The sequence below is a fragment of the Protomyctophum bolini genome (genome assembly GCF_963924005.1).
Source record: "Protomyctophum bolini genome assembly, chromosome: 20".
In the NCBI taxonomy this organism is placed as follows: Eukaryota; Metazoa; Chordata; class Actinopteri; order Myctophiformes; family Myctophidae; genus Protomyctophum; species Protomyctophum bolini.
The window spans coordinates 12,938,776-13,158,785 of NC_137881.1; the positions used below are offsets into that span (position 1 = coordinate 12,938,776).

At 43.7% G+C, this 220,010-nt stretch overlaps 10 protein-coding genes and 1 long non-coding RNA gene across 23 annotated transcripts; 8 read left to right on the top strand and 3 right to left on the bottom strand.

Annotated features, from left to right (window-relative positions):
• The first annotated feature begins 2,045 nt into the window (after positions 1-2,045).
• kiaa0232 (KIAA0232) lies at positions 2,046-19,676 on the top strand. 4 transcript variants are annotated; one of them, XM_080792487.1, is made up of 8 exons: positions 2,046-2,159; positions 5,984-6,598; positions 7,605-7,745; positions 11,559-11,628; positions 12,101-12,185; positions 12,316-15,673; positions 15,812-15,917; positions 16,526-19,676. In XM_080792487.1, the coding sequence occupies exons 2-8, from the start codon at positions 6,362-6,364 to the stop codon at positions 16,540-16,542; spliced, it is 4,014 nt and encodes a 1,337-aa protein (XP_080648613.1). In that variant the 5' UTR covers positions 2,046-2,159; positions 5,984-6,361; the 3' UTR covers positions 16,543-19,676. The 4 variants fall into 4 exon arrangements, with proteins under 4 accessions (XP_080648613.1, XP_080648614.1, XP_080648616.1 ...); XM_080792488.1 differs by having other exon boundaries at positions 2,092-2,159; positions 5,965-6,598; XM_080792489.1 differs by lacking the exons at positions 2,046-2,159; positions 5,984-6,598; positions 7,605-7,745 and adding exons at positions 10,424-10,543; positions 11,224-11,388.
• Positions 19,677-20,700: 1,024 nt separating this feature from the next.
• On the top strand, positions 20,701-80,141 carry tbc1d14 (TBC1 domain family, member 14). Of its 2 annotated transcripts, none has more exons than XM_080792664.1 (16): positions 20,701-20,717; positions 21,153-21,372; positions 25,748-26,332; positions 26,910-27,297; positions 43,125-43,248; positions 62,575-62,705; positions 64,206-64,288; positions 66,203-66,320; positions 67,225-67,331; positions 67,921-68,007; positions 69,243-69,331; positions 69,807-69,878; positions 71,938-72,066; positions 72,833-72,942; positions 74,088-74,346; positions 75,185-80,141. In XM_080792664.1, the coding sequence occupies exons 2-16, from the start codon at positions 21,324-21,326 to the stop codon at positions 75,239-75,241; spliced, it is 2,388 nt and encodes a 795-aa protein (XP_080648790.1). In that variant the 5' UTR covers positions 20,701-20,717; positions 21,153-21,323; the 3' UTR covers positions 75,242-80,141. The 2 variants fall into 2 exon arrangements, with proteins under 2 accessions (XP_080648790.1, XP_080648789.1); XM_080792663.1 differs by having other exon boundaries at positions 20,703-20,717; positions 21,156-21,372.
• ccl36.1 (chemokine (C-C motif) ligand 36, duplicate 1) lies at positions 78,550-84,675 on the top strand. 3 transcript variants are annotated; one of them, XM_080792666.1, is made up of 4 exons: positions 78,550-78,562; positions 80,570-80,694; positions 81,111-81,225; positions 84,147-84,675. In XM_080792666.1, exons 2-4 carry the CDS (start codon positions 80,622-80,624, stop codon positions 84,238-84,240), a joined length of 282 nt encoding a protein of 93 aa, XP_080648792.1. In that variant the 5' UTR covers positions 78,550-78,562; positions 80,570-80,621; the 3' UTR covers positions 84,241-84,675. The 3 variants fall into 3 exon arrangements, with proteins under 3 accessions (XP_080648792.1, XP_080648791.1, XP_080648793.1); XM_080792665.1 differs by lacking the exon at positions 84,147-84,675 and adding an exon at positions 81,490-81,900; XM_080792667.1 differs by lacking the exons at positions 78,550-78,562; positions 80,570-80,694; positions 81,111-81,225 and adding exons at positions 82,964-83,203; positions 83,766-83,877 and having other exon boundaries at positions 84,147-84,662.
• A 550-nt stretch (positions 84,676-85,225) lies between these two features.
• LOC308335710 lies at positions 85,226-87,249 on the top strand. The gene is made up of 3 exons (XR_013966081.1): positions 85,226-85,351; positions 85,562-85,673; positions 87,072-87,249. It is a non-coding gene; the product is annotated as an uncharacterized lncRNA (long non-coding RNA).
• A 1,122-nt stretch (positions 87,250-88,371) lies between these two features.
• On the top strand, positions 88,372-92,548 carry LOC308335200 (E3 ubiquitin-protein ligase TRIM47-like; the record flags this gene model as incomplete). The annotated part of the gene is made up of 7 exons (XM_080792212.1): positions 88,372-88,602; positions 89,117-89,476; positions 90,335-90,430; positions 90,742-90,975; positions 91,821-91,901; positions 92,318-92,356; positions 92,498-92,548. The coding sequence occupies 7 exons, from the start codon at positions 88,372-88,374 to the stop codon at positions 92,546-92,548; spliced, it is 1,092 nt and encodes a 363-aa protein (XP_080648338.1).
• Positions 92,549-93,456: 908 nt separating this feature from the next.
• Positions 93,457-122,808, bottom strand: LOC308335729 (myosin-IIIb). Its single transcript, XM_080792897.1, has 30 exons — positions 122,453-122,808; positions 121,241-121,306; positions 119,803-119,933; positions 115,267-115,369; positions 114,671-114,773; positions 112,421-112,577; positions 112,164-112,269; positions 111,940-112,065; positions 107,839-107,947; positions 107,236-107,352; positions 106,988-107,088; positions 106,281-106,367; positions 106,050-106,115; positions 104,756-104,869; positions 104,070-104,181; positions 103,309-103,352; positions 102,126-102,191; positions 101,720-101,839; positions 100,014-100,099; positions 99,826-99,873; positions 99,645-99,692; positions 99,429-99,520; positions 98,992-99,177; positions 98,294-98,418; positions 97,229-97,422; positions 95,901-95,990; positions 95,602-95,767; positions 94,607-95,035; positions 94,046-94,101; positions 93,457-93,681 (listed from the first exon to the last, which is right to left on the bottom strand). The coding sequence occupies exons 1-29, from the start codon at positions 122,552-122,554 to the stop codon at positions 94,063-94,065; spliced, it is 3,333 nt and encodes a 1,110-aa protein (XP_080649023.1). The 5' UTR covers positions 122,555-122,808; the 3' UTR covers positions 93,457-93,681; positions 94,046-94,062.
• A 2,460-nt stretch (positions 122,809-125,268) lies between these two features.
• On the bottom strand, positions 125,269-129,969 carry tfpil (tissue factor pathway inhibitor-like; the record flags this gene model as incomplete). The annotated part of the gene is made up of 6 exons (XM_080792213.1): positions 125,269-125,675; positions 126,216-126,294; positions 127,050-127,106; positions 127,741-127,908; positions 129,205-129,402; positions 129,954-129,969. The coding sequence occupies 6 exons, from the start codon at positions 129,967-129,969 to the stop codon at positions 125,594-125,596; spliced, it is 600 nt and encodes a 199-aa protein (XP_080648339.1). The 3' UTR covers positions 125,269-125,593.
• Positions 129,970-131,491: 1,522 nt separating this feature from the next.
• Positions 131,492-170,182, top strand: intu (inturned planar cell polarity protein). Of its 3 annotated transcripts, none has more exons than XM_080792394.1 (18): positions 131,492-131,939; positions 135,797-136,006; positions 136,640-137,076; positions 137,893-137,978; positions 144,408-144,632; positions 148,612-148,730; positions 149,151-149,240; positions 149,477-149,554; positions 152,276-152,465; positions 154,362-154,415; positions 155,297-155,359; positions 155,749-155,958; positions 162,045-162,137; positions 163,115-163,573; positions 164,031-164,125; positions 164,221-164,413; positions 167,119-167,261; positions 168,155-170,182. In XM_080792394.1, the coding sequence occupies exons 1-18, from the start codon at positions 131,857-131,859 to the stop codon at positions 168,264-168,266; spliced, it is 2,940 nt and encodes a 979-aa protein (XP_080648520.1). In that variant the 5' UTR covers positions 131,492-131,856; the 3' UTR covers positions 168,267-170,182. The 3 variants fall into 3 exon arrangements, with proteins under 3 accessions (XP_080648520.1, XP_080648518.1, XP_080648519.1); XM_080792392.1 differs by lacking the exon at positions 131,492-131,939 and adding an exon at positions 132,803-133,028; XM_080792393.1 differs by lacking the exon at positions 131,492-131,939 and adding an exon at positions 132,803-133,028 and having other exon boundaries at positions 148,615-148,730.
• A 783-nt stretch (positions 170,183-170,965) lies between these two features.
• ino80b (INO80 complex subunit B) lies at positions 170,966-175,592 on the bottom strand. Its single transcript, XM_080792180.1, has 5 exons — positions 174,884-175,592; positions 173,699-173,906; positions 172,878-173,023; positions 172,014-172,189; positions 170,966-171,636 (listed from the first exon to the last, which is right to left on the bottom strand). Exons 1-5 carry the CDS (start codon positions 174,921-174,923, stop codon positions 171,160-171,162), a joined length of 1,047 nt encoding a protein of 348 aa, XP_080648306.1. The 5' UTR covers positions 174,924-175,592; the 3' UTR covers positions 170,966-171,159.
• A 583-nt stretch (positions 175,593-176,175) lies between these two features.
• Positions 176,176-195,977, top strand: aadat (aminoadipate aminotransferase). 4 transcript variants are annotated; one of them, XM_080791861.1, is made up of 14 exons: positions 176,176-176,380; positions 178,377-178,448; positions 178,817-178,985; positions 181,012-181,144; positions 182,844-182,918; positions 183,399-183,608; positions 184,565-184,630; positions 186,218-186,300; positions 188,460-188,556; positions 190,183-190,244; positions 190,843-190,907; positions 192,054-192,160; positions 194,910-195,011; positions 195,290-195,977. In XM_080791861.1, the coding sequence occupies exons 2-14, from the start codon at positions 178,382-178,384 to the stop codon at positions 195,329-195,331; spliced, it is 1,278 nt and encodes a 425-aa protein (XP_080647987.1). In that variant the 5' UTR covers positions 176,176-176,380; positions 178,377-178,381; the 3' UTR covers positions 195,332-195,977. The 4 variants fall into 4 exon arrangements, with proteins under 4 accessions (XP_080647987.1, XP_080647986.1, XP_080647988.1 ...); XM_080791860.1 differs by having other exon boundaries at positions 176,178-176,380; positions 178,339-178,448; XM_080791862.1 differs by lacking the exon at positions 176,176-176,380 and adding an exon at positions 177,730-177,781.
• Positions 195,978-198,379: 2,402 nt separating this feature from the next.
• mfap3l (microfibril associated protein 3 like) lies at positions 198,380-212,132 on the top strand. Of its 2 annotated transcripts, XM_080792752.1 has the most exons (4): positions 198,380-198,512; positions 201,116-201,532; positions 208,321-209,234; positions 209,277-212,132. In XM_080792752.1, the coding sequence occupies exons 2-4, from the start codon at positions 201,253-201,255 to the stop codon at positions 209,421-209,423; spliced, it is 1,341 nt and encodes a 446-aa protein (XP_080648878.1). In that variant the 5' UTR covers positions 198,380-198,512; positions 201,116-201,252; the 3' UTR covers positions 209,424-212,132. The 2 variants fall into 2 exon arrangements, with proteins under 2 accessions (XP_080648878.1, XP_080648877.1); XM_080792751.1 differs by having other exon boundaries at positions 208,321-212,132.
• The last annotated feature ends 7,878 nt before the right edge of the window (positions 212,133-220,010 follow it).

A 220,010-nucleotide genomic window follows, 5' to 3' on the forward strand; every position in this document is an offset into this window, starting at 1 on the left:
TCCATACTTGAATCTGGCATGCCAAAGCCAATTAAGTATTAAATACATAATAATTTATAAAGTACAAAGTACTTTATAATTTATAAAGTATCATTGTGACCTATAGTGGGAACAAATTATTGATATACTTCCTCAAGATTATAGATTACAGTCCTTCCATTTATAACATTTTCAATCAATCAATCAATCAAACATCCATCTCTGGAATGTACTTGTGCCAAATCTATAGATCCATCATTACATCTATATTATGAGTGATAATTATTAAAATATTAATATTCTCACTAATTTGTCATTCATTTTGCACGATTATTATTATAATAATTATTATTATTGTCATTTCATCACTAAATCCCAGTTTGTATTTATATCTACACCAAAATTATGAAAGTAAGTACTATTTGGGCTTCTGATCTGATGCAATACCTTGCGGAGGAATAAAACCTAGTGCCAGTAGAACGTCGGAGGTTTGTCTTGTTGCCTAGATACGAACGGAGAGGGGAGGGGAGGGCGCATTCGCATTGGTAGATATTTTTCTGAATGAAGCAGACGTCAGGCAGACGCCATTTTGGCTCTGAAAGCCGGGAGACCCCATAACTTGAGTTGGGGGAGTATTTCAAAATATCAGGGAACTTTCATTTCATTCTCTATTTTAAACTGAAACTTTATTTATTTATTTTAAATAAACTTGCATTTTTGTTTAAGCTGTCTTAACAAGGTTCATTCTTACTCTGAGGTAGCCAGACCGTTTCGGACGCGGGGCGGCTCACCGGAACCGGCCAGACCCCGTTCCTGGGGGTCTGGATGTTCCGGGGACCCATCGGGGACCCCCACACGCTAACTCTGTCATTTCTCAACCGTTTCGGACGCTGGGCGGCTCGCCGGAACCAGGCCGCCACCCTGGGCTCGTTCCTTTGGGTCTGGAAATTCCAGGGACCCACAAGACCCCCACACGGAGTTGCACTACTCACTTCACACGGGTGTGATTTTTAGTTGTAGTAAGCCAAGCGGGTTTCTTACCTCGAAGTGGTGTGTGTGTGTGTGTGTGTGTGTGTGTGTGTGTGTGTGTGTGTGTGTGTGTGTGTGTGTGCATAGTATAAAACCACATAAGGCCAAACAGAGACCATTAATATTTTGAGCCGGAATGTCTTCCAGTTTCCGCTGTGCCTTTGAACGGGACAGCTCGATATGATCTCGCGAGTGTCACTCTCCATAAAGAACCCAACGGGCCAACGAACGCCCCCCTCCTTGCAACAGATCTACTGATCTACATTATCGACTTACACGCGAACAATGCGTCACGCGCAGCTTGTAGATCTGTGGTTTCGAGCGAGCGACACCGTCATACTACATAAACAAGCGCCCTGTGCCGTCAGTGTTGCCATGTCCGCTTATTATAGACAACTTTGGGCTTGTTTTTCCTGTAAAGTTGCTTGTAAATATTGGTAGTTAATTGCGGGTTGCAGTTTTTTGGGGGCTTAAATTGTTTCTAAAGTGTAGTTGTTTATTTTGGGCTTGTTTCATAATGTTGTTTTAAACCAGTACACATTTCCATGTCTTGTCAAGGACCTCCAGATTAATGCATTTTTCCAAGGATTCTACATGATCTAAACATATTTTGTGCAAGGAACCCCCTTACAAGATTTGTGTTGTCACATTTTGTTCCATTATCGTTTTGAAAATAGCAGATCTACAAGGTCACAACGCGTCACACCACGGCGTTGTGAGCTTGTAGATCTACCTAGTCCAGTGGTTTTCAACCCTTTTCATATCAAGGTCCATTATTTTGTTGGCATTTGAGCCACTGGAGGAGATTTAGCCTCTCAGACCCGATTGTTATTTTGGTGTCATAAAAAAATCTTCTACATTCTCTAATTGTGTAGGCTTCTTGTAAATTAAGTAATGCAGATGTTTAACAATAATTTAACTATTGTCAAGAGTTAAAGGGTCTTTTGAGCTTAGTTTTCATAGACCTGGATGCAATTGCTTATTTATCTCACAAACTCTGGCAACACTGGTCGCTCGCGCTGCGGCGTCCATGATACGTGATGTTACCGCAGCGCAGCGGCGGATTCCACCGGACCCGGAGCTCGAGCGGCAGCGGGAGAGAAGTAACCGCTCCCCCTTCTCCTCCTCCTCGTTACTTCAACTAACGGCAGGTATTAAACAGAACACAAACAAACAAACACACACACACACACACCGGTGGGATCATGGTACTTTTTTAATTGTTTTTTTGTTTGTTTAGTATACTTATTGCGCTTTAGTTTTTTAGCCGGTTGTTGTTGTTGTCGTGGTGGTCGGGACGGTGTATTTTGTAATGGCGCACATTTTTGAAGGGAAAACGTCCGAAGGCAGCGATCAGTCGCTTGCCTTGCCTGGTCTGCTGCTCTGGCTGCCCCAGCCATAGCCGCTCCCCCCTCTAATGATCCCCGGCCGTTTAACAACCTGCAAGGATTATAAGCTTGTTAATGGCTGCTATTGAGGACTAAAGTGCATGTTTTATTTTATCTATATTTCCAAGTTTTTCCTCTTGTCAAGGAACGGGGCTGTTTTTAATAAGAAGGAGATAGTTGCGTGTTGTTTATGTCGGTCGGTTGTGAGCTGAGCTGCCGCTCGAGCGATGCTATCTACCGTATCTGCTTCAAAATGTACACACACCCCACTCCCGTCGTACCGCGGTGTTGAGCAGCAGATCTCAAAGCTCACAACTCGCCGTGCGCTCGACGCAACATGAGCTTGCAGATCGGCTGTTTTATCTGCGCGAGACCCCGTCGTACGACGGACGAATCGGGTCTTCTTTCCCCTTTAGCTAACATGCTAATAACGTTAGCTCGTCGTTCTTTTTTTTTTTAAACGGGGAAGCGTCCGTGTTCGTTGTAATAATAATGCGTTCACCTGCAACCCCCAGTATCTGTTGTTGCTTGTTGTTGTCGTCACATTTATTTATTTGTTAAATCACATTGTATAAAACATCCCGAACGTTGTTGTCGTCTTCAGTTTATTCAATAGACGAATTAAAGCTACACATTGGTTGGTTCAATGACACTGTAATGATCCCGTTCTCTGCGGTTAGCTCGTTTAAGCTAAAGGTCGGTGGTTGAGCTAACCTTGCCGACCCGCTGCTACTACTGCTAGCCGACTGTAGTTTAACTGGCGTTGTTATGAATGAGTTTATTGTGTCATTTTCATCTCGTTATGCTAAATTACGAGATTTCAAGTGTCCCGAATACTGTTCTCTAGTCTGGAAGACCCCAAAAAGCCTCGCGAGTGATCGTCAGCGCAAGAGAGCTTTCATTGCATTGCCATATTTATCGTAAATGCCATGCTCGGTAATGGCTGACAGGGCATATATGCATGCATTAATGCGGTCTCTTGTCTTGAGAAGACACATGGCTAGGCTGTTTTATAACTGCAGTTTTTGTATACTTCAGATTCAGCCGGGTGCGTGTGTCCCATTCAGAACAAGCTGGGGTTGTAGGCTATAGGCTGTCAGCCATATAATTCGGCATTTATTGACAAATCTTTCAGGTGTGGTGCTGGTGCCCTTTCGACGAAGATTACAATTATCACGATTTTTGCGTGCGTGCGTGATCGGTTTGACAGTTGAACCGATATGGTCATGGACGGTAAAGCTCCTTTACTGTGCCCTTTTGACGCCTGTATCTGGTTGGTAGCTCATGAAATGCCACCACTGAGTGACACAAGCGTCAGCCAATGAGATGGGTGCTGCCTCCATTTGCTCCTCACGTTGGTTCCCTGCCTAATCCACTAGTGACTACACAGGCACCATGAGACATGCCTTTGCCTTTGACAGCCAGTGTTACTGCCTACACAGTACAGTACATAGTTGTCACTGTTGGGCTTTTATGTATGTATTGGGGATGCCACAAACTGACCATCAACTAACTTGATTATTTGACAGCTCTGTCGATTATTTATAGATTATTCGACAGCCCCCCATAATTATAAAACTTTTAAGTTGGTATATATTTTATGTTATGCACACATGGTCACATAACATTACATGTTGAGTGGAGCAGCTTTGCTCAACTTGATTTATACTTCTCCACAGCGATGAAAGTACATTTTCAATCTATCGATATACATTTGATTTTTCGATTTTTAAATATTAAAATAGATTTTGGAGACTTCCATGATATATCGAAAAATTGATTAATCAGTGGTATCCCTAGTATGTATGTATGTATGTATATACAGGGGTGCACATCACTTTTTGGGGCTAGTTCTCGGAGGAGCACATGGAGATGGGGGAGCATTGCCCACTGTGGGGCAGTGCGGGCGGACGTCTGCACGGCACGTCTCTACTCTACCACCACAATGTTACTTTAGCCAGCATGAGATTGCACATGAAAGCTGCAGCCATACTGAGGCACTCCAACACAGATAAAATGAAACACTAACCTAATGCTGCGAAGGTTCCATGTTTAACGTCATTTCCAAACATTGTTTAAACAAGGATGCATGGTTTTTCATATCGTAAATGTATTCTCTTTGCTTGTGTTTAATAAACCTGGGTTCTTGGTTACTACTTGGTTAGGCTAGCGCTTGTAACGGAATCATAAAAACTTGTCTTGGCAGCTTGGTTACAACCGAAACTGACTTCCTCTTCAAAATAAGAGACACTTGTAATTATTAGTCAGTCAACACTAGTTTTATTTCTAAGTCTACTTACAGGACGTAGTTTTTGTAGTACGTGACACCAGAGCTAGTGGCAGACGGCAGTAAGCAAGGGCGCTTCATTTTGTTTTACCTGCCGTGCAACATTTATTTGACCACTCATGCGTACCAGGTGTGTGTGTGTTAATTACTTTATGCTAGAGTACATTCTTTACTGCCGTTTACTTTGTAGTTTTAATGTGAAGTTGTATATGTCATGTAGGAGGGATAAATACAACGGTAACTTTTGAAAAGCAGCTAGGATTAATGTCGTTACAAGTCCTTGTTGGAAATACCTGTTTTCTCAGCACCTGTGTGGTTTCTCACATCTAGATATACTTATTCACACACATCTCAAGTATAATATGTATTTGTTGAGTTAATTTAGCAACATAGCCCTCTAGTAATAGCCCTCTAGTAGTTATTTTGATAAAATAATCATGGATGGCAATATCCTATTAACCAATTTACAAGTCGGCCATAATGATACCACCTATGGATTAGTATTTTAAAACAAAATGCCAGTGGATAAACTTATTCATCAGAAACAGAAGTTATCCTCTTTCTGCTAGGAGCCCACTAGTTTGCTTGTGTCTGATAATGGCACTATCAACTGCCATCAAAAACCTATTGGAGGTGTGGACTGGGGACAAGGCAGAAGGCATGTCATTTAAGACTGGAGACCTAGCTACTAGTGCTGCACATTTCTTGCTCAAATGTGAATCTCGATTTTCCTCCACAAGAATTGAGATCACGATTCTCATTTTTCCCATGAAAATATTTATTGTCTTTAGTCTGTAGTTTCTGAATATTATTACTACAATAAAATTGTCGTACCTGGAGCCAACTAGCAACTACTGTGACTTTAAACGGACATCAACGACCTAAGCCTCTCTTAAAGTCTCTCTTGTAGCAAAAATATACGGGTAACTAAAATGAATTGGACAGCCAACTAGTGCTGCATGTGCACGATTCTTGCTCAAATTTAGAAATGAGATCTCATAGGTGTCTGAATCTAGTCTTTTTACGCTTAATTGTGCAGCACAACTAGCTACTGTAGATCAGCAGTCATCATCCAGTGACCATTTACAAAAGAATAAAACACTAAAGTATATTACGATTTTTGCGGCTGAAACTGGTAACTTGGTTGGAATACAGTGGATATCCAATTTTCCCACCGTTGTTTCATTTTGTGTCATTTTATGACGACTGAGGTCTTTGACTGTATTTTCGTGCTTTTTGGGCTACTGTTTTCTGATTTCGATTTTTTTCCCCCACATAAAGTCTGCTTCCTCTATTTCAGATTGTGCCGGAGAAGTAAGCTGTACCCCCAAAATGGACCCCTCTAACTGAGACGCAAACACAAGTTGTGTTTTGCACAAGACTCGAGCTAAGATGGCTTTCATCAGCCTAAACCATGCCTGACGAGTAAAGTTACCCTCTTCTTTTTTTTTTTTTTTTTTTTTTGTTGCTCAAAGCAATTAAAAAAAAAAAAAAAAAAACACAGAAAGGAAACGGAGCATCCCACATGCCTCCTCACGTCGAGCCCCACCAGGGCGTCCTGCTGGAGTGACCCCCATCATCCAGATAGGCTCTGCCTGTCTTCTCCACACCCCGTCCCTACATCAACAACCTGTCATGATGTTGCTCCGCCTGAAAATGGCCGACACCTGAGGGTCCCATGCGCCCAGTGAGCGCCGATTCAGACGGTCCCGCTCCCCCCGAAAACCTGTCTCACCCCAACCTTCCCGTGGGCCCCCTGCCAACCTCGGAGATGTCCTTGCTTCAGTCACTGGGCCCAGTGCAAAGCTGGCTGGGCCAGGAGCTTGAAAAATGCGGGATTGACGCCATGATCTACACCCGCTATGTCCTTAGCCTTCTCCTGCATGACAGTTATGACTATGACCTGCAGGACCAGGTGGGTCCCAGCAGTCACTAGGACACATTTACCTTGAATTTGATTGTCATCTGTGTGTTGCATTATGAGTGTGCTTGGGTTAATATTTAGGAAATCTTGCATCTTCTCTTCTTGCTTTGCCAATTTATGACAATATACATTTTTAGTGTGATTTTACTATATAGCTGAAATTGTGTATTTTTGAGGGCCTCCTATATACAGCTTTTGACCCCACACGTCTCAATATTTGCTATTGAAAGGAGAAATTTGGTAAAATGTCCGCAAAATCTTGTCCCCACCATAGACTGTAAATATGGACGTAAGATGAAGCATGTCAGTCCTTGAATTGTAAATCGCCATCTTTCTAGATCCGTTTGGTCCCAGCTGGCCATTGGCTGGCCCAGACAACGAGGCGGGACTTCCCCCCCCCCCCTTCTTCTTCGTTGGTTTTTATTTTGACTCGAGCAGGGGGTGGCCCCCGATCATAGACTGTAAAGGTAGCCACGCCCCTCAGAACAGACTCGACTTTATGGTAATTTTCTTTATAAATGGGACCATCATTTTCCAAAAAGAATATTATGACATGAGAAATGAGACTTTAAACTAGTGACTGGAAGCAGAAAGTATTCATGACCATGTTCATTAAGGTTATACAGTCTAGGTGAAGTTGGGCCCAAATACACGGACCTCTATGGAGCTATGGGGTTTTTTGGGCCCAATGACAGCGCCACAACAGGCCATTATATGAACTTTCAGGAAGTCAGGATTTCCTACTGGCTTCAGACACTATTGGCTTCACTGCCCCCCTGGTCCCCACACGTCTCAATATTTGCCATTGACAATGAAAGGAGAAATTAGGCCGTAATTATGACGTAATTTGTGGCAACAGGCATTCTGATTGGCCAGTATGAGATGATTCATGATGATGTACGATGATAAGAGCGCCCCTCACTTCACACGGGGGTGATTATTTTATCGCAGTAGGCTCATTCTTGATAAGTGACTGTTGTTGCTTTGTAATTGGCAGGAAAATGACATCTTCTTGGGTTGGGAGAAGGGAACTGGGAAGAAATGGGGCAAGGGTAAGAAGAGGGGAGGGACGGACCTGAGCCTGGAGGAAATGAAGAAGCAAGCTGCTGTGCAATGCCTGCGTTCTGCATCTGATGAAGTGAGTATGGCTCTGCCCTAGTGTTCACCCCCATTAATGTTCTATTCACACACATGGGGGTTGGAGAAGGAAAAAAACATACTAGGGTATTATTTAAAGATACAATGGCAAGCAAGATGGTGCACTGCACAGTCATGAAATGATGGTAGTGGTTTCTAGGCAAAATAAATCCAAGTATTTGATTTGATGTGATGGATGATATACTGTAGTGGCCCACATGATGTCATAGTAATTTATTTTGCCATTGACCTGAATGGGAATTGGGAGCAGAATTATAATGCATAGATGCACAAAGCCACACATTGGAGCGGTTAGCACTACTATACACCATATTTCCACTCAGTTTGAAGTAGGGATACAGCTATGCCAAAAACATGCAAATAGTTAGTATAGTTAATTTCGTTATGTATACATAATATTAAATGGAGCTAAGGAACACACAGTGTATCCACTGATACTGCAGGGACTTTTGTCCAGTGTTAAAGTGAGAGGTCCACGTTTCCTGTCGTCTCTCTTGTCCTGGATGGATTCTGCCCCTTGCCAGTTTGAAGGTCTCGATGCATTTGGTAACCTGGTGCTAGTCAACGTCTGGCTAACAGCTGTCATGTTCTTTATCTTTGGGCAGTTTTTGGATTTATTTACATAAGAAAGTATAGACAGACACCAAGAAGAGGCTAGAGCATCACACAAACACAGTAACACACACACACACACACACACACACACACGCATGCACACCACACACGCATGCACCACACACACACGCGCACCACAAACACACGCGCACCACAAACACACACGCACCACACACACACACACACACACGCACACACACACACACACACACACACACACACACACACGTTCATTGACAACACAAATCTGAATGTCTGGAATAGTAGTTGCGATCACTGTCTTAAGCCAGTTGTGCCTGGAAGTTTAGGCGTGTTCTGTCAAATGTGTAGTTTGCTGCACGTTGTCTAGACTCTAAATGTTAATACAGTAGTAGTGTGTGTACTGGGATATAAATAATCAATAATACATTTTCTGATTTTGTGGTGATTTGTCCTTCCATTTCCTAACATTACTACAAAACTGAATTTGAGGTAGTCTGTTTGTTGAAGCTTGGGCAAGTGGATCTCCCACATCTTGCATCAAACCTTATACTGTATGAATTGCATTAAGAGTGCAGAAAGGATTCATGCGTAATTATTTGTCTTAATCTTTTGTCAGAACCATGCTACTGTATGTATGAATTGTTGCTTATTGAGGGGAGGGGGGTGTCCATGGCATATCTTTTCAAATGGGGGTCCGCGGGTCTAATTTGGGGGTCATTCACATGAAAAGGTCTGGGAACCACTGGCCTAAAGCTTAGCCCATTTGAGAGGGTAAGTGGTTGAACTAGGGGAAGACCTTCATAATGTTAGCCCATTTGAGAGGGTGGTTGCACATGCGTTTTTCGGAAAACCGACAGAAAAACGCAGCTATAACTCCGAAAACGTGTTCAGGGACCTTATGTGGTTGAACTAGGGAAAGACCTTCATAATGTTTGCAGGGCTTTCATGTGACCTCATTACACGGGTCACCTCATTTGAGTGCTACTGTGCTAGATTGTCAAGACATTAACCCATTTAGACCTGAGGCCAATTCCAAAAAAACTAAACAAAAGTCTTCTAAATCCTAAAAGTTTTCAGAAAATCCTATGTTTCAATGTCAATGAAAATATGTTGTTCCAGGGACCTCCCAGAAGCAAGGATTTTAGTTAAAAACGTTGGCTCTGAAAGAATATATTCAAAGATTTGTGCCACATTTTCACGATTAAAAAGAAAATGGCAGATCTACAAGCTCGTATTATGGCACTATGAGCTTGTAGATCTACTATTTTTCAATAGCTAAAGTATAACATAATGCTTAAAACACTCAAAGGGGTTCCCGTCCAGAATTAATTAGTTATCATCACTGGCAAGGTTACAGAAAGGTCAGGTGAATAAAGTTTTATTTTATCATTAACGATTAATCTTTTCAGTAGTGCTGAACTATTCTTGCTCAAATGTGAGTTTCGATTTTCCTCCAAGAATTGAAATCACGATTCTCACGATTCTCATTTTTTCTCTCCATGAAAATATTTATTGTCTTTAGTCTATAGTTTCTGAACATTACAATGTTCAAAATGTGGCACCTAGAGCCATAACTACTGTGGCTTTAAACAGACAACATATCATCAAATTGCTTGACTTAAACCTCTCTTAAAGTCTCTCTTGTAGCAAAAACATAAGGGTGACTAAAATTAATTGGACAGCCAACTAGTGCCGCACCATTCTTGCTCAAATTTAGAAATGTGATCTCATAGGTGTAGCTAGATCGCGATCTTTTTTCGATTAATTGTGCAGCACTACTTGTCAGTGTAATGTGGTTTGACCTGGTAGTCCTTTGCATGAAAGCAATGAGCCCTAAGAAACTTGCATTGTTTCATAGCCTTATGTGTAAAATGAAAGATATTTGCTGACATTCTGGTGAGCGTGTCAGTAGTATTGGTAGGCAGTCCGTAGTGGAGCTGGAGGGTGTAATATAGGTGGGGGGAAGGGAAGGGTCTGTTGGAGGAGGAGTAAGGAGTGTGCGCCCCTCTCGGGGGACTGGCCGCTGCTGCGGTCTATTTTTTAACCAGCACACCCTGCACGGGATTGCAGCAGTGAGCAGAGCCGCTCGGCCTGTCAGCTGACCGGCATTAGCACAACGATGCAAGAGGAAACGCAGGGCACGGGGAGAGAACTTTGCTTTGCTTTTCACTGGGCGGCATGGTAAGAAATCATACTTTCCGGGAGAGAGAGAGAGAGTTCTAGAAGCACGTGTTAAGTTAAGGATTCTGGCTGAGCTGGTACAACTTGAGGACAAGGCTATGCCGCTATGTTGTTGATGGCTGTCCCACGAGCATGTTTGCTTTGGCAGTGCCTACATTAGTCTGAGGAAGCGTTTGGACATGGCTGCCTCACGTCGTTGTGACCCTAGTTGTTTACATAAAACAGATCATGTTCTTTCCTTCTTTTTCTGTAATGCATAACAAACTATAGAAAGCAGTGGGATATATAAGAAATCGTAGTAAATATTATCTGTTTAAATGTCATGCTGAGACTCTAAATTATTTGTATTTTATTTTTATTGACAGCAGGACTCTCCCATAGCTAAATTTAACACATGGCCATGGCAGAGCGTCTCTAAGCTCTCTCTGAAGTCAGCTGGTTTGATTTCTGTCTACGCCATTCCTTTCAATCTGTTACGATGGGCTTGGTGTTTGAAACATCCACCTTTGACAGTGCATATTAACTTTGACGCAGGGCAGTTTGTACTTGAGTCTGTACACAAAATTAACAGTTAATTAGTACAGGTATTGGAAGTGTCAAGTCATGCAGTGTTCAAAAAAATCTGAACATAATTGTTTTTTTTAAAGATATTTTTCTTTTCTTTTTGCCTTTATTGGTAGTGGAGACAGACGAGGGGAGAGAGACGGGGAGTGACATAAGTTCGTCAGGAACGGGACTCGAACCCGTGATGACCGCTGTTAGGCTGCATTAGGTGCCTGGACCACTAGGCCGGCCCGGGCTCCGAACATACTTTTATGAGGAGGCATTTTAACCTTTGGCAAATGGTACTGGATGGACATAGTTTACTAATGATTAAGTAAATTATGATTAATGATTAATTCTATTACAGGTATTGGGGACGTTTCTGGTCATGCAATGATGTTATGGTGTGACATGCAAATGGTACAAGATGAACATTGTTAATAGATTTGCTCCTTTCCTTTTTCCTATACAGAACTCTGGAATCGAGAGCCTGGTGGAGGAGCTATGCTCCAAACTCAAGGACCTCCAAAACAAACAGAAAGGTTAGATCCTGTTTATTGCCATATTTAGTGCTAAACCTTACGATTCACTTACCTCCTGATATGATATCGATACCTAGGGTGCTGATTCAATTTATATGGTGATTCTTAATTATATTGGGATTTATTGTGACTTTGTCGCCAATTTACTTTGCTCTTTTTATCCTAGACAATGATAGTAATAATTCAAAATGATCAAAGCCTGCGCATAATGATAATTGTAATAATACAATTACTAGAACATTTTAAAACTATTATAAACCATGCAAAGGTGAATCATACACTTCAATCCAGCCAGATAATGTCAGTCAGTCTTGCTGTCATTGGGAAAAAAAATCTAACTATGATTCGAATTTAAAATCGTGGCATTAAAAATCGATCAATTTGACCAGCCCTACTTCTAACTAGTGAGAGAAAAAAACATGACATATTACCCTGCCTTACATTGTAATGTTGCTCTACAATGTCTTTGCAGAGGAAAAGCTAATCAGGAAGAAATCTGAAGGCTCTCAGTCTCCAGAACGAGCAGAGTCTCCCTCATCAAAGGACCAGGTTGAAATGTAAGTTGCGTCATGGCTATTGTGCAACCAACATTTCATGTTTGTGAAATATGTGGAAATAAAGCTTGTTCATGTACTTTTGTCAATATCCCTGTATTTCAATCACGGTTCTCTCTTTTTGTGTTTTTAGGTACTATGAAGCCTTTCCTCCTTTGTCAGAGAAACCTGTTTGTCTCCAAGAGATCATGACAGTGTGGAACAAGGCTAAAGCCTGCTCATACTCCAGTTCCTCCTCCTCCGCCGCCCCACAGACCAGCACAGACACCTCCTCCCCAAAAGATTGCAACAGCGATGGTGAGACTGCGAAGGAGAGAAACCTCGAGGCAAGCGGCAACGCCGCCGCAAGCAATGAGAGGGCCCCGCAGCGACGTAGTAAGAAGGAGAAGGAGAACCGATACCATGGCGCCACGACAGCGGAGGACAGATCTACCGTCTACTCCAAGAGACAGACGAGACACAGATCTGAGGGCAAGTATCGACCCCGCTCCTGGTCGTCTGGCTCTAGTGAGGGAGGCTCGAGCTCAAGTGGGAACCAAGGCGACTCCAAATCATTCAAGGCAGTTAGAATCAGGCACAAGTCCAGGGAGGCAGTAAAGGGCAGGAGAGTGCGCAACAGCGGGCAAGTGAAGCTAGCTCTGAAGGTCATCGACAAAGACGAGCGACGGAACACAGGAGGCAGCAGCAGCAGCACCACTGGCGCACCTGCCCGACATTCACAGCTTTATAAGAAGGGGAAGAGGCCGCTGAAGGAGATTCGTAAAGATCCAGGCTGGGGGGAAGTAAAAGAGCCCGGAGTTGAGGCCAAACAGGAGTACATGGAGGAGCCCCTGTGGTACACGGAGCCCATCACAGAGTATTTTGTACCCTTCAGTAGCAGAAGTAAGCTGGAGACGACGTATCGAAGCAAGGTGGACTCTCCAGATGACCTTTCCTTGTCTACAGACATGGAAAGGCTCCCAGAGAGAATCCAGGGAATCTGCATTGCCAACGAGAACTACCAGAGGACGTACCTAGCGGCAGGCTCATTTGTGGACGGGCACTTTGTGGAAGGGCTGGTCGACGCAGAGGAAGACGCTGCTGAACTCACTGGGACCTCAAGCTGCCCTCAGCCAGAGGATAGTAAAGATTTAGATGATGAGCATCTGTCTGAATTCACTCACTTCTATGAAGTTGACATTTATCAATCCATATTGGATACTAGTGCCTCAGACTTGATACAAGAGAGTCGAATCTTGAGCATGATTCGACAGAAAAGCGAAGAGCAAAGAGACCTTGAGGCAGAATGTTGTTTAGTGTTAGATGGCCTTGAGCTGCCAGGGGAAAGTGCAATAAGGGCAGACTCGCAGGACGCTTCGGGGTCTGATGGATTCTTAATGCAGGATCTCGAAAACATGGCTCAAGTCTGGGGATGTTATTCACCCTCTAGCTCTGAAGACATAGACGGAGAAAGCTTTGTAGGAGATTCTCCCGTTCGGCTCTCCCCCCTGCTAGACAGTGTCTCGTTCACCCTGAGCAGGTTATCCGGAAACCTGGAGGAGGCACATCTCCCTGAAGCGGCCGGTGAACCTCCTGGTCTCAGCTCGTCCTGCTTCTCCCTTTTCGAGCTGCAGTACGAAAGCCCCACTTTTCCTTTTCCCCGTGACTCACTCACAGTTGGTCAAGAAAACAACACCGATTCAAGTAGCTGTCTTGATCCACATTCAAACAAGCAGTCTCGTTTGCTGATATGGACCAAAAATAGTGCCTTTGATGAAACTGAACACTGTTCAAACCTTTCGACGCGGACCTGTAGTCCATGGTCACATTCGGAGGAGACGCGGTCAGACAACGAGCAAGGAAATGCTCAAATTGAGGATCCTTCTCAAATTGGCAATGAAGAGATAATTTGTATAATCCCGCCGCTCTCTGGTACTTATCTAGAGGAGGAAATCCTGGAGTTTTTGCAGGAAGACACTGGCTGTCCATGTGAGGAGGTCAAAGTTCAGACCTTAACTAAGAAATCTAAATTGGAGTCTATTTGTGGCATAGCTTTGGAGGAGGATGAAAGCAAACAGTACGACACTGGCATGTTTTCAGACAACGCAAACCAACAGAGTGAAGAATACAGCTCAGGGATAATAAAGGACATTTGGACTGCGATTGGAGATGGCAATTCCGAAATGTCACAGCAGCAAGGGGCAGAAAAGCCAAGCGAGGGACTCTTCCCCGAGGAGGTGAGCGGCTACCATTGTGGCTGCCTCGAGGTGCCGCATGCGAAAGGAGCTCCAGCCCAGGGTCCCCAGACGAAGGCTGTGCAGCGGTCCGAGTATCACCTGTGGGAGAGCAAGAAGGAAGAGCAGAGCCTGGCCAAAAACAAGCTCTCCTCCAAGGTAGACGGTGCTGGTGATTACATGACTCCGTCCAAGCCCTGGGACATGAACGCTGACAAGGACAGCACGTCATTTATCCTGGGAGGGGTGTATGGAGAGTTGAAGACTCTGAGTGGCGACAAGAACTGGGCTGTCGTGCCACCCGGTGAGAAGCAAGACAGCCTGCTTCAGTGTGCCGCTGCAGCCGCATCCGCTGCCGCCGGCACGGACATGGTCACCATCACTGGCACAGACGTGTTCATGAACGCCGGCAGCTGCTTCGCCCCTGGACATCGGCCCCTGTGGAGGCCGCTTGTCTCCTTTGGGCAAAGTGACCAGGCCATTAAAGGAGGTGCTGCGGACGCTTTGAATAAGGGATTTTCTTTTATCTTCCATGAAGATTTACTTGGGGGCTTCCACAGCGACGAACGAGGAGGCTTAGACTACCCGTTCTCATCCTTCAGCCTGAACAATCCCTTCTCTCAAGTCCTCCATGTTGAGTGTTCTTTCGAGCCTGAGGACATGGCTTCGTTCAGCCCAGGGTTCAAGCCCAAGTCGATACTGTGCTCCGACTCTGAGAACGAAGCCTTCCACCCACGACTTTATGGCATCAATCGGACTCAGTACAGGGCCATCCGCATTTCCCCTAGGACTCATTTCCGACCAATATCGGCCTCGGAGTTGTCTCCTGGTGGGGGGAGTGACTCTGAGGCCGAGTCTGAAAAAGAGGAGATGCGTCTTCCCGTCCTGGCGCCGGTGGACGTCTTTGATGATCCTCAGGCAGACCTCAAACCTCTGGAGGAGGATGCAGAGTGTGAGGGCCCGTATTACGGCAAGTCAGAACTGGAATCTGGTAAATTCTTACCCAGATTAAAGAAGTCTGGCATGGAGAAGAGTGCCCAGACCTCTCTGGATTCACAGGAGGGCTCCAGTACCCTCCTTCCAATAGCTGAGCAAGAGATATGCTTAGACTGCGAAATGGCCGCAGCTGCATCAACCACGGGCGGACGGATGGACGTCCCAGTCAGCAAGATTCAAAGGGGGGAATCGCCAGGAGAAAAGGAGACCTGCTTATGTGCCCCGTCAGGTCCGATCCCCAAGTATGGGATTGCCTGTGACTTTGTTGCAGACGTTGCAGAGGTAAGAATTTATAAACCGTTATGGTTTTAATGTGATAAAGTGTGAGAATGTTGACAAAATTGCAACGCCGTTTAATTCAGTATTTTTCCAATATGATTCCTAAAAGTTATTGTAAATAATTCCACCCCGTTTTCCCAGTTCCCTCTGAACATAAGTGGACAGGGAGGAACGAGCGACCAGCAAGATGAGTCCTGGTGGCAGAATACGCTGTGTTCTCCCCTTTTCCCTGAATCACAGTGTACAGGTAAAGATGAAAAAAAAAGAAGATAACATTAAATTAGTGCAACGGCATTCCTGTTGAGGATTAGGTTCACTCTGTATTTAACTCACTTCAAGGGAAAGGCTTGCTCGACTCTAGGGCAGTCTGTAAGAGTTCAGGAGAATGCTGGGTGCAGATTCAGAAAATTCGCAGAAAGCAATATAAAATCTGCACGCTCAGTAAAAACACTCCTAAGACTATTACTGAGTGCGGATTTTGTATTCCGTTCACTGTATTTACACATCTACAAAATGTGTTATAACTGCATTGCAGTGCATTTATTTCCCCTGAGGTGCCTAAAGCGTTAATCATAGTCTGGATTTTCGGTGGTGAGGTGACCACCGAACTGCAACATGACGGTGAAGAGCAAACCACCGCCCCAGCCCTTCTCTCTGTTTTTACTCGCCACCGCTCAACGTTATTTCAGCTTTGGTGGTCACCTCACTACCGGAATCCAGATCCATACTATGAATGAGCCTTTAGGCTACCAAAATGTCCATAAGGTTCCATATACTTTCTACTAGTCAGCATCAGAAACATCATTAACAAATATTATGTTAATTTCTTTGTTCTTGTATTACTGTACACTACAGGGAGCAGCGACATTTGACTACTCCAGTTTTGCAGTGGAAGCCCGTCATTGAGAGGAAAGTGACCGGAACTCTACCATCACAGATTCAGGGGGTACCTCAGAGCGAGAACACCCTACCGTAGGCTACTGTTCTGAGGAGCACCCCATCCACAACCCACCCTAACCCTGCTGAGTTTCATTTACTAACTTAAAAAACATTGTGTAATCAACAATCAGATCAACAAATAAGTGAGCAAAAATAGAAAAACTCATGTTCTCCATGTTTTCTTTTTTTTGCGTGATGCCATGTGAGAACATGCATTTAGATTTGTTTCAGTTAATTCTTCCATACATTGATCTTTGTTCAAGACTCACAGTTTATTAGGGATGATCTGTTTTCCCTTGTCAGTTTTTCTTGCCTCTTTTTTTTTTCTCCCCCTGCTTTTGAACTAGGGATACTGGTAGTTGGTGGTGTGTCCGAATGGTTGTGCATGTGTGTTTGTCTTAACAATTCTCACTCCTCTTTTTCTCGTTTTAAGCTGCAGCCATTTCGGTGACCTAACTGTGATGCGGCTGCACTGTTCATAATTGTGTGAAATGACTGCTATTGCATCCTCCATTTTTTTCCCCATCTGCAGTTCAGAAAATCAGCATATGGATGTGGGTTATTTGAGTTCATTTAAATAGCCTGGATGCCTTTTCTGAATACGTAGTAGAGAATGCGTGCAGCTTTCTTTAAATGAAAAGGAGGGGGGGGAAAATCAATTCCCCACAAGTGTGAAAAGTTAGTCTGATTTTTGAATGGTGATAGTCTTTCAAAACCTAATTGTAGACATAGTATGGGTTGTGAGGCAAAAAATAAAATGATGAAATAAAAAAAAAAGGAAATCATAAGGAGTTTCGTTGGAGAAAAAAAATACTAATAAAAAATGTAATTAAATGCAATGCTATAAAATAATGGAAAAAAGGAGGAAAAAAAAGTTGCATTTTGGGGATAATGGCCCATCACATAAGTTAATTATAGCCATTTCCGCATTGACATGAATGGCACAATTGATTGGAAATTTTTGTTCTTTCCATGATACAATTGGTGCTATGAATATGTTTAAACCTTTTTTGAAGTTGCAGTTGCATATTATGGCTGTGATGAGCAGATCATATAGCCTAGTTTTGTTTGTAGCCCAACAGTCAAGATCCATTGATATTTATTTTTTGAGAATTTGTGAAAAGAAAATGTTGGCCTATCACAGTTCTTAATGCTTAATGTGGCTTGGTTTTTATTTCAAAAAATAACTTTAACTTCTTAGTTGGGAGACCTGTCACATAGCTGAAAAAGAAATTACTTGCAGATATTTGAATTTCACGTTTCTCCAAATTCTTCTAGGCAGTTTATCTTCAATAGTCTGTGGGCGAAAGGATAAAGTTTGTTTAAAATGTATTTCTCTTGTCAATGAAGATTAAACAAATGTTTAACAAATTGAATGAAAATAGTTCAAACCAAAAACATGACAAATACAATAAGGTAAAAGTGTTTTTTTTCTACCTTTTTTTTTTTCTTTCTCTTTTGAGGTGAGGTGTGTGTTTTTTTTTTATGTAACCAGTTGAAATATCCAGTAATGTCTCACTGTGTGCGTGCGCGTGTGTGTGTCTGCATTGAACTTGTAAAGACACTGGTTCAAAATGGGTGTGCTAGAAGAACATACAGTTAATATCTTAAGAGTGAATGCATACGAAATGTACATTTACAAAATGCATTTGTGCCCTGCTCAATTAGTGATGCACCCAGGGAAAACAAGTACGTTCCCTCAAACATCCCTTGTTTAATTATTTCGTTAAATATCTGCAGATAAAGGCATTGTGCATTTCTTTGTGCACATCTTGTTGTAATCCCTGCTGTGTATTATCGTTCCAGCTTTACCCCCGGCTTTTACTTTTTATTCTAACAGATTATGAGTGCGACAGCAGGGTAATGTTTTGCCTCATACCTTGAATCGAAGCACAGATGACAAAAGTTAACCATGCCACTATTTGTAATGTGTTAATTGAGCAGAACAAACTTTGTCACACAATATATGCAGACTTGCTGCAATGCACTGTCGCAGGTGATGGTTTGTTAGCATGGCATTCAAAATGTTTCCCCATTAGAAAATCGTGGCTGTGATGTGCAAATTGTATGGAGTCCAGTTTAACTGATAAAATGACCTCATGTCTGCCCCATAGCTAAGTGTTTTTCTTTTGTTTAGTTTCCTGTGTAAAACTAAAACATGAATGAAAGACAACTCTGACTTCAGGGTTTCTTTATGTCAGACACTCAGGAACACTTTAATAATACAACTACAACTTGAGCTACTCTCAAATCTGTGACAGTGCATTCAAGCATTAGTGCAAAGATATTTGATCGTAGAGCTGAAGTTATGGATAGTTCATTACTTTTGAGCTAACCAGAGAAAAGCGATTTAATTTAGAGGTAGTTTTAGAGCAAACTAAGCCATCGGAGATTGCATAAACAATGTGAAGGGGATTTTTGGGGCCCTCAGTTCTATGCAATACCTTGGCGCATGTAAAAGAATTCAAGAGTAAACTAATTATTTTTTTGCATGTAGATTCTTTTTTTTTATCAGGGAAAGCAAGAGAGGGAGGACAACTCTTAAAAAGCAGCATGCAAACATCACACTCCATCTCCTTTTGTTTAAAAGAAAGAAAAATATTTATTTTAAACAAGGACGCGTACATTTTAAGCAGCAATTTAAAGAATATATATTTTGTGACAGAGTGTATATGTGGGAGTGTGAGCGCATCTTTGTGCAAGAAGCAAAGTTGCAACATTTACCAAACATCTAGTGGATAGGAATGCATAACACCTTTCTCCATAATATTCTTCCGTTGGCTGTGTTTTTAAAAACGCGTTATTACGGTAAAATGCATTCAGCATCAGCAGGGCCTGACGACATTGATGTCTGAGCACTGGGGTCTGAAAGAAACATTATCCAGCACTGACGAACTTAACTTTGCTCATCTCTCCATATAGAAGTCACCCCTTTCAACCCCACCACCCCCTTGTCCTATCTGAAACCCTGTGTCCCAAGTGGTTGTGTTCTGACTTCATGTACACCCTGAGTAAATTATTTTTGTTTCATTGTGGAGTTTAACATCTAATAAAGGAATAAACCAAATACCTGCGTCTTTTTTTTTTTCTCCCACGGAATGATTTCACATCTTTGTATATAGTATAGAGTAGACCTTTGTTGATCTCACAGGGGTAATTTGGTTGTCATAGCAGTTTTGTAGCTATGAAACACAGGGCGTTAACACAGTTAAAATATTAAATTAAAATGGAGAGAGTATTAAAGCAGAACATTTCGCACATGGTTGTAGGCTACTCTTCCGAATTCCTGTGCTTTATTTTCTGGACCAGAAAGTAGGCGCTGTAAATGATATGACATTTTTGTAAAAATAAAAAAGGTAAAATTATATATTTTTCTATGCTATGCTATTTTTGTGCTATACAAATAAATCTTTATTATTATTACAGAACACATTTGATGGAATGTGGTTAACAAATTGTCAGTTATGTGGCATCCACGACTACATTGATACACTATAGTCCACTCGCCATAGCCTCACTGGTGACACTAGGGGGCATGGTGGTAATACCTAAATCAACTACCACAGAGGTACAGTTTCATACAAAGCGATGCTAAAGATGTAATAGACCCAAGAAAGCCTTATGCGGCTTGTTTCCATTTGGGTCCTGTGTGTGCACACTCAATTCATCGAGACATTTAAAGACAAACACTAAATGTACAATAATCTTCTGCATAAACAAACACATTGATTACTTCTCATTTCAAATTTTATTCTATTTATTTTTTTATTTTTACCTTTTGCTCAAACCTTTTGCTCTTATTAATCTCAAGTAATTTGTCTGTTTCTTGCCTGGGTTTTAGAATAATAAACTTGTATTATTTTCTCTTTCTCTCTTTTCTTTTCTTTTCTAAACAAAGACATATTCATGAGTGAGTGACAGTACGTGTAAATAAATAATAATGATGATGGGGTTGATTATTTCTGCCTTCAGGGCATCATCATCATCATCATCATCATCATGATGACAGCAGGTGAATCCAGATCGACTCAGGCGGACCATTCTTGGCTCGATTACGCCGCACTGTTGTTAAGTTTGTTTTAAAATGGCGGCGGAAGCATCGGCACAGGTATGTTATAATAGTCTTGATGGGGGGTTTAATACAGACCGCGACTCAAGTGTTTAGTTTTAAAAGAAGAAGAAGAAGAGACAGGGAAAAATACAGAGACATTATTTATACCCTGAAGGCATTAAAGAGCGGCGCGTTTTCTCATCGCCGCGACAGAACATGGCAGTTATTAACGTTTATAATGCAATAGTGCCGATTGAGGAAGCGCTGCTGGCTGGCTGCTGCCCCGGGTTTATATTATAGGAAACGACAAGTGCACTACTTTACGAACAACAAGAAAGTCCAGCCCGGTGTTTATACTTCACTTCACGTGGCATTTGTTTTTATTTATTATAGTTTTGATTGACTTGCAAGTTAATTATTTTGTACATGTGTCACTGTGACAGACAGTCTTTTAAAGTCATGCCCCTTTCCTTTCTTCTGTCATCTCGTGAGGAGGAGGATCGCAGGTGAGGGTTGGTTGGTCGGTGCAGCCACAATAAGGCGCCATCATTCGCCTTATCATCATCATCATCATCCTCATCATGGACCGATCATCATCATCATCCAGCCAGAAGCAGCGGCTGCAACCTGCCCACCTGTAGCATCATCATCAACCAGTCCAGCATGGCACACCACACCGCCAACGACCGGGGAGAAGAAGAGACACAGAGTGGTACAGTTGTGTGATTCTTAACTCAACAACAACACTTTCAATTTAAACTTCAAGGGCCCACCGAATTTGATATTAAATAAACACGTAAATACGACTATGGGACCTCCACCACCACCACCCGATCTAAGAAATGTTTTATTGTTAGACTTTATGCCAATTAAGGACCGGGGATAAGAGACACTATATGTGATTCTTTCTCAACACTTTAAATTAAAACATTTCAAAGGCAATAAACACATGAATACAACTATGGGACCCCCCAATCTAAGAAAAGTTTTTTTGTTAGACTTGATTTGGTATGATGCTCTGTCATTTATTATAGAGATAAGCAGATAACTGCGAGAGTGACAGTGCGTGTTCCCGCTAGTAGTCACTTATCTATTCTTCTTACAGACTTGTACTTATAGTATCTAGACATCGGTGTCATTCTAGGTATCCAATCAGGGAAAATTAGCTCTTTTTTAAAACATTAAATGGGTCCAGACTCCACGTTTATTTCCTGTGGAAGTAAAGTGTTCTGTCCTGTGTTGTGACAGGAAATGCACCCAAGCTGTTCCCTAGCAACGTAGTCTCGCGTTGCCAGACTGTTTTGCCTCTCGCAATTTTCAAATGCTTCCGTCATACAGTCTGGAGCAACGGAAATTCTATCATGACTCATGAGTAAAATATAAAGCGGAAGTGGAGCCTCCTCAGAAATGGAAATAAAAAAATAAGCTCTAAAGATATTTTTAAATATATTTTTGTGAACGGAAATGACAAACAGATTACTCGGATTTTGGGAGGTGTAGTTCCAGACTATAGCATTCAGGAGGTGTAGTTCCAGACTATATAGCATTCAGGAGGTGTAGTTCCAGACTATATAGCATTCAGGAGGTGTAGTTCCAGACTATATAGCATTCAGGAGGTGTAGTTCCAGACTGTGGAATAGTTGTCTGGCTACGCGAGACGACTAGCAACGCAATGCCACTGACACAAAGGTCTATAAAGTCAGCATTACAAGAGTACCGGTAGTCTACCAGTGTTGTTTTCGTCGACTAATATGACGAGAAATGTTCGTCGAACAACCTTTTTTCACTGACAAAAACGACATGAAAACTAAATAAAAACTAAGCCATGATGACTAAAACTATGACTAAATATACTGACAATTTTGTTAAAATAAAAACTAGACTAAAATGTTAGGAAGGGACTATAGTCACTAGTAGTGGACAAAACATCCAGTATAAGTCATTTTACAGTTGGTTGCATGCTGAAAATCATTACGACGCCAAAGTACATTTTAGTCGACTAAATCAACTTTAGATTTAGTCGACTAAAATCGTATGATATTTAGTCGACTAACACTAGACTAACACTAAAACATTCCAGGTGACTAAAATGTGACTGAAACTAAAACTATTGAAGAGACTATGGGCTGTATTTTGCGTGTCTTAAGTACCAGGTCTTATTACCTAACTTGAGTAAACTAAAGATCAATGCTCATTGGCCACTCAGAATAGCCAAATGGCATTGATCACGCCTCCAGGTATTTAGTTTACTCAAGTTAGGTAATAAGACCTGGCAAAATACAGCCTGACTAAAACTAAAATCAAAATTTCCTGCCAAAAACAACACTGTAGTCTACTGAATCTGAACGACGTCACACAAGCGGCATGGATGACGGCAGTCCTGGACAGCCGTCCATTGTATCACACAAAAGTACTTTTAACCATGTGTCATTTTCACGATTGACACATCCAGGCCATGAGATGCTTGCGGCTCGCAGTTCTGCTACTTTTGATGCTTTTACAGAGATTAAAATAGGGTGCATTTTGCATAGTTAAGGGTCGCAATAAAACAACGACCTCTGCATCCACGGGATGCACTACTATACTACTGTACTGTTTTTTTTATTCTAGTTTATTTTGCTAGCTTTAGTTATAATAATAATTTCTTCTGTTTTCTACATGAATATAACCAAATTGTAAAATAAAATGGGAGTTAAATGCTGCAATTTGTAAAAATGCTAAATATGACTCCTAACGTCGTTGAAGTGGGACTCTAAAAGGCCATCCCTGCATCCCGGAACTCATTACATTGAAAACCTATTTACATCACTGCTTTTATTTGACGCTGTAGTATGTATGATCAAGTAGGACAGGAAAAACACAAAAAGGTAGAATACATTGGAGATAAGAGGTTTCTGCCCGACAGCAACAAATTACAATTAGTAATTGGCAACGATGAAGATGAATCGATCACAGACGCAGAGTCTGACCTTTTCCTAGCTGTCCACGTGTTGTGTTTTTCTGTAAATGACTTTATCATACAAAAGTGTCACACAAAAGTAGCGAACAGGGCAGATGTACAAGCTCACAATGCGCCGTGATGTGTATTGGCAAATTTCTTTGAGGGCAGCTAGCCGCTCCTATGTCCAGCTTTGAGGGTTTGTGTAAACACAAACATTGTCCTAACACAAACATTGAATGCCATTGACAATGAATGGGCAGTTTTGGGTGTTTGTGTGCAAACACAAACATTGAATTCCATTGACAATGAATGGGCAGTTTTGGGTGTTTGTGTGCAAACACAAACATTGAATTCCATTGACAATGAATGGCCAGTTTTCAGTATACCGGTAAACACTATATACTACTTTCTGTGTCTCTGTCTGTGTCTCTGTCTGTTTGTGGTGTCTCGTGCCACGGTAGGTATAGTGTGTAGCGCAGGCAGGGAACAGAACTCTGTCTGTGTCGAGGCAAAGTCTACTGGGGTCACATGACATCATGCTGCTGCTGCTCAGGGTTTAAAGCCGAGGCCACGGCTGGCGGCTTAATTCACTTAATCACATGAACCCTAGTGTCCCTGTTCTGTGCAGCGTGTCACGATAGGTGAACATTTAGAGAAAATAACACATCTACTAGGTGTTGTGTGTCGCAAGCTATTTTCACTATTCGATATAGGCCTACAATGAAACATGTAGGGTTTAAGACTTAAACCCCACAGCCACAATGTAGACATTGCTTTTTTTTGCTTTATCTTGTAGGGAAACCTCTTTAACCACTTAAACTTTAAGTGGGTGCACTTTAGATAATCCACAGCTGTGTTCCTCTTGCTACTGAACCACACGCCCCGCCGCAATGTTTGGAGTTTCTTTTTACTTTAGAGTTTCACTCACTGCGTTTCATATCCAGCTGTAAGCAGCAGGTGGTGCAGTCTGGAAGCAGCTGTGTGTGTGTCACTGTGTGTGTGTGAGTGTGTGATTGTGTGCGTGCGCGCTCCTGAACGTGGATATCCCTTTGTCCCCCTGCTGGAAACTCCCCCGTAGCTCATCAAGATAAGATGCACAGTCCCGGCTGCTGGACTGCTGCAAGCATATACGTAGACAGTAAGCCCTGTTTAAACACAAGTCCACCGTGTGTGTCTGTGTGTGTGTGTGTGTGTGTGTGTGTGTGTGTGTGTGTGTGTGTGTGTGTGTGTGTGTGTGTGTGTGTCTGTGCGCGTGCATGCGTGCGTGTGTGGACAGGCCATCCTCCTATTCTTTTGTGCAGTGCATGATCCTGTCAGTTGGACTTGACTCGTATTAAATTGGAAAACGGAAGGAAAGGACTATTCCCTCTGTGAGGCTCTCGGCCATATCTTATCAGCTGGCAGTGGCCTCCTCTAGCTTCCCAGCTGCTGTTCAAAGCATCGGCCCTGATGTAGTCCCCACTAGGGACATGTTCACATTTCAGCCTGGGGTTCCAGTTACAGCCTGGTTACTGCTGGATCAGCTTTCAGCCTCCCTCATGGCTTTCCGGCTGTATTGTTTTGGCCCTTTTACTGTCCTGGTGTGCGAGGAGTGAGCCGGTAAGCTGGTTTTCCGGTCCAGACCGGCTTAAACTATCGTAGAATAAGCCTAATTTGGATGTTGAAACTCGTGGGTCCAGTCAGTCAACAGACACACACACACACACACACACACAACGATGCCCCCTTGCCCTTTACATTTCCATGTGCAACACACTCACAGATATAATGTGATTTGCACTGTGCTAAACCATACAAACCAGCAGTAAAAGCATCCTTTACACAGGCTGATCCCTTTTCACATTCCATCCAAACTACCCTGTAGTTCAACCGTAATCAGAATCCAAGTCCCTATCAGACCCGTTCGAGTGACATCCTGACCCCCAAGGTTCCATTTGCTAACTCAGAGCTATAAGGCAACGCAGCTTTCTCTGTCGGTGCTCCGCTTGATTGGAACGAGCTATCTTGAGTCATAATAGAGAGTCTTTAGAATGAGAAAATAAACTGGTTGAACTTAATTGACTTAATATCAGCGGACATCCTGGAAAGGGCATCTTAATGTTGTTTCCGTTCTATAATAACGCTCTGGGTGTTTGTGGTCTTTCAGGCGCGTCCGGAGGGGCCATCATGGAGAACGGCTCGGCGGTGAAAGAGCAGACGTCCACTACTACACATCACCCCGGCCCCGACCACACACACAACCACATCAACCAGCAGCACCGCTGTCCCACCGAGCCCCCCAGAGCGTCCCCCCCCTGCATCCAACACTCCCGTCCCAGCTACAAGCCCTCCTCCGCCCCCACCACCACCACCACCACGCCCATCTACTACAGTAGCCCCCAGAAGAGCGGCGGTGGTGGTGATGGTGGTGACGTGGAGGACGCCGACCAGGAGGAGGACAGCCACAGCCTGGCGTCCCAGGACTCCGGCATCCCCACCCTGGAGATCAACAACCCGGAGCCCGTCTCCCACCACCCGCGCCTGGCGGGCGCCGGAGGCCTGGGCCGGGCGTCCGCCGACCCCCACCACCACCACAGCGACAGCCCGGCCACCTTGCCCCTGGACCAGCCGACGCAGGACGCGGGTGGCGCCCTGCACAAGTCCTCCACCTTCCCTCGAAGCGGCTACGACTCGGCTCGCCTCTTCAACCCCGCCCCTAGGTCAAACGCGGCGGCCGCGGTGGGGATGGCAGGTATATATAGAGTATATTTTCTGTTCACAAAAATATAATATAATAAGAGCACAAATAATCTGACGCACGTAGTATCGGTTTTGACGCTTTACTTGAGTAAAGTATTTGCATCAAGTATTTGCATCAAGTATTTGCATCAAGTATTTGCATCTCTACTTACTGTAAACCTCGCAGCTACTGACAAACACAAACGGAACAGAAATCTAGACATGGATATACAGAGCACCGAACACAATGGACCCTTTTGGGTCCATTTGGTTTAATTTTACACTCAAAAGTTAAATTATTGTTAAACATCTGGCATTACTTAAGTTAATTTACTCAAAGTCTACACAATTAGAGAATGTAAAATAATTGTTATTTTGATCAACGTTTGCCTGTTATCTCTCCTAATGGTACCAACATCAATACAGCACGGAAATGTGAACATATTCTTTAGTTTTGGGTGTGCGAGGCTAAACGTCATCAAATGGTGGTCCGTGGTCTCAGATGCAGAATAAATAATGGACCTTGACATGAAAAAGGTTGAAAACCACTGATTCATCATAACCTCATTATCATATCGTGGCTCTTACAGCGGGCGTCGGCGGCGTAGCGCTGAACAACCGTGGCGACAACGTCTCGGTGGGCAGCGTGTCCAGCCTGAGCACGGAGCTGTCGGCCACGCTGTCCGTCTCCAACGAGGACATCCTGGACTTCACCGTGACCTCCGACTCCAGCGCCATCGTCACCCTGGAGACGGACCACAGCGGCGCCCACGCACACTTCTCGGACGTGACGCTGTCGTCGTCGCCGCCGTCGTCGCCCGGAGGAGACCACCCGTGGGGCGCCGCCGCGCGGTGGCCCCCGTCGCCCGGAGGTGACCCCTGGGGGGCCGCGGGACGGTGGCCCCCGCCCGGGCTCACTCAGCTGGAGGAAGAGAGCAGGCGGAAGAGGCTGGGACCCCTGGCTAGTTTCTTCAACAGGTAATAGTTTGGAATTAAATGAATACAGTATTTATTTTTTGAGTGGTAAAAGCCACTGCATTGCGTAGCTATGTGTGTTCCCTGTAAGCACGAAAAGCTGAACACACCTCACTAATGCCACTGGATGTTGTGCACTGTGCAGCGTCTCACACACACACACACACACACACACACACACACACACACACACACAGGCCAGGGAGGAGGGCTTGTACAGTACAGTACAGTACAGTACAGTACAGTACAGTACAGTACAGTACAGTACAGTACAGTACAGTACAGTACAGCTCACTTCAGACTGGTCAGATTATTTTTGTATTCATCAATTATTGTTATTATATGTTATATGCACAGCTTTGTGTGTCTGTACCACGGAAACTATTTGATTGGCTGAGCACGGAATGTGATGTATGATGATAAGATCACCCCCTCATTTCACACGAGTGTGATTTGTTTTCTTTTAAGCTGCACCAAAAAAAAGAGTGCTTTTCCAATCGAAATCGTGTAAAGAAATGAGAACTTGTGACCAGTGGTGTTAACCGTTGCTGCCACTTGGGGCTGCCATCGTACGCAGAGTGGAAACTCTATTGCAGCTGTAATACGAGCAGACTACTGTACATACAGTACATAGAATTTGTCAACAGACAGATATAAAATGAGAGCAGTCAGCTGACATAAAGAAGCTTAGATCCTGCAGGACAACTGCAGTGTGACTTGAAGAATGGAGTTAGCAGTTTAGTAGTTCAAAGTAATAAAAGTGATGGGTGCACGGTTCAGGTAGATAACAGTCCATGGGAAATAATACCAGCACTAGTTGTAAATCACGAGATTTACGCCGAGGAAGGCCTCCGGGCCGAAATATCCGTATGTTGCTTGCTGCTGCCTGCGGGAAAAATAAACAGGAATCCTATAGACTGACACCACGGCGCGTATTCAGAGCTTCAAGCTGTGACTCCGCCCACCCCCGGGGGAAGTTGTGATTTGCTCTCGTTCACTGCAATGCAATTTGCGGCATTTCCGAAACAATATTGCGCAGAGTAGCGATTATCAAACGTATTTGCAATGCCATACGTTGAAAGATCTGTTGCCCGTGGACAAGGCACGTTACCTCCGCAAGTTAGATATTATCGGCATATATGTTTGTCCGTATGTGATTAAGGATTGGACCAAGTTGCATTGGCAGCCATAGAAAATTCTTACCCTGGGCTAAAACCGGATGTGCCATTTGTGGGCGTTCCTGTCTAGCGTGGTGTCAGTCTATTGGCTATAACATGAGTGCTGGTATTCTTTTCTATCAACTGCAGTGTGAGTCAGACACTACTCACACTGCAAAGCAGTGATAAATACAGTGGCAAGTGGCAACAAAATGCATTTTTCAATCCAATGCAGCTGGTAAGCAGTTTGCAAAAATGCACAGTGTGGCGTAACTCGTGTGCATACGTTGGTTAGAGTCAAACATCCATTCCTAACAGACTGACAGGCATTACTTGCGCTGCCGGTTACAACTAAACCGCGCTGCGGGTTAAAACTCACCCGTGGCTCCAGACATGCGCTGCCGGTTACAACTAACCCGCGCTGCGGGTTGAAACTCACCCATGGCCCCCGAGGTTAAAACGAACCCCTCGCAGGTTAAAACTCACCCACTGCACTCGAGGGTTGGCACCTGGCGCGCCGATGGAACGGGGAGGAAGGAGAATTGGCAATTTGGCGAGTTTCACTTTAGTTTAGTTACTTTAGTTTCAGTCACACTTTACTTTCTCATGATCCATTAGCAGAGAGTCAGTCGTTGTTGTTACAATTGCATTTTGAAAGTGTTTTTTTTCTTTCTCTCCACAAAACAATGACTTCTATTCATTATGTAGTGGCAGATCATTCACTGTGTCCATGAATGCTTCTTGTGAGTCATTTCTCATTTTCTACTACCAGGCCTGACTGTGCAGTATGTAGTCAACCCCCCTCCCCTGAGTCCCCTCCCTCCATGAGAGGCAGTCATGCACTGCACTTAGCCTTTGTTTGTGTGCAGCAAGGTTTGGACTCTACTTCACTGTGCTTCTTGGGTAACAGTTGCAGGTTTACGTTTATTGCGCTATTACAAACTTTGCTCAAGGTCATGCTGTTTAAATGTATACACACACACACACTTCCTGCCTCTGGTAAAGCAGGTAGAAAATGGCTGGCCTTGGATACGACCCCTACTAGCATTTGTCAGCGTAAAAACACTCCTCAGAAGCAGAAACGCTTCAGCGGGCTAGAGGCCTACAACTTTTCTATGCCTTAATTGGCCCTTTAAACAATGGCAGGAAAGCTAAATTACTAATAAAACCAGGTTCAAAGGGTTGCTGGTTTTAAAAGAACAAGAAAGAACTTTACTCACGAGTGTTTTAAAACCCTGCAATAGCCAAGTGATGTAAATCATTCTCTATACGTGTTTCGTTGGGTACACAAACACCCACATCACATTATGAATGTGAAGGGACCGTACTTGAGGCATGATCCCAATGCAAACAGCCTTAACCTAATGCACCTGAACTTTGCTCCACAAATCACACTGTGTGCAATGTCCATGCACAGTGACCACATGCACAGTGACCACGCTACATGCACTATAAGGCGTAGGTTCCCAACCGCTGGTACTTGTACCACTAGTGCATACATGGGCAACTGGCAGCGGCCCAGGGGCCACATGCGGCCGCCACCTTCACTTAATGCGGCCCTCGGGTTAATATCAGAATAATACTGTATTATTGATTTCAGCTGTTACAATTCCAAACACGCAAACATGACCCGCTTTTGTATCTCCAACGTGTTTGGATTTAGTTAATAAAGTTAACATAACTATAACTAAATTCATTTTAAATAAAAATAAAAGGCAAATTCTTTTCAGGATTTCAATTAAAATATAGCAAAAATAGCCGATCTACCGCGACACATTTTGAGCTTGTAGATCGGCTGTTTTTGCTACAGTAACGTAATATACAATGTGGCCCTCTGGAGTGAGTGTGGAAATATAGTGGCCCTCTCCATCGACAAAGTTGCCCACCCCTGCACTAGTGGTACTTGAGCCCCCCCTCTGGTGGTACACAGAAGAGTCGCCCAGAAAAGGAGAAAAAAGACAAAAGGAATGAAATAATATTTATATATAGGTAGTATAGTACTTCTGACCAAGCCATTGGTTGAAATTTTCACATTGGCCTATTATAGCGCCACCAGGAGGCCACAACCTGACCTGCCCTGGTGGAGACCTGTGCCCCCGAGGGGCACTTTTTCTAGTTTATTATTATGGTGGTACATGGAGAGCCAAATATCTTCTTAAGTGGTACTTACTGTATAAAAAAGGTTGGGAACCAATGCTGTAAAGTACACTACATCTGTGGTGTGTGTACAACAACATTACAGCGCCTCAGGCATGAGCATTGAGTGCAGAAGTGGCATTGAGACAGACGCCTGCGCTGTGCGCTGTGCCTGTTGGTAAGTGCTGTCCCAGGACACTTGGTTGAGGAGGCAACAAGGGAATTCCATTAGGAAAAACACTTAGGAAAAACTGCTATGAGCAATAATATGTCAAAAATGTAATGACTTGTTTTTTTATTTTTTTATTTATTGGTATTCAGACAGCTAGCAATGGGTAGAACGCTCTCCAAAAAAATGTGTCTCTGTGACTCTGCATTCAAATATTTTCCTAGAAGCTTTGTCATTGGTCGATTTGCCTGTCCACTTCCTGATTGGTTAGTCATTGCGACCGGGGTTTTTTTTTTGACCAATGACAAAGCTTCTAGAAAAATCTTTGAATGCAGATTGCGGCCCCTAGATAAAAAAATTTAGAGCGTTCTATCCATTACTGAATAACAAAAAAAAGGTCATTAAAGTTTTGATAGTGTTAATACACCTTTTAATGCATAGGACAGCAATTCGTTTTCCATGTAAACACCCATATGTAGCTGATCAGACACCGTCAGGGTACAGGTTTTTTTTTTACTTATACACCAAAGTTGTTCACCAAAAATAGCCGATATACAAGCTCACAAAGTATCACGTTTTGAGCTTGTACATGGGCTTGTATATAGAGGATGGAATGAAATGGAAGCGTAACTTAAGAGTCACTTTGGTTCCATGTGTACACACTCAGAGTTACAGACCTGTAAAGGTCCCGGAACCCAGAGAGCCCCTGGACCCCACTTTGAGAGCCACTTAATCGGGAGGTTAAAAAAATCCCCAGAATGTGGACATTGAATAGGGACAGTAATGTGGTGTTGAATAGGGACAGTGATGTGGTGTTGAATAGGGACAGTAATGTGGTGTTGAATAGGGACAGTAATGTGGTGTTGAATAGGGACAGTAATGTGGTGTTGAATAGGGACAGTAATGTGGTGTTGAATAGGGACAGTAATGTGGTGTTGAATAGGGACAGTAATGTGGTGTTGAATAGGGACAGTAATGTGGTTAAATGAATAGCGACAGTAATGTGGTGTTGAATAGGGACAGTAATGTGGACGTTGAATAGGGACAGTAATGTGGTGTTGAATAGGGACAGTAATGTGGTGTTGAATAGGGACAGTAATGTGGTGTTGAATAGGGACAGTAATGTGGTGTTGAATAGGGACAGTAATGTGGTGTTGAATAGGGACAGTAATGTGGTGTTGAATAGGGACAGTAATGTGGTGTTGAATAGGGACAGTAATGTGGTGTTGAATAGGGACAGTAATGTGGTGTTGAATAGGGACAGTGATGTGGTGTTGAATAGGGACAGTAATGTGGTGTTGAATAGGGACAGTAATGTGGTGTTGAATAGGGACAGTAATGTGGTGTTGAATAGGGACAGTAATGTGGTGTTGAATAGGGACAGTAATGTGGTGTTGAATAGGGACAGTAATGTGGTTAAATGGTCTCTGGGTTACAGAATGTGGACGTTGAATAGGGACAGTAATGTGGTTAAATGGTCTCTGGGTTACAGCTGAAAAGTACCAGGAAACACACTTCAGTTCCCTTTGCTAAACAACTATGTGGTTTGAGTCACTGCCTTGAGCAATATCCAAGTAACGGATTATTTTGCACAGCCAGCCCTCGGACCCGTCCCGGCCAACTCATTTTTATTTTGCTTCTAGCTGTGCAATCTTTTTGTGTTGACTAATCATTACAAGTATATCTCTTATTTTGAAGAGGAAGAGGAAGTCTGTTTCGGTTGTAGCCTCCTTCCATGACAGACAGTTGTCGCGAGGGAGAGACTCACAGACTGTAAACATTGATTAGAAGTGGTGGTGGTGGTGGATTATATTTACTATATGAAAGCCATGATGCTGCACATCTTTGAATTAAACAAATGTATAATATACGGAATATACGTTAAACATGGTGGAATTGGATCCTCTACTCGGTCTACTGCAGCGGCCGGCGGAAGCCAGCATTAGGTGAGTAATTCATTCATTGTAAAGGTATCACGCTGGCGCTGGTAAAATCACCAGCAGCAGCAGCTGCCCAAAACTTTAACAGGTAGGCAGGCAGGCTACAGTACAGTACTTTTACTCACTGTCACTGCCTGCAAGGATGTACACCGCCGTGCCATATGCCACAAATTTGTTCCAGATTAGCAAAGGGGAGCATCTCGTTGAGCCATCACTTGGATGAAACATGGAGAAGTTGGAGACTTCCAGTTTATCAGTATATATATTTTTTTGCAGCAACCATACCTGCCTTAAGGATCTGTCTTTTGGGGTTTCCGGAGACCTCGCCAGTTTACAAACTCGCCGCAGCGAAAATTCTTCATCAATGTCTTCATCGTTATGCTAACATGCTGTCTTCATCAGTGTAGTATGTCAAACCCACAGATGTTATAGTTCATTTCCAAAGTGATCAAATTATTTTGTGCAATTAAATGGGCAGCTATTCAATGATAAAAAGTATGTGAATACCAATGATAGTAGGCCTACCAATTCAGGATATTGTTTACTAATGAATTACATTGTTTCGGTACTTTAAACAACTATCCTCTCTCTCTCTCTCTCTCTCTCTCTCAATTCAATGCAATTTAAATGAAGGTGAAAAACTAAAATGCACTAAACCGCGGCGAGTCTGTAAACTGGCGAGTTCTCTGGTATCCGTCTCTGGTGTGAAGGAAGGGCCCTTGTCTCATCAGAGCAACCAAATATTGCTAAACGGCAATCTAGAATCTAGCTGAATATCCAGTTGTCTGGAGAACCAATTAAATATATTTACCCAGAAATTGGTTATTACAGGACACTGCAGGAAATTATGTGACCGACGGAGAACTCTCTGCGATTTCTTCACTTCCTCTTCATGTGTTGCAATTCCTCTTTCCTCTTCCTTCCTCCCTCTCGTCAGCTCACAGGGGCTGGAAGTGGAGGTGGTGGTGTGGTGGTGGGGGGTGCGTTAGTGTCCTCCCTCTCGTCAGCTCACAGGGGCTGGAAGTGGGTGTGGTGGTGTGGTGGTGGGGGGTGCGTTAGTGCTGCTCTGTCCGTCCGTCCCTTGTTTGACCAGGCGCCCAGGTGAAAATCCCCTACGCTCACAACCTGTAACCCGATCCTTGCTGTGTGTTTTTAGGACGCGTACGTGTGTCCGTCTATACGATTCAGAGATTTTCAAGTGTGTGTTTATATAATTCCCAAGAGGTTCAAGGTTTCATTCAAGGTTTTCCCAGTCCCAGAACACTGTGTTACCGTGCCCTCCCTTAAAGCCCACCCTCCCTTCACCATTGTTTCTCCCCCGTCCCGTCCGCTCTGCCCTTGCTCACACACACACACACACACACACACACACACTCTGTCCCTCCCGTTCGCTCAGATGAACCTCCCACCCTTCCTTCACCCGGGAGGCGGGCAGGCCAAGTAGCTGTCTGCGGTTGACAGTCTCTCACACAACACACAGTTTGCGCTGAGCTGTGAACTGTTTGACTGGGAGAGTGTGTGTGTGTGTGTGTGTGTATGTGTGTATTTGTGTGCCTCCCGAAGGTCCTATACTTTTCCAGGCTGGCCTCCGTGCTACCACTACGGGGTAGATGGGGGGTGGGGGGGGCGTGGAGTTTGGGGTTGAGTCTTTTCAGATTGAGTTGAGACAGGTTTGACTTCATCAGGAGTTTGTCTCCCCCCTCCCACACACACACACACACACACACACACAGAGCGAGTTACTCTCCCTTGGATCTGATCTCCCTTCCTTGGATCCTCTGTTTTTCTCCCTTTATGCTGGAAGACTTGGATTTCTTTGTGGATTAGTTTGGGACAATAAAGGATGGCGGCCCCTTCACTACTCCTCTATATTGACAGGTATGCTCTGGCAGAGGGATTGATTTAACCAGCTGCTTGAAAATGTATTCGTGCCTGTGAAGGTTATGCTCTATATATCACTGACGTTTTCAATGTATACAAGTTCCTACGAACGCGTACGTTATGTGGGTGTATGATGATATTAGAGGTATGGAACTATGGATGGATGTACTGTAGTGTACAGTATTTGATTGTGTGCCAGAACTAATCGCCATTGTTTCATGGAAGGCTTGTGGCAGTGCATCCTCGTTGTGGTAGTTGTATTGTTGCGGTGCAGTCTTCTAGCTAGATCAGAAGACTACATAGCAGCTGTACCTTGTGGTGCTAGAAGACAGCTTGGCAGCCTGGGCAGGATACAAGCAGCTGTACCTCGGCTCCTAAACACTGAGGAATGATCCCGTCTCTGTCCTCTGTCTTTTACAACAGGGGATCTGTGTGCACTCACTCTGCTGCTGGACGTGCCTAAAGCAGTGGTTCTCAAAGTGGGGGTCCGGGGACCCCCAGGGGTCCTTGAGGGAGTTCCAGGGCAGGGGTTCCCCAGCTAAATGATAGTTTGGAATTAAATGGACCCTTATGGGTCTGTAACTCTGTCTCTGAGAGTGTGCAAATGGACCCTAACATTTGTACACTCTCAGAGTTAAATTAACATTGATTTTACAATATAAATTGAGGTCTCAGAGATATAGAAAATAGAAATGCCATTAAATGGGGGTCCGTAGACTAATGCACGTCAAACTGGGGGTCCTTGAAATTAAACGGGTTGAGAATCACTGCTAGAGCCGTAAACATCTCTTATGGGGGTCCCTGGCATATCTATTCAAATGGGGGCTAAAATAGTGTCAATTTGGGGGTCCTTGGCATGAAAAAGTTTGGGAACCACTGGGCTAAAGTATGCAGCTAAAAGACTGAAACACACAAACGTTGTACACACATCCCTAACACAGTACATAGAACTGGGTGGTTCAGGGTCAAACACAATTCACATAGACCTAGTGGCCTTTTTTAATGTGTGTGTCCGGAGCTAATCTTGCATACTGCTGGACCGATAACGTCTCTAAAATGAAAGGTCACTTCAGTTGCTGCTGCCCCAGTGTCCTGTTTAAGACTCAAGAGCTCTCAGAGAACGGTTGCTCACTGTTTTCGAACAAAACACCCTTGGCACTCCCTCGAGAAAGGACTAAAGTCTATATGTCTAGGGGGCTAATTCAGTGTTTCCAAACGCTGTTGCACGTGTTCAGAGTTGACTTCAAATAGATGACTAACAAAGTCAAATGGCTGTAAGTTGATGTTTCAGCGTATGCAAAGTGTTGACTGTGAGCATCCTGGGGACTTGCATCGCATGCCTGTTGTGTTGAGCAAAGCTTACTTTTACAGGGCTATAATGCACTTTATAGTAAACAATTGCACAAATGTACTTTTGTTGGTCCTGTGAAAGTTGTAAACCTTCCATTGGAGTACTGTTGTGGTCCTCACCATGCCCGTTCAACAAACACACTAAGAATGTGTTTTATCACATCCTCGAAGTCTCAAACGTTCTTTGTCATACGATGAATAGCGAAAATCCTTTTTTTCAAATAACATGTCCAAAATATATGGACGCCTGGCTGTGTGAATGTGAAAAGGAACAAGTAGTTCAGTAATCTCAGGCTTCTGGTCTAATCTGCCGTGTCAAAACCTTTAGTCCTTTTACTCAAGTTTCCACTCAGCAGTGAGTGAGCAATGTCCTCTATATTTCCTCTGTGTGGCATTCCTTTTATGACGGCTCACAGGGTTACTGCCGTTCAGCGCTGCCTACACACAGTTTAACAAGGGGGCAAGCCCCGAGGTTACACTTTAACTCTCCTGTTTTCAAATCTATAGTTCTTTTTTCTCTCCACTGCTCTCATATATACAGTATAATAACATTTTAATTGCCTTCATCACATTATCGTCACGTGTCACTCACAAGGGTCGAGGAAGCCTTATGCTTTTATTTTTTGACTGCTGGTGTTAGTCATTTTGATTAGGTATTATTTATTTTTACTCTAGTTTTATCGCATAGTAAAGCACAGCACGTTGTCTTACACATGCACGCATGCACGCACGCGCACACACACACACACACACACACACACACACACACACACACACACACACACACACACACACAGTGCTGACTCAAATCAGGTTCACACAAGTTAAATGTTCAGCCATTATAATTACGACTCTTTTGCAGTCTTAGTTAAAGTGCTGCTCAAGCTAACATTAGTCCCTCCTCTCCTGCCCATAGCCTCCAAGAGAAGTGATGGAGAGATGCTTGTGGCCTCCCACATTGTCTGTTCATGCTTCTCTGGCCAGTCCACTGCAATGCCGTAGTGGACTGGCCAGAGAAGGCACTGACACTTACCCTAGCCTCGACGACCTTACAGGCGGATGCAAAGGCACAACTTATGTAACTTAGATAGCATTTCATGTAGACATAGCACTCAGTGTATACGCATTGTTATATAGATATTCCACTGTTAGGTTATTTGCTCTGGATTAAAGGCGTCTGCTAAAATGCCTAAATTGTAATGCAACTCCTTGCAACAAAACCACCTTAGAGACAGTTGCAGCGATGTGTGGACTGGCCAGTTGCAGTTGGGGATAGTGGCTGCAAGGAGTTGTTGCTGTTGCATTGGTGTGTGGACTGACCTACAATAGATTACCACATTAATCCGTTTGCGTCATTCCCGTCGCTTCGTTAACCTCTGAGCTGGGTTTCTGTTCCAACAGGTCTCATCTCTCATTTTGACATGTTCTAGTCGAGTATTACATTAGGCCTCGTTCCCCTCACCTCCGCACAGGCTGACCCACAGGCTGACCCTTCCTGTACACTTGCAATATAGACATGGACTCTGGCAGGACCTGATAGTGTTAAGCCTTTTATAATGAGATTTTATGGCTGCTCATGAGATTTTATAGCTGTTGTTTGCAAAATTAGCCACCGACCCACCCACCCACCTGCACACACCCACCACAAACCAATTATTTTTTTTCCTTTTATCCGGACTGTGCTTCTGCTTGTTTTCAAGCAGACGTGATTGATGATGACGTTTGCTCTCGGTGCTCCCAACTAGAAATATAGCATTTTTCCTCTCTAGTCCCTAATAGTGCAGAAGATGGCTGCTCTCTGCTCACCAATGTAACTTTTGAACTAACTCCTGAAAACTTTTGAACTCCTGAAAACTACTGTACCACACTGTGTACCATTGATTCAGATTAGATAGCATGTATTTGAACACTGACTGAACGTGACATTCTTTAGACGTTTCTTGCAGTGTGTGTGCGAGCGTGTGTGTGTGTGTGTGTGTGTGTGTGCGTGCGTGTGTGTTTTTTTCATAAATGAGCGAAGTCACCAGCAAGGAATCCCTTTCAGCCTTTCGCTCACTCTGAGCAATCTGTTAACAGTTAGGGCGAGTGAGAAATATGCAGGTATCTGATTTAACATGGGGGCGACATATTGTGCCACCATCTAATCTGTATGAACATTGTGTGCTACACGGTACCATACAATCTGTACGAATACAACGTGCCTCCATGCAATCTGCTTAAATGTGGGGACGACGTGTGCCATCAAATGATCTGCAGTGGTTTTCAACCCTTTTCATAACGAGGCCCATTATTTATTCGGCATTAGAGAGCCACGACCACCATGTGATGACATTTAGCCTCTCAGACCCAAAACTAAAGAATAGGTTGCAACAATTCCATGCTGTTGCCAATCATTGATCAAAATAACAATTATACATTATCTAATTGTGCAGATTTATGAAGTAACGTAGATGTTTAGCAATAATCTAACTTGAGAGTGTAAAATTAAACCAACATATGGGTCCATTTGGTTTCAATTTACACTCTCAAGAGTTAAAGATAAGGGGCCATTTGGTTACCAACTCCATCATTTAGCTGGGGACCACCTGGAACCTCCTCAAGGACCACTGGTGGTCCCCGGACCACTGGTTGAGAACCAGTGATCTATTGTAACATGGCGAAGTGACGTGTCCCACCTTGCGATCTGTTAACGCATGCCAACATGTGCCACCATTTCATTTCACTTCGGTATTTGGGCTTTTTAGCTCCTCGTAAAATCTCCACTAGAATGAAAATTTCTAAGCTTGATAACCGATACCCGAAAAGATCTGATAACAAGCTTATTGAGTACCCGTTATCAATAAGCTTTGGGCTTATCAAGCCTGTTATTGAGCATAGTATGGCCCATGACGTCATGTTTAAACAATCAAGACAAGAGGTGATCAAGAAATAAATGTAATCATCCATGCTGGCACAAACATGTCGGTCTAAAAATGTATTGATACCACCTGCCAACCAGCACTGCCCGGGTAAACACAATTACGCTTTTAAAGTGACGGTACACACATTAACCAGTTACTTCAATATTATTTTCCCAAAGTAAAAAGGTCAATATTGCCTTCCGTCTGTTAGAAAAGTACTACTTTTGAAGGCCCTATAGTAAAATATACTGGTTCTGTTCAGAATTTATTGTCGTCTCCCGTCTTTTCACAAATGAATAGAAAATGCTCGATAAGAACCCGGCTCGATAAGCCTGATCGATAAGGTGATCGTTATCAATAACCTGTACTGTAGGCTCATAACCTCATGTTGCTGTACTGTAGGCTCCAGCAATACAATTGAATACCACATTCAATTGTTACTGCCAGTGCAATTGACCCATTTTAGGTGTTTTCTTTGGTGTTACCATCATGTCGTGCTTCGCGCTATGAGCTTGTAGATCTGCTATTTTGCTTGTAGGTCTGCTATTTTTGAAAAGTCAAAGAGCGACTGACATAGAAGACATTTTTAGAATCTGATCTCAGGTCAGAATGAAAACTGTCAGGATGTAGAAGACATTTTTAGAATCTGATCTCAGGTCAGAATGGGTTGAAGGATGAAAGACAAGCTTCAGATGAGAATCACAGTCCCTGCATCAGCTGTGAGTTTGACCAATGGCTTCACCAAGGAAACGAATGCATGTGTGATTGCCTCGATTGAACGCCATCCACACTCCTGCCTTTACCCTTGTCGTTGTTACCTAATAGGCTTTTAGGCCAGAGTCTATTTATATAGGCCTGATCTGGATATCCTGGCATGATATTTATGAACATGGATTTTGGTTTGGAATTGGATTTCCATGTAGTTTTGTTCAAATCGATACCCCTCCTGGACTCACAACATATTTAGTTTAGTCCATTGACTGTGATTCAGAAGATACTTTACATTCCTGCCGACAATTTCCCAAAGCATGCTGTAGTTCAAGGGATTCCATTCATTTTATTTTATGAAAATGAACATGATGTATAGCTTGCAAGTTGAGATAGGTTTTTTGATTGATTGATTGAAGTATTTATTAACAGTTTGCAGAATTACAGTACACTTCAAGCACAAACTCAATACAAAGACTGTTAACTGTGAGTGGACGACCCAATTAAGCATTAAACTTGTTTACAAGAGGGTCCACCATGTTCAATTCATCAAAACATTTAGAGACGTACAAATAGACACTTCTATATAGACAAAGAACAGAACAGGAATTCATCATAAAAGAACAGGAATTATAAAAGAACAGGAATTCATCCAAGTTATACAACACAATAACAATTAATTGCACTTGCATTCATTTATTTGGTCAAAAGTAAAAATTGTATTGAGGACTTTTGTGGCGGTTCTGCTGATTTCTGATCGTCTGCACATTTGTTAAATTGACACACACACACACACACACACACACACACACACACACACACACACACACACACTCCTCTCTCTCTCTGTTGCTCTAATGAATTAGTCTCATGTCGCGCAGCTGCGTCTAGATTGAGCTGCCTATGCCATAGAAAGCATAGGTGGACCCCAGGCTAAGTTAGATGTGATCAAATATTCAGGTTATGATAGCTCTGCCTCTGCTGGGAAGGGGAAAGTTTGATCAAATGAGAGATCAAATCAAATCGCTAACATAACGGGGACTCCAGTAGTGCCTATTATGAAGAAGGTCAGAACAGTGAAACCAGATACCCCTCTCTGACCACATGGCATGGTTAACAGGGTGATATTCTGATTGAGCAGTTTGAACAGGTCAGCACAAGTCATTATACTGTACAAAACGGAGACTCTTCATAGACTTTCTGACCACCGTGCACGACCCAGACACTTTATACCGTACTATCTCTGCTGTGCCTCCCATTTATACATTATTATACACTATACTAGATATTTAGATAACTAGATAATTATTATCATTTAGGAAGGTCACGTGTTCGGCATGGTCTTTACTTATTGTTGAGCGGTGCACACCGCTCCAATAACTGACCGTGTGTCTCTCTTTGTATGTCCGCTTAGAGTAAAAACAGCTGCAATACCGCTGGGTGGCCTAAAGTGTGACTGTTGAGCAGCCGCACGCACGCATGTACGCATGCACGCACACGCATGCACACACACACACACACACACACACACACACACGCAGCCTGCACTGCTCAGTTCACACGGGTGTGATTTTTAATATCGGTAACTGGGTGACCTAAAGTGTGGCTGTTGAGTAGCCACGCACGCACACACACACACACACACACACACACACACACACACACACGCACGCAGCCTGCACTTCTCAGTCCACACAGGTGTGAAGATTAGTGACACTAAATTGTTATATACGGTTATATCCATTAAGACAAACGACAACAATACAAAAGACAACTGTTAGCTATCCACAGTCTATTTTATTTCCCCAAACATGGCTGCATTTACATTTGGTTGTGCACACTGTAAACTCCAGTAGCCTAGTAGTCACACAATATGCCTGCCTCAGAGTCAGACCCGCCCTGTTTTTATTGTGTAATGTACGTTATTTCCTTTGTGGTGTGCATATAATGCTTTTCCTGCACGTGTGGAGTATGATGTTGGTGATTGATTGAGTAGTGTTGTTGTGCTCACATCACACCTTGAAATGGAATTTGGTTCCAGCTGTATATATAAGCCTGAATGGGCCTGAATGACAACTGGTGCACCTAAACCTTGAAGTGGTTTACCTTTATGTTTTTTAAGCAGTTGTTCCTTGGTCGGGACATTCATTGTAGCACTTAATGAGGCTGTCCATCACACTGCATACGTAGCTGGGACAACGGGACAAAAGGCAAACCGCTCCGACTCCTTTTTAATCAGTGGACAAAAAGCATTAGCTAATTGGTGGAGCGGTACCTAATTAGCGTGACATCATTGACAACTCAAGGTTACGCAGGAGGGGATCAATTGTATAACCATATTGATCCGATTGGGCCTTGGCAAACGATGGCTTAACCCATTCAGGCCTGACGTCGGGAAGAAAAAAAAAAGTTTTCTAAATCATGACGATTTTCTAAAAGATTTGAGGCACATTTTAATGAGTTCTCAAAAATAGCAGACCTAAAAGTTCATAGCGCCACCCGGTGGCAATGAAACAACGACCTCTGCATCCACGGGATGCACTACTGTACTACTGTACTGTTTTTTTTATTCTAATTTATTTCGCTAGCTTTAGTTATAATAATAATTTCTTCTTCTGTGTTCTACATGAATATAGCCACATTATAACCATTAACCATGAAATGTGAGTTAAATGCAATTTGTAAAAATGGCAAAATATGACTCCTATTTGTTCAATGTCGTTGAAGTGGGACTCATGTGTCCCTGGGACTCATCTAAAAGACCATCCCTGCATCCCGGGACTCATTACATTGAAAAGCTATTTACATCACTGCCGTACTGTGGCTGTGAAATCGCAGAATGAGTCTCGTATACACCAACATTGTTTTTATGAAGCATTTTGTCCTGTCCATTAGTAAGGGGTCTCTCTGTGACCCAAATCTTAGCTGTGACCTGTATGTATTTGTTGTATTAAAACTAGAGACGGATGGTAATGGTGTTTTTTACAGAGGACTGAAATCAAATCAACTGTGCTCACAGTTTCTGACTGGTTACCTGAATGATTAATGTCCACTTAATGTAATGCAATTGGCATGATTTTTATGTAAAATTAGTACTATACTATATTCCTTTTCTGTACTTGATTGGGTTTTTACTTTTTAGACTAGTACACTGTAAACAATGCATCTGCAATGTGATTGTGATGATGTCCATACCAAATAAATAAACACACACACACACACACACACACACACACACACACACACACACACACACACACACACACACACAATTGGTCCTTCCTGAGATCCCCCCTCTCTCTCACATGGTGTCAGCCTGGTCTCACTGCACAGACTGGGTGGTCTCAGCCTGCAGGATCAGGGCTTTGTTCCTTATATATCCAGATTCCTCTGAGTCTCTAGTGCACGTATCTTGCCAGTGCACAGTGTGACAGCTCTGTCTGGGGGGGGGCAACCACAGTAACAAAACGTGTCCTACTTTTGGACTTTTGGTTCCGATTATTATTATGTCCTTATTTCTGTCTCTTCTCCTTTCTCTCTCTCTCTCTCTCTCTCTCTCTCTCTCTCTCTCTCTCTCTCTCTCTCTCAGGAACCTGTTTGCTAAGAAGGTGAAGGACAGTGGGCCAGTGGAGCAGAGGGACCCGGGCTGGAAGCTCTTTGGCAAAGTCCCGCCCCGCCAAGGGCCCGTCAAGGACCCCAAGAGAATTCAGAAGGTAGAGAGGGAGACTTTATTAACATGCTGCTGTTGTTCTGACCTCAGATGATGTAGCTGTTTAGCCAACAACAGGATCAGTGCTGTCAGAGCCTTCTCCCCCTGTGATTCTGCAGTGCCATAATATATCTCTCCTCTTTCATAGAGGCAAATACTAAAGGTATTCTCTCAAATAAGACAGTACGGACAAAAAATCTGTGTGAAGTGAGGGGCACCTTCGGGGGGCACACACAAAGTCCATAGACTTGGTTGCCACATGACGTCACAGGGGGAATGCTTAAAAGCAAACATTAAAAAACCCATAGACTTGGTTGCTACATTACGTCACAGTGAAAAGCTAGGTGTTGGAGGGGCTAATGATGGTGTATGTGTAGCAAATGGATAGCAAATGACTAGGTGTGCAGAGCGTGGCAGTGGCGTGCACAGACATTTAGAGGGGCAGTGTGGAACCGGCCGGTTGCCTTATTAATAGTGTGAGATTTATAGATTTTGGGGCATAAATAATATATTAGAAGCTTCTTTTTTTATCAAGAATTGATCAATGTCACCATGGTCCACATACTGTACACTAGGGCATTAACCAAACGTGATTTTTGATAGTCGACTCGACTACCATCAAATTCGATTAGTAGTCGATTAGTCGGCGGTAAAATATGATATTTATTCCATCAAATCAAGCATTAAAACATCGTGTTCTGAAACAGCCAGCGAGACGAGCGAGTGAAGCAAAACAGAGCCGGTGAATGCAGGCCCAGGGAATAGTACTAAGAGAGTGGCGACACACCTATGGGGCGGGCTATAGTTCCAAACATTGGAACTATCCCATTGAGATAGAATGAGCACTTCCGCATTCCATTGTTACAGTGGGAGTCAACGCGAGTGTCGCCACTCTTACTAGAATACGCTGAATGCCGCTCTGATTGGCCGAAATTAGCTCAGCTGTTTCAAGTCAAAGTTGCAAGTCCACAATGACTCACGGATGGACGCGTTGTGAGCTTGTACATCTGCTATTTTTGATGCGCAAGACCGTTCTACGGAGCAGCATAGCATGTTACGTTGTTCTCAATGTTTGGAGACTGTCTGGAGCCGTGGAGCGGGGAGGAGGAGGAATGAACCATGCGATGTTTTTCATACAACAATAAATGTTCAACAACAAGTTACAACCACAGTTCCTTTGGTTTTTAGATGGAGCTACAAGCTAGGAGGAGGTTATGATTACATACTAGGTTTGCTAGCTAGCAGGCTGCCACGCTATGAAGATGATAAATGGTAAATGGTAAATGGTGCATTTATATAGCGCCTTTATCCAAGGCGCTTTACATAGATTGTGCATTACATTCACCCATTCATACACCGATGGCAGCGGAAACCATGCAAGGCACCAACTAGCACATCGGGAGCAATTAGGGGTTCAGTGTCTTGCTCAAGGACACTTCGACAGTAACTCTTGGGGAGCCCGGGTTCGAACTGGCAACCTTGCGGTTCCCATCCAGGCACTCTACCCCTGAGCCACCGCCGATCAACTACTTAACTTCATCGCGACTATTATAACTATGATCGTGCGGCAGCAGTTTTTTTTTGTTTGTTGGATAAGCATGAAGAAACATGAAATCACGGCAAGAGCTACTGTAGTTTGACTGTCACCAAACTAATATTGGGCAGAGTGAGGAGGAACTCCTGCTATACTTTACTGTACCGGACGACACGACGACACGTCTCCAATCTAACTTGTTGAACAAACTACAGTAATAAACTCACCAATAGTAAAAGTATTTACACACTGTAGTTGTCCCCATTGAGCATATGAGCCTATGAGGCATATGCATTATGCTTTTCCCAAAGAAAAACTGTCTTGAATGCTGCTATAGTGCCACTGCCGATCGCCGCCCACCGCACCTACACGAGTAAGGGTGACGGCAAAGCCCACGTACAGTAGGCTTGTATATGATATGAAAACAATCAGCCAGGAATGGATTAGTACTGAAGTTGGCGAACTACCAACAAAACCACCGAGCTCACAGCTGCATGTCTGCTGTAGAAAAGCAAAAAAAAAAAGCCGACTATTCGATTATTATGTTAATGCCCTACTGTACACTATACAGTATCGGTATCAAAAGGGCACATTGCTGTCCAGAGGGCAAGGGCAGCTGGTGCTCTAGCACCCCCTATCTGTGCACGCCACTGGAGTGTGGCCTTGTGATTGGTTCGCTGAATGCATGTAGCAGCTTGAGGAGAGCTGTGATTGGCGTAGCGGCGCCGGCTAAGCTGTGTGCTTTGGGGTGTAGTTTATCTGTGATTGGCCCAGATACAGACCGAGGGACAGAGAGATGCAGACAACATCCTGCTCTTGATGTCGGGTCTCTCTTCAACACCAAGCTGTCAAAAAGGTGTGCGTTGTTGTCGTCGCCCAATTAAGTACGTTGAAACGGTGGCAGGACACGTCGTAAGGGGAGAGCATTTCACTCACATTTAGCGGCTAAACTATTAGGACGGCACACAGAGAGACAGAGAAAGATACTCTGAGGCAGAGAGTGCGCGCGTGTGTGTGTGTGTGTGTGTGTGTGTGCGCGCACACACACACGTGCGTGCGTGTCTGCAAGAGACTTACGGCAAAGGATGGTCACGTTTAATGTCAATGTTACGTTGCAAACAAAACTCTTTTGTAAAAACCCGCCCAATGCAGGGTGCGTTCAAGAACTAAAGGACAGGTCCTTTCAGACGACTGATGTGCCTAGTAATTAATTTGTAACGAGAGGTACTATGGACGCGTGGAGAAGTAGAGGGTGTATGTGGGTGCGGTCCCGTGAAATTGTTGCGCACGTGCTGGTTTCGTGCACACACACCCCCGCGGCTGACTAGACATGGATTGTGTTGAGTTTTTCTTTTACGCTACGCGCCCGCCCGCATGAACAGACCTGCCACAAAGAGGTTAAAGGGACCTTAAAATAGCTGCATTCATAACGGAGTCAATTACCTTTTTACGAGGAGGCGTAGGCCATAACATTATTATTCTCTCTCAAAGATACGCTGCAGAACATTTCCATCAGCTGATTGTCAGCTGGGGTCTGTGTTGTGCAATGGTGTTGTGACTGAGCATCTTTTATCACAAGATATCGACCATCGTCACCCAGTCTGATCTTCTGTGTAATCAGCAGGAGATAATTATGCAATCAGAGGATATCAAGACAACACAGCTGGGTCTGTATTGGTTTAGGCCTGACGTCGAAATTTATAAAATGTCTTCAAAATCCTGACAGTTTTCTGTCAGGATTTGCGCCACATTTTCACGATTTTTTCAAAAATAGCAGACCGACAAGCTCGTAGCGTGCCACTTGTGCTATGAGCTTGTAGATCTGCTATTTTTCAATAGCTAAATTATAACATAAAACACCGAAAGGGGTTACCGCCCCAAAATGGGTTAAGGTTGTACTATCTCAACTGAAGCGTTGCTGTTGTATAATCCACACTTGATGGATGCCTATTATGTGACCCTAGTATCCTTCTTTTCTGCGAAAATACAAGATTATTGAGCTTGTAGATCGGCTATTTTCAGGTGTAGAGGGAGACAATGTATAGGAACTGGGTTACTCGGGTCAACAAATACATAGGGTTTGGTTAATGCAACAAGCTGGCATCAGTTTGCATGCAGCACAGATCCTGTGACCCTGCATGTCAGGCATGCGACGTACTGTACAGCTGGCCTAACACGCATCACAGCCATCTCAATTACACTGAGGTACACTAGACATTGATTGATTCATCATGAATCTCCATCGCCTTTCGTTGTGCCCCTTTGAACCACTTGGACCACCAAGTTGCAATGAAGATTTTATTCACAAATTTCAAATTGGATGCTCTGGGCAATCATTATCCATCAGCTCATGTCTGTCCAATAACCTAGCATAGTGCAAACGGTGATTTTGAAACAATAATGCTACATAAAAAAAATCTGTTGAAAAATACAATATAATATAATAAAAATAATAATAATGATAATAATAAATACTGTGCTTTGTAAGGTGTATATTACCACTTGCGTGGATTTGGTTCTGTCTGCTGAAACGGCAGTGGTTCAAAGGTCATGCGACTGAGTGCGACCAGCTATAGATGTGATACAAGCTTTTAGCTTTTAGTTGAGCTATATCTCTTTAATTGCACCATGCCCATTATAACCCATCTCTTCTCTTCTGTATAGGGCAGATTAGATCTGCTGACATGTCCTATATCCCATTCTGAACCAGAACCCCTTTTGGTGTTTAAAGCATTATGTTATACTTTAGCTATTAAATAATAGCAGATCTACAAGCTCATAGCATGGCTCGGCCATTTTAGGAAAATCGTGAAAATGTAGTGCAAATCTTTGAATATATATATTCTTTCAGAGCACACGTTTTTAACTCAAATCTTTGCGTCTGTGGGGTCCCTGGAACAACATACTGTATTTTCAGATGGGGGTCGGCAGGCAATTACATATAATCTTGGCGGTCCTTGACATGAAAATGTTTCAGAACGACTGACATAGAAACATGAGGTTTTTCAGAAAACTGTCAGGCATTTGTAGAATCGTCTAAATGGGTTAATTGCATATAGCTCCGGTAAAGGAGAACGGCTATTATATCCCATTTCTTCTCTTCTGTAGGGCACAGATACTATCTGGCTGATGTCCTTTATGTAACAGGTCTTGGAAAGAGAGAAAAGCCATACAATAGCTATAAGGTGTGTTTAGGGCCAGTTAACACTTGAAACGAAAACCACAATGGTGATTTTCTTCCAGCACTCTTTCTATTCTTCTTGAGAAAGCGTATAGCGTTCGGGAGAGAAACGGGACACGTGTAGGCGTTCCATATAGGAGCCACTTTTGTTTGCCCGTGGCGTTCCCTGGTACTCGTACAATGTGTGTGAGCGTGTGTGTGCGGGTGGGTGCGCGTGGCGGACAGTGTGTGTGTGTTGTGTACACAATATAACGTTTTGAATAGCAATCAAATCCTCGTCCAGCAGCTGCACATGAGGGCCAAGATCAAAGAAACACCTGTCTTCTGTCTTGGCCTCAAAACAACAAACGCACACAGTCAAATGCGCAGCGTTCATTCACTGGAGAGTGTACAAATGGAGCCTTATTATGGGTCCATTTGGTTATTATTTGTACACTCTCTTATGATTTAAAACAGCACTGTACATTTCCTTGTATTACCCGGGAAGGCCGGTAAACCCAGGTCTCTTCTGCACAGGATTTATGGAATCCCTGCTTGACTAGGGGAGATATTGCACATAATTGCCTTCAGACGGTACATTTTCTGATTTGTTAGGCTATAAGGTTTCCAAATCTTCAGAAGAATCCTACGAACTCATATATGGCTGAACGTAGTGAACTGGATACTACTTGTCAACCAGCCGGTGAGGCTAGAATGAGGGAGGGGTATAGTCTCAGAATCACACAGGAGGAGGTCCAATATGGACACTTACCGGCAAAGGTCCAAATAACTAATGATCATTAGTGACTAATGATCACTAATTAATGATCGGTTGCCATTTCGAACCCGGGCTCCCCCAGAGTTAGTGTCGAAGTGTCCTTGTGCAAGACTCTGAACCCCTAATTGCTCCTGATGTGCTGGTTGGTGCCTTGCATGGTTTCCGCGGCCATCGGTGTATGAATGCGTGTGTGAATGTGTGAATGTAATGCACAATCTATGTAAAGCACCTTGGATAAAGCCGGCGCTGTATAAATGCACCATTTACCATTTTTACCATGACTCACTGATCGACTGGCGATGCCTCTTGTGCTTTTCAGAACGTTGAAAGGAAAATGTTGGACTATAGGCTCTTAACAAAAGGCAGGTTGAACTAAAAGTATAAACTCAAGGATGGAGACGTCGGTGTGTGATAATCAGGGCTCAGAGAAGTCTGTTATTATACTACAGTTTACCCCCCGGGGAGGTCGATGACACGCAGGCGGACGACACCGCACATTTCCCTCTTTGTGCGTGCGTGCGTGCGTGCGTGCGTGCGTGCGTGCGTGCGTGCGTGCGTGCGTGCGTGCGTGCGTGCGTGCGTGCGTGCGTGCGTGTGTGTGTGCGTGCGTGTGACTGGTCTGGAAGGCCTATCATTAGGCTTCCTCAGCCCTTCTCCATTGCAATTTGCTGGACTGATCAGAAATCCAACCTCTCGTACACTAAAATGTTTGTCTTTTTTTCTTACTCCACGGATGCGAAGACGAGAGGGACGAAACACACCTTGATCCACGTTGCACGTCCTCCGTGTGGTTTGTGGTGGTAACCTTATATCTGGCCTCAGGGGTCAGTTAACAGGGATAGACTTACAGGCGTTTGTCTCGCCATGGCAACCACTGAGTCCCCTGCTGTGTGTGTGTGTGTGTGTGTGTGTGTCTGTGTGTGTGTGTGTGTGTGTGTGTGCACGTGTGTGTGCGCGGGCTGCTGCAGGGGAACATTGTGTGTTTGCCTGTCATGCTTCGTTGCCTCCAGGCAGGAGGAGGAGGTTAAAGGGATAGTCTGCACTTCAGTTACTGAGAAATATGTGCCGACTTGAGGGCTTGTTAGCTTTCTGTGGCTATGCTAAATATGGGGCCTGCTAGCCCAGTGGTTCCCAATGTTTGGCATGTCAAGGACCCCCACATTGACACTATAATTGGCCCGCGGACCCCCATGTGAAAAATATATGCCGGGGACATTTTTACGGTTCTTATGGCTCTAGCAGTGATTCTCAACCCGAGTTACAGACCCATATTAAGGGTCCTTTTGGTTCCAAACTATCAATTAGCAGGGGAGCCCCTGGAACTCCCTCAAGGACCCCTGGGGGTCCCCAGACCCCACTTTGGGAACCACTGCTGTATGCAGTCAGAATGAGAGCAAAGGGTGGCTTTCATTTATTTAGATGTTATGTCTTTGATTTGAATAGCAACCGAATCAGCAGCTGTGCAAACAAATGTATGCATTTTTGAATTAATTATTCATCTTTAATGTATGTTTTTGTGTTTAGTTAGAACATGTTTAAAAGAACCTGTAGAAAATGTGTAAAAGTACCATATGTGCCTCTGAGATGTAGTGGAGTAGAATTAAAAAGTATTGGAAATTGGAAATATTCAAGTAAAGCAAAATTGTATTTACTTTCAAAGCATATACGTACTTGGATACTTCCTACCAAGTCATTGGACCAGCTGGGCTGTCCTGGCCTGCCATGGAGCTCCCTGTGACATCACTATGTATGACGGACTTCAAGTGGCCAATGGCCAATGCTGTGACGTCTTGTCATGTATATGACGTCGTACATGTGACATAATAATATCATTCCAAATCTGGTCAAGTTTTCAGCCTGAACTGAGCCTCCCTTTGTCTTCCCTCCGTTATATAATTGATACATTGATAAAATATATATTTTAAATGTCTAAAACATGGAAAAAAAACGACTATGCCCAGACCAGTTTGTAAGATTAGCTCTGGTACCACACACACACACACACACACACACACACACACACACACACACACACGCACACACAGACAGACCGCCCCTCTCCTGCAGAGCCACGTCGTAATAAAGGGGGGGGGAGAAAAGAAGAGGACTGGGAGAGAGAGAGCGAGAGACGTACGTGATCTGACACTCTGTCAGACAGAGCAGGCGTTTTCTGAGCGCAGGCAGACGTACAGAGAGTAGAATAGATTATGGCACAGAGCGTACGGGGCTGAGAGGCCTGCTGGCTCCACCACATAGATCCATTTCTCCAGGGTTGATTCAGAGTGGCTGGCATCGCACGGACAGGACAGGACAGAGCACCGTATTATCATCCTAGTGCCGAGCGATGGTGACTAATAGTGCGCGGCGGCCGCGCGCCTCTGATTCGCTGACGCACTAGCGCTCGGCGCGTCTGCACACACATACACGCGCACACACACACACACACACACACACACACACACACACACACACACACACACACACATCCCAGGGAGAGATCTGATCCGCTGCACTCTTCTCTGCGCTGATGCAGAGCCTCTCAGTCGTAGCGCTGTCGTCGCGGAGAGGGAGGGAGGAGGAGAGGAGTGATAGAGAGAAAGAGGCACAGGGAGTCAGGAAGAAGGAGAAGGAGAGAGGGAGGTATATCATGGTGCCGCGCCGAACCACCACCATACCCCTGCTGCCCTTGCAGTGCGCCTCGACCTCCTCTAGCGCCCCCCGGACGCCCCGCCGTCAGGAGTGAGCCTGCATGGCCGAAGAAGCCATCATGATGACGCTATAGGCTAGACTTGGAAACAACCCCCGCACCACCACCACGCACGCACGCACGTACCTGCCCACCCCCCCCCCTCCCCGCGCACTATACCGGAGAGGTCTGTCTTGTCTGCCTGTACGGAATCACAGCTTTCATGGTGAGTGAGCTTCCACTCTGCGTGTGATGGTGGGGGGGGGGGGGTGTCTGTGTGTGTTGGGTGGTAAAAAAAAACAAAAACATGTGAGCTCAGCGGTCTACTGTCCGCACACTCTCGTTGTCTCCTTCTGACAGAGACGGAGCAATTGATAGTGTGTGTCAGAGCGTGAGGAAGAGAGAGGATGGCCGGGGGTGGGGGGGCTTGCTTGACATAATAGCCCCTTTCAAGTCAGTGCTCTTGAAAGGGGAGCATGGGGGGGGGGGAGAGGATGCCTGCCTGGAGAGGATGCCTGCCTATCTTTGTCCATTTCCTCTCAGATAATTAACGGCCGACGAGAGGTCGTTGTGTTCCGACCGGTGCGCAGTCAAAGATGTCTCTGGCTGGCAGATCGCCGTGTTCCCTTCCTGGGGGGAGTGCGGACGGTGGGACGGCTGTGTTCCTGGGGGGAGTGAGATGGGACGGCTGTGTTCCTGGGGGGAGTGCAGGCGGTGGGACAGCTGTGTTCCTGGGGGGAGTGCAGGCGGTGGGACAGCTGTGTTCCTGGGGGGAGTGCAGGCGGTGGGACAGCTGTGTTCCTGGGGGGAGTGCAGGCGGTGGGACAGCTGTGTTCCTGGGGGGAGTGCAGGCGGTGGGACAGCTGTGTTCCTGGGGGGAGTGCGGACGGTGGGACAGCTGTGTTCCTGGGGGGAGTGCGGGCGGTGGGACAGCTGTGTTCCTGGGGGGAGTGCGGACGGTGGGACGTCACCGTTTCAGTCTCACTGTTCTGGCTTCTTATTTCAAAGTTTGGCATGTTCTAAATCTAGGTCAGCCATGCAGCGGCACTGATGGGTTTTCCATCTGGCCTCTTGTGTCTCGTTGAATATTGTATGATTCTCTCCATTGTTGCCTAAATGCCTCCACAAAGTCCACAAACTACTGCAGCAGCAGCAGCCAGTCGCTCGTTAATCTGTCCCTGCAGCGTCCTCCTGACGCAGAAACTGTTTTTTTTCTTCTGACGAATTTTCAGCGTGTCTTTGATGTATACTGTCCCCCTCCAGGGAGAGACCGGTGACCTTTACACTGTCCCCCTCCAGGGAGAGACCGGTGACCTTTACACTGTCCCCCTCCAGGGAGAGACCGGTGACCTTTACACTGTCCCCCTCCAGGGAGAGACTGGTGACCTTTACACTGTTGGACGCCTCGTGAGTCGACGCCACAGCCAGCTGTGACTTCTGTTTGTCTCGCTCTCTCTCTCTCTCCTTCACTCGCTCGCTTGCTCTGTTGCACACAGACGCTCACTTCGTGCAGATTACTTTTTTCCTTCTAAAACTTTAATCGTGCAGTCAGTCAGTTTAAGCTTAAAGGTTTTAATATTTAGTACCATGTTTTTGGAACGGTGGCCAAATCCACACTCTTTCGGACGTGTTTAGAGTGAATGAGCATCGTTGACCAGGCATGTAGAGAATCTGTCTGTATGTAATATAGTGGAAACATTTTTTTTTATTTGAACTTGGAACTACTGAAGGTTTTCCACCATCAAGCATCTTTTTTTTTAAAGATTTATTTTGAACTTTTTATTCCTTTTTATTATAGAGAGGACAGTAGTCTATGCCGCATTGGTTCCCAACCTTTTTATACTGAAGTACCACCTCAGAAAAGATCTTCCCTTTCTGTTCCACTACTGGGTATAGACTCAGTAGTGAGTCTACTCACTAATCAGCACTGATGATATTTCTAATGTGATTAATCCATTCTCAAATCTTCTATTAGCGGCTAGGTGTGCTGTCATGCCCATTTCAGCACCGCTGGAGAGCCTATTTTAACCAATTGCTCGGTCAGAAGAACTACCTGTAGTAATATAAATATTTCATTCCACTTTTGTCTTTTTTGGGCTACTCCTCTGTGTACCAGCAGTGGTACCAGTTAACCCTAGATAGTCTCTAGGGAGAGAGAGATGGGGAGTCAGTGACACGCAGCAACGGCCATAGCTATCGGGACTCGAACCCGCGACGCGCTGATGCCTGGTCTCCAGCCACGAAACTTCATTCATCGATAAATGTCTGACTGTGATATTTTGATCAACCTCATCATGTCTGCCATTGAGGAGTAGATTTTAGTTGGGTAGAGACGCTACCTGGTAATCAGAAGGTCACTGGTTCTGTTGGCGGACCAGTGTTCAGCTCCCGTGTTTGACTCCCCGGCCCCCAGTCGAAGTGTCCTTGAGCAAGACATGTATAACCCCTAACTCGCTCATGTTGCCCGATGGTTGGTGCCTTGCAATTTGCATGGTTTCCCCCCGCCATCGGTGTGCGAATGGGTGAATGTGAAGTACATTGAATGGGTGAATGTGAAGTACATTGAATGGGTGAATGTGAAGTACATTGAATGGGTGAATGTGAAGTACATTGAATGGGTGAATGTGAAGTACATTGAATGGGTGAATGTGAAGTACATTGAATGGGTGAATGTGAAGTACATTGAATGGGTGAATGTGAAGTACATTGAATGGGTGAATGTGAAGTACATTGAATGGGTGAATGTGAAGTACATTGAATGGGTGAATGTGAAGTACATTGAATGGGTGAATGTGAAGTACATTGAATGGGTGAATGTGAAGTACATTGGATGGGTGAATATGAAGTACATTGGGTGAATGGGTGAATGTGAACTTGTGAAGTACATTGAATGGGTGAATGTGAAGTACATTGAATGGGTGAATGGGTGAATGTGAAGTACATTGAATGGGTGAATGTGAAGTACATTAAATGGGTGAATGGGTGAATGTGAAGTACATTAAATGGGTGAATGGGTGAATGTGAAGTACATTGAATGGGTGAATGTGAAGTACATTAAATGGGTGAATGGGTGAATGTGAAGTACATTGAATGGGTGAATGTGAAGTACATTAAATGGGTGAATGGGTGAATGTGAAGTACATTAAATGGGTGAATGGGTGAATGTGAAGTACATTGAATGGGTGAATGTGAAGTACATTAAATGGGTGAATGGGTGAATGTGAAGTACATTGAATGGGTGAATGGGTGAATGTGAAGTACATTGCTTTGGAGAAAAGACTGGGCTATATAAATGCAGTCCATTTACCATTCACCATAACTCATCATCACCATCCAAGTAGCCATCAGCTGGATGAAGCTTTTCTGTATGGAATACTAATATTATATAAGGTACCCCCTCCCCAAACTAAATCCAAAGGACAACACTCTTTAAAAAAATAAATAGCTAGAGACATGCAGCAAAGGTCGTCATGAACGGGACTCCAACACGCAACACGCTATCAGGCCAGAGCCTAATATGTAGCATGTGCCTGGACCACTATAGGCCAGCGGGCGCTCAGGACAGCGATCTTGAGTGAGCCACCTATACAACTACAATATGATTGATTGTAAAAGTTGTGTCAGTGAAAGGACACCGAGATGTCTGCCTTGAGAAGGGGAGATGGTTTGTCTTTGTCTGAAAGGGACTCCAGGACAGGTTAGGCTGGCCTCATACACACAACACATGCACACAGAAACAACACTGGCTGGCTTGCATTCTATTGTTCTACGTTGCCATGCGGAAGTGTGGTTCACACTCAGAATATCACCTTGCATTCTATTGTTCTACGTTGCCATGCAGAAGTGTGGTTCACACTCAGAATATCACCTCATGCGGTGTGTAGTTCAAATCAGTGGTGAGTCGTGAGTAATTAAGCATTTTGTAAAGAAGAAAAAAAAAACCCAGGCAGAACGCCATGCTTCTGCCTGTGTCGTTATTCAGTTTACATGAACAACAAACCAAATGTCATCTATCTTCGCAAGGCCATGTCGAGCAGGCAGTATTTTGCACCAAAGCACTCACTGTACAATGAATGTACATCGGAATTGATTTAAAACCCAGTTGTTTGGTCACCCATCTAAATTGTCTGCTATGCATTATTCTGCTGAGGGAGGCTATTAAAATGTTTCACGCGTAGTAGATCCCATCTTACTTGTACTTTTGCAGAGTCCCGTTTCAATTGTCGACTTAATTTATTTACAGAGTACTGGTTTGCGGTGTCAAGTTCTTTTTTTTTTTACCCTTAAAGCTCAGGCAAGTCACTCCGCCACAAGACAGTATTCCAGTCAGTCAAAGCCAGTCAGTCAACCAATCAGCGAATCATTCATTACATCATTAGCAAGAAATCAGAGAGCTTTTTTCCTAAACCTGGCATGACGAGGCAGGTTCCCCTGGTGACGGGTTGCCCTGCTGGCACACAGTTGCCACCCAGGCAGCTAAAAGCACCTCCCGACTGTATAGTTAGCAAGAGGCTAATGTAGCCTAATGGCTGCCCATCTTACAATACATTCACATTCATCACTACTGCATGGGCATTGTAGAGTAGTGGTGGGAAACTTTGACGATGGAGAGGGACCACTATAGTTCCACACTCACTCCAGAGGGCCACTATAGTTCCACACTCACTCCAGAGGGCAACTATAGTTCCACACTCACTCCAGAGGGCCACAATAGTTCCACACTCACTCCAGAGGGCCACTATAGTTCCACACTCACTCCAGAGGGCCACTATAGTTCCACACTCACTCCAGAGGGCCACTATAGTTCCACACTCACTCCAGAGGGCCACTATAGTTCCACACTCACTCCAGAGGGCCACTATAGTTCCACACTCACTCCAGAGGGCCACTGTAGTTCCACACTCACTCCAGAGGGCCACTATAGTTCCACACTCACTCCAGAGGGCCACATTGTATATTACTGTTGTAGCAAAAATAGCTGATCTACAAGCTCAAAACGTGCCGCAGTGCGATGCATGTTGAGCTTTTAGATCAGATATTTTTGCTATATTTGAATAGAAATCCTGAATAATCTTTTGCTGTTTTTTATTTAATTTCAAATGCATTTAGTTATAGTTTATGTTAACTAATTTATGAACTAAATACAAATGCATTGGGCATAAAAAAGACAATTATATTTGAGTAATTAGCTGAAATAAATCAACAATATGTTCAGATATTAACCTGCAGGCCGCATTAAGTGATGTGATGGGTGCTGCATGTGGCCAGTTGCCCATGTATGTTTTAGACTAGAGCCATCACAGAAGGGCCCTTTCGCCAAACCCCGCTTCGGGTATGGGCACTGATGACGTGGAGGAGAGAGCACGCCCCCAGCGCCCATAGCGTCCCCAGCGGGAATCGAACCCAGAGCCTTCTAGTTGTGAGGCGACAGCACTACCAACTGTCCCACCGTGCCCCCCTTTTTGTCATAGTATTTGTCGACGAAATCAACACTGCTCTAGTGACACCTGCAGTGCTGCTGAAGTGCCAGGTTTCACCCCCCCCCCTCCCCCCCACTTGGCTTCCTATCTCGTATCCTCCCTCCCTACCTCCCATCAGCAGTAAAATCATTGCTATGTATGTTACTCTGGCGCTGTAATATCTGTCCTAAGGCCTACCGTAGTTTATAATAAAAGTATTTTACATGCCTGTGTGAAAATAACCTGTGCACTGCACACACAGCTGCCGGCAGTGTCGATGGTCGTTCCTTTAAGTAAACAGGGGTTTGCCTGCACACTGCGAATGCTTGAATGTGAACGCTATTTATTTATCTACAGTCAGGAATGCTTGGTTCCTGATGATTTACTAGAAAGGGAAGTGATTTAACTTGTCACTATTCGATATAACTTTACCACAACATTAACTATGACTTATGGCCTGGGTCGGCTGAGAGCTCCAGGCACCTAGCCTGACAGTGTAAGTGTGTCGCGGGTTCGAGTCTGCATGTCTTCCCCCCATCTCTCTCCCCCTTTCCTGTCTAACTACTTTAAAATCTATTAATAAAGGCCCTTCCTAAAATTAAATTTTATTTGTTGACGAAATTGTCAATATATTTAGTCTTAGTTTTAGACAGTCATCATAGCTTAGTTTTCATTTTTGTTTCCATTTTGTTTTCGTCAGTGAAAAAAGGTAGTCGACGAACATTTTTCGTCGATAAGATCAACACTGACAGGAAGGCGCACACAGTCAAATCAATAATACAAAGTCCAGTATGCCTGGTGCATGAAGGGATGTTACAAGCTCCAGAGCTCCAAATGCGCAAGCAATTATTTTCAAAGTAACGGTTGTTGGTATAAGAGGTGGTGGTGTATGCAAGAAACTATAATCCTAATAATTACGTGTCAGCAGAAACCCAGAAAGTGCTTTGAAATATGCCTGCCTCGTCTCGATCCAGCGCCTTTGTTCATTAGAGCCAAAACTGGGAGGCCCTGCGATAAAACTAAGACGAATGCTTCCATAATCCATACACAGCCCTGCGATAACATTAAAACGAATGCTTCCATAATCCATACACACAGCACTGAACCAAAGGAAGGACGGGAGGGAAAGAGACGGGAGGGAAAGGAGGTGGATGTGAGGACAGGTAGAGCAGGGAGGAAATGGTAGAGACCTCTCTCTCTCGCTCTCACTGGTCAACTCAACTGTCTCTGTAGACTTTCTTTCCTCAAGTGTTACTGTACTCCTTTCGTTATCTCCCTCCATGTCTTTCACAGTCCTCGTTCCTTGAAGGTCCGGTCTCAAGAAACATATGTATGGCTAACCACTACCTCGCCGCCGCAAGCTCACAACGCCTCAAAACGCGAAGCACTTTGAGCTTGTAGGGGGTCCCGAGCCACATGTTGAGAACCACTGCTTTAGAGTAGACAACATGGCTGAGGGAAGTAGGTGTGCTGGCGGGGGTTGGAGCACCCCCTCCCCCCAGGCACAGCCCCCCCTCGGACAGGAGGGGTGAAAATTATAATAATTGTAATCAGAACAGATTTCGGTTACTAGGCCTAATAAATATGCTGTATCACAGAATAGGCGCCTTATCGTGGTTAATTGCCTGTGTTATTTTGCTCATGCGTGTGGAGAAGAAAAGTTTAAGCCACCTTTCCGCTTGCTTTTGCGGCATGCACTAATGTGCACGTACCTCGTGCTGAACATTCAGCACCTCCTACTGTAAATATCTTCCCTCGTAGCCATGGTAGACAACATCTTTTTTTAACATGTAGGTCTTCCCTGACCTGATTGTTTAAAGCTCCCAAGTGAAGTGCTGCCATTAGTCTTTATAGAGCACACACGGATTCAGTCAGCGAGTGCCTCATATCCGCTTTATGTATTAAGCTTAGTGTAGCTAATTGTATTTAATGCCCTTTTCTCCCAATATAATTGTCCCCACACATTCCTGTGTTTTTGCCACTGCTGTTGTATGTATCCTGCTTACTGCCTCGGCTCACCTAAGGCTCCAGCGAGGAGACCATCGATGGCTGTGGGCTGTGGCCCCACTCACTGCTACAGGCTTAACCCATTTAGGACTGACCAGATTCTACAAAATGTCTTCTAAATCCTGACCGTTTTCATGTCAAGGACCCCCAAAAATTATATGTAATTGGCTGCCGACCCCCATCTGAAAATATGTTGTTCCAGGAACTCCTCAGAAGCAAAGATTTGAGTTAAAAAACGTTCACTCTGAAAGAATATCTTCAAAGATTTGTGCCGCATTTTCACGATTATTCAAAAATAGCAGACCTACATAGCGCGGCACCAAGTGCCGTCGTACGAGCTTGTAGATCTGCTATTTTTCAATAGCTAAAGCATAACATAATGCTTGAAAGACCAAAAGGGGTTCCCGCTCAGAAGAGACCCCCGGCCCTCGCACTCATTAGATACACACTGACAAAAGCTAAGAGGCCAAAAGCAACCTTCTCACGAGGATGTGAGAACATTCTCCTCGGTGTGTGTGTGTGTGTGTGTGTGTGTGTGTGTGTGTGTGTGTGTGTGTGTGTGTGTGTGTGTGTGTGTGTGTGTGTGTGTGTGTGTGTGTGTGTGTGTGTGTGTGTGTGTGTGTGTGTGTGTGTGTGTGTGTGTGTGTGTGTGTGTGTGTGTGTGTGTGTGTGTGTGTGTGTGTGTGTGTGTGTGTGTGTGTGTGTGTGTGTGTGTGTGTGTGTGTGTGTGTGTGTGTGTGTGTGTGTGTGTGTGTGTGTGTGTGTGTGTGTGTGTGTGTGTGTGTGTGTGTGTGTGTGTGTGTGTGTGTACTGTACAGTATTGTCTACCATATTAGTTGAATTTTCTATCTTTACATTTTTTTGGGTGAATTTTTAAGCCTTTATTTGATGGTGGAGAGAGACAAGAAATGCAGAGAGAGTTACCAATCAGACGTAGTGTGTTTGATAAAACAGTCTTCTCTGTTAGAGCCTCCCATCACTGGAACGGTCTCCCTACAGAAGTAAGAGAGACTTCCAACTATCTGACCTTCAAATTCAACCTGAAAAGGTGGCTAAAAACCTGTCAAATCTGTAATCATGAGTAACTATCAGCACTATTTAGTATTCATCACCGGTGTCATTTTTTACTTCACTTTGCAGTTGTTCTGTCCCCTGTACCATGTTGATCTGTTCCTGTATTGTACTGTATTGTATTGTGTTTTTGTATGGACATGGTGTTGGCTGCTTGCACATATGCACACATGGCATCAACGCATGGTGTTGTGTGCTGGCACACTACACTCTGTCTTTCTTTTATCATTCATTTTTTAAGAGCCTGCTTGGGGACTACAGATGAAATGTAGCTTTGGCTAACTCTGGCTTATTTACATTGAGGTGAAAACTGACATGTTGATTAATGAGCTTTGTCCCTGTCAAATAAATAAATAAAAGATAGTTGGGGAACGACATACAACAAATATTCCAGTCAGCCGGGAATACACTCAAGGCATTTTGCGTCCACAAAGTATGCGTCCAAACCATTTGGCTTTCAGGTCTTGTTATTATTGTTTTTCTTTAAATGTCTCGATTAATTGAATACACAAGACCTCAATGGAAAGCATCCTTTTGTATGAATCTGCATCCGTTTAGAATTCAAACAAGTTTGGGCTTCTGAATTGGCTCTGTATAGTCAACTAGTCATCTATTTCTCCCAGTGGCAATTTCCCCAGATGGGATTCTGCATGCATCAACCCTCAATCTTTTTCTGAAATGCTGTAGCTATTTTCCACCAATGTTCTGATTGTATTGTATTGTTGTGTGTGTGTGTGTGTGTGTGTGTGTGTGTGTGTGTGTGTGTGTGTGTGTGTGTGTGTGTGTGTGTGTGTGTGTGGATATTACAGTATGTTGTGACTCATTGACAGCGGTTTGAAGCCAAACAGAGCTCAGCTGACTTGAACCTGAAAGCGAGCTCGCACATCTAGCATCAAACTCAACTCAAACGTCATGACTCATAACTAATAACTAGCGCTGCTGTCTGAGTTGCGATGGCACGGTGAGCATACTAGAGCATGCCTGAAATAAATGTCAGAGCTGAAATCGACATGTAAATATGAATTAAATGCTTAAACATGTAGCTATAGGTGTAATGTTAGAGTCCACAGAAGTGAACCTTTCAAGCCTGCTTTTTCTCAACTCGCTGTTTTCTGCAAGACATAATTAAGAAATCAATGACTTAGCCTCGGTCAGAAGCGGTCACAAATAAATAAATAAATAGACCCCCCCCCGGTATAGCTCATCACATTTAGGGGGAACTCCTTGGCTGGAGTCCATTTCCGGACACGGCGGGTGTCTCTCTCTCCCCACAAGGAGGTCAGGTGAAATGTACGCAGGCCTCTTGACCAATCCATTTAGTCAGCGATCAAGGCTGATCGCCCATTAAAGTGCCTTCTATATTTCCCCCGAGGCTAACATTCTGGGCGGGAACCCCTTTTGGTGTTTTAAGCATTATGTTATACTTTAGCTATTGAAAAATAGCAGATCTACAGAGCTTGTAGATCTGCTATTTTTTTTTTTATCGTGAAATTGCGGCACAAATCTTTGAATGTATATTTTTTCACAGCGAACGTTTTAACTAAACTCTTTGCTTCTGGGGGGTTCCTGGAACAACATATATTCAAATGGGGGTCGGTGGCCAATTAGATATCATTTTTGGGGTCCTTGACATGAAATATTGAGGTATTTCAGAAAACTGTCAGGACTGTCAGACATTTTTTAAATTTTGACGTCAGGCCTAAATGGGTTAAGACATTTTATTCGATTTGACATACGTTTATTGGATTTGAAGGTTTGCTGTGGGGCCAGGGTGCTGCGCTGTCTGTCATGTGGATTATGGACTATTGTACTGTTTGTGTTTGAGTGATGTTTCGTTGTGTTGTGTTGTATCCGTCTGCTTTTTATTCTCATTTCTTATTGATCCTGTATTTCATGTATGACTGTTGTTTTTGTGGGTTTACTGGAGGAACCTTTTAATACTGTCAGTACTCCGACTCCTGATTTGAATGCTTTTGTAAAAAAGAAAACTATAAACCAAGGGATTTTTGTTTTTTTAAACAAAAGAAAGACATAGCATCCATAGCATGAGTCTGCTTAGGATTTGTGGCATCTTAATGTTTGTCATGTGTTATATTTTGTGTTATTCTCTTGTAGAAATACATGGAATGTCTGCACACTATTAGATATATATCTACTGTACGTTGTTTGTTGGGTTGACATAAAGACGGGGAGCAGCCATAATATTATCGTTGGCGGACATTCAATTTCTTTTCTTCATTTGATAATTTGTTGGGTCCAGCACCGTACTTAAAAACTGTGGCGATGCGCATATCGTATTCCTTTTTTTACTTATTTTTGTTTTGTAGATCATTCTTTTCAAGTGTTTAGTTTTTACCAGCTGCTGTGTAAGCACAACTGGTCAATGTTCTCTCTGCTGTGCTTATACGCCCACTTGCTGTAGTTGAGACCTATGTTTCTCATTGGCTGTACTGACAACCTATCGTCCTGATTGGCTGCCTCGTCTCTAGGCAACCACACACTTTTTGCCTCTATGCCGACCTCTAATACATGGGATATAAGGCAGCAGCTGGTAATTAATTCATGTCATCAATTCCTGTTTTTATTTAAGTTTTTACTGATTAGACTTTTTTTCCTGTCCCGCTGTCGTCTCCAGGAATATGAAACCAAGAGTGGCAGAGCTGGACCTGGCAACCCCCCACCGTCCCCCAGGCTGCAGGCCGTGAGGAAGAACCTGGACTTTGAGCCCCTCTCGACCACCGCTCTGATTCTGGAGGACAGACCCGCGTGAGTGCACATTTTAGTTCTTTATTTGAATCCACAAATTACAATGAATTGTACAAGGAAACAAATATAACGGGGTTGACAGTTCATGTTCACTTAAGGATACACATGGCACCTCCTCCTCCACACAAACAAACTGCCTGTAACAGCCGTAACAGAACAGTATTTGGCAAGTTGTTTGGCTTTGCTCTTTGTCATGCCAGCTATTCTTAGGCCACTCATGGTCAGTTTATGTACATGGCCCAGGCTTCCGAATATCAGTATGGCAAATCTACATCAGGTTTGTTATAATTCCAAGTAATGGTTGGTACTTAGATTTTTTTTATCTTGGAATGCCTGGTCCATGTACAAATCAAAGACACATCAGGTGTAGTTGGGATGTTAGACATCACACACACACACACACACACACACACACACACACACACCCCCCCCCCCCCTCTCTATCTCTCTCTCCATCCCTCCCCTGGGTCATTAGACTCTGCTCAGTGTTTTTCCACTTGGTATTTTCTCTTTGGCTCACAGGGAGGGAGCAGAGAGAGGGAGAGAGAGGGAGAGAGAGAGAGAGAGAGAGGGGAGAGAGAGATAGATGCTGAAAGTTTAATAGGTCTTCCTAGGACGGGCTCCATTACCCTCCTCTGTAGTGTTTCTCTCACTTAAAGGGCCATGCCTGTGGTAGGACGGTGTCTCTCTGCCCTTAAAGGGCCATGCCTGTGGTAGGACGGTGTCTCTCTGTCTCTCACCCTGTTGTCGTGCTATGTGATTTTTTGCAAATTGTGCAGCCTTTTATGGCAACCAACAGGTTGTTTATTCACATGATGTTGGGGGGGGGGGGGGGGGTGGGGGGTGTCCCCCCAGAAGGACAATTAAGGCATTAAAAAGGTATTAAAACCAAAAGTCAAAAGTAATCAACAAAAACTATACTATAAAAACTGGTGAAACATTGGTAAAATTGATACAAAATATCAGTCAAAAGTTGGCGAAAATAGCCGATCTACAAGCTCACAAGGCCTCGCGTTGCGTTGTGATCTTGTAGATTGGCTATTTTCACAATATTTATCTGTGGAACAGAGTCAAACTAAATGTAATCAACTCCTATAATTCAAGTGTTTGTCTGGGGCGTTCCCCAGACAAAGGATTCTTTTGGGGGTCCTGGCCTGAAAATGTTGAGAACCACTGACATAGACCACTGGTTCTCAAACTTTTTCATGTCAAGGACCCCCCCCCCCCCCTCCCACTCACCATCATCACATGAGCTCTTCTCCTCGATTTTCTGATTATAACGGTAATTAAAAAAACACATTTGGGAAACCGTATCTGTAGAAGTGGCATGTATTGCATACTGTATGAACAGCTATTACAGACTTCAATCATTCACCCTGTAAGCCCAAAGTCGCTCAAGGACTCCCCTCAAGTGTGCGTGCCTGCGTGCGTGCCTGTGTGCGTGCGTGCCAAGCTCAGCCGTGATATATAATGGTGCGTGTGTGCGTGCGTGTGTTGCAGTAATCTGCCTGCCAAGCCAGCCGAAGAGGCCCAGAAGCATCGACAACAGTATGAAGAGATGGTGGCTCAGGCCAAGAAGAGAGGTGAGTGGACAACAACAGCACTGCACAGCAGGCTATCCCCCTTTCTGAAACCAGCTCCTCGCCACTCGCCCTACACACTGGCCCTCGATATGCGCGTTCACGCGAGGCTGTACCATATTAAGTGTCCGAAACCAAGCAGCCTTGAGTGGAAGTGGCTTATAAAGCCCTCAAGAGCGAGTCTGTGCCGATCTAGACTCGATTGCCTTGTGCAGCCCTGCTCTCTGTCCGCATGGAAACCGCGACCTACAAATGTAAGTACCACCACAACTAATTGATAAATAAACTCCTCCTAAACAATCTTCATCTGATGCAGAATAGACAATGCTCCAACTGATGTTCACAAGTGCTCTTTATTTACCCCACCGTGAAAAACTATAAATGAAACCACACAAACAAAACAACTTTTAACAATGATTTATAAACACCATGGATGTATATGACATGTCATTTTTGACAGTCACGCTGTATTTCCTTTTTCCATATTAATGAGATCCACATGTCACACAAACATACACGATGCAATGCAATATAACTGTACAAACAAAATAACAGGTAACACAATTGCCTGATGGTACCCATGGCAACGAAGGGTGTCTGTTTCCTGTGAGGGCGAGTGTATTTCAAAACAGTTTTTTATACCCAGCACCCTAATCAAGGGAACTTGATTCAGCTGGAGGGGCACTTCCTGACGAGGGAACCTCCCGAGAGCACTTCAAGTTAAGGGACTGGTTTCAGAAAGGGCCTATGAATGAATGAATGAATCCCTATATGACTCATCATGACACGTACTGTCTGTAGCACAGCTCATTCCCTCTGTGTGTTTCTCTACTACCATCCTGTCAAATGAACCTTTGTGCCTCAGAACAGATTTTCTTTTTTTTAAGCTTCAATTTTCAGACTGTCGGGGAGTTTGGGAATGTTGTCGTTGGGCCGGTCGGTCTCGCCTTTGTTTTGTTTTTCGGCAGCCAACAATGAAAGTAAAATGACTTTTTTTGACACTTAGATGTTGGATCACTGTAATAAATAAATATTCTGTTTCTACAGACTATCATGGTGGGGCTTTTTTGTTTTGTATTTGTCGATCATACTAGTAGCACATAATATGGCAAGATTTGAGCTGTTTTTGAGTTTAAATCCTGAAAAGTAATCCCCGACAGAGACGATATGTCACTTTGGACAGATTCCCGTTCTATCCCTGCGTTTGATCATGTCTGATTTTGGTCTCCAAAGAGATCAGCTGGGTTCAAGGTTTCCACCACCGCCTCCCCAGCTGTAAACTACCCTGTAAACTCCCCAGCTGTAAACTACCCTGTAAACTCCCCAGCTGTAAACTACCCTGTAAACTCCCCAGCTGTAAACTACCCTGCCTGTCTGGCTTTAGACACGACTGTATGTATGCTGGGAAGAGTTCTGTGTCTTTGGGGGCGTGCAAGGACTGGAGATAAATCACTCTTTGCCTTCTTCTTAGTGATACGTGCCTTCCTCCTAGCTCATTACACTGAAAATATACCATGTATACACTGTTGTCAACACCTTTTTCACTTTAAGGTACAATGTTTAATATTTGTACTGTGTCAACTTAAATGGACGAATCTTTCCTGGAAAGGTTGTGGTTGTTTACAGTTTTAACAAGTTGAACACAAGCACCATCTAGTGGATAGATTGACACATTGGCCCCTTTTAAAAAAAGAATACTTTGCTTTTCCCGTGGCAAAGCATAAAGGAGTATATTCTCTCGCTAGTCTCTGACCCGCCTACTATCTCACCTTCATTCCTTTCTTCAACCCCAAATTGTCATCCGGTGGACTAAACATTCTGACATTGGCCGTGCCCTAGTCTAGTATGTACATGTACAGTACGTACGGTATGTATTTCATTCCTTATCACTTGTGTCCCTCCCTCCCCTGCCTGCAGAGATGAAGGATGCGCAGAAGAGGAGGAAGCAGCTGGAGGACAGATGTCGCCTGGAGGAGAGCATTGGAACGGCCGCCCAGACCTGGAACCAGGAGATCCTACCCAACTGGAGCGCCGTGTGAGTAACACTGTCCAATTGATTCCTGACACTCTGGAGCACCATGTGGAGCACCACCTTCACTTGATGCAGCCCTCGGGTTAATATCACAATACTGATATAGTATTGATTTGCTTTATGGCTTTTAATGAGTAGTATTAAATTGTTATTTTCTTATGTCCAGTGTATTTGTATTTAGTTCATAAAGTTAACATAACTATAATTAGAGGCATTTGAAAGGCATTTGAAATTAAATTAAATTTTAACTTTTCAGGAATCCTTAAAACAAAAACAAAACAAAACTGGATTTCAATTCAAATAATGGCAAAACTGCGACACGTTTTGAGCTTGTAGATCGGCTATTTTTGCTACAGTAACGTAATATGCAATGTGGCCTTCTGGAGTGAGTGTGGAAATATAGTGGCCCTCTCCATCGACAAAGTTGCCCACCCCTGCTCTATAGGGTCCATTTGGTTTAATTTGTTCCGTCTTGAGGTCTGTTTTATTTAGGGGGGCTGTGGCTCAGGAGGTAGAGCAGGCGTCCAATAATCCTTGGGACGGCAGTTCGAATCCCGGCTCCTCCTGTCCACATGTCGAAGTGTCCTTGGGCAAGACACTGAACCCTACTTTGCCTCCAATGAGTTGGTCGGTGCTAGCTTGCCACCATTGGTGTGTGAGCCTTGAGATGTGTGCTGGTAGCATTACTGATCTCCTAACGATTGCCCAGAGACAACATTTTTGTTGGAAAAAATATCGGATTGGAGCAGTTATCATACCTAAATGTAGAACTACAGTAAGTCACAAGAAAAGTAATGTTGACATACTGAAATACAGTAGCAGTCGAGACAGTGGTTTTCAAAGTGAACCCCCATCATACCCCCATCTCTCTCTCTCTCTCTCTCTCTCTCTCTCTCTCTCTCTCTAGGTGTACTTCTCGGCGGGTGAGAGAGTTGTGGTGGCAGGGTGTCCCCCCCAGCGTCAGAGGCAAGGTCTGGAGCCTGGCCGTGGGCAATGAGCTCAACATCACCCACGGTACGGTACACACTTTCGCTGCCTGCCTGTTCATAGTTTTGCTGGTTTTGCTTTGTCACTGTTCTGAAGCTCTGATAGCAGAGCGACTCTTGTGGAGTCTCATTCGTGCTGACCCTGGCCTGTGGCACCACTGAGCTCCAGTGGTTTTGTGAGACAAAAGTATCAAAACAGTTACCCCTGGCCACCACTTGGTGCCGCCACAGTACACAAAGTGAGTTTGACATGGTTAATAAATTCCCTTTTTTCATACAGGACTATAGTATAGTCTATTGACTCTATTCTACCATTTAAACTTGTATTAATACATTAAAGCAGGGTTAGTCACTAATATCCCACGCATGACCCAAGATTGTATTATTTTTTTTATCAGTGGGCTGATTCTGTGAGTTGCTTCTTAGAGATGGGATGGTTTGTCAGGTCATCAAGTTAAATCTCTTTCCACTATCTCTTTGTCTCTCTATATCTCTCTCTCTCTCTCTCTCTCTCTCTCTCTCATACTCTCTCTGCCGTGGTGTGTGTGTGTGTGTGTGTGTGTGTGTGTGTGTGTGTGTGTGTGTGTGTGTGTGTGTGTGTGTGTGTGTGTCTGCAGAGCTATATAACATCTGCCTGTCCAGGGCCAAGGAGAAGTGGAAAGCGATGCCAACACCCACCACCCCAAACAGATCTGAACACGACGGTAACTGTCCTCTCCTCTCCTCTCCTCTCCTCTATTTACAAACCCCTGACTGTTGAGTGTAGTTGAACACTATGGGCTGTATTTTGCGTGTCTTAAGTACCAGGTCTTATTCCCTAACTTGAGTAAACTAAAGACCTGGAGGCGTGATCAATGCCATTTGGCTATTCTGAGTGGCCAAAGAGCATTGATCACGCCTCCAGGTCTTTAGTTTACTCAAGTTAGGGAATAAGACCTGGTAGTTAAGACACGCAAAATACAGCCCTATGGGCGATAAAACCAAATGTACGATTTGCAACTGTTAACTGTTAATAAAATATTCAATCAATCAATCAAACATTTAACCATTCTACAGTGCTTTTTAGTTGAGGCTGTAAACGTTTTTGTTTCATTCCAGCCCGTTTTACAAAGTGTCACTCATAGAGCACCGAAGTCTGACGTCAATATCGGTGGAGGGCACAAATCCATGGGTTCATGTACTTTTTATTTGCATTGTAATCCCCATAGGGGGGATTTTAGATCGACTCATATAATAACTGTCACCCCGGGCCGCTTCACTCATATGGATATGAAGAATCAACTGACTGCCCAGGCGGTGGCGTAACCGTCTGGGCACCCGACTGGTAATCCAGTCGCAGTGTGCCGCGGGTTCTCCATAGAGAAATGACTTCCATGAACCAGGCAGAACCAAAGGATGAGCGAGTGACGTCAGGACTTCGGCGCTCTATAGCTAGCCACACTGTCACTGTGTCGCGAGCCCATTTGTATGGGTCTATAGTAAATAAAATATCCCCATGTTTCTTGTTTCCTTAATTTAGTTTTATATAATATCACCTCAAAAGATTTTCAAAAAACAATCCCAATTTTCATAAATAGAAAGAAATCTCAATTTTTTTCAAAAGAATTGTATGAATGAAACAAATCAATGAAATTCCATAAATTAGAAGGAGAAAAAATCACATTTCTCTTGTGGCTCTCGAGCTCAAACGTTTGGTAACCGCTGTCATTTTGGGCGGGAACCCCTTTTGGTGTTAGAATTATGTTATGCTTTAGCTATTGAAAAATAGCAGATCTACAAGCTCGAGCTTGTAGTTCTGCTATTTTTGAAAAATCGAAGAAGAACGACTGACATAGAAACATAGCTTTTTCAGAAAACTGTCAGCATGTAGAAGACATTTTTAGAATCTGATCTCAGGTCAAAATGGGTTAAGTCCTTTCTCCTGTTGCTGTGCGTCCAGACGCAGGTTCGTCCGACAGGGAGGCCAGTCTGGAGCTCATCAAGCTGGACATCTCCCGCACGTTCCCCCACCTGTGCATCTTCCAGCAGGTCAGTCCCCCCACCTGTGCATCTTCCAGCAGGTCAGTCCCCCCACCTGTGCATCTTCCAGCAGGTCACTTCCCCCACCTCCAGCCTCCACGGAACGTAACGCACGCGTCACAGTAGCGTTTCACGTAGTGTGTGTTCTGTTTTCTGTTATTGTGTGGGGGGAAACGTTGTGAGCTTGTTGATCGGCTGTTTTCAGCGAAGGATGTCCCCACAATACGTTTTGCTGGGGTGTAAGTGGTTAATAAACCCTAGATACTTCATTTTTGATGAATTGAACATGGTGGACCCTGTTGTAAACGCTAAAGTGTAATGCTTAATTGGGTCGTCCACTCACAGTTAACAGTCTTTGTATATTAGTTTGTGCTTGAAATGTACTGTAATTCTGCAAACTGTTAATAAAATATTTACTGTGTGTGTGTGTGTGTGTGTGTGTGTGTGTGTGTGTGTGTGTGTGTGTGTGTGTGTGTGTCCTCAGGGGGGGCCGTACCATGATGTGCTACACAGCATCCTGGGAGCGTACACCTGTTACCGGCCAGATGTCGGCTATGTGAGTCTCACACAGCAATTATTTTTATTTTTATTTTTAAGCATATTATAATAGTATAGCTTGCTGCTTAGCAGAAATTGAAATGAAAACATAAGCTCTAAAGATATTTTAAAATATATTTTTGTGAACGGAAATGGCAGCTTCCTTCAAAAGTCTTAAGGCCTATTCATACTGGTTTTTTTTACTAACCACCGAAACGGTGGTCACCTTATCACCTAAAACTGGAGTATATGAACAGGCCTTAACTGTTTTTGGCCATAACTCTAAAGAATCATTATGCAAATTATGACAAGATTTCACACAAATGTTTTAATACTACAGCATGAAATGATCACGGTCATTGTGACCTCACAAAACACATTTCATAAAAGTTAGTATGGCACCAAAGAATACACTTCAAACGTATTTAATTCCTTCAATGTCCTTATTACTTTATGGTTGTAAACTGCAGCAGGTTGGTGGATGTATACGGTACCAACCAACCACAATCCCCTCCCACACACAGTGTTAATGTTGGTGACTAACAGACTATAATGCACCCACTGGGCACAAAATATGGTGGAAACAGAGCTACACTTCCTAACCACCTGCCCACTATAGTGACTATACCAAGACATCAGAGACACATACAGTACTTCCTACAGATTACACACACCCAAAGCGAGTTTGACACTTTGACCACAAAGAAAATGCCATACCTGTATAGAAATACAACAATGTGCAAACACAGCAGCAAGATTTGTGAACTCTTGCGACAAAAGAAGGTTAGCTAATGGAATACAACCACCCCAAGGACTACTATCTGTACCAAGTAGACCTACTGCACATGTAAACAGTGCTGCGACCTTCTGAGTGACTGCAAAAATGCTGCTATTTGTTTAAAAGAAAGCGTTATACCCTGTATAACATGTATATAACAAAATATTGTACCCCCTCCAACTGTATATACTTTCCCCATTTTCAACTGTTTTTATTATATATTGGCACTTGCTTTGGCAATATAAACGTGTGTTTTCTCATGCCAATAAAGCTCCTTTGAATATACAGTAATTGAATTGACTAAGACTAAGGACTAAGTCGACTAAGGTTTTTCAGAAGACAAAATAGGACTAAGACCAAATGGTGTGTTATTCAAAAGACTAAGACTAAATTAAAATAAAATATTGTGAATAAATTAACACTGCACACACACATTTCTTTAGGACCGAAAATAGTAGTAGAGTAGTTTTGATGATGTTCTGTAAGATATGGTTGACGCAACAAATGTGAGTTCACACCTTGAAAGCGGTCATGTGTAATTGGTGTGTGTGTGTGTGTGTGTGTGTGTGTGTGTGTGTGTGTGTGTGTGTGTGTGTGTGTGTGTGTGCGCGCGTGCGTGTGAGAGAGAACAAAGAAGCGCTGGTGTTGTTTTTAAATGCTGCAGTCTGCATTGCAGCACAGCCACATGCTGTCAGTGTAGAGACGTGTTCAAGCTTCCTGTACTGACCACCAAACGGTGATCACACACACAGTTAAACACCAGGCGTATACATTCACGTTTCTGTGCATGGGGGGTTTTTTCAGTTAAACACCAGACGTATACATTCACGTTTCTGTGCATGGGGTTTTTTTTTGCGTTTCCTTTTGCACTTTTCCTGTAACGATAAACACAAAGCTTGACAAAACTTATTATCTGTTATCTGAAGCCGTATCTTTAATATTAGTTTAGAATCATGAATCCATACCAGTGCACTGTAAAGAGTGATCGCTGGCAGGCAGTGTGATTTTTGGTCTACAAATTTGGTACAGTAGTACAAAAAATAATGATATTAATAATGAAAACATTATTTTTCATTTTTGGTGTTACTGAATTTGAGTTAAATGACGAATGCCAATCATTGTACTATGTTTTCATGCCACTGAACTGTATTTGTGTGTGTGTGTGTGTGTGTGTGTGTGTGTGTGTGTGTGTGTGTGTGTGTGTGTGTGTGTGTGTGTGTGTGTGTGTGTGTGTGTGTGTGTGTGTGTGTGTGTGTGTGTGTGTGTGTGTGTGTGTGTGTGTGTGTGTGTGTGTGTGTAGGTGCAGGGCATGTCATTCATTGCTGCAGTGCTCATACTGAACCTGGACACAGCCGATGCCTTTATCGCGTTCGCCAACCTGCTCAACAAGCCCTGTCAGATGGCCTTCTTCAGAGTGGACCATAGCCTTGTTAGTGCACGCACACACACACACACACACACACACACGTGCGCATGCCGCATAGACTGAACAGACACATATAGTATGTACAGTACATACCGTACTCTAACCCATTTAGGCCTGACCTGAAATAAATATTTTCATGATTTTTCAAAAGTAGCAGCTCGTAGCGCGCCACTCGGTGGTGCGCTACGAGCTTATTATAACATAATGTTTAAAACACCAAAAGGGGTTCCCGCCCAAAATGGGCTAACTCAGAGCCCTGCAGAAAATACAGTACATTCATACATAGTTACATACATAAGACAAAGATGTGTCTCAGGCAACAGAAGATATTCTCTCTTCTAAATGTACAGTATATGGAAATAATTCACCAAAAGAATCTCCTCTCTAGTCATCTATTGCTTCCCTTTTAATCTGTGTTATTCCGAAGTCTGATTAGAATAAAGACATGGAGGTACATTGAAGAAGAAAAAGGACAGCATCAAGACAATTATCACAAATCACTGTTGACACATACTGTTGATACTCCTAAAGATGCTACACAGTACAATCCCACAATAGTTTTGTAGCACAATAATTTTCAATTGAGTGCTATAGCGCCACCCTTTGGCCAATGATCATGGGCTTTGCGTCCTCACCGTTTGGCATAGCCCTCTACCATATTGCTAAGTACTGCACGGTTAAGCCAGAACTGCTATCAATTCTAAATTGAGTGTGCGTGTGCGCGCGCATGTGTTTTACTCAACGTGATCGTATTCTGTCCTCTCCTCAGATGTTGACGTACTTTTCAGCGTTTGAAGTGTTCTTTGAAGAAAACCTACCAAAGCTCTTTGCACATTTCAAGAAAAACAGCTTGACTCCTGATATTTATTTGATTGACTGGTGAGTCTGGTCTCCTTTGTTGTTTTCTTGTCCACATTTTCCCGGTATTGGAATGGCTATATTTCTTTATCCATGCCTACTACAACCGTATTACGCAATGACCATGAAATGAACGTGTGGTTTTCTTAGAAAACAGGATGTGTGTGTGGTTGGTGGGGGGGGGGGGTGTTATGTGTGTATGTTGCTGGTCTATCCTACGCTACCGAAACACCTGCTGTTGATGTGTCGGTAAGAGGCAAAGTGTGCATCATCTTTATACTCTGCCTCATTTTGCCTAGTATCTTAGTTTTTCAAACAGCTTAAATGGCTTTTTACTAGTAATGTCTCGACTTAAAAGCCATTTAAGCTATAACTAGGCTGAGTTTGAACTTAGTGTGAGGTGGTGCAACTGGCTCCTGTGAACAAAAAAAAAAAAAACTTAGTTGAAGATGAAAACCAGAATGGCTTTCACATCAGTGAAACCCAAACATTGAAGTACAGACTTTTTTGCCACACCATCTTGCTTCCGTTTTTTACTTGTCATTTATCGCACCCGCACCGCGATTACAACGACACGGAAAGGGACTGATGGAACTTTGCGCCTCCCTCGCTTCCACATGGATTAAAGTTCTCAGTCGCCATGACTGATTTCAGTCCTTTTGGCTTCCATAGAAGCCAGTGTGAAAGCATCTGAAGCTTCTGTGAAAGCATCTGAAGCTTCTGTGAAAGCATTGCTGCGCACCGAAAATAGCAGATCTACAAACTCACAACACGTTGTGAGCTTGTAGATCTGCTATTTATAGTCATTAGTTATTTTAAGATGAAAGATGATTATTGTGAAGTGATCAAACTAGAATAGAAGTTTAGAAGCATCTTCCGGAAACATGAATTGGCTCAGAAATGTCATGATTTCTTCAGCTGGTCGGCCTTAAACACCCTCATTACATTTTATTCTTTTTATTCTTGCCCTGATGAAGACCTTGTTGGTCGACACATGTTGGCAGTTGCCTTTTTAATTCAATAAAGGCGTTCCTCGTTTTTAACTTTTGAGTGCCCGGATCCTCTCTCTTTTTATCTATTACATTTTCAGTCTTGAGCTTTTGCTTCATTCTTCCCTTCCTAGGATCTTCACACTGTACAGTAAGCCCCTGTTCTTCCCTTCCTAGGATCTTCACACTGTACAGTAAGCCCCTGCCGCTGGACCTGGCGTGCCGCGTGTGGGACGTGTTCTGCCGCGACGGCGAGGAGTTCCTGTTCCGCACGGCGCTGGGCCTGCTGCGCCTCTACCAGGAGGTTCTGACCAGCATGGACTTCATCCACATGGCCCAGTTCCTGACGCGCCTGCCCGACCTGGTGCCCGCCGACGGGCTCTTCCAGAACATCGCCGCCGTGCACATGAACAGCCGCAACCGCAAGTGGCCGCAGGTAAACAACGCACCAGAACGTATAGGCAGAGCAGTCAGCCAGCAACTTTATCATGTCAAGGACTCCCCGAGTTGAAGCTGCAATACAGCTACAATACCCTTACTGTATTATACCATGTACTGTGTTGTAGCTGCAGACCCCCTTCTGAAAATGTTTAGTGCCAGTCGGGGACCACCAGAAAGATCGGGATGCACTGGCAGATTAGACACACCAACGGACCGACATGCAGAAACAACGGTCGGACATGCGGTCGGACATGCACTGCTCCCCTGCTTGTGGTTAGGGTTAGGTTAGGGTTTGAGGTAGGCTGTCGGTCTAAAGTTAAACTAAAGCCTGTACCCGAAAAATCTAATCCAAAACGTATTAACTCTTTTATTGTGGCTAGCTGTTCCCAGTTCCAGGTGCCACCATACGCGTTCACTTTAAGAGTCGGAGTTTGCCCGCCCCTCACACACATTAGTATCATTGGCACAAGCACACACTGTTTACATTTCTTTTTTTTTTCAACTTAAATTTTATTCATTTTTCATGAACAGAAATGACATACAAGGACATACAGAAAGTAAAAAGACAAACAATCGAACATTACAATATGTGTTGCCAACTCAGTAAATAAAAAGTAAAAACAGTAGATAAATGCTTGTGGGAGATGACACATAGACAGGATAATAATAAAATGAAAACATTATGTAAGCGTACTCGTACATACACACACACACACACACACACACACACACTGTTTACATTTCAATCCTCCTTTCAACTGCTTTACACAGTGATTATATTTTCATAAAATGAATGGGTGAATGAGTTGTTTGCTGCTCACTCTCGCCCTCAGGTTCTACAGGCCTTGCTGAAGGAGCAGGAGAGAGGCAGCCCTGTTCTGAAGCGCTGACGAGAGAGAGAGAGCACTTCAACATGGAGAACCGCCCCCCACACACACACACACACACACACACACACAATAACTCCAGGGCTCAAGCACTAGTATAACCCGGTTGGCATTCGACCCGATGCAGCCCCAAGTCACTGGAATCTGAACAAACAGGCTGCATAGAACGCTTCCTGCGTTGCGGGGGCGGCGGTACTTGAACACAGTTTCTATACAGCTGGGACGAGGTCTGTCTCTTTAAACCCCAGGGAGCGTTGTGTAGACTGGCTGGGTCGACAGGTGGGTTGGGTGGCCCGACGTACGGCGTACGCGTCTGTCTGGAGGACGGTGGAGAGGCCTGCAAAGGGACGGGGGCCTTTCCGAGGCCTTATTATAACCCCCCCTCCCCCAACCAACGCCCAACACTGTGCCCCTCCCCGAGCAAGCTCATGGCCTGGAGACTGTAGCAGGAAGAGGCTGAAGAATGTATCCTGTGTGTAATGTTTGTACTGAACATACTGTATACAGTATGTCTCTGGCTTTCTGCCACCGACTGACCCCTCTCTGGGACACATTATGAAGTACTGTTTCCCTCTCTCTGTCTGTGTCCCTCACCTCTCTCTGTCTGTGTCCCTCACCTCTCTCTGTCTGTGTCCCCCACCTCTCTCTGTCTGTGTCCCTCACCTCTCTCTGTCTGTGTCCCCCACCTCTCTCTGTCTGTGTCCCCCACCTCTCTCTGTCTGTGTCCCTCACCTCTCTCTGTCTTGTCTTTCATCTCTGACTTCCTCGTGGTCTTTGATGTCCCCTCGCTCTGCCTTCTTCTCGGTTTTCTTTCCCTCCCGCCCGAACCTCACCGTCATCACTTCACCTACAGCACGGGGCGAGGTTCTTGTCAAACTCGTTGCTCGTCGTGACCTCGTCGTGACTTCCACGCATTGTTCAGTTGTCAGTTTTTTAATTTTATTGTTTTTTGGTTTTGTTTTTACGCCATTCCATGAAGAACACGTTTCCCAAGGAAGGACAAAGCCGCAGGCTGCTATTTATTTATTGGATAGAAGCTCACTCACTTGAAAAGGAGACGGAAGGGTTTTTAGGAGCCTTTTTTTCCCTCATCTTTCTTTTTTTTTTTACATTGACCATCCTAAACGGATGTTCTCTTGTGTCTCGGAGAGAGCAACGCTTTGTTACTTTTTAAAGATAAGTTTTAACCCCTCTTAGAAGAGGTACCTAAGCTGCCTGGATAATGGAGTGATTTTCTGCTAGTAAAGTGTATTTATGGAAGAGGAAGCTGGAATGGTTCCATGGTTGGACAGTGTGCACTGTACGTCAGGGACCCCCCCCTCCCTCCCGACTTCTGCTGTTTGCGAGGACGCACACGCGGCCGCTTGTTATTAACATTTTATTTTGATTATGGCACATTTTGTTGGCGCCCCTCGGCGCACAGTGCGTATTGCACGTATACGTAGCGATGGCGCTGGTCCATTTGTTCCTCTTTGGACAGTTAAAGTTAATAGCATATTATAACAGGCCACCTCTCTTTCCACGGCTCCATTTCAGATCTTAATTTTGTCTTTATGTTTTATTGTGTCTCCTAGCAGGTCTTGGTCTGAGTGTGATGTCTTCGTTATGGAGGCCTCACTTGAAGTTTTATTTATTTGTACAAAAAGCAAGACCGGGCTGAAACAGGCCTCGTTTTGGCCGATGTCTCATACTACATACAATTTAACTAACCTATCATTTAAAAAAAAGCCTATAGTTTAACAAGCGATATTTATACTTTGTTGTACGTTTGCTGAAAATAGGTCAAGCAAAGTGATTGTACGCTGTATACGTATAAATCGTCCGTTAATCTGATACAGATGATTGTGTGAAGTTGAAGAAGTTGATGATTATGTTCAGCATCAGGGTGGAAAAAAAGTAGTTTGTCGGGGCTTTTTTGCCCTCCCATCTACAGGGACAAGTACTGGTACTCTTTTTCTCATTCAACTGGTTAATACTGTATTGGTAGAATGATAATGTCACTTTTGACTCGCACCTTAACGGAAGGATTTTATAGGATTTCTGTCGTCAGCCAGCCAGCCACATTCTGCCTTGCTAGGGGGAGGGGCAGTGCTGTGCTTTCCAAACGCCTTTTTGTCCTCCCAGCAGCTTTTAAAATAAGCTTTTGGTCATTTTATCGTCTACTCCATCAGGTTTATGTGAACAACCCAGACAGTTTTTAAGTTGCTTGAGTCAGTGTTTAGATATTTGATGCTCATTTTAGCTGCCCCCTTCCTGTACAAAGTACAACCCCATTGTAACTTCAACCTCCATTTTAACCATGACGGATTCATCGAAAACACCCATACTGTTTTTCTGGTGACTGATACTGCCCTCTTAATACGTGAGGTGCCCGTGTTTCTTTCTTTTTTTTTCTTCTTTTTTTTTCACCAGAAGAAATGACAGATGTTTTCTTTGAATCTATCAGGGTTAAAATGGAGGTTGAAGTTACAATGGGTTTGTATAGGAAGAGAGCAGCTAAATGAATGAATATCAAATATCTAAACACCTAATCGAGCAACTTAAAAACTGTCCGGGCTGATAGAGAAGACGATAAAATGACAAGGTTTTTTAAAGTGAAATATCATTCATCACAAAACCTGAGCTCCTCTGGGTTTGAGGTGTGAACCGCAGCCAGTAATGGATGCATAAATGGCAGTTAGGCGTAAATCGCCACGGTTTCTAATCTATTCTCTTAAATAGCTGGAGCTCCAATAGATGATGAATGTTTGTGATGATGACGATTACTCCAAATTAAAGATCTGGGCCCTCAATACTCATTTTGGCTGCTAGCATATTACAGTGTATGGTCTATTGTACATAATGCAAACTAAGTTATTTTAATCCATGTTATGTTGCTGGCAGTACTGCTGTTTTATGCTCTAACCCAGCGGTTCCCAAACTATTTTGGCCGTGCGTAAGGAGGTAACAGGGGGTGCCCCTGTTACCTCCTGACCTAGCTGACACGTACACTCCCCACATGGAAATTAAATGTATGAACATATATATTTGTATATGTGCAACATATTCGAAATCGACCACATACATACTGTATACTTATATCCACATTATGTGCATATATCCACATATATGAACCTGAATATGGCATATATTCTGCTTGTATACTTGCCATATATTGGCATAATATGTTCATATATTTAAATTAAAACCATAGCGCCACTATTAGCCTTTTCATGTCACGCTAGAAGGTGGTCGCGTACCACCGTTTGGGAACCCCTGTTCTAACCCATTTAGACCTGGAAAGCCACGTTCTACCTTTAAATCCGGGAAAGTGTCATTTTAGTCGTTACCATATTTTAAGTCCTTTCATTTTTTTTATATAATATATTTTCATATATATTTAGGTCCTTTCAAACGGGCAGCAATTAACACGCCTAGTAATTCGTTCTCAATGAGACCTGCGTTTTTTTGCGCGGAGAAGTCGAGAGGCGACAACGCAAGCGTATTTACGTGGGCGCGGTCCCGTGAAGTTGTCGCGGGCGTGCTCGTTCTGTGCACACGCCCGCGATTGACTAGACCTAACTAACCAGACCTGGATTCTGTTGAGCTTTTTTTTTGGTTCTGCTTGTGTTGTCGCCCCTCATGAGCAGACCTGTGTTGTCGCGCCCCTCATGAGCAGACCTGTGTTGTTGCGCCCCTCATGAGCAGACCTGTGTTGTCGCGCCCCTCATGAGCAGACCTGTGTTGTCGCGCCCCTCATGAGCAGACCTGTGTTGTCGCGCCCCTCATGAACACACCTGGAGCAGACATCGATGCCCGTCTGAAGGTACCTTAAACCGTCACTGTCGGCAGTAACCTCGTATCTGCAAGTTTAAAATGTTAGTTTGTTCGTAAATTAAAGCCCTGCTACTTCATAAGAGTGTTGCACAAGAGTAATGAAAATAGCAGATCTAATTGTGTGCTTGTAGATTGGCAATTTTTTCACTAATTGTCACTATTTTAAATTGTTTTTAAAATGATAATTTAAAAAGGTTAGTGTTGGACATGATGCTGTACAAGGTTTCCACTCGACCACAAATGATAGCAACATGATTAAAAATAATAATATTAATAATAATTTGAATCAAAAATCAAACACACGATTTAGAAGGCGAATTTAGAATGGGCCTCATGTCTAAATGGGTTGATGTGTACAGTATCTCATCACATGTCCTGGCCGTTTGGATCACTTTTCTAGATGCACTCCTCTCTCCCCACTTCCCCCTCAGTGTGATGAGCACTGCATTACTGCAATAAAGCTGTTTGCACACATGCCTTTATTTGTGCCTCATGATAAAAGATAGTGTCATCACTTGCAAAAATTTAAATTAACCATGGTTTTAGCATTTTAGTGTTTCTGTTTTGTTTTGCACGTGACTACGGTTAACGATGCAAATGTGTGTTGCTTTTCAAATGTGTGTTTGTGTCTTAAGTGACATTTCTAAGAAATTAGAAAGAGGTGAAAAAAATAGGTTTGTTACCCTGGTTGTTACAGTAAAGTCTGACCTGTGTATGAAATGACCATGCCCTGCGTTGCGTATCCTGTGCCCCTCAACCCTCCTATCACAGAACGTCACGTTATTGTACACGTCAACAACACCCGGTTCTGTTTGGTTAAAATGTGTAATCTAATGAAATCCGGAGCTGAAATGCTATCCTTGATGATTTGTCTTGGCCAGTTATTTACCTGGGCAATTTGTGTTTTTTTTTTTGTCTTTTAGATTTACAAATGGGGCACCATCTGTTTTTAGAGGCCTGGGCTGATAGATACGCATACTGTAGTTAGGAATGCGGGGCAGACAGGTAAACACTGGATCTGTGTTTCACTTGAAGTGTGTACATAATATATATATAAATATATTACAGTTTTATTAAATAAAGAGCTGTACATATTCAACAAGAACAGTGTTGTGGACTCTATTTGTCTTTATAAATATTGACATACACTGCATCTCTTTCGATGCTGTCTGCGGTCCTAATGTGCTTTGAAACATAAGACTATAGCTATCTAGTAATGGTGATTAAGAATTCTTCCTTTGTAAGTCTTTCACTTTGTCATGCTTAGAAGTACAACAAGCACAAACGTATATCGATCATCGTAGCGGAACTTGAGTTTATATGCGTTTCCTTTGTGAGATTCATGAGGTCTTTCTTTTGGCTTCTTTTAACATTTCGAAACTACTTGTTTGTCGCAATTAAGCATCTTTCCGCTCCTGTGACCCTCCTCCCACCTCTTGCAGTTTCTCCTTGTTCTTTATAAAACATCAGAACGGACTTCTTTTTATTTAGACATATTTTGCAGTGGCTAAGGAGAGCTGTCATTTTAGTCTCCATCCATCCATCATCCTCTGGAGAAGGTGTGACCATGGGAACCCGCCTCATTGTCCTGCTTGGCATCCTGATGGCAGCTCTGATCTGCTGCTCTGCAGCGCCCAACAGTAAGTCAATCCATTAAGACCATTACAAACCTATGTTTCTATATGTCAGTGGTTCTCAAACTGTTTAATGTCAAGGACCCTCAGAATGATATGTATTTGGCCGGGGACCACCATCTGAAAATATGTTGTTCCAGGGACCCCCTGCAGAAGCAAATGTCTGAGTTAAAAATGTTTGCTGTGAAAGAAGAAAATGGAAATAAAGAGTTTACATATAGTACACATAGTACATGCATAAACTTTCCTTAATGATTATATCTGGTTTCAGTAATTATTTGTACTTTCTCTATTATTAAGGTTATTGTAGCGATCAATTTGTATTGGAGGTAGGGGGGGGTTGTCATGTCATGGAATGTTGTTGTTTTGTTTGTTTGTCATTTATGGAACCATTATAATTTAAAAAATCACATTTGATGCAGATGCAGTTGGCCCGAATGACTGCTGTTTTGCCTTCTACGGAAAGAAAGTGCAGATCAGTCTCCTGAAAGGATATTACCAGACCGATATCCGCTGCAGTGGAAAGCCAGCAATCGTGTAAGTTTGGGCAGTTAAAAAAGGCTATATACTGTGTTATATGTAATAATGTATGTGTGTGTGTGTGTGTGTGTGTGTGTGTGTGTGTGTGTGTGTGTGTGTGTGTGTGTGTGTGTGTGTGTGTGTGTGTGTGTGTGTGCACTATAGTAACAGAGTAACAGTGAAGAAGGTCCATATCTTCTCTTCTCTTTGCACTGTGGTGACAGTGAAGAAGGTCCATATCTTTCTAGTAACACATTGTTGTGGTGTCTCTTCTCTTTGCAGTGTGGTGACATTGAAGAATGTCCATATCTGCATGAACCCTGCTCTCAACTGGGTCCAGAGGACCATGAGGGTGGTCAATGAGAGAAGCTTTTAGTAGCAATGTATGCAGTGCTACAAAGTAACTAAGTACATTTAGTTTATATACTACTACTGTACTTGTATTATGTTGAGGTATTGTTTTACTTTCATGGCGTATTTCTCATTTTCAATACTTTGACTTCTACTCCACTGTCTAATTCTCAGAGGCAAATATTGTACTGCAATTATTTGAAAGCTTTAGTTAGTTACTTCTTATGTGCCCATGGAGTGTGTACATGTGTTGTTGTACTGTATCATGAGAACATATCCATGAGTTTTGTGACCTAACATATTTGCATTGTATGCTTATTGCTTTTCCTGTGTATGTAAAAAAAAAAAAAAAATTAAAAGTCTAACTCTGTGTGAATGAATGAATGAATTTTTATGTTCTATACCTCCCGGTCTCAAGGTGCAAGGGCACCTGTGTGTGTGTGTGTGTGTGTGTGTGTGTGTGTGTGTGTGTGTGTGTGTGTGTGTGTGTGTGTGTGTGTGTGTGCACGTGCGCGTGCACGTGTGTGCGTGCGCGGGAGTCACGTTCAATTGAAGTTTGACTTTAATTTATTTGTACAAATGCATGGCCTGGTTTAGGCTCTTAATGTTCTCAATCAACTGAGTGACCATTTAACCCGTAAACAAATTTAATTTAACATAATTATTTAAGCCTAATTGCATAGATTTCTTTTTAGATTAGATGGAAATGTTATATTTTTGTTTTTACTGTCTGTACTACATCAGTGTCAGACAGGGAAGACGTCTTGATCAGATACGCACTACCAGTGAGTAAGCTCAGAGGGCAGTGCTATGACGGTGCTGCAAACATGTCTGGTGTAGGCTTGCAAGTCCGAATGCAGGCGCTGGAGCCTCGGGCTGTTTACATTCACTGCACCGCACATGTCCTTAATTTACAGTAGTTGTGCAGGATGTTGCCAACAACATCAATCCCCATGAGGATTATCAGAACTCTTCGGCTCGGGGCGCCTGATGGAGGGGAAAGGAACTGGTTGGAATAACGTGTTCCTTCCACGCGCTACGTCCAACCAGGGAAACTCCCCCCTGTCAGGTGTAAAGGAGCAACTTGGACACTCAGGCATGAAGGGAGCATGAGTTAAGTCCGTTGCTCTCCCCAGGTTGGCGGAGGGTGTGTAGAGCCCAGGATCACAGTAGATGATTGGCACAGGGGTGAAAAATGGGTTACAAAATCGTGGGATAAAAAATAATAATATATATATTTAAAAAAAAAGAACTCTTCGGCTCTGGGAGCGGAACTTGAGCTTAACCATATGCGTTTCCTTTGTGAGATGCATGTGGTCTTTCTTTTGACTTCTTTGACCTTTGGAAACGAATCGAGTGGAATTATTTGTCGCATGAAGCATCTTTCCGCCTCTGACTGTAACCACGAAGCCATCCACCCTCCTCCCACCTCTTGCAGTTTCTCTTTGTTCTTTATAAAACAACAGAACAGACTATCTTTCATTTAGACAACTTTTGTAGTGGCTAAGGAGAGCTGTCATTTCAGTCTGCATTGCATCCATCCATCCATCATCCTCTGGAGAAGTTGTGACCATGGGAACCCGTCATATTGTCCTGCTTGGCATCCTGATGGCAGCTGCCCTCTGCTGCTCTGCAGCGGCCAACAGTAAGTCAATCCATTAAGACCATTACAAACCTATGTTTCTATGTCAGTGGTTCTCAAACTACTTCACGTCAAGAATGATAATTATGTATTTGGCCGTGGACCCCCATCTGAAAATATGTTGTTCCGGGGAATGTTCGCTGTGAAAGAATATATATTCAAAGATTTGCACACATTTTCACAATAAAAACAAGCTTGTAGATCTGCTAATTTTCAACAGCTAAAGTTTAAAATAATTCAAATAATAATTTCTTTAATAAATCTGTGCTGTTGAACACCCTTCACGCCCGTGTGTAGGTTTTTACAAATATTGAACCAATGAACAAGTATTAAACACTAGCGCTTCTGGCAAAAACCTTCTAAGTTTGAGCTGAGGATCTAACGGAGTTACTGTCGTTCAAACCACCTAATTACAACTTTTTTCCCCCGTCTGATTTGGTCATTCAATGATGGAGAAAACAACTATATATATATATATATATATATTAAAAAAAAGTACTATAGAATATCAGTTGTCATGTCATAAAATGGAACCATTATAATTAACAAATCACATTTTATGCAGATGCCATTGGCCCGAAAAACTGCTGTTTTTCCTTCTACCAAAAGAGAGTGAAGATCGACCTCTTGAAAAAGTATTACCAGACCGATATCCGCTGTGGAAAGACGGGAATCATGTAAGTTTGGGTAGTAAAAAAAGGCTATATATACTGTGTTGTGTGTGTGTGTGTGTGTGTGTGTGTGTGTGTGTGTGTGTTTTTTTCCCCAATATTCTAGTACAGTGGTTTTCAACCCTTTTTGGCGACTCCCCAGGGTGTCGCGACCCACGGGTTGAGAACCCCTGTTCTAGTAACACATTTTTTTGGTGTCTCTTTGCAGTGTGGTGACAGTGAAGAAGGTCCATATCTGTAGTTCTAGTAACACATTGTTGTCTTGCTTCTTGCAGTGTGGTGACAGTGAAGAATGTCCATATCTGCATGGACCCTGCTCTCAACTGGGTCCAGAAGACCATGAGGACTCTGAATGAGCGTAGCTTTTAGTAGCAATGTATGCAGTGCTGCAAAGTAACTAAGTACATTTAGTTTATATACTACTACTGTACTTAAGTATTATTTTGAGGTATTGTTTTTTTACTTTAATGGCGTATTTCTAATTTTCAATACTTTTACTTGTACTTACTTGTGACCTAAAATATTTGCATCCCTGTATGCTTTCCCTGTGTGTGTGTGTGTGTGTGTGTGTGTGTGTGTGTGTGTGTGTGTGTGTGTGTGTGTGTGTGTGTGTGTGTGTGTGTGTGTGTGTGTGTGTGTGTGTGTGTGTGTGTGATGCCTTAATTACGGAGTCCATTACGAAGTTCATCAATTGAAGTTTGAGTTTCATTTTCATTTGTACAAATGCACTGGCCTGGCTGAAACAGGCCTTGGTTTAGCCCCATAATGTTCTCAACCAACTGAGTGACCATTTAATCCAGGGGTCCCCAAACCTGTGAGCTGCAGCATCCGTGCACGGCTGTACACGTTAAATAAAGATCTACAAAGGGAACTTGCTTGCCTCATGGTTCCTCACACGTTTAGAGTGTGTAAAACTGCCACGTCAATCTCCATGTAAAAAGGCAGACAGACAGACAGACAGACAGACAGACAGACAGACAGACAGACAGTTAAAATGGGTGCTATGACAACGGATATAACAGCTATTGACTAGGGAAGGGTATATGCATTCCACATTTTCATTGGAGCCTGGAGCCATTTCTAGTGCTACTACACAGAGGTTAAGAGGTTTAGCCTGTTGATTGAGATGAGAAAGTTGCAGTAATGCAGTACAGGCAGATTCCACACACACACACACACACACACACACACACACACACACACACACACACACACACACACACACACACACACACACACACACACACACACACACATGCACAAACACAAAGAAGAAGACAAATACATCCGTCGAGAATACATACACTGGTAGAGGAAGAAGGGAATAGACTACTAATGTGCCACAGCTAGTGTCTGTTGACAACACACCCAGCCAACAAGTATAACTCTCTGCAGAAGGTTTTGACCATGGGAACCAGTACTCACAGTGTCCTGCTGTATATCCTGATAGCTGTGCTATACTGCTCTGTGACAGCCCACTGTAAGTACATTTGTTTTTAACTTTTTAGTGACCTTATTACAAACATAATAATTATGTTTTTATCTTCTCTACCAAAGAGTATACCAACTAAGTATCTCTACCAAGTGGTCATAAATAATGCATGCTAATACTGTATTACTACCGGCCTGTTTTTCCATGTCATAACAAGCTTTTTTATATATCAAGTAATAAATAAAATGGTATACGCAGATGGAAGTGGCCATGATGACTGCTGTTTCAAATTCTACCCGAAGAGAGTGAACATCAAACGCCTGAGGTCTTATTACATGACGGATCGCCTCTGTCCAAAGACGGGAGTCATGTAAGTGTTTGGAGCAGTGGTCGTTCCCAAAGTGGGTAGGGGGTCCCCAGCTAAATGATAGTTTGGAACGAAATGGACCCTTTATGGGTCTGTAACTCTGAGAGTGTACAAATGGAACCAAATGGACCCTTCACTGCTAAAAATCTTCTCTTATGGGGGGTGACAGTCAGGGACCCCCCGGGGGTCACAAATGGGGGTCTGTGAGCTAATCAGTGTCAATTTGGGGGTCCTTGACATGAAAAAGTTTGGGAACCACTGGTTTAGAGCAGTGATCATCGCCATGCTGGCTTGTGGTGGTGTAAAAATTCCATTTTTGCCACAGACGTACGTTGGACATACAAAATGAGTGCACAATAATAATAATCAGAAACACATGAAGAGCTATAGCCCCGAATGACCATAGCAGGTCTGTAACTCTGAACTAGAAATCCACTAGAAATCCACTAGAAATCCTTGCAAATAAAACATTTAGGGTAACAATAGGGTCCTTGCAAATAAAACATTTGAGAACCACTAGCACTAGTTGTGCTCCTAATGTACCACAGTCCGGTAGTAAATCAGTGTCATACATATTCTGCAGAAAACCTGGAACCTTGACATTCATGCAGTAATTGGGTCTTATGATCAAAATAAGAACATTATAATTGTGTGTAAAAACTAAATCTAGAAGTTGCCACGGACACAACTGTCAGTGTACTGCACGGACATATTGATGACCCCTGGTTTGGAGTAAAATGTAAATAAAATAATTGTACATAGGCCCCTTTTTTAAGTGGTTCCCAAATTATTTTGGGAGGTCCCCAGATGATGTGCAACATTGTTTTCTCAGTAAACAGTAAAAATACAACAACATAGCAATAAAAGGTTGGCTACAGGGTATGTATGTCTAATCCAAAGTGACAATTTAAGTTTTAATACCAAATTGGTATCAGGCAAACATTGTGGAAAATAGCTGATCTACAAGCACACAAAACGCCTCGCAGTGTGAGGCGTTGTGTGTAGTTCGGCTATATTTTTACAATATTATTTATCTGTGAAACCGAGTCAAACTAAATGTAATGCCTACAATTTCAAGTCCTTGTCTGTGTGGGGGGCTCCCCAGTTAAAATATGATTATTTTGGGGGATCCCCAGTTCCAATGATTCCTTTGGGGGGTCTCCAGTTCAAATAGGATTATTTTGGGGGATCCCCAGTTCCAATGATTCCTTTGGGGGGTCTCCAGTTCAAATAGGATTATTTTGGGGGATCCCCAGTTCCAATGATTTCTTTGGGGGGTCTCCAGTTCAAATAGGATTATTTTGGGGGGGTCGTGGCCTGTAAGGTGTGGGAACCCTTGCAGGCTAAGTCACAAACTACCATGCTATTCTGAGTAATAATTTGTTTGTTTCTTTTGCACAGTGTGGTCACAGAGAAATCTCACCATCTCTGTATGGACCCTTATCTACCGTGGGTCCAGAATATGATGAGAGCTCTGGATGAGCGTAAGGATTTGTAGTCACCAGCTGCTGCCTTCAGGATGAAAAACATAAAAAAATAAAAACAACTGCTCTTGAAAGACAGCATTGATCTTTTTACATCTCTTCTGTCTTTTCTTCCCCATTTGGTTTTAAATACTGACCAACTGGCCTGTCAAAATAAAAATAAAAAATCTAAATCCTGACAGTTTTCTGTTTCTATCTCGTACGGCATACTATAGTACGCCGTTTTTCATCATTTTTGAGGATTTGAAAAAAATGAAAATAGCCTATTGTTGTCCGCTCTGTTGTCAATAAATAGTTTGGGGAGCTTTTAAAACGGTGTGCCCTGTCTCCCCTTTCCTTTCAAATGTTTTAATTGTATCAAATCTTTTTGACAGTGTTCTATCCCCCATAACTATAGTCATTCCAAATAGTGCATATTTCATTTTAATTACCCATACCCGGTGCAACCTATACGTTGTTTTACCTTTGAAGCCGGATGCTACCTCTGTGTCTCATTAGTTATTATTGCTATACATGTAGTAGCATAGCAACATCATTATTATTATTATTATTGTAATTTTTTAAAAGATATTGAAGGCTTTTAGAAAGGTTTTAGAAGGCGTCTTTAGAAACTCAGGTATTTATAGCACCCTGTCTTGTCTGCATTTGTGTCTATTGTCTGTACTGTAATAAAATACATTTGTGATAAGTTTGTGAAAAAACCTGTTTGAACTGAGCAGTGCACTATACTTGTATTGGTATAGTTAGTTATTAGTGCTGTGTTAAATGGCCCTTTAGTTTAGGCTGCTCAACGCTGCCACTTGCAGGTTGCTCAACAGCGCCACTTGAAGGTCACCATGCGGATTCACTGATTAATACAGCCAGGTGCGCTCCCTCTTTTGTTTTTCTTAGCACTTGATTCTGACATGGATTGTCTTATTAGCAACACATATGAGGCCGGATTGTATAGGAAATAGGAATTTAAATGTGTGGTTCTACTGAATCCAGCAGTAAATGCTGTCTCATGTCATTGGGCAGACTTTGTTACAATTAATTAAGGTGTGATGAGACAGTGCACACTGCACAGTATTGCTGTAACACACAACCAGGAAACCACCCCTTTCGCTCAGTCCTTTCCATAATTCTCCTTAGTTTCTCTTAAAACAAAATACCGGTATTTTATTTATATAAAGGAAACGAACGAAATCTGCATAGACTAATACACAATAAAGGACACTATGGCACATCTGCAGGGATTTGTTCTGGACCCGGATCGGTTCTGCTGTTCCATCTGCCTGGACCTTCTGAGGGAACCAGTGTCTCTACCATGTGGACACAGCTACTGTGGTCACTGCATTGAGGCCTACTGGTCCTGCAGGCGGGCGGATGGAGCGGGATACAGCTGTCCCCAGTGCAGAGACATTCTATGGATAAAACCTGTTCTCAAGAGGAACACCATGCTGGCTGAGGTGAGAGAGAGTTCGACTTTGATTGAATACTTTATTAACAGTTTGCAAATAGTAGGCCTACGAAACGATCGATTTGACAATGATTGTTAAAAAGGAACACTAAAAGCCCTAGGGATTAGCAGATTCAATTATTTCTGTGTGTTTAACTTATATCATCCTGAACCTCATTGATTCCTGTTTTTTGGTCATCAGTGAATGCCCCCCACCCCCCCTGTCCATTACTTTTTGAGGGGCGCTAGCCCCTCCTATTTTCAGCTATAGTGTAGATTCTTGTCCTAACAAACATTAAATGCCATTAAATTGACAATGAATGGAGAATGTATGTGTCTGAGCAAATCAGCTATTTTCGTGTTAACATAAACATTAAATGCCTTTGACAATGAATGAATAATTTCCGTTGTTGGTGGACGAGCAAATCGTCTATTTTGTCCCAACACAATTAAATTCCCATTGACAATATGTATGTACTATGTAGGCCTATGTATAATGATACAGTGTGATTTTTACTTTACAGGTTGTGGAGAAGTTGAGGAAGGCGAGACCCTCTGCGTCTGTGGTCTACGCCGGTCCAGCAGACGTGGCCTGTGACTTCTGCTCCGGAACCAGACGTCTCAAAGCCCTCAAGTGTTGTCTGGCGTGTCTGGCCTCGTACTGCGAGACTCACCTGCAGCCTCACTACAGTGTCCCCGTGCTGCAGAAGCACACGCTGGTCCCGGCCACAAACAAACTGCAGGAGAAGATGTGCTCCAGTCATCACAAGCTGAAGGAGGTGTTCTGTCGCACAGACCAGCAGTGTGTCTGTGTTGTGTGTGCCATGGAAGAGCATAAGTGGCATGACACTGTGTTGGCTGCAGCAGAGAAGACTGAGAAACGGGTAAGGACGACAATCGCACGGTGGGACAAGGTAAAATTACAGTTAATGTTTGAAATGCAATGATCATGACTAATCTAAAAAGGAAAACTGGTTGTCATTCTTTTTTTGATTAACTAACTTTCAAAAAAGTAAAAATAAATTCTTAATTTTTTTCAAAATGTCAAAAATGCATTTTGAACCAGAAAGTGACAGTGTGCGGGTTCATTCTCTACGTGTCTGCAGTCTGCTGCTTTGTCGCCTGTTATTAGTAAGTCGAGTGTGTGGAGGTCTTCCCTTAAAAGTTAAGTTAAAAAGCCAGAAGGCAAAGCTCTCGGTCTACCAAGCAATCTTCGTTTCTACTCTCACCTATATGGTCATGAAGAGTGGGTCAATACCGTAAGAATAAGGTTGCGGAAAAAAAGCGAAAAATTAGTTTTCTTAGATGGGTGGCTGGCATCTTCCTTAGAGAGAGAGTGAGAAGTTCAGTCACCCGAGCATGATTCGGAGTAGAGCCGCTGCTCCTTCGCTTGTAAAGGAGCCAGCTTAAGCGGTTCAGGCATCTACAGTAGTACGGATGCCTCGCTGCATGTCCCACTGCACTGGGAAGAGACCCCGAGGCAGACCAAGGACCAGATGGGGGGGATTACATCTCCAGTCCACACTGGCCTGAGAACGCCTTGGGATTCCCAGGAGGAAGTTTACGGTACTAATATTTCTCAGGAAAGGGAAGTCGAGAGCTCTGCTCAGCGGAACCGTTGCCCCCACAACCGATTCCGGATAAGTGGTTGGTTGATGGATGGATGTATAGTTGTTGAGTTAGGATTTAGGATTAGGTTTGGATCTCTAAACCAAACACTTCTAAATGCTGATTTTCTGCAGAAACAGCTGGCAACAATTCAGCAAAATATACAGCAGGAGATCCAAGAGAGAAAGAAGGAGCTGATAGACATGACACAAGTCTTGAAGACCCTGAAGGTGAGCTGATATTATGATGATAATTTATATTGATTTGATATTGTGTTATTGGGGTCAGGGTACGAAAGTATAATTTGTTTCATGCTTGCAGATAATGACTGTTAGCAGAGAACAAGCAACCTATACAACAAGACTAGCCATGTGTACACAAATTTGCATGGATAAAATGATTGTTTCACTGCAGCTACCCATTTTTATCAATGCATCATATTAGAATTATCTAGAATCAGATCATAGGTGAGGAAAGAAACAAACAAAAGATACAGAACATACGTGCGCTGTGTTTCCTCGTTCCATGTTTCCTCAACCAGAACTCTGCGGAAGCACAACTGGCTGCCACTGACAAGATCTTCTCCGAGACGATCGTCTCCATTGAAAGAATGCGCAGTGAGGTCAAAAAACTAATCCGAGGCCAGCAGAATACTGCAGGGGCTCAGACTGAGGGACACCTGAGGCAGCTGGAGAAGGAGATCGCCATGCTGGAGAGGAGATACGCTGACCTGGGGGAGCTGTCCAAAACTGATGACACCATCCATTTCATTCAGGTTCCATAGATTTTCAGTAGTGATGCACAATATAATCAGTAGCATATCAAAATCAAATCGGCCATAAAAATGCCATATATGTATCGGATCGGTCTCAAAATAATATAGATTATTTTCACAGAATACAGATATTAATGACGCAATAATAATGTCACCGTCAAATGACTCAAATTATTGTTTTGTGTATTTGAAGGCATCGTAATCCGTATAATATCAGAATCGGTATCGTCAGATACGACCCTGCAAATAGTCGGAGATCGGATATTGGTCATAATTTCATAATCATGCACGCCTAATTTTCAGTGTTTTTTCAACATTGGAGATTTCTGCCTGACGGTAACGATATTATGTTATATTGGGTGCGTTTGGAAATTCGCACTGAGCGCACCCGTGCGCCCTCTGGTCATTTGTTTATTCGGTGCACTCTAAATTCTAGTGCACTGCGCCCCAGGCGTGCTGAGTGGCCCCGCACTGACCTATACCCTACTCAGAAGCAGGGCCGGTTATTGCGCTGGGCATGCTGGGCGATTGCCCAGGGCGCCAAGCCAGTGGGGGCGCCCCAAGCCAGGTAAATACATGGCGCCACCAGGAGGCCACAACCTGACCTGCCCTGGTTGGAGACCTGTGCCCCGCCCGAGGGGCACTTTATCTAGTTTCATTTTCAAACCATAGTCTTTCTCTCTGTTATTTAGTCTTTCAGAGGCTCATTTGGGGGAGCGAGGGCCGGAGGGGTGGCTAAAAAGTATTTATTATAATTATATTATAGCTTGACTAAACTAGCTGTATAACAAATCAGTTTATTTCTTGATATTTATCTTCTGTCCTGTCTGTTCCATTCCCTCCAGAGTTTCCAGTATCTCTCCAGGCCCAGTGTATCTCCGGCCTTACCCAGTGTTGTTGCCCATCTTCTGGGTTCCTTCACAGATGTAAGTGATGCTGTGTCTGGTTTGAGAGTTCAACTAGACAACATCCTGAAGACAACATGGCCAGAGATATCAAAGAGAGGTGAATTTCTTTATTGTTTAGTTTTTTCTAAATCAGCCATTATAGAAAAACATGGACGGAAGGGAATAGCCCTGCTGCCAAAGGCAAAGGGATATTCAAGATAGAATAGGCTGATGTGACAATGTATCAATTTAAACAAGAATATGTATTGCTTTTACATAGCAGTAGAGTTGTCTTGATACTGCTTTAGTCTGAGATTCCATTTAATCGACAATCTTGAACAGTCTAATGTAGGCCTGTTTGCAGTTTCAGAATGTTTTATCTGACATTACACTAGTGTACAAACTGTACATTACACTTGGTGTGCCGTCACATTACTGATTTCTTGTGCCTCCAGTGTCTGCTGTCAATATTCTACACGAAGAAGACTTGCAATGTGAGACCCATGTTGATGCTGTTCTTACGGTTTGAATCTGGGGTTTGTGTTAGTGATTATTTTTTCTTTTCTGAGAGATATCTGAACATGGCCAGCTTTATGAGATTTACATTTCTGATTCGATTTGTGTTGTTCTCACAGATTCCTGTCCTCGTTCACTGGATGCACAAGAACCTCTCCCTGTCGAAGTAGAACACGAAGAGTTAGATTGGCATGCTGACTCTTGGTTTAAAGAGTTAAAGATCAATGAGGCATGGAATATCCAGTAAAGGAATTGAGTTAATTGACTAGTTCTATGAAGCCCAACTTCTAGTGCTGCGGCTGCTGCCCAGACCAACAAGCAAGAGGGAAAGATGTTGAACAGGAAAAACATTCAATTGCAGCATTATCCTTTTTTCTTTTTTTGCCAGGTGACGACTGTACAAGTAAAAGCCCTAACATTTTACAACATCTGGATTTCTGAGTTATGCGAATAAATACTGGCATGAATCCTTTGTCCATTCGTCCATTATTTTTCATATTTATCTCGGTATGATTTTGAAAGACTTTGCAGGTAAAACCGGCCTGATCTTTGAATACCATACTCATGGTAAAATAGGAAGCAGGGTTTTATGAATGCAAAATTCATCTTCTAAACATCATTTTTCGACTGCAGTCGAGATCATGGATTTCACAATGCCACGCCAGACTTCTGGTCCTTCATCGCCATCCCCATGTTCCTGCCTACTGATGCATGTGTCCCTAGCGATGACATCAGGGAACGACAGTTTTCTACCTCTGGGAGAAACAGTCTACTTCTAAACATGGTCTGCACTCTGCAGACTTCTGCAAGTCGACTGTTGATTCAACTGCATTTTGCATCAAACGGCTGAGTTAAGAGACACACTTCAATCAGAACTGCAACTATTACTTGACTTTGAGAATAGACTTGTTTTAAATGTTAGCTCAGAAGAAAGCTGCACTGTCCAGTCCATTGGGTGAGGGTGTGAGTACTGAGAGATTGGACGCCTGCAGTTTCTCATGGCTCAGAGGACAGGTTGGTATGCATTTAGTGGTTTTCTTGAGGAATAATTAAAAAAGAAAAAGACCAGATATTTACGAACAATGAAAACACATTTATTCAATAAACCACTGAATGGGAAATTACTGTGAATAAGTTACACGTAAATAAACAAAAAGTTAAAGTTAAGTTAAGTTAAATACTAGAGACTTCTAGTTGAAACTTGACCACACATTTGGAACCACCTATTTTCTTTCAGATCACTCAGATATGCAGCATAATAAATATAGCAGCTCTGGAGGAAGTCTTTCCTTTGGTTTAAAATCTGAAATAAAAACAACAAAATACAATGAATTACACAACTACTACACAAAATGAACACTTAAAAAACTTTTATGTGGTTACTGCCCTGTTATGGGCAAATTGTCAAAAATAGATGATGCATTGTGATTTGTGAGCTGCTATTTTCACATGACACAGTTTGTTTTACTATACATTAGATACAAATTAATCCACAACATTTTAGAATCTTATTTTTACAGTATCGTTTTATTAGTGGAGGCAGTGTAATGGTCTAATGGAAGTACTGTAGTGCAGTTGTTCCCAAACCTTTTCATGTCAAGGACCCCCAAATTGACACTTAATTAGACCCCCAAATGGGTCCCGACCCAGTGTTTGCATCACCTTACCTCTCCTTGGGAGGACCTCAAGACACGTGGGATGGGTTCTGGTTGTCAGAGAAGTTCTGCTTAGCAAAAAAACAAAGACATGAAAAGACCTTCATTGAGATGGAGTTGGTCGAGTTGTAGATTAATTGTGAAAAGAGCTGGCTTTGTTACACAAATGACATTCTGACATTAGATTAACTGCGTTGTAGTATGTGGCTGAGCCAAGAATATGCCCCTACAAGACAGGAAAGGTATTGAGAGAGAGAGCAAAGTAGCCACTAATGTAAATCTACTGCTTTTGATCGCCACAACCCCGTTATTCAACCATAGACATAGAAAGGCAGAGTAGATGCCTCCTTCTGCTATGGGGCGTCTGTATCTCGTGAGGAGGCAAGCTTCTGTGACGATGTAAACAATGTAAACGTTTGTTTTGTCATGACAAAGCGCCCTTGGATCGAGTTGATCAGTCCCGGAAAAGCACTTCCGCACTTCTTCTTGACTTCCACCTTACAGTGCGATACAGGTCGCCCCAATGAGGTAAATACTGTAGGTTTTTATATCTATGCTTTCAACCATTCTAACCTGTTGGATCTGTCGAATCTCCCTCATGGCCAGGCGTATGGAGGGGTACAGCCTGGGGAAAGGCCTTCTGTGATCCTTTTCTCCATCATCGTCGTCCTCCTCCTCATCCTCCCCTCCGCTGCCTCCATGGCGGCGGGGCGTTCCTTCCCACCCGCTGCCTCCGAACTCAAACTTCTGTCTGCGGTCGGAGACCCTGCGAAGAACCGGCGGCCTCTTCTCGTCGTCCATGCCCGCCGAGTTTTGTCCCGGAGGAAGAAACAGTCTCTGGAGCTCCAAGCGGACCTTGTCCAGGCCAGATTCCACCCTCTCTTCCTTCTCCTCCTCCTCCTCGTCCTCCTCCTCCTCTCCACGTCCGAGCCCTCCGCGATCGCAGGCGGACCGGTGGCGGAGCCCCTTGAGCTCCTCGTAGTCTGTTTCCCTGTCGCATGTCTGGAAGTATAAGCAGACTGTCACTCAACTGTCGCTATTGAGGGTATGCGCATGCATAAAGTGAGTGGGAAATCGAGTGGCAAAGTGGGTGACAAAGAGAGTTTAACGTTCTTTAATGCAATCAGATTTTTCTGTTTGAATGTATGGACTGTCAAGGCCAGAAAGTAGTTTTTGCCACTCAGTAGACGTTCCCACATAACTTTAGGGTATGATGATGATGTCACGCGCATACCCTCTATTGTGGCATTTGCAAAAAGACTTAAATGTCATGACTGAGGGATGAGACGCATTACTAAGAGAAGCCAAATGATTTGAAGAGTAAACTTTCTCACTTTACTCAGTTTCATACGGAATGTACAACTTCATTTCAACTTAAATTATTTTTTTGCAGCTGTCACCTGTCCACAAGGAGTGGTGAGCAGCTCTGTTGCTAAGCTCACCTGTCCACAAGGAGTGGTGAGCAGCTCTGTTGCTAAGCTCACCTGTCCACAAGGAGTGGTGAGCAGCTCTGTTGCTAAGCTCACCTGTCCACAAGGAGTGGTGAGCAGCTCTGTTGCTAAGCTCACCTGTCCACAAGGAGTGGTGAGCAGCTCCATGAAGGGCTTGAGCCCCGTCCTCGTGTGGTACTCCACCAGGTCGGTCAGGGCGCGATGGGCCTTGTCTTCCCCCAAGATCACGTATTTCCCGTTGGACTGCATCTCGATCATGTAGTGTCGACAGCGGTTCTCACCCCTGAGTCAGCAAAGCAGAGATGATGTTGTTGTTGGGATTTAGCTGCGCCTTAAACCTAGTATACAGCATCACAGTTGACGGCCATGATCGTGACAAAGAACGTCATCGCGGTAATTACTGCTAATTATCATACCTGTATGACAGGGTGTATCCCTCCCGACTCTGACCCACTCTGATCAGGAAACACCCGATGGGTTTGTCTCGTAGAAGATCCTCCGCTTGTCTGAAAGGACAGATAACAGTCACGGACCAGTCGTCTATACCAACATCGCCGGTTGTGTTGGGGACAACATAATTATGGTCGAATCTCACCGTGTTATGGTGAGATTGGTGACCTGATGAAATATGTGACCATCTTGTGGTACTTCACACAACTTCTCTTCTCAAGGTCTTTATGCATGGCCTAAATGCTGCTAGGTTAAACTTGTACTCTTTCCTGCCACCTGCTGCTTTGAAGGATGCTAGCGACTGACTATGAATGATATGGCGACCAGAAAGAAGGTAGGAAGTCCGCACACCGTTCTTAAGCTCCCAGTAGTTTATTAGGAAATAATGGTCAGGAATCAACGTTTAGACGGTGTGCGGACTTCCTACCTTCTTTATGTATGTATATTTTTGTCAACATCTTTTGAGATGTGCGTGCTCCCCGTTTTGGATGTTCTCTGATATGGCTACCATGCACAGTCACACATCTTGGCAATTCGTGCTCATGGTTTTGTTACTTGCGCTTGTTTTTCTTGACCACAATGTTAAGAATGTAATTTAGATAGCACAGTGGTTTTCAACCTTTTTCATATAAAGTTCCATTATTTATTCAGCATTTGAGCCACAGACAATTTGATGAGATTTATACTTGCAGACCCCAAACAGAATGTTGTTATCATTGGATAAGATTTTGTTATTGATGTTGGTATCATAGGAGAGATGACAGGCAAAATAACAATTATTTTACATTCTCTAATTCTGTAGACTTCTTGTAAATTAATGAATGCAGATGTTTAACAATAATTTAACTCTTGAGAGCGTACAATGTAATTTTACACTCTCAAAGAGTTAAAGATCTGGGAAGCTAGGGACCATCTGGAACCCCCTCATGGACCACTGGTGGTCCCCGAAACACTGGTTGAAAACCACTGGTGCAGAGGTGTGGCATTATTACTCACCATGGTAACCACCACAGGGGGTGGTTACTCATTTATACTTGGTAGCGAGTAATGGGACCCAGGTGTGCAAGGGGAAAAGCCCAACAGTTTTTGACTGTGGCAGCTCACAATGTGTTGCGAAATTTGTGAGCGCATTGTAGGTGTGCCATTTTCTTGCAGATCTAGGGATGCTAGGGCCCAAAAATATATGAAATTGGCCGCCGACCCCCCCCCCCCCCCATCTGAAAATATGTCGTCAGCCCGTTTGTCTCATATCCATGCCTCCCTCTCCCCCTCCTCTCCTCTCCCTCTGTCTCACCTGCGGGGTATCATGCCATGGAACCAGCATGGGAAGGCTCCGTTGCGCGCCACCTTCCGGGCCTGGGTCTCCTTGAACCAACGGATGGTGTTCCCCCTGTTCTTCCTCCTCCTGGCTCGCTCCTCCTCTCCCTCAGAACCCACCAGCCCCGCTAGGTGAGTGTGCAGCTCTAGGTCGTTGTCAAACGGCATGGCCTGGAGAGAGTGAGAGACAAGATTGTACAGTATATGTGTTCCATATCAGTGGTTTTCAACCAGTGGTCCTTGAGGGGGTTTGCAGGTGGTCCCCAACTAATGAGAGTTGGTAACCAAAATGGACACTTTTAACTCTTGAGAGCGTAAAATGAAACCAAATGGAACCATACGGGTAGACCCACTCATGTGAGACCCACTCATGTGGGTCTATGTTTTTTTTTAGTGCCAGTAGTGGCATCCAGTTTTATTTATTTGTATTTTTTTAGTGCAAAGAGACAGACAAATGAGTCAACAACGCAGGTGTCCATCTTGAACTGAGCCGGGGAGGTTTCGATTACGTGATCTACAACAGTGGTTCCCAAACTTTTTCGTGTCAAGGACACGAAATCAACATTTATTAAGCCACGGACCCCCCATTCGAAAACATATGCCAGTGACCCCGATAACTGAGGATTTTTACGGCTCTAGCACTGATTCCGAAACATATTTTTGTGTGTTTCACACACATTATGCTACGGATCCCCGATTTAATGGCATTTCTATCTCTGGTACCCCAATTTATATCGTAAAACCACTGTAAATTTAACTCAGAGTGTACAAATGGAACCAAATGGACCCGTTCCATTTGTACACTCTCTGAGTTACAGACCCATAAGGGTCCATTTGGTTCCTAACTATCTCAAATTGAGCTAGGTACCCCCTGGGGGTCCCCGGACCCCACTTTAGGAACCCATGATCTACAAACATTGTGTGTTTTTATTTACCTAACTTGTTTTCCTTCATATTAGACAAATATGAAACCGTTTAGTTTTAGGGAAAACTAAACAATATAATGAACATTTAGGAAAAGGCCGTAGATCTTTAGACCCACCTCAAACTGCTTGCTGCGTGGCCGTGGCACAGGAGCCTTGATGTCGCCCACAGCAGTGAAGAGGGAGCGAGGTCTGGGCTGAGGCTTCTTCCTTCTGGGTAGAGGCACTGGGGGGGACACTGGCACTGGGGGGGGGGGGGGGGGGGCAAAACATGAGTTAGAAATATAGATAAATACTAAATCATCTCCTTAATACCCTGAGCGCACAGGACAAAGTTCTCCGCCCTGTTTAGCCGACAAGACCGAACATCTTAAAACGTGAATAACTCTTGATCCAAATCATTCCGTCCAATTCTAAGCAAAGATCATGTGTCAGACGGCCCACCGCAGTCCCGTTGCTAGTCGCGGGAGATTTAATCATACCTCCCGTTGTTGTCGATCGCCTCTAGTCGAGTGTTTTGGCTACATTTATTTTTACATTTTGCTAGGTAGCATGTCAAGTTTGAGCGTTTTGTTCCCTTCTTAAATGCAGCTGAATCTGCATCCTATTCCTACTGTCTGTGACCAATGCATTTTTCCTTGAATGTTTAAGGTTTCATCAAGAAATTACCATATTGTGCAGAATATTTAGACTACTCTGATTATAAGACAACCTCCATTTTTCCAAAAGATCCTAGTCTTATATTCAGTACAATAGGGTAACTACATTTCAAAGGACAAACGCTGCACAGTATATACAGTGACTTCCATCCTCTCACTTTGGTTCTCCTGCTCTTCATCCTGATGAATACTCATTTCCTCCTCTTCTTCTTCCTCCTCCTCCTCCTCCATCTCTTTTCTCCTCCTCTCCTCCTCTTCCTCCCTCTCTCTCTTGGCCTGTGCTTTTCTCCGCACCTCCGCCAGCAAGGCCAGGTACTTCCTCCTACAGCACAGAGTACGGTAATCTGCAAACACGACAAAAAATATCTTATATAACCTGCGATACCTACGAAACCTGGAAGATTTTGTAACCGTCATTTTACGGCATCAAAGGATGCCCCCCCCCCCCCCCCCCCGCCCACCCAACACACACACACACACAAACACTCATCTACTTTGTCTTGTTAACATAACATTAAAGTTCCACAATTTGCCATAGAGTTTGTTTCTCTATGTTGTGTAGTTGTGTACACTACAGTACGTTGGTGGTTCTTACTCTTCTGAATGATTGTAGCTGCTTTGGCCAGCTTTTCCAGCAGCGAAGCAAATTGTTCTTGGTGCCAGTACTTGAAGAAGAGACGCGTTGACCTGCAACAGCAGCACACAAAACAAAATTGTTATGCTTTCATTCATACATTAATAAAAAAAGGTCTCAATGCCTCGTCTGTAGTCAATACTGAGGACTGAATACAACTGACAAAGGCCAACTTACCCACACTTCCAGCCATGGATTTCAGTCGTGTTCAAAATGGACATACAACTATATAAAATAAAATGAAAAACAATACGGAATTAATTCACGTTAGGTACGTAGGTCTAAAGCCAAAACCACCCCATCTAAAAAGACAATTTTGTCCATTATTAGAGATATGAGAAGAAGAAAAAACATATACCTTTCCTTGTTTACTGGTAAACCTGGCTTTATAAGCAGTATGTTGTACCTGAAAATGGAAGGAGTGTAATATAGTTAACAGAAATAACAGCTATTAATCCACATTATAAGAGGCACATTAATGGTAGCCGCGCATAAAAATAAATTGTGAGGTCAATATAACCATGCTAGGTTTGTTTCCAGATGTACCTCTGGGCAAACTCCTTGAAAGAAGGTCTCCAAGAGAAACCATCTCTCCGAATCCTGATGGTCTCCAGAAGGCCGTTGTATCGTAGCTGGAGATAAAAGATAGAATTGTCAGATATATTGTGTTCCTACAATTAATACCTGAAGCTCATTTCAATATCTTGATTTGGGGTCTGGGGTTTCATCTGATTTGAATAATAACTTCTTCAGAAATGACCAACAGATGTTATTTATACCTATTTATATCCCTGTACCGAATATTCACCAACAATAGATGACCTACAAGCTCACAGTGCGTTGTGTTGAGCTTGTAGCTATTTTTGCCAAATGTTCGCCCCCAAATAGAGATGCTATGGGTAAGTGGTTAAAATAGATCCATGGCAAAGAAATATAGCACCCAGTTCAGATTTGAAATGCAGTCGTTTAGTTCATGACTATAGAGTGACTTTTGATTGATTGTATACTTTATTAGTCAGAATGTTTAACTGCACAAGGTAGGTACAGTCAGACATTAAAGCTAAAAGGATAACACAAAACATAATGCATGCCGTCATCAACAAATGGAGGGTATGTGCATGCATAGAGTGAGTGGCAAAGTTACTGTAGTTTAACGTTGTTTAATGCAATCAGATAGGACTTTTCTGTTTGGATGTACATGGGCTGTCAAGGCCAGAAAGTCTACTCAGGTGTTCCCACATAACTTCCGGGTATGATGATGATAACAAGCTTATTGATTACCCGTTATCAATAAGCTTTGGACTTATCAAGCCTGTTATTGAGCATAGCCTTCCCATGACGTCATGTTTAAACAATCAAGGTGATCAAGAAATAATATCTAATGGCCCATGCTGGCACAAACATGTTGGTCAAGTGTATTGATAACTGCCAACCAGTGCTGCCTGGGTAAACAAAGGCTTTTATATATTCTTCAATATTATTTTCCAAAAGTAAAAAGGTCAATAGCCTTCTGTCTGTTAGAAAGGTACTGTATTTGAAGGCCTTAGTAAAAGATACTGGTTCTGTTCAGAATTTATTGTCGTCTCCCGTCTTCCCAAAAAAGAATAGAAAATGCTTGATAGTGGGCTCGATAAGAACCCGGCTCGATAAGCCTGATCAATAAGCTGTTCGTTATCAATAAAAATGAACGAGCTCCATCCCTAAGCATGTGCATAGCCTCTATTCCAGCGGTTCCCAAATCTTTTTGGCCGTGCACCCCCTGTTTCCTCCTGACCTAGCTGACCCCTCGTATTTACCGAAAATGAATTTTTATTTATTTAATATGATTATGGCAAATAATCACAGAATGTCACTGCACTGAAAGACATGCAGCTGCTGTATACTCCCGCAGCTGCTCTATACATCTCCTTACAACAGTGTTTTACCAGATTTAGCCCTTTGTGCAAAATAACACCATAAAACCGCCATTACCCTTTTCATGTCACGCACCCCCTAGAGGGAGTGCGCGCACCACAGTTTGGGAACCCCTGCTCTATTCTATACTGTACAGGACATGCTAGCAGAGAATTCACTAGATTCCTCCTACCACTGTACCACTCCCTGTGTGTGAACATAATAGTACATGATTCCTCCTACCACTGTACCACTCCCTGTGTGTGTGAACATAATAGTACATGATTCCTCCTACGACTGTACCACTCCCTGTGAGTGTGAACATATTAATAGTACGTTAATTAGAGGCTTCCATTCACCTGTTCCATGACAACTTTGCTGTCCAACTGGTCCGGCAACTTGTTGACGTTTGGTTTGATACAGCGAACAAAGTGAGGACTGGACGCAAACATCTTTTCCATCAGGATGGCTAGAGATTGCTTGGACAAAAATGGAAAGAAAAGCGTTGGTTACGTGCCAATAATGATCCCCACATGTGTCCCTGTCCTGTCACTGCAAAGCCTGTACATGTGGGAGGACTATTTTATTTTAGCACCGGCGGATTCGTGCCCCCCCCCCCCCCCCCCCCCAATAGCAGATATACACGCTCACAACACCGGTTTTAACTTTCAGAACAGAATGTCCTCCCAGTCCCACACCGTGCAGTCGCTATATGCAAGGATTTAAGAACATGCGTTGGATGTGTATGGATTACACTGCAAATACCTTAAACTGAGCTCCTACAGAATGTTTTCTGGTAGAGTTGAAGTTGTCATCCGACCTCTGGATTGCCTGAAATATAAAATATATATATTTGTATTATTTTATGCTTTACTTAAGATAGATGGGAGAGTGTACTGTAAAGAGTCAGTCAACTGATGGCACAGAGAGTTGATTGATTGAGTGATTGAATATTTTATTAGACCAAAAAATGCAAACAGCACAATTTCAGTCAGGCATTTTGGTCCAAAGGGATTTCCGAAGAAAGACCTTGCGGTCTTGTTTCCATTCGGGTCCCATGAAAGACTCTAAAACAGCAATTGGTCACCTCCTCTCCCTCTGACCTGCTGATTTAAAGGAGGCCAGTGATTTGCTTGTTTTAAGGGAAGGGGGCAGAGCATTCCACACCTGAATAGCACTGCTGCGGAAGGTGAATTGACCCATATTTGTTTTGTAAGTGGGTGGCACCAGATCATTGTTTACGCTACCTCTAGTTTTGTGGCTGTGGGTGCCGCTCACTTTTTTTAAAAGTAATCAGTCAAGTAAATGGGCACTGAGGGCATGGAGGGCATAGCTGCATGTACAATGTTGAATGTCAGACCCATTTTCAATTGTTTGACTCTGTGTCTTCTACCCGGAGCCAGCCAATGCCATCCAGATGCTCTGCATATAGGTGGGTCATTGGTCCCAGGCCTAGAAGAAGTCGAATTAGTTTGTTTTGGGAGATTTGGAGCTTATTCTTCTGTGCCATTGAGATGTTAGAGAACCAGGATGTGCAAGCATAGTCAAACATGGGCAGTATGAGTGCTCCAGCTAAAGTCCTGAGAGCCCTTTTGTTAACAAAAGAGGAAATTCTGCCCAGGAATCTTGTCCTTTGACACATGACGGAAGTCGGATTAAACGTTTGCTTCCCGTAAGTGACACGCAAAGTGCACAGTAGCCTACTGTACATAGTTTGTGCAATAACTGCCTACTGTTAATTATTAATTGTACAGTACATAAAATGCACCCACTGGTTGATTCAATACTCATTTTGGCTGCTAGACCCTCTATTAGTCTGGAGAGTTTTATTGCATACATTGCACAATATGAACAGGTTCAGTTGAGCTGCTCATTTCATACTGCATCTACATGCTGTACCACATGAAATAGAATCTCCGATCTTCACCCGACTGTTTTGAGTGTTTACCTTGGCTTTTCTTGGCATAAGCGTTCCAGTCCTGGAGATGGTTGCTGAAAAATAAGAAATAAATAAATACATTAAAAAAATCAAACAATATAAAGTTAACTACTTACTACCACTTCGAACAAGCTACATAGAACAGCATACTGTAAACCTACTACAAGCTACTGTCTGTGTGGCATCGATCTAAATCACATGTAACCTTTAATCCATCAAAAATACTACAAATAAAATGTTACTTCAGAGTTTTCAACAGCAACTAGAGCCGACCCTTCCTAGCGATCAAAAGAAGATGAAGAAGAAAATGTAGCACTTATATAGCGTATCAGGGACGTGCAGAGAGTGTTCGAGAGGCAGGGGCTGAAATTCCGTAAGAGGGCACTTTAGGAAGAAAATAGCTGTTCTACAAGCTCTCAACATGTCGCAGCGTGACGCGTTGAGAGCTTGTAGATCAGCTATTTTCCGGGCGCGGCCCTGCACTCATTGGCTACTGGAGATGCAGCGACGACATGGATTTCTAAACAAACTCTTTCAACGCAAAATGCTGCGTTCAAGATCAGAAGAGTTCAGAAAAAAGCAATTCTCGGGTATGGCATGGAAAGGAGAGGAGGGGCATTTGCATTTCTTTCGCCATAAGTAAATGCTGCATTCATGGTCTGGAGAGGGCAGTTGTTTTACAGATGCGTAAAAGGACAGGGGCTGAAGCCCCTTTTGATGTCTATGTGTGCACGTCCCTGTAGCGTACGATCGAGGGCTACTTCTCTCACCTGCGAAGAGGACACTGAGCAGAGGGGTGACGCTGTTGATGAAGAGATCTCGGATGCTTGCTGGAATGGTGTCTCTGTTCTTCTCCAGGAATCCCCCTCCATTATACTGCACCTGAGAAATTAAAGTCACATTTTAACTTCCCCAAAAAACACTAACAGTTGCCCCTGGTGAGAATCATGTGGCCTCGAAACGGTCCCTACCTGGTATTCCACATCCTTAAGCTGAGTAAACTAGGCCTAAACCTAACCTTATTCCCAAACTTATAACGTCAGTAAAACGTTGCCAAAACCCTAACCCTATTCCTGAACTTAACCCAAGTAAAAACTACCAGTATGCCTAACTCTAAACTTATTTCTAATTTTATCTTCAATAAAACTACAAGAACCGCCCCCAGCATGTGGTTGGCGGAAAGAAATGGAAGGCAAGCGTGTTTTGGGGGTTAGCCACCGGTTAGCCACAGTCATGAGCGCACGCCGCACAGTACCTCATCCATCGCCACTAGGGGGCGCCAAAAAGGCCCTGACCGCCAGTTATTTTTTTCCAAAACAAAACACGTTAAACACGTGTTAAAAAGGCGTTAAAGATGTTGTTGGCAGTCTGGGAGATTAAAAAAAATAAGTTAAATAAGTCCTTGGCGATGGATGAGGTACTGTCCAATTTCAGCTGAGAAGAGACTCTTTCTTACCTTCCCTGCATAGTGGATGACAGTAAACAGAGGGCTGTGGCTCCGTACCACCTCATAGTGGGCGCTGGTCTTGAACTTGTTGTTCAACTTGTCCACAAAGTTTCTGTCTGATGCCTAATTAAGACAACCGGGGGGGAAACACAATACATGAGGTGTTACGGATCTGGAGACCAGTGTGTTGCTTCCAACCAGCCTGTGAATTCTAACGTTGATGTATCGCAAATGAATTACGAGTCATCTTGTGTGCAAAGGTGACCTTTTGGCCTGACGGTGGCACTACGCTAGAGGAAAGGCCATGGGGATTGGGGATCACCAAAATGAGTAGTGTTCATCATCCTTGCTGAAGCATTAACTTTAATGAAGCATTGACTTTAACTTAAATGTGGCCATCAGAGATATCATGAATGCATTGTTAAATGTGGTCTAACAGTGCCACGAGAGGACTGTGCAGGCTACAACCATGTAACACTACCAAGTCATCTCTGAAATTAAGTATTATAAGAAGAGAATATAGGGACTCAAACAGTTAATGTGCCGACCACATAAATAACAGTCTCTGCCGGGTGGAAATCTCATACTGTATGTCCAAATCCGTTACTTTTCAGGATTCAGATTCAAAAGTGGCAAAGGTAGCAGATCGACAAGCTCAAAACGCGTTGTCGATCTGTTACCTTTGATGCTTTTGTGTGACGATGTAGTATATACTGTATGATCAAGTAGGGAGTTAAATTATGATTTTGTTTTTTTTTTAAGAAAAACACAAAAGGTTATTATGCGGAAATGGGAGACAACAGCAATTTCCCAGGTTTGAGTCCTGCCTCAGGACATGTCTCAACACTCATTTCCTGTGAAGAGCAACAGGAAGTTCAAAGACATAAAGAAAATGCGCTTAGAGGAGTGGGTTTCAACCCTTTTCATATCGAGGTCCATTATTTCTTTGGCATTTGAGCCACGGACCAGGATTTTATGAGATTTAGCCTCTCAGACCCAAAATATTTTGTTTTCATTGGATAAGATTTTGTCCACAATTCCATGCTGTATCGTCTGTTGGTACCATTAGGAGAGATAACAGGCATAACATTGATCAAAGTAACAATTCTTCTACATTCTCTAATTGTGTAGACGTAGACGATGTTTAAGAACAATTTAACTCTTGAGAGCGTAACATTTAACAAAATGGACCCATACGGGTCCATTTGGTTTCATTTTACGCTCTCAAGAGTTAAAGATCTATAAGGGTCCATTTGGTTAGCAACTCTCCTTGGTGGTCATTGAGGGTTTTGAGGTCCCATACCTGAGGAAAGGCACTCTGCTCATCCAGAAGAGACAGGATGCCAATAGGTTTTGTGAGAAAGAGGTCCTAAAAAAAACAACGGAAAAGTCACATTATTAGGCCAGTGGAATCATTTTTAAAACGACAATGTTGATGAGATGCCGAGAGTACAGAGCATATAATGTCTCCTATTTCTGGACACAATCCGTCGGTCGGTCGGTCAGTCAGAATATAAACTAAATAACTTCTTACCAGAATAGGCTTGTTATTTTTGAACGAGATGGCCTCCCATTCGATCCCTTCCTCTTTGTACTCATTCTGCTCCATTAGAAAGATGTGCTGCGGATGACACAGATACTGGTTAGTGGTTCAGGAACACCAAATACCAGTACATAATACATACTGTACAAGCTTACACCCAGAACTAGGCTAGGCTACACAGACAGCCGGAACTGTGTAGACTAAACGATTCTGGAAGTTTGGGCAGGACACTCAATTCTGTCACACAGAATATATAGAGCAGCGGCTCCCAAAGTGGGGTGCGGGGACCCCCAGGGGTTCTTGAGAGAGTTCCAGGGGGTTCCCAGCTAAATGATAGTTAGGAACCAAATGGGTCTGTAACTCAGAGTGTACAAATGGACCCTGATGGGTCCATTTGGCTCCATTTGTACACTCTCAGAGTAATATTAACTTGATTTTACAATAATAAATTGGGGGTCCCAGAGATAGAAATGCCATTAAATGGGGGTCTGTAGACTAATATGCATGTCAAACTGGGGGTCCTTGAAACTGGTTGAGAATCACTGCTAGAGCCGTCAAAATCTTCTCTTATGGAGAACCACTGATATAGAGTGTCTGCTTTGCAAGTCTCTCTGTATGACTATATGTTCATCTATAAAATGACAACAGGGTGCTCACTCTTTCAGAAGAACATTTTGTATTCATACATACATACTTACATGGTTAAAGAAGTATTGCAGCTGTTCATTGGCCAGGTTAATGCAGAGCTGCTCAAATCGATTCACTGCAAAGTTCTCAAAGCCAAAAATGTCAAGGATGCCTGGAGGAGTGCAGGAGGAGATGGAACAAGGGTGAAATCACAAGCTTTAATTAGGTATAAGGAGGAGGTAATCTACTTAAGTTATACTTTATTGATTTGTATTTATTGATCCACTGTTGATGAAAATTTAACTAATTTCACACTCACCGATTTCATTGAGCTCGACGTCAATGTCAACATCGGGTGCCAGGAGTTCATTTACTTTACTGACAATCCAGCCAAACAACCGCCCATACGCCACCTTGGCAATGGAGTCTCTGGCATCTACCGGTACATGGAAAAAAGCAAAAATGTAATCTGAAAAGACTGAAAATGTAATGATGGTATTTTAGGCCGACCAGCTGAAGAAATCATGACATTTCTGAGACGATTCATATTCCTGGAAGATGCTTCTAAACTTCTATTGCTAGTTTGATCACTTCAAATACTAATTTGATCACTTCAAATAACTAATGACGGAAAATAGTCAATCTACAAGCTCACAACACGTCGCGCTGCGTGAGCTTGTAGATCTGCTATTTTCAGTGCGCAGCATGCTTTTACAGAAGACACGCTGGCTCATATGGAATCCAAATGACTTTAATGGATGAACTTTAATCCATGCATCTAAGATAACATAAGGGAATACTGAATCGATCCAATAAGAGTACATTGGGCTGTTTTTATAGGCCAACATTTAAAAACTGGCATGAGACAGAAAAATAATGAAACAAAACAAATATCTCCTATTGATTAGATAAATGAACAGACCCTCTGCTTGCTGCTGGTTGTGAAGTCGTCGTATGGCCTCTCCTCTGGTGACGGACAGAGTACAGGTCAGACTCCGCAGCAACTCCTCTTCCTGGACGCCAAACTGACCCTGGAATCGCACACGCACGCCACACCATTTTTACTCCATATCCACTCGTAACATTCATATTTGTAACCTTAACCCGAACCGTGTCAAATATGCATTTCTTTGACCTTATAAGACCCAACCAACCAACCAACCCTAATTCTATCCCTAAAGTTTGATTCTTCAAACAGCACTGTTTCTCTCCCTGAATCCACTCTGTTCACGTCCTCATCAGTGCATAAAACTATTCCTTTTCAAATTTGCTTCATATCCTATTTTGGGTAGTGTGGGTATTCCACTTCCCATTGTATCATTCCAGTAGACTGGCTATATATTTTCAGTGAAGTATAAATCTGGCTTGACCCTTGAAGCTAAAATAACCCACTTCCGTAGTGTGGACCAGCAGATGTCCCCCTAGGGTGGTTTATCTCCATTTTTCAGGGCCTCGTCATCATAAAACTAAAACAACATGCGTGGGCGTGTCCAAATGCACATTATTGGCTAAACCCACAGTCAAAAGAAATTCTGTCATTGTTTGGCCAAGCTAAATCTCTGAAGCAACATGTGATAGCCAGCTAGGTTCAGCATGAGAAACCTAAAATACAAGGCTGTCATTTATGTCCAAATATAGCCACTTTTGACCTTTAAAAAGGTCTTTCTTTCTTTCTCTGATAAAGGAGCGGCAAGCTACATGTACATGTGGCCTAGAGAAATACGTCTTAACCATCCTTTGTCATGAACAATGGGTTTGTATTCTTATCAGGGTGGAACAGATGTTGAGACAACCAGCCTCGCTCCCATTACATTCTTATAGGCACTTGATTGCATAGATGGAGGGGATAGAAGTCGGCGCTGGCGCTAATGGTCGGATAATTTGCACCAACATGGCAACAAAAGCATGCCAACCCATGTGTACCGCTACCACTACAGAGTGTGTTAAAGCCATATATTATTAAAGCCATATATTGTCATTATGGGGAAAGTGAACATTTATTTTAAAAAGGGTTGGAATGCAACTGCTCCAGTCTGGTCGATTTTGCTGCACAAAGACCTGTTCTTGGGCCTGATCTGACAAGCCTCGCTCTAGCTGTTCTGCCAAGATGGCAAGTACGGCTTTGACTTATATTGGTATGAAGTTATGTTTTATAGAGAATACTTTGCAGTTCTTTCTTTTTTTTTAAACATTTTGCTCTATAAAAAAAGTTATAATATTGCACAGTGCACACTGTTTTAGACACAGGTGCGTTACAAATGAACGTAAAGAGAATTTACTATGATACACAGACAGCATTTGGAAACCTTATCTGTGTAGCCTATCTTTGCTGTGGGGTAGAAACTTTTCATCTCCATATTCTGACTTAATGCCCTAATTGATTACACTACATCGTCACAAAAAAGCATCAAAAGTAGCGGATCTATAAAGCTCAACAGAGACGCTATATTAAACCTTATATACATTGTTGACCGAGCTGCCCCATGGGTCTATATCCGTCCCGTCCCTCCTTTTTTTGAGTGGTGCAACCACTCCAAGGAACAGCAATGTGACAATGTCCGTGTTCACCTATGTGTCCGCCTATGTATGTTAATGAGCACCAGTATGACTATTAGTACCAGAAGGGGCGCTGTTGTGCCAGAGAGAGAGAGAGAGAGAGAGAGAGAGGGAGAGAGAGTAGCCAGTTTTGAGTGTTTCTGTAAACACAAACATTAAAAGCTGGACATCTCCTCTCATCTCTAAGTCAAGGGTTCATGGGGGTTGGTTGGTGTCCACAGCAAGGAAGGTTTTGCTCACATGTGAGTGTATGATAATTCCTTTCATTGATTTAAACAGTGAACAACAGGTAGTGTCATATTACTACCTGCATGGCCGGAGACCTTGAATGTGTCTCGCTCCAAGCTTTCCTACACGGTAAAATCCAATTGAACTCTGTGGGAGTGATTACCCACACGTCGTATAGGAGGGGATTTGGAGAGGGACTTTGAGTTACCGGTACATTCATTTAAAGAAGTCCAGACCAAGTGTTTTATTTTTATTGTGTATGTCTTGTCTGTATCTTGAACGGTGACGTCATGGACGCAAAACAAATTTCAGTGAAAGCTGACAATACAGTTGTATCGTATCGTATCTCTTTTCTGCGCAGGGAGGTGAACAGAATAGAGTCAGGAAGCGTTATAGTTCAAAGGTAGCATTATAGTTCAACCTCCCGTTAGTCCCACCGTTACTAACACTATCCCAAATCCTAACCCTAACCTCACAGGAAGCCACGGGTGATTTGTAACCCGCAGCACGGGGGATTTGTAACCCGCAGCACGGGGGGGTTTGTAACCCGCAGCACAGGTGATTTGTAACCCGCAGCACAAGTGATTTGTAACTCGCAGCACAGGGGATTTGTAACCCGCAGCACAAGTGATTTGTAACCCGCAGCACAAGTGATTTGTAACCCGCAGCACGGGGATTTGTAACCCGCAGCACAAGTGATTTGTAACCCGCAGTACAAGTGATTTGCAACACGCAGCACGGGGGATTTGTAACCCGCAGCACAAGTGATTTGTAACCCGCAGCACGGGGGATTTGTAACCCGCAGCACAAGTGATTTGTAACCCGTAGCACGGGGGATTTGTAACCTGCAACACAGGTCAGACTAACGGGAGGTCTGACTTAAGGGCAGTGGAAAAAGAGTGGAAAAAGAAACAATGCTGCAGAACTCCTGCGGTTTCACAAGCCAAAATCTCAATTTGAAGTTGCTGACGTCCGCTATTATGCTCTAGTACACATACTACACACACACACACACACACACACACACACACACACACACGCACGCACGTGCGCACCCACACAGTTTGATGCACAAAGAGCTGACAGCTACTAGGCCAGCACTCCCAACGATTCATTCTGCTTCATCTACGCCAGACACCAACAAGCCAGAGCATGTTGGTAGTTATTTTAAGACGGCTCATGGCCCAAACATAACAATACCGTATACTAGGCTATCTTTTCTATTCTTTTTTAAACTTTTGACGGATAATAAGGCTTTACCATATCAAATAAAATACTTGCCACTTTTGTTTAATAGCTTTGTGGTGAAAGACCATAAATATGAGAGATTATATCAGAGAAATGAGTCGGATTCAAACCCAGAACATTGTGAGTGTTAGTAGTGTAGCCAAGTACCACCATAATAACTGATGTTAAAATACAGGAGCAAATACCTGCCCTTTTTGTTCCATTCCTAAGCAAATAATGCGAGAAATGAGTTACCGTGTGGGGGTCCCTCTACTGTACCTTCTACTGTACTGTACTGTCACTGTACTGTACTGGCAAACCCAAAATCACCATTATATACAGTTAATATGTGCGTGTGTGTTTTTGTGTGTGTTAGGTTGCGCACAGGTGGTGAAAAACAACCATGCTGTTTTCGTGCTCAGACGCACCCACCCACCCACACACACACATAGCTCCGTAAGGGAGTGGTTGCACCACTCAAAAAATGGGGTCCATTTGTGTAAAGATGAAGTAATCGAGCATACTGTAAATGAGTCGAATCAGAACACAGCCAGTCTACAGTACAGTATGTGTTCTACTCTATCTGTCTAACAGGACAATAACAACAAAACAAATGTTATTCCTAGATTACTCCCAACGGGTGGACGAGGAAATCATAACTCTCAACAATTTCCTGCTTCCTTCCCGGACGTCTTCTACATCAGCTACAGCTGCAGTGTTGCTAAATATGGACAACGCCTGTACAGTTCAGTATGCAGCTTTCCCACTGGGGAAGGGGGAGGGGGGTGTATGTATGGTCTATGTAAGTTTGGCACCGATTGGTCAAGTGGTTTGTGAGAATTCTCTGCACGGTAATACACACACACACACACACACACACACACACACACACACACACACACACACAAACAAAGACGGACCCATTGTCATAGATAGATTAGCTAGCCTCTTGCAGAGCCACGGCGTAATTAAAATGGCAGGACAGGTTTATACGGTAGTAAAAGAAACTCACAGCAGTAGCCTTTACCCAGCCCTTGGACTTGTCCGAAACCTTAAGAGTGTCGGTCTCCGTGGTTTCGAACGTGATGTTGCCAAGAGACAAGATGCCTGCCAGAATGGTCAGCGTGTCCACCTTCTCCTGTAGTGGTGGGAAGAGAAGACAGTGTCAGTCAGACGGTGTCACGTCACTAGTGTGTATATTAGAAAGCCAAAATCTCGAATTGACTGAACACATACCTGTTCCTCAAAGCCCACCATATCCATGGCATTACACACCGCATTGTACTTCTCACTCCACTTGTTTGTGGTGCTCTCATCTGTCTGATAGTGTTCACTGAGATACCTAAGAGACAGGCAGATTCACACATCATCGCAATTACTCATAATATGTACGTATACATTAAGATTTATTATTTTATTGCCTGGGCCTCCAAGGGGTTTCTCCGATTTTTGCAGAGCTTTGGGCACTGAATGATCATCATACTGTATCTCACCTGTACTGTGTAGCGTCCAGGAGGCCGTACATCTCCTTGTCGTCCAGTGAGGTGCCTGCCAGCATGCAGTGGAATATGTGGAAGTTCTTCTCGCCCTCGTCCTGGTGCACGACTCGAGACTTTTCCAGAAGGTACTCGTTGATTTTGGCTCCTTTTACTGTTGGGTATAGAGATCAGGACGAGCAGTGTGATGTTAGCGGAACAAACCAAACTGGTGGGGAAAATAAATAAGGATTTACGGTATTTTAAAATTGGCAAGGACAACCCTGTTCTTTAAAGTCTAAACTGCCTTCCCCTGGCCAGCCAAGAGGAACTGGTTGGAATAACGTGTTCCTTCCACCAGCTACGTCCAACCAGGGAAACTCCCCATGTCAGGTGAAAACAAGCTGCTTGGATGCTCATGCATTGAAGGAAGCATGAGGTGAGTCCGTTGCTCTCCCCAGGTTGGTAGAGGGAGTGTAGAGCCCATGATTACATTAGATAATTGACACTGGGTGAAAATTTGAGAAATTGAACTACTGTAAATTGTGGGATAAAAAAATATAACAAACGTTGCGTATCAACTATTAGCACTTTTTAGGGACCCTTCAATATCTGTGACTATTCTGACGGACCTAAATGTTGATTTAGGCATTGATTGTTGCTGACTTAAATAAATCGTTGTTTATTTGCCAGAAGAGTGAGTGAGTGTCTTGGGTTTCATGACTGTCTGCTACTCCATGTGTACAAAGTGTCTATGTCTATACAAACTGCATGAAGAGTGTTGATTTAAATTCTCCTAGTGGTGCAGACAGTCCACTAGGAAAATTGAAATCAAACAAACACTCTCTTCATGCAGTTTGTATTCATGCTCCAGCTCCACCCAAGAGTGTCTGTTACGCAAGCCACTGGTTCAACACAACGGTTCCTTCTCTTGTTGTAAACAACTGTGTCCTATACTATTCGTTGATCGTATTCATTCCGTATTCCCCATCTGCTGACTTAACCTATTTTGGACTGACACCAGATTCTACAAATGTTTTATAAATCATGACAGTTTTCTGAAAAATCTATGTTTCAAAAATGGCAGATGGAGCTTGTAGATATTCTATTTGTCAATAGCTAAAGTATAACATAATGCTTAAAACACAAAGGTTCCTGTCTGGAATGGGTTAACAACTTTCAAGCCAGTTTGCCTTTTTCTCTAATAATCGCAGGACAACACACAACACCACATGCAGGTCTTACGTTGTTCAACAAGCCTACTACCTACATCTACTTAATAACACTTGGCAGCATCAGAACCAGCTCTGCAAGGTTCTGTTACAGCTATATCCCCAGGCTGTCAAGACTGCTAAACGCCTGGCTGCCTCCCATCACATGCTGCGAGTGAGCACCCCACCTCTACCACACACACACACACACACACACACACACACACACACACACACTGCCCCTCCCCTCCCATGCCATGACCTCATTGCCTTTATGACTGCTCTGTTTCGGACACTATACCAGAACATTATAATTACCATGAGGTCATGTGTTAGGCATGATGAGGTCATGCATGAGGCACGAGGTCATGATTGTAAACGGTAAATGGAGTAGCGCCTTTTTCTAAACTGCTTTACAATGTACTTTGCATTCAGCCATTTCATTAACAATATGCCAAAAAGATGAGACGGTGAGATAATCCGTTTTTAATATCTCTACTTCCGTTTATTTTCTCTGTTCAAAATGTCTACATAAGGGTGGTGGACACACTGCATGTTAATGAAATGCCACAGGCACCCTGTTTTTGTTTTGTAATTTCCTGTGTGGTATTATGCTTTTTTGGTGTTTGGCGAGTCAGAAAGGGCTTTTTGTTCAGCTGTATGCTCATGAATGACAGTAATCTTGAAGCTAATTAACCCTAACGCCAATCCTAAAATAGTCCCTTCAGAAGTGAATTAAGCTTTACAAGATTTACCTAATCTTTCTGTCATTTTAACCATATCAACTCTTGCGTCCCAATTCTGGGCAAAGATGAAAAAAAAAAAAAGTACAAACATTTCCAAAAACATTTAATTTAGTGTTCTTTTCCCCCCATAGTGGTCCAGGCGCATGCCACATATACGTAGGCTTTGGCCTGACAGCGTCTCGCGTGTTCGAGTCCCGTTCATGACGTCCTTTGCTGTGATGTCTCCCCCCTTCTCTCTCTCCCTCTTTTAATTATATCAGGCAGAAAAGCCTGATATAATTATAAAAAGAAGGACATGCACAAAACCTCACCTGAAGAGTTATGGAAGCGTAGTTGCATGTACTTTCCAAAGCGGCTGCTGTTATCATTCATGACTGTCTGGGCATTTCCAAAGGCTTCTAGAAGGGGATTGACCTGAGAATGACAAATATAAAACATAAAGACTGTAAACTAAAGATTGAAGAGAAATGGACTTTGAGGCTATTATTCCATAAACATTTGAGTGACTTTTGACTAGTCATCATGACGTCACCTCACAAGATAATGTGACAATTAAAATCAGTCACACATATTTTGCAAGACTCTCCTTGAATCATCTACTGTAGATACTATGATCCAGTATTTCCCAAACAAAGGCTCATGACCCATTTTGAGTGGAGGTGGAGGACCAGCTTTTTATGGGCTGCGAGTAAACATCCCGCTTTTAAACGCTAAAATAGCGATGATAGCCGAAAAAGAGATACATCTACATAAGTATGGCATGCTGTAACGACAGTGATATGGGCGTATCTCACACTAAGGACTGCAGCGAGGGCATAGTCCAGAGAGTGCAAACAAAACAAAAAGAATGGGTACAAAATGAATCGGCCTGCCCTGCAGGGGTCTGTTGGATTGGATCGTAGCCTACCTGCAAGATCTGTTGTTCAAGCTGAGTGTTGGCACTCGACAGCTCCATGATCTGCCTCAGTAACAGCTTGGTGCTCTCCGTCTTCCCTGCACCGCTCTCACCACTGCAAGAAAGAACAAGCTTTATTAGAATAGATTCAAACTTAATTTTTCAGAGAAAACTGGGTCGCTAAGGCACCGGGGTAGCTGTGGCTCAGGGCTAGAGTGGCCGGATGGGAACCACAAGGTTGCCAGCTCGAACTCGGTCTCCCCCAGAGTTGGTGTCGAAGTGTCCTTGAACAAAACTCTGAAAACCCTTAATTGCTCCCGATGTGCAGGTTGGTGAATTTGTGTGAATGGGTGCAGTGCACAATCAAGCGCCTTGGATAAAGGCACTATATGAAGGCACCATTTACCATTTACTAAAGCAGACACTATATAAACGATCAAGCGACAATAATGAAACATTTGGTCATGTACAAAAATATATACAAACAGTCTTGCTTCCTTTAGTATTATGACTCTCCATGGATTGAGCCCCTACGATAGTTAATCTAATCGCCAAGTTGGCCCTGCAGTTTTTTTTTCCAGAAAACTGTCAGGATGTAGAAGACATTTTTAGACCTGATCTGAGATCACATGCTGCATGGGACATAGGCTTGGAGCCACAACAAACCACAATTTAAACATAGGCTGTGGAAGGACCACAGGGGGATCTGATCTGAGATCACATGCTGCATGGAGGGCTGCCGTACTTTATACCTCATACTTTAAATGCTTAGTATGAGGTATAAAGTACAGCAGCCATGTGTTCATAAAACTGAAAGAATGGGTATTGGGTATTATGGGTAAGACTGACGTTATGTATCTTTCAGTACCTTTCACTGCTTCATCTCAACCATTACTCAATGGCTCTGGTCTCAGACCCTGCGGTGGATATTTTGACTTTTTTTTTTTTTTTTTTAATGTTGCCAATACGGTTGGAGCAGCCATGAACTAAACCGGTTCATCTCGATGTTCTGGGCATCTTTGTAATGTTAGTGTTAGAAAAAAGAGTAACGTTTGAGGCAGTAACCAGTAACGTTTGAGGCAGTTTTGAGGCAGACGTTCACTGTAGTAGAAGAGGTGCGCCTGGTGAGGGTTTAAACCCTGCAGCTATGTCGAGTCCGCCTATAGGAAATACGTAAGCTGCGACCATGAGACCCGTTTCTGAATTTGTCTATAGGCTTGGAGCCACAACAAACCAACATTTAAAATCAGATTTTGTATAAGCTGGGGAGACATGAGTGCAACTTGTGTTAGATCCATCATGTACTCCATTTGCAAGCCTTATTTGCCCATGCAAACCATCTCTGGTGGTGTAGTGCTGTGCAGGATTACCAACTGCTTATCAATTTGGTAGAGAGGTTAATGTGGGCTCGGGAGATTTGGCTGCCAAATGTCTTTTTTCATTTTGAGTCCATTTGTAATATGGATGTTTGTAAACAATGCTAGCCAAGCCCCATTGTTATAAGGGCATCTCTGTTCACACAGCATTCAACCGCTTAAGCCCTATAGACTTTGTTGTATGAATTATCGTGAAAATATCCAATCTAGAAGCTCCGAAGGTGTCATATTATTGCTATTTGGGACACGTGAGCCTGTGAGATCAGTTTTCTTCTCCATTTGACATTTCTGTAAATGTATGCCTTGAAAGTAGTTAATGTACAGTATGTTATAATTTACATTAATTAAGCTCTGTATCAAGCCCATACCCCTGCCCACTTTGTCGTCAACCCTAAGCCATTCCAGCCTGTCAGAGTACAGCATCTTGCAATGGGTCTGGTCCACAGAATTCGATACACCACCAAGATACCCATGTACTGCATCTGTCTAAATACTTCCTTAATGTCAACAAAGTCCACACCCACTACAGCAGAGGGAGCTCAACAAACCAGATTTGGCACAAACAAGGGACTAAATAAATTTTGCTCCTATGCCATCAAAATGTGGAACGCCCTAACAACGGTCATTAAGACATGCTAATCCCTTGACTCCTTCAAAACTGCTCTCAAAGGGCACCTACGAATGGCTGCTATTTGAAACTAGCCATCGTAAAATCTGATTTCCTGTTTTTTTACTATATAGAAGACGTGTATATATTGTGCTTGAAATGTACTGTAATTCTGCAAACTGTTAATAAATACTTGAATCAATCAATGCACACAATTTCATTTATCTATAATACAGTATGTGAGAGTATAATTTTACACAGCACATGCAAACAAAGTATATGTACAACAAAGATATACCATGCAATGTAAAACAATTGCACATACCCGAATTCATGTATATAAAGTGCAAAGATTCCAGTTTCCCTTTGTGTGCGCAAATAGTGTTCTTACGCTCTATATGGCACGTCACAATGTACGCAAGTGGGAGGCTCCCCTCACCCCCTTTTTGTCATTCTAAAAAAAGGGTTATTATGGGTCATCTTATATACATCCTTGTTGCCCCGGGTGACTATCGCCCTGGTTCAGTCCCTCACAATCCATAGCTGGCTGACCGGCTCATTCATTAGTGACTCGTAAACCAATGCGAGGGGGGCCCCATTCAGAGGCTGTCCAGGCTGTGAGGAGAGAGCCGTGGGCTTGACTTGCAACAATACAATAGAAGTTCAAATGCTAAAAGCAGCAACCAGCCGCTGGTTCCTAAGGTAACCAGAATGGGAACGCTCGGCCTAAAAAAAACACACTCGCTCGCCCCCAGCGGTTCTTGTATTGTTGTTTTACTGAGGTTTAGGGTTAGGAATAAGTTGGGTTAGGCATAGTTTTACTGAGGTTAAATTAAGGAATAACTGAGAAACAAAAGTACTGCCGAAGCAGACAACCCGCAGGCCGCAGCACTCCAAGGTTCAAGATTCAAGGTCTTTATTAATGTCCCAGAAGGGCAATTAGGTTTACAGCAAGAGTAGTGGTTTAAAACATACAAACAATATACATGTCCTTTTTTCATGATTCTATTTAGTGAACAACGTACGCGTTTTGGCCTGGTTGGCCTTCCTCAGCCTGACTGAGGAAGACCAACCAGGCCGAAATGTAATAAGTGCTGGCATTTTCTTCATTTTAAATTAAGGTTTAGGCATACCGTAGTTTTATTGAGGTTACGTTACTGGTGACCTGGGGCGAGCGCGTTCTGGGGCAAGCATTCTTGTATCCGTATACCAAACCCTACACGTCGCCTATCACCCAAAACTAAGGCTTTTACGTCCAACCCATTTCTCTTTGTGCTTGCTCAATATCCTGCTGTCTCAGCCAGCAGAAGTGATTTGTCCACAGTTTATTGCTTTAAATATCGGTTGTGGCTACTTTGCTATTTGCATTTGGGGAAGCTGAGCACCTATGTTATATGCGTCCATACAATCTAAAGCAGAATACGCATACTCTAAAATATGAAATCTTGAATTAATATTTGAATAGTGTATGACTAATATGACAATTAACCACTTAAGCCCTATCTACAGTATGTACTTTATCATAAATAGTGAACCTTGTAGTAGATACTGTAGAGCTTTTGAAAATGTCCATCTATAACACAATTGGTTGAAAGTGTTAAAAGTGGATCTAAACCGGTACACTGTAAGGTACAGTGAGCAATACAGCTTCAGCTAAAACACACACATTATGGTGTGACATTACTGCCATGCCATGTCAACTGGCATGACCACTATAGGCACACTGTAACAGAGAGGCCATGTGTTACTTATTTTGCACAGCATATTTGGCACTTTAGTAACTTGAAGTTGCACAGTGTATTTTGTCATGATTGTATTGTTGTTTCCTGGTTAGCTGAGCTGGCCACTCAGCCAACAAGTTCCACCTGGGTAGACCAAGAAATGTTTGGGGTGTGTTAAATCATGATAGGCAATAGGTGCAATGCCAATATGTTTGAGTGTGATGTGTTTCAGTAAGGACTGGGCTGGACCATGTCAGGAGAGCAAGGGGGGGGGGGGGATTTAAGAAACATGCGCTGTTAACTTGTGGATGCTTATTTATGTGAAGGAATTATTTATGGTTATGACTTGTAATATTTGTATGGCTTAAGGTCGTTTATTTATGTATTGTATGTTTATTTATGTATGTATTGTGTTCAAACACCCCTGTAGAATGGTACAGTCCATATTCAATCAGCTCAGCTGAGTATAAAAGGCTGCCAGTGTACTGAGGTTTGGGGTGTATGTGTTGAATAACTGAATACGGTTACACCAGACAAAAGGCCTCTGTACTGTTTCCAGCTGGTAAGACGATCATTCTCACACACCTATATCTACCACACCCATAATTAACCTTATTAGCTGCAGGTATGTTGCCTACATCACGTCAGCCTCGCCCTTACGTGATTCTCATCTTTTAGATGGCAGCAAAATTGGCCCAATACTGTACAGTACAGCATGTACAGCTATGCCGTGTATACTATACAAAGCATATAACGTCTCACACACACACACACACACACACACACACACACACACACACACACACACACACACACACACACACACGCTTGAAGACAGACCTACCTTATGACTATACACTGGTTCCTTGGTCCTGTAGCCAGTCTACCCAGCATGGACTGATAAGCTTTAGTGGCCACAGCAAATATATGTGGTGGTAAGTCGTTCTTTTCATGGCACTTATATCTTTCAGACACCTGCACATTCACAAAAGAAGAAGTCTGAGGTCAAAACGGTGACAGTCAAATCCGTAAGTATGTGAATTATTGTTGTTGAACACAGCATGGATCTATTCAATGTCACTGACATAGGTCAGGATATGCAAGATGGCATAGCCATATAGGGTATAGCAGAGGTCTCAGGGTCAATACCCAAGACTGGTGATTACAATTTGTGAGTAGCTAGCTAAATGCTATAAAGTATACATGAGCATTTTAGACTGTTTACATTTTAAGTCAAAATCTAAAATGCTTAAGTATGCTGGCCATCTTTATTTGAATAGAAGGAGAATTTGTGCCGTGGACTAGATTCAGGTAGTGAACTCTCATTTCATTTTGGGTAGATTTACATGCAATCTTCTACTAAATGGTCCATTTAATCCTGTCTCATCATGTTCAAGTCAACACTCCCTGGTTGCAATTGACCCAAATTGAAGGTATCTCACAACTCTGGGTCTATGGTCATAAAGAAAATTAAGTGTTTTGGTGGTGGAGAATGGCAACATTTTTTGAGTGACTATGGATAGAAGCATTTTTACAAAATGCTTCGAACCCTTTTTTTTAAGGGTTGGAATAGCGGTGTGCCGTTACATTCTTCCAGGTACAAAGTGAACGCATTAAGGTTTTGGTTATTTAAAACCCTGCGACAATCACACTAAATCTTGATAATTTCCTTTTAAATCCCTCAATGGACTGGCCTTGGATTGGCCACACTTCTACCTGGCCGAACTTATTGAACATCGTAAACCGGTTGCAGCCTTGAGGTCAGCTCACACCTCTCATTATTGACCCCGCAAACTGCCCAACTCAAAACCAGGGGCGACTCTTTTGCTGTGGCTGCCCCTCTCTGGAATGGCCCTTCCTCTTCACATTAGATCCGCCCAGGCCATTCTTTTTTACTTGGCATTTAATCACAGCAAAGCTTAATGTTTAACCTTTGATCTGATCACCTCCTGCCTTCTTGTTTCCTTGTCCGACTATTTTGATTGTACTGATATTTGATTGTATTATTATTGTTTTTTTTACCCATAGTCCGTACAGCACTTTGGTCGATGACAGTCGTTTTTAAACATTTGTTTAATTGATTTGATAATCATAACCTTATGATTTACAGAAACCATATTGTTTAGTTTGCATGTATTGTTTGCCTGTAAACCATAAACAAACATTATTATTATTATTATTATTTAGCAGTAATTTGGCATCTTTGACAGGGCAGTGATAAGAGGTCAAAAGTCAAAACAGCTGAAGAACTCCACATTACTGTGTCCCTCTGGAGCGCTTACCTCTTTCTCATAGGTAGGTAGATATTTAAAGGGATTTATGGCCACCAAAATATCCCCAATGTAGGTCTGGAACAGACAAAAGAAGACAAAATTAGTGAGTCAGTTTACTAGGTGAAACTGTCTTGGTGAGTCAGTGACAAAAGTTAATGTACACAGTGCCCTTGCTTGTATATAAACAAACCTCCATCCAGCAAGAAATATTTGCTGATAAACCGGTTTAACAGAACCAAAATAACAAGCTTTAAGAAACTTTTAACTGCTCTGTACAGTCACTGAACAATAATACAACTTTATTTGCATAGCAATTCTCAACACAGACATACAACTTAAATACAACAAGGAAACCACAATATGTTAAAATCAATATAAAAAATTTGACTGACTGAAGATAAAGAACGCCTCAATTCTAGAAAGACAAATAAAAGTGACATTGCTTGCTGGATGTTCAAGGACAAACAGACAGTATGGTGTTCTTCTCAGTGGCCTTGTTTTGTCTGAATCTAGGTAAAGGGCATTTTTGACACAAATGTAATATAAGTAGTAGGCCTATAAGTGTGTAGACAAAATAATGCCATGATAATACAATGGTGGGTATAGTACTGTAGGCTACTCAGTACAGTAGCTTGTTTAGTCACTATAGTCAGGTGTGACATTTTATGGAACTTAGTTGTCAGATGAATCATTTCAAAACCCACCGTTCTGTTGTTGACAGAGGGGGGAGAGAGGAGGGGTTGATAAATGACAGTTTGTTCCCAAGAATAGATTCATTATTGTCCACTCCGACTCCACACCTTAGGAACCGGGTTTGAATATATTGTGACTTTTAATGCCACTGAATCTAAAGCCTGTTATTTTTTCTAGCAAATAAATCTGGCTTAAAAATAAATAGTTTCCAGAACTCTGGTCAGTGGAGTCTGTGGAGATATTGGTCAGTGCATGCTTTCCAGACAGTTGTTTTTAGGAAAACCCGACCACGCGATGCTGACAAGACACAATGTCAGCGGAATATCTGATTATTATACGTGGAAATACAGTCAACTCAAGATAAACACATACGGTAGGGTAGACCATAATATGCTGCACACAAGACACCATATGACGAAATGGTTGGTTGGTTTGAGCTAGGTTTCAGAACTTCTGACACAGATCGCGGATGCATGGCCACGTCAGAATAAAGCAGGGCATTTAAATCATATATACAGTACTACTTACATATATGTGATCCTTCTTGAAACGCTGGCTTAACGACTCCAACAAACTGTTTTCATCCAAATCCGACAAAGTTGCCAAATCGTCATGGAGAAAAGCCTCCATTGCCGACAGTACTGTCTGTATAGTCCCAATAAAACCAAAACTATAAACTAACAATCATACACGTGTACACATCCTCTCTCTGGACTTTTAGACAGCGTCCATGCATGGGTTTGTTGCTTTGTCGTTGGAAATAAAATAAACAGCAGTCAGCACTTCTCATTGAGAGTGCTGTCTGTGAACTTGCACTTATATTTTCCAGTTGAACCAACGCTGCTTTTTAGCTACTGTGTGTATCTGCCTTTCTGACTGTCCAATCTGTCTCTCTCTCTTGAGAACACAGAAGTTAGAAAGATCAGCCTCTCTTTTCTTTTCTCCACTGACTCCTCTCCTCCCCTTTCCTTTCTGCGCTGAATACATTAACCCATTCCTCACCATGAAAGGGGCACAGCTGTGACTGAGACTCCACCACCACACCACTAGGCTGACATGTACATTAATTATAATCAATATTGAAGTTGAACGTTGTAACAATCTGACTGTAATCTATGTATGTAAAGTTCATATCTTTCCTCAATTTCCACCCCAGTGATTAGATTTTTATGTCATGTCAGTTGTATTTGTATTTGCATATTTCATACAATCAAGTCCACAGTATACTACTGAAGCTATATAAACAAACTATTTACAGAGATCCACACTATACAGCATTTATTATAAACCACCACACCCATTCAACACACATAGGATACCATCATACCACGTTTATGACCTCCCAGTACACCCCCACAACTCACTACTACTACCACACAGGAAACACACACACACAAGGCCACCTAAAACTTCATAATAATCCCTTTAAGCAAGCATTTTAAAGATGACACAGTTGTAGCAGATCTCAGATCATCAGGAATATAAGTGTTAATAGCAGCACAGTGACTAAAATGGTGTACCTTCATGACATGTAGAATGTATTCTAGATGCAGTTAGACCAGTGTCTGATAAACTTAGAGATTGAAGACATCGCCCGTACTCCATTCCCTTCACTGTCTTTCCGTCTCCTTCAGGATAGAATACAAGGTCTGCCTCCTCACCCATCTGTGCATCCACAGCCACCACCCCCCCCCCCCCCCCCCCCATACTTAAAGGGACTCATTGAACCCCCAGCCTCCCTCCGCTCTGGTACATCAAACGCACTCAAAAGCACAAAGACAAAACTCCACACCATGGGGGACCGGGCCTTCTGCTCAGCTGCTCCTCGGCTGTGGAACGCCCTCCCCGACCACCTGAGAGCACCACAGTCCGTGGATGCTTTTAAAAAACGGACTAGGGGTGTCACAATAACTACAATAATCATGACTCAAAAACTAACAATGGGTAGTTTTTATTCAGACATCAATATCTTTTGCATGCAGATGAACAAAGTTGGTTTTAAAAAAAACATCTTACTTCATTACATTATACAGTATGCAGCCTCATAGAAAACATTTTACAAATATTCACATCACATGTAAGAAAATATATAGTTCACAGCTGGTTGCCCTAATATGGCAACAAGACTATAGTATATATAACCAGTATATAACCAGACTATAGTAATTGTCATCGTTATGTTTTATTTTGAATGGCTATTGGGCTGGTGCGCAAGGTTGTCATGGGCTACAGCAGCTGGGTGGGCTACTTTGAAGATGGAGAGGGCCACTATAGTTCCACGCTCACCCCAGAGGGCCACTATAGTTCCACGCTCACTCCAGAGGGCTACATTGCATAATATACTGTCGTATCAAAAAAAACCATCTACAAGCTCAAAACGTGTCACAGTGCAACACGTTTTGAGCTTGTAGATCTGCAATTCTTGCAATATTTGAATTGAAATCCTGAAAAGTAACACATGTTTATTTAGTTCCACAAGCATTTACTTTACTTTACTTATGTTAACTAATACTTTGGACATAAAAAAGCCACGAAGTAATTAAAGCATGTTTGAATGTTTGGAATTTTAACAGCTGAAATTAATAATATACCAGTTTTCCGATATTAACCTGAGCCCACATTAAGTGAAGATGGGGGCCACATGTGGCCCCTGGGCCACCAGTTGTATGTATGGGCTACAGTATTCCAAGGAAGCAACTCCCCTGGTTTTAGTTTAAATGCAACAACTTAACCACATGGAACCCGTCATCCCTATTCTGGGGGCAGATACAATTGGCAAAAACAGAATATCTGCAAGCTCACAACAAGTCACAATGTGAAGTGTTGTGCACTTGTTGTTCGACTATAATTTTGCATAGGAGAAAACAGAAGGGGGCCTAATACAGAGCCCCCATAGGGTTAAAATAGTGTAAAAACAGATGTATATATATACAGTATGCACGCACGCACAATGCCAGTTAATGCCAAGTTAAAAAACGCCCATCCAAATAATTGTCACTAAACACTGAAACATTTCTTGTGTTACATGTACAGTACTGACATGTGTCCATCCAAGCATTAAAACAGCCATTTTGTCTCCGTCAATAATAAAAGTCCAACTAGGACCAATATATCATTAGGCAAGCAGAACAGGATAGGTAACACTCGCTATGCACGCTTGTCTATAATGTTTTATAAATATACGTATAGTGCATTATAATCTTACGACACTGTAACATTATAGTTATAAGAACTCATAAATACTCATAATGCTTTAAAACAATATAGATTATAAAGCATTCTATAATCTGCTCATGGATGATTGATTGGTTGCTTGATTGATTGAGCATTGTAATTGTATTAACAGTTTGCAGAATGGGTACAGTTCAGTCATGGGTATGGCACTGTGATTACAGTTATAAGTATAGTCTATGAAATCAGCGTTCTCAAATAAACATGAGAAATTGCATCTGAGACAGTCTTGCATCTTTTATTTTGGAGTGCTGCCTTTTCCACTTAGTTGGTTTATGAGTCGTGTTAAGATTATTGTTAGAAAGAATTATGAATATTTCTGCGTACTCTTACAGTCTTATAAGTAGGTTAAAATGCCTTATTTATAAGTATGTTTATCATGCACTATTATAGACATGGGATGCATACAGTAGCTTGGGCTCCCAAAATGCTGTCTTCTCACACAGTTCCCATCGTAGGCGACATCTCTGTCCCATCGTCAGGGTCCTGCTTTCCCCCTTTTCTCTTGGCTTTCTGCTTTCTACAAAAATAGAAGTCAGGGACAACAGTAATTACAGTGGTGGGAAAATAACTACTTTTTTTTTTTTTTTACTTCAGCAAAAAGTATCAATACTGCAAAGTTCAGTAACCAAAATGTATTAAAGTACAAACAGATTGGCATCAAAATATACTTACCAAGAGTAAAAGTAGGAATGTCCCGTTTCGCAAGGTATCATTTATGTATTAAGATCTTTTGAAAATAGCAGATCTACAAGCTCACAATGCAACGTGTTGTGAGCTTGTATTCTCAAATAGACAAAATTTTAAAGAAGTGGTTAATGCATTTTTTTGTAATAATAATCCAAATCTACGAAGTAACTAAAGGTTTTCAAATAATTGTAGTGGAGTAAAAAGTACAATATTTGCCTCTGAGATGTAGTGGAGTAGAAGTTTAAAATGTGTAAATCGTACCTCAAATTTGTACTTTTGGACATTACTCGAGTAAATGAGTTACTTTCCAACAGCAAGTTGAGTAATTATGATACATAAATGTGCTTGAATGTGCCGTTCGCACGCTTACCTTTCCTTCACAATGAAAACGACACCGATGATCACAGACACTCCAAAAATTATTCCTCCTAGAATGCCCACAATCAGTCCTATAGCAAACAGAACACACACATTGGAGATCATTTGATGTAATAAAAAAACACAAAGAATAATTTATTCTTCTTAAAATAAAACACCAGGAATCAACTTTATTGTCACATAACAGGTTTACAGGTGTAAACCCGTGGGTGAAATTTGTTTTTGTGCAAGCTCCATTGCTTTATTTCCATAAAAGAGAGAAAGGGAACCTGAATGTACCTGAGGTAAGGTGCATGAGCATAGCAGCAGATATATACTGTGCATGATATGCTATGGACGTTATTTATATATCACTAATATCAGGCAGTGTGTTGTACTTTTGATTAAGGTTCAGAGTGCCCGTGCGTGTGCTGTCTACATATACAGTACGTATAGTATACATACAATACGGTTGGTACAGAAAGGCAGCAGAATTCTTGTGTTTCAAACAATTAGACAAAACAAGACTGAAAGGTTACATCGTTTTGTGATAAAGAAAACAATAGCCATGTAAATAAGTGAATGTAAAAAAACTAAAAATAAATATATATTAATTATATTTGATCAGACAAAACACTAAACATGAAAAACAATCTGTAACAATCTGTTACAAGACAGAATTCTGGGCTCATATTGTGATGACGATTTATGAGCTTCAGACAGTAGGCCTACTACTTGTGAACACAGTAGGTGGCCGCAGTTTCTGCCTATTCTTTGTTGAGACATGTCATTTCTCTTATGCTGCTAAATCTAAGTATTGAATGACATCATTTGTGTATTCATTTACCTGCATCAGTGGTCGCTTCATCTGGATTAGGAATAACTCCACTTCTGCCTAGTCTGGCTGCAGAAAGAGACAAAAATCAATGAGGACATCTAGTGGACAACATCCACTATGCTACTATTGGAAAACTGTATAAATGCATTATTAGTGCTTCAGTGGATAAGAGTAGTTCCTCCAACTCGAGGACATAGTGGAGATAGTAGCCTCTATTAGTAAGTCAATAAAATAAAGTAGGCTAACAATAATTCTTAAAATTACAGGGGGAAAAAATATAAATATAATTGGTGGTAATAACCACCTGTAAGAGTGGGGTATACAATATAGCTGGTTTTCAACCAGTGGTCCGGGGACCACCAGTGGTCCTTGAGGAGGTTCCAGGTGGTCCCCAGCTAAATGATGGAGAGTTGGTAACCAAATGGACCCTTATAGATTTTTAACTCTTGAGAGCGTAAAATGAAATCAAATGGACTCGGTTTCATTTTACGCTCTCAAGAGTTCAATTATGGTTACACATCTGCATTAAGCCTACTGTAGACAAAATCTTATCCAACGACAACAACATATTCTTTAGTTTTGGGTCTGAGAGGCTAAATGTCATCAAATGGTGGTCCGTGACTCGAATGCCGAATAAATAATGGACCTTGAAATGAAAAGGGTTGAAAACTCTTGTAATAATAATAATACATGAACATACCCATACACGTCTTCTGGCATTTCTCCCTCGTATCGAAGCGGTTGCCGTTGCCTTGGCAACCACCGTAGTGGAAGAGTCGGCAGTTCTTCTCCACTGCGTCGTAATGGTACATCAATAACATCGCCATGCAGCTGCCATAATCAACTGGGAGGTTGCACGCTTCCTCATCTGTTGGACCAAACCACAATGGAGATTATTTTATTACTTTTAGGCGCCCTGTTCCATTTGGCATTAACATCTCATACCAGGACTAGTGTGTATTAGATTCAGAGTCAAAGTGGGGTCCAGGGACCCCCAGGGGTCCTTGAGGGAGTTCCAGGGGGTCCCCAGCTAAATGATAGTTTGGAACCAAATGGACCCTTATGGGTCTGTAACTCTGAGTGTACAAATGGAACCAAATGCACCCGTTAGTCCATTTGGTTCCATTTGATTCCATTTGAGTTAAATTAATATTGCCAGTCTCAGAGATAGAAATGCCATTAAATGGGGGTCCGTAGACTAATGCATGTCAAACTGGGGGTCCTTGATATGAAACAGATTGAGAATCACTGCTAGAGCCGTAAAAACTTCTCTTATGGGCCATCCCATCCCATGCCATGGTCCCTGGCATCTCTTCAAATGGGGGCTAATTAGTGGGTCCTTGACATGAAAAAGTTTAACCACTGCATTAAGCCAACTAAACCTGTGTTGCTGTCAGGCAGAAAGCTCTTTTTATCTCTATATTAATTTAAAACTTTTTGTGGGTTTTTTCGTAATGCCCTACTGATCAATAGGCCTATACTACAGTGTCCCATAAAACCATCAAATCGCGTTTTGGAGCTTGTAGATCTGCTATACTTTTGATATTTTTAAATTTGAATCCTGAAAAGTAACAGTTTTGGACATACAGTAATGAGGTTTCCTCCCGACAGAGACAACTTTCACCAGGCATTCAAATCATATAATACAGCCTCAGTACAATATCAATACTGAAAACAGTTTTCTCTTTTTCTGACAAATTACACTGCAGCCATAATGGGTCAATGTGAATTAAAAAGGCTCTTTCAAAAACATTTTATTTTTTTAATTTTTAACAGATCTTCCAGTATAATCTTCCACAGTTAAAAAGAACAATAATCAAACCAACCCCTCTCAACATGCAAAACTCCATCCCTAGCAAAAAGTGTCTATATTGAGTGAAACACCGCCAAAAAAATCATGATGACATATGACGATGACGTCCTCCGGTGACGTTCAAGGATGGTCAGGACTCGACTAGGCCAGATCACACACAGCCCATATGCATGGGGGTGATCTTTGCGTCATTTCCAGAACGTCTTCAGTTGAAATAATATAGCTTATTCTGAGCCAGATCTGACTAGTTATGATATGATTTGGCCTCAATCAGGGACGACCCCAATCAAGACGTCACTAATTCGTCCAGGTCCTGACCGTGCTTGCTATAGCACCTGTCGACTGACCTACCTGTGGCCGGGTAGAGTTGACTGAACTTTGAGGAGCAGGTCTGCATACACTCCCTGTCTGAGGTGAAGAGATTCCCATTCCCTTCCTGGCCTTTGTAGAAGAAAGGCTGACAGAGGTCCATGTCTTGGACATAGAAATACATGAGTTTCTTCTCATCTCCACTTCCCTCGTTCAGTGGCTCGCTGCAGACAGCAGGGTCTGAAAAATAAACAAGTAAACAAGTTTAGTTACATACATGTTATGTGGCGTCTATTAAATACCCTAAAATGTCATCTCTGCATCATGGTAAACCGAGTCTTAAAATGCTAAATGACTTCAATGTAACAGTCTTCAGTGTTATATACCTAAAGTATAGATCCCTTTAGTTCTATTTTGTACACTCTCAGACTTGAATTAACAGTATGGATGTTATTAAGTGACTGTATGTTCTGCATCAGCTTGTGTATGTTACTTCCCTGTGTGGCTGATTTCAGTTTGTTCCTTAATCCTTATTTACATTGATATCAAAAGTAAATATCGGAAGTGGAGATTATGGCAAATATAAGGCCAATAGGCCTATCATCTGCTTCAAGAGCTGATATAATTGTTACCAGTTTCTTAGTAATTTCTTACTGCAGTACACATCTACAGTACAATATAGCCTATAGTGTATTTTACATCACACTTTTCTTTAAATACATAGTTGATATTTGTTTTGGAATATTTCTATTTGATATTGTCCTAAACCTCTATTGTTTTATATTATTTACCTGTATATGTCCCCATTTTCATTATAACGACTTGATAGTTTGATGAGAGTCATGATAATTTAAGACACTGCAAACTTTGTTTTAAAAAAACTATACAAATATTAATTAATATTAATAACATAATAATAATCCCATGTATATAACTGGAAGATAGCACAAAATTATAGGCTACTGTAAAGAGTTTACAAAAAAGTAATAATCATAAGTTAGGACACAATAGGACATTAAACTTATACATACCATTTGCCAAAGACAGAGAAACCACAGCCCCAAGGAAAACCAACGGAACAAACATTTTTGCCACCATCTTAACGGACAAATTGTTCAGGCCTGCCCAGATCAAGTTTCCTTCCAACGAAGGTATATCTGTTTCTTTTCAAACCCCTAGCACACCCTAGCAGAGGTTGGCAGGTAATGTCCTTTAGACCCATGTCGCCTTTATCATGTTCACATAGTTTTTATGACCATGCAGGGAGTGTCAGTTTCTCTCTGACCACAGACACCATGGCTTTATGCCATAAAATACGTAAATGAGTGACATAGGCCTTACTGTGTGGTGTGTCAACAGTAAGCTACAATCTTCAATTCAACCGTCTATGGTAGAATACCATGTCACAGTCAACACCAAATACAGTAGTTATTAGAATGATTTCTATTTTTTTGCTTTGTTTTCTGGTTAAATTATATAAATTATTATTAATATGATTTATGCAATTATTAAATATTGTTGGATCAGCCATCTGCTGTGGGGAATGCAGTATCGTTTCCTTTTATGCTTGAGCATTTGGGTTAGTCTAGAATATCAACCCTACAGTATTTGTAAAAATTATGATTTATTTTTTGGTATATTTGTATGGTATGCCTGTAACTGTTTTGATGAATTGAAAATGGAGGACCCTGATGTAAACAAGTCTTAGTGGTGCCTTTTCTGCAAGGTTTTATCCTCTTAAATAAAATAAAAAATAAAAGAAAATAATAAGCCTAATTCTTAAAGAGAGGATTCAGAAGATTGTATTGTATTAAGCTAAGCTTTGCCTGGAACACTTCTAAGGTTCTCACACCCCCTGGCGGCGACCCATACATTTAAATTTAAATAATTGAGTGAGTATTTTCGGGTTTAGCTATTAGAACTGTTGATTGACGTAGAATAATAATGCATGCATGCATACATACATACATACATGGGGATTTTGTTATTGTTAAGCAGCCAAAAGCATCACATTTAATGTATAATGCCATGTTAAAAATACCCCCCCCCCCCCAATTGGATTTTGTGCATATATAATCTACATAGGCTATGGCTGACCAAAATCAAATGCAAAGCTTGTAGCCTATAGGCCTAGCCGCCTATTGATAAAAGTAGCAGACAAGTTAAAGCTTTGCAAACTGTGTCACAAGCTGAGGGAGTCTTCTTAACTCCACCTGCCAATGAAAGCAGCCAGTCGGGTCGGGCTGAATGAATAGAATATCCTCAATGAATCCAAAGCAGTCTGGTCTGGTCTCTGGTCTGGAGAAGTACTCAAACCCTTTCAAAGGCACTTTACTTTATTCAGTTGGATCAGGTCCAGACTAGTCCGAGTGATTGACGTGAGAAACAGGAGGAGGACTTTTTCCCCCCTCTAGGAGACAGAGGAGGATCCAGAGTGAGAGGACTTCATCATTCGGACACAGACAGGCAGAGGAATTATAGACAAATATTGTTATTGTCAGGTTTGTTTGACAGTTTGAGGAGGGTTATTCTGCCACACTATTGTTTGCTGGACCTGGCTGGCTGGCAGAGCTGCAGGTTTTAAAGTTGTGTGTCTCATATTGGGGAAACTATAGCGATATATTATAGTCCCCGTTGTTTGAACATGTTTACTGAACGCACTCGTCGACCTCGCGACAACATGAAAGACAAATAATGTTCAGCATTTCTGCGGATGGAGCATCATTCTCTAATAATTTAGAGGACTTCGATTCTATACGCAGTGTTCTCCTTTACAGGTGAGTCAGATCTAAGTTAGTAGCTATCTTTAAATGGTTTAATTGCTAAATAAATGGCATTGTTTTCGGCTACTTTTGTCAAAAGTTTTAGTTGACTGAATGCCGGAGGGGATTTAAAGAACTCGTGCAGTGCACTGGGGTGATCGAATGAGGGGGGCAAGGGTGAGAGAATTTATTACAGTTAAGCATATTATTCAGTGGATTAATTCAGCCCCTTGAATGTTATCCATCGAATTGTATTTCATTTGTAATTTTCGATATCCCTAAACAAGCCAATTGTGTTTGTTTTTTAATCGCCCCGCAACGAGTCAACGACCTTATTTTTTGTCGTAGTGCTTGCTGAGTTGCTGTTGCTTTATGCATTATTCAAGTGGATCGTGGAGCCAAAGATGCCAAGTCAACTTGTCTTTCATGACACAGTCACTGCACGTGCAAATTCTAGTTGCCCGTGCCAGAGTGTTGCACTTAAATCAGTGGCCTGGGCCCCAGGCCACTGATTTAATTGTTAACAATTTAATTGTAAAACATCCAGTGATGTTTTACAATTTCCAGAAAATGTGTCATAATTTGAAATTAAACACTATATTTAAATATAAATTAGACTATATCCACTAAATGGAAAAAATGCCACAATTTCCAAACACCAACCAAGTAATTTCAAGTTACCAGTGCGTATTAAATCAGCACAAACTATAGTCACGTAATTAAACTAAATGTGCCATGACAACACCTCGAATGTGCGTTACTAGCAGAGCATCTCTGTTGTCAGGAGCAACGCTGTCGTTGACCAATCGCGTTGAAAATACTCACGTCACGTGGTCCGTCCGGAGAGCCCCGTATGTGGCAACAACATGGCGAGGAAAGGAAACATGATCAACTCCTCGCTCTCGCAAAACTTCATCAGCAACATTTTAGTCACTTCAGGAACAAAACATAGCTCTTCAGACAGTGCACGAAAACCGCCGTTGTAGTAAAAATGTCCTCGAACAGGCCGGATGAGAGCGCTGTTGATCGCAAGTTTCAGAAAGAGGAGAGAGAAGACAACGAGAGTGATACTGACACTGAATCCACATCATCAAGTTACTCTGAGTAAGACACTATAACTACCTAACTATGGCCTTGGTTTTCAACCCTTTTCATATCAAGGCCCATTATTTATTCAGTATTTGAGCCATGGACCACCATTTGATGAGATTTTACCTCAATATTTTGTTATTCTTGGATAAAGATATTGTCCACAATTCAATGCTGTATTGATGTGGTACCATAGCAGAGATAACAGGCAAACGTTGGTCAAAATAACAATTCTTCTACATTCGTTAATTGTGTAGACTTCTTGTTAATTAAGTAATGCAGATATTTAACAATAGTTTAACTCTTGAGAGTGTAACATGAAACCCTTCTTATGGGTCCATTTGGTTTCATTTAACACACAACTAAGAGTTAAAGATATATAATTAAGGGTCCATTTGGTTACCAACTCTCCATCATTTAGCTGGGGAAAATGTTGGAACCCCCTCAAGGACCACTGGTGGTCCCCAGACCACTGGTTGAAAACCACTGACCTACCTATGGCCTATAATATGCACGCATCTGATTTCTTATGCAGTAGAAGTAGCCTACAGTAGATCTAATAGAAGACCTGACCACAGAAAAGTGTATTCTAAAAATATGTATCTAGTATACTGTAGTTAAATCCTGATTATTAATTCAACTATACAGACAGGCTACATGTGAAGTCCATATTCACGTTTTTGAGTTGCTCGGCTACCAGGGAAGCTGCAATTTGATATGCAAACTGTTGTGTTGCCTCTAGGGATGGTAATTGACGGAATTGCTTCGCTGGTTGCTGGAGCAAATCCGTCTATTATGGCATGTGTAGTCTGTGTAGATAACTTGAGTGTTTGTCAAGTTGAGTTAAGTGCAGCCCGTTTATGACAGACGTCACAAAATCACTGCCTTGTAGTCGAAGCAAGTTCGCCCAGGCAAAGAATATAATGCGTGTTGGGTTGCTCACATAGAGCGCCACAGACATAACAGACATGGTTGTAAAAGTGGTTGGAGGTTTTTACAAGAAATAAAAGTACAAAGTAGGCCTGTATAGTAGTAATAAAGTGTATGGGTCTTAGGCCTCCTAGAGAGGGAGTGTCCCCAACTCTCTCCCCCCTCTCTCCTCCCCTCGTTTTTCATAGTTTTGGGGAAATGTTTTCAATTTAGTCGGTTAACCTTCTTAAATAATTGTATGCTATTCGCCGTCCTCCTCAGTGAATTTATGGACGTGGTTTTTTCTGAGCTGCCTACCACACGTTCGCCGAAGGCTTCATTTAGAAAGACCAAAAGAAAGAAAATAAGTCCAGCTGAATTTGTTCTTTTTACTTAGCTTTTTTGGTTGTTGCTTGGACTGTGTGGTTTTCCATTGGTCTCATTCTATAAACCAATGAGAGGCCTGTTGTTTTCTTTCATTTAGTGCCCCGGGATAGAAATCAAAATGTGCTCAGGAGGAGGACAAAAAAACAAAAAAATAATTTAACATTATTACATTTACATGGCAACGTTCTATACATATACAAGCTTTAGCCGTTGCACATTTCATGATAATGTGAGAAACAGAGTTTCTCCCTTGTCATTTGCAAGCTATTGAACAAACCATTTGGCAGTCACCTTTGTATATTTTGTTTTTGTTTTATTGAGACAGACGTTGGAAACCGGGAAGCACCACCACATGGGCTTCCAGAGACGGATGTTCTTAAACCATGCATTAGGCCTACTGATCTCTCTACATGACAGTGGTTTTCAACCCTTTTCATATCACGGCCCATTTATTTATTCAGCATTTGAGCCACAGACCACCATTTGATGACATTTTAGCCTTGCAGACCCCAAAAAGTACCGTATATATTTTGTTGTCGTTGGATAAGATTTTGTCCACAGTTCTGCATGCTGTATTGATGTTGGTACCATTAGGAGAGAAAACAGGCAAACATTGATCAAAATAACATTTATTCTAGGCCTACATAATTGTGTAGACTTATGTCTAAACACAAACAAGTCACATGGAATCTATCTGATTTAGATCAGGTTGTTGCATTCAGACCATAGACTGTAAAAAATATGGACAAAGCGTTCCGCGGGTCTAACATCAACGTAAAAGGAAGCCTGTCAGTCCTTGAATTGTACATCGCCATCTTTCTAGATCCGTTTGGGCCCAGCTGGCCATTGGCTGGTCCAGACAACGAGGCGGGACTTCCCCCCTTCTTCTCCGTTGGTTTTTATTTTGACTCGAGTGGGTGGGGAATCCCGATCATAGACTGTAACGGTAGCCACGCCCCTCAGAACATACACGACTTTATGGTAATTATTTTTATAAATGGGACCATAATTTTCCAAAAAGAATATTATGACATTAGAAATGAGACTTTAAACTAGTGACTGGAAGCAGAAAGTATTCATGACCATGTTTATTAAGGTAATACAGTCTAGGTGAAGTTGGGCCCAAATACATGGACTTCTATGGGGCTATGGGTTTTTTTGGGCCCAATGACAGCGCCACAACAGGAACTTTCAGGAAATCCCGATTTCCTTAGTAGCTTCACAAAATATCTGTCTGACTGCCCCCCTGATTCAGACTGAGACGGATTTCCTCAAATCAGATTTGAATCCGCCACTGAATGTGACTCAAAACGGATTTCATGTGACCTGTCTGCATTTAGACTTATTTAAATACATCGGATTTCAATCTGGATGTGGCACAGATCTGACACAGGCTAGATTCAGGCCACAGTTGGCTGCCAGTGTAAATGTGGCCTTAGTATCGCTACGCGAGGCTAACGCAGCCTATTCCTTCGTTTGTCCCTCAGTGACTTGGAACCAGAATGGCTGGACGACGTGCAGAAGAACGGCGAGCTCTTCTACCTGGAGCTGAGCGAGGGCGAGGAGGAGGCCGCGCTGGCCAGGGCCGCTGCCGCCAGTCACGGCGCCTCCACCAATCACGTTCGCTTCAGTGAAAAGGAGGCGGAGGTCATCACGGAATCGCGGAACAACAACAGGAAGCAGCGCTCCGACTCAAGGTTATAATAGTTTTGGATTTTTCATTTAAGTTTAGTTTTAGTTTAGTTTTGACTTATATTCTTTTCTAATTCAGTTAGTTTTAGTTATTATATATTTTTTATTTTTGTTTGGTTTTAGTTTAGTTTTCATTAGTTTTAGTTTTTTCAGACCTTTTCAATCCTGCACCTGATGAATAAGTCGACTGTCAGGTGCAGGATTGAAAAGGGCCAGAGTAAGTATTGTGTAATAGAAACCTCAAAAGATAGCATTTAAAAAATTCAGTTACAGATTAGATGAACTAAACTAAACAAAAGGACATTTTGTGTATCATTTCAGTTCGTTTTTAGTTAGTTTCGTAAATACACAATACAGTTTCAGTTACCGGTAGTTATCGTTTTTCTTTTCCCTTTTTTCTTTTTTTTTTAAAATATTTTTTATCCCACGATTTTGTAACCCAGTTTTCTTTTTCACCCAGTGCCAATTATCTAATGTAATCCTGGGCGCTACACTTCCTCTGCCAACCTGGGGGGGCAGCGGACTGCCCTTTCTAATTTTTATTTAGTTTCAGTTAACGAAAATGTATTTATTTATTCTAGTTTTAGTTTTTTCGTGAGTTTTAGTTGACTATAATAACCTTGCTCCGACTCCTCCAGAGCGAAGGGAGGAGGAGAGCCCAAGCTGAAGAAGAGGCTGGCCAGGATCCTCGGGAGGAAACGCCGTCCGTCGCAGCGCAGGGCGGGAGGAGGGGAGCCGGGGAAAGACGGCTCGGATTTGCCGTCGCGACCGGCGCCGGCGTCCATTTTGAAGAACCAGGTGGGCCAAAGGCAGGGTGTGACGGTCCAGCCGCAGCGGTTGAAGGAGGTGTGTGTCTACCTCAACCCTAAACGCCTCGGAGGAGGAGGCGCCTCCTCGACACCTCTGCCCGACAGGGGAGGCCTGCTGGAGGCGTTGCTTGGAGTGGTGCACCGGCCGTCCTGGACCAGAGGCCCAGGAGACCCTGCTGCAGGGAGCAGGAGGGAGGAGGAGCGGCTGGCTGTTCATGGACTGGTTCCTAACAGCCCGGCCATCAAGTGTGGCCACATCCTTATTGGTGAGGCTGGATGTGCATTGCAAATGATGTTGATGTTTTCTAAGAAAACATTCAAGATGGGAAATGATTACAGGCGCCATATACTTTTGGTTAATTATGAGCTCTTGAATAACTTGGATTGGTTTTGAGCACAGACCATGAATTTAGCTCAATAATAATGTACCGTAAGCCATTCATATGTGTGGCTTTTCTTTCTATTCTTTCCCACTGAAATAATGTACGTCTTTTCTTTCTATTCTGGTGCAAATGAAATGGTAGCTAGTCCTCAAGGCTGTCTGTTGTTGAGAGGCAGGCATATACTGAAGTGATTTTCTGCTATCTGGTCTGATCATTGTGTTCTAAGCAGACAAAGGAATGCCAGTTGTGTTTCACCACAAATGACTATCCACTCAAGTTACTGTGTAATGCAACTTTTATACTGCACTGCTCCATGCTTTAACAATTAGAGCAGTTTAAATACCTGAAATAGCTCTGTGTACAGAGATGGTGGTATGCCTTTCTGCACACATGCACATGCAGGTAAAGCCTGCCTTTAATGGACAAATAAGTCCATTGAAGTCATTCTTGTTCATCTTTATAATGCACTAAACATCTGGCTGTTGTCCTCCCGTGATTACGCTAAATTTGTCAAATCCTTTCTGACTTGAAGGCAAGTAACTAGAAAGATCATGTAAATATTTGATAACCGAATTTGCTGATGTGTTGAACAAATGTTATCTAAATACATCCATTGTATGGCCTTACCACCTACGTCCTCAGGTGAAATGACTGACTTTCTGACGTCTTCCGTTGACGTGACTGTCTTTCTGTCCTCAGGTGATGTGCTCATAGCAGTGGATGATGTGGATGTGTCCTCTGAGAACATTGAGAGGGTTCTTTCCTGCATTCCAGGACCAACACAGGTGAGTGCGTGAAAATGAGCCTGTCTCCTGCAGTAGAATTTAAGCGTAAAAATGTTGTTTTAAATGTCAGAATAAACGGCATTTAAAAAGTTTGTCAAATAAGGTATTCAGGTTTTGTACAGTATCTCACAGAGCCATTTGCATGGGAATAAATATAATTATATTCAAATCAATCAAATAGTGAACATAGCAGTTCTGCTAGTGCCCAATGTGTAGCAACGTGATTTCGGCTGGATATTCCACAAATGTTCATCCTTCCTCGTTCAAACACTGCAAAAGACATTTTGTAGAAAAAAGCAATTGAGTTATTAAGTTATTAATATACTGTATTTTCTTTGTCTGATCTGTAACGCCCTAGGACTTTTTTCTTTTTACCACATATTGAAACAAACACTTCATAATGTCTATTGTAGCCCCTCTTTAACTAGCTTTGGTACCCAGGCTTTTATTTTCGTTCGTATTCGGCTCAAAAAAAACTTGGAGAAACCAATTGGAAAATCGCATAGCGGGTTCTCAGATCGGTGAACCAATATGATCCACCGGCTGTTTTCGCCGGCACCCGCACCTCGCTACCAGAAATCACGCCGGCTGGGGCAGGCTGCTCGTAACCGCCGGTCTACCATCTAAGTATGTGTGTATGTCTGTCCCTTGGGAGAGCCATGCATTTTCCACATTGGATTTGATTCCCAAATCCACAAGGTAGTACTTAGGTTTCCAAAATCTTGGCCTGTCGGCACACGCACTACAGTATAAACCGGATCAGCAGATATAGACATTAAGTGGCTTTCCGTCGCGTTGCTTCTACCGCGGCTGTCCCAAGAAAATGTGTATAAAAAGTGCCAATCAGCGCCTTTCGCCATTAGGAAACCATGAATTACTGAGAAACTACGCTTTTGATCGGTAGCTAAAAAAAACAAGAGTTTCACCCTAAATTGAGTCTCCATTCCATTTCCTTTTTCATCCAAAGAAGCAGACCTTCAAATTCAAAAGGGCAGGAATTTGTAAATGATAGAGTGTGGCCCGGGGGGGCGATGGTGTTCGTGGTGGAGTGAGATCGGACCGCGAAGCGACTTTTTCTTTCTGCAGACCCACAGGAAGCCGGCCATTATACGCGGTGGGACAGAGAGAGAGCCCGGCTGATTAGAACATGCAGCCGGAGAGCAAATTACACTGTAGGAATAAAACGGAGGAAGATTTTTGGAAGAAAAACAAAATACATGGAGCAATACAGCTGCTGAGGTGGTTCATTCAGCGAGTAAAGTAAAGTTGTCCTGCTGACTGACGGTTTATTTTGTGTGGTTTATGTCTCCAATTAAGTGATTGCTATTATCATGTATCCTCATCATTATACAGATATAATGGAAGACCTTAAAGATAAGTAACCGAAGTGAATTAAATAGTTGGCGTTTCCCCTCATAGAACAATGCAATAATGACGAGATATTTTAGACAAACGGCAAAGTATTTGAGAACAAATGAAACTACATTATTATGTACTGACTCAACACAACTCAGTCAGACTTCAGCTTAAATACATTCCTACCCCCTCAGGGAGTAGGTGGGTCTTAACACATGGGACAATGGGAAGACCCCCTCAGTCCACAGCTCAAATGTCAGTAAACATAATAATGGGACAGAAAACAACTTCTCATAGTTTAGTTTCCCATGAGTGATTTGATCTCCTAGTAGTCCAATCCAGAAGAACACTGTGTGTGTGTGTGTGTGTGTGTGTGTGTGTGTGTGTGTGTGTGTGTGTGTGTGTGTGTGTGTGTGTGTGTGTGTGTGTGTGTGTGTGTGTGTGTGTGTGTGTGTGTGTGTGTGTGTGTGTGTGTGTGTGTGTGCGTGTGCGTGTGCGCGCGCGCCCACTGCCCACCATGTGTGAATCCTAAATCACTTACATCGACGCAGTGGAATTCCAATGAGGGCACATACGTCAGTCTGACCACGTCCCTGTTATTTATGACAAGAGAAAATGCTGCAGTTAGCTCTCTCGGCCTCCTCACCCAGTCATTTTCAGAATCCATGGTTTGGCCATTTTGGCAATTTTCGAACATTTTTTCATGTCTGACCGTGCCCTCAGAACAATTCGTCTGAACATTTTTAATTTTATGTGTGATAGGTTGTGTACTGTAGCTCAGTGGGAAGAGTGTAGCACTAACACTGCCAGAGTTGTGTAGGGGCAGTGGTGGCTCAGGGGTAGAATGGCTGGATTGGAGGTTCCCAGTTCAAACCTGGGCTGCCCCAGAGTTAGTGTCGAAGTGTCCTTGAGCAAGACTCTGAACCCCTAATTGCTCCAGATGACCAGGTTGGTGCCTTCACTGCCTTGCATGGTTTCCGCCGCCATTTGTGTATGAATGTGTGTGTGAGAGGGTGAATATATGTAAAAGTGCCTTGGATAACGGCGCTATATAAATGCACCATTTACCATTTGTGTGGATTGGTTTCCCACCGGGGGCTGGACCCCATCCTAAAATAAATGTACAGACTTACAGTAAGTACTGCAAGGCGCTTCGGGTAGCAGCATCCCCTCCCTGAATGTCATATGTCAGCTATCAAACGCCCAGAAGCCAGTTGTGATATTATTCTCTCATCATTTGAATCCCCTTGAAACAGAATAACATGACACTGTTGAACTGAAATGTGTAACATCTGCACTGCTTTGAAGCTCCAGAGTTACTACTTGATAGCCTCACTAATACCGCATGTGCTGTAGAACCCTTTCGTGTGTGCGCCTAAAACCAGTGTTCCGTTACTTGCTCTGTATACACGGCACGCCATGGCCGCAAAGGAGTGTCACCACGCGACATGAACGGCTGCTGTGGTTTAGTCACAGCTGGCAGTCTACAGTCTACAAAGACACATTGGCGAGTCTAATTGGTGAGTCAGAATAGCAGAGCAAACCCACCTGTCCCCCATCTAGTAAACATTACCGTATGCATCCATCTTCAACCGCTTAACTGTAGTCACGTCGCGGGGGCAACAGCTCCACCAGAGAGCTCCAGAAAAGATTTCCCTCTCCAGAGCAACATTAGTAACTTCCTCCTGGGGGATCCCAAGGCGTTCCAAGGCCAGTGGGTCGATGTGATTACTCCAACTGCGCCTTGGTCTGCCCCGGCGTCTCCTCCTTAGGGAGAAGCCCGAGAGGCATCCTAACCAGATGCCCAAACCACCTAAGCTGGCTCCCTTCCAGGCGAAGAAGCAGCGACTCTACTCCGAGTCTCTCTCGTGTGACTGAACTTCTCACCCTATCTCTTTTTTTGGGGCTTTTTCTGCCTTTATTGATAGGTTGAAAGTAATTTGACCGGAAATGGGGAGAGAGATGGGGGGGGGGAAGACATTGCAGCAAAGGCCGTCGGGATCGGGAGTCTCCTCACCCTATCTCTAAGGGAGATGCCAGCCACCAGACGAAGAAAACTAATTTCGGCCGCTTGTATTCACGACCTTATTCTTTCGGTCATGACCTACACTTCATGACCATAGGTGAGAGTAGGAACGAAAATTGCTCGTTAGACAGAGAGCTTTGCCTTCTGGCTCAGCCCTCTTTTCGTCACAACAGTGCATTACCATATGCACGTCGCATTACTGTAGCTTGTGTCGTGGTGACGGTGTCTGATTTGGTATGTGTGTACTGTACAATCAGGAGAATTATGAATCAAGAGGGTTTTACTTGCCACTCGCTCATACAGGTGCAAGCAGAGAAATTATGTCAACATACATACAGGTGTACGTCAGCATTTGGATGTTTCGTATGTAGTTTGTTATGTCCGTCGTGTAAGTTTAATTCAGTACGTAATTGGGACGGAAAGGTACTCCATATATTGGCCGAACATGAACGTGTGAGAATGGAACTGTGATGGCGTAGATAGAACTTACTGTAGACTACATAGAACTACAATAATAAACTGTAGGAGCTGCTAGTTTGGTGTTTAATCTCATCAATAGCCAATATCCAATCCAATCCACTTTATTTACAGTATATAGCACATTTCACAACTCAAGGTATACAAAGTGCTGTACAGAAAGTTAAAAGCTAAATACACTGTAAAGCTAAAACATAGAGACACTAGCCACACAGTAAAAAGGAACACATAACAGCAAAGCCAAACAAAAACACAGAACTCTCAAACAGAATTAAAAGCCAAGGAGTAAAGGTGTGTCTTAACTTAAGGCGCACAAAGTAGTAATGTTAGTAGCCTTGCTCAAGGGCTCCTCAGTCCTCACTGTTGTGAGCTTGTAGATCTGCTATATTTATTTATTTTTGGGTGAAAGTTATTTTTGTCCACCGCTGTCCCCCTTATCTGAGGCCTTGAGTCGCCGACTCACACACAGTACACACACACACTCTGGTTCTAGTTTCCTTTAATTAATATCAACTCAGGTCCTCAACAGGCCCCTCCATAGATGACAAGTTTCGGCCGCCAAGTCTGCACCATGTGTGAAGCAAATAGATTCAGTGTGTGTGGTGATTGATTACGTGGCGACTTTGCCTATACATATAGTACAGACTCTATACTATAGAGTGTATTTTGGTCTTGATTTTGGTAATGCAAATTGATTTGTTTTTACATCCGGACACCCCGTCCATGCAGGACAGGCTGACGTCGACTCCAAGGCAGGGTTCGAACCCACAACCTTAACCACTACACTAGGGCGGCAATGCACATAATGTGAATATATATAAAATATATATATATATTCTAATGTGAATATTGTATTATTTATATTTTACTACTTGTACAATGAGGTCTGTGCCTATGTATGCACTGCAGTCATACCATATGTGATCTTACCTACGTCCTTCACCTTTTGGTTCTGTTGTTCATCAGGACTGGAAGAGTTTCCACGTGCGAGGTATGAGCGGCGTGCTGGTTTTCTGGGTTTTCTGGGTTCTCTGTGTACTGCGGTGTCATTTTCCACCGGTGTGGACGTCTGTGCAAATTAACAGTAACAACTTAGGAATTGGGAAAGGGAAACTAACGGTACAAGAACGCTGAAGAGGACGACATACGATGGCCTCTCTGTTGTCTTGCCACTGTGTCTCGGGCCAGAGGCAATCTGGTTTCAATTTAGACACGCAACGCACGCACGCATGCGCACGCACACACAGATGCCTGCTTTTTCTCATTTTGTGTTTATAGGGCTAGATGTTGGTCTCACTTTCACTCTCCAAACATAAAGCATTTCTCTCTCTCGTCCACCTTTTCCTGAGTGGATGTGAATGAAGGCATGAGGGTGGGACCTTACCTTTCCCCCTTTTGGAGGCATGGCACAAGGCACATCACACAAGAAAAGTATTTTCCTACGAGCCGCCCAACCAAAACCTTGAAAAGGACAGAATCCCGTGAGGAGCGCATAACTGTCTGTCATAACCAAGACAGGAAATGAAGACTTTTCATTCCCGTCCAATGACCACAGCGGCGGCCAGTTCTTTTATTTTACTGTTTCACCGGCCAAGTGAGTTTTTTTAAAATTCACTTTCACCCTGGCGTCCCCATTTCGGGGCATGACGTTATGTTGTCAAAAAACGGTCAAAAATAGCTCATCTACAAGCTGCAGAACATGTTGCATCACCCCCACATAATATCGGCTGTTTTCACCATTCGTCGTACGCCGAAGCATATACAGTACTAGGGGCTGATGCCAATGTGTGTCGGCATAGTCGGCCGACTCCCCGGCGTTTGATGGATGGTGGGGTCTGGGGTGGTGGTGGCTTGATGGTCGTGGTAATGATATCCCACCCTGGTAGGGACACCATAATGGGCTGGATTATGTGAATGAATATTGGCTGTGTGTGATGATGATGACTGTCAAAACCCTGTCATCCTGCGCCAAACTGCAGTTATCCAGAGTATACCCTCTGCCAAAAAACGCTGCTGTGTTTATGATGAATGAAGGCTCCCAGAGGTGTTGGATGGCAGGGCTACAGTGGAAAGAGTGATGATCACAACTGCACAACACAATAGAATTGTTTGTGCCTGCATGGGGAAACTAGGTTCTCAGGGCCAGGACAGAAAACCGTACGCATCACATACTGTACAATATTGGACAACACCATGCGGTTGCTGGATAAGTGCCTCTCTCTCTGTCTCCCTCTCTCTCTGTCTCTCTCTCTCTCTCTTTCTCTCTATTACGCTTATTTTTCCACATTTCTGTACCTCCTCTTTATCATATTATTTTTCTTCGACGACTAGTAACTCTCGCTCCCTTTCACCTCTCGTCTATTTTCTCTCTCTCTCTAGTAGTAAAGCTCTTTGGATAAAGGCAGTATTTCATTGCAGGCTCCATCCATTGTTCCTTAAAGGCCTATTTATAGTCCAGTGACCACTGAAACAGTGGTTAGTAAAAACAGAGATGTGTTGTAGTTTTCAGTGGTCACCTCTAGACTATGAATAGGCCTTTAACCATCCCTCCGTCTCCCCCGCCCTCCCAGGTGAAGCTGACCTTGGAGACGGTGGGCTCCGTGGAGGAGGCGGTCAAGGGGGATGGCGAGTCGCCGTCTGCCCCCCGCAGGCCGAGGGGCTCGCCGCCCGTCAGCCAGCTGGTGCGTCTGCTGTGGGGAGAGGACACGGCGGAGCTGCAGATGTCCATCGGTCACGTCCCGCACATCGCCATGTACCTGTCGCTCAATCTGGACTCTGAGTCGCCACAGGAAGAGGTTGGTGGTGGCACATGTTTCACGACCAGAAGATGGAAATGCACACAGACTTACATGTACAGTACATGCACACAGACTTACTAGCACTATACTGTATAGTACATGTACACCAATCAATTTATTGACCCGAGTGCTACTTTCAAAATGACCACCTCAACAAGATCTACATACAAAATCTCACAACATGGGTTCCAGCTTCCACACATTATCGCCTCTGTGTATCATCTCTCTCTCATTTCACCACTCTTCACTGTGCTCAAAAGCCTTTAAGAACTATTCTTTAAAATGGTCTTTATATAGAGAGTAGAGACACTTCTTCTGTCATCTCACTTTAGAATCAGAATTTGTTCTAATCTAGTCGCATATCCGCAGTCCACATTTTTCCATCTTTAGTTTTTCCATTGGTTGTATGGTAACTTAATCCTGACTCTGCGGTCAAGAGCAACCCTTGCCTTGATCCAAATTCAAAAGATGTTGGCCATGATTTCTAAATATAGGTTTCTATTTATTTCTGCTCATCAAGTTCAGGGCCTCTTTCTGAAACGGATGGTGTCTGTCTGCTTCATCCATTGCTCCCCAGTGGCAATGATTCAGTCAGTTGTTACCGAGTGTGTTTTGATAATTAAGTGTAGCAAAAATTACTTCAGCTCTGCATAGGAAACCCCGAGTGTTGCAGTGAAGAGTTCTGGCTCGGTCTCAGTTTCTCGTACGCTTTGGAGAACTACCGCTCTGGACATCATCCAGTTTGGCCTGTGGGCACGACTAACAGAAAACAGAACGCAAGGAGAAATACGACGGGGAGCGAGAGAGGAGCTTTTTCCGGGAGCATTATTGCTCCCGTCCATAAATGCTCCCTGGAATTAGTTTTCTGTGAAAACTATATTCCTCCCCAAGGAGAATCAACATGTGAGCTCTTAGCCCAAAGAGCAATAATTCAAGCCATTGTGAAAGCATAAAATCCATTAACACAATGACGAATTTCCTCCCTTTAAATGGATCCTGTCCGCTATAAAGTACTGTCCTGCAGAGCCAAAGAACTGCCCCACCCCCACTGTGTGAATGTGAAACCGAGAGGGAGGAAGAATGACTTCAAGGTTTAACTCTTCTCCTGCTTAGCAAAAGCATTGTTGTGTCGCAAGTGGAGAGAGTATTATACTTGAATTTCAGTGGTGGAAAAAGTACTCAACGTTTTTACTTAAGTAAAAGTGCTAATACTGCAATATAGAACTACTTACAAGTAAAAGTCCAGAATTCAAAATGTACTTGAGTAAAAGTACAAAAGTATTGGTATTAAACTGTACTTAAAGTACCAAAAGTAAAAGTACTCATTATGCAGAATGTCCCATTTCCAAATGTCTAATTGTCTAAAAATCTGATCTACAAGATTGTGTAGATTGTGTATTTTCAAATGGTCGAATAGAGTGGTTAATGTATGTTTTTTTTTAAATAATAATCAAAATCTACAAAGTAACTAGTAACTAATGTTTTCAAATAAATGTAGTGGAGTAAAAGTACAATATTTGCCTAGAAGGAGTAGAGGGAAAGTACAAGAAATTCGTAATGCTCAACTAAAGTACAAATACCTACAAATGTCCTTAAGGAAATATACTTACCGGTAGTTACTTTACACCACTGTTGAATTTTACGGGTTTTTTAATTCAAGTTGACATGAAACCTAAATCCCTAATTATAAGAGTGGGTTACTGATGTATGACCATGATGTGGGTTAGAAGAATCCTGTCGGAGGTCGGCCGGTCGGCCGGCCTTGTTCTCATATGTGCTAATCCCGGGCGGTGTTGCTCGTGCTCCGATCTCTGCTCTGCGGGGCTGAGCTACACTTTCATTTCTGCCACGAGACCTCCGGTACTCTGTGATCCCATGTTCCCCCGAGGGAGACCTATAATGGCCGGTTGATGTTTTCTTTATGGTTCAGCTGCGCAGTTTTATGGTTCTTTTTCTGCGTAGCCAAACCGGCAGGTTCTTTATTTTTTTTGTCTTTCAGAGCACAGGGCCGACCCGAAGCCACATGAGCCAGCGGTCGTTTCTGTAAATGACAGTGCTGTGCAGGAAACCCGCGAAACTCTCACTTTGATTTCATGCGTCCTTTGATTGCAGGGTAGCAGAAACCAGAGGGAGGGGAAGCGTTGTGCTGCCTTTTATTCACTTTAGCTCTGACTTTGTATTGTTAATTTTTTTGCAATTCGAGTATCTTTTTTTTCTCCATTTTGTCAGTTGAGAGCATCCCAAAACATCATGTTAACCTGGGGTTGGTGGTGGTGTACTAACATTTATCAGAGTTGAAGTCAGAAAAGGGAAACAGACAAACGTTATTGCCCAATATGAGGTTAATATTGTTGCTGTCCGGTTGATTCTACAAGCTAACATGTCGGGATTATTTTTGCCTATAAATGACATGCCATTACTCATACTGTACTATATTACTTGTACTGTACTGTAGTACTACTTGTACTATACTAGTCCATTAACTCCATTAAAATGTGGGGAAATTTGGGGCAAAGTTCTCCTATAATGGCAATGCGGCCAAAATAGGGAGTTAATTTGATTTGATTTAGCACAGCATAAAAACAATACAAAAGGGAAAATACGTAGACAAAAAGAAAAGAAAGTGCTGGGAGGAGGTTAAGAAGCCCAAAGGCCTTATACGAGGCCTCAACCTGTGTACAACAAAGCATTTGAAAAAGAAAAAGATTTTAAAGGGATGCCAGAGTGAAAGTGGTTTAAGTAAAGTGTGTGGTTCACTTCCATGGCATAGCCATAGAGTATATGTGAATATATTTACATTTATTGAAGTGGTGGTTGTCTCATTTTTGGAACGAGACTCTCCAAAATGGTTTTTATTTTATTGTCTCTGTCGGATGGCAGCCTCATAATGTCCAAAAGTGTTACTTTTCAGGATTCAAATAAAAAACAGTAAAAGTAGCAGCAGTAAAAGTAGCAGATCTACAAGCTCTTCGAGCATTTAGTGACTGTGTTTTATGATCATATAGGGCATTCATTTACGATAAAAAAACTAAAATAGATAAGAGGTTTCTGCCCGACAGCAACGATATGCTTATTTTTATTTTTTAAGCGTTCCCGGCGGTCTTTTTTTTAATGCGGCTGGTGTCTGTGGATGTTGTTGACCCTGAGGGTGAATATCTTCCTCAGGGCGTTCCGGCTTCACGTCTTTGTTCTGGTTTCCAAGGCTTTCGCCAAGGCCTTCGACTATTCAAGGTTTTCACCCCCCCCCCCCAGTCAAAAAAAACGTGTTTGAAATAGACACTCGTTCTTTCTAAGGTGTGATTTGAGGCCCTGAAGATGAATACAAAAGTAATATCAACATCTTAATACTGTCCAATACTTAGATAGGGAGGTGGGTGAAATTATGACAGGCAGTTGAAATATGGCCCACTGTCAATAAGACACCCCAGTTTTATAAAAGACAAAATTCCAGGAATTTATTGATGTGTTAAATAGCCATCATAGATCCATAACTAGTGACACACACGGAGGGAAGTATTGACTTTCTTGATGTCACAATCTTCAAGGGCCCAAACTTTAACACAAACGGGAAACTCCCAGCCAACACTCCCCACTGACGGGTAGTTACCCCCCCCAGATAGGACATGTAGGGCCTTAGTCCTACTCCTCCTCCCAGCCAACACTCCCCACTGACAGGTAGTTACCCCCCCCAGATAGGACATGTAGGGCCTTAGTCCTACTCCTCCTCCCAGCCAACACTCCCCACTGACAGGTAGAACCCCCCCCCCCCCTCATGGGGTGTTGTAGTTGTATTCAACGCTTCGTGGGGTGTTGTATAGTTGACAGAAAATAGTGAAACATTAATGATCACTGAATACTAGGCTAATAATCGATGAATGAATAATATGTCAATTTTTTTGGCCAAAAAGAGAACTGCAGTTTCAGAGTGAAGGCGACACTCGACAGTAAACCACACTATTGCTTTGTGCGTCTGTAGCAGGAGATCTTGTACCAGTACCCAGTGTCTGAAGCGTCCAGCCAGTTGAAAGGAGTCCGGGGGATCTTCCTCACTCTGTGTGACATGCTGGAGAATGTCACAGGTGGACGCATCGCCAGGTAAATGTTTGTTGTTGTCTTTATTTATTATTAACACCAATTAGTCTATCCTGCTGTGCTTGTGTGTGAAGGAGATGAAAAGTGATAACTTGTAGTTCCTTCAAAGACTGCATTAGCTTCAATGAATACCAAGACTTTCATTGAATTTATTTTATTGTATTTAGTTTATTTTGAGAACCCATTCGCTTTTCGCCGTTCCTATCTGCCTACTGTGTCTCTCGTCTCATAACTTTCCACACTCGATCTTATGCAACCTGTTGTCTGTCTCCCCTATTTCTCCATACTTGACCTCCTTCTCTCGTCCTCCACCTTCCTCTCTCCCTCCTGTTGTCATTCACTGCCGGTGGGGTGGCCATTCCTCCATCCCTGCTACTCCTTCACTTAATCCCTGGTTCCCTCATCTCTCCTGTCTTTCATCAGTTCATCCCTGCTGCTGGGCAAGTACCTGGTGCATGTGGGCTACTGGAAGGAAGGAAGTAATCTGCTGGTCATTGGCCTGCCTGCGGAGAGGTAGAGAACACAGTAACACACACACACACACACACACACACACACACACACACACACACACACACACACACACACATGCACAACCATTATTGTCTTAGATTTATTTTATTTTATTCCCCCAATATTTGTCAATTGGCCTCATTGTAGAGAAAGTCTAGTTCGTGCATATTCCAATATGTGCAGCACTAGGTAGCAGTACTACTAACCGTGTGTTTGTTCCCCCATCGCTGCTCCAGGGTCCCTCTGCTGTACCTCCAGACGGTGGTAGGAGGGGTGGTCCGGACCCTCAAAGTGATGCACGGCTCTTTGGACAGGTCGGTTGGTTAGTGCGGTTGCAGCCTTTCCTATATATTATAGCCCTGCTCCTTTTAGCTGGGTCGGGGCGGGGGCACCTTAGAGGCTCCAGTCCGCCGGCTGTCATTTTCCCTTCTTAATGTAAAATACTAGAATTTCGTGGCCGCTACGCGGCCACTCAATCCCAGAGTTACTTCGCCACGCACTATGGGAAGAAGGAAATGGCGGGAGTTGACTCCACATCGGATGGGTTATTAGTTATTATTATAGCACAATGACAATGATAACGTTGTGTTGTAGATTGTGAGAAAGGGATTTGAAAGTAGCTCTCAAGTCCATAAAACAAACTAACATAGGCTACTTCTCTATAAGCAGAATCATGAATAGGCCTATTTAATTTATAGAAAAGGAGAAGAGAGAGAGAGCAATGTGTTTGTGGCTCAAACTTTGTCCAATATTGTTGAAACAGAACACAAAGATGAGTAGTAGCCTATTTTTTTTTAACACGCAGCACCTCTCTCTCTCGACGTCTCTCTCTCTCTCTCTCTCGTGTGTGTGCACTGCTGCGCAATGTCACAGACAGACACAGACGCGATCAATAATATATAGCAGAAATAATAGGCAAAATATAACACTTTTCCTCTCTATCTGTGACTGTGATCAGCTCCTCACACATATAACTCCTCTCTCGTTCATGTACGCCTGCTCAAATTAGCAGCAACTGTTAGCATAAATTATTTTTTCCCCGTTTGGGGGTGGGGGGGGGGACGCTGTTGGGAGTCAGGTTCGTTGAGGCCCGGTCGTGCTGTCTCACCCCCCGGCCCGGCCCAATGTTGTTCCGCCACTGTAGTAACGGATGGGTTATTGGAAAAGCGAGTTGTAGTGTGTGTAGTTGTGTTGGTCCAAAGCAAACTTCAATTGAAATAAAAGAAATGGTTTTTCATTGTCAGGTCATGAACGCTTTTCATGAGTCAAAAATAAATGTGAAATGCAATGTATAGCCTATTATAAAATCCCAGGTTGATAGAATACACAATCCTCTGTGATCACCAACTCACCAGAACATCTCTCATTAAAAACGTTTGGATTGTCATGTTTGAAAGTATTGTACATGCAACACTGAGCCTGTAAGCTGTGTGATGCTAACGAACTTAAATTGAAATAAAATAAATGGTTTTTCACTTCAATTGAAATAAGATAATTGTTTTGTCATTGTCAGGTCATTAACGCTTTTCATGAGACAAATTAATTTATTTGCATTAAAATCCTCTGTGATCACCAACTCACCAGAACATCTCACATTAAAAACGTTTGGATTGTCATAAGCTGTGTGATGCTAACGCGCTAACACCGTTAGCATGGTCTGTCTTGGTCAAATAAAAAACGGGCAATCAAGACACGCAAGGTTACATGAGTTTATAATGTTACATTGTGTGTTTCTGTGGTAAACAACTGACGTTAGGTCTGCGCACACTGTACGCTGCTATGGCAACCTGTCATCAAATGCTGCTAACGTTGTGTTCACCACTGTTAGCATGTGTGCTATCAAGCCAAAGCTGAGATAGATATGCAACTACTACTGGGGAAAATGTCATACAAAGCCCAACACCTAATTTCGGAATGTTATTGTGACCTATTGAGCACAAACAGACCATCATGATTTGCTTGCTGGACCTATAATTAATTTATTTGCATTAAATGTCCACTCGCCCATCAAAAAGAAAAGCAAGTGTGAGCTCGACGGACAGAACAGAGCTGGTGACGTATGAGGCAGGGTGTTGCCAGGTTTGCGAATTGTAAGCGAGTTGTAGTGTATGTAAGTAGCGTGGTTTAAAGGGCTGGTTGGGCTTGTTTCTGACCGTGTTGGGGCAGCAGTGATTCCGTGTTCCGTGTAGGAATGTTTCATAAAAGTAATATTTAAGACGTAAATAAGACACTTGAACGGCGGAAAAATAGCCTATGTCAGTTCGGGGAGCGTGGCGAATTTATTTTGCATATAGAGATGTGTGGTGAAAGTGTGGTTCGGTCGGAGATAGAGCATGAAGAATGAGTATGGGTACACCTTTTCACTTGTATAGTAGATACTGCAGTATAAATAGTACAGGTTGTCATCATGAATCTGAGCAGTGGGGACTTCCCACCTGTTTTTTAAACAGAGCGTGCATTGTCTGATGACCCCCCCCCCTCTCCCTCTCCAAATCACTCTCTCTCTCCATCATTCTCTCTCTCATGCACGCACACACACACACGCACGCACGCACTTGACATGAAATTGTTTGAGAACCACTGATATACCACTGAAACATAAGGTTTTTCAGAAAACTGTCAGGATTTAGAAGACATTTGTAGAATCTGCTCTCAGGTCTTAATGGGTCATGTGCGTGTGCGTGTGCGTGTGCGTGTGCGTGTGCGTGTGTGTGTGTGTGTGTGTGTGTGTGTGTGTGTGTGTGTGTGTGTGTGTGTGTGTGTGTGTGTGTGTGTGTGTGTGTGTGTGTGTGTGTGTGTGTGTGTGTGTGTGTCGGGCCATGACTCTTTAAGGTGGACAACTCTCCATGACCTTTAACCTTTTAAAGGACCACTTCACCACTTTCAAACTGCCTTCATACAGTATAATTGGTCCTCACTAATGATCATGATAAAATGGCACAATTATTTGTTACTAATTAGTATTGAATTAGTTACTAATTCAATACGGTGAACTGGGCGCTCGGGGTGTCAACCTTTGACCTCTTGTGGTGCAGTGCGTTCCGCCAGGTGGACAACGCTCCCAGACTGGACCACTTCTTCTGCCTGCTCTTCCAGCAGCTCATCCAGCCGGCCCGTTTGACGGACAGCTCCTCGGCCCCGCCCCCGGGCCCCGACGTCTCGGGGGCGCTCTTCCTCGACGGCCTGCCCGCGGTCCGGTGGCTCACCCTGCCTCCTGAGATCAAGGTACGTGTGTGTGTGCGTGTGCGAGTGTGTGTGTGTGTGTGTGTGTGCGAGTGTGTGTGTGTGTGTGTGTGTGTGTGTGTGTGTGTGTGTGTGTGTGTGTGTGTGTGTGTGTGTGTGTGTGTGTGTGTGCGTGCGTGTTGAGAGAGAGAGAGTTTGTCGAGAGAGTTTGTGTTAATATCCGAATATTGATATATTATTTATTTCAGCTGTTACAATTCAGGAGAAAGAAGGGACACCAACATGACCCACTTTAGTAGCTGAATGACTATAGTATTAGAATTGTTTTGTCTTTTTTTATGTCCAATGTATTTGCATAATTTAAATTCACATAGTTAACATAAGTAACCGCTATAACTAAATGCTTTTGAAATTCAATAAACGTGTAACTTTTCAGGATTTCAATTCAAATATAGCAAAAATAGCTCAAAACACGTCGCACAACGACACGTTTTGAGCTTGTAGATCTGTTATTATTATTATATATTTGATATATTTGGCGCTAGTCGGGAGTGAGTTTGGAACTATGCCCTCTCCATCTTCAAAGTTGACCACCCCTGCTGTATGCATACTGTATGTGTGCACGTGCATGCAAAATACATCTTTGTAGGTCGAACAAACACCGAGTTTGAATTGTTAATGATACTATAAATGCTACTTCTTTCTAATCATAAGCATAATAACGACAATAATATATTAATAATGATCTGATTTAAAAATGTGTAGTGCTCCAAGTCTATTCTCGGCTGGAGAAGGCCTGTGTACTATTAACTTGCAAAAGTAATGAAAGTTTTCCGGCAACCGTATTCCAAAGTGGAATAACATATTTGAAGTGCAAAAAGTGCAGTTGGGACTACTACTTAAAATCCTCATAGCACATAATCTGTGGTGAGTTTTAATGCCAGAGATGAATTTTTAATGGATGTTGCCCTCTAGTGTCTAATGTGTAGAATGACACCTCATATACTGTATCACAGGCATCTCACAGAGTTCCTATGCTAGGTTCCTGCATTTTCTTGACTGCAGCTGCAGACCTAGGCCTCACTCACACCTTTCGATCTGGCATACAACATTGATGCATGCTAGATGTAAGCAAGATGTAAGTGTCATGGCCGCCCCAATGCATTTCCAATGGAAGTCACATGGTTTGATACATTGATACATATACATTTTGGACTACAAGCTGTTGTATGGCTTTCGGCTGTGTTTCGACTGCCCCCCTCCCCCTCATACAACACAAATGTTGTGTCAAACCATGTGACTCCCATTGGAAATGCATTGGGGAAAGATGTATCACACCCTTTGTATACAACAAGCATACATCAGTCTGTTGTGAAGGTGTGAGTGAGGCCCTAGACATTTTTTAACATAGTCAAAGTCAAGGCAGGCACACCGACCGAAGCGGCCTTGAGCCCCTAAGCAAGGCAGTAGCCAACTAGCCAAATGAGTGACCGTACTGACTGAGCAGTGTAATGACCACGCTGTTGGCTAAGCCAGTGGATCCCAAACGTTTTCATGTCAAGGACCCCCAAATTGACACTAATTAGCCCGCGGACCCCCATTTGAAGAGATAATGCCAGGGACCCCCATAAGAGAAGATCTTTATGGCTCTAGCAGTCCCATGCCTTCGGCGTGGTGGAGACAATAATACAATTAAGAACTAGTGTCTTGTCTGCTATAGCGTGCTGCTTGCTTATGTTATGGGATATACATACTGTTTCCGTTTACTACTTTGTCATCATTAATTCAACAATAAATACTTATAACACGCACAAATAAATTGCATTAAACAGTGCTGCAGGGCGGGTCTTGCCGCAGACCTTTTGGCATTGGGATATACTGTAGGTACAGGATTGAGTTCAGCTTCCTCGGGTCATGTTGATGTGTCTCTGTTCACAGATGGAGGTGGACACTGTGCTGTCTGATTTTGAGTCTTCAGACTTTGGGGAAATGGTAAGACCTATCTATGCATATTGAGGGGGGGGGGGGGGGGGGGGGCTTGTAGATCAGCTTGTAGATCTGCTATTTACAAAGCATGTTTATACATTTGGAAATGGGACATTCTGCAAAATGAGTGCTTTTATTTACTTTCAGTACTTAGTATATTTTAATGTGAATACTTTTGTACTTTTACTCAGGTTCCTCTTTTTTTAACTTGCACAGCGTATTTCTGCATTGTAGAGTTCTTACACCACTTATAGCATATTGCTGAAGCTCTCCTCCAGTGAATTCACCACTTTTTCTCATTTAAAGAAAAATAACTTTATTTTTTCTTTTCATTTTGTTTCATAAAAAAAGTATTTCATATCATAATGTTTGTAATAATTTATAATCTGTTCAATAAAAACAAATTTGACAAAAATAACTAGCTTCTCAGGGAAAGCATAGATCCTTCAATCATCTTTATGAATAAAGAAAATGGAAAAAATAAATGTAGAAATAGCATAATACAAAATACCGGAATTCGCCGATCCACAAGCTTGCAGCGATTCGCATCGCGATGCTTTGAGAGTCTGTAGTGTAGATGGACGTTTTTTGTATGACAACGTATCATTGGGTAGCTGGATTGTATCCGGTATTATGTCATAATAACCATACAGTCCTGGTGTTAATTAGAGCCCTGTGCGTTAGCCAAGAAAGACCATCTGTCTTCGAGGACTATTTATGTGCGTGCGTGCGTGCGTGCGTGCGTGTGCGTTAACTGTACCAAGTGTGATGTGGCAAGGTGATTACAGTTAATCACCAGACCACCATGTTGTTTCCTCTCCTGTTCCTGTAAATCCATGTCGTCCTTTCCTCTCTCCCGCTGTGCGTTCACGCTCCTCACCTGGCAGTCAGAAGACTTCTATGGCCTGAGACGTCTGTATGTGACCCTGGGCTCCTGTCTGTTCTACAAGGTACTGTAGCTGTCACATTTTAATTGATAGAATTGTAAAACACAAACATTGAAGACGAGGGTGAGGACTCAAATTCTGATTGGCCGGAATGAGATGATGTATGATGACGGGTGTGATTTTATTATAGTATAGTTTGATTACTTCGGTTTTGAAAAGGTTTAATAATTGTCACTTCACACTGTCATCTGGGGACCCCCCCAGCGGCCGTTCGACTGATAGAATTGTAAAACGCAGCCCTAAGTGCCAGAGACGTTAAAACGAGTTTTCCTACCAGTTCCTTTTCTCCTCGCCAAGCAGCCCCGGCTGCGTTGATTACGTTCAACCCTGTAAAGCACTTTATTTAGAGGGGTAAACGTCTCTGGCCCTTTCTCTCCCCTGCTCTATTCTAGGGCTACCTGATAGCCAACCACCTGCCCAAGGAGGACCTGCTGGACGTGTGTCTGTACTGCCAGCACTACTGCCTGCTGCCCCTGGCCTCGGAGCAGCGTGTGGGCCAGCTGGTCATCTGGAGGGAGGTGTTCCCTCAGTGCAGAGCCCTGCAACACAGCACGGTCTACAGCCAGCCTCACGGACGACACTTTCTGCTCATAGTCGGACTGGTATGTGAGTGCATGCTTGTGCGTGCTTGTGCGTGTGTGTGCGTGTGTCACTGTGTGTGTGTGTGTGTGTGTGTGTGTGTGTGTGTGTGTGTGTGTCAAAAGCTGCATATAGGAGGGGCTAGCGCCTGATATGGCTGGATTTCGCACTGAACTAACACGTGAGGAATATAAGCAATGAGCAAAGGACTGCTTGTATATGATGTTGTTTATTTGAAGAGATCACAGATCCTGGCTTTTCCCAACAGCCCAGGCAGGTTCCAACAACATACTGAGACAGATTCAGAATAGTACTTTAAGTAGAGTTAGATCCCACCCACCAGGTGTGAGAATCTTGCTTACAGACAAAGGGGGGAAGATGAGGGGGAAGGGGGGGGGGGGGGGGGGAGAAACAGGATGAATAGGGCTAGACACACAGGAAGAGGGGGGGGTGGGGAAATCAGGTGAAGGCAACAGCCGAGTGTGTAAATTCAAGAGAGCCATGCTGTTGTTATCACAGCATGGCTCTGAGCTCCAAGGCTCCGGGTGTCTAGACGAATTCAGTGTATTCGAGTACAGTGGTACAATGGAAAATCCTCCTCAAATCCCTCATTTTGTTAATTTAAAAACAACTTAATTAAACAATAATTGTACATTTTCCATAATTTGTATAGTGAAAAGTCGCTCGTCAATCTGACCCACAGGGCTATAAACCCTCCAATTCTTGGTTTCCCTGTAAAGTGAAGTGGAATTATAGCTCCGAACAGTGAGGGTCTGGTCGGACGTACCGTTTGAGTGAACACAATTAGCCTTAAGGTGTAATGGTACATCTCTAGTCAATTTGACAAATCTACAGCGTATCTCATCTGCTGTCATTGGAAGTGGTCTTACTGGCACCGAGTGAGTGTGAGCAGTCGGAAAAAGTGTACATGCATAACAAGATACGTTGCTATTTAAGTCAGAGCGTTGCACCATCATGTGAACCGAATTATACCACAAATTATCAGTGAGTGTGTCACGGTTTGGCTCTTCATGGTGTCGGTGGTCAGCAAGGTAAAGTAATGGGCGAAGCTGTGTAAGTGTGTCAGTCAATGCGATTTTTTGCTGAACTTTGTGCATGTTGTCATATGTGAAATTCAGTAATCCAGGCAATGGTGATGGAGCTATGTCAAGAAATATAGGGCCACAGGGATCCTTACCAGATACTTGGATACAAATCACAAACCACCCTTGGTCAGACGTGACAGCGTTTTCCAAGGTTAACAGAATGTCAGTAGAGTGTTGGTTGATTTTCTTTATGCTTAACCTACGTCTTAGTTGTGTGAAATCACTTGGCAATAGATACCCCCATCCTCCGCTCGTGGACCATACTGCCCGCTTCCAGCTACCACAGTACCCTGCTTCCTCGTCACTCAGGACATAACACATGTAGACAGGATACCATGTCCAGGCAGAGGGTGGACAGGAGACATATAGGCACACATCAATCAAGACAGTAGAAGTAACACCATTCTTCACAGTGACATTCCTAGATTGGGTCAGTTCGGGTTGCCAGGTGCCTCGGTGGTACTCGGGTGAGCGTTTGGTGCGGGTGCGTGTGTGTGTGTGCGTATTTGGTGGAGCCAACGACAGGTGGGACAGTACTCCTAGCAGGCCCACGAACAGGGCTGCACCACTGACCTTGGTGCGTGTATTGAAGACAGTTTTCTTTTTTGGTGTGATTGTTTTGTCAGGAGAAATGTTGAAGTCACTTTGCAGCAGGGGCATGCCTTTTGGTTCAGGCTGTGTTCCGGCTTCTGCCTGTATGCAATGCATTTGTCTATTCTAGGTGTGGTTGTGAGTGTGTATTTGTTGAATAAAGCTTCTTGGGTTGGCAGGGCTTCTTTCACTCAGGTGGAAGTGTGAAGTCCGATAAGCTATCTGTCAAAGCCCGGTTGAACAGGTGAGGAGAATTGTGAAAACCTTGACATAGACGAGTCCATGTCCAAACCTTGCCCTGGACCGGTGATGGTAGTCTCGTCTGGAAGCGCAGTCCCACATCGGCCCCAGTCCTCCTGTCCGCCACTCCCCGCCAGTCAGTTTGGTCGGCGCCCGTTGTCGTCCTCCTGTCTCTGGACTCCGTTGTCTCCCTCAGGTGAACGGTAGCCTCCCTCGGACGATCGGTAGGTTTGTTCATGTTCGTCATAATAGCCTCTTCTGGCCTCTCTCATGCGGCCATTTCCACGACCTCTTCCCCTGTATTTTCTTTTTTGTGGGCAGTCGGATCTCCAATGATCTGGGCTGTTGCAATTGAAGCAACATCCATCATTGAATCGGTTCCTTTCATTATCTGATTGGTCCCTTCCGTGTCTCCTGTAGTTATTCTTTTTCTTTTCTTCTTTGTCTGTTGCCAGTATAGTGACAGCGTCCATCATGGCAAGCTGAAGAAGCACCTCTTTCATCGTGGGCCTGTATGTACGGCAGAAAGCCTTCAGTTGTCCAGTCCAGCGGCGTCCTCCCACTTCATTGAGTTTCTTCAGTGTAGCTGCATATTGCGCTATATCGTCTGGGGACCACAAGCGTTGAACCATCATTACCTCGCCATATGGGTTCGCCACCTCAATCATCGGGCATTGTATGTCAGCCGCCTGTTCCTCTTCATTCATCCATGGGTCAGAAGTCTCATTTGGGGTGGGCGTGTTGTCTGGCAATTGGTAAAACCGTGGCGCGCCTTGTGCACGTGTCACTGGCCCAGGCTTTCTTCCCTGTCCATATGATAGTATGTTGTCCTGGGCGATGGGAAAATCCCTGTGACGAGCCGCTGACTCCCCGTTGTGAATAGGGGTGGACCAATATGCTGGTGGGGGAAAAGTCTTCTGTTTTGTTGACACGGAAACTGGAGTTCTTGGCTGTGCTGTGTTGCCCAGCTCTTGGTTCGAAATGTCATTGGTTTGAGTGGAGTTCCTGTTGCCTTCTATTCTGTGAGATTCTTCCAGTAGGTTGAGAGACATAGCAGACACCAGGGATGGCGTCGGAACAGAGGGGGCCTGCTGTGGGTTTCCCAGAGAGGGGGTTTGAATGTCCTGTGGGGGGTGCGAGTTTGTGGTGAGAGGAGAAGGTGTGACGTTCTGGGATTCAAGCTGTTGTTGTCTGATGGTAGACACCGGGGGTTGGTAGACGCCGGGAGTTGACTGAGACGCCGAGGGTTGACTGACTGGCATAGGAGGGCATGGGCAGTCGAGGTCCAGGTCAATTAGGGTCAGCGCCTGCAGAGAAGGGTACAAAGGAGAGGGAGAAATCTGCGAAGCTACATATGTAGGAGGAGCCTGTGGGCATGTCTCTTGCTTTAAAGAATCTATTTGTGGCAGTGATTTCATGTCACTTTTCCGCTGTCTATATTCTGCTTCGTCCATCCACATTGAAAGGATTTTTTTGTGGAGGTCACATTTCATTAGTTTGTGTGTTTTTACTGTCTTTTTCCTTCTCATTTTATTTTCAGCTTCTTTTAGCAGCTCTTTTAATTCAAGCAATTTCTTTGTACTTAAAGAGCCGTTTTCTGGAAAACCCATTTGTTTCCATTCATCCAGGCAGTCTAGCGCTTCTGGGCCATACTTTGCAACCATCTCTCGCATAATCGAAGACCATCTCTCTTTGTCTTCTGTGGCCTTCTGTGGCGAACTTTTCTTATTTCCCATATTGAAATAGTGTCAGCTTGACGTTCTTTCTTTACTTTAAAGCAAGCACTGTATCTTTATGTCATTCTGTGACGACAACAAATTGTATGTTGTATTGTAACAGTTAAACAAGTTGTCTTTGTGCTTTCAACTTAACTTTCTTTGCAAGCACCTTTCTTTATGTTGTTTCAACAAGGTTCTTTGGCTTGACTTATCTGGCGTTCTTTCTTTACTTTAAAGCAAGCACTGTATCTTTATGTCATTCTGTGACGACAACAAATTGTATGTTGCCAACAGTTAAACAAGGTGTCTTTGTGCTTTCAACTTAAAGGTCTCTTTTCTTTACTTTAAAGCAAGCACTGTATCTTTATGTCATTCTGTGACGACAACAAATTGTATGTTGCCAACAGTTAAACAAGGTGTCTTTGTGCTTTCAACTTAAAGGTAATGCAAGCACGGTACTTTATGTTGTTTTAAAACAAGGTTCTTTGTGCTGCTACTTGACTTAATGCAAAACAAGGTCTCTCCTTATGTTTTACAAACTTGACTTATGCAAGGTCTCTCTTTTCTTTTCTGTCCACTAGGCTAGATTTCTGTATTTTGTGACTTGACTATTAGATAGGTTTGGCAAAATATGGCCTTTAGAATTATAATTAGCACTTCAATTGTCAGGATTTTTTTAATTTGGAAAATTCTCACCGTTTGTTTTTTCAGTGTAGCCACGGGTTTTGTTGAAATCCTGGCGCCGAACTCCGTAAATGCCTTGATTCTCCAGTAGATGTGTTGATGGACAAATCAGTCCAAAGTAGCCTTTCCGGAGCTCGGGACGACACAGGATCCCACTTCTGACACCAAATGATATGGCTGGATTTCGCACTGAACTAACACGTGAGGAATATAAGCAATGAGCAAAGGACTGCTTGTATATGATGTTGTTTATTTGAAGAGATCACAGATCCTGGCTTTTCCCAACAGCCCAGGCAGGTTCCAACAACATACTGAGACAGATTCAGAATAGTACTTTAAGTAGAGTTAGATCCCACCCACCCCTCCTCACGCCCCTCAGAAATAACAAAGAGTTTTAGAGTTGAGGCGAAAAGATTCCCGTTAGGATACATTTTAGGGTGAAGCAGGTTTGGGTAATAGATATGGGTTTTGAGTTCAGGGTTAGATGGGGTCTCCAGATATATATACAAGTAGAAATGTTTTTATTTAATGAAAGATTGGTTTAGATATTCCCACAAAGATAAGTAAGACACATGTCAAACACTGTGAGTCCCCGGCGAGTCCTCGCTCAACGCCTGAGTGAAATGTGACACGGCCGACACAGACACTGGCGTGGTGGTTGGTGGCTTTGATTACTTCAACAGCATTGCTCTCTCTCTCTCTCTCTCTCTCTCTCTCTCTCTCTCTCTCTCTCTCTCTCTCTCTCTCTCTCCCTCTCTCTCCCTCCCTCTGCGTTGACGAAAGCAAGAGACGTCTGGTCTCTGTGGCTGAAGCCATGGTCAGCAGCCAAGCCACTGGAGTGCACAAGTCAAAGCATTCCACCCATTCAGTGAATTCACCCACCCAGCAGTGAATGAATGTGCTGAACGTGATGTACGGCTTGATGCATTTGTGTCTGTGCCCTCTAGCAGTGGTGGGGAAAAGTACTAGTATAGAAATACTCCGCAATTCAAAAATTGACTCGAGTAAAAGTACAAAAGTAAAAGTACTCATAATGCAGAATGTCTCATTATTACACCGTTTTTGAGGGGCGACAGCCACTCCTATGTCCAGCTTCTGGTGTATGTGCTAACACACACTTTGCCCCAACACAAACAGTAAATGCCATTGACAATGAATGGACAATTTTGAGTGTTTGTGTAAACACAAACATTGCGTAAACACAAACATTGAAGACGAGGGTGAGGACTCAAATTCTGATTCTATGATGACGGGTGTGATTTTATTATAGTATAGTTTGATTACTTCGGTTTTGAAAAGGTTTAATTGTCACTTCACACTGTCATCTGGGGACCCCCCCAAAAGCAACCAATGGTTGAGAGCATTGGTTCCCAAACGAGGACCCCCAAATTGACACCAATTCCCCGATTTGAAAAGATATGCCAGGGAGTCAGGACCCCCATAAGAGAAGATTATTACGGCACTAGCAGAGATTCTCAACCCGTTTAATTTCAAGGACCCCCCAGTTTTAGTCTACGGACCCCCGTTTAATGGCATTTCTATCTCTGGGACCCACATTTATATTGTAAAATCAATGTTAATTTAACTCTGACAGTGTACAAAAGGGTCCATTTGGTTCCAAACTATCATTTAGCTGGGGTCCCCCTGGAACTCCCTCAAGGACCCCTGGGGGTCCCCGGATCCCACTTTGGGAACCACTGATGTAGAGAGCATGCCAGGTGTAAAGTGGTTGATAACAGTAAGAGTATTGTGTGTTCTTGTTGTCATCAGCGACACTTCATGCAGTGTGTGTTGCTGGAGGCGGGGGGGTGTGCCTCTCCTGCCCTGGGCTCTCCTGGACCGGACTGTGTCTATGTGGACCAGGTGAGCAACAGTGTCGTTAGTGTCGAAGTGTCCTTGAGCAAGACACTGAACCCCTAATTGCTCCTGATGTGCAGGTTGGTGCCTTACATGGTTTCCTCTGTCATCGGTGTATGAATTTATGTGTGAATGTAATGTATGTAAAGTGCCTTGGATAAAGGCACTATATAAATGCACCATTTACCATTTAACAGTAAAACACACATGATTGACTGGATGACAATGAAACGGGGCCATAGACCAGGGGTCTTCAACAAGAGGGGGTCCTCTGAGTTAGTAGTTACTCTTAGTACTACTCTTTTTCTGAGGAGAACTTCAGCCAAAAATATAGCAGATCTACAAGCTCACTTCTACAAGCACGAGGCGTTATGATCTTGTAAATCGGCTATTTTCGTCAAAGAGTTTTGGTGTAGAGGGGGGGAAATAGAGGGGTCCCACTGGGAGTACACCCCCGGGGCAGACCAAGGATGAGATGGAGGGATTACATCGCCACACTGGCCTTGGAACGTCTCGGGATCCCACAGGAGGAAGTTACTAATGTTGCTCTGGAGAGGGAAGTCTGGAGCTCTCTGGTGGAGCTGTTGCCCCCGCGATCCCACTACGGATAAGATGGATGGATGGGAAGAAATATATTATACATATATAATAGGCGCTGATGACAGTGCATGCCGGTGTACAGTGTTGATTTCGACTTAATACTAAGACGGAAAATGTTCGTCGACTACCTTTTTTCTAAGACTAAATATATTGACAATTTCGTAGACAAATAAAAACTAGACTAAAATGTTAGGAAGGGACTAGTGGACAAGAGATCCAGTATGAGTAAATGACACGTCATTTTACACTTGCTTGCATGCTGAAAATAGCCGATCTACAAGCTCACAGACTAAAACGAAATGAAAACCAGACCAAGACTAAAACTAAAATCTGCTGTCAAAAATCAACAACACTGCTGGTGTATCCTCCTCCCCACCCTCCAGGTGAAGGCCACCCTGCTCCAGCTGGAGGCGTTGGAGGGAGGCATGGAGGAGCGCCTGGCGGCCCCCCCGGCCCCCTGCCTCTCCTGCGCCGACTGGTTCCTCCCCGCCGCCCGCATGGACAGCCTGACCTCCTCCTCGTCCTCACCCATCCTCAGCAAGCTGGCCGGGGCGGTGAAGGGCGGCGGCCAGGCGGGCGGCGGAGGCTCCCGATCCGGACGGAGCCTGTTTGGCGAGCGGGCTCGCCGGGCCAGCCCCCAGAGGAACCAGTCGGACAGCGGCAGCGAGGGCGGCCAGCCGGACGGAGGCTCCGGGTCGGGGTCGTCGGGGATGGCCCCGGGGGGTCTCAGCCCGCACTCCACCCCGGATTCCGCCAGGAAGCTAGGTGGGCGGCGGGACTCGCTGGGGTCCGGGGGCTCCGACGGGAGCGGCGGTGGGGGCAGCGGCAGCCTCTTCAACAGGGTACACTTTGTTTGTTTGAACCCATTCTGGGCGGGAACCCCTTTTGGTGTTTTAAACATTATGTTATAATTTAGCTATTGAAAAATAGCAGATCTACAAGCTCATAGCGTGCACGCTACGAGCTTGTAGGTCTGCTATTTTTGAAAAATCGTCAACAATGTGGCGCGAATCTTTGAATATATATTCTTTCAACGTGAATGTTTTTAACTCGGGTCTAAATGGGTTAAACCCTTCTAACCCATTTAGACCTGATGCAGATTCTTTCTAAATCCTGACCTAAGATCTCTGAAAGAAATGTATGGTGTGGATTGTAAAATAAACTATAATACTAACTAATTATAGTGCTGTTTTCACTGTTACACTTCAAAATATAAAATCTCAAGTGTGAACCGTAGTCCACTTTTCACTGTTGACTCTGTTACAGTACGTTATATGTTGTGTTGTGCCTTGTCTATAGATTCCCAGGATGAAACACCCCAACCCCTTCTACCTCGGCACACTGAAGAAGATCTTGACTGAGAGAGAGACAGAGGAGATGTATAACACCATGAAGTGGGTGATCAGAATGTCATTCATTCCCTTTCATTCAGTTTTTACTTGTTGAGCTTGGGCTCTGGAGCTAATACAAAGGTGTGTGTGGTCTGTAGGCTGACGTCGGGTGCAGAGAACACGCTGTTCCACTACGTCCTGATGGAGACGGTGCAGGGCATCTTCATCGCCCCCACCCACAGGGAGGTGGCGCAGCTCAGCGGCTCCATCCACCCACAGCTCATACGCAACTTCCACCACTGCTGCCTCTCCATACGGGCTGCCTTCCAGCAGAGCCTCCCTCCACCCAGGGTGAGATACACACACTACTACTGTACCCCACCACCACATTCTACAAAGAAGTAACCCCCAAATCCATATACATCTGGCCATCCCCTGTCCCCCCCCGCCATCTGAAAAGGTCTTGTGCCACAGGGACAAAAGATTGGAAGAGGAAGTATTTGTGTAAAACGCTTTCAGGATTTTTCAAAAAGGTTCAAAAATTGCAGATGTACATGCTCGCAGCGTGGCACGAATTGAATTTATGAATACCCAACATTAATAATATGGATGAAGGGGTTAACATTATTGTGACTGCTTTGATTTAAAAGAAGCTGTGAGTTGTGACAGACCTGCAGTTTTCTGGGAGTTTGTTCCAGATATGTGGCGCCTAAATTAAAAACTCAACACTGCTTTTCCAGGTAGTGCTGTCTCCTCACAGCTAGAAGGTCCTGGGAAAAGAATGGGTTGCAAAATCGTGGGATAAAAATAAAAAAACAAACAAAAGAAACACGTTTTCCATTTTCCAACTCCGGGAACAGAAAGCAGACCTGTCCCAGATGACCTGAGAGGTCTAGACTGGATGGTGCATAGAGCATATCCCTAAACCATTCAATGCTTTATAAAGCCAACAGTTGTATTTTGATATGAAATATATTATTTGACAGACTGGGAGTGGGAGCCAGTGTACAGATCTGGAGAGCTATTATGATCCATTTTCAAGTGGTTGCAACCAACTGTATAATGGATTTCATGGGGAGAGCAGCCTGTAAAGATACTGTTACGCTAGTCCAGTCTACTGAAGATGAATGCATGAATGAGAAGATAAATCCTTTAATCCTAGATATATAAATCGTCGCTGTCTGGCAGAAACCTCTTATCTTATTGTCCCCCCCCAAAAAAAAACAATGCGCTACTTGATCATACTAGAGCGTCACACAAAAGTAGAAGATCCCAGAAGCTCCAAACGCGAAGTGTTTGACATCACAGATTGAAGCTGAGCTGTTCTCTTTGTTTAATGTACTTTGGTATTGAACCATAGTCATATGGTGGCAGTAGTACAGTAGGTAGGTAGTACTGTAGGTCTGTCCTTGGACTGTAGACAGTTCTCAATATTTGTGTGTTGTCTGCAATATTATGGTAAGTTGGTAAATGGTGCATTTATATAGCGCCTTTATCCAAGGCGCTTTACATACAGTAGATTGTGCATTACATTCACCCATTCACACACGCATTCACTTTCACACACCGATGGCGGTCGGAAACCATGCAAGACACCAACCAGCACATCAGGAGCAATTATAGGGGTTCAGTGTCTTGGTCAAGGACACTTCGACGCTAACTGTGGGGGAGCCCGGGTTCGAACTGGCAACCTTGCGGTTACCATCCAGCCACTCTGCCCCTGAGCCACCGTCACCCGCCGGCCAACAAAACCGCCGTTTTGTTGTTTTACATCATCGGAGCCATTGGGAGCATGTGCGCGTAGAATATGTTGGAACAGTAGTCCCTGTAATTTCAGTAGGATTCCGAGTACTGTGCCAGAGAATCCTCACAGTCTGTCTAACGTTGTGGCAGACCTGCATGGTCGAATGCAAAACACTGACATCCAGCAATACTAATGCCTGATTTATACTTAGCTGTGCGGCTGTGCTGTGTGCCAAATGTTATATAGCTGATCTACATGCTCACGACACGTAGCGAGCTTGTAGAGTGAGAGCTTGTATATTGGCTATTCTCAGCATGAGGCACCGGCATAACATACGTCAGACTGAAATGTTGTGTTAAGAAAACCTTAACAAGAGCCGTCTCGGTGCTGTGGCATGCTCAAATTCATGACTAGAAGACCTTGAAGGAATTGTTTGCTGCTTTGCACACACAATCTAGACAAAAACTCAAAACATTGAGTCTGTTTGGACTGGAGCAGTGGCTCTCAACCTTTTCATGGAGCCCCACTTTGTTATATATGAACTGACAAAGGCTGAGACCCACAATCACTGAAGCATTGTTGTATGATGATGAATAGTGAAAATAAAAATCATGATGCACATATTATGAGCTTATGTAGATTAGCTATTGTCACTATTTCTTACATTTCTGTAATGTGCGTAGACCATGTCTGACCCAAAAATGAAAGTTACGATTTCATGCAACATGAAAACAGAAAAGGCAGTGTTGTTTTTGCTCTGTGCCCTGAATAGGTGTTTCCCATTAAGGAGGTGTTTACCACATTGAATTCCTTGCACAATTGTATAGCACATAGAAATCTGCTATACGAATATAAACCACGTTTGTCCTAACAGTCCGATAGGCATTAGTCAGATGGGTTAGTTTTAACCGGACCACGGGTTAGTTGTAACCAGCCACGCATTTTGGGAGTGACGGGTGTTGTCGGATTAATGCCTGTCGGAGCCGGCTTAGGTGGTTCGGGCATCTGGTTAGGATGCCTCTCGGGCGTCTCCCTAGGGAGGTCCTCGAGGCACGACCCACTGCATGGGAGGAGACCCCGGGGCAGACCAAGGCGCAGTTGGAGGAAACACATCGACTCACTGGCCTTGGAACGCCTCGGGATCCCCCAGGAGGAAGTCACTAATGTTGCTCTGGAGAGGGAAGTCTGGAGCTCTCCGACTTCGGATAAGCGGTTGAAGATGGATGGATGGATGAGTGTTAGTATGTCTAACCAACATATACATCCTGTGTTTGCTCATGTTGCGTGTTGTGTTGTCTCCTCTCCACTGCAGGGCCGTCGGGGAGCAGACAGGACCCTGCAGGGCAGTCAGGGTCTGGGTCCCGTGAAGGAACACGGCGTTCTGTTCCAGTGCAAACCCGAGAACTGGACTGACCAGAGGAAGCCTGCTCCTACCATGACCTACTGGGTCATTGGGTAAGGTCACTGGTTCTCAAAGTGGGGTTCCCGGGGGGGCCCACAGGCCCAGCTAGGGGCCCTTGAGGGTGTTTAACCACTTTAGCCCTATTTATATACTATACTTAGGCTATTAGAAACTAGCCGATCTACAAGCTCACACTGCGTTGTGGTAAACCGCTTTGTGACTGTGTAGATCTGCTTTTTTTTCCTTTTTTACATCTTGAAGAATTATGGTTTCTATTCCACTATTGTACTGCAAGTACTGTAAATCCCTCAATTACAATGGCAGTGCTGCAGTGGCACTCAACACGTTTTAAAGGATATTTATTTAAAATAAATAATTAAATCTATAAACAATGTTATTTAATACATTTCACAAAATCGTTTCTTGTGTTCCCCACAAGCTTATGCTGAAAATAGCCGACCGACATGCTCACAACGTGCTGTGATTTGCGATTGATCTGCTATTTTCTTGTGAAAGCTTTCCCCACAATACAAATGCTGGGGTTTTAAGTGGTTACTAGTCACTAGTCTCACATTATGAGACTTTTGCCTCTCGCAATTTCCAAATGCTTTCATCATATAGTCTGGAGCAACGGAAGAGCTGTCATGAGTCAAATATAAAGCGGAAGTGGAGCCTCCTCCCCACTTCCGTTTCGTCTTTACAGTCGCGCAAATTTATTCTAATCTAAGCATTTATAGCTTGTTGCTTAGCAGAAAAGGAAATTAAAAAAATGAAATGTAAAGATATTTTAAAATATATTTTCGTGAACGGAAATGGCAGCTTCCTTACTCTGATTTCGGGAGGCGTAGTTCCAGACTATATAGCATTCGGAGATTGTGGAATAGTTGTCTGGCTACGCGAGACTATTATGTCACAAACTTGCCTTTTTTCTTCCCCTGTGATGCAGTCGGATGCTTCTGGAGCCTCTCCCTCAGGAGTTCTATGTGTGTTTCCACGACTCCGTGGCAGAGGTTCCTGTGGAGATGGCCTTCAGACTGTCCTTTGGCCTGGCCTTATAAACATCCTTTAATGCCTTGAATCACTTCCCAACTTGTTTGGGTTTTTTTGCCTACAATGACACACCCAAAACAGGTACAGTGACTAGACCCATAGAGCAGGGGTTTTCAACTGATTGTGAATGAGGGACCACCACCCTGACGTAGAATCAACCTGGGGAGCACTGTTGTGTTGGGATATGGGCCAGGGACCACCACCCTGACGTAGAATCAACCTGGGGACCACTGTTGTGTTGGGTGGGGATATGGGCCAGGGACCACCACCCTGACGTAGAATCAACCTGGGGACCACTGTTGTGTTGGGTGGGGATATGGGCCAGAGACCACCACCCTGACGTAGAATCAACCTGGGGACCACTGTTGTGTTGGGTGGGGATATGAGCCAGGGACCACCACCCTGACGTAGAATCAACCTGGGGACCACTGTTGTGTTGGGTGGGGATATGGGCCAGGGACCACCACCCTGACGTAGAATCAACCTGGGGACCACTTGTGTTGGGTGGGGATATGGGCCAGGGACCACCACCCTGACGTAGAATCAACCTGGGGACCACCACCCTGGAGTCCATGCTTTTGGTTAGACATACCATTGGTCCGATATTTCAAACCCTCACCTCCTCCCAAGGGGGAGCACACCTAAACGTAACCTTAATCCGGTCGAACCAATGCTATGTCTAACCTAAGTATGCCTCCTCCACCCGACGTAAAATCAACCTGGGGACCACCACCCTGACATAGAATCAACCTGGGGACCACCACCCTGACCATAGAATCAACCAGGGGACCACTGTTGTGTTGGGTGGGGATATGGGCCAGGGACCACCACCCTGACGTAGAATCAACCTGGGGACCACTGTTGTGTTGGGTGGGATATGGGCCAGGGACCACCACCCTGACGTAGAATCAACCTGGGGACCACTGTTGTGTTGGGTGGGGATATGGGCCAGGGACCACCACCCTGACGTAGAATCAACCTGGGGACCACTGTTGTGTTGGGTGGGGATATGGGCCAGGGACCACCACCCTGACGAAGAATCAACCTGGGGACCACTGTTGTGTTGGGTGGGGATATGGGCTAAGATTAGTCCTTTTGTAACACTTGCTATGCATCCCATAATCATGTATACTATACATCCCACTGTTTCTCAACCAATGGTCCATTACCAATACCTACTAATAATGTCCTAATAATAATGACTCCAACCAGTCGGTGCACTCTTGAGATTCCAACACCCCTTTTCGGTTGAACTTTCATCACAGATCATTCAGTTCACCGTTTCTCAACTAGTGGAAAGAAAGGTTTAAAAATCAACAAATACTAAATAAATGGTCAGGGACCACATGCAATACTTCCACGGACCTACCTGTTGAAAACCCCTGCCGTAGAGCATTCGACAATACATTATAAATCGATTTCAATAAAATAGAAAGTGAGGACATATACTGTATATAGGCAACACATTTTTTAAATGACAAAATTGCAGAAATACATGTGCATAACTTGTCGCGACACATTGTGCGCTTGGACATCAAGAAGATATTACATACTAGTGCGATCTCATTGACTTGTCTGCAAGACTACCGGTATTTCTGTTTATTGGTGTGACTGAGTGTGGAATGTGGATGGATGGATGAATGAAAAGCCACTTACTAAGTGAATACCTCAGAAACCATGCTGTAACTTTTCTAAAGGGCAGATTTGAATACACTATTGCCTCTACACAAAGAGTGCCTGAGCAAAATAAATGACTGCGATCACATGCAGACATGACAGAAGTTATATTGATGTTTTTGGGAACACACTTGTTTACTTTGCTACTTTATTTAAGATGTACAGTTTTTTTATATATATATATAGAAAAGGGATAATTTGTTAGAAAAGTGAACATAACGAAAGCTAATAAAAATGTACAATATACCATCTGACTCGATCCATTTCCTTTTTAACAATTTTTTTTTCAACTAGCAAAATCGAAGGTGCGTTCTGAAATGCGCCCTGAACGCACTGGTGTGCTCTCTTATCGTTCGTGCACTCAGTGCGTTGTCGTTCGAAAATCCAGTGCGCTGCGCACCGGGTGTGACGAGTGCCCGCACTGAGCGACCCTACCCTGAAGCTGGGGTTGTCCGGGGGTCCGGTGTCGGCGGTGTGAATGCGTCACAGCTGTGGTCGTTCGGAAATAAGGCACAGTGTGACGTCACCGCCCACCACACTCGACAAACTGACCACACTCCCGAACGCACCCGTAGTTAACCTGTGCCACCGCTGCATCCACTTTAACAGGATCAGTTTCCTCCCTCTTTCTAGCCCCCTGCACACTCTCACTGCAACCATTTGCTATCATTGGCGCACTGTTTACCTGTCGCCAGAAACTACGAAATGTCGGGAGCGATGCGAGACAAAGTCACAAATGACATCCAAACATTGGACGGCTGAGGATTCAACGGACAGCTCTCCTAGATTCCCCCGAGTTATGGAGTTGTAATGTCCCATAGCTGGTGGTGACGGAGGCGTTGGATAGCAACCCGGATCAATGCTAAAAGCAGCTCTGGGGCTCAACCACTATATACACACACGGACCTAGCAAATAATGTCCCATCGCTCGGGAGTACGTATATATACAGACCTGTTGGAGAAGGAATTAAGAAGCCACTGAAATAATAAATAACCTTTTCACATTCTTGTCTCGCACAAATTAAGCACGCATGATTTTGAGATTCAAAATCCTCATTTAATAATAATACAGAATTGAGCAACAGGGAAACACAAAGTCTGTACTGTATTTACATCCACATTGCACATGGATGGATGGGGTTCCAGGGAACGTTGTCCCCCATTTTAACAACAAAATAAACTTCGTTTGGTTCGCCCCAACAACAGAATCCAATAAAAAAAACTTCACGCAGCAGCGCCATCCACAAGAACCAAGTTCTTCTTGTAACACTCCAGACTGCAGAGCGGAACGCCAGTCCTGGAGCAAGAGTACCTTTTTGGGTTGTCGCAGCCGACCACCCCGCAGCTCACGGGGGCCGGTGGGGGAGGAGGAGGGCGGGGAGGCGCCGGGGCGGGAGCGGGGACCCCTGGTGGGAAGGAGATGGCCACGCCCAGGGCCGAGTTGCTGTAGCGCACCATGGGACACTGGGCCTGTTTGGACTTGCTGCGCTCCCGGTGGCTCTTTATCTTGGCCTTGCTGGTCTTGGTGAGCCTCTCGATGGTCTGGTTCTTGCTGTCCTCGGCCTTCTTGGCGGCCTGCGCGCGCCGCTTGCGGGCGCGCTCCTCCCTCTTCTGCATCATCTCCGCCGTCATCTCCTTCTCCTTGTAGCCCATGGGGAGTTCCAGCAGGGGCTGGCTCTGCTGCTTGTGCAGGAGGGCTTTCTGGAGGGTGAACATTTTGATTAAACCCACTGTTAGGCCTGTCACGATTATTATTACGTAATTGCAATAGAGGGTATGTGCATGCATAAAGTGAATGGCAAAGTCGTTTAACGTTGTTTAATGCAATCATATTGGACTTTTCTGTTTGGATGTATGGGCTGGCAAGGCCAGAAAGTAATTTTTTGGCACTCAGGCATTCCCGCATAACTTCCTGGTTTGATGATGATGTCACGTGCATACCCTCTATTATTTGGGATAATCGCAATTATTTTTGCATAATCGTCAAACATTTCCATGTTGAGAAATGTCCAGACATTGTTTAAATAGCAGATCTACTATCTTACAACAGTCTGTCTGTGTGACAGAGACACACACACCTGTCTAGCAGTGAGCAGAGACTCGTCAATCTCCTTCTTCAGCTCTCCGTTGTCGTCGAGCTCTCCTTTCTCCAGGGCGTCCAGCCAGCGCTCCTCCTCGTCCACAGCCCCTCCCCCCAGCATGGAGTCAGAGTCCATGTCGGGGAGCGGAGACGCCGCCATGTTGCTGTCTTCATCTGAGACAGAGGAGGGTAGAAGGACCAATGAAACACATTTAAAGCCCAGTGTTAAGACCTGAAGCTGATTCTATAAATGCCTTCTAATTCAGTGGTTCCCAAAGTGGGGTCCAGCTAAATGATAGTTTGGAACCAAGTGGAGTCGTTACCCATAAGTAACGAGTTAAATAAACATTGATTTTACAATATAAATGGGGGGTTCCCAGAGATAGAAATGCCATTAAATAGGGGTCCGTGGACTAATGCATGTCAAACTGGGGGTCCTTGAAATTAAACGGGTTGAGAATCACTGCTAGAGCCGTAAAGATTATCCTCTTATGGGGGTCCTTGGCATGTCTTTTGAAATGGGGGTCGGCGGACTAATTAAGCCAGAAGCAGCTCAGTGTCCTTGTGGTTAGAGTGTCCGCCCTAAGACTGGGAGGTCGCCGGGGTTCGATCCCCGGCCGAGTCCTACCAAAGACTATAAAAATGGGACCCAGTGCCTTCCTGCTTGGCATCAAGGGTTGGATGTCCCTGCGACATATTAGCGCCATATCCTGCGGGTGTACTTGTATATCAAGCTGCCTCACGCTACAGAAACAGGAGATAGGCTCCTGTCCTATGGGCCTCATGGCTCGGCAAGGCTTACTTACTACCCCATCAGAAGAAAATAATAATAATAATAATAATCTAAAAGCAGGTAACTCACCCAGCCAGGCCCGGTACTGTTCCAGAGGGACCGATGGCTCCTCATCCTCATCGTCGTCATCGTCGTCGTCGTCGTCATCATCGTCGATGATCATCAACGGTGAAGGAGGTCGGGCAACTCCAGGATGCACTGTGAAGGTCGGCACACTGGGACAAAATAAAACATGATTCTTACTGGTACAAAGACAGGGCACTCATGTGTCGATTTTGGAAGGGACAGCGACCAAAGAATGAGAAGAAATCTCATTCAATTTCTATACGCATGTTGTATTTACCCAATCAATGCTTGGGCCACACCGATACTAAGGCAGCTGATCTCTTTTCATTCCTTTAGTAGTCTTACCAGTACAATATTAACCACTTAGATATACTACATCTTAGGATGAACAACAAAAATACCTGAACTACAAGATCGGATAACAATTCCAGTTGAAAGTGCCTAAACAGGCTCGTTTAAAAAGTGGGTCATTCCTTTTCGGGTTTATGATCCGGTCGGGAGTGGATGATATCGTTACGTCATGTTGTCATTCACCGGAAGAATAATACCTTCCGATTAAAAGCACGACTCTCACTACGGCGCATCAAGGCTTTTATTGGGAAGGTATTATTCTTCCGGTTTGAGGAGAAGGATGTTCTGGTTTAGACAGGGTTCTGGCCTGATGACTACAAAACAATGACTACAACATGACGTAATGATATCATCCGCTCCCGACCGGATCACACGGCGATTTAGTAACACAGACCAGGCTTTTCCTTCGAGTTGGAAAGCCTGGTGACGTGAGGTCACTCATGAGGGTAGGAGGAGCCATGTGTCTTTCTCACTTTTTGGTGCCCAGCGTTTGCCCTCCCAGTTTGATCTTCAGTCTGAGCTGAGGCGGAGGAGGCCTGGGGACCATGACGGGCTGTGGCTCCGGCATCTGAGGGAAGCCGTGGTGAGCCCCTCCTTCGTCCCGGTGGTGCTTCCTCTTGTGCTTCTTGTGTTTCTTGTGCTTCCTCTTGTGAATGCCGTGCAGGCCGAGGCCCCCGTCACCTGTGGTGGGTGGAGAGAACCTTTTTATTTAAGTGTGTACGACGACACCCCACGACCACATGCTATGGTTATGCAGATGTAGGGAAAATACAGATATCATTTAACCGAGAAATGTATCACAACGTCATATGACTTACTACAAGACAGGGCTTAAAAGTGGTTAGTGAGGAAATTAACAGTAACATAGATTTTACATAGCCTCGTGCCACCAGGCTTTCCACCTAGGAGGAAAGCCTGGTCTCTGCTACAGAATTGCTGTGTGAACCGGTCTGGAGCGGATGATATAACTACTAAGTCATGCTGTAGTATTGTTTTGTAGTCAGTCATTAGGCAGGAACAATCAATCGGAATTTCCTTTTCCCTCAAACCAGAAGAATAACAATAAAAGCTACAAAACAATACTACGACACAATACTACAACATGACTTAGCGATATCATCCGCTCCCTACCGGATCATAAACCAGAAAAGGAATGCTGCCCCGGCTACATTTGACATGGATATGGCATTTTGGCCTGTGGTTGCAGCAGGTCCTCAGTCAGGGAGGGTGCACCCAAAAAATCCATCAACACAGACTTCTGACAGACATGTTACACATGATGTAACAAATAACAATCATTCTACTAATCGGTTCCCAAGAGATGTGGAAGATATAATTCCATTTACAGCAGTGGTCCTTGAGGGGGTTCCAGGTGGTCCCCAGCTTTAATGATGGAGTTGGTAACCAAATGGACCCTTATTAGATCTTTAACTTTTGAGTGCAAAGTGAAACCAAATCAATGGACCCGTATGGGTCCAAAAGTCTACACAACTAGACAATGGAATTGTGGGTCAGCAAGTCTAAATCTCATCAAATGGTGGTCCGTGGCTCAAATGCTGAAACAATAATAGACCTTGACATGCAGCGTATACTGCCTGTCATGTATATAAACAATCCCAACCACAATATAACGCATGTTAACAGTCAGGTTTACCTACCATGAAACCTGGGGTGAATCATGTCTTTCCTTTTTCCCATTGAAGGGGTTGCTATTTAACCACAAGAAATGCCCTCTTCAATCACACATCACAGCAAAGGGATGGGATCCGATTGTGATCTTACGGCAAGCAAGTGCCCACACCCACAAGTCCACACAGTCCCGGGGGAGTGCCAGTCTGGTGCCAGCTAGGAAGATGATGCACTAATAATTCCCCAAACAGCTGAATTCGCTTTCTTCTTGATGCACCTTTATGAAACGGCTGCCTTGTAGTTTCGCTGTTGCATCCTATACTTTCACCTCAGGAACCTTCGCATTATCTTTCTTTTCAAGATGGTCAACGAACGAACTAAACTTCACACCACCAGGACTATTGTGGCGGTAACCTCGCTGCTTCACCAGGCTTTAGTTTCCACCTCACTGTGATGGTGGTGTTGTTGTTACTGACTAGTCCTCAAGTAAACAGCTAAACGTGTTAGCTCCGTGTTGTTAGCCTAAAACTAAACATGAGTCTAGAATGGATCTCTAAATCATTTAGACTCCACTTAATTGTATCAGATGACGAGCAGGCTTCAGTTCCTTGTTGTTGTGATAGATGTTATGCCTTAAGCCCGGAGAACGTAGTCACTTATGAATGTTCCAAAATGTTTATTATTATTGAGTATACTTTAACTTTACCCACACGACGCTACTAGCTAGCATCACAGACACAGAGTTGATGATCTGCATCACAAGTTCAAATGAGTTTTACTTCCGGGTCATTTTGCACTGCCGAGGGTAATTTGTTTCCTTAAATTGAATTGGTTTTGTTCAGACAATTCTTTCTTTCTTTTTGCGAATGAATAGCTAACTGTATTGCGTTATAGTTTCTTGGTTACTGTGATGTGCTGCTTGCCATTTCTTCTTTTTTGTTTTTGTTTTGTTTTTTCTTGTTTTCTTGTATTGTGTGCTTTTAATACTTTAATAATATGTGAAAACGTAAAAATTCAATATATATATATATATATATATATATATATAGGCCTATATAAAAAAGTAAAGGCTTGTAAATACCGGTAGATTAAATATAATCTTTGACAAAATAGTACCGATGATGCGGCTGTTTTGGCTTGGTAGATTACTTCACTGCCCTCCAGTGGCGACAAGCCGCAGTGGCGGCGCTGTGTGTGTAAAAACTGTAAACACGGAGCTCTGTTTGTTTTAACCTTAGGTTTTAACCGTTTTAACCTGCCGTAACGTTTTATTTACAGACAGACTGCTGTACAGTCCACATTATATTCATCATATAGTCCAGTTATACAGAACAGTAAACTACTTTTACATGCTGGTACTACTGTACTAGACTGGTGCAGTTTACTGTAAGCTAATGTAATAAACTGTACATTATGTCCATGCTCGGGAAATGTAGTTCACCAAGTGTCCAGTTGAAACGCTGGTAGGCGAGTTAAGAAATACATTGACCATCGTCCCTTTGGACACGGCACCCAACACACACAAGGTCAGTCACGGAAACACAACGTGCTCATGCTACTAATTCGATTTGTGAGCTTTAAGCTTTATAAGATATTAAACTTATGAGAATGAGAGTGTAATTGTTGTGTGGGATGCATTGAAAATGCCAGGTGGACTGGACCCCTGTTGTAAACGAGTGTAGTACTTGGATCGTCCACAAAGTAACAGTTGCTATTGACTTGAAATGCACTGTTGCATGGTTGTGGATCTATCTACCCCTAAAGAGTTCCATGGTAGCACTGGATAGAACAGCAATAATAATATCTTCGAAATGTATCACTTGGATATAATGTGCCCCTATGTATGTATGTATGTATGTATGTATGTATGTATGTATATGTATATATATATATATATATATATATATATATATATATATATATATATATATATATATATATATAACCTTTTCATGTCAAGGACCCCCAAATTGACACTCATTAGCCCACTGACCCCCATTTGAAAATATAATATGCCAAGGACCCCCACCCCCCCGCCATAAGAGAAAGCGTGTCACAGTTCTAGCAGTGATTTTCAACCATTTTCATTTCAAGGACCCCCCAGTTTGACCTCGAATTAAGCTATATACTGTCCCCCATTTCTATATCTGGGACCCCCAATGTATATTGTAAAATCAAAGTTAATTTAAATCTGAGAGTGTACAAATGGAACCAAATCAGACCCATAAAGGGTACATTTGATCCTCATCCATCATTTAGCTGGGGACCCCCTGGAACTCCCTCAAGGACCCCTGAGGGTCCCCTGATTTCAAAATTAAAATCGCCAAAGTAACTAGTAACTAAAGTTTTCAAATAATTGTTGTTAGGTATTTTCTGTGGTTTTGTGCGTGATGGTCATGAGTCCTTTGGTCTTTTAATCTTATGACCCGGTGTCTCCTATGGTCTTGCCAAATTATGGATTATGTATTGCCCTGTGACTGACATTTGATGTCACGCTGTCCCACTGACTGTAAAATAGTATGGTTCTGGCCTCGCCAGAGTTTAAAATAGTACACTGCTCTCCTAGCTAACGTTGGTAGATTTGCCATAACACCCAGCTTCTGTGTTTCTGCCCTTGAAGTTAGTATTCGCTCTAACAGACTGCAAACTGCACTCAATGACGTTATGCCCTGTCCCCCGGTTCCACTAACTGATATTGCATGTCCGGACTATCTCTGCCCCGTGAGATAGTTCCTGTATGCAATATTCGTAACGCTGTCCGCATTATCTGTCCATTTGTAAACAAATATGTTTTTTGACCTTGTTGTTCAACACATTTTCCGGTGTATTCATTACGGTATGCTATATTAACCATGTTCAATTTGGACATGGTCAGAGATCCTTGTGGAAACGCTGTCCGGATTACCTTATTCTCTCCCGGTACAATGGTAAATATATCTGATTGAACCTCCTTCTAGCTCTGCTTGTCTGGAATTGTCTTCCTTGTGTCTGTCAAATTCATTCTAAGGTATTTTGGTTAACTCTGTTATACTCTGACTTTTACTCATTATAGTTCAAAAGGTTTTCATAACCATTTCTGTAAAGTTACAAGCCTTCTGCTTCTATTCCAGTGAAGGGTATTTTATTGTAATTCGATTACTTCCAAAAGTATTTATACAGTTCCGGTGTTCCGAAGCTTCTAGCTCTCTGCTATCGAAGCCTTTCCTTATTTATCATAGTCTTTATTTTAATACAGTCCTTTAGAAATATTCCCATCAATTGTAGTGGAGTAAAAGTAAAAAATGTGGCTCTGAGATGTAGTGGAGTGGATGTAAAAGTACTGGAAATTGGAAATACTCAAGTAAAGTACAAATTTGTACTTAAAAGTACAAGTAAAGTAAAAGTCCTTAGTTACTTTCCACCACGTGCTGCCCCATACAGTACAGACTGCAGCATGCTTCACTGCCTCAGGCAAACACAACGTGGTCGAACTTGTTTAATACAGATGGTGTAATAACCACCACCACACTGACTTCATTTAAGGAACCATGAACTACGCCAGGTTTCTGACTGCTGTCAGCGCAGCACGGAAGCCCTCCGCCATCAGAATGCTGAGTAAGAATTATGTTGTTGTTTGCTTGTCTGTCTGTCTGTCTGTCTGTCTGTCTGTCTGTCTGTCTGTCTGTCCGTCCGTCCGTCTAAATTTGATAGCAACATGGTATGCTGGTATGATGTAATAACTTGCTTATGAAGTACTTTTTGGCACATGGTGAGCTTATGTTTGCCATTTAGATTTGAATTGTAGATAGAAAAATCACACCCGTCATCATACATCTAATCACAATTTCCGTCCTCACTTTTGTCTTCAATGTTTGAATGTTAGCGCCCCTCAAAGAGGAGGAGGGGGCCAAGTATTCATTTATTTCTCTATCTCTCTCTCTCTCTCTCTCTCTCTCTGTACTCCCATCCACCTCCATTTGAAGCTGAGCTGCAGCAGCGGTCGCCACCATCTCTGATCTCTCTGGCCGGAGGCGCCCCGAACCCCAACACCTTCCCGTTCCTGTCGGCCTCCATCCAGACCAAGACCGGGCAAACGGTCACCTTTGATGAAACCCTGATGAAGAGGGCCCTGCAGTACTCGGCATCCAACGGGTGAGTAGAGGGGCATTGTTATCAGCGTGCACACATAGACATCAAAGGGGGCTTCAGCCCCTGCCCTTTTACCCCGTCTGAAGAAAAAAAACTGTCCTCTCCAGACCACGAATGCAGCATTTACTATGGTGAAAGAAATGGAAATGCCCTCCTTTCTATGCCATGCTGGAAGGCCGCATTGAGGAGAATTGCTTTTTTTCTCCTGAACTTGGAACGCACCATTTTGTGTTGAACAAATATGTTTAGAAATCCATGTCGTTACACCGCATCTCCAGTAGATAAAGAGTGCTGGGTTGCGCCCCGAAAATAGCTGATCTACAAGCTCTCAACTTTGTTCTATAAACTCAGTTGTGAGCTTATAGATCTGCTATTTTCGCTATTTTTTAATATAGTTTTGAAGCCAGTAGTTCTCACACTTTCAAGAATTTTCAAGAATGTTAAAAAAATAGCCGATGTACAAGCTGGCATCGTGGCACAAAGTGACGTGCTGTGAGCTTGTACATCTACTATTTTTTTAATAGCCTACGCAAAATATGATAGGTGTCCGACCTCACAGGAGGGAGCCACAGTTCAGCAAGGAATGAAGTATAAAACATATGTGGGAAGAGAAAAAAAAAACAATTAGTGGAGGTAATTCTGTGGACTACTGGCAGCGTGCATACAAAATGCATCCGGCGACCTTGGAACAGTCACCACCAGACCTCAGTAAAACTATGGTTAAACCTAGCCTTTTTCCTAAACGTGACCTCAGTAAAACTATGCCTAAACCTAGCCTTTTTACTAAACGTAACCGCAGTAAAACTATGCCTAAACCTATAGCCTTTTTCTTAAACGTAAACGCAGTAAAAGAAACTATGCCTAACTCTAACCTTATTCCTAACCTTAACCTCAGTAAAACAAATGTAAGAATACAAGAACTGGGGGCGAGCGGTCTGTGAAAAAATGGTGTGTTTTGTTCCAGTTACCACACACACACAGACCCTCTCATAGACAGCTAGCCTCTTGGAAAGCTACAACATAAAAAAGTGTCCACCAAGTCACTTCATGCTTTTCCAATCCAATCCAATCCAATCCACTTTATTTATTTATTGACACTTTGAGACAAGACCAAAAACTAAAAGAAAAGGTCGCATTCGCCATCTTTTCCATTCACCTGGTCCATTACCGGCATTCACAAATGGAATGGCAAAAAAAAAGAAAAAAACTATTTCCATGGACATGCAAAAGCTATGATGCGTTTTCTTTGTGCCCCATTGCACCCCAGCCATTCTAACGGGGACAGCGGAACGTGCTGTTTATCGGTTTACGCATGCTTATCACAAGTTATCAAACCTTTATGGGCATCTTTGTAAACAGTGCGGCCCGAGGTGACAGTTATTCTCCTGGTTTTGTTTGACTAAACACTGACACGGAGATAAAGAGGTTTTAAAGTGAGAAATGTTTTTCTAGTGAATCAATAGATTATCCCCCGACAGCAATCATATAATAGCGCTTGTAGTGCCCTAAGTCCTATACTTCTGGCACTACTGGACTGGCTATACTGACGGCTAGGAGGTTGTTCAGACGTGTGCTCTCTGATAACTGCAGTCCAAAAGTTTTGTCGACTTGATAAATCATAATTAACCCATTCTGGGGCAGGAACCCCTTTTATAATTTAGCTATTGAAAAATAGATCTACAAGCTCATAGCGCGCCACCGAGTGGTGCGCTACGAGCTTGTAGGTCTGCTATTTTTGAAAAATCGTAAAAATGTGGCGCAAATCTTTGAATAATATATTCTTTCAAAGTGAATGTTTTTGACTCAGGTCTAAATGGGTTAAAGTTCCTATTTTGGACGTCTGGCTCATGGACTAAAAACAGGTTCTGAACTGAACTGGTTCCCAGCCGGTGGAAAAGGGGTCTCAGTGTCATCATCTGTAGTGTGACTGTCCCCTCGGCCTACAGCTACAGTACCAGGCTCCAAAAGGAACTCTTAGAGCTTTTATTATTCATCACGTAATTCTAGTTTACATCCTTCCCTACTATAGCATACCAGAACTGCTGACGTGGATGAAGAGCCTGCAGACTAGCCTTCACACGCCTCCCACCGTGGACTACAGTCCAGAGAGAGGACAGATGGACATGTGCGTCACTACCGGGAGTCAGGAGGGGCTCTGTAAGGTACGACCACTGGTCACATCCTCACTACCGGGAGTCAGGAGGGGCTCTGTAAGGTACGACCACTGGTCACTACCGGGAGTCAGGAGGGGCTCTGTAAGGTACGACCACTGGTCACATCCTCACTACCGGGAGTCAGGAGGGGCTCTGTAAGGTACGACCACTGGTCACTACCGGGAGTCAGGAGGGGCTCTGTAAGGTACGACCACTGGTCACTACCGGGAGTCAGGAGGGGCTCTGTAAGGTACGACCACTGGTCACATCCTCGGCACGAGACTGTGGCTTTCTGTCTATATAGGTCTGCGACGTTTGAGTTATAGCGATTGTTCAATTCCTTTTGCAATGAATCGAATAATCGATATATTTTGTTATATCAACAAATCTTTTAACCACTCGTGCCCTGTTTTATCGTCACGTTATTTATTATTATAATTGTATTGTTTTTCAATTGAATAGATAAGTTTGTCGAAACCGGTCCGCGTTTGGTGTCTTTATGTGATAGCGGCGATAGCCCTGTCTAGATAATAAAGGCTTTTTAATCTGTCCTTGTTCAAGAGTGTCCTCACTATAGATTAGTTTAACTGTTGCAAAGTCTATCTCTCATGGCTTTTAATGTCTGCAGTTCAACCTCAGCCAGGAGGGGGTGCAAAGTCCCAGAGGAAAGCTGCCAAGGCAACAGATCTTGGTTCTAGGTTCAGTTCTGCTTTCTAAAAAACTAAAGTAAAAATAGACTATATTGGTTATGTGTGTGCAGGGTGGAAGGGATGGGATGCTATCAGTGTGTTATCACAGGTTCCGAAGACTTTTAACTGCAGAATATTTATTATTTCGGTTTATATTTTGTACATTGTATATTTTGCCCTGCTACTAAAAGATTAGCACTTTGGTGATTTGTTGTATTTAATTCATACAGTAATCGGGTGTTTGAGGTGTATCATGGTTGTTTTATTTGCTGTTCCAAAATTTTACATTTATGATTTAGTATTGAAGTGTAATTTTATTTCTGCCTCTTGGCCAGTTCCCACTTCTAGTGTCACAGTCTCAATGTGTTTATACTGGTTAAATAAAGGTTGAAAAAAGGGTATTTCATTACAGCCTAAACTAAAGGTCTTAGAAACTGTTGTGAAAGGGCTCCCTTTTTGCACTGATACCTCTTGTCAGTGGTATCATTTACAGTACTGTGTCAGTGGTCAGTTGTTTCATGCCAATTTCCCTACAAATGGTATCAAAAAACCACTAGTGTAGCACTAGCCTCGACGACCTTACAGGCGTATACAAAAGCTCAACTTATGTAACTTAGATAGCATTTTATGTAGAGATAGCACTCTATTGTGTATACGCATAGTTACATTATATTGATAGTCCACTGTTAGGTTCATAGCTTACGTATGATTCATGATGACTATTTTTTATGTATATGATGTATTACCATGTTTTTGTTCTTGCTTATTGTAAATCGCTCTGGATTAAGAGCGTCTGCTAAATGCCTAAATTATAAATTGTAGTGTTGCTGGGGCTCCATTCACACTATTTCACAACTGACAGAGCGGGGCATGGCCTAACATAACATTTACAGTTGTGAATTATTCTTCTGCTTTATTCAATTATTGTTGTGAATTATAATAGTATCACAAGGGGGTTTTAATCAAAGAGTGTTGGTGTAAATAATGTCTATGCTTGTCTGTGTTGTCATTGTTGGCAGGTGTTTGAGATGCTGGTGAACCCAGGAGACAATGTCCTGCTAGACGCCCCCACATACTCAGGAACACTTGCAGCGGTAATAGAAATCATAACTTGTCATCCTCGTTTAAGTGCATAAAGACACGCAAGCACGCACGCACGCACCCACGCACGCACCCACGCACGCACGCACTCATTATGCGGCCTTCATCAGGCTATCTTTTCTTTATAAAGATAGCCTGATGATGGCCGAAACGTTGCTGTTTCCCTATTAAAGTTGGTTCACTGCATTTGAAGACAGTGTGCGGGTGTTTGTTCTTTTTCATTGTCGGGCACTTTACCCTCTCCTATGCACCTGTCGCCTGTAGGTGTGCAAAAGCCTTGCTTTTTATTGTCCTTGACATGAAAAAGTTGGAGAACCAAGTCTGACATAGAAACATATGTTTTCCAGAAAACTGTCAGCATCTAGAAGACATTTGTAGAATGTGGTCTCTCAGGTCTCAATATGTCTCTCTCTCTCTCTCTCTCTCTCTCTTTCTCTCTCTCTCTCTGTCTCTCTCTGTCTCTCTCCCCATAGCTTCAGCCACTGGGGTGCAACATAATTAACGTCCCCAGCGACGAGCACGGCATGGTCCCTTCCGGCCTGAAGGAAGTGCTGTCTCGGTGGGACCCGTCTGAAGTTCACACTCCGGGAAGCTCCGCTCCCAGGGTCCTCTACACCATCCCCAACGGTGGGAACCCCACCGGCGCCTCCATGACAACGCAGAGGAAGAGGGAGGTGTACGAGGTAGGAGGTGTCCTCAGACGTCTCTAGATCACTGGTTTTCAACCACTGTTGTTTTTGGCAGCACATTTTTATTTTAGTTTTAGTTATTGTCTCTTGACTAGTTTTCATTTAGTTTTAGTCACATTTTAGTCACCTGGAGTGTCTTAGTGTTAGTCTAGTTTTTGTCGACTAAATCTACAGTTGATTACAGTTGTTCCTTCCACGCGTTACGTCCAACCAGGAAAACTCCCCTTCTGTCAGGTGAAAAGAAGCGGCTTGGACTCCTCATGCATAGAAGGAAGCATGAGGTCAGTCCGTTGCTCTCCCCAGGTTGGCAGAGGAAGTGTAGCGCCCAGGATTACATTAGATAATTGACACTGGGTAAGAAAATGTGTTTCAAAATTGTGGGACAAAAACCAAGCCATTTGCCCTAATCCTGCCCCATAACAAATTATGAAAATATGATTATCATTGAATATAGTCATGTAATTTGTGTGTGCAAAGACAGCGATTATGTGACTTGGCAGGGAATTTAAATCTGTGTATGTCAGTTTTCAAACAAACAAACAAATGTTTGCCCACTCGCACGCACGCATACACGCACGCACGCACGCAGGCACGCACGCACGCACGCACAATTCAGACAGAGAGACAGACGCGCACTCTTGCAAACGCAAACATGATTTCATCAGGTTTGCATCAAGGACACACACCTCTCTCCCCTCCCTCCCGCTTTCTCTTGTCCTCCCCACTCTCTATCCTCCTCTCTCTCTCTCTCTCTCTGTCTCTGTCTCTCTCTCTCTCTCTCTCTCTCTCTCTCTCTCTCTCTCTCTCCCTCCTTCCTTTCTCCATCTTTCACTCCCACCTCCCTCTTTGATCTCTCTCTCTCACTGTGTGTGTGGTAGTGCTCATTAGACCGCTGTGTGTGTTGTGGTCACATGGTGTTCGTTAACCTCCACCCTGTCTTCCTCCACCAGCTGGCCAGACAGTATGACATGCTCATCGTTGAGGACGACCCGTACTATTTCCTACAGTTTGAAAAGGTACAGTATGGCACACTGGGGTGCGACGGTTAATTGAACTAATCCGAGGACTAATAATGTCAAGGTCCATTATTTATTCAGCATTTGAGCCACGAACCACAAGTGACATTTAGCCACTCAGACCCAAAACTAAAGAATATTTAGTTGTTGTTGTTGGATAAGATTTAGATGTGGTACCATAGTAGAGATAACAGGTTGATGAAAAAAGATATATAAAAATCTACATTCTCTAATAGTGTAGACATCTTGTAAATGAAGTAATGCAGATGTTTAACAATAATCTTAACTCGTGAGAGCGTACAATGGAACCAAATCAAGAGTTAAAGATCTATAAGGGTCCATTAGCAACTTTTATTCATTATTAATTGTATTTATTAACAGTTTACGGAATTACAGTACATTTCAAATTAAGCACAACTCAATACAAAAACTGTTAACTGTGAGTGGACGATACCATAAAGCATTACACTTGTTTACAAGAGGGTCCACCGTTTTCAATTCATCATAACATTTAGAGACGTACAAATATACACTTGTATATAGCCAAAAACAGGAAATCTCCATCATTTAGCTGGGAACCACCTGGAACCCCCTCAAAAGACAAAAAAAAGTAATATGCTGTCATGACTTAATTTCATTCATTTTTGGATGCTACAGTATCAAAAGACGACAACGTACAGCTATAAGAGCAAAGATGAGAAATCTGTACTAGTCTCTGCTCTTTCAAGAGACAATTACTGCAATTTGTATTAACAAGCTTGGGCAACACGCCCTAGTCATGTTATTATTTGATATTTTATTATTAGAATATTTTTTATTATTATTATTATTTACAATCCTTAGGTTTAGCAATATTATTCATATCTTAATTTCTGTTATTTAAGCTCAACTGTGTAGCTTCTATATGGGAAGGCCACTCGATAAGGTTTTTTTTTGGCACTTCCAGCACATCATGCATGTAACGAATCTTGTTTCCTATTTGAAATATTTGCTTTCTGTATTTTTTTTATTTTACCATATTGTTGTTATTATTTTACATGTGCAAATAAACTAAACTAAACTAAAACTAAACATAGTTTAGTACACTGAACACATGATCGCTGAGTTAAAGTGTTATCCATTTCATTATTCATTAAAACCTATTTTGGGGAAATTGTTCAAATTTAGTTTTTTTTCTCCAACATTAAAGAAACAAGACGCTGTGTTTGCGAATGGACGCATTGTGAGTGTATAGATCGTCTATTTCTGCTATTTGTCATACAGTGATTTATATGGAGTTGATGCATTTAGCGTGACTGCATTTAGTATGTTAATCTTGGTTCATCTCAGTGTTGTCTGTTCTGTTGCTCTCTATAACGTGTTCCTTCCGCGCGCTACGTCCAACCGGGGAAACTCCCCCCTGTCAGGTGAAAAGAAGCAGCCTGGACGTCTCATGCATTGACTGAGGCATGAGGTTAGTCCGTTGCTCTCCCCATGTTGGCAGGAGGGAGTGTAGAGCCCAGGATTACATTAGATAATTGACACTGGGTGAAAAAATGGGTTGCAAAATGGTGGGATAAAACAGAAGTGTGTTCTGTTAATTGACAGCCCTGGGCCCCTACGTTCCTGTCCATGGATGTCGATGGAAGGATCATCAGAACAGACTCATTCTCAAAGATCCTGTCCTCAGGGTGAGTAAAGGGTTAAATCTCTCACTCTACATTTCTGTGAAGGATTCGTGTTTATGCCTAGATTAGTTTGTTTGTGTCTACTTTGAGGGTTCGTATGGGACGTGTGGGGTGGCGGTTGGAGGCTATGGGGCCATACTCGCTAACCCTAGCAACCCTGTCTGCTGCGCTCTGGGAGAACAGAGCAGCCGATTTCTTTGTTTTGATTAGGTATTCTATTACGCTCGTTTGAAGCATGGATAGAAGGCTGTTTCAAGTTTCAACCAATCAGATTGCTTCCTCGAAACGACCTGTTGTATAACGTTTGTTCTTCTGTGGGCGTGCACGTTACATGCAATAGACATTCACCTGACACGTGATTGTGAGTTAAATGTAGCTGTCGTTTGTCTTTAAGTGCATGTCATGATCTGCCGCAGATGAACAAGCAAGGGTTCCCTGAACAAGTCAGGGCCCGCCTGACCAGCTTTTACAGTTCACACAACTATTTAATTAGTTTGTGCTTCTCCCTGCACTGCAGTGCAATCCCTGGGCTCTCTCTCTGTGTGTGTGTGTGTGTGTGTGTGTGTGTGTGTGTGTGTGTGTGTGTGTGTGTGTGTGTGTGTGTGTGTGTGTGTGTGTGTGTGTGTGTGTGTGTGTGTGTGTGTGTGTGTGTGTGTGTGTGTGTGTGTGTGTGTGTGTGTGTGTGTGTGTGCGCGTGTGCGTGCGCATGGAAAAACAGGACTCGGCTCTAAGCAAAACAGGAAATAGGGAAACAAACAAGTTCGTTAATAATGCTGGCATAGTAACGAACTCTGTTTTTAGACTCTCACCCAAATAGTGGGCTTTGACATTGTCAGGAAAATAAATCTGTTAGTTATTTTGTATTTAGTTACTTATTAATAGTTTTACATTATTATTATTATTATTATTATTATTATTATTGCCTTGATACAGTATATGTTTGCTTTTGTATGTACCGGTATTTGGCCGTCATTTGTAAAGTGATTAATTAGAAGGCATACAACATTGCTAATGCTAAAATAAATGGCCAAGGACAAGATTAGCTAATAATCCGGTTACGCCAAAGTTCTACCCAAATGCGTTGCGTTCGGCATCAAAAAGTTAACCAGGGTGAATGCAACGCAACGTCGGCAGTGTAGCACTAAACAGGGAACATTCCCTGTGTTGACGCTGACACGATGGCTGCAATGGACCTTTGGCCTTACATGTACTGTAAGCCTTTCCGAGCCTAGGGCAGGACTCGGGAGTCTATCTCCTGTTTCTGTAGCGTGAGTCGTGAGGCAGCTTGATGTACAAGTACACCTCCTGGACATAAATGGTAAATGGTGCATTTATATAGCACCTTTATCCAAGGCGCTTTTACAGAGATTGTGCATTACATTCACCCATTCACACACCGATGGCAGCAGAAACCATGCAAGGCACCAACCATGCACATCGGGGTTCAGAGTCTTGCTCAAGGACACTAATTCTGGGGGAGCCAGGGTTCAAAATGGGTTCCCATCAGGCCACTCTACCCCTGAGCCACTGCCGCCCCATGACATGACATGACATGATGTACAAGTACACCCCCATGACGCTAGTAGTACAGTATGTCACAGGGAGTTACCCCCAATCCAACCCTTGATGTTGGCACTGGGTCCCATTTCTTCACAGTCTTTGGTATGACCCGGCCGGGGATCGAACCCCGACCTCCCAGTCTCAGGGCGGACACTCTAACCCACAAGGCCACTGTACTGTAGCTGTGTTAAAACAAGTATACCTCTAGGAAGTAAAAGAAAAAATGAGATAAGAAACAAACATTCTAGCAGAGTAATGGACTACTACTGGTGTGTACTATTAGTCCATATCTCTAGTAACCCATATTATGTTAGTAATCTACTCTGTATACAGTCTGTTCAGACTCTGTACCATTAGTCCGTGTGTAGAGAATTTATATAATACTTGGATGTGTGTTTGTTTTACGTTGCGTATTTCCATTGCATGGTTTTGCACTTGCGAGAGCATGCTGAACATGCTTGCGTAACCCAGAAGCTGTGCATGTGTGTAGTGTATGCATGTGCACGCCTTTGTTTTGTTCAGATGCAAACGAGCGGTGTGTTTGCACCCGCATGTGTGGTTGAATGCACAACAACATGGTGTATCTTATCTTGTGATTTCAGGTTGAGGATAGGCTTTGTGACCGGTCCCAAGCCTCTGGTGGACAGGGTGGTGCTTCATATCCAGGCCTCTACCATGCACACTAGCACCTTCACACAGGTGACTCCACCCTCTGTTTCCTTATTCATTCATGCTGCTTCCACTGAATTAGATCAACAGCGACATACCCAGCATTTTAGGGCTCATGTTGAATCTCCCTGAAGCTGTCATTTGAAAAAAAGGTACAATAGTCAAATCTAGATGGATGGAAACAGAAAATGCATTACTAGTCAGTTTGTAACTAGGTTCTTTCATTAAAACAAGTTAATAATGCATATTATAAGTATATAATAATGCAATAATAATGCGTTACATTAGCAAGCACATCGTCCTAATGTTTGTTTATTTCTGGAGTGAGCTCTGACCGTTTCCTTTTAGTGTGGACTGTAACAACAGGAAAAGTGGCTCATAGAACCTTGAACTTGTTTGGTCACTGGATGTAAATTGAGTTGCATTATTTGCACAGAGAAAACAAACACTTCTAGGAGGAATCAGACAGGAGAGAGAGAGAGCCAGTAACTCAGATAGAATTGTATGTAGACACATAGCACTCTATAGTGTGTACGTATAGTTTCATTATATAGATATTCCACTGTTAGGTTCTTAGCTTCCGTATGATCATCATTGATGATGACTATTTTTATGTATTTGATGTATTACCATGTTTTTGTTCTTGCTTACTGTAAATCGCTCTGGATTAAGAGCGTCTGCCAAATGCCTAAATTATAAATTGTAAAGAGTATAGGCCATTGAAAAAAAAATCCCCACTATACTCATGTCCAGGCATTTCTGCCTGGACACATCTTCTTCAGCTATTACTTGTGTTTTCCTTGGGTGTTCCATTTCAAGGCTTGTCAGATGATGCTAATAGCAAGTTGTTGCCAATCGTTGTCACTATTAGTAATTAAAATGTTTAAATAATATTAATAATGTCCCTTCAGGGGCACAACATCTTCACAGTCTGTTCAACAGAAAAGCACAGAACCATATAACAACATAACACAACAAATGATGTCACCAGAATATACACAAAACATCATCATCAATGAGGCAGTTTGTTGGCTGAAGTTCTGTATCTTTGGCCAGATGGCATAAGTTCAAAGTGCTAAATGTGTGATGGCCTTATTATTGTTCATGTCAGTGTTGCAATCTGGGATCCTTGCAGCAAAAAATAATAAGGAAAAAGAGAGATTAGACGTTGTGTGTATTACTATGTTCATAGAATGGGTATCATTTTTGTCTATGACTGACTGATTGTAAATCATATACAATGTCAGTCAGTCAGTCTTTGACAAAAGGTGTAGTAGTCATTTAAAAATGAGATCATGAAAGGTGAAGGGAGTTTGTAACATTCCATCACAGACAAGAATTGATCTTTTCTGTAGTTATGAGTGTTCCACAATGATGAGTGTTCATGACTTCCAGACAGCAGATCTACAAGCTTACAACACGCCACAGCAGGACAAGCATGATAAGCTTACAACAACGTGCCACAGTGCGTCACGTTGTACCTTGTCAGATGTGCTCACTCACTAACTTTATTTAGTTAGTGATGGCCGCTATATGCACACACATGCCACACATGCCACACACAGGTGTTACCGCTGATACTAAATGAAGGCTCTGTTACCATTCTGGTCTCTCTCAATGTCTCTGTCTCTCTCTCTCTCTCTATCGCTCTTTCAGCTCATGGTATCCCAGCTGCTGCATAGCTGGGGACAGGAGGGCTTTCTGAGCCACATAGATGGGTACGTGGCTTTTTTTCCTCTTCTCCTCCACACTATTACGACACTACAACCCCCGAAGGCTCTGCCCAGATAATGCACCATTCACAGCTCAGCTGACGCTGCTATGCCCGTCACAGCTCAGCTAAAGCGCTGCTAGACCAATAGGAGCTCAGCTCATGTTGGAGATCTCATGCATGTTGCACATGCATCCAGTTCACTCTCATCCAGGTGCTGCTGGACAAACAATGATTGAATTGAACTATAAAAAGACAATCCACACCTGTTGTCATCGTTTCGATCTTACTCTATCTCAATCAGGAATCTTTTTTTTGTTTTGTTTTTATTCTTTGAGTCGAGTAAGATCAAAGCGATGCCGTTATTAGACTACAAGGCTCTTATTAGTCCTATTCTGATCTCCAAGACTGCCAACCTACATTACTGTATCATGTAATGCTAAAAAACAGCTATCAAGATTTATCAATGGTTTGTATTGTTTTGACGTTTCTCTCCCTCTGCATGCTGAAGTACAGTACGTGGCCACAGCTGTCAGCTGATTCAGTGTATGTTTTGGACCAGTGTCCGTCAGCAGTGTGTGAAACACTTTGCATTCCTCTTGCAGTGTAATCGAGTTTTACAGGAAACAACGGGATGCCATGATCTCTTCCGCAGACAAGTGGCTCACAGGTCTGTATGTATGTATGGTGCACTCATAATACAACTGAATCATACTACACGTGTATATATATACTGTATGGTGCACTCATAATACAACTGAATCATACTACACGTGTATATATATACTGTATGGTGCACTCATAATACAACTGAATCATACTACACGTGTATATATATACTGTATGGTGCACTCATAATATCATAATCATAAACTGAATCATACTACACGTGTATATATATACTGTATGCTGCACTCATAATATCATAATCATAAACTGAATCATACTACACTATACTGTGTCCTCCATGTCGGGCAGAAACCTGGGCTGTCAAATTAACTGAGTTAATTGAGTTTCATTTGTGAAATGAATTAGATTACATTTTTTAACGCAATTTAATCCATGCTTGGCCGGCCCCATACATCCCATAATCGACTCTGCTCTGCTGTCGGTCAAACCACCTAACTCCAATGATGGAGATAGCTGGGGGGGGGGGGTTTCTATCATTGATTAGAATGACTTCGTCTTTCTAATCAATGATCTCCACATTAGTGGTCAAAAGCCTCCTAACTAAAGTCACCGTATCAACTTAGATCTTTTTTAAATGTTTTCTGGAAAGTTAATATTTTGGACATGCTGATTTCTGTCCGACGGCAGATGAATAATATATACTGTATATACAGTATGCTGCTGTACTCAATAAACTGAATGTGTTTTGGGCAGAAGTACTGTTGTGTTGTCACAACAGTGGGTCTTAGTACTGTTCTTTGTACTGAAGTACTGTTGTGTTGTCACAACAGTGGGTCTTAGTACTGTTCTTTGTACTGAAGTACTGTTGTGTTGTCACAACAGTGGGTCTTAGTACTGTTCTTTGTACTGAAGTACTGTTGTGTTGTCACAACAGTGGGTCTTAGTACTGTTCTTTGTACTGAAGTACTGTTGTGTTGTCACAACAGTGGGTCTTAGTACTGTTCTTAGTACTGAAGTACTGTTGTGTTGTCAGACTGCTGTGTATTGCTAAGACCTTCTGGAGAAGCTGTCATTAATCTGTCATTAAGTGCCTGTCAAAAGGTCACCGCAGGGCAGTTCTGTTGACGAAGCACTGCACCCGGACTCTAGTTTTCTTTCTTTTGTGTGCGTGCGTGCGTGCGTGTAGGTCTGGCTGAGTGGCATGTCCCATCGGCAGGCATGTTCCTTTGGATGAAACTGAAGGGCATCCCAGATACACAGCAGCTCATTATGGAGAAGGCACTGGAGAAGGAGGTCTGTAAAAAGGGCAACACATACATGCGCACGCACACACACACACACACACACACACACACACACACACACACACACACACACACACACAGACACACACACACACACACACACACACACACACACACACACACACGTACACATACAAAGATGTATATCTACCAAGGGAATTAAATAATGTATGTAGATTAGAAGTTCACAGAGGTTAAGTGCTGGCGTAAGGGCATCTATAAATAACACAGTTCTATTTTACTTTGCCTTGTCATTCTCCATTCATCACGCTTGGCGATTAAAAATGAGTCCACAGTGTGTCAATGTTCTGTCTGTCTGTCTGTCTGTCTGACTGACTCTCTTCGTCCTTCTCTTTCTGCAGCTGGGTTTCTATCAGCCTGTTTTAAAAACAACCCGAGTAGTAACACAGAAAATTTGAAAGGTTTTAAAGATGGAGTGCCATGGTTTTTTCCACCCTAAAACATGATCATCAGGTATTATTATTATTATTATTATTATATAAGGAGGAAGCTTATTATTTTCTTTAAGTGTACAGTATTTGTTCAAATGGTGGGTGGTGATCCACCTTAACTGAAGCCGCACCCACAGCTGTTGTGTTAATGATAAAGGGGGAGGGGTTAGGGGAGGGGATGATAGTATGATGTCACAATATCACTGTTTTTTCATTGGCACGTTTGACTGTCAAGGTTTTAGCCTCCAGGAAGAAACCCTAAATACAAAAGGAAGACATCATTGCACATAACAACCACACCAAGGAGTCTAATGAAGTACTGTCACCTCATAAACACGTGAAAAACTGGAGATAGTTCTTTTACAAAAATCATGGCACTGCCTGCCTTTAATGTTATATAATCATTATCACAATCTTTTTTGTGTTTTGCCTATATCATTTGGGAGACGGGGACCACTTGCTATTACCCTCATGGCCCACCGTTGGGCACTGGCCCACAGGTTGAGCACCACTGTGTTAGCAGGTGTGGGGTGACCCAGGGTGAGGCTCCCTAGCCGCCTGTGGCTGAATGGGGTGTGGGGTGACCCAGGGCGAGGCTCCCTAGCACCCTGTGGCTGAATGGGGTGTGGGGTGACCCAGGGCGAGGCTCCCTAGCACCCTGTGGCTGAATGGGGTGTGGGGTGACCCAGGGCGAGGCTCCCTAGCACCCTGTGGCTGAATGGGGTGTGGGGTGACCCAGGGCGAGGCTCCCTAGCAGCCTGTGGCTGAATGGGGTGTGGGGTGACCTAGGGCGAGGCTCCCTAGCCGCCTGTGGCTGAATGGGGTGTGGGGTGACCCAGGGCAAGGCTCCCTAGCAGCCTGTGGCTGAATGGAGTGTGGGGTGACCCAGGAAAGCAGCCATTGTGCACACAAGCACATAGATTTAGTAGCCCAGTGTTTTCCCACCCACGCAGACAGGACACACACACACACACACACACACACACACACACACACACACACACACAGTCACACACACACACACACACACACACACACACACACACACACACACACACACATACACATACACATACACATACACATACGGTACATACACATACATATACACACACACACACACACACACACACACACACACACGCACACACACTAAATCGTGCTTGCTGATTGGCCTGATGCCATGTGAAACGAACAATAGGCTTTTTACGGGGTGGCTCTCTGTAGGAGACGAGCCATCTAGGAGAAGGTATGCGTGCGTGCCTGCATCCAATGAGTTTTATTTTGTTTGAAATGTTTAACTTAAATATTGTACAATTGAAGTGAATAGCAATTCTTGTTTAATTCATTTTCATTAATAAGTGATTACATTTTGGCATATTCATTGATTCATTGAATACTTTATTAGACAGAAATGTAAACGGCACAAAAACGTACAGTGAGAGATTTGAACTAAAAGGATAAACACAAAAAAAGTCCCTGGGACTTAATTGTTTCCACTGTGGTCCTACGGTATGTATAGGGCTGGAAGGAAGCTCACAAGAGCCCTTCTGTTCTGTCTGCATAAATTTCAGTCTTACACAAGTTGAGGCTGTAATAATTACCCTAAATGGCTTCACTGAGTTGCTGGACTTTGGGCAGTAGTTCCTGGGAGGTTGACGTCTGTTTCTAATGCACCCCACTCTGGGCCTCTGTGTGTGTGTGTGTGTGTGTGTGTGTGTGTGTGTGTGTGTGTGTGTGTGTGTGTGTGTGTGTGTGTGTGTGTGTGTGTGTGTGTGTGTGTGTGTGTGTGTGTGTGTGTGTGTGTGTGTGTGTGTGTGTGTGTGTGTGTGTGTGTGTGTGTGTGTGTGTGTGTGTGTGTGTGTGTGTGTGTGTGTGTGTGTGTGTGTGTGTGTGTGTGTGTGTGTGTGTGTGTGTGTGTGTGTATGCAGGGATGTGCACACACATAGACATTTTACCCGTCTGTAAAACAACTGCCCTTTCCAGACCACGAATGCAGCATTTACTATGGTGAAAGAAATGCAAATGCCCTCCTCTCCTTTCCATGCCATGGCGGAAGCACCATTCAGGAGAATTGCTTTTTTCCGAAGTCTCCTGAACTTATTAACACAGTATTTTGCGTTGAACAAATTTGTTTAGAAATCCATGTCGTACGCCCTGAAAATAGCTGATCTACAAGCTCTCAACGCGTCGCAGTGCGACGCGTTGTGAGCTTGTAGATCGTAGATTTCGCTATTTTGGGTCCAAAAGTGCCCTCTTTACGGGATGTGTGTATGTGTCTAAAAGGTGCTGCTAGTTCCTGGAGGTGTATTCACGATCAACAGTTCTGATCCCTGTCCCTATGTCAGAGCGGCCTTCTCTTTGTCCACGCCACAACAGATCGATGAGGTAAACAACACACACACACACACACACACACACACACACACACACACACACACACACACACACACACAAGCAGCAACAACACAGACTCGTGTACTGTACTGTACTATACATTCACACTCAATAAAAATGCAGACAGACAAAAACACAAATGCAAACACACTAAGCTATACAGCAACTTTGCTGTATAGCTTAGTGTGTTTGCATTTGTGTTTTTGTCGGCTGAGTGACTTCCACGTCCATGACTGTTTCTCTTGTTTCTCACAATGTCTTTTCAACAGGCTTTCAAAAGGCTCTCCTCGCTCATCAAAGAGGCTTTGTGAGGAGCCAGAGACAAGATTGTTTTTTTTTTCAACAACATATATTTTACTGTGATACTTGGACTAAAATTATATTTTACTCCAAAATACGTACAAATGAATTTGTATGTTGAATTTTAGAAATGTTCCCAGTTTTATCAGAACTGTTAAAGGTAACCTTTAAACATTATAATTTTGCTTGCATTAGACGTAGGCTACCTTCACTTTTGTCCTGTCGAGAACCATGTATAAGAATAGAGGTAACTATAGTTACATCTATTCTTATACATGGTAAAGGGGTGATTTATCCGGCATTTGCGAATGCAATGAGGACTTACTATGAGACCTAGCAGATCATGTCTGTCTGTGTGTCTGTGTGTCTGTGTGTGTGTGTGTGTGTCCCCTTTGTGCCCATATATGGAGCTGAGTGATTTGTGAATCACTCAGCTCCATATATGGGAACAAAAGGGGCCAGGTCCACATATACAGTAACAGCGGGACGGACACACAGACAGAAAACAGACAGACAGACATGCACACACACGAGCTGCGTTCGCTTCACGCGTTTGCGCGTCTTACTTGTCCTATATTAACATAGCAACCATTACTATGGAGTGTTTGTTCATATCAGGTGTCTCCCCATCTCTCCAGCTTGTCGGTAAACAGAACATATATAGGATAAACAGCTGGAAATTGGAAGTGATTAAACAAATAAAGAGACAGAATTTTAAACTGGAACACAAGCTGATAAATGCTCTGTCTGGCGTTCTCACTGATTAGAGATATATGACATTTGTAGCCCACCTGGAAATGTATTTTCCAGCTTTTGGTGTGTGTAACCCAAACCTTGTCCCAACACAAACATTAAATGCCATTGACAATGAATGGACAATTTTGAAACACAAACATTGCGTAGAAGACAAAGGTGACGACGCAAATTCTGATAAGATCGCCCCTCACTTCACACTAGTGTGATTTTCGTTTACTGAAGAGACAGGGAGAAGCCTGTCATTGAACAAACCATGCTGCAGTGATTGCTATAGGAATATGGAACTTTACCTTTTTTTACTTTTTCACTTCCACAACAGCACATTTAAGCCTTCTAGAAAACTAAAAAAATGTTTACAAGTGAAATGTCTGCAAACATCCAGTTACTGGTACTGAATGTAATACTGTAATTGTTACGGATGCAAAAGAAAGAGAAAAAACATTGTAGTGTATACTGTAAGTACATGATGTTTTAGACATATGATAACTTGTGAAACAGGACGTTCTGCATAATGTGATTGTGCACTTCTAACGTTTGGTGCTTGTATATTTTGATGCCAATACTTTTGTACTTTCACTCATGTACATTTTAAATACCAGACTTTTACTTGTAACTGAGTATTTTTACATTGCGGTATTGATACTTTTACTTAAATAAAATGTCAGTACTTTTTCCACCACTGAGCGACAATGAACATGCTACTGTATGTTTCCCCAAACATACAGTACACTTCAGTTTGTATGTGTATGTATGAAAAGAATAAAGGTTTTGCATCTAAAAGGGGAAGAGGGACATTTATTTTGTCACTGATTATAAATTATTCTTTTTAGGCTTGAGTACTCACTAGTAGTGAAGATAATGTTCACTGTAGACAATACACAGACATAAAAGACTGATTTCCAATAGGGCTGCAACAGTACAGTAACACTAACGGTACATCACAAGTACAGTACAGCACCACTCACTTCAGACGGGTCAGATTTTTAATACAATGAAACTGATGACTGTACTCTTTTGATCACCATAGCCTCAGAGGACAGATGCAGCCAGGGGATCGAGTCCCTTCAAATTCAGGGCCCTGCCCTAGACCAGTGGATGTCACAATGTGCCGCGATGCTATTTTGAAACATTTTAACAGCATGAATCTTGGTCTAAATGTTGTATGGGCCCTATGGGGGCTATAATACTGGTCCCTGGCACAAACTATTTTCAGATGGGGGTTCACACGGTCAAATACATGAATTACATATTGGGGGTCGTTGATGTGGAAACTATAAGGCTTGAGAAGAACCACGTGCCACTTGAGAACCTAGACAACATAACAATATTGGGACCAAATAACTTTTTTAAGGGCCCTTGGAAACTTCCTGACCTGACCTTTCACCCCATGGCATGCTATTCAGCAGCAGTGCACATGTGCACGCATGCGCACAAGCTCTTCTCTAGCTAAGCAGGTTCTTATCTGTTCTGGGTAATCAACACAGCTATTAACTGTTTGCAAAGGCCCCTTTCAGGTTTTAGCTGTGGCTCCAAGGTCAATCAATAATAATCCAGTCTGTTTAATGACCAGTGTGATGAGTGAAGCATTGCTAAGAGTACTACCGGTATTCCAATTGCATTAATATGGACCCTCACAATCTTACATGTAACTGCAAGAGTGTAGGCTACATGGAACCAAATGGACCCGTCCTTTACGGACCGTACATTTGGTTCCATTATGTACACTCAGCAGGCCCCTTTTCCACCAAAATAACGTTGTTTCTAGAACTGGTTCTGTTCTAGATTCTGGGAACCTTGGTGCTTTCACGAAACCGTCCGGACGGACATTTCTTTTGGTTCCAATTCAGTTCCGAACCAACTTTTAGGCTTCTGAACCAATTCATTTTCAGTGTAAAAATGATCCGAACCAACTGGTTCCAGCCACCCCATCGAAAAGGGGCCTCAGAGTTTTTGGTGGGGTCCTTAAAATAAACAGAAGTTTGGGAACCACTGATTCAGAGTGTGTACAGCCTAGTGGGACCTGGTCCAGTTCCTTTGGGTCCACCGTCCATGGTAGCCTGACTAATAAGTCAGACTCAGATCACACTGTCGATTCGGTCTGGCTTATTAGCCAGGCTAGGTCCATGGAGGCATGGATCGAATACATAGACCTATTTGGTTCCTAACTATCAATCGTTTTATTATAGCAAGCAGGGGTAACTTAATTGGACCCCATGCACTTTTGAGAACCGCACGCACGCGGCACGCACGCACACGCACACACACACACACACACACACACACACACACACAGCTAGCGGACACAGTGAAGGATGCAACGTCGACGCTCTCAGTACTAGTGCAGTCAGTCAGTGGGGGTAGGAGAAGGAACGGGTCGACATCTTTGATGGATTTACGTTCCGTTCGTTTGTAAAGAACACGGAGAATCGCGTTCTTGTGAGTATTACATATTATTATTATTTACACGGTGTGTGTTTATGTGTGCGTCCCCCCCGCTATACGACCCAACCACAGATGTATATGAATAGGAACAGTTTAAATTAAACGTCATCTGAGGTCAGGCTAACCTGGCTAACGTTAGCCCCCCCCCCCTCCTCCATCATCATGCAGCATTTGAATATGACTAATATAATGACATGTCGTTGGTTCACTATGTCGTTATTTGTGGGGTTTAAATACATGTTAGTGTTGCGTATTTTAAAGTAAAACGTTTGTGAATTAAGCTTACGGTTGGGTGGAACGGGCCACTGTTACACCGTAGTAGGTGACCCGACGAAATGTGTTGATGACTGTGTAGACGAAGCAGACTTTGGTTATTTTTCGACGATGACTCCAAACCAAAAGGTCTCAATCTGTGCTTTGTTTGTTTATTGGAGTTACTGTAGTTTACAGACCAGTCAAACTCACACGGTTTGATAGCACTGGCGATCGTAACGTGTTATATCAGCTTACATTTTACAAACGCATTGTTTTCATGTGGAATGTGTAGGCAGTTTACTACTAGGCTATTTAACCTTTTCAGATCTAACGTGATGCTGTGTGGTGTCGGGTCGACTAGGACATTTATGAGGACCATTTTTATTTGGCATTTGAGCCACGGACCACCATTTGATGATTATTTTTAACTAAAAGGCCTAAAACTTATGTTGTTGTAGAGACAACAGGCCAAACGTTAATGAAAATAACAATTATTCTAATTATTTTATATTGTGGAGATTTCTTGTAATGCAGATACCCAGACATCACAGCGATGCTGCCGCGCTGTTTAACAATAACAATAAAAACAATAAGCGTAAAATGAAACCATAATGGACCCGTCACCCGTGTAAGATCGAATAAGGGTCCATTTGGTTACCGACTCTCCATCATTTAGCTGGGGGGACCACCGGCTGGAAGTTGATCAAGTACAGTTACAACTTAACTGGTCTAGGATGTTGACACAGTTTGACAGCTACTACGCTACGGCAATGTGAAGAAAATTGCACCATCGCATCGGGGAGTCTGATACATTTGACGAGTCACCGGTTTCTGTGCAACACCGCCACTATGTCACCGACTGTGACCGACACCGTTATGGTCGAAAAGCTCCGATCGATGATGACAGACACTGTTCCATATTGTCTGGTCTCACTTTAGGACGGTGCCCGACCGTAGTTTGCGAACTGGATGGGGCAAAATTAAGACAAAGTATATACCGGTATTTATTTATCCGCGTATTTAATTAGCCAGGTTCGTCACAACGTGTGTTCTCTTTTTTTAAACACATTTCCACGAAGGAAAGAAGGAACGGGTGCCGTTCTCCGTTCCAGAGGATAGACGGATCCCCACCACTGACTCCGTTATTTTCTCACTACAAACAACAACTACCGTTAATTCGGTTAATTGTTGTTCTTGTTGCATGTGCAGATCAAAGAACAATAAAGAATAGATGTAGGCTATATGATATTAATAACACGGAATCTATATGCACACGTTTTAAAGGCAATGTTGTTGTGTACTACAATATCATGGAATGCATTGCAAATGTGCAACCGAACCCCATTTGACATTTGAGACGAAACAAAGGAGGTGTTGTCGGAGCTGCATGAAATGTGAATGAAAACGTAGGCCTGGCTATTATCTCATGCCATGGAATATCCATAAAATTGACCCGATAACATTTACAATTATATATGTGGCTTCCGATGCTATAGTGCAGCATCGGAAGCCACATATATGTAGTGTACAGTGTAGTGTAATGTGAAGTGTACAGTACAATACATACAAGGTCTGCTAAAAGGATGAAAACACAAAACAGAAAAGCCTTTCGGCTTGTTTCCATCTAAAACATTAATGGCAGACAAATATACACAATACTATGCAAAAAACATATTATAATCGAGTGGTTTTCAACCAGTGGTCTGGGGACCACTGGTTGAAAAGGTTTGAGGGGTTTCCAGGTGGTCCCCAACTAAATGATGGAGAGTTGGGTAACCAAATGAAATGGACCCTTACAAATCTGCATTGTAAGGGTCTCATTTACATGAAGTGTACACAATTAGAGAATGTAGAATAATTGTTATTTTGATCAACGCTTGCCTGTTATCTTCTTATCCAATAACGAATATTCTTTAGTTTTGGGTCTGAGGGGCTAAATGTCATCAAATGGTGGTTCGTGGCTCAAATGCAGAATAAATAATGGGCCTTGATATGGAAAAGAAACACTGATATAAACGAGTGGTCACTGGTGACGTAGCTCGTATCAGCTGCTCAGCACCAGAGTCATCTAGTAAGAGAGTGGCGAGGCGACACTAGCTTTGACTCTCATTGTAACAATGGAATGCGGAAGTGCTCATTCTATCTCAATGGGATAGTTCCAGCCATAGGAGCAATGTTTGGAACTATAGCCCATAGGCACTCGCTTTGCGGCGAGATCAAAGCGTGTCGCTACTCTACACTCTGCTCAGCACTAAGTAGGCCTACCAAGCACGACTTTATTCCACCTTCATTATTCAATCGCCATTTGCCAATTAACGTGCACATTGTTTTTTCCTTTTCAGTGACATGATTCGATCCACACGGCAGAGTACCAAATTGCCTTCCTACATCAGCAGCAGCGGCACTGTCCAGAGGTAGTCAGTGGAATGACAAAGTCTGGTCCCTTTGGGTGACAACACGCTGACAGACAGAGAGAACAATGCACATGGCTGGCAAATGCTGCATTTGGATCCTCGTGTCCCTCCTTGCCACTCACACCGCGGGGGCCTTCTCGCTGGCTTTGGATGGGAACCGCACGGAAAATGCCACCGCCGCTGTCGTGGCAGATGGCGGATTTGTCCCTGCGGTGTACACTAAAATAAGCCAGATCATCGCCCGGGAGGGGAACTCGGCGCTGATTGATTGCAATGTCACCGGAGACCCGTACCCGGACATACAGTGGTTCAACTCCCACGGACTCCGGTTGGACACCGAGACGAGTAAGTCTCCTCTCTGTGTCACTTAGTTGAAACCTAAGTATCTCTGGGTCACAGCCAGGCAGCAACAATGCTAGACTCTCATTCTGTGACTCCATTATTTAACAGTTAACACCTACCTATCCAAAACAGAATGTTGCCCTATTTGCTAGCATTTTAACGACAAAAAGCCATCCCACTGTAATGAGTCAGAAATATCATCATCCAGTTCGGTGTTCGGCCAGCCGTGTTTCAGTCTGTATTACTTCATCCCTAGACTTGGGGGCGTAACAATCACACAAAAGTAGTTAGAAATAGAATAAAACATGGTTACTTGTCACTACCAGTAGTGGAAAAACTACTAAATGTTTGTGTTACAATTACTTACAAGTGAAAGTCTGGAATTAAAACAAACATATCGTTATTTAAGTGTACTTAAAGCACCAAAATGGAAAGTAGTCAAAGCAGAATGTCCCATAGTTTTCAAATCTATATACTATGAAAATAGCAGATGTACAAGCTCACAATGCGTTGCGACACATACACACAGGTTGTAGATCGGCTATTTTCAAATGGCCGAAATGTGTATATAGCCATTAGCCAGTGGGTAATGTATGTCTTATATAGGTTGTTAATCCGGCAGTTTCTAAATGCTGGGGACCCATACTCGACATTTCTAACATAAAACTTTAGGGTACTCAAAAAGCCGGGGTTCACATTCTGGCAAGTGGACTATGATATTGGCCTGAATAATCAAAAAGATTTCCTTTGAAATATGTTGGCCTAACAAAGAGAGACAATTTGATAAGGTTTGGCTGCCCCTCGTCCGTTATTTGAGTAGAAACAATTAATAGACCGGATACCACTGATGTGGTTCACTGTAGTGTATACCATTTTCCATGAGCATTTCATTTTACTAATTTTATTCTATAGTATGCGGTGTCACTGAGCAGTATGGCTGGGAGGGATTGAGTGTTTTCTTCATTTTTTTCATTACACTAATCCCCAATGTACACACGTTCTGAATGGCCCTGCCGATATATTCAGTAGCGCAGCTCGGAATCTGTTCTTCTTGAGAGGTTATACGGGTACAACTAGCAGCAGATAAACCAACAAAACGTCACACATTCAATCACACGTGTATCATCCAATGATAACGAATAGGGCGACATTCAAAACGTAGTTGAGACTTAGGGTCAGTTTGATTCAAACTGTTCCCGAATACGATTGCTTGGTCCCCGCTGACCATGATTCACATTGGCCTTGATTCTTCCGCACCCGAGTACACGTCATTCAACTGTATTCAATGCTTTCACGTTGCAGCGATCTGTATCCGAGTACACTTCGACATTTCGTTCTTATGCATTTTATGTATCTGCTGAATGACAATAAAGCTATCTATCTCTCTCTACTTCAATCGGTCCCGAGACTATACCTCCATGTGGTCCCACTCCCGGGAACGATTGGGTGATCCGCTACGCAGCATTCACACTAACCACATCTGCTTAGTGGTCCCGAGAGAGAACCCAGGACCATAGTGTGAATCTGCCCTTACATTCGCCCTTACATCCTAATCCTTACAAGTGCTTATTATGTGTCTAGTGGTAGTAGTGCTCATAGTAGGCCATCACTGCTCCAACGGGTCGTCTTCAAACACCATCTGTTCTCTATCACGCTGTGAGGAGATTATAGCTGGAGGGGCTAGTCATGTTCTAGTGGTGATGAGGACTGCAGTGTGGTACTTTGGTTTCATTGACCGTGTTGATTATGGCTCGAGGTTAATAATGGTGTGGGCGAGCGCAATGCAGTGCAGAGTGCCGGCCGGGGGAAGAAAATGATTTGATCACAACAAGTAGGGCTGTTAGTATTACAAGATTTAAGTTGACGATAATTGTGACTGAGGATTTAATTGTGTTTTTGGCATAGAACAGCAGTGGAACATACTATACAGTACATTTAATTTTGGTTTGCCTTTTAGGATTAGTAATCATAAATTGATATAGCTGATCTACTAACTTACAAGCATGTAAGCTTGTAGATCTGCTATTTATTACGTTTCTTTTTACATTTTGACGATTATGCAAAATAATTGTGATTATCTCAAATAATTGCGATTATAATATAACCAGCCATAGCAGAACTCCAATGTTGTGTAAGCTGTTGTGTGAACCATTCTGCTATGGCTGGTTATGTAACTGGAGAAATTGTATAACGCACGCAATAAAATGTACCAATACTCTTGCTTTATGGAACTTGACTCGTTGAATGACTTCACAGTATAGTATACCTAACCACACGTCCTAAAAAAACAAGCTTTCAGTAACGCCTTATGCTGCTGCGTTAAAATTGGCAGCGACAAAAGCTACGGAACGACCAAGCATTGTCAGCCCCACTGTTGCAGAGTTGCTTGAGACTCGCTGTCTCACAGCAACGAGAGAGAGAACAATATAAAGGAAACTATAAAGACTTGGATTTCCCCCATGATGACTATGGAGAGTGAATGGGAGTGGAAGGTGAAACAAAAACATAATGATTGACGCTTTACTGTGTGATTTTTAAGCCCTGAATAAAGTTGAAGGAGAAGCCAGATCAACTTAAATTTGTAGCTTGTTGTAGTGGCCCTGAAAAGGTGCAGGCAACTGGCGTCAGTTTGTGTCTTCGTGACGCTGGCTTCCATTATATAAACTAGAGCGGTGCCCGTTGAGCACTAGTGGCCCACTTGGAACGATGCAAGAACATATTTGTGATATCAGAACAGGCCAGCTCCATATATGGGGCCTGGGCAGAGGCCTTTTGTGGTTCTGGTCTGGACAACCGTGGGTCCGACCGACTCGACATGGGGCACTGCACTCCCTGTGGGGGGTGTGGAACGCATGTGTCGAATTTGAAGTCGGTGGGGCGAACAGTTCTCAAATTACGTGGATTACAGACGTGCACACGTATGTACACACAGATACATCTCATACTGCTTTTCAAGCAGCATTTATACTGGTATCAATAATTGGTACCCCGCAACCACCCACTGTAAAACCATATTAATTCATAGCCCACTGTGTAAACCTGCTAGGTTTTCCACAGATTATCTTTTGCTTTGCTTTGTTGTGATACCTGCAGGCTGTGAGCTGAGCCAGTTTGAGCTGGCCTGCTGAAACCTGCCATCAAGCCAGAGAAGCTCCACAGTTATTATTATAACTGACGGTGCAAGCACCTACCGCCTACTCACAGCTCACACCCGCACACAACCGCATAGATCATCGCCCCCTTTCAGAATGACGAGGGCACCAGGAAATAATTCCCCATTCATTTTTGAGTGGTACAACCACTCATTCCAAGGAACAGCTATGTCCCTATGGGGCCTATGTCCCTATGTTTATAGTATTAAAAGGATAGAGACTGAACCGGAGCGATGCCCCCCGCTATTCATTTCAGTGGAAGTTTTGAAGCACCCGGAAGAACCGTCTACTTCCGCATTTGGTGTCCAAAATCCGGAAGTGCAAACGAGCGCTCAATGTTAAAGCCCAGATGCACAGGGTTTCCTCGCCATAACTCCATGGGTCAGGCTGCAGTCCGCAGTCTTACCACTGGGGCCGAGCGCCTCGACATTGGAGAGCTTCACTGGGGGCTTGGTGCCAACATGCTTAGAGTGCCTGTTACACTGTTACACCACTCACTTTAGACCGGTCTGATTTTCCCCATACATAGATGTTTCTAAAAGTATTTATTTAAAGTTATTTAAGCCTCTGACCATCCTCTGACAAAGCCAACAGCCGAGTTGACAAATCATGACAATATATGTATATTCATTTGCTTAAATGTATTTAAATAAATACTTTTAGAAACGTCTATGGGAAAAATGAATGGGGAATTATTTCCTGGTGCCCTTGTCGCCCTGAAAGGGATAGCCCAGTACCTTTTCGTTTAGACAGAACAGTGTTATTAGTGAGCCATTTTGTTTGCTTATTTTGGAATGTGTATCTGTGCCGTGGCCACAATAAGCAGACGTTCACTCACTAATGTGGACAGTCTGCACTCTGCACACAGCTGTACAAACTGTGCTAGTGTCAACCTGCCGTGGCACGCACACACACTCTGGTCTGGTGGTGCATCATGTGACTAATTCCTCTTGGAATTAGTCTCTGGTGAGTTTTGTTTAGGAAAGCTTTGTGTTTAACATATTATGAAATTGGGCTGTAATGTAACGAAGTGTCTCACTTCCGTTCATATTATCGGATATGGGAGAATTGCTCATTGGATATAGTCTCCATACATGGGGATATTCAACTAGGACGTCAGGCTATATGACGCATCCGACTAGCACGTTGGGTTATATGACATATGACATGTCTAGTATGACAATCCCTATATTAGTCTCTATATTAACCTCTACCAGACCTAGTGCTGATATCAGATCGATGTGGTAGAACCCATATGGATAGATCTTATTGGCCCAGTCATCGTGACAAAGCATAGTTGGATAATGCATAATAAGAGGTCTGCTCAAGGCAGAACGCAGGAAGCGAAGCATCCTGGTTTTAAGTTCTAATTGGACACCACTGCAGCGAGTTCTAACCTAAGCAACCAGCGTCAGAGCTATGAGCTATTTTGTTTTATATATATATGATAAACGCATAAATAATAGTACTGCAGTGCGGGTGCTTCAATCACAGGATGAGGTGGAGCTGTTTAAAATGAGACCTTTTTGTAAAAAAAAAACGGTGGATTTCCAGTTTCGATCTCCTCCAGGGCTGCTAAACTGATCATATATATTGCTTGTATTTAGGGCTGCTAGCCCGCTACAATTGATTACATTCTGAGCGATTATTCTATTGTATTCTATTTCTATCTATTCTATATCGGCCAACCGTATATCTGTATTACTTCATCCCTAGACTCGGCGACGTAACAAGTGTTACACAAAAGTAGTGAAAATAGCAGATCTACAGTACAAACTCACAGAGCGTCACAACCTATGTGAGCTTTTAGATCGTCTGTTTTCACTACCGGTATTTCAAAATGTTAAAAAAAAAAGATTACAAAAAAGGAACTGTTTTGGAGATGCAAGGTTTCCACCGAACAGCGACAATATTGAAGGTTTGCTGAATAATCAGAGCGGTATATTGTATCCCAAAGTGGTCTTGTAGTTGTAATATGGCAGTTGGCTATTTTACCTCACCATTCCTCGCCAACACATTTGGGTACACTTTCCCTCTTTTGTTCAGTGGACCTCCCCGTACAGACAGTCCACTGCTTGGTGCTTGCAGAGCCACTTAACCTGTTTAAATATTAAACGCTGCATGGGGAAGGATGATCAAGGTGACTGTGCTCTGTGTTCCTCGGTTTAAAACTCCCATGTCCTCATAATTTCCTCAAATGGTGACGCTAAATGGGGGCAGTTGAATGAATATAGCTTGTTTTTAACAAAACTACGCTGTCTGGGAACAGAAAGCAGAGAGAGAAATATTTTCATAAACCCTAATCTTAGACTAAACTGTAATGGATTTTGTTAGATGGCATTCATTCCGGGTCGGGTGTTCTCTTCTCATAGGTTGCGGAAGAGCTAAATTCTATTTTTTTTAATTTCTTTTAGCGAAAATGTGTGCATCAAATCTTTGCTTTACGAAAAAAAAATAGGATTTAGAAGACATTTTTAGAATCCTCGGGTCTTAATAGTTCAACAACATTAATCTCAAAGAGCTCCAACAAGTGTACATTTAAGAGTTAACAGTTGTCGGAATCAGCAGGCAGGTTCAGCTCACACTTTAGGTGAGACACCCTTCAATAGAACCACTCAATGGATTATACGTTGCAGCTTGGCTTCCAGGCCTTTTCATGTAACAGCTGTGAGGCAAAAACATAATCCATTTCCATGAAGTTGTCAGATTCCATAAATAAACGGAGTTATGACCTGTGTGCGCGTGTGTGCAATAGCACAGCGTAAGCAGGTTTATCAGAATAGCTGAACACACAAAAATGGCAGCGTACTAACATTGGTCTGTTTCCACTGCAGTCACATAAGCTTACTTTGGCAGAGATTAAAATAGGGTGCATTTTGGCATCCCAAAATGTAGTTTATAGTTAAGGGACGCAATAAAACAATGACCTGACCTCTGCATCCACGGGATGCACTACTGTACTCGGCATGTACAGTAATGTCGTTGAAGTGGGACTTAATGTCCCTGGGACTCATCTAAAAGACCATCCCTGCATCCCGGGACTCATTACATTGAAAACCTATTTACATCACTGCTTTGGTAGTGCTGGCGAATTAATCCAATCCGAATTAATTAAGTTCTTTAAAAGGCAAATCTTTAGTGGATTGCAAAATTCAAATTTGACACATTGATCGACATGGCTAATTTAAGTACTTTTACATTTACCAGCATTTGGGCTGGTGACTAGACTAGGGTGAATGGATAATATGTTCTGGTACTCATTTGGGCTGGTGACTAGATTTAAAGGTGAATAATAATATGTTCTGGTACTCATGTCTTCCATCTCTGTGTTTTTGGGCTGGGCTGGTGACTAGACTTAAAGGTGAATGATAAAGGTTCTGGTACTCATGTCTTCCATCTCTGTGTTTTTCATTTGGGCTGGTGACTAGACTTAAAGGTGAATGATAAAGGTTCTGGTGCTCATGTCTTCCATCTCTGTGTTTTTCATTTGGGCTGGTGACTAGACTTAAAGGTGAATGATAAAAGTTCTGGTACTCATGTCTTCCATCTCTGTGTTTTTCATTTGGGCTGGTGACTAGACTTAAAGGTGAATGATAAAGGTTCTGGTGCTCATGTCTTCCATCTCTGTGTTTTTCTCAGATGACAAGTGGTGGCTGCTGGAGAACGGCGTGCTCAACATCACCAACATCGAGTTCGCCGACCGCGGCAAGTACACGTGCATGGCCACCAACGTGCACGGCAGCTCCAACTGCACGGTGACGCTGCGCGTGGTCTTCCTGAAGGGCGACATGGGCATCTACTACGTGGTGGTGTGCCTCATCACCTTCACCATCATCATGGCGCTCAACATAACACGCCTCTGCATGATGAGCAGCCACCTGAAGAAGACGGAGAAGGCCATCAACGACTTCTTCCGCACCGAGGGCGCAGAGAAGCTGCAGAAGGCCTTCGAGATCGCCAAGCGCATCCCCATCATCACGTCGGCCAAGACGCTGGAGCTGGCCAAGGTCACGCAGTTCAAGACCATGGAGTTTGCACGCTACATCGAGGAGCTGGCGCGCAGCATCCCGCTGCCGCCGCTCATCATGAACTGCCGCACGCTCATGGAAGAGATCCTGGAGGTGGTGGGCGTGGAGGAGATGAGGCACACCTTCGTGAGGCACATCCCCGAGGGCCACCTGGAGGTGGCGTGCATCGGCAGGATGGCCAGCATCCAGGGAGCCGGGGACGTCTTCACGATCCTGCAGGAGAGGGAGAGGGAGAGGGAGCAGCGCGAGAGAGAGAACCGCAGCGAGTCGCCCGCGGCCGATTCGGATAACTCGTCGCTGCACGAGCAGCCCCAGCACATCGCCATCCAGGTGTCAGTGCACCTCCCGCTGGCCGTCGGCGAGTACAGCGGCATTGATGCCCCATCTCAGCTAGATGCTGGGCCTTCCTCCCCTCCACCCATGGCCACGCTCCATCTCCAGGAGGAACCCATGCTGAAAGAAGAAGAAGAAGAGGAGGAGGAGGAGGAGAAGAAGGTGGTGGAGGAGGAGGAGGAGGAGGAGAAGGTGGTGGTGGAGGAGGAGAAGAAGGAGGAGGAGGAGAAGAAGGAGGAGAAGAAGGAGGAGGAGGAGGAGAAGGAGGAGGAGAAAGAGGAGCAAGAGGAAGGACAAGCTTCCAAACAGGTGGAGCCAGAGGAGCCGGAGGCGACCAACAAACTTCCCCCTTGCCAGGTCATATACGAGAGCCATGTGTAACCAACAAAACAATCGAGACTACAATCACGACTACCAACCCTGGAACGACGGTCAATCGTCCTGCTATGCATTTCTTTTGTCGGGGAAAATACAAAATAACGGTCAAGAACCTAGTCTTTATTATGCTTTAAATATATAATTTAACCGGTATTAAACTCTTTCTGAATGGAGCAGTCTCCTGTTACAGTAGCTAATAAACAGTGTTGGGGAAGTTACTTTGAAAGCGTAGCTTGTAAAGCTACAAGTAGCTCACCATGGCAGTAGCTTGATCAAGCTACATAGCTACCCCTGGAGAAATGTAGCTTGTAAAGCTACAGCTACATGGAAAAAGTAGCTCAGCTACTTTTTATTTTTCAGCGTTAAATTGAGAATGTACATGCAGTGCATATGAAACAAAATATAATAACCTACAAAAAAGTCACATGCCACGATGCCAGCTGAAATATGCCTCTCAACGGTTTTGTATAAAAAAGACTTAGAGACTTACACAAATAAAAGAGGATCTGTTGAGGATACTGTGTGTTATACATGGCATTTGATCGTCAATGTTAACACATCTTAACTGTAAAAAAAGAGACCCTTGTATAATGAGATAACTACACCTACATTATAACTAAACAACTGTTACATGATGACATTTGATCGTCAACATTTGAAGACCCCTGTTCTAGACAGATTTTCCCCCATTAAAGAAAGGATAAAACAATTAGAGGCATAGCTGTTGGCTTGTCAAGAGCTGACATGCCCTCAAAGCAATCAGAAAAAGGAACAGTCCTTGATTTTTCAAAGGGGGTTCTAGTACAAGAATTAACACAGCAACCAATGGTCAAAATGAATATATTTATTTCATGTTATTGCCCAAAATTGTAGCTTGTAACTTGAGTAGCTAAGCTACCAAAAATGACCCAAAAAGTAGCTGAGCTACTTGACGAGGTACACCAATATGAATGTAGCTAAGCTACCACAAGCTACAGCAAAATGTAGCTAAGCTACGTAGCTCAGCTACATGTAGCTTAATACTCCCCAACACTGCTAATAAATCTGCCGTTCTCATACTTTCATCTTTGAATGTACTGTTGAAAGAGGGAAATCACCATCATATTAATGTAAAACGCAAAGAATTGTAAAAGGGGCCCTTTTATCCTTTGATATTTTACATAACAGACTATTAGTGAGTTACTTCACAATTTTCCTTTACTACTTTTGCCAGTTTAGTGTTTGTTTTGTTTCTTACAGTACTAGGGTAGGGTTTATACCAGGGGTTCTCAACGTTTTTGGCTGGGGACCCCCGAAAATACTTTGGCCTTGTCTCCCGACCACCGCCCCGCCCCCCTCCACACCCCCAATACAAATTGGCCGCTACAATAACCTGAATCATAAATACTTAAACCAGATATAATCATTAAGGAAGGTTTATGCATGCACTATGTGTACTATGTAAACTCTAAATGTCCATTTTCCAGCCATTCAGTTGCAAAAATAATAATAATTTCGTGATCCCCCCCCCCCCCCCCCCCCCAAGGGGTCCAGGTTGAGAACCCCTGGTTTATACAATCAGTTATCTGCCTCAACCTGGTCTTTATTCCATTTCTGGACAATGAAAGCCACGTCACTTTATGTTGTTCCCTCAACAGTTCCCATTCAACTGCTGTTACAACCAACCCATCCGCTCTTATTGTAAAAGGATCTGCTTAATACCTTAAAAAAAGATGCATGCTGGACTGGGGGGAAAATAAATTAAGCCTGATTTGAAAGTAGATGGTCCATGATCATGTCATGATTGTATGACCTACCTATATACAAAAATCTTAACAAACCAGGTAAATCTATGTATGTATTTGGGTCAGATGATAGTAACCTTCAACTTTATTATGGCATATGTTAGCCACCGTTGCTCACATTTATTTACCATTTACTTATTTTGAGAGTATTATTATTATATTGTGACCCATTGTGGTGTAATTCCGAACCATGCACAGCTAATTTCATTTTCTTTATCTTATTCAGCCTATTGTGTTCTTTTGGACCACGTTATTATATTCCTCTATGAAAGATGTCCCTGTACTTTTCTACATCCCGTCCAGGCTGGGAGACGAACACCAGTTGCCTACCAAACGCTGTCAAATTTAACCTGTGGCTGTTTTGTGTACCAGGCGGCAGCTACTGTGGCAGGTAACCACCATTTGCCAGCGCAGCTCGATTCTACAAGCGATTGGTAAAAAAAAATACAAAGAAGTGAATTTGGGGATGTACCAGTCGTTATGGTCAAGTGAATTGAAAAGGCTACATCTCCTTCCTTGATGATGTCCTCATTTTTCACGTTTCCTGTGTTAATAATTCCCTTGAAAGCCTGATCTACTTGCTTTTGCAGAGGCATTAAGTACAAAATACCATGCATTCTGCTGCATGTGACGGGAGAGATGTATTTCACGCTAGTCGTAAAGACTATTAAGGACTTAATATTTTTTTTCCCTCTTCCTCTGCTTGGCTAACCAGTCCAGTCTGTCATGGGGGGAGATAGCCCTGGTCCAGTTCTTACAGCAAGTCTCTCTCTGAGACTCGCCGTAAGCACTGGACCAGGGTTAGGGGGAGAGAGATAGAGAGAGAGAGAAACTGGACATTGTTCTGCTTTACATGGTGCCTCTTTTTGTAGTGGAATAAAAACAAACTGCTGTGTAACCATGGTTTCACTGCTGTTAATCGTAACAATGACTGTGTGTGTGTGTGTGTGTGTGTGTGTGTTTGTGTCATATGATCAGTGTGCTTGCTTGTACATCACTATGATACTATCACTCTATAAGTCTATATACTGTGGGAGGTCGGGTGGGAAATACAACTCAGAGTGCAGTTTCAGGGGTTAGACACACGATGGCGCCCCTTGCTTTATTTCTCCAACTGGTTCAAACAAAGTCAGTTTTCACAAACAGAACGCAGACAGTAATATTCTTTGCATGAGGTCCCGGTTCCGAGGCGGGAGTCGTCACTGCAGAGGATGAGAGGGGATGTTAGCATACGGTCAGAGCACAAGGTAAGTACAAAGTTGGGGCCTGAGACACCCGGTCTAGGCAGTCTACCAACTAGACCTTTGTATAACTCTTTCTCTTCTTCTTTTCCAGGTTCCAGAGGAGGCCAGGAGGCTCCCCCGGAGGTAGGTAAGGGGGTGCGTATCTTTCTCTATCCACAAGGCACAGAAGAGTACTTTAGAGTAGAAGTACTCGGATACGGGGTGGTGAGTAATTAGAGTAAAAGTACTTGGTATGGTACCGGGCGGGGATGGTACGGAGGGCCCCTTAGGCTCGGCCGACAGGGAGATACACAAGCATTTATATTCTTATTTCTCTCTATCTACTGGGTGGCCGTGTCGGTACGACAACGGCAGTCAGAGGGTTAACACAAAATAAGCGCTCTAGTTTCTAACGGTCTTCTTTCACCGGGCCTGGCGGAGCAAGCCAACTTAAAGTCTCTTCAAAGGGTGAAATAAACATAACACGGGCCTGTCTTCTTTCACAGGGTGGACGTGACACTTTATCTAGAGCCTGCTAGCTTCCATTAGTCTCTACGGGGTTATCTTCATTCAACAATCTTCAGTGTACAACACCACGGTGACACTCTTCATTCACAGTCTTCATTTAGCATCGACAGGGTGACTTCCTTCATTCACAATCTTCGTTATTATCCTTAGCTGCTCATTTGCCACTATGAGTGCCTCTTCTTAATAACACGGGTGATAGATAGTGAACGGTTTGTCTTACTGCGACCTTATGGAGCTGTGGAGCTGCCGTTTCCATATGGGGGTCCCGTCTTCCGCACTCGTTCCCGATACGAGCCAGGTGGGTCTCCAGTATGCATGCGGCTCTCCGTGTATACTTGTCTATGGGGGGCACACGCTCCTGCGTGTGCTTCCAGCCCCACTCCTACAAGCCTGGTGATGTGAGAATATAAGAGAGCAATTGAGTGGTGATACAAACGATCAAACAATAAACATAGTCCATACGTGAGAGTCCATAAGTGAGAGGAGTGTGGACTTACCATCCAACGCCGAGTGGACGGCATATGCTGCGCGAGCGTCTGTGTGTAGCAGGGATCTGATACTGCTAGGTGCGCAGGTTGTTTATAAAGGGCGCGGCTGACAGGCTGCGGCTGTCCTTAATTGCTAACCAGGGCGGCGGCCGGAATGAGGCGCAGCTGATTTAGAATTGCTCTGGGATAGTAGACTGAGTCTATGACACGGCCGTGGGCGTGCCTGGTTGTCATGGTAACGCGCCCCTCCCCCTGAGGTGAGACCTGACACACTCCACACACTCCCCCCCTAAGTTTCTTGCTACCGCAAGGAGCTTGACTACTTCCCTCGTCTTCGTACAGTCTTGAGAGCGCGTCCGCGTGTTTCATCTTGGTCCCGGGCCGGTGCTCTATCTCGAACTTGTAGCTCTGGAGCTCGACGAACCAGCGGGTGACGCGGTCGTTGCGGTCTTTGTTCGCCGCCATCCACTTGAGTGGCGCGTGGTCGGTCACGAGGGTGAACTGTCTGCCCCATAAGTAGTACCGGAGGTGGTGGATGGCCCATTTCACGGCCAGACACTCCTTCTCGACAGTGGAGTAGTTCCGCTCGTGCTTCAGCAGCTTCCTGCTGATGTACAGAACGGGATGCTCATCTCCGTCTACCGGCTGGGACAGGACAGCGCCGACCCCGGTGTTGGACGCATCCGTGGAGAGGATGAAGGGCCTTGTGAAGTCCGGCGCCACGAGCACCGGCTCGCTGCACAGGGCGGTCTTCAACGTGCGAAAGGCTTCGTCCGCCTCGTCCGTCCACTGGACGTGGTGGGGAAGGTTCTTCTTGGTCAAGTCGTGGAGGGGGGCCGCGATCGTGGCGAAGTTCTGGACGAACTTCTGGTAATAGGCGATCAGGCCGAGGAAGGACTTGACCTGCTTCTTGGTCACCGGGCGTGGCCAGGTCTGGATCTTCTCCACCTTCCTCGTCTGTGGTCGGATGCACCCTCGGCCGATGGTGTAGCCGAGGTAGTCCGTCTCGGTCCAACCAATGCGGCACTTCTTTGCGTTGGCGGTCAGGCCGGCCGCCCGTAGGGTGGCTAGGACTGTGTCGACCCGCTCCAGGTGCTGTCCCCAGGTGGCGCTGTGGATGATTACATCGTCCAGGTAGGCCGCCGCGAAGGCCTGGTGGGGTCGCAGTATCCGGTCCATCAGCCGTTGGAACGTGGCGGGGGCCCCGTGTACTCCGAAGGGCATCACTCGGTACTGGAAGAGTCCATCGGGAGTGATGAAGGCCGTCTTCTGCTTGGCTCTCTCCGTGAGGGGAACCTGCCAGTACCCTTTCGTCAGGTCGAGGGTACTGATGAACCGGGCGGGCCCCAGCCGGTCAATCAGCTCATCGACGCGGGCCATGGGATACGCGTCGAACACGGAGATCTCATTTAACTTCCGGAAGTCATTGCAGAAGCGGAGTGTGCCGTCGGGTTTGGGGACAATCACGATCGGGCTCGACCAGGCACTGTGGGACTCCTCGATGACCCCCAGCTCGAGCATCTTCTGGACCTCTTCTCTGATTGCCTTCCTTCGTGCCTCCGGGATCCGTAGTCTCACTACCTGGCCGTTAGGGGTGTCGATGTCATGCTTTAGCACGGAGGTGTGGCCCGGTAACTCTGAGAACACGTCGCGGTTCTGATCGAGTAGCTCCCGCAAGTCCTGTGTCTGCTGGGGCGTCAGACCCTCACCAAGGGCCACGGCCGGGGCCTGCGGGGAGACAAAGGTTACTAAAGCGGGTAGGGGCACTTCCTCCGGCGTATGCCACCGTTTCAGTATGTTCACGTGGTAGATCTGGTGTCCGCGTCTTCTGCCTGGCTGACTCACCCGGTAGTTCACGTCTCCTTTCCTCTCTACGACTTCATACGGGCCCTTCCATCGGGCCAGGAACTTACATTCGCTGGTGGGGACCAACACCAGCACTTTATCGCCGGGGGCGAACTCTCGGATCTTGGCCCCCTTATTGTAGGTGCGCGCCTGGGCCGTCTGGGCTGCGGCCATGTGCTCTCTTACGATGGGCCAGATGCGTTTGGCGCGCTCCTGGAGCGCGTCGACGTGTTCGATGACGCTGCGGAGGGGGGACGGCTGGCTCTCCCAGGCTTCTTTAGCCAGGTCGAGGAGGCCACGCGGTTTCCTCCCGTACAGGAGCTCAAAGGGCGAAAACCCGGTTGACGCTTGGGGTACTTCGCGAATTGCGAAGAGTACAAACGGGATGAGGCGGTCCCAGTCTTTGGCGTCCTCTTCCGTGACGCGTTTTAACATTTTCTTCAGCGTTTGGTTGAACCGTTCGACCAAACCATCCGTCTCAGGGTGGTAGGCGGAGGTCCGTATACGCTTGACCTTCAGCCATTTATACAGGGATGCTAGGACTCTGGACATGAAGCACGTGCCCTGGTCCGTCAGGATTTCGTCCGCTATGCCGACGTGGCTGAATAACATCATCAGCTCGTGGGCGATGGCCCGGGCGTTGGCGGTGCGGAGGGGGATGGCCTCCGGATAGCGCGTCGCATAATCCATGATGACTAGGATGTACCGGTGGCCCCGGGCGGACTTAGGGAGGGGTCCGACAATATCCATGGCGATACGGGAGAACGGTACATCGATAATTGGCATTGGAATTAGGGGGCTATGGGGCACACCGCGGGGGGCGGTTAGCTGACACTCGGCACAGGAGCGGCAAAACTCCTCAATGGCCTTCTTAACGCCTGGCCAATAGAAACGGGCGGCGACCCGGTCGTAAGTCTTTTGTACGGCCAGGTGGGCCCCTAACTGGTGGGAGTGGGCGAGATACATTACTCGGGACACATACGGTTTGGGGACGAGTAATTGTTCGACGACCTCCCCAGCGGGGTCTTTGCAAGCGCGGTACAGTAAGTCGTGTCGGACGAAGAAGTGTGGGAAAGGTTTCTCACTCACCCCCGGGTTCAGCTTCCCGTCGACGGCCACGACGTTCCGCCTGGCGCCAGCCAGGTTGGGGTCGGCCCACTGAGCGGTGGCGAACGATCCTTGCCGCCGGGGGGGCGGCGCGTCTATTCTGGGGAACTCTAGGAAGGGGTCTTCACCGAGGGCCGGCGTGTCGTCGGCGTCGGAGGCCTCCGCTTCTTCCGGCCAGGGTTCTGGCTGGGGACTTCCTCTGCCGCTGCTGGTGGACGAGGTCCCGTCTTCGCGGAGGGCGGGGCAGGCGACGAGGGGTACGCTACTTCGGCGGCGTCGGCGGCGCCGCGTCCTGGGGGGCCCTCGTCGTCCCGGGTTCCAGTATTTCTCGAACAGCGGACAGTCCGTTCCGATCAAGAGGGGGACTGGGAGTTCGGGGACCACTCCGGCGGCGACCAACGCGGAGCCGCGGGGGGTCTGTACGGTCACGTGGGCGACGGGGTACCGTCGGACATCTCCGTGGACACACGTGACCGGGATGGTGGGTCCATTGGTGGCGGAGGCGAGGTCACCCCGGACCAGCGTCACCACGCTGCCTGAGTCCAGCAAGGCATGGGTGTCGGTCCCATCAACCCGGGCGGGGAGGGTGGTCTGTCGTCGGCTCTCACTTCCGGTGTGGAGGCAGGGGCGGGGTCCTCTCATGCTGTCCGCGGAGGGCATGGAGACATCGGGGCCGGGGGGCCGCTCTGGGCAGGCCCAGGACAGGTGGTCCTCCCGGTTACAGACGTAGCACCTGCGGATCCGCGGGCTGCGGTCGGGGGGGCCGGAGGCACGGGGCCGGACCGGGGCCGGCGGGGTCGGCGGGGCTGGTCGGCGTCGGTCTCGGCGGTCGTCTGTCTTGGGGACGGCGTCGCTCTTGGTCTGGCGGAGCATATCCGAGCAGACGTGGTGGTTCTCCAGGAGGGCGATCAGGGCGTCCACGGATGTGGGGCTGACTCGGGCAACATATTTCTTGGCGTCGGATGGCAGGGCACGGACACACCGGTCTATGACTAATCTCTCAATCCACGGGGTCTCTCCGCCCGTGGTCAGCCAGCTCTGCGTCAGGCGGTAGAGGTCGGCGACCTGAGCGCGAGGGGCCTGGGCCTGCTGATAGGCCCACATGTGGTACCGCTGGGCCCGGGCGGGCAGGCTGTAGCCGAGGGTGGACAAGATGGCGGCCTTCAGCGTCTCGTAGTCTCGAGCGTCTCTGGCGGGAAGGTCCCGACATGCGCGTTGAGCCTCTCCCGAGAGGTAGGGCGCCAGTATGCCGGCCCAGTCGGCGGCGGGCCACTGCTCGCGGTCGGCGGTGCGTTCGAAGAGTTCGAGGTACGCCTCGATGTCATCCTCGGGGGTCTGCTTGGAGAGGACGGCGTTGGGGGTCCTAGGGACATCGCCGTGTCGGTCTAGCCTGCGGACAACTTCCCGCACAGCGTTCTGTAGTTCCGTCTGACTTCGGAGAAGGGCGGCCAATTCGAGGCTGGCCATGTTTAGGCGGTGGTTGAGATCAGATAAATACCCACATTCTCCACCATATGTGGGAGGTCGGGTGGGAAATACAACTCAGAGTGCAGTTTCAGGGGTTAGACACACGATGGCGCCCCTTGCTTTATTTCTCCAACTGGTTCAAACAAAGTCAGTTTTCACAAACAGAACGCAGACAGTAATATTCTTTGCATGAGGTCCCGGTTCCGAGGCGGGAGTCGTCACTGCAGAGGATGAGAGGGGATGTTAGCATACGGTCAGAGCACAAGGTAAGTACAAAGTTGGGGCCTGAGACACCCGGTCTAGGCAGTCTACCAACTAGACCTTTGTATAACTCTTTCTCTTCTTCTTTTCCAGGTTCCAGAGGAGGCCAGGAGGCTCCCCCGGAGGTAGGTAAGGGGGTGCGTATCTTTCTCTATCCACAAGGCACAGAAGAGTACTTTAGAGTAGAAGTACTCGGATACGGGGTGGTGAGTAATTAGAGTAAAAGTACTTGGTATGGTACCGGGCGGGGATGGTACGGAGGGCCCCTTAGGCTCGGCCGACAGGGAGATACACAAGCATTTATATTCTTATTTCTCTCTATCTACTGGGTGGCCGTGTCGGTACGACAACGGCAGTCAGAGGGTTAACACAAAATAAGCGCTCTAGTTTCTAACGGTCTTCTTTCACCGGGCCTGGCGGAGCAAGCCAACTTAAAGTCTCTTCAAATGGTGAAATAAACATAACACGGGCCTGTCTTCTTTCACAGGGTGGACGTGACACTTTATCTAGAGCCTGCTAGCTTCCATTAGTCTCTACGGGGTTATCTTCATTCAACAATCTTCAGTGTACAACACCACGGTGACACTCTTCATTCACAGTCTTCATTTAGCATCGACAGGGTGACTTCCTTCATTCACAATCTTCGTTATTATCCTTAGCTGCTCATTTGCCACTATGAGTGCCTCTTCTTAATAACACGGGTGATAGATAGTGAACGGTTTGTCTTACTGCGACCTTATGGAGCTGTGGAGCTGCCGTTTCCATATGGGGGTCCCGTCTTCCGCACTCGTTCCCGATACGAGCCAGGTGGGTCTCCAGTATGCATGCGGCTCTCCGTGTATACTTGTCTATGGGGGGCACACGCTCCTGCGTGTGCTTCCAGCCCCACTCCTACAAGCCTGGTGATGTGAGAATATAAGAGAGCAATTGAGTGGTGATACAAACGATCAAACAATAAACATAGTCCATACGTGAGAGTCCATAAGTGAGAGGAGTGTGGACTTACCATCCAACGCCGAGTGGACGGCATATGCTGCGCGAGCGTCTGTGTGTAGCAGGGATCTGATACTGCTAGGTGCGCAGGTTGTTTATAAAGGGCGCGGCTGACAGGCTGCGGCTGTCCTTAATTGCTAACCAGGGCGGCGGCCGGAATGAGGCGCAGCTGATTTAGAATTGCTCTGGGATAGTAGACTGAGTCTATGACACGGCCGTGGGCGTGCCTGGTTGTCATGGTAACGCGCCCCTCCCCCTGAGGTGAGACCTGACACACTCCACAATACATACTGTAAACAAATAGCAAAAATAGCCCAGTCTTTTGGATTCCACAGAAGCCAGCATGTCTTCTATGGAAGCATGTTGTGCAGCGGATATAGCCTAGATCAGGGGTGCCCACATTTAGTCCCACACAGTGGATATAGCCTAGATCAGGGGTGCCCACATTTAGTCCCACACAGTGGATATAGCCTAGATCAGGGGTGCCCACATTTAGTCCCACACAGCGGATATAGCCTAGATCAGGGGTGCCCACATTTAGTCCCACACAGCGGATATAGCCTAGATCAGGGGTGCCCACATTTAGTCCCACACAGCGGATATAGCCTAGATCAGGGGTGCCCACACTTTTTTTTACTCTAGTTACTTTCAAAATGACCAGCTCGACAAGATCTACCCGCCCCCAAAAATATTATCCCATTGCTGAAAATAGTTTAGGGGGCTTTTGAATTGCGGTGCTGGTGTTACATAAGAAAAACGCACTTGGAAATGGAATGGGGAAAAAGAGGGGGAAATGGAATTGGTAGGTTGTCTTTCTAATGCTACTGATGTTTGTGCGCAACACTCAAAGTATTGCATTGTGGGTTTGAGTTGACGGCCTTTTTTGATGTCAAT

Bases quoted from the DNA above. Each gene is read 5' to 3' on its own strand.
- intu (XM_080792392.1), top strand. From the start codon at position 132,916: ATGTCCTCGAACAGGCCGGATGAGAGCGCTGTTGATCGCAAGTTTCAG. The intron at 137,077-137,892 runs GTGAGGCTGGAT...TTCTGTCCTCAG, and splicing joins GTGTGGCCACATCCTTATTG to GTGATGTGCTCATAGCAGTG. The intron at 144,633-148,611 runs GTTGGTGGTGGC...GTGCGTCTGTAG, and splicing joins CTGAGTCGCCACAGGAAGAG to CAGGAGATCTTGTACCAGTA.
- tbc1d14 (XM_080792664.1), top strand. From the start codon at position 21,324: ATGGCACACCACACCGCCAACGACCGGGGAGAAGAAGAGACACAGAGT. The intron at 27,298-43,124 runs GTAATAGTTTGG...TCTCTCTCTCAG, and splicing joins CTGGCTAGTTTCTTCAACAG to GAACCTGTTTGCTAAGAAGG. The intron at 69,879-71,937 runs GTGAGTCTCACA...GTGTGTGTGTAG, and splicing joins ACCGGCCAGATGTCGGCTAT to GTGCAGGGCATGTCATTCAT.
- ccl36.1 (XM_080792666.1), top strand. From the start codon at position 80,622: ATGGGAACCCGCCTCATTGTCCTGCTTGGCATCCTGATGGCAGCTCTG. The intron at 80,695-81,110 runs GTAAGTCAATCC...CATTTGATGCAG, and splicing joins CTGCTCTGCAGCGCCCAACA to ATGCAGTTGGCCCGAATGAC. The intron at 81,226-84,146 runs GTAAGTTTGGGC...TGCTTCTTGCAG, and splicing joins AGTGGAAAGCCAGCAATCGT to TGTGGTGACAGTGAAGAATG.
- ino80b (XM_080792180.1), bottom strand. From the start codon at position 174,923: ATGGGAAAAAGGAAAGACATGATTCACCCCAGGTTTCATG. The intron at 172,190-172,877 runs GTGAGTTACCTG...CCTCTGTCTCAG, and splicing joins ACAGTACCGGGCCTGGCTGG to ATGAAGACAGCAACATGGCG. The intron at 171,637-172,013 runs GTGTGTGTGTCT...TTCACCCTCCAG, and splicing joins CTCTGCTCACTGCTAGACAG to AAAGCCCTCCTGCACAAGCA.
- aadat (XM_080791861.1), top strand. From the start codon at position 178,382: ATGAACTACGCCAGGTTTCTGACTGCTGTCAGCGCAGCACGGAAGCCC. The intron at 178,449-178,816 runs GTAAGAATTATG...CTCCATTTGAAG, and splicing joins CTCCGCCATCAGAATGCTGA to CTGAGCTGCAGCAGCGGTCG. The intron at 178,986-181,011 runs GTGAGTAGAGGG...TCCCTACTATAG, and splicing joins CAGTACTCGGCATCCAACGG to CATACCAGAACTGCTGACGT.
- kiaa0232 (XM_080792487.1), top strand. From the start codon at position 6,362: ATGCGCCCAGTGAGCGCCGATTCAGACGGTCCCGCTCCCCCCGAAAAC. The intron at 7,746-11,558 runs GTGAGTATGGCT...TTTCCTATACAG, and splicing joins TGCGTTCTGCATCTGATGAA to AACTCTGGAATCGAGAGCCT. The intron at 12,186-12,315 runs GTAAGTTGCGTC...TTGTGTTTTTAG, and splicing joins TCAAAGGACCAGGTTGAAAT to GTACTATGAAGCCTTTCCTC.
- LOC308335729 (XM_080792897.1), bottom strand. From the start codon at position 122,554: ATGGAGGCTTTTCTCCATGACGATTTGGCAACTTTGTCGGATTTGGAT. The intron at 106,368-106,987 runs GTAAGTATGTAT...TGTCATCCGCAG, and splicing joins TGCAATACTTCTTTAACCAT to CACATCTTTCTAATGGAGCA. The intron at 94,102-94,606 runs GTTAGAATGGTT...TTTGCTAAGCAG, and splicing joins AGATTCGACAGATCCAACAG to AACTTCTCTGACAACCAGAA.
- mfap3l (XM_080792751.1), top strand. From the start codon at position 201,253: ATGCACATGGCTGGCAAATGCTGCATTTGGATCCTCGTGTCCCTCCTT. The intron at 201,533-208,320 runs GTAAGTCTCCTC...TGTTTTTCTCAG, and splicing joins CCGGTTGGACACCGAGACGA to ATGACAAGTGGTGGCTGCTG.